At 41.4% G+C, this 272,356-nt stretch overlaps 8 protein-coding genes and 1 long non-coding RNA gene across 16 annotated transcripts in view; 3 read left to right on the forward strand and 6 right to left on the reverse strand.

Annotated features, from left to right (window-relative positions):
- Positions 1-8,447, reverse strand: part of ano2b (anoctamin 2b) — an 81,500-nt gene extending 73,053 nt beyond the window's left edge. Inside the window, 3 exon segments of the mRNA XM_028571036.1 lie at positions 2,000-2,383; positions 6,128-6,169; positions 8,326-8,447. Coding sequence (XP_028426837.1) covers positions 2,000-2,383; positions 6,128-6,169; positions 8,326-8,424 — 525 coding nt within the window. The 5' untranslated portion in view covers positions 8,425-8,447.
- Positions 8,448-32,800: 24,353 nt separating this feature from the next.
- On the reverse strand, positions 32,801-59,816 carry pik3cg (phosphatidylinositol-4,5-bisphosphate 3-kinase, catalytic subunit gamma). Its single transcript, XM_028571035.1, has 24 exons — positions 59,664-59,816; positions 58,068-58,287; positions 56,852-57,023; positions 55,995-56,257; positions 54,782-54,868; positions 54,085-54,185; positions 53,739-53,908; positions 53,429-53,616; positions 52,735-52,842; positions 52,541-52,628; positions 51,136-51,574; positions 49,275-49,373; positions 49,050-49,185; positions 46,632-46,697; positions 45,787-45,930; positions 45,554-45,635; positions 44,745-44,848; positions 44,108-44,254; positions 43,287-43,377; positions 43,057-43,187; positions 40,882-40,993; positions 40,269-40,426; positions 39,906-39,987; positions 32,801-35,685 (listed from the first exon to the last, which is right to left on the reverse strand). Exons 2-24 carry the CDS (start codon positions 58,278-58,280, stop codon positions 35,486-35,488), a joined length of 3,381 nt encoding a protein of 1,126 aa, XP_028426836.1. The 5' UTR covers positions 58,281-58,287; positions 59,664-59,816; the 3' UTR covers positions 32,801-35,485.
- Positions 59,817-61,009: 1,193 nt separating this feature from the next.
- LOC114550160 (HMG box-containing protein 1-like) lies at positions 61,010-70,310 on the forward strand. Of its 2 annotated transcripts, none has more exons than XM_028570746.1 (13): positions 61,010-61,112; positions 62,226-62,329; positions 64,014-64,115; positions 65,195-65,390; positions 66,773-66,899; positions 67,932-68,043; positions 68,175-68,284; positions 68,505-68,661; positions 68,761-68,905; positions 69,004-69,122; positions 69,320-69,503; positions 69,648-69,789; positions 70,056-70,310. In XM_028570746.1, the coding sequence occupies exons 1-13, from the start codon at positions 61,066-61,068 to the stop codon at positions 70,071-70,073; spliced, it is 1,563 nt and encodes a 520-aa protein (XP_028426547.1). In that variant the 5' UTR covers positions 61,010-61,065; the 3' UTR covers positions 70,074-70,310. The 2 variants fall into 2 exon arrangements, with proteins under 2 accessions (XP_028426547.1, XP_028426548.1); XM_028570747.1 differs by lacking the exon at positions 61,010-61,112 and adding an exon at positions 62,025-62,079.
- A 5,017-nt stretch (positions 70,311-75,327) lies between these two features.
- On the reverse strand, positions 75,328-150,825 carry ptprz1b (protein tyrosine phosphatase receptor type Z1b). Of its 4 annotated transcripts, XR_003691618.1 has the most exons (33): positions 150,749-150,825; positions 124,691-124,759; positions 107,933-108,112; positions 105,515-105,666; positions 105,296-105,391; positions 104,328-104,394; positions 103,474-103,631; positions 102,099-102,249; positions 100,029-100,213; positions 97,346-97,472; positions 97,136-97,197; positions 96,048-96,506; positions 94,904-95,093; positions 93,785-94,012; positions 89,676-89,820; positions 89,122-89,213; positions 88,935-89,020; positions 87,355-87,375; positions 86,498-86,594; positions 86,317-86,399; positions 86,013-86,147; positions 84,976-85,107; positions 84,634-84,791; positions 84,326-84,461; positions 84,083-84,229; positions 77,950-78,043; positions 77,738-77,811; positions 77,520-77,648; positions 77,262-77,411; positions 77,020-77,162; positions 76,760-76,895; positions 76,005-76,534; positions 75,328-75,877 (listed from the first exon to the last, which is right to left on the reverse strand). XR_003691618.1 is itself a non-coding variant. In XM_028570282.1 (32 exons), exons 1-32 carry the CDS (start codon positions 150,810-150,812, stop codon positions 76,391-76,393), a joined length of 4,281 nt encoding a protein of 1,426 aa, XP_028426083.1. In that variant the 5' UTR covers positions 150,813-150,825; the 3' UTR covers positions 75,328-76,390. The 4 variants fall into 4 exon arrangements, 3 of the variants coding, with proteins under 3 accessions (XP_028426083.1, XP_028426082.1, XP_028426084.1); XM_028570282.1 differs by having other exon boundaries at positions 75,328-76,534; positions 97,145-97,197; XM_028570281.1 differs by having other exon boundaries at positions 75,328-76,534.
- A 6,608-nt stretch (positions 150,826-157,433) lies between these two features.
- LOC114549934 (uncharacterized) lies at positions 157,434-160,225 on the reverse strand. Its single transcript, XR_003691619.1, has 3 exons — positions 160,004-160,225; positions 158,471-158,590; positions 157,434-157,522 (listed from the first exon to the last, which is right to left on the reverse strand). It is a non-coding gene; the product is annotated as an uncharacterized LOC114549934 (long non-coding RNA).
- Positions 160,165-162,437, forward strand: coa6 (cytochrome c oxidase assembly factor 6). 2 transcript variants are annotated; one of them, XM_028570284.1, is made up of 3 exons: positions 160,165-160,326; positions 160,932-161,087; positions 161,339-162,437. In XM_028570284.1, exons 1-3 carry the CDS (start codon positions 160,168-160,170, stop codon positions 161,435-161,437), a joined length of 414 nt encoding a protein of 137 aa, XP_028426085.1. In that variant the 5' UTR covers positions 160,165-160,167; the 3' UTR covers positions 161,438-162,437. The 2 variants fall into 2 exon arrangements, with proteins under 2 accessions (XP_028426085.1, XP_028426086.1); XM_028570285.1 differs by having other exon boundaries at positions 160,205-160,473.
- A 2,221-nt stretch (positions 162,438-164,658) lies between these two features.
- Positions 164,659-198,901, reverse strand: slc13a4 (solute carrier family 13 member 4). Of its 2 annotated transcripts, none has more exons than XM_028570601.1 (16): positions 198,492-198,901; positions 190,733-190,861; positions 185,368-185,504; positions 184,203-184,378; positions 183,441-183,504; positions 183,090-183,126; positions 182,895-182,981; positions 182,396-182,580; positions 176,519-176,638; positions 176,132-176,233; positions 175,602-175,703; positions 173,828-173,946; positions 169,021-169,139; positions 168,284-168,445; positions 166,046-166,183; positions 164,659-165,831 (listed from the first exon to the last, which is right to left on the reverse strand). In XM_028570601.1, the coding sequence occupies exons 1-16, from the start codon at positions 198,612-198,614 to the stop codon at positions 165,694-165,696; spliced, it is 1,938 nt and encodes a 645-aa protein (XP_028426402.1). In that variant the 5' UTR covers positions 198,615-198,901; the 3' UTR covers positions 164,659-165,693. The 2 variants fall into 2 exon arrangements, with proteins under 2 accessions (XP_028426402.1, XP_028426401.1); XM_028570600.1 differs by having other exon boundaries at positions 183,090-183,129.
- On the forward strand, positions 198,532-232,564 carry zgc:162331 (sushi domain-containing protein 3). The gene is made up of 6 exons (XM_028571331.1): positions 198,532-198,774; positions 213,232-213,809; positions 227,867-228,058; positions 228,165-228,318; positions 229,435-229,620; positions 232,237-232,564. Exons 2-6 carry the CDS (start codon positions 213,545-213,547, stop codon positions 232,562-232,564), a joined length of 1,125 nt encoding a protein of 374 aa, XP_028427132.1. The 5' UTR covers positions 198,532-198,774; positions 213,232-213,544.
- A 17,406-nt stretch (positions 232,565-249,970) lies between these two features.
- Positions 249,971-272,354, reverse strand: LOC114550034 (aryl hydrocarbon receptor nuclear translocator-like protein 2). Of its 2 annotated transcripts, none has more exons than XM_028570472.1 (17): positions 272,259-272,354; positions 266,121-266,232; positions 265,033-265,071; positions 264,904-264,945; positions 264,542-264,699; positions 263,519-263,601; positions 263,251-263,343; positions 261,302-261,416; positions 259,711-259,857; positions 258,789-259,023; positions 257,836-257,942; positions 257,490-257,640; positions 257,196-257,248; positions 256,998-257,100; positions 255,156-255,246; positions 252,582-252,714; positions 249,971-251,064 (listed from the first exon to the last, which is right to left on the reverse strand). In XM_028570472.1, exons 1-17 carry the CDS (start codon positions 272,299-272,301, stop codon positions 250,913-250,915), a joined length of 1,857 nt encoding a protein of 618 aa, XP_028426273.1. In that variant the 5' UTR covers positions 272,302-272,354; the 3' UTR covers positions 249,971-250,912. The 2 variants fall into 2 exon arrangements, with proteins under 2 accessions (XP_028426273.1, XP_028426272.1); XM_028570471.1 differs by having other exon boundaries at positions 257,196-257,251.
- Between the last annotated feature and the right edge of the window lie 2 nt (positions 272,355-272,356).

Raw genomic sequence — 272,356 nt, forward strand, 5'->3', positions numbered from 1 at the left:
GTTAGGGTTAGTTAGTTAGAGTTTGGATCAAATGCTCTGAGCTTCTCAACTTTGGTCTGATTTAGTCCTGTAAAATGGCTTGCTCAATATTTATATTTTGGGCATGCAGAACAATCACCACTCTTTAAAGTTTCCTTACGATCAATACAGATCCACACTATTGGCTGTAAACATTGGTGGTTAAAGGTTTCCTTTGTCCTTCTGTCCGAAATGTTCCTGGACAGCAGAACAAGGTAGAATGACTCATCAGACTTGATTTTTCTCTCCATTGCTCAGGTTTGCAGGTTTGCTGCAGCCTGCACCAACTTGTGCATTTTTGTGTGTTGCCCTGAATACAAGACGTTTCTGACTGACTGCTTGTATGCTTTAACTGAGCAGGCTTACCTGTGTATCAAATTATATTTACAGTGCAGTTGGTTGTATTTTGTTGATTTGGACTGTAAGTACTGAAGATACTAGGGGTGGCAAAAAAAGTTGATTCTTAGATGAATCACGATTCTCTCTTGAAAGATTATGGCTCGATGTAGAAATGTCAAAAATCTTAAAATTTAAAAAGTTAAACTAAAAGATAGCGGAGGTAAATGTATCTGTTTGTTTTAACCATGGCTTATTACACATACACTATGTCTTAAAAGTAGCAAGTAGACACAGTGAGAAAAAATAATGTAATAAAAGCTTTTGATGCATCATGATGCATCGATAATCATGTTATCAATGCATCTTAGCCCTCTTAATGAGAATCCATGTTTGTGCCTGTACACTTTGTGTGCTCTAAAGCTAACACACTTTTATGTAGTTTTTCTATTATTTTGTCCAACAGCAGCAAGGTGACGAAGGAAGGCTGAACACGGTGCATGAAACATAAAAATGGAAATAAAAGATACATTTCAAAGATTAATAGAAACCTCCTTGTGACACTATGCTCTTGCTGGTGTAATAGCCACCTTATAACCTTAACAACGCATCGAGTCTCACCCACCTATTTCCTCTACCATCTGAGCCAGGTGCCGTATGTAGGCGCTCACCTTAAATAGCTCAAGACGGTTACATCAGATCCTGTGTCAGGGTTGATTTTAAAAATCCTGTAAAGTCGGTAAAAATTGTAGCATCTAGTCTGTGTATCAAACCACAGGCTGCCGGTTAATGACTGAAGTTATCCTGATTACTTCTGCAGGTATTGTGACAAAAAGGATTAACCATAATTGTTCAACTTTAATAAAGAAAAATGCTTTTTCCAGATACCAAACAGTTCAATTGACTTCATACCCGCACTGTTCATCCAGACTGTACATCCGGTAGGCCAGACTACGCTGCCCCTAAGTCGGCAAAAAACAATAATTCAAAAGGTGGAGTCTGCGTTGGCATTTAGCGTCCCTCTCGCTCCCACAGCCTTTCTCTTTGTACATCCATGAGCACAAACGTTACAGTGCTGCGTGGCTCGGTCCAAACCTTAGTTTGTTTCCCATTTATAGAGCCAGGGCTGTGTAAGAACACAGGATATTTTTCAGCACGCACACACAGAATGGACAGCTAGCGGACCGTGACGAGATATTCGTTGCATTTGACAAAAAATGTATTGGTATTACAATCGCAGACTCGGGGAGATCTCTAGATCACCGAGTAGCGTGTGCACCCAATGTAGGCTGAGTCCTTGGCAGTGGACCGGGTTCAAATTTGACCCGCAGCCCTTCACTCTGTGTCATCCCCTTTCCTGTGGGTCTACACTATCCAATAAAAAAGATTTTAAGATTGTTTCTATTTCTTTTTTTTAATAAAAACCTTCATCCTTGAGAACAATGGGCTTCTATATTTATACATTAAATGTCCCTAGCTTCCATACAACTGGTTTTAGACCAAAGTTGCTGGTCAGCAGTTTTCCAAAAGTATATTAATCCGCCAAAAGAATAGTTCTCACCAAAATCATAACTCTCAACTGCATAAGCACATAGTTATATTACATTAGAAAGTAAAAGATATGCGTCAATACAGTCACACTCACCTCTCTGTCTCTCTCTATCTCCAGGCCGGCCTCCAGCAGGTTAGCCTCAAATTCCTGTCTGATTAGATGCATTTCATGGTCAGCAGGCTCTGTTAGCTCATTCCCTCCCGCACGACCAAGCTCCATGAACACCTCGCCAACACAGCCAGCCCCCACTCTCGGTATGCTGCCTCTTCCTGCCATTGGATCTGAGCCCACCGAAGGGGCAAAGTTGCCATTGGAAACAATGGATAACCTGTCGTGTGAAACTGTGGCGCTGGCACGAGATCTTATGGAGGCGGGCCGCCGATGATGGAAGACCAGAACGTAGTCAACTTTTCGTTTGCCATCGAAGAAGTAAAGGCCTTCTGCACTGCCCTGAGGGCTTGAAAGTGACTCCACGACCTGCAGGGAGCCAAGAGAAATCAAAAGGGAATGTAAATATAAAGTAGAAATACGTACGCTGTACAAACAGTAGCAGTAGCACTAACCATTGAAACTGCTCTCAGATTGAGGAAACCATCATCTCGGTCCTACTCTCACTTCTTTACAATAATCATTGCAAGGCATCCCAATCCATTTAACAAATACACACTGTTTAAAGACAGCATACACAGAACCTTTATGCAGCAGCGGGGGTTATGTAATAACCGTTTGAATGAACTTAAGCATCTACTGCACTGTCAGCACACGCAAACAGAAGTGGCTTTTGGCAGGTTCTCAAAAACACTGAAGTGAGAACCTTCAGCAGCAGAGTGGGCAGCCAGCTCACCTTTGGCAGTTTTATTCTTTATTTAGAATAGGGAAAGTAGAGAGGGAGACTAAACATGGAGGACACAAGAGGTAACACTCTATAGGCTCTGGGCATGAGAGATCTTTTTAACTTATCAGCAGGACAGGTTTTAAGATATGGTGTTGTGCATCTATGTTAAGTTAAATTCTACTCTATTCACTTAGTGTCTGCATGTGTGTGTGTCACAGCTATATGACTATATTGCATTGTTGTTGAAGCACTAAATAATGCAACGTCACTTACATTAATTAAATGGCTATTATTTATCCATCTAATTTATGTAAGTGACATTGCAATATTTGGCACATGGCACATGTATTTTCGAGCTCAAGTTTCCCACAAATAAGACCGGATTAGCTTAATTTTTCACTTATTTTGTTACGGTTCATCACTATGAGCAATGCCTTTCACATTTTCATTTGATCCATTGGTAGTGTAAAATATCACTTATAGACACTTTAATGATATTTAATAACCTAGCTAGCAAACAAGCTGCTGTAACCTCACACTATGGCATGGTAGCTATGTATGAATCAGTGGCAACTTCAAGCCTTGCATACTAGGTATCAGGGATCACCATGACAGTGTCAGTTGAATGATCTTGTAGGCCTAAATAGTTTGTGTGCACAATTTTTTAAATGCCTTACCATTTCCCAGTAGCCAAAAAGCTGTTTGGGATCTTACTGAGTAGGCCAACTTCAATTTTCAACTCTGATTTCACAGTGCTTGACTGCTTCGTATTCAGTACATGTCTGAAACATCAGAAAATGTAGTTTACGGGATTAACTTACTGGGCCTGGCTGTCAGTCAACAGGAAGTTTATCTTGGATCTTGATATCATTGAAATATGGCCACGTGCTTTGTTGGTTCCAATGCCAGATTAGCTCAAATATTTTAAAAACCCAGCAGGCATCCATGGCCCTCCCACACAGGTCTTTTCATTTATTTAGACTAATTGGACTTCTTCTAAGGCATGCATAGGGATGCCCCCTTTTAGTCGTTTAGTCGACTAATCGGTCGTTTTGGTCTTAGTTGACTAAGATTTCATTAGTCAATTAGTCATTTGTTATGCTTTGTCATGCTTATTTACAAAGAAACTTATGAGCGCATATGTGGTAAACTAAAGCTGGGCAATATATTGATGTTTTTATATATATATATATATATATATATATATATATATATATATATATCATGATATGAGACCATATATCGTCTAAGATTTCAGATATCGTAATATCGTAAATGGCTTAAGTTTGATCTTTTGCTGGTTTTAAAGGCTGCATTACAGTAAAGTGATGTCCTTTTCTGAACTTAGCAGGCTGTTCTAGCTGTTCTATTAACTGCCTTTACCCACTTAGTCATTATATCCACATTACTGATGATTTATTTATCTAAAATCTAATTGTGAAGATACAATATCGTCACAACATCGACATCAAGTTATTTGGTCAAAAATATGGTGATATCTGATTTTCTCCACATCGCCCAGCCCTATGGTAAACACAAGATTTAAAGTGGTGCTTTTTTCATGATTCTTTTTACAGATCTGTCGATTAAATCCACTCATTGATTAGTCGACAAAATCATATTAGTGTGGGTATTTCTTTAGTCGTTGCCAGCCCTCGACTGCACAGACTGTGCTTGATTGATATCTTCCTTGCACACATTTTTTGTTGAAAACTATTAAATTAAAGTATTTTGGTAATCATTTAATCGGTTTAAGTAACTTTTTATGAAAAAAGTAAAAATTCTCTGATTCTAACTTTTTAAATGTGAATATTGTTTCTAGTTTCTTAACTCTGTGACAGTAAACTGAATATCTTTTAGTTGTGGATAAAACATTTGAGGACGTCCTCTTGGGCTTTGGGAAACACTCATTAACATTGTGTTTAACATGTTTTGACATTTTATAGACAAAACAACTAACTGATTAATCTAGAAAATTAGCCGACAGATTAATCGACAATGAAAATAGTCATTAGTTACAGCCCTTCCTTTACACATTTTCTTTTTTTCATGGGCTGTGTCCAAAGTCACGCCATATTTACTACATTTACGTTGCCATTTTATTTGAATGTCTGTATTATCAGTGTGGAAGCACCCCAAACAATTTCCACAATTGAACAAAAAGTCTTCTTTCTACCAAAAAAATCCAGTGGTGTAGTCTACGTGATACGCAGGTATACGCAGTATACCTACTAAGAAAGCTCCAGGATTTCCATATCCCCACTTAAATGGACAATGACACGCAACAACATACTTTACCATTATATTTCTGACATATTTTGAATTGTCATCTGTGTTGTTTTTTTTCTTTGGATAGGCTAAATAAAAAGGTATTTCAGCTGTGAATTGGTGCATAAAAGTGTATCAAAATGCAGGAAATTAAGTCTTTGACGCTCAAAATTCCCCTGGGGGAGGATACCCAGACCCCCAAAGTCCCATTCTGGCCCATAAATACATATACAGTACAGTACACCCACTACAATACATTAGACTACACCACTGAAAAAATCCCACATGTATGCTTAATACCACTCGTTATAGAATACCCAATTGAGTGTTTATTACGGTAAATAATAAATGAGTGAACCAGGGAGTGATTTCAGACACAGCTATGGAGTTTGGTGACATTATTCCCAACATAGCTCCGCCCAAATGAGGTCGTGTCAAAAGATGTCAAGAAATAAAAACCATTGTCAAATTTGGAATATCTTGAAAACATAGCAGCAGTATACTGTCAAGTAAAAGATAATATTATCCATTGGAAGTTTTTAAAAGTTCTCAATCGCAGAAGATACGTAACGTGATGTAAGCTATGCTATAGTAGGCCTACACACAATGGCTGCTACCTTCAAACTCCTGGAACTTTACCGAAGGGTTTCTGGGTCTTTAATAAGAAGAACGTAGCTACAGTACAGGAACGATTAGGCTACCATTTGGTTTCGCCTAGCTAGCTCCAAGAAGGTTCCCAGATGGTTAAAGGTTAACAAAACCGTTCCCTGAAGGTTCCCAGAAGGAAAAAAAACGAAATATTTTTAAAGAACCTAACCTGTTTGCTGCTACCATAAAACATTTTTTAACGTGTTGTCGTGTTTTATTATACCTGTCAAATAGTCTCCAACACAATAGTATTTAGCTACAGAAATAGATTCGGAACTCTGGTTTTTAGTGTTGCTAAGCTTTAACGTAAACAGCTCTTCGGAGTTTGCAACCAAATGTAAATTCGAGTATTATAACTATTACAGTGGGGCCATTAGCCAAACACAGATTGGTCACAGGTGTAGCTAATTAAACTCAAGGCTAAGACAAGAAAACAAAGAGTGTCGGCGGATGGATACTGGTGTACTTACTGGGATTTTGTCTTCACTCGGGGTTATCTGCATGCTGTTGCGCTTTAAAGACACACAGAGAAGTAGAATAAGAAAAAGAAGAGAGAGAGTGAAAGTTGGCGGTTTTTGCAGAAAAAAAGAGCCCTATTCATCATCACCACCTTCATCCCCATCATCCCAAAATGACACCGGAGGTCACTCCAGTTAGTCCACAGTCCAAGAGCGGCAACGGCACATCTACACCAGGGTGTATTGTTTTGCCAAAGAAGGACGGGTCCGCTACAAGAGGCTGCGCATTTAGACTCAGCAGCCTGATCGCGTGCTGGTGATACCCATCTATCCCACTGTGTGTGATCTGGAGGCTGCCTGCGCACCGCCGGCGCTTTATGGCACGGAGAATGCCACACTGTAAAAAATGTCTGTCTTCAATCAGTTATTTGGTCTTGACGCTGAGTCTCTAAAATGCCGTTTGAAGTACAGAAAATCAACACATTTTGCCTAACTGATGGGAATTTAAATAATTGGTAGCACTTAACAATAACCATTACTAGTAAATGGTAAATTGATGATTGATTAAACTTTACTTAACAGTTATTTTACAATGAAATTATAATTATTATTTTTTTTTTACTAATGATTAGTAATGCCATAATGTATGTGATTGTAACAGTCTATTATTGCACACATAACATTTGATATATTATAGTAAGTTTTCATTTGTTAATGATTCATGATTTGTAAAGCTTACTTGTGTAAACCGTCAATAAACATTATTTTGGATGCCTATTATAAAGTTGCAACTGATTATTTGAATACCTTGTAAATGTTTAGTAAATACCTTGTAAAGCATTACTTAGATAGCTATTATCAGCGCACACTAATCAAATAATCATCTCTTTTGTAGATCATCAAAAAGTTGCCATCAAGCAAAAAAAGATTGTGTTATGTTAGTCTACTTGATGCTTTACAAACCACTTATTATCCATGGAATAATTATAATAAGGATTAGTTGCAACGTAATACTACTAGCCATCCAAATAATGTTTATAGATGGTTTACAGAACAATCATTAACCATTGAGAAAGTATTAATTATCTACCTACATTTATAAACTATACACTAATACACTAAACAAGTAATAAGATAACATTACTTATAACATTACTGATAATTAGTGAACATTACAAATCATCATTTTATTATTTGTTGACAGTAAAATAACTAATAGCTAACGTTTCAATAACTTTCATCTTACCATTTACTAATGACTGTGTTGCCAAATACTTTCTAGTGTGGTTTCACCTGTTTTTAGAAGTTTTGCCTGTTTCTGAAATAAGCTACATCTCAAATTTTATCTTACAGTAGCAATAAAATGTGGTACTATTTTACCCTTCCCAATAGCCTGTTATCCTATTTTAAAATTAAAAAATATGTCTTATGCTCTTATTTATATATATATATAAATAAAGATAGATTATGGTGGATATTTTTTGCAGTGTGGAGAGAGGAAGCAGCCTTGGTTTAGACAGCCCACTGATGTCACCTTGAGAGAGACCTGTGTTTTTCTAATAGCTACCCCGTAATCACGGAAGCAATATAAAATGTATTTGTAGCATTGCTTTTGTCCCAGGATTATATTTCTGTTATCCTCCAAGAAGCATTTTACAAGATATCATTTTACACTCAATGATACACACACACGCACGCACACAAAGATACCTTCTGAGGCACTGCTAACCCCAGGCTTTACCATTAACCTATTTCTAATATCAGCCTAAATCCTCAACTGAAGTCTTTTCCCTAAACTTACATTAACCTTGAACTCACGTGTATACGCTTTTGACTCAAACTCAGGTTGTAGTCGGTTCTTCTCCCGGTTATTCCTCAGTTTCAACTTTTATTTTGAAATACTACAAGAATAAACGTCTTGCAAACTATATAAGAAAAGCTTCCTCCATCATCACCATGACATATTTAAAGTCATGAAGTCATTTTAATAAGATTTCTTTTCTATTTTGTGCTGCTAAATCATAAAATGATGCAATGCTATGCAACACGGTACCCATGCAGGAAATATTACATGATTAAGTTATTTTTGCGAGATACTACTAGTGTGTATGAGCAGGCTTTAACCTCAAATTGGTTCCCAAAAAGTATATTATGTTGTTGTTGTTTTTTTTGACCTACACACATCTTTTCTGTGGCCCTTTTTTTTTTACCTGTAACAAAGTTTTTGATTCCTCAGCCCAGGGTTGTTGTTTATAAGGTGCAGGCTCCAGGATGCTGTGGGACATGGGGTCCAGTCCCATGCTGGACATGTCCTTGGTCAGATGATACAGGACGTCGCTGTGGATGGACGACGACTCGCTTATAGCTGTGGCAACTCGCCTGAAGCTCACACCATTGGTCCATGATCCTGGAAGACATTTATTTTGGAAAGACAAATGATTATAGAGTGTAGTCTAGACCTACTCTATCTGTAAAGTGTCCTGAGATAACTCCTGTTGTGATTTGACACTATCAATACAATTGAATTGCATTGAATTGAATGATTGCTGAGCTATAACTGCACAATTTTTAAAGTTTACAAGAAACTCGTTAGCCAGAAATTGTGCATTGTGACGTCAGTCACTAAAACTCCACATGGATGAGGTGAAGAGGGACATCTATAGACAGCGGGTCCAGTTTACTCTGGGTAAATATTTCCCACCAAGGACCAAACACAGAAGTAAAACAGGAGAAAGTCTAGAACATCTTGGATGATTCAGCTGTATTGATTCAGGTGTATTTTCACATCTCGTCCTGTGCAGCTTTCTTTTGTTTATCCAGGCAAAGTCAAAGCAGCCGTGCGGAAACTTCCAAAGCTTGCTTCACATTTATGCACCTCAGAGCTGTCATAAAATGAACATAAAAAGAGAAGGTTCCTCCACCGTGACGCGATTCAGACAACAGCATGACTATAAATGTAATGTTCACACATTTGGTTGAAAAGATTTGCCAGCTGTCAGTTTGCAAACAGTTAGTCAAAAGAGAAGAAGATTGGTATTACGCTCAGATCTGCCCACGAGATTACACCCAACAGACAGTTAAAGGTCCCATGGCATGAAAATTTCACTTTATGAAGTTTTTTAACATTAATATGCGTTCCCCCAGCCTGCCTATGGTCCCCCAGTGGCTAGAAATGGTGATAGGTGTAAACCGAGCCCTGGGTATCCTGCTCTGCCTTTGAGAAAATGAAAGCTCAGATGGGCCGATCTGGAATCTTCTCCTTATGAGGTCATAAGGAGCAAGGTTACCTCCCCTTTCTCTGCTTTGCCCGCCCAGAGAATTTGGCCCACCCATGAGAGAGAGAGACATCATGGCTTTCAAACGAGCAAAGTGGCAGTTGGTCAAGGCCACACCCCCACTCAGATACAGTATTAGGGGACCACTAAGGTCTATATAAAAGAGACTTCAGATACAGTATTAGGGGACCACTAAGGTCTATATAAAAGAGACTTCAGATACAGTATTAGGGGACCACTAAGGTCTATATAAAAGAGACTTCAGATACAGTATTAGGGGACCACTAAGGCCTATATAAAAGAGACTTCAGATACAGTATTAGGGGACCACTAAGGCCTATATAAAAGAGACTTCAGATACAGTATTAGGGGACCACTAAGGTCTATATAAAAGAGACTTCAGATACAGTATTAGGGGACCACTAAGGTCTATATAAAAGAGACTTCAGATACAGTATTAGGGGACCACTAAGGTCTATATAAAAGAGACTTCAGATACAGTATTAGGGGACCACTAAGGTCTATATAAAAGAGACTTCAGATACAGTATTAGGGGACCACTAAGGTCTATATAAAAGAGACTTCAGATACAGTATTAGGGGACCACTAAGGTCTATATAAAAGAGACTTCAGATACAGTATTAGGGGACCACTAAGGTCTATATAAAAGAGACTTCAGATACAGTATTAGGGGACCACTAAGGTCTATATAAAAGCATCCAAAGAGCACCATGTCATGGGACCTTTAATATTGGAAACGGGCAAGCAGCTAGCTCCGTCCAAAGGTAATACAATCTGCCTACCAGCACCTCATTAATGAACACTTTCTATCTCATTTGTTTAATTAAAAAATTAAATAAAAAGGGAATGGTGTGTTAAATGTGCAAGCTCCGTGACGTCACCCATAGGTTTGCGAGGAGACAAAATTAAGCTCAAAGTGGGCGGCTCCCGATAGCTCCGGCCGTCCGCCATCTTGGCGGTGCCTGACGTCTCCTAATCTAAAAGCGGGTAAAGAGGTGGAGCGTGGACGGAGCAGAGGCGGGCTGAATGAAGCCTACAGTCTGCTCACCTCCTGTGACGACAGCCCAGCTGTCACCCAAAGCGACACCCCCTTAATTATGCATAATTTTGAGCTGAATATAATTAAAACGGGTAAGTTATAAATAAATTCAACCCCGTACAGTTGTCATGGAGGGGGAAATTAGCTATAGAGACCAGAGCATTTTTTTTTGCACCAGGCTGTAAATATGTTTCATTCTGCTGTGAACAGGGCCGTAGAAATGAGTGAGGTCCTTCTACAACTGTATAATTAAATATATACAAATGGACCTGTTGGTCAAAATACTTTCATTAAAGCTGCACAATTTGTCACATTCAGTGGTGTAAAGTAACAAAGTACATTCACTCAAGTAGCTAAAGTACAGTTTTGAGGTACTTGTGTATTTCCTTTATACTTCTACTTTGCTATATGTTAGAATGAAATATTGGGCTTTTTACTGCACTACATTTATTTGATTTTATTTTTTTAAACAAATTGTCTAAAATGGGCTCCACATTGATGAGCTACAACAATAAAATGCTCTTACATTAATACACTTAGACTGGGTAAACCCAGCCCTGCAGCTCAGGCTGGAAATCTGTACGTTTATCTGTCCTGCTTTCGTTACAATTTTGCGGGGACCAATCACAAACTGGCTTATCCACCTGGCGCGCTATTGGCGGATTTAACACGATGGCGATAGAGAAACGACCAAGCAGCTTTTTGTTTACATTCAACATGGCGGCCACCGAAGCGCAGCAACTCGTTTTGTTGATGACAGCCTACTTCTTTACTTTGAATTCAGGGATTTTTTCATACAGATGTCTGTCTGGCTTTCAGTTTCAAGCAGTTTTATGTCATTCAGATGCAGAGAGACTGCAGGTTTTTCAGGAAATGATTACCGAGGTCCGGACCTTGGTGACCTCATAGCTGGCTACGGCCATGGCTGCGCTTTTGGGAAACAGCCTCAAGTGGCCATTCGAGGATCTGCAGTTTTTGGCACTTCTGCGTTGGATTTTATTTTTTTTAGACCCGGAGGTTGCCTCTTGGGTTGTCTCGCATCGCCAGGCCTCCCATCCCGGAATGCTTTGTGAACTAGCCAGACCCCCCTCCGCAGCGCTGTGGAAGAAGGTCTGGCGATGCAACCTCAAAACCTCAAAAACTACAGCATTCCGGAATGGGAGATAAAAGTGCTCTGGTTTATTGGCATTTCTTTAAACCAATCACAATTGTCTTGGGAGGCGTTAAGCACCGGATGGAGCCACGGTGCCTCTGCAAAATAGCCTCGGGAAGGAACTTGTTTTGGTGGAACATGTATGTAGGGAGGCAAGCTCTGGAATTGAATTGTACTGTAAAAAAAAAAATCTATATAATCTGATTGTCTGCTAGGAGGATGTTTCCTGAATCAACCAGCGTTTAAAATGCCAACACAAAGCAAGCAGAAAGGTAAGGGACATCTTGCAGAGCCTCCGGCAGCACCAAAGACTACCGCTTGGGTTATACAGAGCGTTATGTGTCGGGCTATTTTTTTTGGCAGAGTAACAGGCAGATATGATAGTGGTGCTGATCCTCTCATCTAACTCCTGGCAAGAAAGCGAAAAAACGTATTTCCCAAAATGCCAAACTATTGCTTGGAACAACACGACTGCAGTGTCTACTGTAGAAGTTCTTGTTTCCCAGTTTGGTCTTTTCCATAATAATATAATAGTGGAAAGACTGTACACATGTAAGCTGCCCTGTAAAAACACCTGAATTTCCTGAAAGTCCTGAATTCGTAGCTCCGACACAGCTCCAGTGGAGCAACGAGGGGTTCCTTGCTCAGAGAGCAAAGAGCCTTGACGTCTGTCATTAACAAAGTAGAGAATGTTACCCATCAGCTTTCCTCACAAAACGTTTTCCACGTAAGGTTGGAGATTTGATTAGTTTCTTTAAGACGTCTTGGTCTCCAGACTTGTGGATTTTGAGGATCAACATTTTCAGTTACTGTGCCTTTTGTTATTTGTAGCCCTACGTATGCAAAGTGGCCTAGTGAAGCTTTGTTTCACACTGTGCTAATTGACGTGCGTGTCAGTCAATCACAAACCCCGTTTCAAAGCACTTTACAAAGGATGAGCCTACGTAAAGCCGACTTCTCAACAGTCAGTCTCGAAACACAAAGAACACAATATAATACAAGGAAAGAAAAATGCACAAGACGGGAAATGTTGCAAATGGGGTAAAGGTCCTAATTGTATCTTCTACACGGTGCAGGGAAGGATAAAAGAATAAACACACCAGCTGATTACTTGTTGCTCAGCCACTGTTTATATTGAGGACCGTGATTTTTTTTCAAACGGTCTTCCCCTTGGGAAGTTAAAGTGCACGGGTGACGAAACGGACATTTCTCCATCGTTATCAATACGTCTGCTGTGTTGTCAGGAACCACAACAGATTGCCATTTTTTTTTCTTCATAAGGTTACTATGTGTGTGTGTGTGTGTGTGTGTGTGTGTGTGTGTGTGTGTGTGTGTGTGTGTATGGTTATTTTAGGGATACAGACCGCTGTAGCCATAGTAACGCACCAGGCCACGTGCTGTGCTCTCATTTCAGCACCACGGACAGCTCTCTCCATTTCAATTTCTCTTTCTCTCTCTCATCCACACACGGGCTGTACAACACTTAAACGTACTGTACGAGCATGAGCCAGGTCAAGAGGGGGAAATATTTTCATAATGTCTCTATTGAAGTATTTTCGGCCTATAAGGAAACGTTTCTGTTCTTCACAGCTCACTTGACAGCGGCACAGTCGCCTGGAGGTTAGAGAGGGGGCCCTGTAACTGGAAGGTCGCCAGTTTGAATCTGGTAGGAGGGGAAATGAATAAGAAAATCCCTCATGAATAACTATAAAGCAGGTCATCACAGAATAAACATGTTGAAAGTTTCCGCATTTCAAAATAAAGTATAAAATGGAATAAACAAATACATTCTGTCCAATTGGAAACGGCCATTCATTCAGATTCCTCAAGTAGGTTTTATATCTTAATTTGGACTTGTTACTCATTGCATCTTTGGGCAATGTATTTCATAAAACATTTTGCAATGCTTGATTTAGCATTTTTAGCATATTTTTGCTCAAAGCTTGCATTTATGGTCTGTTATTATATCCAATAACACATTTCCTTTCAAAAGGTGCTCCTGGAGACTTAACTTTTTTTATTTAAATTTCAATGTCAGTAACACTAAACATCAAACATTATACTGTAGAACATTCCTTGACAGAGGGCTTTTCATTCTTTGTCCTTTTTTTCCCTCACAAGCTTCTGATCACATGATAGAGTTCAGATATAGCATAACTCCATCTTTGTAGAAAAATGTTTTCATTTGTAGTTATGCTGTCAAGTACTCCATTACATAGACTTGTTTCAGTCTCTGAGTCCATTGGATTTTTGTCAGTGAAGGTGCTTTTGTTCAAATTAACAGTTTTGATTTTCCTGGCAATCAGTAGGAGTATACAACGTACAGGGCTTAAAGTACTCCGGCGTGTGACTAAAAGTAAATAAATTAAGTTTTAAGTTTTTGATGCGCTGGGTTTAACCAATTATCGTACTTCCACCCACCAACAAAACGAGTTCTAGCCAATCAGATGCAAAGTAGGTTGGGTCTTTGCTGAAAAGCGGTGTCATCTCCGTGTTAAAGCAGCCTAAAAAAAATGGAAGCAACTAATATAAACATGGACAAAATCATTAAAGGAGCCCTATGCAGTTTTGGCAATTTCTTCGCAGGTTTCTCTATAGAACTTCCCCTACAGCTTCAGAATAAATATTTGGCAACACTGTTGTAAAAACTAGTTGGCGACTCTCCACCCTCTCATCTTCTCCCTCTGGTCATGTGACAGACAGTGATCATAATAAAAACCTTTACAGACAATAGCAAAGATCCTGAGTTCACAATAACAAGAAATACAAAGATTAAACAGAGTTTATCCCAGAGATACTTACAAGTGCAACAGTGAGAGTGCCAGGTCAGCATTGGATCTGCAGGCTTCTGTTTGTCTCCGTTCTCGCCATTCTCAAAACGCACTATGCTTTCCTAGCTTTCTGCTTCCTTTTTGCTGGCTCAGCCATGACGATGGTGTGAAAAACTCCACCGCTACCTTGTTCTTATAGCTAGCCCGTTCGCGTATGTGTGCAGTACATTGTGAGACCTGATATCACACGATATTTCCTGACGCTGAGGCCGGCGTCTCACCGGCCGACAGTTGCAAGGGTGGTTTTTCAGCTCCCAGGCGCTAGCGGGGAGCGAGACGACCACCACTCAACCCAAAAAAAGTCATATAACCATTCCAATGACTCCGAAGCTGTAAATTAAGCTAAAATAAATATGGCATAGTTCCCCTTTCACGTAATGTTCGCTTTTTTGATGATAACCTGGCCACAGTAACAACATAATATCACAATATATAAGTTTTGTTTCCATAATGACTCACTGTAAGATTTTGATATTAATATTGCAATATGTAATCTACATTGACTCTTAACTTAAAAGATGGTTGGAAGAAGTAAAAATGTATCCAAAACTTTTTTTAAATTACGACTTAATTATTGAGTAATGTAAGGAGGACTTTAACGGTCTTGTCAGTCAAATTCACTTTAATGAGTGCATATTGAAACATTACTGTGACAACATACTGTGACATTCCTTGACACCCCCCTCCCCAAAAAAAGGTTTCAGGTTCAGGATTTTTTTTCACACTAAGCCTTTTCCTGTTTCATTCTAAGGAGGTACTCCCAGTAAAAAACAACATAGGAGCCATTGGAATGACAATGTTCAGTATCTTTTTTTAAATCTCCCATCTTATATCTTGTCAGTATCCCTGCAATACTGGCAAGTGCCAGAAGACATGTGAATGATCTCCCGTCAGTGGAGAAACATCTTTATGAAATACTGAAATTTCAAATGGAGTCTTAAAATTTCTCAGTCAAAGTCCTTCCATAGATTACTGCTGATACCTTTATGACAATTCATACACATGTTTGGAGACTTTGTATCCCCTTGTGTGTGCCCAGCGTCCTCACTTTCCTCAAAGAGACGCTTGATATGATATCAAAGCCTTTTGGAATTCCACACAGCCCCTATTTCTCAACAGATAAACACTCTTTCTATAACAGTAATTTCTTATGGCAGAGACAAAGGGCATCCTTCAGAGAACAGCTAATGGGCAGCAGCACGGCACAAAGACTTAAAGCTGATGCTTTTATCACATGTTGTCTCAGCTCTGGCTCACTGATTGTATGGAAGCCTCTGCCAGGACGCAGCTGAATACATTTTTAACCCTGTCTTAATTGGGTTTTCATGTTATTACCATCTTGAATAAACTAAAATACTTGTGCATTATGCAAGCTGTAAAGACTTTTTTGCATTTTGAAGTGACGCACAAGATCTGCAACGCCTGTTCACGAAGCATTAACGGAGCATTGTGTTGTGCTTAAATTCACAAAATTTTTGTCCTAATTATTAAAGTCCCCCTCCTTTTTGTTGCTTGGATATTTGATATTTACTGTGCAGATTGATGTGAGTGCAGAGTTTGACACTAGACAGCTTTCTTCACATTCATCTTCTGAAGTTACTCTATTAGAGCTATGGAGCTGTTTTTTCCCCGATTTGTTTGTTTCATGCATGAGGATGCACACAAACTCATATGTGTGATGCAATACACACAGTTTCATCATATTTCACTGATTGTGTACAGGGGACCGTAATGCACGAAAAACACAGCAATGCGGCTACAATGACAGGGGAAGAAAAAGACAGCTAGCAAGTCAATGTTTAAAAATCGGCTTTGCAAATGTTTTACAAGGAAGGAAATGCGTTTCTGATACACACAATGCATTTTGGTGAGAAACACTGAATCTAAACATAACTTTTGTTTGTTTACAAGAAAACTCCATAGGGCACATTCAAACTGAATTTAACAAGTGTACAAGCAGCATTTCGTGACATGACAGCTAGTTGGAAGCCAATCGTGGTCCAAAATTAGACTGTCCTTCCCTGAAAAACGACCACATAAGTCATTTGTTCAAGCAGCAATTACGACTTATATTTCCGTTTATAGTGACTCCGACCTCTAGTGGCCATAGTACATATGACGGGAGCAAAGCAGGACGTAAAGTTACGAAATATAAGTGTGACAAATGTCCGCATAAAGAGGTAGGTTGGGGGTGGATGGGTCAAACAAATACAGAACTTTCACCCAGGAGACCAGGATTTGAGTCCTGTTTGAAAAAAAAATATATTAACTAGGGCTGTCAAAATTAACGCGTTAATTTTTGCGTTAATCTTTTAACATTTAACTCGTTAAAAAAAATTAACAAAATTAAAGCAGCTGTGTTTGTTTACTTCATGTGGCGGCTGAGAAACGTAATACGTCTCCATAACAGCAGGCGGCGCTACTCCGTATTGTTGCCCAAGTAATGAAAACCGGCAGCTGATTGGACGAACGCGTCACATGGGTTTGTTTTCTCTGGATATTGAGAGCCAGACTGTCATGGCGTCCGTTCAGAATACGATCTCATATTGTACCAAGATAGTTCACTGAAACATGTTTCTGAAAACATTTTAAGCTAGAAATAGGCCGTGCAGTTGCTGAATCTATCTTCATTTCAGCTCAACTGAAACAAATTTTGAGACTAGTCACCTCATTCTGCTCGCCATTTCCGGGAGAGTCCCGACTGCCCTGCCGCCGACTGAACATAGGCTCGTTGGAGGTGAATGGCGCCTCGCCTGTAAAGTAGACGAGAGCAGGCGACAGCAGCCGGGGATGGTGACAAAAATCTGCTCTCAAGTCAAACAGCCTTCAGCAGGACTAAGCCAAATTGTTGCTGCTGTTGTTCTGAAAGATATTAAACATTCTGAACTTAGCAGAACCTTTCCTTGTTTGGTTTTTTCTTCATATTTGCAAAGTTAAATGATTTAGCATTTAAAAATCCATTATTATAAGCTTCAGTCTCAATTTAAAAAAGCGATTAATCACGATTAATTACAGCAAATTGTGCAATTAATTAGTTAATTTTTTTTAATCGATTGACAGCCCTAATATTAACTTTATAGAACAAACGAAGATGTGTCACGTTCTCCGGAAGTAAAGTAGCGTGTTATTTTAACCCTGCCACAATCTTTCCAAAACTTTACTAATAAGTGTTGGTGCCTAAATATAACCAAGTAGTTTTTGTGCCTCAACCTGTGCCGTGTTAGTATTTCCTGTCACTGCTAGGGCCACTGATTTATGAAATGCTCCTGTGAGTCGTATTAAAGGGTAGGAATAAACAACCTAAATCGTCATATGGTTTGGAGGACTTTTTGTCCAAAGTGCAACTTGTGTGTGTGGAAACCTGAACTGAAGTGCACATAACCTGAAAATGTCTAGTAGGTAAACTTTTTGTTACGACCCTATGAACCAGAGAGTAATCATTGATGTTAAAATAACTGAAGGAAGGATGGGAGACGCTTGTAACAAAATTACCAGTAGCCTACAATTTATTAATAGTACAAACAGAAAACGTGCAGTAAAGCTCGACATTAGTTGAAAACTGAAACAAAAAAGCGAGCCAGAGGCCGATCTACAAAGAGACAAGACCACAGCATTAGTAAATGGCAGAACAAAGACAAAATTTCAAACAAAACCCAAGTACAAGATAAACACCCTCCTTTTTAGGACAAAGGAGTAAAACCTTCCAACGCACGCTGTGGTCAGCACAGCCTGCCGCCAGCCAGCACAACAAAAGATATGGAGAATAGAGAGGGAAGTAGCAGGGTATTCTCCATCATTTATCCCGGGAGCTGAGAAAACACAGGTGTGCTCTGAGTGAACAAAGGTGTGCTCACTCAGCAAACACAGGTGTGCAGCAATTACCAGCAATCAACCTGGACCTCAAACTTAGAGCCTCGTTGGCGCAGTAGGGAGCGCGTCAGCCTCATGATCTTTGAGCCTCACATGGGGCAAATGTTTATTGGGGTGGCTTGTGGCTCGGAGGTAGAGTGCTCGTCCCGTGACCACAAGGTTGACTTTTCAATCCCATGTTCCAACCTGGCACATCTCAAAGTGTCCCTGAGCAAGACACTTAACCCTAAATTGCTCCCCAGATGATGTATGTATAGCTGTTCACTGCTACTACTACTAGGATTTAACTACATTGTACTGTGTGTATGTGACTATTAAGAATAAAGTGTGGGGTTTTTGGACAAGAGGGGAGGCACACACAACAGACAAAATACAAATCCCTATGTAGCAACCCCCCCCACATAAATATAGCTGGTTACCCAACTGACAATACAACTACCACTGCACTGTTTACAACACGCAATGGTACATCAAAACAAAACAATGTGTTCCCTACCCACGAGATATGACGTCAATCACCATCATCATGCGAAGCTTTGGCACAGACCACCTTCAACATGGTAATGTGAGACGATTGGGTCTTTCTTCTCCGCTCAGGAGTGTGAAAGACAATCTGTATCCGACACATTACTTCACACACATATACTAAAAGTATTTAAAGTGCAGAGAGTGCTTAGAGGATTGCAGAATTGCAGTAATTACTTTATTTTTTTGTTTATTTAGTGGGCTGATGGCTCTGTGTCTGAGTCTGGTGGTCTGAGTTTTGGCAGCTCTGTAGCGTCTGCCAGATGGCCCAAAGAGTGGGTGACCAGGGTGAGAGGGATCTTCAATGATGTTTTTTTGCTCTGTTGATGTAGCGTGAAGTGGCAAGTTCTTCCAGGGGGGGCAGGGAGCAGCCGGTGATCTTTCCTGCAGTCTTGATGAGCCCTCTTATCTGCAGCAGTGCAGCCCACATACCACAATGAGATGCAGTATGTAAGATCGCTCTGAATGGTTGCCCGGTAGAACGCCACCAGCAGCTTCCTCCCCACATTGTTCCTTCTGAGCACTCTGAGAAAGTAAAGTCTCTGTTGTGCTCTTTTTAGTGTCATCACTATGTTTGACGACCAGGAAGGGTCATCAGAGACATGGACACCCAGAAATGTAAAAGTCTGCACCCTATCCACATATACTCTATGTTGATGCAAAGTGGGCACAGGTCTGTGTTGCGCTTCTTCCGGAAGTCTAACATCATCTCCTTTGTTTTAGTGGTGTTCAGTGTGAGGTTATTCACTGAACACCACTATGACAGTCTCTTGACCGCGTCCCTATACGCAGACTCATCTCCGCCCGAGATAAGCCCGACGATGGTTGTGTCGTCCACGGATTTGACGATGGTATTGGACGAGTGGGCTGGTGTGCACTCAAACGGGGGAGTGGAGTCCCCCAAGACACTTAAATCAGCTGTAGCAGGGCTGCCGCCGGACTCGCCCTTCTCCAGTTCCAACTGGCGTATCTTAACAGCAGTGTCGGCCTCTATTCTTTTAAGCTTTAACTCAGAGCTCACGTTCCTCCTTCTCCCTCTAATTGAAGATGGGCCAACGGCACCTTCAACTCCAGCTCCAGGGGAAAGAGACTCTTTCCCCCGGAGAATGGATTAAACTTTGGCAAAGTAAAGGCTTGCTTCACTATACCAGGAGTTATAGCAGAACCAGACACCCACAACAAGCTGACCCGCTGTACCACCACTCCCAAAACCCAGAAGAGAAGCTCCATCTGAGCTTGGCAAAATTTGAGCAAACACTTGCTGACTAAACCGTCTACAACTGCAGCTTTCACTTGGTCGCGACAGAAATGCCATCATGTGCAGCGAGAGCAAACATATTAGACTTTTTACACTTGTTTAGCTGATCCCATGTGGGAGCAGCCAAAAACACATCAGAATCGTCATCAGCCATCTTCAATACAAAGCTGCAACAAATCCAAAATCACAGCCCGCAACACCACTGCGTTCAACGGACCCACATTAGCCAGATGAGGCTAACAAACACTAATAGCCAACCGGCCAACTTAACAGCTAGCCAGGCTAACCCGACCACTGTATTATACCCGTACAATTATGGTAACTCACAACATTACCAGGCAGCTACAAGCAATGGCACCAATGCAGAATGTCACACACACGTCCGGCTTTATAAACAAACTTCCCCAGACCCTACCTAATCCCAACTTTACCTGTATATCTTCTGAGGCATGCTAGGCTCGGGAGATGCGCTCCCCTCCCCAGAATTATCTCGAAAACAAGAAAGGCAAAATAATAAGTGTGTTTGAAGGAATGGCGGAAACAGCCCAGCTGATCACACACCCTAACCCTTCTGAAGATGCCATTTTACTGATTGGCAACTTAAACCAATCCCACACTAATACCCACCACCGCAGCCACCGTAAATGCCTAAACACATGCTTGGTTTAACAAAAACAAAAAAACAGACAATCCAATAATCTCCCAACTCCTTAAGATCCCGGACGAGCCCCCAAATATGTTACGACCCTATACACCAGAGAGTGACCATTGATGTTAAAATAACTGAAGGAAGGATGGGAGACGCTTGTAACTAAATTATCAGTAGCCTACAATTTATTAATAGTACAAACAGAAAATGTGCAGTAAAGCTCCACATTAGTTGAAAAAATTAGCTAAACAAAAAAGCGAGCTCGCCACGGTCAGACAGAGGCCAATCTACAAAGAGACAAGACCACAGCATTAGTAAATGACAAAGGAAAGACAACATTTTAAACAAAACCCAAGTACAAGATAAACACCCTCCTTTTTAGGACAAAGGAGTAAAACTTTCCAACGCACGCTGTGGTCAGCACAGCCTGCCGCCAGCCAGCACAACAAAAGATATGGAGAATAGAGAGGAAAGATGCGGGGTCTCCTCCCTCATTTATCCCGGGAGCTGAGAAAACACAGATGTGCTCTGAGTGAACAAAGGTGTGCTCACTCAGCAAACACAGGTGTGCAGCAATTACCAGCCATTAACCTGGAGAAGAGAGGGCAGGCACTCGCAACACACACACAACAGACAGAATACAAATCCCTACGTAACAATTCTGAAATGTAAAAAATATCTGCATATAGGTTTTCTTTAATAACGGAGAAGAAGTACATCACATCCTATCAATTGTTTAACAAGGTCGTTGTTTCTGTTTTTGGAAGAAGAATCATATCAGACACAAAGAACAGTATTTCTTTTTAAATGTTTATTATGTCTGGAGGGGGTCTCTAACTTTCCATACAACAGCACTGATTGAACTTTCCACATGTCCTATTCTAGGTAAAGGGACGTCATTATTCGCTATCAATCGGCCATCTCCCATCAAACATATAACCTCCAGGAGTCTGGATAGTAAATCCTGACTTCCCAGAGCTGCCAACTCATTCCCCTGCTGCAGTCGATATCGGCTGCTTGCATCGTGTCAAAATGTTTCCCCTGGAGCAGCCCAATGAAATGTTCATGCACTACTGCGCACAAGTTTCTCCTTTCTGAAGACAGATTTTCAGTGCCGGGCAGTTTATAGGATGCTCCATTGAGCCTTTGCCTTTCAAAGTTTATGAGGATGTTAGCTTAGCACTGGTGCTGTTTCAATAAACCAAACGGGTCATTTGAAATCAGCCGTAACAGCTAACCCAGATTACTGCCCTGCTTAAGGTTTACTGCGAGGGAGGACGTGTCTAGTATATAGTAGATATTAGTAGATAAAATCATCCTTAAAAACTGATTCATTCTGTTTAAATGTGGCAAAATAGGTCCTCCAGGAGACAAGCTGAGAACAACACAGGGACTAAATTAGCACAGAGGGGTCTGAATGAATGATCAAATGAAACTACAGCAGGTTCATATGCAACTGTATACCCTGCCTGCCGTAAAGAGCTGCCTGTGGATGGCTACCCCACACGGCCTGCTGACACAAACACACACACACACACACACACACACACACACACACACACACACACACACACACACAGGGGGAAATGGGAAGGGACAATAGGTGGTTACTCTACGGTGGTCCTGTCTAGTGTGTCCTTTTTGTTGGGTGAGGATACAGGAGGGACAGGCAGGACAGGCCACACAATAGGAGAGTCCTGCTGGGTTTCCTATAGGTTACTGTGGCACTCACCTGCACAGGTAGAGGAGGGGGATCTGCGGAGGGCCATTTTGCCTCAACTCTGAGTGACTCCAGCTGAGAGGCAGGCCTAGTTTCCTTTGAGTCAGTGAGTCAGTCAGCCATGCTGGTTTGCTGTCCGCAGCAGGTGAGAACAACAACAGCAACACTCTGACTCAGTGGTGCAATCCTCAGCTCAGCAGAGGCTAAGCTCTGCCGGGATAATATGCTGCTCCAAATGGCTGACTGGCTATAGCAGAAACTCCACAACTCAGCTTATTGTGTACACTCCCTTAATACACTGCGCACCGGGGCTTGTGGGTAACAGACCGGCTGGCTGATTGGGTGTTCGGCAAAGCCACACAGAGACAGGCAGAGATTATTGGGCGCTCTAATGTGCATTAAGTACTCTGCCTTCTGTTTAGCTTTAGCTGCTAACGTGGGGTCTTAAGGGTTTTGTCTAAGAGGCATCCCAATGCAAATTAGAGTTCAGTGACAGGTTCAAGTGCAGCCTCATCAAGATGATAACAAAGTCAGGCTGTTTGCAGCTGAACGTTATGGCAGAGAATCAGAATTAATTTCCAAAAAAGATTAAGAAGATTAAAACCCATCCTTTATCTCAAAGAGGTTGGACTATCATAAAGGGCTTTTCTCAGGTGTTTCTTAGAAAGCTCTCATAGCGCTGCTGCTAGACTCCTTGCAGACTTATAACGTAATTTAGTCCTCAAATGTTTTTTTCAGAGCCTTCATCTGCATCGCACTCACTGCAACAACAGCAAATGGAAATAAAAATGGTGAGGGGAGCTCCAATGCAAAAATAATAACCGCTGAGGCCAGTTTTGGCCAGTAACAATGATCAGTTCAGTTTGAAGATTCTGAGTCCAATATTTCTTTGTACATTTACTGCGCAGTACAGTGTCAGTGTCCCAGAATAGACCCAATCACAATGTTTAACTACATACAATTTAACACCGCTGAGCAAACACGGAAGAGAAACTGAATACTCTCATCTCATTCATCTAAAGTGCATGTTTGAAGCTTTTATATTTTAACACTTTCATTAACATTAGGTTACAGACTAAAGAAAATGGCACCACCCAAACTAGCAGTCAGTCCGACTGATGGTGAGATGTTGCTGTTTCTAACACTAGATTTGTTTTATTAAAGATGCTAGCAAAGCAGCACAGTACAGAACATAAGCACGGCAGAAACGGCAGATAGTTCGGATCTACGTGTTCAACAACATATCTTATGTCACGTGCAATGTCACGGGGATTCGGTTTATTAAAGGTAACCTGTGGAGATTTTGACCACCAGTGGCACTATGGAGCAAAGTTTTGTCATGTCCTTGTTATGTCTAAATCATGTGCTCTACTAGCACATACATGAGGATACATATGTGTGCACAAAAGCACACATGTGACACAATACACATTTCTGCTTTGTCATATTATTTGGCTGATCGACAAAGGCACCAAGAAACGTAGCGACGCACTGCGGGGAAAAAAGAGGACTGCTTGCTAGCACAGAGTTGCAAAATGTGGAGTGGTTGCAGGTTACTGTAAAAGTGTTTTTCCCAATTCTGTGTTCCCGTTTAAAATTGTCTTAAAACAATATCCTTAATTTTACTTAACATAGAAACCCACGACTCTCACAGTTAATGATATCTGGACTGGGAAGATCATATTGGTTTTAGGTTTTAACCGGCAGTTTTAAAGTGGACATATTACGCTTTTCCGTGTTTTCTGACATATCTACAATGTTATGTCGGATATTCATGTTAAAACTTCAAATAATGATGTCAACGTATTTTAGAGAAATCCCTGTGAGCTAAAACGTTCAAATTTCCAACTATTCTGAACGCTCCGGTTTCAACAGTTTTTTCAACTCTCGGCTAAGTGTTAAGCAACTCTAAGCCGGCCTTCTATGATTGGTCAACGTTAAAACATGTGAACATGTTCTAGTACAAACACAAAATACAAGTATTATCCTGAAAATGCTAAATAATAGTTGCCCTTTAATTATTTCACCGTTGTTTCTGAGAGATCACGTTCTGTCTCTAATTTTTTGCATGGCAGACGGCTCTTAATACTGCTATTCCTGTGGGTCTTTGCTGCCGTTGCTATGGAAGAAGCCAGTCAGAGGAACAAATTAGAGTTGTAGCAAACTCAAGCATAGCTTAGTCATTGCAGTTGTAAACAAAAGATGGCACCATAGCTGCTGAATTAGCCCCTAACGCTAACCCTAACCCAAAATTGACTAGTTTATTTTGCAGATTGTAAAATCTGTTTTCTAAGCGGAAGAATTTCAAGCAAAGCAAACAATTTGTTGCCGAAATGCACCTTGGGAGATGTAGTTAACTTCTCCCCCAAAATCTTTACGTACACAGGCTTGTATCTTTGACTTTTTTTTAATCAAAGAACCAGATCTTAGACTCACATTTACAACTATTTCAAATCAAAGCTGAAGACATTTTATTCTTTCCATTTTTTATGCTTTTTTGATGTCTGTTTTTCTTTGTTGTTGTCTCAATGTCTAATGGAAATGACTTTGAATTAGACATTAACAAGTAGGACATAGTGTATACATGGGTAAGTATCAGATTCAGCATTAAGCATAAAGCCAGATTATTTTCTTGAGGTTAAAGTGACATTTGCATATCAATAACATTCTGCTTCACTCCATCATGATCTGACTTGTACTCTGAAATACAGTGGGGGAAATAAGTATTTGACCCCTTGCTGATTTTGCAGGTTTGCCCACTTACAAAGAATGCAAAAATCTACAATTTTAATCATATGTACATTCTAACAGTGAAAGACAGAATCCCAAAGAAAATTCCAGAAAATCACATCATATGAATTTATTAAAATTGATAACCATCTGATGAGGAAAAACAAGTATTTGACCCCCTGGACAAACAGCATGTTAATATTTTGTAGAAAAGCCATTATTGGCCAGCACAGATGTCAAACGCTTTTTATAGTTGGTGACAAGGTTTGTGCACATTTCGGCAGGGATGTTGGCCCACTCCTCCCTGCAGACAGCCTCCAAATCATTCAGGTTCCGAGGTTGTCGCCTGGCAACTCGAATTTTAAGCTCCCTCCAAAGATTTTCAATCGGATTCAGGTCTGGAGACTGGCTAGGCCACTCCAGAACCTTGATGTGCTTCTTCTTCAGCCAATCTTTTGTTGCTTTGGCGGTGTGCTTAGGGTCGTTGTCGTGCTGAAACACCCATCCTCGACCCATCTTCAGCTCTCTCACTGAGGGAAGGAGATGTCGGTCCAGAATTCCACGATACATGGCCCCGTCCATCCTCCCCTCAATACGATGGAGTTGTCCCGTCCCCTTGGCTGAAAAGCACCCCCAAAGCATGATGTTGCCACCACCATGCTTGAGGGTGGGGATGGTGTTCTTTGGGTTGTACTCGGTGTTCTTTGCCCTCCAAACACGACGAGTTGAGTTGAGGCCAAAAAGTTCTATTTTGGTCTCATCTGACCACATCACCTTCTTCCAGGCCTCTTCTGAGTCGTCCAGGTGGTGAATGGCGAACTTCATGCGGGCCTGTACATGTTTCTTCTTGAGCAGGGGGACCTTGCGTGCGCTGCAGGATTTCAATCCATGACGGCGTAGTGTGTTACCAACCGTTTCTTTTGTAACTGTGGTCCCAGCTGCCTTCAGTTGATTCATCAGTTCCCCCCTTGTGGTTTTGGGATGATTCCTCACCGTTCGCATGATCAGGGACACCCCACGAGGCAAGATCTTGTGTGGAGGCCCAGACCGAGGGAGGTTGGCGGTGGTGTGGTGCTTCTTCCATTTCCTGATAACTGCACCGACAGTTGATCTTTTCTCTCCAAGTTGCTTTCCGATTCTCTTGTAGCCCATCCCAGCCTTGTGCAGATCAACAATCTTGTCCCTGATGTCCGAGAAAGCTCTTTGGTCTTGCCCATGGTGGTGATGTTGGATGCTGGTTGTTTGGGTGTTGACAGGTGTCTTTTATACAGGTAACGAGGTGAGGCAGGTGTATTTGATGTAGATAATTGGTTCGGATTGGGGCTGTGTCTTAAAGAAAGACTAACTGGCTTGTAGGAGCCAGAATACTTGCTGTTTGTCCAGGGGGTCAAATACTTGTTTTTCCTCATCAGATGGTTATCAATTTTAATAAATTCATATGATGTGATTTTCTGGAATTTTCTTTGGGATTCTGTCTTTCCCTGTTAGACTGTACATATGATTACAATTGTAGATTTTTGCATTCTTTGTAAGTGGGCAAACCTGCAAAATCAGCAAGGGGTCAAATACTTATTTCCCCCACTGTATCAGTTTCTTTTCCACCACTTCAAGGAAAGTAATGAATGAAATAAATGATCAAATTTGCTGCAGGGTTGTGTGTTGCACATTCTACTTCCTCCTAGTCTAGTTACTTGGCCAACCTCCTCAGCTACTAATTGTTGTACCTCATGGTAACTGATGCTAAATACAGATAGAGTGTGAGAGACAGTGTCAGGTTGCACGCACACATACACGCACACACACAGTAATACACACTCCTATGCATCTTCTTATCCTGTCAGTAAGGGTATCTGATGTGAGCATGCGGACGGGCAGCGCCCACACATACGTGCGTGCAGCCACACACACGCCTTTACTTTCAGTGTCCAGTTACAGCAGGTACAGATATGTTCAGGGTGTTAAATATTAAAGGCTGTAATATTAACGGCTAGGTGATGTAATCGAGAAAACCGTTAAAAGGTCATGTTCGGACTACAGGTGGCTTGTGTGGTCTTGTGGTTGACCATCATGTTGTGTAGCTTTCTCAGATAGCACTGCTCAACTGTTGTAATGCATCAGCAAAGTTCAATGTTAACTCAAAGAGGACATACGAGTATAATCCAAGAAGGAAAGTGTGGGAATTGTAGATCTGGGAGGACACAGGTGCACACCAAGCGGTACATCTAATAAGCGGTAATTTCAGAATTTTTCAACCTGGACCCTATTTTCCCTTGCACAGGTGTCTAATGGCGTCCATTACATGGTACCTGCTTGACTCGCCTCGCCTCGACTCACCATTTTTGTTGTTCCATTATGAAAAAAAGTACCTGGTACCTGTGAACAGATTCTTTTTTTAGTATCACCTCAGTTGAGATTAGAGATGGCCCGATTCCACTTTTTTGCTTCCCGATACCGATTCCGATACCTGAACTTGCGTATCGGCCGATACAGAGTACCGATCCGATACCAGAGTGTCATATATTTCATTATGTTTTAACAGCTGTATACTACTATCCCTGTATGGATGTGATATGATTTCTATCTCTGTTGTCGGTCTGGCTCAGGTTCAACTCTTTGTGAAACATGAACAAACACAAACAATGAATGCCCCAGAACTTTCTTTTATTCTCCAGTTTGACAGTCAGTTATAACGGAAAAAGAACATAAATAAACTACTTTAATGTAGATTTTCTTTAGGGCTTTATTACGTGGTATCGGATCGGTTCATAAACTCCAGTACTTCCCGATACCGATACCAGCGTTTTAGGCAGTATCGGAGCATCTCGACTAGAACATCTCTAGTCGAGATTCCACGCGATCTGAGGCAATACCAAAAGGTGATGTGAAAACCTGCAGACTACTGATTGGTCGGAGAGAATCGTCACTAATCACTGTGTCATCATTGCTAGTGGCTGTGGCAATAGCCACATGCCGAGAATCAAAAACAACACACCTTCTGTGTGTCGCGTTTGGTCACGGCAGTTTCCTGCTGCGTCGCTATGACGACCAGCCATGCTTGCCTCACGCATGAGGCGGTAGTAAACCGTCAGCCGTGAACCTGGCTGCAATGTAACCCTATGGGACAAATGTGCACTGTTAATTTACGTCCACTAAAAGTGCTGTTTTTGCCACTGGCAGGCTCAGGTTGTTATTCTAAGTGTCTGACTACATCATGGAATGGATCCCTACAGAGGTAGACCTTTTTGTTAAAGACTGAAATTCTTCTTGTTTAACCAGAAACAGCTCAGAGATCATTATCGTTAAACCCAGCAGACTCTGTTTAAATGAACAATACTTGTAGTGTGTGTAGAGCCAGCATATTTTTCACACGTATATGGGTGAAAAAGGGGTTTATTTCAACGAAATCAGAGTGGTGACTGTTGGAACAGTGGAAAGATGTTTCTGTCGACGATGTTAAAATGACAGTTGTATACATATTTAAATGGAGCCTGGTGATTTGGCGATAGCTATTTTGAGGCTGTTTTAATGTTCTGTAGAGATCCTTTCCACAATGTTGTCAGACACAGAATGATAATCTGAGCCTGTCAGTGGCAAAACAAGCCACTCTTTGTGGACGTAAATTGAAAGTACGCAATAGCCCATTAATGTTCCATTGCAGCTTGTTTTGTCTTGCTTAATACTGGACACATTTCAAAAATTGTTTAGACACAAAAACATGGGAAAATAGGATCCAGGTTGAAAAATACAGAAGTTACACTTTAAGGCAAAGTCTCGTCACTGTGAGTTGAAAATGTTTTCACTTCAGTGAAAATTGTGACTCCACTTTTTGAACAAACTGCAACAAAATAAAGTAAAAGTTACACTACAAGCTAGCTAGCAGCATACAGTAACACCTGGACAGTTGGTTCATTCGCTAACAAAAGAGTTAGCGACAAACACTCCAGAGGATACGTTTGCGTGAATGAAGCAAGGTGTGAAATTAGCATCACATTCTATCTGAAAGCACATTAGCGCAGCTGGGGGGGGGACACACAGTTTGGATCTCAGCTGAGCAGTGCTTTTAACTCCATGAAATAGCATCATGGAGGACAAAAACGAGTAGTAACACTACTACGCCCATAAGTCTTTTACGATACATTTAGCAGTTAGCATTTCATTGCTAACATGAAAGTAAACAGTTTACACTAACAAGTATGATGTAAATGCATGAATGGAGACATCTTTAAAAGCTACACGGGTCACACAGACACACTGAATTCAAAGGCAAAGCATTAAATCTGTATTTATATTCTTTAAGCTACTCAAAGGCAGCCGCCATAAATAGACTAAAGAGCATCACACCCACACATCATAATCACATGTAGGCCTAAAGAATATCTGAATTTACATTTACATTGAAGAGTATACACGATATGTGCACACGTGCATGCAACAATCTCCCACGTACACAAGGATTTCAGTACTTGTGAGGACCGTTATTGACTACGGGCCTTCCCTAGCTGTTAACCTATAGCTCTTACACATCACCTGAACCCATATCTTAGTATGTACTAGTTCACTCCAATTAACCTCAACCCAAGTCTTGACCCCATAATAACCCCTCGGAGAAGTGAGGACAGGCTAGATGACCTCATCCTGAAGATCTAAAATTCTAAGTGTTCCTCACGAACACACAGAGTTACGCACAGGGTACACACACACACACACACACACACACACACACACACACACCGGCAGAGTGATTTCCCCCGTCGTCTGATCTGGTTCATGTCTTCCTGGAGAGGAACCAGAGATAATAAGAGAAAGAGAGTGAATCGATTCTCGACGCTCCAGTTTCTTCCAGTTTCCTCCCACACCAACCTCACCCACCTGTCAGAGCTGAGGGCGTTACTCCATAAAAGGAAGCTACAGTGCACGTGGGGAAAATGAAAGTCACTATTTCAAGAAGCCACACTATTTCAAAAGCTGAAGTGCGTCCCAACATTTTATTTTTTTTTTGTATCAAGGATCCTTAAGTGATTTTCATCCTCAGTAGTGATCCATTCGGCTATTACGAGTTGACTTGCAAAATGTAATGTGCCAAATAATAGTTTTTCTCGATCACATTAAAATGCAATAATTGCGCAGCACTACTTAAAGCAGCACTATGTAACTTTTAGCTGCAGCTGTAGTTCCAATGAGATAACCTGCCGAAGTGGGAAAAGTGACATAGTGTTACTTTAAAACCATTACAACAACACAAATGTGAACATCAGTACAAAATCTAAAGTGTTCAAAGTGCTGACATAGCATTTAGGTTGCCCTCTGCTCATACTATTCACACACTGAAGTCTGACAGTGCATTTTAAAGGTACCCTGTGGAGTTTTCTTGGTTTGTTTACATTCACCCAAACACATAGTGTGTACACTTCAAACCGAAAAACACGCTGAACGCATTTCCTTCCCTCATAAAACATTTGTAAAGCTTTTTTTTTCTCAACATCTGAAACTGTGCATTTTTCATGTGTTTGCTAGCTTGTAGTCCTCTTAACAGCACTGTGTATCACGCGGTCCGCTGCATGTTACAAGCAAAATGGGGACTGACTCATACAGACATCGGTCCGTAGCACTACAAGTGGTCAAAGAGTCCACAGGGTACCTTTATGCTCCCATCTGATTCTGCAAATGGGTCACCTCCAGTTTAATGTAGGCTACAAGTCTTTTCAGGTGACAAGTTTTCATCCTGACAAAATAAAAAAAATAAAAACTTTGTCTATGGATGTAGAGCATGAAAATGGTCTTATTTGATGAAGATGCAACTCGCACCGAATATTTAATAATAGCATCAGTGATTTCAGCGTAAAACAGAAAAACTGACCTTTCCGAAATAAAGTCAAGTCACTCTCTCACATTTCTCTCCTGCACAATAACTTTGACTGTACTGTACATTACCGACTTGTCACTTAGACGTGAGCTATTATGACTTTAATGAAAGACTTGACCTGGCCTACTGGAGGGTCTCTTGTTTTGATATGCTTTTAAACTTCAACTTTTTTTTGTTGTTGTTGAAGTCTCTTTTATATAGACTTTAGTGGTCCCCTAATACTGTATCTGAAGTCTCTTTTATATAGACCTTAGTGGTCCCCTAATACTGTATCTGAAGTCTCTTTTATATAGACTTTAGTGGTCCCCTAATACTGTATCTGAAGTCTCTTTTATATAGACCTTAGTGGTCCCCTAATACTGTATCTGAAGTCTCTTTTATATAGACCTTAGTGGTCCCCTAATACTGTATCTGAAGTCTCTTTTATATAGGCCTTAGTGGTCCCCTAATACTGTATCTGAAGTCTCTTTCCCGAAATTCAGCCATGGTGCAGAATTACAGCCACTAGAGCAAGTCCCACAATGAGCTTTCCTTGGTATGTGCCATTTCTGTGTCTGTAGCTTTAAATGATATTGAGGAGGAGAGAGGGAGGGGGGGGCAAAGTGGAGGGTGGGGGTGAGGCCTTGACCAACTGCCACTTTGCTTGTTTGAAAGCCATGATGTCTCTTTCTCTCATGGGTGGGCCAAATTCTCTGGGTGGGCAAAGCAGAGAAAGGGGAGGTAACCTTGCTCCTTATGACCTCATAAGGAGAAGATTCCAGATTGGCCCATCTGAGCTTTCATTTTCTCAAAGGCAGAGCAGGATACCCAGCTCATATTAATTTTAAAAAACCTCATAAAGTCAAATTTTCATGCCATGGGACCTTTAAATGACACGATTAGAACAGCTGTGATTTGATGTGTAATTTGTTTTATTGTTGATGCTTTTTTCTTTCCCTTTCCCCCCGTATAGCACAATCCATCGGTAATACTAATTTTATCGATGGACTTAATGGCTGGTTTAATAATGAAGCTGCCTTTCTTAATTTTTAAAGATAATCTGATTCTCTGAAGATATATGATATTTTAATGTTCAGTTGGCACTTAAAGCAGAGTAACAGAGTGAAGAAAGAGGCCTAATAGCTGTGGGGAATGAGGAGGCTTATTTATCTGTCTAATCACACGCACACACACACACACACACACACACACACACACACACACACACACACACACACACACACACACACACACACACACACACACACACACACACACACACACACACACACACACACACACACACACACACACAGCAGTTTACAGCCACAGATTGACATGTAAGAGACTTATTCTTTGTGTAGTACATTCACACCCACTTGTACTATTCTGTTCAAATAGTGCTGTAAAACAGGGAGATGGGAAGAGGAAGAGGAGCAGGATGAAAAGATGAATGGGAATCTGACAAGAATGAAGAGGGGAATTGTAGGAGAAAAGTTGAGGAAGAAAGAGGAGAGGATGAAATAATCAAAAGGTGTCAGTGTTGAAACCTGTAACTCTGGGAAAAAGGCTTGTGCTGTTGCCCCATCTTGTGGTTAAAGTTAATGATCACAGTTGATATTTTAAAAGAGATTGGAAATCGGATCTGGCTCAGGATCAGAACAATCTTTCTTAAGACACGCTTGTGAAGATGGAAGATATGAGCGAGGGGAATGTAAATTATTTGAACTACGGCGGGCAGACAAGCAGTAAGTTGGACGTGTGAAACAGAAAACAAAAAGTAGATAACTTTAATTGTCTGATAACATTTGACGTAAGCATTTTATTTCCAGAATCAATGATTGAAAGCATTTACAGTCGCAAAATGCGCTTTACAAAATGTTATTTCTGAAAAAAGAGGAAGGTTTAGATTTTTCCAACATGTTTTTTTATGCAAGCTTAAAAAATATATACTGATTTATTTTTTTTAAATGCTGATGTTAATTGAAGCTTTCATCTCCAACTGTATAGTTAATAGTAACTTATGCTTAATGTAAAAATCTGATCCACTTCCTCTACACTATGTCCACAATCTGTTAGGGGGGGGGGAAACTTGAGAGATGTGTGTATTTTCAGTCAAAGTTGGCTTGTATGGGTGTTTACTTTGCTAGAAAATGTGACCTGGTTTCCACAGATTTTAAAATCAAATATCATTTATCATCAAAATCATTATATATTAGACAAAAAAAAAAAATCACTTTTATGTTCCACCCTCCTATAAGAAGTGACTACAGCACTGACCAGCATGTGCTAACTGCCTCCAACAGGCCATTACAAATGAGCATGATTCAATTTGACTCTTAATACACAGTTTTGGAATTTAAATTTCACGCTTTTAAGACATCTAAGAAGTATTCCTGAACAATCGGTGCAAATGAAAAGATTGATAATAATATAAATAATAAAACTCTTCATTACATTATTTCCTGTCTCTGACCAGGAGAGTCCAACGTATTCAATAATTCTTTGTATATTAGTCAACAAAACCAAGTGTTTTCCGAACAATAAACATAAACATAATAAACTAATTCACAGACTGATCCTTTAATCTTTAATCCTAACTGCTCCTCTTGGAGTGGAGGGCCAGTGGAGCACTACTTTAGCGAGAATCCAAGGAACACTGTGACCCGCACTATGTTTAAGATTAAAACAATGTGAAGGAAATGGGTTTCCTCAGCAGGAAAGGACAACTAGAAACAATAAGTAGTTTGCCTTTGTGAAAGGATGAAAATAGAGGATGTAGAGATCCAATTCCGTGCTTAAAGGAGAAATCCGTCCAATTTTTAACTGAATCTTGATCGCTAGATGTCACCGAGTACTGTCGATAGGGGGAAAAAAAACTACCAAAATCGGTGCTAGCAAACTGAAGTTGCTGAAGCTAATGGTCAGAGCTTCCAGTTAGCTAAAATGCCAGATGTGGGGGCATGTTCTAAAAAGTGCCTTTGTGCCACTTCAGACACAAAATGCAATTAAAATGTCTGTGCAACATGAACAGGGCCCTTACGTGACAACAAGGTGCGTTTTCAACTCAGACACTGTGAAGAAACCGTTTAAGTTCAAAGTTTGTCCTGTCACCTACCTCTTTTTCCATCGGTCGCTTCACCGAAAGGTAGACGATGAAAGTTTAGATACTTTTCTCATTCTGTTGCCACAATTCGGAAAAGCACAAACACGAACCATTTTGTTTTCCACTGTAGATCTACACACCTCCGATCTTCACTCTTCACACACTACGCTCCGATCTGCACACTACTGTTTACCATTTCCTGCAACAACTGAATTCCTGCGGGACTAGAGCTAGCCACAGGCATCATTTGGACCGTTGCCATGTAGTTACATAGTCACTGATATGGTCATAACCACTACAGTGCTCAATTACCTTTTTTTGAAGGGGAAATAATAAACTTCAAGTTTTCGTCGCGATGGCATGACCACCGTGACCGACTCTTCTGGGCTTTTGGTGAAGCGACAGATGGAGAAATAGGTAGGTGACAGTACAAACTTTGAATATAAAGGGTTTCTTCACAATGTTGGAGTTGAAATGCATCTTGTTGTCACGTAAGAGCCCTGTTTTATTTGCATTTTGTGTCTTTTAAGAGGCACAAAGGCACTCTTTAGAACTGGCATTTTAGCTAACTATTTTTTTTATTTTTTTCCCCCATCGACAGTACTCGGTGACATCTAGCGATCAAGATTCAGGTAAAAATCAGACAAATATCTCCTTTAAGTTGTTTTTTGGTGTGTTTGTTTTTTTCAAAAGGTTTCTTATTTAACCAAAATCATTATCAATAACTGTTTGAGGTGGTTGGGCAGATAGAAACCGTTTCATCTGATAAGCAGTTGAAAATGTGTGGAAACGAGAGGTAAAACTAAGCAGGCAAAGACTTATGCAACGCCAGTCGATAGTACAGTTGATTTGAGACAAAAGAAGAAAAGAAAAAAAAAAACTGATAAATGTTATTGAGTTAGGTGTGGATGTTTGACTTGGTCTAAGCAGTGCTTAGGGATGTATATCCTGTTCCCTGTCTCCTCAACATAGACTATAATTCATTACATTTCATTTAGCACTTATGCATCTCGGTGCCAAGTCTGCATACATGCAGTGTCTCGGGTTAAACTCACTCTTGCAGACTCAAGTTCCAGTCTTTTTCCATAGTTGAAATGATCGCTTTTGATGGGATTTTCAAATCCCATTTCTAAATTATTCATCTGCTGTCATTATTCTTCATAAAAATGACTATTATATTTGAGATGACCCGTGGTCTAAAATTCAAAATCTGTGTTTGCAGGTATACTGAGACTTTAAAAAATGACTTTTCAGTCTTCTGTTGGAACCTTCTTGTAAGACTTGTAAGAAAAAAAAAAAATAAATGAAATGCGTTAAGGAAATCTTAATCTGTCCTAATTTATACAGAGTCCTAAGTGGACCGTTTCTCCACACCCTGCTTGATCCCCAGCACCAGGTGAACAAACCAGTTGATCTGAACCATCCAGCCCTTTTCCCTGCAGATCTCTATCTGGTCCAGGAGGTGGCGCTGCGCCTCGTCCTCGCTGCGGCCGACTGTCAGTGCCTCGCGGATGTACTCGATGTCCTCCTTGCTGGTCAGCTGGGGCATGCCTGTCAATGGCCCAAAAAAATAAGTGTCTCACTTTTCAGACGCGAGAATCAGCATCTGTCAGTATCTATCTAGGGTTTTGTCATTTATCTAATCAGAAATACATCCGATTGGAGTTGTAGCTGCCTTCTTTTAAATTTGTGACTAAATGACTTACCCCTATTTTCCACCAGGCGTGTCTGCGCTGCGTTCCGGGCGCGTTGTGACCCCCGCCATTCACGTCGATGTCTGATAATCCACTAGCCGCGCCATGGCGTGTCCCAGAAGCGTGCGTGAAGAAGCTCTCCGCTCCACTAAAGATAGACGCCGGGTCTATGTTCACGCGAGCCGCGGGCAAAAATGCGTTGGCCCACCTATCTACAGCCAGGGTAGACTATGATAAGCCCTATTTCAACAAACGGTGGCGTATTCCTTTAACTGTAGGAGTGCTTGGAGTGGAAGGTAGATACTAGGGGTGACCCCGAATAGTCGAAGATTCGATGCATCGATATACGGAGCCTGATTCGACCACCAATCTCACAGTCGAATCTTCGCGGGTGTTATTATGAAACGAGGATCATACCATTTCAGCAATATGTGGGTGCCGGTGCTCAATGTCTAATTTCACACAGAACTACTGGTTTTGTACGGTTATATTAAGTTATATACAGCCTTTAATTATGATAATGCTGTAAAAAAAAAAAGTGAAAAGAAAGAAGCGTTCAATAAATATTTTTTACGTGTGTGTGTGTAAATCCAACCACCTCTGTGACAGATTTAAATTTCACTTTCCCTGATCCGTGACAGACAGGAGGATCTTGGCGGCAGGGATTAACGTTACTTAACAATGTCTGGAAAAAGAAAATCTAAAGTGTGGATGCACTTTCAATGGTAAAAGATGATCCAAAAAAAGTAAAACGCAAGTTGTGCCAACAGCTCATGTCCTACCACTCGTCAACAACAAACATGGCTTTCCACTTAAAACGGGTAAGTTTATTAGGCTACCAATAAAGACGGTTCACTCTTTCATATATAATGGCGCTTTTAATTTAGCAATATCATATGTTGGGACTTAAAATAATATGTTCGTCTTTTTTTCAGGATCCATCCACAGTATGAGACGGACGACGGCAGTTCATCGAGTAGTAGTAGTAGTAGTAGTAGTAGTAGTACAGGAGCTGCGCCAAAACTAACTCAAAGAAAGCTAGATTTGAGACCGCCATTGCCCGAGAAAAGGAAAAGAGAAATCAGGGACAAAATTGCAGAGTTTATTGCGCTCGACATGAGGCCAGTGAATGTTGTGGACGGTGAAGGTTTTTAAGAATTAATGCACACACTTGAGCCAGGATACACAGTTCCCAAAAGAGAGACGGTTATGCATGCGGTGGATGCGAAATACGCGCCCATACGCGCGGAGGTTTCCAAGTTAATAAACGATTGCGAAGCAGTCAGCCTTACCACAGATATTTGGACCTCGCTGCAAATGGAGGCATATCTTACCGTTACAGCCCACTTTATTACTGACGCCTGGCAACTGGAAAATTTTGTGTTGGCAACAAAAAAAATCATACAGCAGAACATATTTCACAAACACTGAAAGAAGTCCTTTCTGATTGGGACATTCCAGGTACTAAGATTGTTTCTGTTGTCCATGACAATGCAACGAATATGGTTGCATGCACCAATCAGCTGGCCCAAGACCCATCGTGGGGAACTGTACAGGGAGTCCGTTGTGCGGGGCATACACTGCAATTGTGCATTAACAGCGCATTAAAGAAAGATCCCGTGTGTCGCACTGTTGCTGCTGCAAGGCGCCTTGTTTCACACTTCAAAAAAAGCGCAAAGGCCACCACAGCACTTGCAGAAAAACAAAGAGAACTGGATGTTGCAGAGCATAGACTTGTGCAAGATGTTGCCACTCGATGGAATTCTGTCTATCTTATGCTCGATCGCCTGTTAGAACAAAGGGGTGCAGTTTCAGCTGTGCTGACGGATTCAAGTGTCAGCAAACGGTCCGACCGTGATCTAGAGCTCACAACATCCCAGTGGAGAATGGCAGAGGACATAGTCAATGTTCTCAAGCCAACGATCAAACTGACAGAGCTTTTGTCACAAGATATGAACACATCTCTGTCTGCCACTGTCCCGATGCTTATGAACATTAAGAAACGACACTTGGTGGTACATGAAGACGACAGCGCTGTTACTAAGACCCTCAAGATTACCCTGACCGAGGAGATTGACAGACGATGGGAGCTTAAAGGCCCTCTTTTGGCGAGCAGTATTTATATCAAGGCTGCAATTCTTGACCCACGTTTTAAGAAGCTTTCTTTTTTCACTGATGATGAGCAAAGGAATGAGGCGTATACTGTGGTGGAAAATCTGGCTGAGAGTTTAGCTGCCAGGCCTGTACAGGAGGTAGGGGATGACAGTGAATTGGTGGAGGAGCGTGATACTGCAGGCCCTTCAAGACAAGAAAAAGAGAAAGACCAAGTGATGTCGATGCTGTTGTCCAGTGATGAAGAGGAGCAACAGCCAGGGGACAGTGAGATGAGGGATTATTTAAAGGACACTACAAAAAGCAGTACAGGACCACTGGAATGGTGGAAAAAGAACGAGGAGAGATACCCAAAGCTGTCCAGGGCCGCAAAGAGATTCCACAGCATCCCATCTACTTCCACACCATCAGAAAGAATTTTCTCCAAGGCTGGATTTACTATCAGTAAAACCAGGAGCGCACTGCTGCCGGCCAACGTTAACAAGTTGGTTTTCATCGCACACAATCTGAAAAGACTAAAACGCACACAAGCAGAGTGAAAGACTGGATTTCTTTCGATCGGGTAGGGTACAAGTGTTGTCAAACATTTCAGCCGTTTCTAATTTTAATTTGTTGTGAACATGTTTAGCTAAAAACTGCCAGTTTAGCGTTTATTGTTTCGGCACTTAAAAGAGAAAGTTCACAATTCTGGCTAAACTTTCGTTGTTTTAATAATTTATTTATTTTAATTTTATTTATTGATCACTCAGGGTTACTAATTTAACTGTGGCTTGTGTATATGTTCCCCTGCACTTTGGCATTTTGCACACATTTATTACGCTGCCTGTGACTTGATTCTGACTTTATTAAGTTTTTATTTATTTTTTTTTTATTTAGAAATGTATATTCTGTTCTAATTTAATTCTGTAAATTAATGCTTTTTGTTGTTTTTTGTTGTGTCGATGTTGTGCTGCACTGAAAGCATGCTGGCACAGGCAATTTTGCCGATTTAATTTCGCAAAATGTGAAATACAAATCCTGTCTGCAGTCAGTGTGTTCTTTTCCTCTCTAGGCAGGTATTTCTTTTTAGGTTTTTTTATCAAAATGTTATTTTGTATATTTCTGTGATGTTCTGTATTTCGATCGCGGCTTTATGAGAAAACTTTTACGAATGTTTATCCACCACATTTCCTTTTATTTAAACCAAAATAAGAAAGCCATTGTCAATTCGTCTGTCAGTTGGCAGGCAGTTTTGGTCGCTTTATTAAAAGTTGTTGCTGTGTGCAGTGTGTGAAAGAAAATTAAAAAAAATGTTTACCCTCCTGGTGACTAGTGTCGTGCTCCTCCCAACCCATTCACACGCACACATAGATGATTCGACTATCAGTTGACTATAGAAAGATTCGACAATTCTGATTCGAATGTGTAAATCCTTAGTCGGGGACACCCCTAGTAGATACCAGCTTAATAAACAAGCGATTGGACGCCCAGGTAGCTCAGTTGGTAGAGCGGGCGCCCATATATAGAGGTTTACTCCTCGACGCAGCGGGCCCCGGTTCGACCTGCAGCCCTTTGCTGCATGTCATTCCCCCCCTCTCTCCCCTTTTATTTCTTCAGCTGTCCTGTCAATAAAGGCCTAAAAAGTACAAAGTAGAGACAATAAAATCTGCAGGTCTGGCAGCAAGACGCTCCGCTTCTGAGATGCTCCCGTTGTGGTAAGACGCGTGGCGGAGGACGGAACAAAACAAGAACGCAGCACAGACGCGCCCGGTGGAAAATCGGGGTTAGTCAGCAAATATTAGATGGAAATCTAAACTTAATCTACAAACTAAATTTGAAACTGAGCCAAAAACACTTGGGAGTACGCTGGGTCTAACTACTGTATGTGGCGGGTGGACATGATTTTAACAAAAATTCCATTAAAACAAAATAATGGTAACACAAAAAACACAAAGACTTTTGGTTTTATAAGGAAGGAAGTCGTACCGGTCATCAGCATCATGGAGAAGAGGATGATGAGCAGGTTGGTGTGGTGCCGAAGGGCGAGGTAAGCCTTCACACACACATCCTGAGACAGAGATAAAGGATGTATAATTCATACATATTGTACATTCAGACAAACAAATGCAGGAGATTGGACACATCGGAGGTCACCTCTTGGCAACGGTGGCTGTGCTCAGCTGATTGTATTTCTTAAACTCTAACAAGCCGATTTCTGAAAATATATCCCATATAGATCGCCCTTTTTGGCCTATTTATTGTTTAAAGAATCACGGACGGATGTTTGTGCATGTGGATTGACAGAACGGCACCTGTACATTCAGTGTATTCACATGAATATTACTGCACCTGGAATTTCTGGAAGTGGGGGCTACTTTTCTTTCCCGATGTTCCCATGACGTACAGGAAGTCTGGTGTGAGCACAAAGGGAACCCACTCCTTACTGATTCCCATGAAACTCTTGTAATTCCCCAGGATGTGGCCAAAGTCAATGTGGAAGAGATTCCCTGCAGAAACACAAAGGGGATTCGTTTTTGATTAGTTTTTCCTCAACTCTATGTCTCATTTCTACATATACATACAGCACATAGCAGGCCACATGGGCACAGCTCTAACATAGAAAACAGAACGTTGCAGTGTAATTGAAGTCATTTTAAATTATGGCTGAAACATACTGGCCAGGAATTTTGTTTAATATAATTTTGTTGAAATTGAGTTTAAAAGAGCCGGTCCGGTCTGTCTAATGGCGTTTATTAATTCTTTTTTTTATTAAATTGTAGATGTAAGTTAACAAAATTATGAGATTTATTAAGACTTAATATATTTTACAGATACTTAGAGGTAAGCTGTTATCAATAATTTAATAAGAACTTAAAAATAGTGACTTTTTTTTGCAAACGATATTTTCCCTGTATGACATCATATACATGTATATTTTAGTACACACAAAATAAGTCATTACCAGATTCGGTGATCATGATGTTGTCATTGTGGCGATCCCCAATACCCAGAACGTAGGTAGCCACACAGTAGCCACCGCAGGAATACAGGAACCTCTCCACAGCCTGTTGGAACTACAAAGAGAGACAGAAAAACTGTTTGTCGCACAATAAAACAACCCTTTGCTTATTAGCCATGCCATCATAAACTCCTTTGGCAATAACTGGGCTGCAACCTAGAGCTTTGATTGGTGGGCTTCAGAGAAAGTTTTTGCTTCGAAACGTCACATTCAATCAGAGTGTCCTAGAGCAAGGCACTGAATGGATTCCTCGTTGTTTCAGGAGAGCAACTGAGTGGCTAAGAATAGAATAGAATATGGTCTGGTGCTTCAGAACAGGACAAGTCTCAGGTGTGTAAATGTGAAATTGCCCTCTTCCATTAAATCTTTCACTGTACCTGTAATGTAAAAGAAATACTGTGCTATGATGTACTAGACAAAAAAAAAACATATTGCCACAGTGTGGAGTAACCTTTTCTTTTGAATTAAAGGTCCCATATTGTAAAAAGTTAGCCTGGGTAAACCCTGACGAACTTCCGGCAAATTTGAGATTTGCTCTGCAAGTCAGTCTGACGAAGAGCCCATTCAAACCCATTTCCAATGTCCTCAAAATTGAGGCACCAATCACAACCGCTGAGGCGGGCTTTACGCGACGAGGATAGCGCAGCGACGGCGAGCAGCTTTTTGTTTACATTCAACATGACGGCTACCGAAGCCGTGCTTCACGTGCTCGGAGACCCGCAGGTCAGTGTGACATATGCCGATTTCATGGAGGTCAATACTACAATTAACTGACAACATAAGTTATACCAGTTACAGTTCTATTCTCAAGGACGCACGCACACACGGACTCTGTCTCTTTTTCCTTTCTCTCAACTTCTCCGCCGCGTGTGTGTGCGTACCCGCTTGCGGTGTGAAGCGTGTGTCCACGCTATTCTTGCACAGGGAACCTCGTGAATTAACCTGCAACATGTCAGCTTTTTGGAAATTCTTCAGCGTGTGTGCAGAAGATAACAAGTTTGCAATATGCAACACCTGCAAGGAAAAAGTAGGGCGTGGAGGGACGACACCAAAAACCAGAATCAAATTTTTTTTAGTTGGATGTTGGATGTGAAAAGCGTCACCTGGACCGTTGGTCTGATTGGTTGAAGGACTATCCAATTGCGTCCAGAGGCATTTGAGTGGCATCCGTTGGTGACGCCCCTTTGGAAATGAACTGTCAATGAAGCTTTCCCAGACCCACTCTCAGTTCCAACTGAGAAGGGTCAGGTGTCAGCCAGGCTAGTAAAAAGCGAGATTTCCATGTCTTTTTGGATTATAAAGCAGGTGGAGGTGCTATATAAATACTGTGAAAGTATAAAAATGTTCAATCCACAGAAAAATGCACACAACCCATATTCAGAAACTGTGCCTTTAAACGAACCGTTAGGGCTTCCGACGGTTGTGACGTCACAACTATACTATTTATAGGTAGAAAGTGCCGCTACCGTGCTGTTAAAGTCATTCCCCGTCTGCAATGATGGTGCAGAGACAGCGAGAGCGCAGATGCAGAAGACCCGGAAACACTGGCCAATCAGAGCAGACTGGGCTTTTTCAGGTGGGGGCTTAAAGAGATAGGCACTAAAACGGAGCGTTTCAGACAGGTATATTTGGACAGACAGTATGAGAACAATAATGTATTTTGAACATTAAAGCATGTAAACTTGTTCTTGTAGAAACCCAAAATACAAGTATGAACCTGAAAATGAGCATGATATGGGACCTTTAAAGCTAAAAGATGAAGTGTTGCAAATTAGATTCTCAGAACATGTTAAGAGAAGAAGATATAGACACCGTGGGGGGAAGGTGTCACAGCAAAAAGTAGTGTGTGAGTGTTGTGGCGACAGGAAACCCTCTGAGGGTTGCTTCCTTCCTGTCTGTCGCACTGCCACTTCCTCTAACGTCTGATGCACAGAGCAGCAGCAGCTGCTGAGACAAAGTGTTTTGTAACAGGATGGATGGACGCATTGGAGAATGGGTCTCTTTTTTTTTTTTTTTTTTGTCCAAACAATCTTGATATAGTCCATATAATCACCCACATAACTATTTGCATGTCGTCTTGTGTTGCTGTATGTCATGAGAGCCGGTCGGGATGTGTACCTTGTCCTCGCTGACACACTTGTCCCGCAGCCACTGACAGAGGATTTCATCTTTAAAAGCCCCGGTGCTTCCCACAACACTCTGCTGGATGTTAGCGATGGTGGTGGCGTCCTTCACAGTCTCGATCATACCTACGACGACACAAATGACAAAAACAGAGGCGGGGCGTGAACCTCACAGAATGTGAACTGTAATATTCATACTTGTTTGTTCTCCATTGAATAGCTGACCTATCTTGTTTCCAGTGGAGATGCAGCCGTATGGTAACAGACAGAGATCCAGTGATTCCGTCTCCCAGATCGACTCCATGATCAGCAGAATCTGAAGGGACACCAGGAGTCTCTGTAAGGGTCTTTCTGCAATGATATGCTAACTTCTACGTTGCACGCGTAACTTAATGCGGACCGTTCGCAAGAGCGGATGTGCCGCCGGCACAGCACTGTGAAACGGCAATCCATTGTTAGCTATTATCAAAGGACGCAGGTGACGTGGCTGGGCTGGCTCAGCGGGTAGAGCAGGCGCACGTATACTAGGTTTATAATAATAATAGGTTTATGCCTCGACGCGGAGTTCCAGGGTTCGAGTCTGACCTGTGACTATTTCCTGCATGTCTTCCCCCTTTCTCACCTAGCTGTCCTGTCAAAATAAAGGCGGAAAAGCCCAAAAAATCATCTTTAGAAAAAAAAAGGATGCAGGTTACAGGAAACAATAAATAAAATTAGAAACTCTCAAAACCAAATACGCTCATTGCCAGTCATTATGTCCTTTTCTGGACATTGGTTGTTTAATTTAAAAGAAATGAAGACACTTTATGATCCACTTCTGTGTAAAAGGGCCACACACACCTCGTGTAAAAATATATAAATAGAAGACTGTCCTATTTTTATGGTTGTAGAGCAGATCTCCTCGGTGCATATGCAACACTTGCGCACTGCTCTCATGCCCGGTGTAGCCTATTTCATTGATTATAGTGAAAGGCGTAGTGCTGGAAAAATCCGCTCCGCATACGTCACTGCGTGCAATGTAGCTGGCCCGTTAGAGACACACTCACCTGCAAGATGAGCATATCCTGTCTGAGGTCATCGCCGTCTTTGAAGATGATGCCGATGGGGTCTTTGGACAGAGTGGTGGGGTCGGCCCTTTTAAACTGCAGCCACAGTGGCTTCTTCTTAGACGCCATCACTTTACACTGCTCGATCTGAATGCGCATGAACACGTCTTTATCTTGCAATTCAGTCATACAGGTATTCACATGCTCACATCCACTTTTCTTTTGTGTTGATTTCACCATCTAAAACTGGTTTTATATATTGGTTAATATTGGCTTACCACTTGCAGACACCTGGGTATGAGTTAGGGCTGCCCCCCTCTTAGTTGATTAGTTGACTAATCGGTCGTTTTGGTCGATTCATCTTTTTTTCCTTTTCCTATTTCATGCTGAATGAGTTATTTCCAAGAAACGTATGAGCACATCTCTGGTAAACACAATATTTAAAGAGGTGCTTTTGCATGATTCTTTGTGGAGAAACTCAGTTTTACAGATCTGTCGATTAAATCAACTCCTCGATTAGTCGACAAAATCATATGAGTGTTAGTCGACTAAATATTTCTTTAGTCGAGGGCAGCCCTAGTATGAGTGTGTATGGTTTTCTCCTGTGCCTGTGAGTGTGTGTGTGTGTGTCCCTCACCAGCAGGGCTCCAGCTCTTAGTCCAGGATCGTAAGGGACTCGGAAACTCTCCGGCAGACCGGACGACTGCAGAGTCTCCAGCTTCTGACGCAACTGAAACACCACTGACAAGAACACCACACACACAAGGCTTTCATTTTAATTCTCTCTAGTCTTTATAGAGGTATTTGCAGCTAAGGGAATTGAATATTGGTATTATTAATTAAGGCGCTGACACACCAACCCGATTATCGGCCATCTGGCGAGGTCGGTGACTTGAGTCTGTTTGGCATGTTCCGTACCGTTTTCAGTCGGCGTTCATTTTGGCCGATTTGACTTGTTGAATTGGCCAGTGGGCAGTAGGACTCAATGACCAATCTGATTGGTGGAGTGCCAGCCCTTGACTAGCGAATCAGTGCACGAGAAAACTGACAACGCCAGTATCTTCTTATTGCTAGCCATCGTATTTTCTTCCGTTCAGCGAGTAATGACAACAACGATCCTTCTTGACTACTATCAACACTCTCTGATGAAAACAATGACTGACGACAGCATGCTCTGTGTTTACTAGGTCTAGAGAGATGTTCCGTCATTTCCGGTTTTCATTTTTTGGACGACAATACAGATTAACGCCGCCTGCTGTTATGGAGAAGTATTATGTGTGGTGCACACCGCAGAACGTACACTCAAGTCAAGTCTTTTTGGACTGACTCGGGGAGACGGGAGACGAATGATCAGTCCGACTGCCTTTTCTGCCGACGGTCGGCCGTCGGGTTGGTGTGTCAGAGCCTTTAGTGACAGTGCGTTGCTACAGAGCTGCAGGATGGCACCTTGTGCTGTGATATCGCACTTGTCAGCAGACATAGCCTTGACCTCACGGGTGACTTTCTGCAGAGCCTCCGTCATCTCCACCTGCAGAGCATCAGTTCCATCATGTCAGTGACTGAAAGAGCTGATTATCAGACAGACTGCAAATCTGAAATGTGTGTTGTTGTTTTTTTTTTTAATCTACAGTATACACTATTTTGTCTAAGAACAAGGCATGAGCTACAGTATGTCTCACCTGTTTCCTGAAGTCCTGCAGCATGTCCTCACCACAGCCTCTGAGGTAGGCCTCCAGCAGGACAGCATACCTCTGCTGGTAATGCATGGACTGAGCGATCTCACTGCGCAGGAACCAGAAGAGAAAATGGCCTATACGCTTACTCTGTGGAGAGAAAACAAAAACCTGTAAATCATAATGAAGTATCTTTCCTGCAGCTAGCATCAGGCGGGAACCAGAGACAATAATCCTGTGTGATTATTATGATATCAGGCCATGTAAATGTCTGTCTATATGAAAGGGGAGAGAGAGGAGGAATGACACGCAGCAGAGTAAACCTCTATATATAGGCGCACACTCTACCAGGTGAGCTACCCAGGCACCCAACAACATATATTTTATTGTGTTTTAACAGCTGTACTATCCCTGTATGAATGTGATAGGATTGCTATCATTGTTGTGTGGCCTGGCTCAGGTTAAACTTTTTGTGAAACATGAACAAACACAAACAATGAATGCCAGAGAACTTTATTTATCTAGTTGTTTGAAAGTGAGTCATAACGGAAAGTAGCTTTCCTTCTGGGCTAAATTACGGGGTATCGGATCTGTGCATAAATATCAGTACTTTCCGGCTTTTCTGATACTGGTATCGGTATCGCAACATCTCTAAATTAAATATTTGACAAACTCTTTTCATCATTGGGAGAAAGACAAAAACAGATAGAGAGAGATGAATGGGCAGACAGAACCCACAGGAAACCACAGAAACCAGAAACCACAGGACACACGCACACAATCACGATACACTGCAAACACTGTTAAGACAGTGTGAGAAAGAGACAGAGACAGATGTTGGTCCTGCTTACCCTCAGAGCTGTCTTCAGCAGGAACCTGACCAGGGCACTGTCATGGTAGGGCTCAAACTTGACCGCCTGCAGGACACACACACACACACACACACACACACACACACACACACACACACACACACACACACACACACACACACACACACACACACACACACACACACACACACACACACACACACACACACACACACACACACACACAAAAGAAACTATTGCTGCCATCATGAAACCCATTCAAAATCCCACTGAATACACCCCATGGAGTAAATCTGAAAATAAGCTGGTTTTGATATTTTTTTTAAAGTTGACATTTTGTAAATTCTGATTTAAACGGCACCATGTGGAGTTTTGGACCAGGTAGTGGTGCTGCAGAGCCATGTGCCTACATCACAGACAAAGAAGACCTTAAGATGATGCTGCATTGTAAAATGTAATCTGATGAATCACTTGATATATGAATATGTTGGAGAGCTTCTGGGTGTTCCACTGTGGTTGGTAATTTATTTTCATTAATAATAAAACAGATTCAAATTTGACTCAACTCTTTAACGTTGACACGGAAGTGGCCGAGTAATATTTTTTAGTGAGGCACTGTGTTAAAACAGCTCTTGGTGTGCTGTCATGCTGATTTGAGCGCGTTCTGAATGACTAGCTGACCAATCAGATTGCCTGGTCAAATCTACTTGTATAAACAGGCTTTGTTAAGGTTTTATGAGGTAGGAAGTGCATGAAAAATGGTTCAAGGCCTCAATGTACACACACACATAAAAATTGCCCATAAAAACTTGACAGGGTACCTTTAACAGACTGAGTTCAGAGGTTACAGTGTGGCGAGGCAGAAAGTGGACGGTGACAGTTAAAGGAAGTGCGGTGCAAACACAGAGCTCACTGTGCTCACACAGGACTGCTATTCAAATGTTTTCAAACTGAAGGAAGCAGAGTGTGATTAAACAGCTCAGACAGATAATAGACAGCGGAGTAAAGAAGACAACAGCGGTGCAGTTAAACTAGTTCCTTGATGTTTTGATCATGTAATCTGAGAACTAAAAACATTTTAATGCAATTTTGGCAGCTACAGGAACACGGTGTCTTCAGTGAAACACATCTATATTGTAGACTAGGGATGAAACTGCTAATTTATATTTTGTGATCAATTAATTCATCACCTACTTTTCAGATTAAATTACTTCAATATTATGTTAAAACGAATATCTAATTAAATCGAACCTCAACGAGTGATTGAGTCTATAATGTCCTCAAAGTTTTTATCGGTTTGGTTTTGCAGTGCTTAGTTGACAAATACAAACACAAGAATACACATTATCTGAAAATAGAACTAATAGATGACACATATGCTACCTGTTCTGAGTCAGTGTGACACCTTTGCAAAGCAAGTTATCATTCTTTTTTGGAAAGAATCTGAATCTGTATTTCAAACACAGCAGCAGAATATTTTTCTGTGTACAAATATATTCTGGAAAGCCACTGCCCACATATCACTAAAGCCCATATGATACAGAAACAACAGTATACTGTACTTACTAGAGGTGGTCATTTCCCTATCAGATCAAAAGGGCCTTTTGTTGGCCGCAGCTCATAATTCATGTGGCTCATGCAAAGTTGCCCACAGAGTCAACTATGGAAACACATCAGAGGACAAACATGCAGCGTGTGTCCGCTGAGCTGCCTCTTTCCAAGAGCTTGGCAAATAGTGAAACTGTGAATCAGGCTGAAGAGGGGAGTAAATTTAGATTCTTTTTTGGTCATTTTGGCCTTTAATTGATAGGACAGTTGTAGACAGGAAAGGGGGAGAGAGAGAGAGAGAGAGAGAGAGAGAGAGAGAGAGAGAGAGAGAGAGAGAGAGAGAGAGAGAGAGAGAGAGAGGTCGGATTCGAACCCTGGGCCGCTGCGGTAAGGACTGAGCCTTGGTACATTGGGCGCACAATAGGGCTGCACAATTAATCGCAATTGTTATCGAAATCGCATTATGGACTATGGCAATACCCAAATCGCAGGGGGGTGAGGGGTGCAATATTTGTTAAACAATTCTGAATTCAGTATAGAGGTGCTGCAGAGGTGTCCCGGCCTACAAATCCTACAGACTAAAGAAAACATCTTTGTTTGATACAGATCCTCGCAAAAATCACAATATAATCATTTTGATTTTTAAAATTTTAATATTCTTCAATGAAAATGATGAAAAAAAGATAATTCCCTCCAATATGGTGAATCATATCGCAATCGCAAGATCAGTCAAAATAACCGCAATTAGATATTTTCCTCATATCGTGCAGCCCTAGCGCACGGTCTACCAGGGGAGTTGTCAGGGTGTCCCGGAACAGGAGAGTTACTGGAAGAAGCATTTTGTCAGCATAAAAAAAAAAGAAATCAAAAATCGCAAAGAACACACACCTGCACGAGCTGCAGAAGGTATCGGAGCACATCGTCATCTTCCAGAGTCTCCAGCTTCCTGACGGCCATTGAGCGAACCTGAGCATCCGAGTAGTGGCAGTCCAGCAGCTGCATGGCCAGACCCACGTCCAGACCACTGGACAGGGACAACATGAGGACACGTGATGGGACACTGACGCTACAAAAGGACAGACACATGTAGTGGCACTGCAAGCGCCCTTTTACCTGCTGTCCCACGCGCTGCTGCGCTCCAACAGACGGTGTGTTGCCAAAACATCTTCCTGTTTCCCCCACCTGACTGAACCCAGGAGCTTTGGGTAGGCCCTGAAGACAGGAAGTCATGAAGAGACAATTAGAGCAAAAAACAAAATCATTATGTACAGGCTTCCCACACTTTTTCATGGACAAAATTTCTAAACTTTTCCATGACTTTTTAAAAAGGACCAATAATACAATTTCCATGAACATTCACAACGTATAACACAAACATAACTGTATAGTATAATTTACTCCAAATAAATTATTATATGAAAACCTTATTTCAATCTCTAAATGTTCATTGTTCGATGTTAAAACCATTTCTGGATACATGTCTGAAAAACAACGTATACATATACATACTATGTATTATTAATTGGCTCTCTAATGACATGGGTCATTAGACATGGCTCAAATAGCAAGAGTCATTAGAGAGCCATGAAATATTAAATGTACACTCAAACATATCAGATTCAAATGTACACACACACACACACACACACACACACACACACACACACACACACACACAGAAAGTAATACGTGGAAGGTTATCCACGGAAGATTACTGTAACAATTCATCTCATCAAACAACAAAATTCCATGACTTTTCCATAACTTTCAAGGATTTTACTAATTCCATGACTCTTGGAACCATGTTTATAACATTTATATAACCCACTTTCTGGACTATGCACCCACCATTTGCACATACTATATATTTTTGCACAACACAATTCAGCCATTTTGCATATATTTGTTTATGTATTTATTGTTTATTTCTGTTGGAGCTATTCATTGTTTTGCTATATTTAATAGTTAAATATTTACTAATGTATTTTGTTAGAATTATACAGCTACAGAAGTTTGATTATATCATTGGTATCTTTATTTTGGTGAAGTATCTGCTAGTGCTTTTGATTTGAAAGTACCAGGCAGCCTGAGCCACCAGCTGAAGTCTACATGTATGAGTGAGCAGGGAGGGATGCAGCAAGCAGACACCGGGAAGGACTGATGCTTTTTTAACCTAGAGCCTAGAGACACCATTGTTCCTTTGATAAAATGTTTGTTTGCCAAAAACTGGGAAAATAAACCTCACAAAATGCCATCTTTGCCTGGACAATAAACGTTTCTATCGCTGCGTAAGGTTCACGTCTTCTGTGCCTCAGTGGCTGGTTTGGTTTTGAGTTTGTTTTGTTTGTTTTTGTTCAATCTAAAATCACCACTAAAATGTTATATTGATGTTTCATATGTTTGTTTATGTATGCACAAAAACCACCGAGGCAAATTCCTTGTAAGTGTTACTTACTTGGCAATAAAATCTTTTCTGATTTCTGATTTAGTAGTCCATTTTCTTTGCAAACAAATTATTCTTGTGCTGCTAGACCTTCCTCTACAGTGCTGCGGAGGAGAGTCTGGCTAGTCCACACAGCATTCCGGAATGGGAGAAAAACATGCTCTGGTTTATTGGCATTTCTTTAAACCAATCGCAATCGTCTTGGGCTGCGCGGGACAGAGCCATGGTGCCGCAGCAAAATGGAACATGGAACATGTATACGTTTAAAAGTTGTTTTAGTCGTGCAACAGAAAACTCAGATAGGACAGATAGTCTAGCTAGCTGTCTGGATTTACCCTGCAGACATCTGAGGAGCAGTTAACCATAGTCCTCAGAAATCCACCGAGTTTAGAACGCCAGCACAAAGAAAGAGGAAGGTAACGGACATCTGGCCAAAATTAGGGACATTCGGCGGAATTTCCGGCGATATCGGAGCAATCCCAGAAGTGGAACGTCGTCGATATAGACTAGAAATGAATAAAAAAAAACTACCTGGGGTCGCGCATACACTCATGCCTGAAGTGCCACAGCAGCTCTTTGTCTTCAGGGCTGAGCGGATGCAGGGGGTCTGTGGCCACGATCGCCGCAAACTGTTTCTTCAGGTGGTTGGGCATCTCTCTCTGACCGCGCTCCCCTCCCTCGGCATCCTCGCCGCCACCGGCGGCGGCAGCGGCGTCCCGGCCCACATCCCGACTCTTGGGCAGCACCACGGGGTAGCAGTACTTGTCCAGCAGGATGGCGACGGCCATGGCCGAGGCCTTGTCGGGGTTGGTGGCTGAGGTGAGCTTGTCTGCGTTGATGCTGCTGCTGCTCTCCTCGCTCTTCTCGGGCATTTTCCACATGTGGAGGATGAACTCGCCCTGGCGCAGCAGGGAGCGGTGGTCGATCAGCAGCAGGTTGACGTAGTACAGAAGACGGCTCTTGATCTTTCCTGACAAATGGGGAAAAAAACAGACGGATACAGAGCCTCGCCTGAATGACTAAAAGCATGATACAATTTAATTCAATTCAATTTTATTTATAGTATCAAATCATAACAAGAGTTAGCGCAACACACTGTACAGATAGAGTAGGTCTAGACCACACTCTATAATTTACAAAGACCCAACAATTCCAATAATACCCCCAAGAGCAAGCATTTTTCCTTTTAGGAAGAAACCTCGGACAGAGCCAGACTACAGCGGGCAACTACACTGTAGCAACAACTATACTGTAGCAACTAGAGCTGCAAAGATCAATCGATTAATCAATTAGTTGTCAACTATTAAATTAATCGCCAACTATTTTGATAAGCGATTAATCGGTTTAAGTAATCTTTTCAGGAAAAAATAAATGGCAGAAGTAGAGTACAAAAGCTAACAAAGCTAATCTTTCTTTTGTTTTTATCACTGATTGATCCGATGAGGAAAACTGCTACTAACAGGTTCTGGATGCTGGAAGGTTTTAGAAAACATTCTTGAAAAGCACACAGAAGATCCCAAACAAAAAACACTAGTGCTGCTCTGAATCTGGATTTCCAATTAATGGTGGACACTAGCTGCAAAGATTAATCAATTAAACAAATTAGTTGTCAATCAATTAATCAATGAATCGCCAACTATTTGATTAATCGTTTGGAGTTTCTTTCAAAATTCTCTGATTCCAGCTTGTTAAATGTGAATATTGTTCTAGTTTATTCTCTCCTCTGTGACAGTAAACTGAATATCTTTGAGATGTGGACAAAATAAGTGAGGACGCCATGTTTTGGAAAACACTGATCGACACTTTTCACCATTTTCTGACATTTTACAGAGCAAACAACTAATTATTTAATTGAAAAAACGATCGACAGATTAATCAACAATGAAAATAATTGTTAGTTGCAGCCCTACAGACAACCAAATGTTGTAGACCTCACCATCATGGCTGCCTGTTCCCGCTGTATTATCCTGGTAGGCGGAGGATCCCTTGGAGTTTGGCGTCTGGGACTGCTTCCCGCAGACCACCTGGGTGGAAAAAAAAAAAAAAAAAAAAACAGTAGAGCACTAACAGTTAGTAACAGAGTACAAAGATATTTAATTCATCTCCACTGCATCTGAATGAAATGTTCACCTGGAGGTTGAGTCGTGCTCCTTTAGGCAGGTCCTTGATCTTAATGTTAAACTCCAACCAGCAGTTCCACAGCACTTCTTCATTGAAGGTTTTAGAGGACGTCCTCTCCTGAGAGAGCAAAGACAGGGTTAAACTCTGCTAGCCCTGCTGTCCAAAACTCACTGTCTGTGTTTTGGAAAACGAGTTCTTCATGAATTTGTTGGTTACAAAGCCAACATTCAACGGTTCAACTGAGATAGGTGTGGTTCTCAGTTCTGATTGGCTGAATCTTGTTTAAAGTTATCGCAGGTTCAAGTCCCTGTACGGACCAAAGTACGGAGTGTGGACTGGTAGCCAGTTCACCTCCTGGGCACTGCCAAGGTGCTCTTGAACGCCCCTCCCCCAACCCAACCGCTCAGGGCGACTGTCCAGCACTTGCAGCCCACTCACTCTGACATCTCTCCATTTGTGCATGTAAAAGGACCTGAGCATGTGTGTGTGTGTATTTCAGGCGTGTGTGTGTAGGGTGTAATAACAACATAGTGTCAAATGTAATTTCCCTGTTTACAGTTTTAAATAAGTGGAGAAATGGAACAAGGGCAGACGCAAAAATACATATGTCATGACTTTGCTGTCCTAAAATCAAGATACAGTAGATCACAGCCGCCATCATCAGATGTTTGTTGTTGTTGTGAGCTTGGAAGTTTTTGATTACCTGGGCTAAAAGCTGCTGGCCGTGGAAGATGCTGGCTTCTACGAAGACAATAAACTCTGGGATTTTGGGGAGAGATGGGATGTCAATACCCAGCACCTTCACTCGGAACTTCCTGTTACAGTCCCACATGGAGATGGTGAACACTCGTTCATGGTCCTTCTCATCGATGGTCAACTGCTCGTGGGTACCTATGGGGACAAAAAGTTGGGAGGATAATTATTAGTATCAAACGTGGACTGGGTTTACATTGTACCATATCTCAAGAAATTGGAATTGATACATCATGAAGTAACAAACGCAGTAGGCTTACCTGCGACTCCGGTGCAGTCGTCCACTTGTGCCCAGTCCTCCTTCTGAACCAGATCCAGGTCTGTATCAGGTGGCGCCTCTAGAACCAGGTGGATTTCCTCCCCGTTCTTCAGACACTGACGGATCCAGTTGAAGTCCTGCAGCGGTTTATCCCCGTACAGGTACTCCTCCCTGTGTTAACAGACACCGAGAAGCTTACTTTCAAGTTGTTAAAACCTGACATATTATTGATTGTCTGCTTAAAACTACCCTCTATAACCCAATCCAGTGAATTACGCTTCAAAGCTAACTTTATTACAATGACTCTATGTCTAAGTAGCTATGGTGCGTTTTAGCCTCCAACATACCTTCCACACACACGTAGCACAAAGTCGGCCTCGCACATGTTGTCAGGAATGCCCAGCAAACTTCTTTTATTTGCGGTCTTGGCGAGAAAGCTCACCAATACCTAAACAAGATGGAAAACCGTCAGAAAATGGTACAGTGTCCTGTTCAACATTGGGGAAAAAAATAACATAAACCTGTGGATCCCACTGATTATCTACACTATCTACACCTGTACAGTATGTATTTACAAGGGCTGCATGATATGAGGAAAATATGCAATAACGTTATTGAATATCGCGATAACTATATCAATCGCGATAAATAAACAGATACTGAAGTGTTCTCAGTTCTGCTGCTTTCCGTATTCGGTTAAAATACGACAAATTGCTTGTTGAATTCAAAACAAATGAAAGGAAATCATTCCCAACATGCTTTTATTGAACAAATTGAACACTGAAATGAATATAAAAAGCACCACTAAAAAAAGAATGGCAATTCCATTTTAAAGTGCAATTTTTTGAACTTTTTGGAGTGTCTTTCGCGATATTTCATATCGCGCTAAAAAAATTTTTTATATATTATGCAGCCCTAGTATTTACTAGGGTTGAGATTTGTATAAGTATCATATGTGAATAAAGTGAAAAACTAACTAATACAAATGATGTTAAAAAACGGTAGAGTAAGAGAAGAGAAATGACTGGTGTCTACATTGGGTACCTGTGCTGGCGTGTTGTCGATGGAGACCTTGATGGTCTGGCTGGCCGTGCCGATGTGGATCACCACCAGGATGTTACCGTTACTGATCTGAAGGAGCAACACATGAACAGACAAAAGAGTGAATGAAAATACAATAAAAGAAACAAGAAACGGTACATTCGAGGAAGGAACTGGAAGGAAGAAGGGAATAAACGTTCCCACCAGATTATTTACAACTTCCTCATGAGTCCTGCATACTTCAGTGCAATGTTACAGAAACTTAACTCGCTAAATCTGCAACAGCAGCTTTTAGATTAAAAAAAAATTCATAAATAACAGGAAAACTGAGATGAGAAATTAGGTGGGGGATCCGTGTGGGATGTGAGTTTTTTTTTTTATCCTGCAGACAATTTCAGGGAATCATCTGACTGCAGGTGAAAAAAAATGTTCAGGTTGAGTTTTTGTTTATTGTCTGTGAGCTTGTAAAGCTGCAGGTCTCGGGACAGCAAGATCATTTCAAGAAAATCAGTTAATTTCACCGGAAACACTTTGACTTAAATAGAAGTTTACATGGGCAAACTTTGCTTTGCTTACAGACAATATTGCAAATTCATTCTATATAGATGTATATATATATTGTTTTGGAAACACTGAACTCAACCGACACATACACACAATGCATATTTATTTATTTATTACTCTGTGTTACCTGTGTCATTTCTTTTTTTTTTAGATACATTTTTTGGGGCTTTACCCTTTATTGTGGATAGACAGGAAAGGGGGAGAGATAACACGCAGCGAAGGGCAGCAGGTTGGATTCGAAACCTGCGCCGCTGCAGCACTCAGCCAACGTGGGGCGAACGCTCTTACTGGGTGAGTTAGAGGCCTCCCCGCAATATGCCATTTCTATTCATCCGCACCTTACTCATCTGTATATCTGTGTTTATATACTGTCTGTTTATGTAAGGGTGTTTATTGTATAAATATTTTTGTTTTATTGCTATTATTATTATTATACCTAATTCTATTTTTTCTATTTCTTATACTTTATGTATATTTTTTCTCCTATGTCTCCTTAATGTGTATTTGTTGTTATTCTGATGTGTGTAATTTATTATATTATTATATATATAAAGTCTGTCCTACACACACACACACACACACACACACACACACACACACACACACACACACACACACACACACACACACACACACACACACACACACACACCTTGCTGAGCAGGTGCTCAGGCAGCGGCTTGCGGGTGACCCAGGGGTCCATGGAGTAGAGTTTTGCGTCGCGGTCAGCCAGCTGGATGCGTCGCGGCGTCAGCAGCTTCCTGCGGGTGAACTCCAGCTCGTCGTCGTGCACGTTGCTGACATCGGTCACGTCGTAGCCGATCAGGTAGTTGAGGTAGCGCTGGTACTGCTGGGACTCGTCCGAGGGCTGCGGACGGGGAACCAGCTGGATCCGCCCCACGTCTTTCTTCAGGGCTTTTTAAAAAACACAACACGCGTGTTTTTACATCATTCATGCTTCATCATCAACAATTAACTTCCTGGAAACATTCCAAAATTGTACGCCCGCGCTACTCTAAACCCTCCTGTTGTCCTCGGGCCACGGGATGTATGCATATATTGTATGTGTATATGTATACATGTATGATTAGAAGGGTATAGGGGTGCAGATGTATGTGTATGTATGTATGTTTATTTTTTTGAATTTTTTTGAATTTTTTTCTTCACTATGAGGGTTGCTTTTGTTATTATTATTATTATTATTATTATTATTATTATTATTATTATTATTATCATCAGCACTGGTTGGACTACATAGATATGTACATACATATAAAAAAAAAGGGGGAATGATAATGGTACTGCTTTGAACGGTAATGGATTGTTATTTAAGTGATGGGATTGCAATAAAAGTATAAAATATAATTTTAAAAAACGATTCCACTGCAATCGTAATTTTTGAAACGATTCCAAGTAGGAATCGGTTCTCGATGCCCAATCCTAATTCATCATCCCAACAGAACGCCTCCGTTTCTGACTACATTGTTGCGTCGCCGGTTGCCGCCGAACCTCTCCAGTAACAGATGCAGTCCAGCGTCTGGAACACCTGGTGTTTGTCGTAGATCTCGCACACGTTGCCTTTCTTCTGGTAGAGCAGGATGCAGTGGTCGGGGGAGAAGCGCTGGTAGAAGTCAGGACAGAGGTTTAAAGTCACCGCCTTCAGCCACACCTGAGCTTTCACCTGCGAGACAAGAAACAACAGGCTTCAACGATTAGGGCTGCCCGATGGCCCGGGGCAAGTGAATACAACAACCCACTTGTCCGTTGGGTTTTAATCATTTTTTTCCGATCTTCATCATACCATATTGGGCTGCACAATATATTGGTTTTTTTTTAAATCGTCATCACGATATCAACACATCGCAAAAGGCTGCAACATATCGCGATGACATGATGTCATGACACATGACATCATGTCACTCTTATGTAGATACCTTCAAGTAAAGTGTTACCACATATTTTCCTCATATCCTGCCGCCCTAATATCATAAATTACATTATCGTTCTCTTGCCCCCCTCGGAGAATGGCTGTTGAATGATTTGATTTGAATGTGCCGTTGGCCAATCAAGAATTGAGTTGGCGCTAGTGACGCGTGACTGGCGGCTGTCTTCATTATTTGATAACCACTAACAAAAAAAAAACTATTTGTGTGGGGGCTAGTATAAATTTACTTTGTGCAAGTAGAATTTGTTTTCGGGCAAGTGAAAAAAAAAAAACTAAATATTGAAGCCTGAAATATAATGCATGTTTAAAGCCACTGACAGCACCATTTTAACTTCCATCATGATTAGGGCTGGGTACTGAATTTGATACTTTTTAGGCACCGACCGAATTGCCTCTAAAGTATCGAGTAATGTCATTCAACACCAAATTTCAATACTTAAGAAGTAAATCTCATCAGAGCCAGTGAGCCAATCAGCACGCAGCATGCTTGTACCAAGATCTAAGAATGTTTGTGATTGGCTGTCTAGCGTTAGGCAAGAAAAACTCTACTTTTACAGAGAGACGGGGCTCACGTAGTAGGAGCTGTGAATACATAAAAAGATTTGTGCCGTAATGTTGTCATTTATTTTTGTTTTATAACATTGGTATCAAAAAAAGTAGCGTTTAGGAACCGGTGTCGAGGTCACAGTATTGGTATCGTTATGGAAATGTTTTGAACGATACCCAGCCCTAATCATGAATAAACCCCGGTGTTGACAGTGAATCAGTAACTAAGGAGACCTGTTCCACCGTCCAGTTTCCAGCCACTTCCAGCTGCAGCATCTCGGGGCTGTTTCCGCCCCGCTCCGAGGTGGGCAGGACAAACTCAACGCTGATCTGATCCATGGAGGTGCAGGACGACGACATGATGGCCTTCTTTCTCCTCCTCCTCCGCGTGTCTTCTCGCAGGGCTTTGGGTTCTTGGTCGCTCACCGGGATCTGCTGCCCGTCCATCGCCTAGCTGGTGGGGGGGACGGATAGAAATCTCTTACGATCCAGTATACATCTCCCCTTCCTTTAGAGGCAGGTTGATCAAAGAACAAGTGACAGTAGTGCCAATAATCCCCCACCAGATAAATGGCTATATATTGATAGAGAGATAGATATTTGTAATACCAGCCACCTATCCATCAGGGAAAACTGATCTATGAACTCATTTCATTTCAGCTGCTTTTTGAAAGTCTTGTTTCTGTAATTGGATGTAAAGATTAAAAAAGCTCTGCTCTGGGCGCCCGGAGAGCTCAGTTGGTGGAGCGGGAGCCCATGTATAGAGGTTTACTCCTCGACGCAGCGGGCCCGGGTTCGACTCCGACCTGCGGCCCTTTGCTGCATGTCATTCCCCCTCTCTCTCCCCTTTCATGTCTTCAGCTGTCATATCAAAATAAAGGCTGAAAATGCCCCAAAAAATATCTTTAATAAAATAAAAAAACATTGCTCAGTAAGGACTATTTTCTTCGTTGATTAATCAGCACATATTTTAATGGTTTTGTATATGAATTGTCAGAAAACAATAAAAAAAAGCACTGCTCACATTATGAGAGGCTAGAATCCAGAGAGAGATGGACATTTTTTTGTTGCAACAATGAATCAATTCTAAAATAGTTGCCCATTTCGTTTGATGTAAATCGCCTTGTTGACTAACCGACTAATCGTCTTCAACCCAGTCCCAGTGAGACACAGATAGAGATGGCCTGTGGTATGTGTCTGGCAGTGAATTTAATGTTTGACTATTGGCAAGCATGAATGAATAACTACTAATAATAACTAGCTACAGCCAAAGAGGGGATTATTGACTGAGACTGTCCCAAAGCACTGCTTTCTTATTTTATTTTATTTGTTTGAATTATTTTTCTAAAACAACTAGGGCAAAAACAAAACTCATTTTAAAGGAAAATGTGCCATTTCCTTTACACAATTTAGGAAAACTATATTTTAAAAAAAGGAGTGCGCCATGATGACAGCCTTATTAAAGTATTTTTTTGAAACAAACTATGATCTTAGTTGACTAAGAACCATAAAGTTCACTGAAATAAGTCACAGGATTAAGCGGAGTTTCCCTTCTGCTTATTTTACACCAGTAGAGGAAGTTTTAAAAGCAGGAAACAAAACTCAACACGGATATATATGCGTGGATGTAGCCTAAACTAGAACTGCACTAGTTAAGTCACACTGTTTGCTGTTATAACGACTGTGTCATAAGCGTTATTAGGTCAGTATCTGGAGCTTAAAGCAACCATAGCGGAACTGTTAGTCTGGGGCGAATGTAACGGTAATTTACAGCTGCCATAATAATGGTAAAAAGAGAGGCGTCAATACAAAAACGTTTTTATGACTCACCAACGAACGCAGACGCAGGCGGCAACGAGAACCGGAGCTTTTTGCAAAAGTTTCGGCATTTATGCTACATGAAGAGACCTAAAACCAGAGTCAAAATAGTTCGTAGGCAAAGTCTGGATTTAAGGAAACGCTGCGCTTCAACTCAGGAACATTGTCAAGCTCGCCGGCTAACGAGAAAAGTACTTCCGGCTTTTCTCTTCAAAATAAATCACGTACAGCTAAAAGAAAATATATATTTTTTAATGAACGGTAGACATGCACACAGCCATATTTTAATTTTCTGGTTTAAAGTTGGTGGTCAAAATGTATATAACTGGAATGGAACTGTTTAACGATATGGAATAGTTCATATGTTCTCATTAGTAAGCCTCATCTTAGTAAACTATTGAATATTCCTATTTAAGAATGTGTAATTGTAGTTTTTGGCCACTGAAAAACAATTAACATGATCGCTATGTTATAAATATTTTTGTTAAATATTTTCGATTGCTTCAGTTTGATGATTATTTATTACAATTTATTTTATTTCATATTGATTTAATTTTTGTGAATAATTGACCAGAAGTGTTGTAATCATGTCTAACTTGACGTGTGCCGCCTTGATGCAGTTCCTTACAGTGACCACTGGAGGGCAGTGAACACTCACAATTCTACTACTGCCAATGGTCAGCTCCACCAGCATCAAGGATCTCCTGACCACAATACTGTTCATACTCATCTTTTTTAACCAATACTGATGTTACTCTTTATTATTATTTTATAATCATCTTCAATGATCAAGTATCAATATCAGGGCCAAAAAAGTGTACTTTTTTATTTATTATTATCAAGTCATTGTAAAGTTACAGTACTTCTACATGGGTACAATAAGGGTTACAAACATGTGTCTGAAACACAGGAGAAGGCCATTGTCTTTGACTAGGTTACTTGACTTAAACTACCTGTTGTACTAGTTGCACCGCATGTGTGGCAATTGTGCTGAAGGCTATCTCTATGTTTTTAAACCTTATTTTTATTGTTCATTTTATCATGACACACCAGCACTACACTACATGCTTTTAGTCTGAATGTGAATATTGTATTATGAACATTTCAGTTCTTTAAATTGCTATTACATAATCGGTTTTGTGAGATACTAGTTTTCTTTTTTAACCTATCTTGTTGATACGAAATACTGTAATTACTCTAAAAAGAAGCCAGGTTCATTATACAGGAGATGAGATGTTTTTTAATTGTCACCGGTGGTACTTTCGGTTAAGCCATCTTTCATCATTTTAACCCACCCAATGTTTTATTGTTGTGGCGATCATAATAAAGAGAACGAGCTGCACTGAACTGACCAATGAGGACGTGATGAGCTGTAGAATAACATCAGGTTTGGCCAATAGGCTCGCTGGAGAAAATGTGTTTATACCAGCCCCCTTTACCCGTACTAGGCGACTGTTTTTGGTGAGTTGAGATAAGTTAATTTAAATATTTATGGGGTTTAAAGCGTTACATTTAAGACGTAATTACACCAAATGAATGATTTACTCCTGAACTGGGCGCACGTGTAATAATGTTAAACTGACAACGTTTAATTTTGGGCTTAAATGCAGTTTCGCTGCTCTCTCCGCGAAGCTTCATTGTTGACGAGTTGTTTTGTTGGAACTACATTTGCGCAATAGAATGGCTCGTCCATTTTAATGTACTTAACCATGTTTTCACACCCCGAATCTCTTTAATGTCGTTTATGGGTCCGGTAAAACACAGCCGCTAAAGCTTTTTTCTCGTTTTCGTCGACGTAACTTCAGTATTTAGCTTAACGGCGCTTTTGTTTCGTGACAACAAAATAACGTTGCTTCGTCTCAAGTTTATCGACGTGTAAAACGTTGACACGAGCAGCATCGAATAACACTCGGTAATGTCATACTGGTCAGTGTGTTCTGCCAAGTTAATGTCGTGCTTTTTTTTTCTTTTTCTTAGTTTTCTTACTTCGTTTGAACTACTTCAAATGTATTATCGCTGCCCTCCTCTGAATGAATGGACTTTTATCTGCGCATGCGTGCAGGATCTAAAGTTTATAAACAAGAAATTAGTCACATGACAAGAATATTGTGAAATATAAGACTGAACACGCTCTTATGTTTACATGTTTAAAACGGAATATTTCTACATATTGTTTACAGTCATATCCATTATCCATTAAAGTGAACTGGCAAATAGGCTGGAGCTTTGAGAATGTGTCTAAACTTAGTGTAGGCTATTATTATGTAACTAGCCCAGTGTTACCCTATATAACCCCCACCATTTATAGCCTATACATTGGGAGGATTAACTTTCCGTGTGTGTGTGTGTGTGTGTGTGTGTGTGTGTGTGTGTGTGTGTTTTTGACCTATGGGAGTCTGAAGTATGGCTAATGTTGATACAGATGCCGGTAAGGTTTAGAGTTACCTGTGTGTTATTATTTCTACCTACAATATTACCTATATGCTTCAATTTGATCATTTACTATCATGCTAATGAAGTGAGACGTGTTGGCTATAGAGTATGTACAGTTACTGAACTGTCTGCATGTTTCAGTGCCTGTGTGGACATGGTTTGGGAGGTGGTGACCCCAGCTGTGCCGTCCAGTGAACCCATACATCACAACGTGCGGCGTTCTGAGCCTGAGGGTGAACACACAGGTACGACAGAGCAGTGCACTGCAGCGTTAACTTGCATCGGTACTCAGTGTTTCCTTTAGGATTTTATTAAGCAGTGGGGGCAGGTCTGTCCGAACACAACCCCGGCCAAATGTTTTACGTATGAAACGGAACTGACACTTCGCTGCAACACAAACAAATATATGTATTCAACTCTATTAACACACAATGAGGCATATTTTCAGTTGTGATTGAACTGTATTTTTTGGAGGAACTATAGGGCACTTAACATCTACAACAGGTCTACACTTAGAACGGAGCCACCGCGGTGACGTTTTTGGTGGAGCTGTTCGTTTAATGGTCGACTCGGAAGAAAGCGAACGTTTTGACAATCAACTACATCAACACAGCAGTATGTGGAGTTAAACTGGATGGGTCCAATAACCTGTGAATAGTTGTACTTGTTGTTAAATTGCAATGCGAGCGGCATTATGCATTATGTCGGCAGGATCATTTAAAAGCCCTATTTCTGATGCCGTGGTGGCAGATATTTTGCCATGTCGGGCCACCGCTATAAAATCAACATAGAGGAAACACTGGGTACTGTATAATTACTGACACAAAACTCTTCAAAGGGTACTCCAGTGATTTAGTATTTGACTCCATACAGTTGTAGGACTTACAAGAGACAGATTAAAATGAATGGTCAAAATCAAAGCAGCAGAACCAAAGATATCCAGACTTTGAATCCCTAGTATGAGGCTAGATTTTTATTAAAAACACTCATCTATAGCATCTTTTGTTAGACCCTACCTGCCTGGTCGACATTTGCGTCCTTCAAACTCCACGTAAACCTCTTGTTTGTAACAGGCATTCCATTAAAACATGTAGTTTCCCAGCCCAGGGCGTAATACCTTTGTGACATCATAAGGTGTTTTTCTTTTTTCACTTTGGAAAGCTTGTCCAGAGCTACAGAAGACATACAGCTGAGTAAACAGAACTTTCCTTATCACTACCAACCAACTGCCAGGCTAATCTCTGAAATTGCAAAAGCTGTTGTTTGCAAGCCTTATTATTTTATACTAATATATAATAATAGGCAATGTGTTGATAATGATATGAAATTATTAAGGCAAATGTATTAATCTAGCACATTTCATACCCAAAGGCAACCCAATGTGCTTTACAGAGTACACAGAATAAATCAAAAAACAAAACGAAAGACACAAGCAAATGCACACTGAATTAAAAAACATAGAAAACGGGAACTGCAAGCAGTTATGACGGGGTCCAAGCCTCCCCGGCGCAAGTCGCCCCCGACGACCAGCTGAGTCCGCGAAAGTCTAACCCAAAGGGTGACGGCGGCAAGGCAAACGTCAGGGAAAATTGCACAGTGTGAGCTGAGAAAATGAATTAAAGGTAATTGTAGGAAGGTGGGTCTTTAGCTTAGATTTGAAAGTAATCAATCATTCAATCCACCTTCGATTTGATTTGCATTGAATTGCATTGAGTTTAGAAAGTTGTTTGTTTATTCAATTCACCAACGTGTTTTACTATTACTGTCCGTACTAAAATACTTTGCAATTCTACTCAGTAACTCACTATGTGAACCTAATGTATTATAGCTAATAAAGGCAACTGTAATTAAACAAATACATCCTGTAAAACTAGTCGAGTGTGCTCCCTCCGCTGTGATCTGGTGTCTTGTGTCTGGTCTTACCTTCAGGAGTGATGATGGATGCTGATGGAGACCAATCACTGCTCTGCTGTGAGGAACGCCTCCCCTCCTCACCTGGCTTCCCCACCAGTGACAGTTACATGGAATACGGTAGGCCTAAATAAGGCACGGGCATGCACCGGGCTTAATACAGCAAATGGATGAATAGCTTGAAGTTTGTTTGCTTTTCAATTCAAAGACTTCATTTCTGAACCATTGATCAGTTTCATGTGCAATATCGGTTATTATTCACCGCTGCTACTTATATTCACACTGCTTATTTATGTTCATACTGTATTTATGTTGACACTGCACTACAATAGAGTGTATGGTTGGGGAGGTGGCAATGTAAAAGTATGAGCATGCATGAGTGTGGTTTAAGATTCTGTGGAGTAGAGGAATCCTGTTACTAGTAGGAGTTGTACTCTGATTGGAGTATGAAATGACACAGTATGCTGGTATATGTATTACCTCTTGATGGAAACAATTAAAACAATTATAAAAACCCAAAAAATAAAAACAAACAATCTTTTTAACCTAATCTTACTTTACTTCTCCTTAATGTTTTTATTTCTTACTGTAGCAGTGTTATTTTATCAGGGTTGTCGCAGTATCTTAAAAAGTCTAAAATTTCAAAATCAATATTTCAGGCCTTCAAAAGTCTTAAATTCGCCGTTCTATTGTGTTCTAGGTCTTAAATCATTTTAAGCAGGTCTTAATTTTCCAACGTCCATGGAACGCTGCCTCTAATGCTCTTTTTGTATTATTATTGTTGTGGCTTTTTCTTTCGCTAGTCCAAATATAATTTCGCTGTATTACAACTACAAATGAGACCAACATGCAACTTATATTGCAGCCAATCAGCTTTCATGTGATTGGCACGAGTCTCTTTCGGGTTGTACCACAGACATAAAACAGATTTTATTCTTCAGCTATGGGAAAGTGCAAGTTTAGCGATACTTGGCTTGATGAAAACTTTAGGGCTTAGTAGGTCTTAAATTTCATTCATGATGGTCTTAAAAATTAGACTTGGTGAAACGTGGTGGGAACCTTATTGATTCGCTCTTTTCTTACTCTATTTCTTTTTTTTAAATCTTGAATGTGACTCTGAGCAACTGCAACTAAACAATTTCCCTGAGGGGAATCAATGAAGTATTCGGATTCTGAAAGTGTTTGTTTTCTCCTCCTAGACGACCTCCCAGACCTGCAGGAGGTTCAGGAGGAGGCGGAGCCAACAGCACCACCTGTCTACCAGGTGGACGTGGTTGTGTCCCACCAGGAGCGACGTGCGCACACCCAGCCTCCTGACACACACTGGCTGACTCAGCTGGCTCACATCGCCACCGGACCTCAGAGCCCACTGCTACAGGAGTCTCCTCACAGCAGGTACCTGCGCTACCTTCTGAAACACTCAGGAAGTATCAATACAAATAATATATGGTTGTAATGTGTCACAGATTTAAACAAAAAAAATAACTCAAGGTCCCCAGGCATGAAAATTTCACTTTATGAGGTTTTTTAACATTAATATGAGTTCCCCCAGCCTGCCTATGGTCCCCCAGTGGCTAGAAATGGTGATAGGTGTAAACCGAGCCCTGGGTATCCTGCTCTGCCTTTGAGAAAATGAAAGCTCAGATGGGCCGATCTGGAATCTTCTCCTTATGAGGTCATAAGGAGCAAGGTTACCTCCCCTTTCTCTGCTTTGCCCACCCAGAGAATTTGGCCCACCCATGAGAGAGAGAGAGAGAGAGACATCATGGCTTTCAAACGAGCAAAGTGGCAGTTGGTCAAGGCCACACCCCCACCTTGCCCCCCCCCCCCTCCTCCTCAATAGCATTTAAAGCTACAGACACAGAAATGGCACATACTAAGGAAAGCTCATTGTGGGACTGGCTCTAGTGGCTGTAATTCTGCACCAAGGCTGAATTTCGGGAAAGAGACTTCAGATACAGTATTAGGGGACCACTAAGGTCTATATAAAAGAGACTTCAGATACAGTATTAGGGGACCACTAAGGTCTATATAAAAGAGACTTCAGATACAGTATTAGGGGACCACTAAGGTCTATATAAAAGAGACTTCAGATACAGTATTAGGGGAACACTGAGGCCTATATGAAAGCATCCAAAAAGCACTATGTCATGGGACCTTTATAACCCGTCTGTAAATTGTTGTTTTTCCACAAATTCATTTAACTGTTTAAATATATGTTCTGTAAATCTTTTTTAAAATCTTTTTACACAATTCTATTTCACAATTTAGTTTCAACTCCCTGCCTGATATATATATAGTATATATATATATATATATATATATATATATATATATATATATACTGTATATATATATATATCTATCTATATATAGGAATATCATTCTGGTGACCACCTTTATTGGAATTAATATTTTTGGTTTAAAATGTCAAATCTAAGAACTAACACTCTAAAATAAATGGCTGAAAACATGTAATTTGGATGTTATTGTAGAATGTGAACTATTCCTCAGATTGTAAAAAAAAAAAAAAAGTCAGAGACAAAACTGAGGAAATTACCTTGGTTAGCTACAACCTAGCTTTGAAGCTTTTAGCCTCAATATTACAGGAACACCACTTCTTCTAGATCTGCCGTATTACACCAGCCCTACTAACTGCCCCGGTGTCATTCTGTCCTAGATAACCTACTATAGCTCTTTGGATTCTCTGTGTTGTTGGCTATCGGTGCTACGCACTCACAGCCTCCATTCCACTCACAGGCCTGTGTCATTTTCAGCTCCTCTTCGGTCTGCCTCTCCAGCGCCAGCAGCAATCTACATTCCTACTCTCGGCCTCCTCCCCCTCACCCCAGCAGCACCCCGTCGGCCCCCAGAGGTCATGGCAGGGAGCGTCGGCGCACCAGGGTAGAGCTCATGTTTACCTGCTTCCTCCCTTTGCTTTATCATCCCTCTCTCGCTGTCATTAATGTGAACACAATATCTGAAGAACACAAAAAGTATCTTTTATTACGTTTTAACCATAGACTGTAAAAAAAGAATGGACGAAACCTCCGGGTCTGAAAAGTGAAGCCAGCGCAGAATCTGCCTTAAACCTGCTTTGTAACTTCCAGGAGGGGGCGACTCCACTGGTTGCAAAAAGGAGTCTGATTGTATAGAAGTCTATGGGAAAACAAGCCTACCTTTCACTTGATTATAACTCAGTAATAACGAGTTTATGTCCTTAATCACTAGTTTCAAGTTCTTCTTCCATACAGCATGTCAATCATAACAGAGGCTTAGCAATCACTAACCATGGCGCTGTGTACATTAAAATAGACCTGAACTTGTTTTTTGGGTGTTGTCTTTGTATCTTAAACTTTGACCCTCTCTGTGTGTTCACTTCACTGAAGTAGATTTTGGTCGCCTAAAAGTGTCTAGTGAAGTGTTCGGTAGCACCAACCAAGCTATCTAGCTAGTGCTAGCATTAGCTGGTAACTTAAGGGAAAGTCTGCCAATTTTTTCTGTGTACGGCCGTTCAAGCAGATGAATGGCCCCAGTACCTGCAACTTTCCCTCCTTGGCATTTAGCTTAGCACAGTGCCATTGAAACCATAGACGACAATGGTTTAGCCGCGACAACTTCCCCAGCTTCAACCTTTCGTCCAAAAATCGTCACGTCCGGTAATAAAAAAACAAAACAAGATGGCGTCGGCCAAATTGCAAAACTCGAGGCTTCAAAACTGCAGTCGACAAAACCAATGATTGTTGCTACGTCCACTATTTTTTACAGTCTATGGTTTTAACTCACTAAAAGTGACTCCCCTCCAACCATGTGCCATAGAAAGCTGTGTGTCAATAATGAGCTGCTGCTGCGTTTGCACAAACCCACATTTCGTGGCTCATGGGTAGCTGCTAAATCCTGAGTCGTGCCTGACGCTGATGCGTCATGTTTCCACAGAAGAGCAGTGAATGTGGTTCTGCAGTGTCGACCAGATCCTCTCTGTCCGATGACGAAGACATGGGCTGGAGCTTCTCCTGTCCACCCACGGCCTGGCACTGCTTTCTCAAAGGTAGAATCCCTTTTGCTGCCACCTCACACTGGGTCATTGCTTTGTTTTTCCCTTCTGTTGGGAAGACATGCATGTGAGATTTTATCTGAGGCTATTGTTTATACCTCAGAGCAGCTATTCTCTGTCATCAGGCACTCATCTGCGCTTCCACCGCGGCTCTAACGTGGAGTGGCAGGACGTCGAGGACCTGGACTCGGCTCCGGAAGACTCCGGTGATGAGGAGCAGCCCAGATCTCTGAAGGTGCATGATGCGAGAAGCTTGGGGCTGCGCTTAGAGCGCCAGGCCTCGGAGCTCACAGTGTACTTTTTTGATTTGGTGTCCATCTTAATGCAGTGTGTCTGATCTCTGTGGTGTTGTATGTTTAACAATCGCAGCTGCAATCTGTATCACTTAAGTGGAGGAAAACAGGAATAAAGTAATGGCACGTAAGGAGTAAAACGAACTGCTTGCTCTCATGCAGAGTTACGGCTCTGAGGGTCTGCAGCTGGTGGAGCATTCAGAGATCGTGTTGTCCGGTCAGGCTGTCCTACAGCTGACCTTTGACCCCGGGGCAGTCGAACATGCGCCCGTGACCGCCCAGTGCCAACTTGATCACCCCTTCTACGTCAAAAACAAAGGTAGGAGTGATGATGATGATGATGATGATGAGAAAACACGGCAACCGTTGAAAACAACATTATACCGATTTAATTGCACTCCGTCTTACTTTCTGTCAGGGTGGACGTCATTTCACCCGAGCTTGACCGTGGTGCGTTATGGGATACCGTGCTATGAAATGGAGGTGGGAGATGTGTGCCTTCCTCCAGGACACCGAGACGCCAAACACACTGACGACTCACTGGTCTTTGACACATTCAAGAGGTAAAATAGGCACCTGTTCTGAACCTGAAACAGCAAAAGGCCGATCAGCAGATAAGTTAATGTGTGTGTGTGTGTGTATATACACATATCTTCCTCAGTTATGATTTCACTCCTCTGGACTCCTCGGCGGTGTACGTGTTGAGCAGTATGGCCAGACGGCGGCGCGCCTCGCAGTCCAGTGGAGGAGCCGTTTCTCCAGATAGAGACACATTACACGGTACTATACTTCAAATCTTCAGATACTCCGCTGTGTGAATAAGCAGATACATTGGCTACAGGCATCAATCAGTTTGCAAAAAACAAAAACACACTACCAAAATGAGCAAGGTTGAGGATGCATTTTATATATATATATATAAAATTAAATTAAAAAAAAGCTAACCTGTCGATTGTGGATCTGCATAAAACCTGCAGACACCCCGAGTCCCGGTCACTCCCACTCTCCTCGTCAAAAGCCAACCAAAAGCCAGCAGGCCAGCACCGCAGGAAGTAATAATGCCACGCCCAATAGGTGCAAGCGGCCAATGAACGCCTTCATGCTGTTTGCCAAGAAGTTCAGGGTGGAGTACACCCAGATGTACCCAGGCAAGGACAACAGGTAGGTGTGCTCTGTGTCTACACGTGTGTTGTGAAGCCGTGATGCGTTTAAATGTTTATTTTAAGGTAACATATGTGGTGTGTGTGTGTGTGTGTGTGTGTGTGTGTGTGTGTGTGTGTGTGTGTGTGTGTGTGTGTGTGTCAGAGCGATCAGCGTCCTCCTTGGGGAGCAGTGGAAGAAAATGCGAAGTGAGGAGCGGCGGACTTTCACCGTAGAGGCCAAAGCCCTTGCAGACGAACAGAAAAGACTCAACCCAGACTGCTGGAAACGCAAACGAACCAACTCTGTAAGGACACGCACACACACACACACACAATCATGACTTTGCGTAGGTGTATGACATAGGTCAATGGCGGCCGAATGGCGATGATAAACGCGCTATAAAAAGACATTATGCGTCTTGATAACACGGCAAAATGGCATACGAATTGGCGTGTTATACATACGCCACTTTATGAGATCAGTCTACACACACACACACACACACACACACACACACAGCTTAATCCAATGCTTTATACTGCTGTCTAATTTCTCCTCTGTGTCCAACAGGGTTGTCAGGGAAATTAAGAATGCAGACAAGAAGAGAGAACGACCGACACAGCCTGTAGGAGTACACAACACACACACACACACGCACACACATACACACCCACATGCACACACAGAAATGACAAAGAACAGAGATGACCTAATACACTGTTTTAATATTATCTCTTGTTAACAGCAGACCTTTCTTGATCCCCCACAGTGAGGATTTGATTCAGTTTTTAAAGATTCTCACAAAGAGTAAAAAGAGCAACAGTGTCTGTTTGTTTATAGAAGCTGTCACTTCCCTCTGTAATGCTTTTAACAAGTGCTAAATTTAACATTTTAAAGTGTTATAAATCATTATCTGTTTATAGTCATTATGACAAGTTATAAATCATTATATTTTAATGCTACAGAGCACTGTAGCGAGAGGACATTTTTTTCCCAAACAAAATTACAAAGCAGGTCAACCAGGTTTTATTTATGACTGGAGTTCATCTCTCCATAAGTGATTTTACAGAAATGTGACAATTCAAAAAGAGATTCTGGTCATTTTCAGTTTCTCATCATGAGCTTGAAACAGGTGGAAGTTGTGGTGCTGTAGCATTTTAGGTAAACTAGAGACTCTAGCTATTTTACCAAAATTATATATTATATATAAAGAAATATATAAAGTATTTTCTTGCCTGTACTACTTGCATTTGCACTCTGTGTATTGCACAAGACTACGTATTTTAACTTTGCTTCTGTGTAATTTATCATAGTTATCCATCAATTCCTTAAGAGAGAATCAGAATCATAACTTCTCCAATTTATAACTATGTTTTTAACCATATATTTAAGTTAAGAGGTTATAAACAGGGGCAGAATCCCTTCACTTCTTTGGAAGGCTTTTATTTGGAAAAAAGGAAAACAGTGTGAAGTTTTCCTAACAGTTGCTCGAGAAAGTGACAGCCATTGTAATATAGTAACTATGTAGAATATAGGAACAATAGCATTTTTTCACTATGTCATTTTTTGTTTTATGGCTTTTATTTGGGAATTAAAGGTCCCATGACATGGTGCTCTTTGGATGCTTTTATATAGGCCTTAGTGGTCCCCTAATACTGTATCTGAAGTCTCTTTTATATAGACCTTAGTGGTCCCCTAATACTGTATCTGAAGTCTCTTTTATATAGACCTTAGTGGTCCCCTAATACTGTATCTGAAGTCTCTTTTATATAGACCTTAGTGGTAACCTTGCTCCTTATGACCTCATAAGGAGAAGATTCCAGATCGGCCCATCTGAGCTTTCATTTTCTCAAAGGCAGAGCAGAATACCCAGGGCTCGGTTTACACCTATCACCATTTCTAGCCACTGGGGGACCATAGGCAGGCTGGGGGAACGCATATTAATGTTAAAAAACCTCAAAGTGAAATGTTCGTGCCATGGGACCTTTAATATGTATTGTCGCAAAGGACATCAAATAACATCAAATGTTACAAACAATTGCCATTATAGCAGCAGGATGACACAAAGATTTGATTTGGAAGCTACATCTCCACACCTGAAGTGTCCTTGATGCTAACATCTTCATGTGCCATAATACTTATGTTTTTTTGTTTTTATTTTTTTATCAAAGTACAGTATGTTTGTGTATAATCAGTGACATTAATACAGGGGAGGCGTGATTGAGCTTCACTCAAGACGTTTCCAAAGAAAGATGGCTTCCACTGGCTTTCATGAAATGGAAATAAGTTTTTCTCAGTGTTTGTTTGTTTCCCTGACAAAATCAAATCCAGCAAAAGCATAAACACCCATAGTTGTTAGGCTGTTGCTTGAGGTTTATTTACCAAAATGAGTTTTAATAGCTTTACTTTTTGTCAAAAATAGGAAAATATTATAAAAGCATTTTTAGGTATGTGTGAACACTGAAAAATGTTTTGTGACAGGTAGGAAGGGGAAGAGACCGATGAGATTAAAGGGCATAGGGAAGTTGATATGGTCACAGATGTTGCAAACAGTGAACTCATTGCCATAGTAATTTGATATAATCAGAAATCAGAAAAAACATAAGATGTTGCGTTTTAAATGAGGATATTGGTGGACTTGCACACTGGAATAATGTTGCCATTCAGTTCTCGATGATGAAGGTCTAGGGAAATGTTTGCTAATCGATCCTCATGCAGTTTGAGTTTAAAACAAAGACTGTCAACATGTCCGAGCCCCTCAAAATGTACTTATGGGTACAATGAGACATGAGGCTGAAAATTGATATTGAATTAAAATGTTAACGCTTAAAATGAAGCCTACATGGCATCATGGCTGTTTTTTTTTTTAATTTGCCATCTATTGTGTTTAAAAAATGTCCAGAACCCCCCCTTTATACTTGAACCAGCAAGATAGTAAAAATCCTACCCCAAATATAAACCCAGCCTCGCTTATGTGATATTATGTCAAGTACCGACAACCTCTGCAAACATGGAACATCATTTGGAAAGGGACGGGGATGTGGGAGCCCGGTAAGAGCGTGCGCCCCATGTAGGTTGACTCCTTTGCAGCGGCCCTGGTTCAAATACGACCTGCTGCCCTTTGCTGCGTGTCATCCCCCCATCTCTCTCCCCCTTTCCCGTCTATCCACTGTATATAATAAAAGGGAAAAAGACCCCAAAAATAATAAGAAAAAGAAAAAGAAACATCACGTGAAAAGGGAAGTTCTATCCATGCAGAGTGTAAAGTGAAGGCAGGATGGGGATCTTATTAGGGTTGAAATGCTTGACAGTTCTACAGAAAGTAAAAAAATAAATGAAATAAAAAATACACCCAGGGTGGGCACTCGTATTCTCACTGCATAACGAGGTTTATACTTAATGCACTATATACACTTTATCTTATGTGACTGCTACAGTATAATGTGTCTTGACAAATAATATGATTACATAGAAATATATATTTTTGGTTTGGACTTAATCTTTGTTAACCTTCCGTGGTCTTTACCATCATGTCATGTACAGGTTGATCAGGGGAGACAATGCAATACAATGTATTATAATATAAATAAAAGCATGATACATCTGTAATCCAATTTGTTCTGTGTATTGTATGTGTTGAGACGGTTTACGAGAATGAAGGTACAAAAATAAGTTTGGGTCTAAACAAGAACATTTTTTATTTTTTTTCCCCTCCTGGAAAAAGAAACAAGTTTAAAATCATAAACAAGGTTGGAAACAAATCTTAAATGGTGTCGCTTCAACCTGTTGCTATTTACATACTGCACCAGTTCGTGGCTGGAGATAAAAAGGTATAGACATTAAGCTGCTACTTTAATCATAAAAGGTAAAAAGAGATAACATTCCATTAAAACTATGAACATGATCAATATATCCAGGCTAAAATGATCAAATAGAATCCACACAGTTATGCTGTATATGTGTAAATGACTAGAAAATCACTTCTTTTATATAGTAAAATAGAAAATATATAGAGATACATTATAAACATACATAATTTGGCCTTATGATGTATTCAGGGATATTTACACAAAGAGTTCAGACATTATGGTTAGATCTGGTTTGAATCGCGGTTTGGCTCAGTAACAGCAGCCTCTGTGATTTGTGCCATTTTGCATCCCCAGATGAAGTAGACAAATGGTACAGAGTGGACGCAAAACAGGCACAGATAGAAGCGGCAGCATTGTTTGAAAGTGATTCAGAGGTTGATTGTTCACAAGGGAAACAGCTGGACTCCCTCATAATGAAAACAGTCGTAGCTAGTGGCACAGCAATGCAGACGAAGTCTCAGCTTCTCACTTTCATTTCTCAGTCGGTGCAGTCAAGGGTTTAACAGAATATCAGTACGTGCAGCTGTTTCTTTCCACTGATTTGTCTCAACGTTTGTCTCTAAACACTAAATGTTTGCAAAAATATGGCAACTGCCTCAGCTAAATGATGTGCTGAATTTCATATCGCCGATTCTAATGACTGCTAGTTCATGACTTAACAGGTTCGCGGGGGCCGTCGCCTTTGATACTCAAAAAGATGGATTTTGTGTGGATTGCATCTTACAAAACATCCAATGACATGTTTCCCCACTCCGAAATAGAAGAAAAAAAAAAAGAACAAAAATCACAGCTCATTATTTTGGCATATTAGTCACACAGTTTTTGTATCAAAACAGGTTTAAAGTACAATAACATGAATTAGAAAAGGCACAGGGAACCAGAGACCATGGAGCCAGTGGCAACAAGACATGGACAGAGCAATTCAACAGCAGTCAATTAAGTGTCACTAGTGAGGCCTTAAGAGATTTTGGTTATTCAAAATATTCCTCTAAATAAGGATACGTGGTAGTTTGAGCCCCAAAATGTGCTGGTTAACATTGAAGTCATCTTGTTGTTCTACTATCATTTGCATCTAATATATTTCTATTTGTTTTGCCTGTTTGCCAATTTCAATTTTTATTCATATTCATGTCTGTCTTTTAGAAGACTGAGTGATGAAAAAGGCAAAGAGACCACTAATCGAAGAAATAAATGTTAATGAAAGATTAAAAATAGACATAAGTTAAGAATTTAAGGTAGGTCTGTTGTTGGAATTAAACAGCTGACTCCTTTCATCATTAAGAAAAATAATTTCCTATGAAATGAGAAATTCATTTTAGGTAGAAATTCTTTGTGATGTTTTTTTTTTCTTCACATTTGTTCATTTCAAATTCACCTCCAACGCTTTTTGGCCTCTCCTCTCTGCAGCTTCAGGCTCCATGCTGACCAGCAACAGATACACAGTTGGAAAGTTGGTTGGTTCTTGTTGGAAAGACAGTGAAGCGTTTTTGGTACAACTTTCTAATAAGGAACCGGTTACAAAGAAATTGCAACTAATTGCTTTATTAATGGCTGATAAATCATTTGCAATTTTTTTAAATATATAGATTAGTTATCGGGTTTAGCAAAAATCCCATTGGCTTGTGTTTGTCCTTTCTACTCGGTAAAAATGCAGTTATACAGTACCAGTCAAAAGATTAAACATGCTTATGGGAAAACGTGTCCAAACTTTTGACTGGTACTGTACATCTTGGTAATTCATTAAAGTGATATTATGTAGGAGGTATCGCTTACCCCTTAATTCTACCAGGAGCCAGACGCTCCGCTTCTGAGATGCTCCCAGCGTGGTATGTGTGGCGAACGATGGAACAAAACCACGGCCCAACCGAAACGCGGCGCATCTGGTTTGTAAACAGCGGTCACAGTTGGCCCCTCCTCCCTGGCTAAATGAGCCAGAGAGAGAGAGAGAGAGAGAGAGAGCAGCGGTGGTCGAGCTAGAGAGTGAATGAAGAGAGGGAGCGCTGCACAAAGCAGTGAATCAGAGGAATAAAACGGTTTTTTTTTCTCTGATTGTTTCACAGCGTTTACGCTCCAAAGCACAAATAAACACAGCCATACCTCTGCGGGAAGGTGCCACATTGCTAGATTCAGTGGGAAGGCAGAGCTTCATCTGAGATTAAGCGGCAGTATTGGAAATCGGAACTGGCTGCCCACCCTGCACGCTGTTATTGGCTGTGGGGTTACACACCCACATGGGGCTCATAGGCTTTTTGCTGACGCCCATAAACGTCCCACACTCAGCAAAATGAGAAGAAAAGAGAGAATTATTATTTTTAGTAGAGAACTACTTTTGTATTAATCTATACACAGTTTTTTTTGTAAAATACTTCGTTATATACCCTTAATAAATGCTCATCGAGTTCTCACTACATTCTTAAGCCATTAAGAACGTAGTTATAATTTGACTAAATAGATTTTGGTCCTTATTGTCCAAATCCCTTTTCCAGAAAGAACTGTCTGAGCAGTCAAAGGGAGTTTAACAACCTGGCAACACAAACATTGTTTATTTAAAGACCTATCATGGATCTATGAAAAATGAGTACTTTATTTATCAACCATTTATATCTCAAATGAAATCCTTTATAAGCAGTGCCTTATTAGAAAGTGGTACCTTTGCCCTTTTAAAAGGATGAGTCACGTCATGGCCGGTTGGTCACTGTGTCCGACATGAGGGTTAAACATCAGAAATAAGCTCTGCGCCTGGTGGATTCTGGTAGCTCAGTCTGCTGTGCACGCTAACGCTGACAGTAAGACACAGTGAGTAAAGGTTAGCACTTTTAATGACCTGTCTAAACCTGCCACACGCCCAGCGGACACAGCTATGAACCACAGACACAGAAATGGTGGTGTTCATCCTCTCATCGCATGTCAGACTAAAACCCCAGTCACCACAGCACTCAGTCTGTGTGTGTGTGTGTGTGTGTGTGTGTGTGTGTGTCTGTGTGATGCATATTTTCTGTGTATGTGACATGTTTGCGTGTTGTTTTTTGCCTGTGTCTACATGAGTGACTCCAGGCTCTCAGCGATGTTGGTCTGTCCCAGTGGTACCGATCCGTTGGTTTCTGGACTCTGCAGGGCTCTCTGGTCTTCCTGGCTGCTCACCACACTCAGCACAGCTCGGTACAGATACTGGTACTGCTCCTGGGGGGGGGGGGGGGGGACAACACAGCTTCAAGACTGAACCATATGTTATGATAATAATAATAAAAAAAATCCCCCTTATGAGCTCCTTCTTTCTACATTCTTAGGAATGTCATTGGGAAATGGCTGAGGTGAAGTTGCTCTCACCTCATTGTCACGTTAAAGTTCTAGTGTTGACGGAGATAAATGGGAGCATTACTGTGAGAGGATTTTGTGTGTACTTACTAAATCATTAAAAACCCCAGGCCTCATGAGGTTGGTCATCCGTGCCACCTGGTAAACGTCTACCGCTCCCTCCTCCTCTAGCTGACTGGACAGGGCCGTGAGGGCACAGAACAGCCCTGATGTAGCACCTCCCAGCCTACACACACACACACACACACACACACACACACACACACACACACACAGATTTGCAAAGAATGAACAGATTTACCCTCGCAAAGAATGAACAAACTGAGTGATCCCGTCTATCGTGTACTTACGGGTCGTGTACGATTGTGGGTCTGTCTGAATGTCTGCTGTGCTCTCGGACTGTGCTGACCAGATCAAAACAGTTCCTAATGGGACTGTCTGGGTTGGGCCAGCAGGCGGCGCTGTACTGACGCACCTCCAACACATAATTGTTCTACACAGAGGCCGAGAAAAACAGAAAGGATGGAGTGAGATGTGTGAGAAAGATATATATATGTACAGTAAAACACAGTATACTGTGTGTGTGCGTTACCTCTGGAGAGTCCACTGTAAAGTCCTGCACCAAAAGTCTCTCGTCATTGGACAGACACACATGCTCCTCCCCCGAGTATGACACAGTGAAACCCTCAAAGCTCATTGGCTGGTCGTTACTGGGCCAGACACAAGACTCCCCCTGTTCACTCTGACATAAACAGGAAAAGACGTAAGAGTGTGTGTGTTTGTATACAGTTATTTTTACTGTACTGTGTGTGTGTGTGTGTGTGTGTGTGTGAGTGTGAGAGAGAGATACCTGACAGTGTGTGTCTGGCAGACGGACAACAGTGTGTGTGCCGTGTTCCCAGACCATTCTCCAGAAATCTGCCACCGTGCTGCTCAGAGGAGTCTGGCTCACTATGAACTCCTTACTGTGGTGATGTCCCTGTGAACACACCGGCAGCATCAAAACCATCCAGCCATTGTTTTATCGGTGTCTTAAGATCTGCAAAAGTGCCCTCTAGTTTGTCTTACCATGACGTAGGAGGCGTTTATGTACCCGGTGGAGTTTGACTCGGCAGCGGTCAGACACACTCTTGATCTTTCCACTATAGAAAAACACAGAGACAAGAGTCATATGGTGGCGCATCGCAATCTACCACTTAGGGCTGTGATCATGTGTCTGTGGATGAAATGGTAAACCTTTCACAGCTCTGCCTGTGGGTTAATGAACCAGCCGTGCTTACCAGGCATCAGAGCTCTGGCTCGGTTCCTCTCAGCATTGCCGTCTCTCAGGGCGGTGCTGTAGTCGGCGTGCTTGGCCTGACGCTGACTGATCAACTGAAACGCAACAAAAAGAGTCATGTAACAAAAGTTACATTTGCGTGATAATAATATGACCATAGTGTTGGTTAAATGCCTAAAAAGTAATAACATTTAAAAAAAAAAAAAGGACAAATTAGAATATAAGGGCATTTTCACACCTATAGTTTGTTTGCTCTGGTCCGAGTCAGTTGGTGAGTTTGTAAACTTGGAGCGATTTCTGATTGGTTCGGTTTGGTTTCGCACGGAGAAAAAATCCAAGTTACCGAAATGCAATGTCATTACAAACCACGCAAGAACGTTCACTCCTCTTATTGGTCCTCTTAAGAAAGTAAATACAGGAAGAAGGCCCTGTGTCCCGGACTGTAAAGAATTCAAATGTCCACACAAGTCTTATACTTGAAAGAATCCCTTGTATTAAGCAAACGTGCAGGTAACATACAGGCAGGCTAAAACTTAACTCTCCACAACTCCGTGCGTCTTACGTTACAGGCGCCACGTGTTTACGTGCGTAGGGACGTAGCAGAATGTCCTTAAAGGTATCCAGCCACATTTACATGGGCACATTATATGACATCTCCCTTTTTAAGTTTTGTTTCTTTCTCTGAGAATAAACAAGAATCAAAAGATATCCTGACTGTTCCTATAACTGAACATTTGAAAGGTACTGCATTTGATTAAACAGTAAGGCACTAGTATCAGTTGACTTAACTCATCAAACATAACTCATGCATTATAGTAACGAGCATTATAACATCAGCTCTCTTCATAGTGTCAATAAACTTGTCAGTCCACAGAATGAATCAAAAAATGAACAAAACAGCCACACCATCACAGCGAACATGTGATTTTCCGTCACAGGTTCAACCTTTCAACAGGTTTACTCAGTCTACCAGACCGGGTATGGACCAGTCCAGTCTGTGTGTCAGGCAAAGACTGTGGGGTCAGGCTGCTGCGTGGCAGCTCCTTGCTGTACTCCGTCTGGAGTAAGAGGATGTGTAGCTCCAGCCGCCAGAGGAACCTGTTGCAAGTGACGCCTGTTGCGTCTCAAAGTTGCTCCCTGGGGTGTTTCAATGACAAAGGAGCGTGGTGTGACGCTGCCTCCAGAGACAACGGCAGGTGTTCTCCAGGCTTTCTGATGGTCCAGCTTCATGAGGACAGGATCACCTGGCTGTAAAGAAGGCAAAGGCATAGCTCCATGGCACTGATTAAAGTAGAACGCTTGTTTCCCTTTTTCCAACGCATCCGTGGTCCTGACAGTTTCCAGATCAGGCCATTGGGGCTGTAGATTTGCCTCCAGTGTTGGAAGGGTTGTCTTTATCTTCCGGCCCATGAGTAGCTCTGCCGGGCTCACGCCTGTGGTGGTGCAAGGCGTTGACCGAAAGCACATGAGGGCGAGCAGAGGGTCTTTCTGCTTCAAGATTCTTTGAGCGGTCTGAACACTCTCTGCATGTCCGTGAGGGTTGTGTGGACTTGAGGTGATGTGTGTAAAGTCAAACTCTCGTGCAAAGTCTTTAAATTCCTGGCATGAAAATTGAGGCCCATTGTCAGACACAACCTCGTCTGGACAGCCAAATCTGGCAAACGCTGCCTTCAACTTCAAGATTACCTGCGAGGCAGTAGTCGTCGGCAGGTGAAGTATTTCCAGAAACCGGGAAAAATAGTCTGACACGACAAGGTAAGTGTGTTTGTCATGATCACACAGGTCCATAGCAAGTCTCTTCCAAGGCCGGTCAGGTAAGGGGGTAGAGATGAGAGGTTCCTTCCGCTGGCTGGGTTTCATCTCACGGCACAGCTGACAGGACTGGACTTTCTGATGGATTTCTGATGAGATGCTGGGCCACCATACAGACGCGTGGGCTCGCTCTCTACACTTTGTCAAACCCTGGTGTCCATCGTGTATTCTGTTGAGGATGTCTGTTCTCAGCACATCTGGAATCACCATACGGCTGCCTCTGATGATGATCCCATTGCATTCAGATAATTCAGCTCTCATGGGAAAATACTCCCTGATTGCTGCTGGAACATGGCCTATGTACTCTGGCCACCCTGACTTTATGTACTGCAACACCAATTGTAGGTTACAGTCTGTTGCTGTAGCTGTCTTTATGGCCTCAAGCCTACGTGGGGTTGCAGGCATGGCGTCAACAACGGCTGCTATGTAGCACGCTACGTCAGAGTGAGTGTCAGTCTCCTTTTCCAGGCACTGTAGTGGACTCCGTGAGAGTGTGTCGGCCACTGTTAAGGTCTTCCCTGGTGCATATTCGGCCATCGGTTTAAATCTCATAAGTCTCATGAGTAGCCTTTGGCACCGTATTGGCACGTTGTCCAGGTCTTTCTGATTCATGAGTGGAACCAGAGGTTTGTGGTCGGTGACCAATTTGAAGCTCTCAAGGCCACACAGGTACTTTTCAAATCTCTCACAGGCCCAGACACTCACCAAACACTCCTCAATCTGTGCATATCTGGTCTCGGCATCAGACAGACGACGTGAGCAGTATGCCACAGGTTTCCAGTCCCCTTCGTGCAGCTGCAGTAGTACTCCGCCTATGCCATAACTGCTGGCGTCGGCTGAGACAGCAGTGGGGCGGCTCACATCGTAGAACTTCAGGACTGGAGAAGTGGACAGGATGTCTTTAATCTGCTGGAACGCTTCCTGCTGAGAGTGGTCCCATGTCCATACTGACTTAGACTTTAACAGGTCATAAAGTGGCTGACCCACTGTAGACAAGTTGGGAATGTATTTTCCTAAGTAATTAAACATGCCATGAATCCGCTTTAGGTCTTGCACGTTCTGTGGTGGTGGGAGCTCGCGGATTGCCTCGACTTTGTCAGGGTCAGGTCTCACACCTGATTTGTCAATGACTTGGCCCAAGAAGTGAAGCTGGTCCTGCTTGAACTTACATTTTTCTTTGTTTAACTTCAGGCCGGCTGACTCGATCCTTTCCAGCACCTTGCTGAGACGCTGGTCGTGCTGCTCTGGAGTATCTCCATACACAAGGACATCATCCATGAAGATAGCCACGCCTTCCAGTGAGGCCGGTGAGGGTCTCAGTCAACGGAACGCGATGAGCAGTGTGCACTGTGTATGGCTTGGCGTCATCTCTTAACAGGATTTTAACAGGCTCGGTTTTGAGTGTTCCATGCTCACCGAATGCTTTGTCGACTTCTTCGACACGTTTCACAAGCCCCATCATTGCTGTGACTCTGCTTAGCAGATTGTTTGCGTTTCGGCCACTGATGACATTTACTGGAAAAGAGTATGGCTTTCCTTTATATTCTATGCTGGCTTGAAACTTTCCTAAACAGTCCAACTGACCACCTGGGCTGCACAGTGCGACATTAGATGACTCCAATTTCTTGTTTGGAACCAATTTCTTGAACGTCTCTTCTCCCATAATGTTTACATCTGCACCCGTGTCAATTTTAAATTTGACCGGAGTTGTTCCAATTGTAAACTGTATTGTCCATTGTTCATCACTTCTGTTTTCATTGGTGACTGCACCCAGGAAGTATGGTGTCTGTGAAACAGTCTCTGTCACTTCTCTGACTGATTTACTGTAACATTTCTTTTCCCAGTGACCTTACATTTGTTGCATGTAGAGTTCATGGCTGGGCACCTTTCCGGATCTCTGTGTTTCAGTTTTCCACATTTTCCACATTTCGAGTCTCCTTGATCATTTTCTCTTTTTTTAGGTTTCCACCTGGGATTTCCTCTGCCTAATCCTCTCCCGCGGATTTCCTGCACCGCTGCGTGCGACTCACCCTGCAGGTGAACTTGGAGTGCAACCTCCTCGGACTGGCGAACAGTTGTAATGGTTTGGGCAAGTGTAAGATCAGCCATTAGCTGCAATTTACGTGACAGTTCTTCGTCCAAAATGCCCACCACAATGCGGTCACAGATGTGTTCGTCCTTGTTTACACCAAAGTTGTGACAACTCGTACAGGGCTCTGATAAACATTTCAGCTTTCTCACCGGGCCGCTGCAATCTCTGATGAAAGCAGGCGCGCTCGTGAATCACGTTGCGTTTAAGGTAGAAGTATGCGTTGTATTTTCCCAACACAACGTCAATCTTCTTCTCATCCCCGTCCGTCTCGAAGGTGAAAGACTTGAAAATGTTTTCAGCCTCAGGCCCCATGGCATAAATCAGCAAACTGACCTGCACTTCGCCGTCCTCTTTACTCAGTTTAGTGGCCAACCGAAATCGCAGGAAACGTTGTTTCCAGTCAGCCCATTCATTTGGACGATCAAAAGCGAAACTTTCCGGAGGATGAAACTTGGCCATCTTTTCGAAGAAGCAATGTGTCCGTCAAACGCTTCTGACACCATGTAAAGAATTCAAATGTCCACACTATGGGTGTCCCCGACTAAGGATTTACACATTCGAATCAGAATTGACGAATCTTTCTATAGTCGACTGTGTGTGTGTTTGTAAATGGGTTGGGAGGGGCACGACACTAGTCAGCAGGAGGGTAACATGTAAACCGCAGGCGCGTATGGACGCGTATTTCGCATCCGCCGCATGCATAACCGTCTCTCTTTTGGGAACTGTGTATCCTGGCTCAAGTGTGCGCATTAATTCTTTATAACCTTCACCGTCCCAACATTCACTGGCCTCATTGTGAAACGAAATAAACTCTGCAATTTTGTCCCTGATTTCTCTTTTCCTTTTCTCGGGCAATGGCGGTCTCAAATCTAACTTTCTTTGAGTTAGTTTTGGCGCAGCTCCGGTACTACTACTACTACTACTACTACTACTACTACTACTACTACTACTACTACTACTACTAGATTGAACTGCTGTCGTCAGTCTGATACTGTGGGTGGATCTAGAAAAAGACTAACATATTTTAAGTCCCAACATATGATATTGCTATTTGTAAATTAAAAGCGCCATTATATATGAAAAAGTGAAACGTCTTTATTGGTAATAAACTTACCCGTTTTAAGTGGAAAGCCATGTTTGTTGTTGACGAGTGGTAGGACATGAGCTGTTGGCACAACTTGCATTTTACTTTTTTTGGATCATCTTTTACCATTTGAAAGTGCATCCACACTTTAGATTTTCTTTTTCCAGACATTGTTAAGTAACGTTAATCTCCTCGTCTGATGCTCCTCGTATGACGCGGATCAGGGAAAGTGAAACTTAAATCTTTCACAGGGGTGGTTGGATTTACACACACGTAAAAAATATTTATTGAACTTTTCTTTCTTTCTTTTCACGTTTTTTTTTTTACAGCATTATCATAATTAAAGGCTGTATATAACTTAATATAACCATACAAAACCAGTAGTTCTGTGTGAAATTAGACATTGAGCACCCCCATATTGCCAAAATGGTATGATCCTCGTTTCATAATAACACCCGCGAAGATCCGACTGTGAGATTGGTGGTCGAATCAGGCTCCGCATATCGATGCATCGAATCTTCGACTATTCGGGGTCACCCCTAGTCCACACAAGTCTTATACTTGAAAGAATCCCTTGTATTAAGCAAACGTGCAGGTAACATACAGGCAGGCTAAAACTTAACTCTCCACAACTCCGTGCGTCTTACGTTACTTACACAGCAGAATGTCCTTAAAAGGTATCCAGCCACATTTACATGGGCACATTATATGACACGGACTAGTGCGTGTTTTCATTGTTTTGCGACAACGTTACCACGTCTGCTCTGCTCACCGAGATGTCGCTCTGCTCTGACGGTGTCTGTCTCCAATTTCAGCGGCGGCTGGTTTGACCGCGGAGATGCGACAGATGCAGTCTATTTCTGTGAGAGAAACACCGAGAGCTGCTACAGTTTGCATGATCTGCCGCATCGCAGATTGCTAAGCACAGCTGGCCACAGGCGACATTAGCTCGGACTTGCTACACATACAGTAGTTGGTGCGGTACGAGGTGCGACTGCTGGGTTCCCACCTGCTCAAAGGAATCGCACAAAGTGGGAAAACAAACTCTAGTGCGATTCAACCGAACTAAATGAGACGTGTGTGTGCGTGTGTCTGTGTGTGTGTGTGTGTGGGGGGGGGTGTAAATCCTTAGGGGACATGCTATACCTTGAACTGTTTGTCCATGCGCGTCCTGCCTAACGCCCCAGGGGTTAGAAGGTCAGACACATAAGTGTGGAGGAGGTCAGAGGTCACCGAGGTGCCACGGCTCAAGATGGCCTCCACCAGAGTGTCATGGATGAACACGTACTGTTCCTACAGGACAAACAAAGAGACAGTTTGTTCTCAGTGAGGATTGACTGGACGGACATTCACAACAGCACTGAGTGCACCGCGCGTGTGCTCGCTTACCTGTGTCTGAACCAGGAAGTTCCTCTGCGTTCGGACATGTTTCAGGAAACCAAGAACGTTCACCGTACCCTGATCCTGGATCTGCTGCAGCATGCTGTCTATCACTATGTAGGTTCCGGTCCTTCCTACACCGGCACTGTGATAACATCACGTGTCAAATACATAGGTTCAGTATATGGCACATAAGTAATAGTAGCTCTCTTCAATATTAAAGAGGAATCTTTCTCACACACTTTCTCACACACACACACACACACACACACACACACACACTCACTCACACTCACACTCACACTCACACTCTTTACCTGCAGTGTACCAGTACGGGTCCCATCTCCTGTGTCCGCGCCCGGGAGGATGCTCTGATGAAGGACAGGACAGGCAGAGTGTATTCTGGGACGCCCATGTCTGGCCACTGGGTGTAGTGGTAATGGAGGACGGTGTGTTCAACTCTCCTCTGAGAAACCTAGAGCACCAGGAAGAGGGTTATTACAAAACGCGCGTTTTTAAAATGTGACGAGACCGGGTTGGAACTGTCACTTCAGTCAGCGCTGTATGTTGGTGAATGTGTGCGTTGGACACAGAGAAAAAGAGATAGAGTGTGTGTGTGTGTGTGTGTGTGTGTGTGTGTGTGTGTGTGTGTGACATACCTTATTTGTGGTATCTCTGACAGTGAACGTCCGCAGCGTGTAGTAAGCGAGGGTCTTGCTGCTTTTCAGGGTCACCTGGTACGGGCCGTATTCTTCCTGGTTCTCCTCCGGCCAGTACTGGTCACATTTTGTCTGTACACAGAGGACAAAGATAAAACAAGAGCAGATGACCAATGAGGCGCGGCGATCCCCTCACCTCCATGGAGCGCTTTAGCATCTTTCAGCTCATGGTCTTGGTTTTCCAGCCAGAAACGATATGGTTTTGATTGATTCTCACCGGCAACGTTTTCAGCAGGCGGCCCGATTTCAGCTAAAAAGCTCGGATAAACCCACCGTACACTTAGCAGTCCAGCACCAAATGGCCCAAAGACAAAGCTAGCAACCAGCTGGTGAACATCGTGGAGCATTTGGCAGCTAAAGAGATAGATATTTCCCTCAGGAGTCGACGGAGACCAAACACGGCTAAAAGAGAGTCAATATTGGACTTAACAGTTGCCAGGTAGACACAGACAAGATTCCAAATGAATGATAGTGTTTCTGTGTCTGCTGGATGTGTAACAAAGCTGCTGTTTGCCAACATGTTCAACTGTACAGCTTGTTCTGCTGCCTCGAAGTGACCAAAGAATCTGTTGATACTTCTTTAAAAACTATAGAGCAGCTAAATGATCAGCTCAAACCGTTTCCAAACCTGCCTAATACACTGTACATGTTTAACAGTACTTAAATATGAATGCACATGTATAATGCAGGATAGATCCTCGACAAAATTTGTGCAGGCAAATCTTTACAGTTAGTTTTAATGTAGGTTTCATCTCATTTGTTTTTCTAAAACAGACACTTCCTGTGTGCTTATTGCCACTGACAGATTAGAGAGCATTGACTCAAGAGAACACTTTAATAAACAGTTGAGTATCTTCAAATTGCCAGATGTGCGTGTGTGTGTGTGTATAGATCAGACGTAATGTATCTGATCTCTGTGGAGGAGCCGAAGTTTTTGTCTGACTGGTGGCTGAAGCAGTGGCAGAGTGACCTCCTACCCGTCCTTTTTCCTTGAGGTTGGTGATCATGACAATGACTCCAACGTTCTGCTGCCAGATCATCCTCCAGAAGTCCTCCCGGCCCGCTCGGAGGGGCCCCTGAGCTGCGATGTACGCCCTTGTTCGCTCATAACCCTGCAGAGGGAAACCGCTGCGTAGTCAAAAGGAAACACTGGATGCCAAATGTACAGCACGTTTCTAACAACGTTGGAAAAGACCAACCTGACTTTTGATTCGACTCGGGACTACTTTGTCGTGGCAGTCTGCCTAATTAGCACGCAAGACTGACACAAACAATACTTACGTCTACAAAGTTAGCGTTGATGTAGTCTCCACATTTCCCGTCTCTGTCCAAGCTGTTGGACAGTTTGACTCTACTGTGGTCATCTGTGGAGAGGAAAAGGTTCATCAGTTAATCATCACTGCTGCCTTTTACAATGAGACATAAATACGTTGAACAGTAATCATATTCAACAGGGGCGTACAGGCCAGTATGTTTATGTATCTGTTCTTGCTTTTGTTGTCGGGGTGATTGGAGCTGTCTGCAGTGATGCCGATCTCCACGGTGCATGCCTGCACTTCCTGAAAAACAATAGAAAAACCCAAATAAGACTTAAGTTAGTCGCCCAGAGGAAGCTCAACATGCTAGACAAGCACAATGAGCATTGGAGTCAAAGGAGTGAACATGCAATGTGGCTGTTTTTTGTCTTTTTTTATATTCTATTGGTCCATAGCTGTCTATAGTATTGCAATATAATAGTTGAGTGTCTACAGTGAAAACAAAACAACACAGAAATAGGCCCTTGTGAATGAAGTTGTAACTAGAATTAAGAAGATCTGTGTATGGAGGACAACATAAGAATTGTGTGAGACAAATAACTACATTACAATTACATTAATCCCTGGTTTAAATATGCTCAGGCTTTATAAACAGGAGAAAAAGCCATGATTCATGATCTATGTAAGAGACAGATACTACTGTACGTGACCTGTATTAAAGCCTCGTATTCAATAAAGATGTGGGACAACAAGCAGCTGCAGGGATGGTGGGACTTTCATTTCTATTTCATTATTATACATTGTCATGAATGCAGATTAACAAAATACGTAAAATGCCATCTCAATTTGAAAATATGTCTGTAAATTGGCTTCCAATTCAGACTGGAATCCTGAAGAAGCAGAGAACAGCAGCAGAGAGAAAGCTCTGCCTCAGACAATCCTTAATAACTCAAACTCCCATTTGGACACAGTTATAACCAAATGCCTATCGACTAGATGTAATGAAAGGAAAAGAAAACCACACCTCTGCAACTGGGGAGGGGTGATACTGTAGGTGCCTTACCTCATAGGATTCTTTGACAATCTAATGGAGGGTGATGAGGATGCAGAAAGCAGCACGATGGTGGTGGAGGGGGTGAAAGGAGTGTGGGTGAGGGGGGAGACAAAATGACAGACAGACAGACAGACAGACAGGGAGTCAGTGCAGGTACAGGAATATGGGGTTCAGATACACACAGAGAGGAGGTGTGCTAAGTGGGAATTGCGCTGATATTCCAAACTGAGCTTTAAGCTTTCAACCATGTTAGCCATGGCCTATGATTCTACACTGTAAACATAGGACTGTAAGGCATCATTTTGATTGTGCTCAATAGCTAAAAAGCTTGTGTGTATTTACAAGTCAATATAGCCTCTGGTTTTAGACGGATTTAAAATGTAGGTTTGTTACTGCAGCTGTAGAAAAGGCAGCGACACTGGAACAAAATGGTGGGAAAGCACACTCACAATTACATGGGAGAAGTAAACTTCAATGAATCTCTGTGTGTGTGTGTTACTCCGGGGGTTCATGCTAGGAAACGGGTGACAAATGTCATGCACATGTATCTATTCAAACTCATCCACAAACTGTTCTAAAATACATTCCTTATTTGTGTTATATATCTTTTTGTGCATGTTATAGGTTTACAAAGTGAAAAAGCCCAAAGTCCTCCCCAAAGGGACTTACCATCTCCAACAGAAAACACTGTTCACAAACTGCTCCAAACAGCTCTATTGTAGTCCAGCCTTTACTTCAGAGACCAACGTGGTCACTTTGTAACACACGTTATAATGATCCTAGCTGCTAGCGTGGCACTCCCTCATACTCTGCTTCTGACTGGCTAGTAGTCCTTACCTAGGTAGTGTGCATGTGCGACTCCAAACAAAGATGGAACAGAAGTGAGATGTCTCACTCTGTAGCTAAAACGGAGAGCTCAACACACAGGGTGAAAAGAGGAGCTGCAAGTACAACAAAAAATATGGTGTTTTTTGAAAATTAAACCATGGAAACATATTCTGGTACAACCTCTAAATACAAATATGAACCTGAAAATTTGTATAATATGAGCACCTTTTAATATAAGTCAATACAATACATGAGACATTTCTAAAACACGGTGTCAAATTCAGTAGAAGCTGAGATTAAGATTTTACAGCCTGAAAGCTTTGCTACAGGAAGATTTTTATTTAAAACCTGCATATCAAATTTGAAGCTGTGTGTTCAGTTCAGACGTGTTTGCATATTTGAATTTGGAGTCGGGGATTAGAACCAAGTAGCACTGCCATGGTAAGTTCCAAACCCTTCCAGCATACTGCTGCACAACATGTTAGACGTGCTGAATGATATCCCTATAGAACATGATGTTAATAGAGATATGGAGGAGCATTAAGGAGATGTGATAAATGATGCACTGTCTACCTATGCACATGAACTAGAACTAAGAAAGCCCTTTATGTTATGCTGGTTAAACCTTTGTCTCCCAACGGTGTATCCATCTACTAGGTTTTTTTCAAAATATCTTGAGGCTGTTTATGTTTCGCTCATGAAGAAAGTTCGCAAGACATTTTGGTAAACTCAAATCCTATAAGAAAGAACATTCCACACACCTCAAACTCCTTGGAGAAAGTGTTGGTGGTGTGCAGCTCCATGACATGCTTCACAAACTGTTTCACCGACAGCGGCTCGTGACCGTCTGCAACAAAAGAACCAGAGTGTGCTTAGCGTTGCAGCTCAGCGGTGTTTGATGATCACAATGATAACGTTGTAATAAAAGCCTTTAAGTGTGTGTGTTACCTGTGGCCAGCAGCAGGGGTGTAGATGGAGCTGATAGGACTTTAGGTGACACACTGTCATCTGGGTAGAAATTAGCCACCTGGAAACAGTTTCTGTGACACAAACAGATCCGAATCGAAGTCAAGTACACAGGAGAAATGTAAAGCTATCGACAGCCCCTGTACATGGGGCGAAGGAGTCCGAGATAGAGATGTGGAGCTCAGTCGCTGTGAACCTTTAAAACCTTTTGGAGTGAACATTTTGGTAAGCGTTGTGGCCTGGATGCCGGGGTGGGGGATTCTTAAGCGGGATGCTTTTTGTTCGGTTTCTGTTTTTTGTTTTTTTTCTCTTTTGGTGAGTATTTTGTGTGTGCATTGCTGTCACTCATATGGAGAATAGCTTTATTTCTTTGTTATATGGTATGGAAACAAATGTCAATAAAAGAAAAATTTGATCAAAAAAAAAAAAAAAAAAAAAGGGTACACAGGTGAAATTGATATAGGCAGATTTTGACTTTTGTCCTTTGTGTGTGTGTGTGTGTGTGTGTGTGTGTGTGTGTGTGTGCGTGCGCGTACCTCCAGTAGACCAGTATGCCCACAAGCACAAGCAGACAGAGGATGGTGAGAGTGGAGACGACAGCCAGAGGAACGACTGTCCTCTTTTCCCTCTCCAGACCTGCGACCAGCCCGACCCGAGACTCGTGGCTGCTGTTGCTTCCCTCTGAGGGAGAGGAGGGGCAGAGGAAGAAGGGCCCGTGTGGGGGAAGAGACCGAAACGGAGAGAGTGGGAGTGTCACCGAGCACAGATGACAGAGGGAGAGAAGACACAGAGATCATGTCAGTATGATCATTTCTACAATTTTAGTTTCAAGTTAGTTTATATATCAAGGATTCCATGACAAGTGCGCACCTGACACTATGATGTATTTATAATGGAGTTATATATAAAATATATTTATATTTATATTATATCATAGCACTAAAACTGTTGTTAAAAGGTGCTTTGCTGAAGGGAGGAAAAAGGTACGAGTTGAAAACAATAGCAGTGCATAACAACATATTTCAAACTAGTTTTCATCACAGCAGTGATTCAAACTGCTCTTCAAACTTTACAAAGAGAAATGATGTGTCACACCTTAAACATTACGAGTTAGTTTTTTTGCCACTTGGGGGCAGCACAAAAAGGTGTAAACACAACACTGACATATAATCACCTTATAAAGTTGATATACAGTATAGTTGTATAACATTTGCATTCGTTGGTTAGTTGTGTTTTTGGCTCCCTGGCAAGAGTCCAATATTAATTTTGCTTTCAGCTCTGATTGAGTCTTTGCCAACTTCTGGGGGAAATCTGGCTTTTCAGCAGCTCAGATTTGTTCTGTAGGGAGAAGTGGGGTGCAGATAGCATACGATGGCTTTATCAGAGCTTTTTTGGCTGAAAACGGCTGCCTGCTGTGGCTGTAAGACGAGGTTGAACGGAATGGACCACCAAATCACTGAGAACTTCCCATAGAGCTGAGGAGAACGGCGGTAGGAGTTGGGTGGTAATTCTGTGTGTGCTCATCACTAAGACCAACGCCTTTCACATTACATCTAGCCATTTCATTCTCCGTTTCTATCAAAATATTGGAAATTGCTGCTTTAAGTGTAAATGTTTCCACTAGCAATAACAGAGTTGTGTGGAATAAATGTCTATTAAGCGATTATGGCGCAATCAAACTCAAACGTTGTAGTTAGGCACTTATGTGAAAGGACAGAAGTATGTGAGAAGGAAAAAAAACTAAACTGCGCTGGCTTATTCTGTTGCTGAGGAAAATCTGGGCATTGAGTAACATTTACCTTCTGTTTCCTCCTCCGTGGCCTCGTTGCCCTCTGTCAGTCTGGGCAGGGGGACGAGACGCCCCAACATGGGTCTTCTTGCAGCACCAAACAACAACCCGTCCACGCTTGAGAACTGCTGCAAACTCTCTCCAATGACAGCTGCATCACTGTCCTCTTTACCACCTCCTTCGATGTGTTCCTCATTGCCCAGACCTCCATTTCTTTTACCTTCACCGTCCACCTCTTTGTTGTCCTCCGGAGTAGAGTTAGCCCCAACAACGTCACTGTCAGGACGTATGCTTCGACCCTCCTTATCACTTCCATGCCCATCGCTGCTTTCTTCGCTGCTGCCAAACAGTGGGAACTCCGCTGTGGGATTATCTTGACTGACAGACAGCTGGAGACCATCTCTTCCTCCAGATGCAACTTCTTCATTGCCGTCTTCCCTTCCATCCCCCTTTTCACCACTTTCCTTGTCACCTGCAGCCTTGGTACCTTCTTTATCGTCGCGGATTCTCTTTTCTTTTCCCTCTCCATCTCCACCACCTTCTCCAGAACCACTGACGTCCTCAGGCCAGCGAGAAACTTGAGAATTGGACTCAATTTCATTCCCACTGCCGGTCTCAGTGTATATTGCCTTTCCTACTACAGTCTCAACTCCCGCTTTCTCTTCCAACATGTCCCTGTCGGCTGTACTATTGAGCTGTCTGGCACTCTCATCTGTTTCATCATCCACTTTCCCAGCGTTGTGTACTCCTTCACCTTCTATCTTTTCTTCTTCCCTACCACTCCGCTCACTTTCATTCTCCTCCATTTCCTTCTCTGCCTCTGTTTCACACTCTTTCTTGCTACTTATTGTGCTTCCTGTCCTATCTGTATCACCTGTATCTGTTTCACTATCCATCTTAATTCCTGTTGATCTACTCTTCTCCCCAGTATCATCCACCTTGTAGTGGATAGTTAAATTGGGAACAGTAGAAAGGTCAGTCTTGACTGTAGTGACTCCATCAAATTCCTGATTGAGCCCGTTGCTGTAAAGGCCAGAGCCTGATCCACTTCCCTCTGATAGCCAGCCTGTGTTGGCTTCCTCTGAATTATTAGGAGGGGAAAAAGTCAAATCTTCAGAATCAAAGAAAGATGGGACTGGGGAGGAGTTGAGGTCTTCTTTATGTCCATTCGTCCGGGCTTCCTCTTCATTGTTGCGACGTGGCAAGATGTTCACACCACCTTTAATCCTATGGTCGGTTTGATTCTGAGAAGTATTTGGGGTATTTCCTTCCACTGTGTTCGTTTTGGATAAGTTGATTGTACTCAGGCCATAATCAGGCAGCAGAGAAAATGAGTGCTCAGTGGTGAAGCGATCCTGAGAACCCAAAGCGCTAGAGATCTGAGGGTGCTCTAAATCTATTTGTAGACGGAAAATAGAGTGCTCTTCAGAGGAGTAGTTGCCGTTATGAGGAAAGATAACGCCACTGCTGTTATCTTCGGGGAGGGCGGGAGAAGGGCGTACACCGCCGATGTATTCAATAAAAGGGTCGAGTGATCGAGGCGCGAATGAAACTCCTTCAGCAGATCCCCCTTCTGGGTCGGAGCCTGCAGGATTTGCAGGGTTGACGATCATTCCAGTAGAAGTGTTTGGGGAGTCTGTTAAGCCAGAGGAGTGGTCAGTGGTCGACTCCTCAACCTTGAACGTGGGTGTATTTGCTGCAAGAAAAGCCAAAGTAAAATTCTGCAGGGGGGGACCTTTTCCAGGACACCGGCATTGAAAGGCGTCCTTTTAAAAATGTGTTTGTCATGCCAGGAAAGATTGAAGAAAAGGTATTCAGACATAAGTATTTGGCTCAGCAAAGGCCAGCATCATCATGCCCACGCGGTACACAAAAAGCAAGACGAGAGACAACAATCGGAAAGGTATTTATTGAGTTCCTGAATGAAGAGAAGCCATAAATCAAGTTGTTGAAGACAAAACGGATGAGGCACCCTGATGATGACATTTTGTAATGAATGAACCCTGCATTTTGTGAAAAGGACAGAAGAAGAAAGAAGAAAACAGCCACCAGAGTGCGCCATTGAGCCACAGGAAAGAAAGCAGACCCAGAAGGAGGATTTCCCAAAAGTAGATGCTAATCACCGAGCCTGACTGGACTCTTATATGACCTCACGTGGAGTCGTAATATGCTGCAAGCATATTTCATTTCTGAACCAGTTCAGAGTCGACGCCAGCTAAATCTTTTCGACCACCATCACCACCACCACTCTCTACATCATGCCACCACACAACATGCCACTACGATCATAGAGCACGGCAGTGATTAGCCTAGCAGCAGTGGGCTATCAGAGGGGCAATCAGCCGCTGCAATTAAGTCCAGCTCTCTACTCAACAAAGAAAATATACATATTATATCATATTCTTTATATTATATATATATTTATATTTCTGCAGTTTTGTAAAATCCCTCATATTATAAATTCATAGCCTCTTCTAATAGGAAGTAAAGTATATTTTTTTTATAGTTTTTAATTACGGATGTCCCGATCAGAGCCTATATGGGCATTTTTTAACTGATCGGGGTTTGGCAATCACCCTGATCACCTTACTCCAATCATTTACGTGTATGTAATGCATTGATGTATTAAGCCAGAGACATCTTTTGGTTACTTGGTTAATTTTTTAAAAAAAAAAAAAAAAAAAAAAAAAGGTGTGCAGCTTTATTATCTAGGCAAATACAAGTATCGGATCGGGACTCGGTATTGGCAGATATTCAATATTTAAAAAATTTGATTGGGGGGCAAAAAAAGATGCTCGGGACATCCCCATATAATATATATTTCTAGAAGGGGTGTTCTTAGGTGTTTGATCTTACCGTTGAACATGGGCTGGGTCGTATGCATCAGTGCCCTGAGGAGAGGGGAGGTGGTGAATGATTTGTAGACCGACTCGGCCAGCGTGTTACTGGGGGTGGCCGCCCTCGCCGTGATCCAGAGGGGGGGTGGGCTGGAGGAATCGGAGGTGATGGTTTCTGGTAGAGGTTTGCTCGCAGGGGCGTCGCTGTCTCCAGAGGACGGCAAAGAGACTTTGTCCACTTTACTGCCTGTGGGATAGAAAGAACATAATGATGAGGTGACGTGAAACGTGTTAAAGCCACAACACGACACTACGCGGGCAATGTTCGTGACGACACGACACACGTGACAGGATGCGGTAAGATTTTTCATGATGACCTAACGGGCCCTAGTCTATATCCACGACGTTCCACTTCCGGAATTGTTCCGGTGCTGCCGGAAATTCCGCCACATGCCCCTCTTTCTGGCCGGATGTCCGTTACCTCCCGCTTTCTTTGTGTTGGCGTTCTAAACTCCAGTGGATTTCCCGGAATGCCTTATGGACTTGCCAGACCCTGCTCCGTAGCGCTATGGAGGAAGGTCTGGCAATGTGAAACTAAACGTGATCCAACAATATGCAACTACACATGAATGAATTTATAAATGAATGAATTAAGTTTTTATGATTGTATCATGCATACATATATGCCTAGCCCGCAAGATTTATATAAGCAAAACCAGAACACTGTGTTTTTAAACAATACTTATGAATACTTACAAACAATAATAAATAAAAAAGAATAATAATTTGGCTAACGTAATTTTATCATTTTAGGATCTTCACGTATACAAGAAAATTAAAAAGTTGCTGACCAAACTTTTACTGAATAAAACTGAAGAAATCAGAGTAGTAAAATAGACTAACTTCTTTTCTGGGCTTGTGAGACAAAGTTAACAAACTTACAACAATCTGAACATGTCAGTGTCCGGTGTTTATCCGAGCAGAATCACTGGCTGGCGTCCAGTAGAAGTCAAATCTTCTGCAGGTTCCTATTCTAATATTTATGAGCTTAAATACCTTCCTGGCACTGCTCAAAGTATCAACCAGAGAGGTTTTTGGTGAACAAGAGAAAAAAAAAGCTCTTCCAAGAAATTCTGACCTGGTAACACAGCAGCAGAAGAAGACGCTGTTGCAGCAGAGGTGCTGCTTTCTAGTGGAGAGTTGTTGACTGTGTCTTCATAGAAGATATCTGTGACTTGGACGTCCTCCATAGGAGGGGTGTAGACGTCCGTTTGGGGAGAAGGGAGGCCACTTTCTCCAGCTCGGTCTTGTATACTGTGATCCCCTGACTGCAAGTTGAAGAGGCAGTACACAGTTCTTTCAGTAGATGAGAAAAATATAATAACATGAGACAAAATCTTTGGTTAAACCAGAGACTGTTTTGAACTGAGAAGCCCCAACTCAGTAATTTATCCTTTCGCCCCATAGTCACCAAAGGAAATATTGGACCCATTTTTCCCAAGCCACATATCTCCAAAACATTGTGACACAAAAATGGCATTTTTCCAGACGCGCGCATCAGGAACAAAAACTAACTTTGTTCCAGACCCGTTTCTGTTTCAGGACCAAACTCTCACGAGATCTGGCAACACAGATAAGCTAACGTCGACTAACGTTCCTAAATGGACAAAAAAAACTAATCTCTGTGATGCTAAATATGTCTTTTAGCTGTGTAAATATCTAGTAAAAAACACTGCAGGCAACTTTGCATTTCCATTTTGTGTGCCAGTTGTTTGTTACAACATTATGTAGTACTTCAGGGCTGCACCATGTGAGGAAAATATGCGATAACGTTGTTGAATATCACGACTATTATAATATTCCTTGCGAAAAAATAAACCGGTATTAAAGTGTACACAGTTCTGCATCTCTGCTGCTTTCAGTATTCTGCTAAAATACAACAAACTGTTTGTTGAATTTAAAACAAATGAAAGGAAATCATTTCCAACATTATTTTATCGAACAAATTGAACATTGAATTGAGTGTAAAAGCACCACTAAAAAAAGAATGAGGGTTACATTTTAAAGTGCAGTTTTCTACTGGTATTTTCTTGCAACTAACTAAAAATCGGAGTGTCTTTCGCGATATGTCGCAGTCTTTCGCGATGCGTTTATTGCGGCAGTTGATATCGCGATGGCGATATATTGTGCAGCCCTAGACCTATATTACATTTAATCAGGTTTAGGGAGGAAGGAAATAAAAACTTTGAGAAAACAAAGGCAATGTGTGTGTAGTGAACTACCTGATGTGGCAACACTGACAACGAGGCCTCTTCTGTGATTTGTCGGCGAACCGCCGGCAGTGTGTTTGTCCGAGCGACTGGAAACAGGAAGCCCGGCTGCTCGGTTACCTCAGTGACCCATATTGCGCCGTTGCGGTCAAAACCGGCGTTAGTAAGCGGCCCGCGTGTTGGATCACTGTCCTCGTAGATCCAGTTCTGATCCATATCATCGGGACTAGACCCGTTCTGATCCGGCTTCTTTTTCCCATTCTGGCTGGATCGAGGTTTCTGTAGAACGGCGGACTTGTAGGGAGTCTTTGGGGTGCTGACCTGGAACGGGAGGTTCTGGTGGTGGGAAGGCTGGTTCTGGTAAACTCTGGTCTGCTCCACTGGGATCTCCTCCACGGGGCTGTGGTCCTCTGGAGACAAATCCACCTGATTCTGGTTCTCTGGCTTCTCCGATTTGGCTTTAGATGAGACCTACCGTGAGAGGGGGAGAATTACTGTGTGGAGCCGTGTCGCAAGTTGTGTGGTCATATACTGGGTGTGGTAATGAGGGACAGGCCTTTGTTGAAGGAGTAACAAATAAATTGCCAGAATTTTTGGGTTACCATTGCTTCTTGCTTAAATGAGTGAATATAAACATCCTACCAAAGACACATTGGTGGTGCAGCTGTCTTGTTTACTTGTTCAACGTTTAAATGAACTGATAATAAGGCATCACGTAATCTCCATTAATGCACTGTGCAAGAGCACAGGCTGTACTGGTTCTCTCAGTGAGACAAACACGGTAGAATAACATCAAGTAATCTCCATTAAAGCGCAGTGGAAGAGCACAGGCTGTACTGGTTCTCTCAGTGAGACAAACGCAGTAGAATAACAGTATTTTCTTGTTTTGTTTTTAATCTCTCCTAAACACACTGGAGAGTCCTGTTTAACCTTTTGTACTGCTCTCCAAACACTCGATGACAAGCCTCTACTGACATAATTACAAACATTTGCATAATAATTAGGTTGGCTAATATGACCGAACAGGGCACTGCAAAGTAGTTCAGCAACATGCATGCCGACGTGCAGAGATGGTGTCAGGTGAAACCAGAGATACAGACCGCCCCTACCTCCCTGCGGACTTCCAAATCCTTTGTGATGGCGTCGGGATCCGAATCACTTTCTAGAGAGAGAGAGAGGGGAAAGAAATAAAGACTTACTTATAATTGTACTAAATGTTAACAGTGTTGTGGGTGTGTGTGTGTGTGTGTGTGTGTGTGTGTGTGTGTGTGTGTGTGTGTGTGTGTGTGTGTGTGTGTGTGTGTGTGTACCAGGGTCATCTAACGGCATGTCCACTATAATCTGGTCACTCCATCGTCCTCTGAGTCCATTGGTGCAAATTGCAACCACCTGAACCACATAGCTGCTGTTGGCCAGCAGGCTAGGGATGATGGCACCCTGTGAAGTCACAAAGGGGAGTTTTCAACTGCATGTTTACACTCTTACTTATATTAAAGAGGATATTGTTGCAATAAAGATCCTGGAATTGATGTTCAAGTTTGGGCTGTTTTTTTTTTTCTTTCTATTTCTCTGCTTGCTTTCTAGCAGGTGGTGTTAAGGCGTTACAACTGCCTCCTGTGCAGTCGGTTTATCATAGGTGGTAGTTTCTTGGTTATTGAGCAATTTGCTATCCTACCTGTGCGTTTATTCTCCTCCAAAATGCAAATATGTCTTTTATTTTAAATAAATCATAATTTCAATTTTTTTCAAATTAGCTGAGCCTCTCAGGAATACCCCCTGGAGTACAAGTACCCCTGGTTGGGAATCACAGATTGAAATAGGGCCACAATTTATGATCATTTGCATTGTCGATTAATCTGTAGATTATTTTCTTGATTCATCGATTAGTTGTTTACTTGATCAGTGTGTCTCAAAGCCCTACATGTCGTCCTCAAATGTCTTGTTTTGTCCAGAACTCAAAGATATTCAGTTTACGGTCACAGAGATGTGAAGAAACTAAAAATATTCACATTTAGGAAGCTGGAATAAGACATTTCTTTACTTTATTTCATAAAAATGACACAAACCAATTAATCGATCATCAAAATAGTTGATGGTTAAAGGTAAAGTAAGCAATGTTAATTCCAATACACTTTTTTGTCAAATTCAGCGAATATCTCCTGACGGTCAGCCAGTTCTCTATTTTTTATGTGCGCTGAAAATTATTCCGGTGTAAATACACAGCCCTGGCTATGTAAATGCAAAACAATGAGAAACATCCGCAAGAGCCACAAAACACTGTTTCCAGCCAATCAGCAACAGGTGGCGTCGCTTGCTCGTGCAAGCAAGTGATGAGGGCGGGGAATGTGCTGTCCGGGCCAAGAGTTATCAACAAGAAGAGTTTGCAGTGAAACAGCAAAAAGACTGAAGAATACAAATTAAAAAAGAAGTCGTATGATCGGGAAAGGAGAAGGGGCCTTGTTAACATCGGTGAGTCGTTTCAACGCTGCAGAAACCTCTGTGATTTCAAAGGAATGGAAACTGATGAGGCCTTGTGAGTAATGTGAGCTTTGCTGTGTCAACGTTTGCTGTTTTCAACAGGTCAGTTTAACCTCGTCCCCAAATCCTCCAGCATCGAGCCTCCACAGGGAGCCGCTCAGCCCAGTGCATCATGGGAATTCTTTTGGCTCTTAGTGGCACTTGTTTCCTTTTAGACTCCAAATATGTTACATTTTTGACTGAGTTACTTCAACACAGGCTATTCAACGTTTTGGGAAAGAAAATACCCATATACATGCTAGCCATGCTGTATTTGCCATTTACAGTAAACTATCTTAATGAGAATCATATTTCAAGTTGCACATATACTAATAACGACTTGAGTGCATCTCTGTTGATTGTAATCAAGTCGTAATCTTGTTGTAATTGCATTACCAGTGTTTGCAAATCTTAGAATAGTAACATAAGCCGCTCATGGGTTTTTATTAGAAGTCTCCATGCACATATAAAGCAGACCAAAGGGTGGAGTTTACATTTTCAGTCCTTCGTTTGTGTTGTATCAGGCTGGTGTGAATATTGACGACTCAAGGTAAGTGTCCATTTACGCTTTGTTTTCACGAATGGGATCGGCCTGCATTCCAGCATTGCACCCTAGTGGGCTTGCCACCAGTTTCTCTTCAATGACCACTGACAAGCAAAGAAAACAGGCTACACCCTCCTACAACCGTGATGGCTGCAGCTGATTGGACGAACGCATCATGTGGGGCTGCCTGTTCCCAGATTTCAAAACAGACCGTAATGGCGGCTCGTTCGGAATACAATCTCTTATTGTATGGAAATAGTTCACCGAAACATTTTTCTGAAAACACTTTAAGCGAGAAATAGGCCATGCAGTTGCTGAATCTGTCTTTATTTCAGATTGACAAAGGTCAGTTTATTAGATTTTCGTCAGCTTTTGAGAGGCATTGAGCCGGGCCGGTCGCTCCTCATTTGCATAAAGTAGACTGGATTCAATTTTATGCAAATGAGGAGCCGGCGCCTTAACGCCCTGCTTCTCCAAAGTCCCTGCCACTGCTCCCATAGAAATGAATGGGAAGCGTACATGTACATACATACACGCAGGCTGCATACAAGGCTTGTGCACTCAGACTCACACAGAGCTTCATCTAAATAAACACACACAGATGATGGTGCTGGTCACATTAAAGGGATGCCAAGATTGATCGTCACTATCAGTCAATCGATCACTTTGATCAATCCAGATAACAGCAGCAGTCACAATTTAACAGATAGAGAGTGGACGGCTGGTTGATAGAATTCTAATAATGATGCTCTAATATTTGCTGCAGGGGACTGTAATATTTATATATTTATAAGTGGAATGTACCCGTGTGGACTGTAGATAATGGTGCAAAACATTAGTTGAAATGGCATGCAGTCAAAGGGGAGTGTACATATGGTTGATGTCTGTAAGGTGATGTTCTGTGGAGAGATGCTTGAGGAGATTATTCGTACCACGTCCTGGTCCCCATCTGTCCTGTACTCCTGCTTGCTCTGGTCTCGGCCCTGTAGCCTCTGGTATGTGACGGTGTACCAGTCGATGGTTGTGTCGTAAACCACGCGGGGACGCTCCCACATCACCATGATGGTTGTGTCGTTCTGGGCGTCGGCCTGAACATTCTCTGGCTCCGAGCTGCAGGCTGGAGACAGTAACGAAGAGAAAAAGAGAGGGCAAGATTGGCAGAAAGTTTGAATAAAAAAGCCTGAAACAAAGAGATTAAAAAGGTACCGCTATAACTGAACAGCACAGAAACGGTGTGACGTCTCACATTAAGTTTAGTGTTGCTGAAGGTATGATGTTAATTGACCGTATTGAAAATAGAGAAAAAATCCATTTAAAAAAAGCCCAGCTCAGGAGATGAGTGTGGCAATAAGTGGGAGGTGTATGAATGTGTGAATGTGTGTGTGTGTGTGTGTGTGTGTGTGTACGTGCAGGGCTGCATTAATTTCTTATGGGCAAAAAGAAGACCCTTCTCTGAATTTCTAAATACTTTATTTCAATTTCAAAAAGAGCTGCAAAATAAATTGCCAGCGCTGAGATGAGCAGGGGCGCACAACTACAAAGTCGAGTTCCCTGGCAACCCAAAAGACCCACTTTACTTGAGGGGTCGACTTTATGAAGATGGAGAGCGTCGTGAATTATATCTTTTGATGATCGTGACTAGGCTGACCTAGGAGGACAGTGTTAAAGCTACAGGGAAAGTGGAAGATGGGCGAAAAAATAAGATTAATAATGTAATATTTATATCGATCCCTGAGGGAGGGGAATTCAATTTCCTTCCCCATGCTGCCCAACATGTGGTATAAATTCAATAGGTGAAAAGATTTAGAGCTATGGAGAAGTGGAGATTCTGGGTTAAACTCTTTAAAGCCTAATAAGAATTTATTATGGTACAAAATCGTAACATGCTGTATCTGCTGGGAGTTAACAGCGCTGTTGATCATTACCAGTCAGTCGAATGCTTCAGATCTCTGCCAGTCCAAACTCACTTTGTGGGTTTTAGAACTAAAACTCACTGAGAGCAGGCAAGTGATGGTACATGCCTTTTCAAGTATGGCATCAAATTAAGCTCAGGGGAACACACACACACACACACACACACACACACACACACACACACACACACACACACACACACACACACACACACACACACACACACACACACACACACACACACACACACACACACACACACACACACACACACGTATATAACAACTCATTACATGACTGCAGCTTTGGGTTGCAATTTCTTGTTTAAAGATTCTGGTTTTCTAGTATTTCTAGTATTATTTTTAGCACTGCACAAAGGTTAAGTCAACAACACAAATCACAACCTCCCAGAGTCCAAGGTGGCGTCTTCAAATATCTTGGTTTTGTTCAACCAACAATCCAAAACCTAAAAGATATTCACTTTAGAATGATCTCTCATTGGAACCAGAGAAGGTTTGGCATTTATTCACTATTTTTGCATTAAAAAAAAAACAAAACTGAAAACGACTAATCGAGTTCCAAAATAGTTTGAATATAGATAGATGAATAGATTATTTTTCTGGTGATCAATTAATCGACTAATAATTTCATGTCTTTTATTTTTCCTGCTTACGGTTTTGGGTTTACATTCATGCTTTAGATACAACATTGAAATGAGTTTTTTTATTTACATTCCATTGAGCTGAATTTGATCCCATAAAAAAGCTTCACAAACTTGTAGTAATTAACAAGGTGCTATATTATTGCTTAAGAGACTTTCTCTGCTGTAAACATACATCAAAATACTTAAAAATGTATTTTATTTCGCAAGCCGATTACAGATTTGGTATACAACTAATTGAACTAATTGAATCTGCAATATAACTAGTAACTATCGTTGTCAAATAAATGTAGTGTGGTAACATAAAAGGGAAGTCATTGAATGGGAAATGAACTGAAGTGACTTATGAGTTTGGGGTAGAAAAAGACGATGGTGAAACTTATAACAAGCAGCAAACTTTTTGTTTGGGTTTGGTTTGATGACGTACTGGGTGTGAGCACTTCCTCCACTCCGGTGTACGACGCAAACACCTGACCCATGAACTGCTGCTGCTGCTCCCTGAAGTTGCTCTGCAGGTAATCCGTCAGTATCACATATCCAGCCTGCTGCACGGTCATCACCTCACAAAACACCTCCAACTGGGTACAGAGAGAGAGACAGAGAGAAAGTAGAAACAGATACTAAGAAAAGAAAGATGTGTCTGTTGCATCTTTCTCTGTGTGTGTGTGTGTGTGTGTGTGTGTGTTTAAGAGGCTTGTGTTGGTGCCAGGCAGAGAGACAGCGCTGCTCTATTTTTGGATAGCTACGATGTGCATGTGTCATGCCTTGCCAAACCGTTTCAATCATGCAAACACAGACAAATGTAAGCACACGCACACGAGCGTACACACACACACACACACACACACACACACACACACACACACACACACACACAACACACACACACACACACATACACACATACACACACACACACACAAACACACACACACACACACACACACACACACACACACACACACACACACACACACACACACACACACACACACACACACACACACACACACACACACACACACACACACACACACACACGCACATAGACTAAACACACAACCACTTTCATGGCCTCATTCACTCTCCATTATTCTGCCACATAATTGATGTGTATTACACAGATGATTTCATTCAAAGTGGCCGTTCTCCGGAGGTGCTTAAACATCTTCACCGTAGAATCAAGCTGCAGTGACGTCACAGTGACCTGCTTGCGTTGTCGCTGCACGACAGGCCTTTTTGACCAGACACAAAACCATACCACGACACAAAAACCCTTTTCTGGGAGTTCACATTTTGGCTAAACTTGTCAAATTGCATCACCTCTATGTGAGGTTTTGTTTTTATTTTGTGCACAGATGTCGAAAACAGCTGACCAGAAACCAGCCACAGACTACAACCAGACACAACAACCAAAGGCAGCAATGATTTTAACTTCACCGAAGAGGTTTTTCTTTTCAAACTGAATACACACAATTTTTATTTATTTTTTTATACCATAACAAAAACTACTTTTCTTTTTTTTCCCCATTATCTCTAATTGAAAGCTTTCATTAGACACAATGCTCCACCAATTTAGTAGTAAGCGCCGCTGTCATTGATATCAAAAGAGGCTTTTTCTTCATGGCGGTCGGCTGTGCTGGAGTACGATGCTAATGCTTAAAGGCACATTTAGGTTCAAAGAGTGAATGAGAACCACTGTTACTCAAGTTGACTCTTTTCTTTATTCCAGGACTTTGTGTTCTGAAAGAAAGGAGCATTGGCGAATTGCAGCGGACACGTGCGTAATAGAACCTACTGACCTGTGTTTCGGATATGGCCACGGTGTGTTTAAAGACGATCCACTCCACCGTTTCAGAGCAGGGGGGTGTAGTTAGTGAGCCATTGTAGATGTAATATTTATCTGTGTTATTCGGCAGCAAGGACCGCATGGTGAAAGCCTCCATCGACCCGCTCTTACCTGGTAAACAAAGCAAAGAAAGTCCCATGAGTAACAAAATGTCACGGCAGATAACACGCTTTACTCGCAAGCTGTAAAACCATCTGGGACCGGGCATTTAAAAAATGTCAGACTGTCCGTTTAGTCTATGCCATATGCATAATGATATTCCTTTTATCATTTCGGAGAGTAAAACATAACAATAATGTTTGCAGCATTTTTGCATAATTATTCTCTCACTTGCTTTGACCCACACTTGCCTGTTAATATGGTTTTAAATCCACTATTTATTTCTGCTTCAAGGAAATGTAGCTACTGGTTCTGTTGATCATAGTTTAATTTTGAACACTATTAAATTGGACTACACTGTCTCAGACTCTAATTTAATGTCAATTTGAAGAATATATTCACATTTTTTATTTGCCTGCTTTACTAGATTTGATCCCAATCACAGCTGGTAACAAACATCACATTTTGCAAATCTTTTCTTTTTTTAGGCGGCAATATTATTCTGTGGCTGCTTACTCTGTTTCTATACTGTTTATGAAACCCAAATATTCTCCTAAACACAATCAGGATTTAGTCAGAAAAAGCAAATCCAAACACTTACTTTTATTATGCCACTTCCTGCACCCAGCTACTCTCTTTTTAGAGGATATGTGTTCATTTTTACCCAGTGGTGACCCAGACGCAGCACTCTATGTGTTAGTGACCTACCAAACCTGCTGACAGTGTTGACGGCCTCTATTACAGGACGGAAGTTCTCGTTGTCTTCCAAGCTGATCTGTGGAAAAGAACATCGGCTTCTGTTGTGGAATTCATAGGGAGGCAAATACAGACTTTTATTCCAATCACGTGAGGAGGAACAGACTGATCTCTAACCCTGGGGCACAAACAGTGGTGGAATGTAACTAAGTACATTTCCTCAAGTACTGCACTCAAGTACAAATGTTGAGGTAGTTGTACTTTACTTGAGTGTTTTCTTTTTATGCTACTTTCTACTTCTACTCCGCCACATCTCAGAGAGAAATATTGTACTTTTTACTCCACCACATTCATCTGACAGCTTTAGTTACTAGTTACTTTACACAAAAACACATGTAGTTTTTAAAGATACAATGTTAACTGAAATGATTAGCCGATTAAACACAGAATTGTTTGGATCGTTTCCAGTTTCTAAAATGTGAGGACTTTTCAGCATACTCAGAGTACTTTTACTTTTATACTTTAAGTACATTTTCTTGATGATACGTACATACTTTTATTAAAAGGTCCCATGACATGGTGCTCTTATATAAACCTTAGTGGTCGTCTAATACTGTATCTGAAGTCTCAGAATTACAGCCACTAGAGCCAGTCCCACAATGAGCTTTCCTTAGGATGTGCCATTTCTGTCTGTAGCTATTGAGGAGGAGAAAGTGGGGGGGCAAGGTGGAGGGTGGGGGTGTGGCCTTGACCAACTGCTACTTTGCTCATTTGAAAGCCATGATGTCTCTCTCTCATGGGTGGGTCAAATTCTCTGGGCGGGCAAAGCAGAGAAAGGGGAAGTAACCTTGCTCCTTATGACCTCATAAGGAGAAGATTCCAGATCGGCCTCAGTGTCAGTGAGGTATTACTACTTTTACTTAAGTAAAGGACCTGAATACTTCTTCCAGCACTGGACACAAATCAAGAGGTTGACGTACCTCAAAGAGCACTGCCAAGGCAGCGATCCTCCCTCCTTCTGTAATAGCGTCCTCCAGACTTTGGAAGTCATCTGGATCGTAAGAGTAGATCTGCATCTGTACCAGAGCAAGAAACCGGCAGGTTAGACAGGTTAGCTGAACTCAGGCTTCTTTGGTACACACATGTATGATCAATGAATGTGTTGATGACAGACAAACACATGGTGTATGTTTCTGTACCTCCAGAGGATATTTCATCCCATTCAGGCTGTGTTCAGACCCATCTGACGTGGCATTGCAGTGCCCCCAGTGGAAGGTGACTGTAGCAACACGGAACCTAGAGCTCAGCCCTCCTCCGCATACAAAGAACTCCCCTTCCACATGGAGGGAGACTAAAACACGCACATAACAAGAAACGGGAAATGCAAATGTTGAGTTTCACCGAGGACTGTCAGAGGCAAACTTCTCCTACAACAGGCTTTATCGAGGGTACGTTTGGGGGCTTTGCTTGATTGAAAAGACTTTCAAGCTGTGGCAGTTGCCGCTTGGCCATCAGGCTCCAAAGCTTTGTCCAAATTTAGGATCTTCTGCCTCTAAGCAACTGGCAAGATGGTGGCAAGCAGTAACTCAAAATATTTCTTCAGCGATGGCACAGATGGAATGTTCTCAACAGTAAAAAGGACATAACAGTAGCCATGTTTACATGGACCCTAAAATTCCACTTATAATCACAATAGCCCAACAGAATAAAAATGTCTCATGTGATCCGGCCCAGTTGGAAGGAATTTTCAACCGCGTTGAGAGGTGTGGTGCAAACCTTTGATAATCCGAAAAAATATTATCGCCTAATAACCATGTAAATGCTTTATCCGATTGTTCCTCTCTTGTTGGAATACATATATTCTTTCTGCATGTTTGCCCCATGTGGCAGTAACATTAGGTGACTTTGCTTTCGAGAGGGAGAAAAACATGGCGGTAGCAAAACAAAACTGGTCTGTCTGATACAAAATAAATGGGATATCCTGGTCTGTTGGCATCATTTTTTTTTATCTCAATGATAATTAACATAAACAATACTTATAACAATAACAATACTTATACTAATAACCCTGCAGTAACTCATTTTTTGGCCACTTGACATCAACCAATCTGTAAACACAACGTTTACATATCATAACCATATAAAGGCAATAATAAGGCCTCATCATACTTAATACTAAACAGCTCCTTATTTTTAAACATCGAGCAGCTACAGAGCAACATTAGCACTTGTTTAAAGTTGTTTCTGGCGACCTGACGTATGTTAATCCAATATTCACTCTCCTTTTAGCTCTGTTATGGTCTCCACCAACCCCTGAGGGAAATATGTATATCTTTAGCTGCTAAACAGTCTGCTATGTTCACCAGCTAGTTGCTAACTTTGTCTGTCTGCCATTTGGTGCTGGGCAGGTAGCGTACAGTGAGTTTTTAGAGATTCTTTGATGAAAACTGCCTGCTGTGTCTATAAACAATGCAAATCAGAGCTGTGGGACTCAACCAAAACATTAAAAAGTTGCAGGCCACAAAACCAAAACAATGCTTAAAGATGCTAAAACGCTCCATAGAGGTAAGGGGACCAGAAGATCCGGGTGATTATTCTACGGTGTCAATTGTGTGATAATCCTTCTTATACTGTATACAAACAGACAATACAATAATTCCTCAAGTCCACTTTACCTCTTTTTATTTGCCTCTTGAAGCCACATAGGTCTTACTTTACAACAGGATGTAACATTCAGTTTGGCGAGACTGTGCAGGCCATATGTTACTCCCATAATATCATAACAGCTATGAAATGTCTTTTTTAATATGCAATTTCCTCTCTGATTTCACAGAGAACAATATTGATTTTAGGACCATTAATGTATAGACACACAAACAAATAAACAAACACACACACACACACACACACACACACACACACACACACACAGCTCAGACACCTTTACATTTGTTTATCAGGCCAGACATCAGTCCACAAGCTGCTTTTCCTCTCACTGTTTCTTCACATCACCTCATTTCTCTCCCCTGCTCTCTCATTTTTTCCTCTGGCTCTTTTGATGCTTCTGTTGCTCATTTCCATCTCTGTGTCTTGACATCAATGGTCCTTCTTTCTCCACATGATATGTCGGTACTGCTGTCCCTCTGGTTTAATCCTCACCATTTACTTCTCTCATTACCCTCTGAGTAGTGACTCATTTTTTTGTCTTCTTCTGGAAAGTAAAGCTTCTTTCCACATCTAGGGATTAAGATGTTGTGTTATACAGAACCAGAATAATGTCAAAATCACTTCCATAGATTGAATCTACTACACTGTGTCTTCCTCCTATGGCTGCTGCTTTGACTTGGGCTTGTCTGGGATTTAAAGGAAAAAGATAAATCCTACATGTCACTCATTTTTCAAAACAAGTGAAGCAGCTTGGGGTTTGATTTCCTGCAGGGTGACATGGCAAACATGGCTTCCACAGCTTGAACTAGAAAACTAGAAAAAGTTCAATTTGGGGTAAAGTTTTTGGTCATGGCCAAATTATGCTTGGAATTCCTGTGGATTAAGACTTTATTTATCAAATAAGAAAACAGGACAGGCACATAAAGAGGAGTGGAGGGACATCAACTTACCAGTCTTCCCGTTGTTGTGGATGGTGCTGGACTCTGCGGTCAGTTTGTCCCAGCCTTCTAGCTGTAGATTCTGGTACTGCAGCCGGACCTGGGTGAACGTCTCGTCAATGTCCACAGGAGACTGCCGGGCGCTGTTACAGGGCGGGTACTTCTTTCCCCAGCTGTGCTGGTTCAGGGCACCTGTATTTAAGAGGGAGAGGGAGAGAGAGAGAGAGAGAGAGAGAGAGAGAGAGAGGAATAAACGAAGGGACAAACATGTTCAAGGACTGCTGATCTGAAAATGTCAAACTCCCTGAAATCTCATTGTAAAATATGTTTCCTTTTCATCAGCTGTCAACAGAAAATCGGGAAGCTCAGCTGTGTTGAGCTGGAGAAAAAGTCCCCTCTTTAGCCTACCAATTACCCAAGAGTCTTAAAGGACAATTCCGGCGCAAAATGAACCTAGGGGTTAATAACATGTGTACCGAGTCGACCGTTCTCTGGGATCTGTTTTCATGCTAATCAAATGTGTCTCTAGCTTTAAACTAGCTACCGCAAACTGGTGGTTAGCGGCTAACGCTAGCTTTCGGGGCAGAGGGTAAATCGCTATTTCTATACCACTAACAAGCCTAAAAATAGCACCGCACTTCCACGGTAGCACAATGAGGGTCCCTACATGTAAACCGAAGCAGTGAGAACTTTGTAAGTGTACAGACAGTTTATTACAAAGATAGATTATAAAGACAGTAGCGTTAATGTTTACATGCAGGCGCCATCTTGGAAAACAGTCATGTTACTGGTTACTGTGCAACCAGTCACATAGCTCAAACACGGCGTTCGTGGTTCAACTGCTTAACGTGTTATTAAACCTTAGGTTCATTTTGCGCCGGAATTTACCTTTAAAATGACTTAAATGCTGTCATGACTTATGGATGTCAAAATGGTTCACCTAGCGCCTTTAATATACCTCCACAATAAATTAATAAGTGTGTGTGTAAAATTGCTGTTTGCAATCAGTGGGGAAACTATTAAATGAGTCCAGCTCTAACGAGAGCAGATGGTAAAACATGACTGGGTGGCCTCAGGTCACGTTTTATCCTAGCACTCTGTCTGTGTGTGTGTGTGTGTTTGTGTATGTGTGTGTGTTGGCTCATACATGAGTGCAAGTTTCATATTGTGTGTTGTTTATGAATTGCTCTTTTGGGGGGTGGGGGGTGCACAGCATGAATTCTGTTTAAACTTATTGATGTGGTATGTGTGCATGTATTTGTGTGTTTTAACAGGGCTTTGCTTTTCACATGAATAATGTAAAAGAATATGAACAGCAGCATCAGGACAAGCAAAAATTGCAGACAATCATGCACCTCAAAAAAAAAAAAAAAAAAAGTGGTGAGCTTCTCTTTCAGTGCGAAGAACACATCAATTTAGCACAAATCATATGCTAAATATCACTAGCTCTGCCATGAAAATTGCTGTGCATTACTTATTTATGTGTGCATGTCTGAATCTACAATTGGTGAATTTATTCATGACTGCATGTCACACTATCTGCATTCACATCTAATCACATGTAGGATTGTATTCATTCATTTTTTATTTTCTGAGTACCTTTACATTTATTGATTTATTGCATGTGTGTAAAATATTGATTCACATGTTCAAGTTACGCTTGTACTGAATAGCAGTATATATATAGATATATATATATATATATATATATATATATATATATATATATATATATATATATATATGTGTGTGTGGGCAAGCATGAACAGCTCCTTGTCTTTGCATGAGCGAATGTGTTTTTCCACTACTGTGCATGCATTGCTCCGCTCTTCCTCTTCAGCCATTCCCTCCAGGTACAGAGAGTAAACCTGCCTCATCTGCATTTATTATGCTGACTAATAATTCTCAGTTAAAACCACAGTAGAGAACATTGGAAAACTGACAAAGACTGCAATGTACAGAAGAAATTATACCAGAAATAAAAATTAGGATATACTACTCCGCAATATAATTAAGAATTTGATTTGATTTCAGGGGGTATAACTATGTCTATTGCTCAATATGTGAAGAAAAAGTCAATGCATAGCATTATACAAATCACACTTTTTACAAATCAAAGGATAGCTTTTTCACAACACAGTGCAGCTGAGTTTTACTTTCATGCACAAGCATCTTTCTGTCTCACTTAATGCCACATTTTATAAAGATGGGTGGGGGGGAAATCACTGTATCTGTGCAGACTAAGGACTTGATAATGGAAATGCATCATTGAAAATTACTTATCCAGTGCTTGTTACTTGTGTGTGTGTGTGTGTGTGTGTGTGTGTGTGTGTGTGTGTGTGTGTGTGTGTGTGTGTGTCTCACAGTATACAGTAAAGACAATGGGTCTAATGAGGTCAGAGCAGATGGTTTAACTGTAACTGGTCACACATGACTTAACAGGTATTAGCTTTACATTCCTTGCTTTTGTGTGTGTGTGTGTGTGTGTGTGTGTGCGTGCGTGCGTGTGTGTGAGTGAGAGAGAGAGAGAGAGAGAGACATACAGAGAGAGAGAGAGAGAGAGAGAGAGAGTGCTTGTTTAGCCCAAGTTCAACTAAATCGATTACATCTCAGTTGTATCGCTGCCTGGTCTGGCAGCTACAGTACAGCTGAACCTGTCCAGATAGACTGAGGATTACTCTATGGTGAAAATGTCGGGTAAATTCACGGAGTTCCGCCTAGCTTCTATTCAGTCTGCTGTTTTACTGTCTGAAATGTGAAAATGAAAATGACACAACTTCAACATGATAGCTTGTTAAAGTGTATTCACACAACAACCAAACTGTTCTGATTCATGGATTACAGTCCACATGTGCACATAAAAGACTCCAGTAGGATTATTTTTCTTAGCCACTAAGGGTGCTTTCAAACCTGGGCTGTTTGGTCCTTTTAACCGAACCCTGGAGCGATTCGTCGGATAGTCCAAATTCAACTAAATATTGCATTGCGATTTCGATTGGAAAGCGATCAATCATTCAGCCCTACCTCCTGTCAATAAGTCCCCCAAAGGGAGCACACCTATTGGCTGTCTGTCATGTTTGTCATCAGCGTCCAATACATGCTTTTTAGGTTATTTATACCGATACTGAATATGATATTGTAAAACAGCGAGATAAGAAACACTGTGGCAACAGTTTGACATCTTGGGAAATACACTTATTTCCTTTCTTGTTTTTATTTTTTTTACATTTCACTCAAACGTAACAAAAAACTTTTTAGAGAACTAAAAAACTTGTGGTTAGATGGGGAGTTACGTGTTACGTTTAACTCTTTCTTGGTCATGACCTGCTCGCCAAGAAATAGCTACATCCCATAACTCCCCATGAAGCCACAACTTTGGGTTTTTACCCTTCGGTTTGTGTATGAATTAAACAAACAAGAAACATATTAGTGTAGCTAATTAGAAAGCTTTGAAGGAGTTGGTACAGATGACATATAATACCACTTCAACACAATAAAGCTGTTCGACAGCTCGACATTGTATTAAAAACACACTGATTGAATTATGGTCAGGTTTGATTTGTTTGTTTTTTGGTCAGTTTTGTGCTTTTAGCAAACCTGTTTCTTGTAGAATAGTTATAATTTGAATCACTGTATGTTTTATTGAACCTCTCGTCAGTTTCACATTTCTATTTTGACCTTTATTTATCCTAATAAGTGCTATTATTAATATATATTTTTTTTTTATGAGTGCTAGTACTGTACATGTACATGTGTGCGTGCTGGTGAAATGACAGAGGGTTTGTTGATGTGTCAATGACCACATCTGGCCCCTGCAGCCGCAACCGTCAACATCATAACACACACACACACACACACACACACACACACACACACACACACACACACACACACACACACACACACACACACACACACACACACACACACACACACACACAGAGTTACTCTTCTGACATAATGCTACCATGGCAACAAGTAGCCGACAGGTCCAAGAAAGGAATTTAAAAAAATCCCCTGAAGCTAAACTTGTCCTGTCTTCATTTAAATCCATAAACACACACACATGCGTGCGCACCCTCTCGCATTCAGTCAAGGAGTAACATTCAGATGATTAAATATGGAAATTACATTTCATATCTCTGAGTTCCACTTGCTTTAACAGTATTCCCAGAATAAAGTATACTGATGCAGCCACTGTGCCTATTGTTGTAGAAGCCAAGTGGGAGACTTTTAAAAGCAGAGAGTCTGCAATTTTGATGAAAAATTATAAACAGTATTACATTTTGCTCGTTGCTCTTGTCCTTTTTCCCTCTCCCCTCTGAATATGATAAATTTTAACTAACAGAGAAGATAATATCACAAGCTGTAAAATATAAATTCAAGTTACTTCTGTATTCTGTTCAGCCGCCTGGGATTGAATGTATGCTCATTTGTAAAGTGCTCGAGATGAAAATAAACACATTTTGCTGATGATTTGTTTAAGAAATGTACATTGAAGCTGCGGTTATCTATGAACTAAAGCTGTGACACCGCAAAAGACACAGCATTTTTTATGAAACTCGGTGCTCTGCAGCAGCTCAAAGACCAGTCGGCTGTTAAAGCGGTCAAGACAGAAACCATTTACACCTGATGTTCTTTCTACCACAACACCCCAATAATTTCAGCTCACCCCCCCCACCCCCTCAGTCCTCGAGGGAGGGGAGGTGAGACGAGACGAGAGAGTGCATCGAGGACAAAGAGAAGAAAGCAGATACAGCAGCAGGGGACACAAATGTACGGTGAGAGTGCAAAGAGGAGCAGAGAGGAGGTGATAAAGACATGACTGAAGAGCAGATACAAAAAGGAGGGAAAAGAAAAATGAATTGATGAAAAAAAAATAGGTGTTTGGACACAAGAGGAGGAGGACAGAGAGAGGACACAAGCAGGAGAGTTAAAGTGAAACGGTCTCTCTCTCTCTTCCTGCCTACTGCCTACGCTAACACCAATTAGGCTCCCTTGGATGGCGCGCGCACACACACACACACACACACACACACACACACACACACACACACACACACACACACACACACACACACACACACACACACACGCACGCACGCACAGAGACACACAGACACACACAGCTGATTTCACCCTCTGTGAAAAGGTTCTGCACTGCTGAGCGAGTTAACTGTTCAGAAAACACGCAACATTATTAAATTGAATAATGTAGGGTTTTACTTTTTGGGGGAGACGGTCTGCTCCCTGTTTGCATCACTACACTGCTGGCAAAAATAGCTGAATATGTATCAAATATTAAAAGCAAAAAATGGCTGCTGGCGAAGGTTTACCCACTGTGGCTCTCTTGGCTCTGGCTGGGAGGAGGAACCACAAGCAGCTGAATGGTTTAAGCTCCTTTCATGCAAAGAGGGCCCTCTATTTCCTAAAAGGTCCTACGTGTACCCTTTTTTGAATTAAGATTCAATGCGTTGTCCATTAATCTATTAATTCTTTGTCAATAACCTGATCAATCATTTAGTATAAAGAATGACCAAAATTCCCAAATCTGCAATCCAAAACCCAAAGATGTTCAATTCATAATGACATAAAAAAAAAGTGGCATAGTACCAAATCAGCCAACAGGCTAAGTCCTGCTTAATAAATCCCCAATCAATTAATCGATCAACATATCATTAAAGCACTAATTAGATGAAGCACTGTAAACACAAATAAGGAAGCCTCCAGCAGCATCTAGAATAGACCTTTGTTTCACAGCAGGAAAAGGCACAGATGTAATTAATAATCCTAATTAAAGCTCCATGCCATTTAGTTGTCCCTGTCCCAGGGCTCTGGCATTGTGCTGGCTGGCTCTGTGGTATGGATACTGGTGCACCCAAATGGAACGCAGCCACTGCAAATGTTATCAGTAACACCTCTGTCTTTCCTGCTATGACGAGTCAAAATGTATGATGTTAAAAAAGGTCTTTTGAGAGTGCAAATAATTTTGGACGATATATATAGTGTATATAACATACACATACAGTATCCCTTTGGAATTAAAATAGCCCCACATCATCACATACCCTTCACCATACCTAGAGATTGGCATGGGGTACTTTCCATAAAATCATCTCTCAATGCAAATCAAACTAGCCATTAGGCTAACCGACATAAAACCATACCAATCTCTAGGTATGGTGAAGGGTATGTGATGATGTGGGGCTATTTTAATTCCAAAGACCAAGGGAACTTTATCAGGATGAATAGTATCCTGGATCCATGAAATAACTGGCCTTTAAAAATAAACATCTGCCTGCCTCTATGGGAATTTAACATAGGGGTGAACTGACTTCTGTTGCCAGCGGTTTATTTATTTATTTTATTTTATTAGTTTATTTGTCAGGGACAATGTACAAAATACATTAATCTTACGAAAATATGTTTTGTACCAGAGTTAGCTAATGCTAGTTTCCATCTGCAGTCCCCTGGCAGGTGCACATTATATTAAAACAGATTACAAATAACTGTCAATAGTAATAAGAAATACATGCAAGATTACATTAATCAGATGTTTAAATAAAAAACTAATCAAAAACATTTACCTCAATATTACATTTGTAAACTTTTAGGTGTGCTGATGCTCACATAGCTGGTTATCAAGGATGTATTTCTTTAAGTTTCGAGAGAAATTATTCAAATCTACAGACAATTTTAGACTGCCTGGGAGTTGATTCCATTGTTTAATGGTTTTAAATGAAAAGGCTGTCTGTGCAAAGGCAGAGGATCTTTTCAGGATAGCACAATTTCTGTGAGCAGTGGAGCGCGATGTTCTGTTCGTATGTTCAGAATAAAGTTCTACAAATTTTAGACATTAATGGCTGTGTGTTGAGTTATTTTGAGGGCACTGCACATTTACACTGTTATACAAGCTGTAAACTTAATACTTTACATTGTAGAAAAGTGTCATTTCTTCAGTGTTGTCCCATTAAAAGATATAATGAAATATTTACTAAAATGTCAGGGGTGTACTCACTTTTGTGAGATACTGTATATATAGATGCAACAGATCTCCCTATTCTTTGAAACCTCAATATACAATAGTAGATTTACTATGAGAGAGGATTTGTTCTGTGGTAGCCGGTGCCATGCGTTTCAATCAGTAACTTAGTTTTGCAGATTACAACGGAGCAGAAGCCTGAGCAGGGAATTAAGAATTGTTCCTTTGTGTGAGAAGATACTTGTCATTTTTATTCTGCAGAATCAATGTCTATAGACATATGAATGCATTCATGGGCGCGCGCACACACACACACACACACACACACACACACACACACACACACACACACACACACACACACACACACACACACACACACACACACACACACACTCTCTGTCTGACATAAAGGAGTGAGCCTGAGGCCGACATGATCTAAGATACTAAATTAATCTATTATGAATGGCAGAGAAAGGGCTACACACACACACACACACACACACACACACACACACACACATCTACAATGTTAATGATGATGGAGTGCCACACACATCAGCAGCCAGCGTATCTGACAATCAGACCTGTCAAATTATTCAAAAAAAAAAAAAAAACTCGGGGTATGAATCCGAGTCCCCGTAGGCTCCTCATGTGATCTCTGACGGCTCTGTCTAGACGTGTGAATATGAAAAGGAGGTCTCTGGAGTGAGAGACGAGCGCATGGAGTCACTTAAATATTAAACAAAGGCAGGCTGGCTCTCTGAAACAATTTGCTGTTTCTCTGAACGTACAGAGCGAAGGTTAACTACTAGAAAATAACGAGCCAACCTGTGACTGTCATGGAAGAGGGACTGGACAGTTCACACAGTTACCTCTCATGGCCGTGTTGGGTCGCTAAAGTGCAGACATTGCAGCCACTGAACTCATTAACCCAGCTACATACTGGTGCAAGCGAAAAACAAGGAAAGCAAATGGGGGACAGAGATTGCGTTTTTTTTTGGGAATAAAAGGAACACACAAAACGCACCTCTGCATCATTACCTCATGTCTCCCACAAGGCTCATGGAGCAGCCACACAGACAGAGCAACAACTGGAGCAGAAGAGAAGCCAGCCTCTAGTATTTGGTGACTAAGAGAGCAGTTGGAGAACACAGTGGGTGGTGGATACAAAAATGCATGTACAACCATGATGTACACAGAAAAAGAGACAACAGACACATGAGATGAGAGAAGAGAAGACCAACAGCTAGCTGGTTGGGAGACAGAAAACTGGGATCAAAGCTTCAGTGTTCCCTTTTTGTCATCGTGGAAAAGCCTCTAAACAGCTCAGGGGACACTGCGAGCCTCTAATTAAAATTGTGATAATAAAAACAAGCCCCGCGAGCAATCGCAGCCATTCAAGTCGATGCTTGATAATCCACCAGCCGGGCCACGGCGCGTCCCAGAAGCGTGCGTGAAGAAGTTCTCCGCTCCACCAAAGATAGACGCCAGGTCTATTTTCATGCGAGCCGTGGGCTGTGCAGACAGCCCGGCGGGAAGTGAAACAGCGAGAGTATCCAGTCAATTTACCCAAGACACCCCCACCCCACCCCCCAACAGAGGTGTCAAGTAACGAAGTACAAATACTTCGTTACCTTACTTAAGTAGAAATTTCGGGTATCTATACTTTACTGGAGTAATTATTTTACAGCATACTTTTTACTTCTACTCCTTACATTTTCACGCAATTATCTGTACTTTTTACTCCTTACATTTTAAAAATAGCCTCGTTACTCATATTTCAGTTCGGCTTGTTTTCATTCCGGCTCGTCATCGTTAAAAAAAAACACACACAAAAAACCCTATCCAGATCGCTCCATCCGGATAGAGTGAATGTGATTGTGGTTGGATGAGAAGTATAAACATAGTCATTCCGACACCCTATTGGTTTGTACGCGATCCATTGCACCTGCACAGACCCGGTGCTAATACGCCACCGGTGCTTTAATGACCATTATCTACCTGACCGAATAGCAACGCGGATTTCGGTGCCTTATTTAGGTGCCACTTAGATGCCTGGCTTCTCTCTGATGCTCCGAAAACAGACGTTAGAGGGAACTGAAACATCGCCACACGGGACGCTAGTTAACACTACAGTTGGCAGCAGGTAACGTTAGCCTACGGTTAGCTAGCAGCTGGAGTAAACACGGTTAAAATGCTGACAGCTAAACGGTGTAAAGTGTGTCTGTATTTCACTAGAGAGGATTCTAACACCAGACTGTAGCTGCCGTTGTCTGAAAAACACAGAAGAGATGTGTCACCTTTTTCAGCCCTTCTGAGTTTGCAGGTATGATTTTAATATAACATTATTATAGTCATATGATTTTGTCCTAACGTTTTGGGGTTAAGCTGTTGTCCTTAATGGCATTGTTTCCCCCTTACAATGTAAGGGGTCTTCAACGTTTTTTAAGCCAAGGACCCCTTAACTTAAAGTGAGATGTAGCAGGGACCCCCTACTACATATTGTATAAAATTAAGTTGCATATTAAACTGGGCCTACAATAACAGTTAGGGCAACCTAAAGCGTTCTTACATACCCTTTTTTCATAAGCTATTAAAATATTGTTGGCATGATTTTATAAATCATATTTTAATGTTACATACTGTATGTGACATACTGTATGTGGCACAGTAAATCTAGGATTAACTGTATCTGTGGGCTGATATCTTAGTGACTACCTTACCTATAGGCCAGTAAGCTTATCATCAGTGGGAATTTACGTTTGCTAATAATATGTTGGAATTATGTTAAGGCATTTTAATTTTAAAAGACTCAAAAATTTACAATAATTTGGAGGGCCCCTGCAATGACTTTGAGGACCACTTGTTGAAGATCTCTGCCTTACATTACTTTTACTTTTATACTTTAAGTAGTTTTGAAACCAGTACTTTTACACTTTTACTTAAGTAAAAAGCTTGAGTTGATACTTCAACTTCTACAAAAGTCTTTTCAAACCCTAGTATCTATACTTCTACTTGAGTAATGAATGTGAATACTTTTGACACCTCTGCCCCCCAAATATCGTATATGTCTCCTCTACAACACCATGAACAATGAGAGAATCATCCAGGAGGTGGAAAAACATAATACGACATCACAGATCTTTTTTATAAAGACAATGCCAGAAAAGAGAAGACATGGAGTTTAACTGTAGGAGTGCTTGGAGTGGATACCAGCTTAATAAACATGTGATTGTCCTGTAAAGTACTTGTAGAGACAATAATAATAATAATAATCTGTGAGTCAGCAGGCAAGACGCTCCGCTACGGAGACGCTCCCAGTGTGGTATGGCGCGTGGTGGAGGACGGAAAAAAGGGAACGCATTACACAGACGAGCCCAATGGAGGGCTTTCAACAGATTACCATAAGTAATCAAACAAACTGCATCGTACCCCACTACAGGGTGAGGATAGCTATCTAGCTTTCATATGACAATTGTGTTAATTGAAATGTTATGCTGTTTGCTAGGTAGATAGCATACAGTAGGTTTATTAGAGACTATTTGCTATAAATAAAAAAAAAAACAGCTGCCTGCTGTTGCTGGAACCAAAGTTCATGAGAGCCGTGAGAGTGAACCAAAACAATGAGAGCCACCCCTTTTTACATGAAATTATTTGAGCAATTGCTACTATAAAAATATTGATGTCTGCAGCTTTGGGGTCTACATTTTGTTTCACAGCTCTAAAATGATTTGATGTTATCACTGTCAGGCTCATTCTAATCACATGCAATTACTTTTCATACTGTATGCATACAGTGTTGGTGCCAGTCCTTTCATCACATACTGTAGGTGACAAATTGACTTTAGCAGGATCTTCATAACGAAAATAGCACTGCGTCAAAAAAAAATAAAAACCTGCATGGGGCTGTGTGGAAGGGGGCCTTTAGCTTTACCACTGAGAAGATAAAACATGCTCCGGGGGGGCCCTATTGCTCACCCAGTAGATTGTTTGCCCCAGCAGCGCGGGTTCGAATCCAACCTGTTGCCCTTTGTTGCGTGTCATCCCCCATCTCTCTCCCCCTTTCCTGTCTATCCACTGGTAAACAGAAGAATCAGGTATGTTCACGTTACAATGTAATCTACCAGGAATCTGTGCAGGGTTCCCCTCCCTCCTCCAAATTGATATGAAATTGCATATATATTTTGATTGAAAAATGTCCCATTTTCCTGAGGGAGGACCCCTAAACCCGAAAATACAGTGCGTGTCCTCCACAAACCGAGCAAAAACACTGCTGCGTATACGATTGGAAAACGCAGTGTGCTGCCGGAAGATATTGCGTTGCAGCAAAAGCTTAGCCAGATTTGAATCATTGCTGGACAATGCTGCATTATTTTGTTGGAGCCTTCTGCATTGGCACTCACACAGCATCAGCACAGTGGTCTCTTTGAAATGAATAAGGCAGCTGTATGGAGTTTCTTTCACATGCAGTGCTGATGTTGGTCTGGACACACAACCTTGTCCTTATTTTTAATGTTTACATACCAGCGTATGTGTGAATGCAAGACGATTTTGATCTGTTCACACCGGCATACTGATCCGAAATTAGCATTGCCATCATTATAAATGATTTGACATGAAGAATTCTTCTGGGGTTCGGTACGATGGAGCCGTCACCCAGCCGCTCACGCTGTCGGTATTAGTCAAAATGATTCTGCTTTACCAATGAAGGGTATGAGGAAGTTTTCTTGGAAACTACTGTGAGAGTGTGATCTTATTCTTAATGTGAACATCGCCCACTTCTCTTTCCAAACAGATCATTTAGATCAGAGAGATGGTTAAATGATAGGATGTTATGAACGTATTTTGAAATCTGTGTTGGGAGTATGTGTGTGTGTATGTATGTGTATTCCCCAGACAAAGCACCAGGGGAATATTGAAGCCTGCATCGCCCCTGGGTAAGACTTAGTTGGAGAGAGAAGAGAGAAGAGACCGACACAGAGAGGAGAGGGAGGCAGAGTCGGCGATACAGAAAAAAAGACAACGGATAAAAAAGTACTCAACTTAAACAGTAATGAATACGACATTTTCAGTCTTTAACATTGTGTTTGCTTTTTGCTGCCTTTGCCTTTTGCCCCAATGATACAAAACTATTTATCTTCAATGCAGAATCTAATATGACAGTTCAGCTTCCGCTCAGTTCTGTCTCTATAGACATATAATGCTGTTTCAATACAATTCATAGAGCAAGTAGTAGCAGTATAGTGTCACTGTAATATTTCTATAAGAACGTGTAGTTTTGTCGTGCTATTTGAACAGTACCTTTTGAAAAAATGTATTGCGTCCCGTTGCATTTGCCTGGAAGAGGAAACTCTGGGTTATCAGAGCACACAATTGCACACAAACGCACACATAACAGATGGGGCCCTGGGTGGGGGAAGGGGGGAGACAAAGCAGAGAGAATGACGAGGACAACATGGAGGAGGAGGAGCAGGGATGCTTTCATGCACAAACATACACAGTGTACATGTTAATACTTCTAAATCCCTTTTAAAAGCTTCCAAGATAGAGATTTAGACTGAGTTAAAGACCAAAAGAAAGAAACCAAGCTGGCACTGGTCGGACGTATAACACTGACTAACTGAAAATATAAATAAGGGGAGTAAAATAAATCTCTTTTCTGCCTCATCTAGATAGATTATGAGCAACATTCTGACACAATGTTTAATATGATTTAAAAGCTAACTCAATCCAACATACTCAAAACAACTTCAGATTTAAGTATTTTTAAAGCTGCTGTAATATTGTTTATATATTAACAATGGATGAAATGGCTAAATAATGTGAAAGGGGGGTCGCTTGTAGTGACAAACCTGTAGAAGATTTTCAGTCTGCAGTTCCCCTCAGCTATACGCAGCGTTTTAGTGTCTTTCAGCTCATTCTTTTGGTTTTACAGCCCAACAAATTAGATATTTCCCCTCAGGATTCGGTGGAAACTAAAACAGAGCTTAAAAAAAAAGAGTGAATATTGAACTCACATTTGTCATGTGGCCAGATTGTTGCTCTGTGCTAGCATATTCACCAAAGCAACTTTATAAGGGCATGCCAATGCTGTGTTGACAACTTGTTGCGCTGCCCACAAGTGGCCAGAGAGTCACCACACAGTCATACACTCAACAGATGGCACAGAGCCAACTGCAACACTTCTACGGATTGGGTCCTCCCTCTAAGTCAAAGTGTAAGAGGTATTAGATGGCCAACTGTTTTTCCATTGTGGAAATAAACCGTATGCACGTGAGAGTAACTGATGTGAGTGGAGGCTGGAAGTGCTACAGCTGAGACATGAAAGGCAGAAGAAATGTTTTGTCTTATTTCGTCATCTGTTCACATTCAATCTGCTTTATATTTAACATAAATGAATGCACAGCAAGGCATAGATAATTTTTTATGACATCTTAATTCTTTTTTTAAGATATTTTTGGGGGGCATTTCAGCCTTTAATGGAAATTACAGATAGATATGAAAGGGGAGATTAAGGGAGATGAAATGCAGGAAATCGTCCCAGGTTGGACTCGAACCCTGGACCTTCTGCGTCGAGGTATACACCTCCATATATGTGCGCCTGATCTACCCACTGAGCTAACCTGGCCACATGACATCTTAATTCTGATGGTGAGTTAGTTACACTACGCCTTAATATCGAAAAAAAAAAAAAAAAAAAAAATCGCCAATCATCCGTCAATATACAAGCCAGCCGATCACCAATCGGCACACGCCTACTGAATTCTCACAAAAATGTTTAGAGTATAACTCAGCTGATAATCTCGGATTTGAAATAATTAGCCCAGCGTGACTGACAGCACAAAACTGACAAGCTAGTTGAGGAGCCTGAACTGGTAAGCCCTCATTAAGCTAAAAATGTATGTCATCAAGTTTTAGTTACTCCGAAATGTGAACTAAAAACCTAACTAATAACAATGGTTTGTTTGACACAAAGACGTACTGGGATTTTGATGTAGCGTCATTTTAAACTTTCCTTCCCTCCTCCTTTCAGCTGAGTTCTTCTTTTTTTTCAACCCTACTCTAAAGTTACTCACTCTCACGCTCCTGCCCCCGCCCCTCCCACCCACCCTCTTTCTTTTATTTCCCTTTATTTCCCTTTGTCCCCCCTCCCCTACTTCTGACCCAACTAGAAAGCTGTGCACAGTGCCTCACAATGAAGTGCGTTTCTTTCGCATGTTAATGCTTTTACTCACGACTCAGTACACAGCACAAGGCAAGAAGCAGAGCTGGTCCGAAAAACAAGACCGTGTACGCACCAAATGAACTGCCACTGAGACGCCTTCAGTTGTGATGAGGAACTTCAAAACCCAACAGAGAGGAAAATGACAAGTATGGAGTAGGCAGGAAAGAAAGAAAGAAAGAGACAGAGAGCAACATGTAGTGAGGAAGAAGAAAAGGGAAAGGGTGTCTCCATTTAATTTCTATTGCAGACTTTTCATCATTCATGACCATTTCAGTGTATAGCAGATAAAAAGAAAAACCTATTACACTTTGTCAAACAGGGTATATGTGCCTGGGAATTGATTGTAAAGATTTGATGGAGGGAAAGAAAACAATCTGGAAGATGAAAATACATGTGCATCTATTGATATTCACGCTACTCGGATAAATATGAGCAGACACACGTCGGATAAACAAAACCTCACGGCTGGACTTGCAGCGTGTGTGTGAATCGGGATCGATTCATTGCATTAATAGGAGTCCATTAAAACGTGGCTCATGACCAGGTTTCCAATTTGCAGTCATGGCAGAGGAAGTTTAAGCTGGTTGGTCAATGCATGGCTTGTACAAGAGGCTGACTTGGTCACTCTGAGAAATGGTGGGTCTATCATGACGGGGCTATGTGGACCCCAGATATTTTGCCTACATTATCACAAATAGGGATACACCGAATCCAGATTTTTGGGGTTCGGCCGAATACCGAATCCACTGGTTAAGATTCTGCCGAATCCGAAAACAAATCCTCCCCTCCTCAGTCCATTAACACAGTAAACACATTAATGAAGTAAACAACGTCCACAGCAGTGTATTTTTCATTTTATGAAAAGTCCTTCCTTTGCTGTACCCGAAGTTGCTGCGTTTTGGCTGCTGTCTGTAGATTCCTTCATGCACAACTCGGATTTTTCATACCAAATGTTGTAACAGCGGCGATGTTGTGTATTGTTTAGGGTCCTCGCCACCCCGAGACAAATCGGCATTGCAAATTGAACATGTAGCTGGACTTGAATGGCCTCCTTTTGACTGAAAGTACTGCCAAACAACACTTTTTTTTCCCATTTTCCCTTTCTAACAGCCTACTGCATTGAACGGTCCACCTATGTAAAAACCTTCCCGTAATCAACGGCGGCGTCATTACGTCGACCAGCGTAACGCTCGGTGGAAAACAATTCTAAGGTTCGGCAGAAACCGAACCCCGTCAAAAAGCCCAATATTCGGCCGAATCCGAAGCCGAATCCTGGATTCGGTGCATCCCTGGTTTCAAACATGTGTCTTCTGGAGGGCTCCTGAGAAGCTTTGTGCTGGGGAGAGACGTGTATGATGGGCTTATGGTGTTGTCATTTATGAAGATGTTTGTTTTATGGTTTATGGTCTATTTTGTTACTATTTTGTTGAATGGTCTGGAATATTGTAGTTATTACTGTGTCATCTTTTCTTGATTTTTTTTCTGGGTAGGTGGCGATGACGGAAACATGATTTGTTCATGTTACATGTTCATGTTCCTTGTATGTATGGATTCGGTTATATAAAAATTTTAAATTGTTATTTTAATCACAAAAACAAAACAAAGGCATGTGTCAATTATCAGCAGCAGTCCATTCGGGGTGCAGGTTAAGAAGTTTAATAGCTCTGCATTTAGCCCACTGATGACCTGTTGAGCATGATCGCTCCTCCTGCTTCCCCCTGACCATTAAGAAGCTAATCTCTCCCTCGGGGACCCATTATGGTCTGTCTGTGTCCACTCTTTGTTTCTGTTGAGCACAGCTTAGCCCATCGGGGGTTTGCTATCTAACCATATGGTCCGAGGCTGATTCAGGACGTCTCGCGGGAGATGTAAACAGATTCATGTGATATGCAGACTGACATTTACCCGTCTGAAGGAACTGTCCCTTCTACTCTCGGTTTCAGGAAGTGGCTGTGTGATTTCGAAAAGGTAAGCGGAGAGCAACACGATGTTCGAGGCTTTCCAACAGAAACTTCCTGTCACCGATTGATGGGGGAACGATAGAGCTTGAGTCGTCTAAGAACTTAGAGCTCAAACAGTTCCTGTGTGTTTGTAAGTGTACCGACCTTATTGCTCTTATTTTGTTCATTAATAATAAAGGAGCGATAAAACATTGGCAGAATATGCTTATGTTTAATTGCTCCTTTATTATTAATGTACAACCTTTTCGGAAAAAGAACATTTTGTAACATTGCAATTTAAAAAAAAATCCTGCATTGTTGTATTCGTAAAACGAATCTCACGTCTTAGATCTGATTGGCTGATTTACACTGTTGGCCACCAGATCCCTGTAAGATGCACTATGTGACCGACAACAGATGATTTAAATAGTAAGCTACCTGCTGGAACCTTTGTACAAAATCTCTGCTCATGCACGCCCAAAAATTCCACTTCCTGTCAAAAGAATCTGACATTTCTGTGTCTATGTGGCAAACTGCTAATGTCCCCACACACACGACCATCAAATATCTTTTACAATTTCAAAAGAAAATTAGAAAAATAACAAACGGCTCATACAGACCAGAGTAGGACCAGTCGACATCTTCGGGGAGTTTCCTCAGGCCTCGGACCAGCGGCTCTGCTGCCACAACTACAGCCGAGAGAATGAGATGAAGGTGATTAGTGTCATTTTGCATTACCAAAAATCAACACAAATGCACAGGCTGACGAGTGAAGCAATGTCCCGCCGCTGTGTGCCATATGCTGAGTGACAGGCTTTTCCTGTCATGGGCATTTTTTCAGCTGCTGCTGCTCTTAAAAGTGACTTGATTCCCTCAACAGCCACAAAGAAAGAGGTTTCTGAGTCGCAGCAGAAACAAAACACCAACCTTTGGGTCTCACTAATAGAAACACACACACACACACACACACGCACACACACACACACACACACACAGGGTACCAATATCATTGGTTATCACCATACAGTAGACGACTTTACAGGGTGCAGAGGGGAACTGCTGCAGCATTAACATCATTTTTCTCAGCACACACACACACACACACACACACACACACACACACACACACACACACGCACCTACCTACCTACCTATCTATTTATTACATTGTGGTAATTTTCACTCAGGGACAGTAGAGGATACAATGATGTATGAAGTCACAGTTCAGTTTGTGTGTGTGTGTGTGTGTGTGTGTGTGTGTGTGTGTGTGTGTGTGTGTGTGTGTGTTAGAGCTGGGCAATATGGAGAAAATTAAATATACCGATATTTTTGACCAAATACCTCAATGTCGATATTGTATTGTATTCAGAAAATGTATGTAGAAAATGACATCACTTTACTGTAATGCAGCCTTTTTTTATTTAAAGATTCTTTTTGGGGGGGCTTTTTTCCCTTTATTTGAAAGTGGATAGATATGAAAGGGGGAGAGAGATGGGGGATGGCACCCAGCAAAAGGCAGCAGGTCAGATTCAAACCGTGCGCCGCTGCAGGACTCTGCCTGCACGGGGCAAACACTCTTACTGGGTGAGCTAGAGGGCGCCCCGTAATGCAGCCTTTAAAATCAGGAAAAGACAACACTTGTGTCATATCAGGATATTACGATATCCAAAATTCAAGACAATATATAGCCTCATCTATCGATATTGATACAATATCGATATATTGCCCAGCCCTAGTGTGTGTGTTACTAGCCCGATTCTCGTACTAGCTGTACATTCGCTAAAAGCTTCTCTAGCCGTCTTCTCTTGCTCCATAACATTAAATAACATTAAATACAGTAGATGCCCCAACTCTCTCTTCCTCATGCTATTTCTACTTAAGTCTCTCTTTCAGTTTTCACTTTCTTTATACTCAGGTTTCTCTTTTACTCTTCATCCTCCTGCTAACAGGAATGAGTCAATTGTCTTTGTGATGGTCAATACAGTAATACAGTAACTGATAACAGAGCATCCGTTGTATCTCTATAATAAAGCATAGTGTATTTATGTCAGCAACATTATCAAGTGTAACTTGCTGATGGCAAAGTTGAAAAATTAACAAAATTAACACACTTACCCTGCCAAGATTGAATTCCCATTAAGATGACACATACTTATAAACATGTTTAATGTTTAACATGGAAATATACTTACAGTAAGCGTTTTTGCAGACAGAAATGAACCCTATATGCATTGGTATTAACAGTGATACCGTAAAGCACTTAAAACACAACCAGATGGCATATTTCATGTGATCAGCGGGGTCACACGTGGCACCGACAGGCACAACATATAATTTCACAAAGCCTGTTGCTGAGCTACCCTCTATATAGAGAAGAGGAGGAAGGAACAGGGGCCACATAATACAGATATACAATATTTAGAACTCATCATGAAGGGGACCGGTACTCAAACAACATGAAACATTCTTTCTTCTCTGATCTTTCACTGCGCACAGAAAAACCAAACACCTATCGTCCAAGAAGATGAAAGCCCTGTGTAGAGTCTGATTTAGGTCATGGACAATTACCACCATATCCACTGCATTAGCTGAACACAGTATAATCCTATTGTTTACCGTATACAGCAGCCGGATTAAAACATTGGAGAAATCACTGCACGTGCAATAGCATACACTCGCTCAAACATTTACAGAAGGTCAGCATTAGGACCTAAATTCATATGGATTTCAGTTCAGTGTAGTTAATTAGCAGTTTCGTGTAGATGGAATACTCGCAAATTACATAATTACTAGGATATTAAAGCATGGTATTTCTACTTTTCATTATGATGCAGAAACCTGTCAGTTCACAGATCTGAAGTCAGTGTAATACAGAGTGGCATTATGTGTGTGTGGAAGGTCTTACCGGACTATCTGTGGTGATTAGTAGGTCTTAAGCTTGGGCTCATTCAACCCACTCCTTCTCCATCACATTATAGTTTTATCAAACTAGGTGTTGTTGAACTCGTGAAGACATGCAAAGCTCGGAAAACAAAAGCCTTCTGTATCATCTGTAAAATGTTCTGCATTCATGAATATTCAACAAACCCTGATACAGATGCAGTGAGCGGTTCAATGTTGTACTTCACAATTGTTAAACTCACTTTTGCTTCTTTCTTTAAAGAGACTGATGCTAAAAGTGAAAAAAATATGTTCTTTCTTTTCTGAGGTTACATGGAGCTTAGTGCTGAATGGTTGAACAAAGAGCTAAAAAACAGACTGGATCTTTGAAAAAGCCCAAAATGATGTATGGTACTCATGGCTTGGTGGCTAATAGTTATGGAAGTTCATACCTGGGGAATTACTTAATAGTCCTTCCTTAAAGGCACAATGAATAGGATTTCCTAAAAATCAACGTATAGACTCAAAAAGAAGAGAAAAAGACTCCATCTCAATCATGACTTATGACCCACTAGAAAAGTGTGGTGGTGTCTGGATCTGCAGAGCCCCTGCCCTCTACCTGTATTTTCTTATTTTTCTGTGTTTGGGACGTTTCTGGGCGTCAACCTTTATAAAAAAGTAGCAACCAGGTACCAGAGCACGCATCCAAGTGGAACACACGAATATGGAGGACACAGCGCCGAACAACAACAAATATAGCAAAACGCCAAGCGGAAAAATCTTGTTCCAAAACGAGAGTGAACCTGGGGTTGGCTTGCACCCGCTGGCAAGCACCGTAACCCTCGCTGAGCCGTGGAGGAGGGACCAACTTTGAATGTTAAAAACCGCAACCGACAAATCCTACTCATTCTGCCTTCAAAAGAAAAAGAAAATGTGGCCGGTTAGCCCAGTTGGCAGAGCGGGCGCACACGTGCAGAGGTTTATTCCTTGACGCAGAAGGTCCAGGGTTCGAACCCGACCTGTAATGGTTTTCCTGCATGTCCCCCCCCCCCCCCCTCCCCTTTCATATCTCAGCTTTCCTTTCTAATAAAGGCAGAAATGCCCAAAAAAAGAAAGGAAAATACATTTTGGAAATAAGAAATTGATTTGAATGTGCAAGTAATGGAAATGATGAATTGAGTTTATGGCACATGATCAGAGTCTTTTATTGTGCCAAACTGTACTGACAGGAATGACAAATACTAGACCGATATACTGTATTATAAAGCAACAATCATGGCCGGACCAGACTGACCTGACCACGTTCAGCTTGCTATTCTCTTTTATGTCTGTGTAATTAGCGGATGGTGAAAGGAGACTTGAGAAAGAAGAAAGGAGGGAAGAAGAGCAAAAAAGAAAGAAGAAACTTCACAAATATAACATTTATTAGGAGCCAAAAAGACCTGGATGAAAGACAAATAATATAGACAGAAAATAACCGGAAGCATCACAACACAAAAGTTCATTTGTTTTCCCAGGGTGATGGTGAGAGTGTGTGACTGTGAGATTACACTTTTATTCACACTGCCATCTATAATATATATATATATATATATATATATATATATATATATATATATATATATATATATATATATATATATACACACATATATATATATATAAAATTTAGTGTATTTGATTTTTACATTCATGTTAGCACAAAGGAGGAAAGCCTGATGAGAGAAATGAATGAAAGCGAGCAAAAGGGGAAAGAGTGAAAAATGGAGTCGACTGTGCGCTTGTAGCATCAATAATGGCTTCATTAACATCACACTGCGGCGGATTCTAATCTAATTTGCCATTGGCAAACACATACAAACCAAAGGATCACCTGTTGTTTCAATGTGATTTTTGAGAGCTTATTAGGGAACAGAATTTCCATTTGAAAAGGACATTTATTTGGGAGATTTCTTTGGCATAAAATAGGGAAACTATACACTAAGGAATTGATTTTGAATTCACTTTCTGTATGAGAACAGCATAATCAGAAAATGCATTTAAAAGAGCTTAAAAAATACAATACACATTTTGATGTACCAAATAGATGTATGTATGTAACATTTTCTCCCCATGTGGTCACTGTGGCCACATACAGTTTCCTACTCTTCATCTTACCTATCTTCTAAACTGCATCTGGCCTGAGTCCAGAAAAACTAAAATGAAACTACAAAAACGGATGGACCAACTCTGACATCAGCCGCCCTTTATCCAGGGCAGTCAGCTGATGCATTCTGATGTGACTGTTAAGTAAAAGTCTCTTTGAAAAACGAAGCGAAGCTGCACTCACAGGAACGAGCTGGCTGAGTCTATTTTCCAACAGTGATGGATTACACCTCTTCGCCAACCACTGTGTCTGAGCAGGTTGATTCAATTAAGTGGCGCAAAGGCGTTGGAGGGGGAATGTGAGAATATGAAAGTTGCCAAACTTCTCTCACATTTTACTGTATACTCATGTATTTAACATTTGGTGCTCTGAACCTGCAAGAAAGTACAGTAAAAGGACAAAGCTCTAATTCTAGATTACCTTTAACTTCTCATAACAGTGGTCAACAGTCAAAGGGGTGACCGAGACCTGGTACTAATTATGCAAGTGCAAGAATCTTATGTAACAGAGGAAACATTAATCAAAAGTACAGCTGCCAGGGTGCCCCCTTGGGCTAGGGATTTGAGTCCAGCCGGGGACCTTTTGTTGCATCTTTCTCTCCTGCATTTCTTGTCATCTCCATACTACCACTCCCTACTGTAATAAAAGCATTAAAAAAGCCCCAAAAAATACTTTCTGCTAGCAGTAATGAACAGGTTACCACAGGACGAGAATACACTGAAATCGCTGTCCAAAGAATCAATATAACATATAATAAAACGTGTGATGTCCACAAATGTCCATATATTGTGTACGTACACAATACATATTTGTTTTAAATGGATACGTTATTGTACCACAATTCTACAGTCAGGGGAACCTGCACACCTTTTAAATGAGTGAAAAGTAGTAAGAGCCACATACAATAGCTGTCAGTCATTGGAGGAGGAAGCAGTGGAATGAGATGAGGCAAAGAGCCAGGAGCAAAGAGACACCGGAGCTCAGCTTTAAGAGCACAGCGGATAGCGATGGGATGATTGCTGCAGTCTGGCCATGCATGAAGCTCACAGCTGAATCACTGTATTATTCCACCTATCGCACTCTATCTGCTTTATCCCATTTCCCAGGAGGCTTCGGAGACCTGACATTAAAGGTTTAGGTGACTGCGGTGGCAACAAGACATTTATATGGATGTTTTTATTCACAGAGCAAAAGGTCAACAGACTTGCAGTTTTCCCAACAGCGCTCTGCTTCATCATTGCACATTCATACGCCTATTGTATCTTCAACGCCGGAATCAAAGGCAGGCCCGAGAACAACAGCAGATGTAGTAAAGGACTGGTTTCTACTTATAAATATGTAACAAAATGAGCTGCAGTCCAATCCGTACTATGCCCTGTGTATTGACACGAGTGAGGATCACTCCACAGCTGTCAGTGTGAGACTGAATAATGAGGCGAAATGAAAAGCTAAATGAGGATGTGTGTCAGCCAGACACCTGATACTCTGACTACAAGCTTCACTCGTACTAAAGTGGCAGTCACTGAGGATAATTTACTTCAAGAGCTCCGCTCATAAACGTGTGATATGGCAAAACATGTTGAGGCAAAGCACCTGCAAAGATCTGATCTTATTAGCATGTTCATTAAATGATGTAGTGGGTAGGTCAAGCCCTTCACTCGACAAAATGCCTACATACAAACACATAACTTTCAATGATAACCCAGTGTTTTTTAACACTATTTGTTGTCGGCATTTTCTCAGCAATAGGAATTTTATGTATTTACTCCTGTATTACGGTTTGTGGTGTTATCTTAATGACGTCAGGCTCGCGGTTTACTGTTGACTCTCCTAACGGTGTATCAGAGCTGTAATTAGTTAATGTCACTGCTAATGCAAACCCAACATTTCCTACTGCTGATGGTTCACTAAAAGCCATTCAACTGGCAAAAGGTGGCTTTTATTGCGACGCCGTGAGAGAAAACGCAATGTATTTGTCATAAAAATTAGTGCTGACCCAATCCGTCTGCTGGAATGTCTGCTGCGGTGTTAAACCGCATTTACTATTATCAAGGCAACCACGGGAGTCTCCAGATCAAATACAACTGATATCTTAAGGATTACAACTTTAAGCCAGGCACTTACAAAAAAAAACAAAAAAAACATGGACAAAGATCATAAAGGCAAGGGTTATGAAACTGCAAGCGTCTACTCTCACCCTCCAGACAGGCTAGTGTTTCTCCTCAGATCCTCTTACATCTATCCATCAAGTTCCGCTCATTCCAGGAGTGATTTTGTGATGAAGTGTTGAAATTTACGGTTTTGTCGAATCCACTTGGCCTTGACCCCTTCTTCAGTTACCAATATCTTATGTTTCATAGAAGGCCTAAACCGACAACCCAGAAAGAGGGTGCATGAACTTTCATTCAAGTGTAGATGTACAGTATGGGCAAAGAAAATATAGCTATCTGGCGTAGTGTAGTTTGTGAACCTTGGAGCGTGTATTTTTCATCCTTGGTATTAAAACCTGCATTAAAAGTCTAATGACTAGTTTAAAAAAAAAAAAATTCTTTAACTACATGCAACAGCAGTTTTTTTGGGGACGCTGCAGGGAATATTCGGTTTTATTAGTGTTGGGATAAGTCAAATGGTCCCGGCTGAACACTAATGAATAGCCCCGTGTTGGATTACAGGACTCCCGGGGCTGATTTAGCCGAAATCCTTTAGATGGGGAATGCGTTCATCGGCTGCATTTCACACCAACACAAACTGATTTTTAACAGTAGATGTGATTACCATTGTTCTATTAAATGAAGCCCTGTGTTCCTCTGAGGACAGCCTGTGCGTTCAATCCACAAGAGTGAACGTGTCTGTATGGTTCAGTGAATTCATCTATCTGTGAAGGGTTTTGGTTTGATTGGCTGATAAACGAGTCTGTGCGAGTTCTCCAGAAAAATGCTGCATTTTATCATTTTTCTCAAATCGGCTTTGAACAAACTATGTTTAAAGGTGATTCAGGACCAAAGCATAGGGTAGCGGCATTTTCCTATAGTGCAGCGAAAACTATGGTGGTGGAGGTCGGAGTGGGCATACAGTACAAAGCATTCGATTTTAATCTAAAAATAAAACAAGCGTCACAACATTCTTACAACATACGCCACCGTTACATTTCACCTTCACTAGTTTTCCATGTCTGAGACCTGAATCAACAATAAATGTGTAATAAATCCTCCACCCAGCCTAAGAATCTACACTTAGCAGCTGTGTGAGGTAGTACTTGAGCACAGCGATGCTTTAAGCTAAATGCTAATGTCAGCAGATGTTTGTTTATAAAACTGGTGCTGAATTAAAAGTAGCGCTTGAGGAAAAGTCAGGGAATAACCAAAGTCATTGGGATTCATCCTTTGCGGATCATTCATACCTGCACCAAATAGGGATGCTAATTTCGTTTTCTGATCAATAGCCGACGCTCGTTAACCGATCGTTAACTGTTCACACAAGCAAACAACTGAGAACCCAGTTCACCCTTTTGGGAGACATACAGACATACGTTCTGTCTGCAGACAGCCAGTCCTTATCGATATAGTGGCATTTGTCACGTAGCGATCAGCTGTGAGCGCCATTTAGCAGAGAGCCACGAATTTAGCAGCAAGAAAGAGCTTAAAACGTAGCAAGTTGGCAAGTTAACTAGCAGTTAAGAAATCAATTGTAGAGCCTGTTTTCTTTTACAAAGCAACAAGCTGTTTTTAGCATTAATCAGTCAAAATTCTTATTGTCGGTTAACAGTTAAACTGGGAGTGGTGGCCTAGAGGTTTAAGAAGCGAGCTTCCAAGTATGAATGTGGAACTGTGTGAATGTGATAAGTTGTCGTTGCAAATGAGAATTTGTTCTCAATCGACTTGTTGTTAGGACATTTCACTAAAATACTTCAACAACATGATGGTGGTGGAGGGGTTCACCAAAGTCATGGGGGTTTATCCTCTGGTGACCAGGAAACGTACTATTTCCTCCTCTTTGAGCAGCGCCCAGCACACTGGAAGCTTTCTGTCAACACATAATGAGTAGCATTCCTGCTGTGGACTACAAATTAAACTAAATGCTGTTAGATATCTTTTGCCAACTGAAAGGACTCTGAGACGACTGCTGCCATAACTGATCACTGCTGAACACACGACATCCGTGTCACATAAAACGGGTGACCTGCTGACCTTACAAATGCACACACTCATCTACACACATACATACACATACCTCCAGGGGCCAGACTATAACTTATATAGCATTCAGCTGTGTTGAGTGTCAGCTGGTTGAATTAGTACGCTTGACTTCTCTCTCATTTACTGTCTCACGGTCTCTGTCGCCTTATCTTACTTGGTCAGCCTCGGTCTGATTTGCTGCAGGTCATATTAGAAACTATGCACAGGACTGTTAACAATACAGATGCACAAAGACAAAGCAGGGAAGAGAGAGGATCTATAACTTGCTGTCTGGGTAGTGGACACTTTAACTTAAATGTCGATAGGACAGCGGACACCATCATTAGTTACCAATCTAAGTCCATTTATTGGCAGGGACATTTAATTACCCATGTGGATGAGAAATAAGCCTTATCTCCATTTTCATCCAACAAGAATAAGAATATATATTGAAATATAAAAATGTTGCCTAGTGCAGACAGATAAATTTGTCCATATGCATGAGCGCAGGCATTTTGGGACCCTTTATGGTTCCTTTGTGCCCTGGACGTCTCCCATTGATATCCCCTGTCTGGCTGAATGAACAAAGCCTCACAGGGAAGTCCAGCAGCACAGGTTATGACTTAATGAGATTAGGCTCCGTATGAAATGGAGGATATTGTTTTTGAGTGCTAAACAAACCGTGCATTGTTCCACAGGGACACGGCCGCATTAGAGCCGCAATATAAAACCTTATCAGACAAGACTATCACTGGGATCTCTGTGTGTGTGTGTGTGTGTGTGTGTGTGTGTGTGTGTGTGTGTGTGTGAGTGAAGTGTCTGGCACTCCAGTTGTTCTAGTGGGGTTAGGGAGTCAGTTTTGTAAGTGTGTGTATGGTGACCGTGAGAATTTGGGGCCCTGTGTTGGAGGTGGTAATACAGTTGAACAGCTGGGGGGTTTACCCACGTGCACACGCACACGCACACACACACACACACACACACACACACACACACACACACACACACACAGTGTCAGGTAACACCCCACTTTGTCCAGCCAGATGGGGTATCACCCATTCCTTTGCAGCCCTTTGGCTCCAAAAGTCTAATGAAACCAAACTGTCCTGTTATTTAAAACTCTACTCAGCTTTAACCAAAAACACGCTCACTGCTGACAACAGAAAAATTATAGCTGGTAATAGACTGGAGTTCTGTTACTTAAACCTTTTTCAGAGGCAGAGCTTGGGACAGCTGCAGATATACCGATTTCTCTACTAGATTGGTGTATTTGTACCACATTTATTATTGTACACATTATTAAGATCCACTTTTGATCCTTTGTTTATTATAAGCCATTACACTACAGTATGCCAACAGTAAAAAAAAAAAAAAAAAAAAAAAAAAACAACCTTACTGCTCATAGAGCTGCAGTTAAAGAAATGAATAACCGCCAGCAATTTAGATGAATAATGCCCACACTGATGGCGTGAGTCAGCGAGTGATGAAAGCACAGCTGCTTAGGCTATCTTTTTGCCTCTTTCAGCTTCAGTTTGGAAGTGGAGCTAGCCTTAAGTGCTGCATTTGAAATTCTGCATTTTGTCCATGCTGAGATTCAAAAGGAGGCTGTGCAGATCCTGTGCGAAGCTTCCCACCACAAAAGGTCCTGTCTGACGCACCTCACTCCATGGATACAAACAATATACTACAAAATACAAAATACAATAGGAAAGCCATGATGCATGTTTTCTTTATCCAGAGCTTTCCAAGAAAGTACAATTTGAACGACTGTACAATGACTCTACTAATGTTAATGTAAAAACTGATTTAGAATAAATTGGTACTCGGTATTATCAGAAGGATTTGGATACAACGCATCGCTGTGTAAGTGTAATTGAAAATGACTTCTTGTTTACACAGTCCTGATCATGTTTTGCGTGATGACAGATGGGTCAGAAATAGGGTTGGTTACCAAAACCCGGTTCCACTATGGAATCGGACCAGATTAGAACGCAAATTTCGGTTCCTTATTTCCTTTCCACTTAATGTGTCGACTGAAATAGTTTCCCTCTGTCGCTCTGAAACGGATGTAAAAATATCACACTTTCTCTGTAGTCTACAGTTAGCTAGCTACCATAAATGGTAGGCTACTTTTAAAAAGGCATATGTTCCCCTCTGGGCTCACCGAAACGGACGTAAAAGCATATTAACCATTCACTGCAAGTGGTTGCCAGTAAACATATTACATCTTTGATATAATTTTTCAGTTTTTCAAGAATCGGTTTAGGAATTGGAATCGTTTTAAAAGTACCGGTTCGGCATCGGAATTGTAAAAATCCATACGATAGCCAATCCTAGTCGGAAAGCTAGCTCACTAGCTAACATTTTAGAAGGTTCAGACTTCATCATTTCCACTGTTTTTGTTCAATTAGTGACAAGAGAGCTCTTTCGTGTCTTTTTCTTTGGGCTTCACTTTAATGCTGTCATGCCAGTAAAACTGTGGTTCTTCCTCAGATTCACCTGTATTGTATTTATTTTGAGCTGTCCAACTCCAAACTGATAAAGCCAAGCTTGGGTTAACGCCAGGTGTTGAGGGGGATGAATGAGCAGGTTTCCTCCACATTCTACCCTGGAGCTGAGATATTTTTGTTGAGCTGTGACGGGCGTGGAGACCCTGCGGGGGACTGACCTCAAATCTTTGCTTCGGGCTAAAAATTCTAACCAGGCAAGCAGGACATATCTTATCAAGAAGCTAGGAATAAGTGACGCTCAGAGACACATGAGACTTAGAGAAATACTGCACAGTGAATGTGTTTGTGCGAGTGTGAATGTGGTTAGTAATCCTGTAGCATTTCAGTGGAGCAGGGCTTTAAACTAATACAGCAGCTTCTGCGGGGAGTTGGAGGGTGGGGGGGGGGGAATAGAGCATTGATCACTCTTTAACAAGGGGAGCAGAGCCTGGAGTCTGCTGCTGTTATAAGCAATAGAAGAACCCAAAAAAATGAAACAAAGAAAAGAGAAAAACATCATCAACAACAAGGGTTTGAAGAATTTATATTGCTGTCAGATTTTGTGTCCTAGCTTTGTTAAATCTTTGAAGTTTTGAGTTAAACAAGCGAGAATGAAAATATTGTTTATATATTGCAGATTATAAAGACTAATTCATATGCTGACAGTTTAGAAGTAGAACATCAAGTAGAACATCAAGTAAAAACAAATCACTGAACTAGCTTATCAACATGTGTTAAAGCTGTGGATGATGCCCTTTCATTGAAGAATCTAGGAAACATGTTTTCCATCAGCATTCAGCCTGAATCAGCGGAGTTTCCATGACAACAGTTTACAGCGTCATGACAACGGAAGAGCCCCGCGATGGCGCGTGGAACACCCTGACTTCCTGTCGGCTTCCTGCTCCGACTCTCTCTATTGCCATGGATACAAAAACAATCACCTCTCTTCTCTATCTTTCAGTACGGGGTCGCGCCCCCAATTCCTCACTTGTTTGGCACGCACACGCGTGCGCGCGCACACACACACACACACACACACACACACACACACACACACACACACACACACACACACACACACACACAATAACACAAAGAAACATGTATTCAGAGATACATGCATGCATTTAAAGACTTAACCCTAACACACAGTAAAGTATGCATGTACATTTGTACACTTACACATAGGCATTAGAGTGCCAATTTAGAAGGGAGACTACTCATAGCACCCACCCAAAGATTTCTATTGAAATGTGTGTGTGACTGAGGGGGGTCGGCTGGTGTGGGTGGGGGTTAATCAACTTTCAACCCACCGATTGGTCACAGCGGCACCCCCCCCCCCCCCCCCAATGAACTTTTTCACTGGGAAAAGAAAGTTTGTTTTGTGCTGAGAGATCCAGTTAACTTCCACTCCGCTCGTCTCTGAATTCCACGCTCGACAGAGCAATAGACAAGCCTGCATTAACTTTCATCAAATCAATTGGTTTTGGTTCCCGCTTAACTTCATTCATTCCTAACAGACCTGCAGCTCATCTGATGAAAGCCCTGCAACAATATTGCAACTCTTCCTGGAGAAGAAGAAAGGGCTATATGTTGAGAAATGTATTTTGTTGTTGTGATTTCTGTCTTTGTTTCTCTCTTTGAACTCAGCAATTCTGAAAGACGTCATGAATTAAAGCTTAAGAATTGAAACACAACTGCCTACATCCAGATATCCAGATGGCCCTGTACTTAACTGAACCGCTGAAGTTATGGAATTTGCAACACGTCAGTCAAACTGCTCGATAGTGAACTGCTCGATATTTTCCACCTCCTGCCTCTGCTCCGATTACCTCACTTTACCTCGCTTTAACGTCACCATAACTAGGTTTGGTGGTGGAATTGGATTTTGGTGCAGCACGGTAAGTAAGTCCAGTTCACGCCATGAGCAACACCGTGCAACAGCACAACAATAGTACAAGTAAAACACGGAGGGGCAGAGTGTATCCTACGGTGAGCCTCAGTGCTGCCATGATCTCCCTCATCCTGGGGTGTCGGTCTATAGCGGATACACAAAGGGCTGGGAAGCAGAGCGTTTGCAAGGGTTGGGTCAACCACAGTCGCACCATGACAGAAAGAACAATCCTATACAACAGAGAAACCCCAAGGCTGGGACACACTGTGGAAGGGACATCTTCAGTCATGAGTGCAGCTCTTCTCCATAGCAGGGAAACAGGAGTATGAATGAAATTAGAGCTGGGCTCTATATTATTTCGATATCGTGATATGAGACTAGATATCGTCTTAGATTTTGGATATCGTAATATGGCTTAAGTGGTGTCTTTTCCTGGTTTTAAAGGCTGCAAAATCTCATTGTGTAAATATTTTGTGAAAGCACCAATAATCAACACTACAATATTGTTGCGGTATCGATAGAGGTATTTGGTCAAAAATATTGTGATATTTGATTTTCTCCATATCGCCAAGCCCTAAATGAAATAGTTCCATAAGCAGACCATAGCTGCGTTCCGATCCACAGTGTACATAAGCAGTTCCCCCTACCCCCTGCTCCCTGTTCAGGGGATGTCGATTAAGGGAACTTCTTTCCACAAAATTCCTCCATTCGGAACACCCTGCGACGTCACTAACGCAGATATCACTTCCTCTATGCGTTACCCTGGTAATGTAAACACTGCTGCTTCTGTGGAAATTTTACTCTACTGAACTAAATGCCATTACAAAATTTCTATTGAAATGTATGTTACATGTGAATGAATGTGTTTTGATTAATTAACAAGATGTACAATGTCGTTTTAGCGAGAAGCAATGACTGATGGGTAATCTTGCTTGTGAGCTTCAGGTGAAGTGATGAACGGTTGTTCAGTTCTTCCCTACGCAGTTCCCTTTGAACTGAGCATTTTTTGCCCCCTACGGTTTGGAATCTGACTTAACATGGCGGACTACCCTGTGCAGTCCACTTCCCAGGGAACTACTAGGCGATCGGAACACACCCCATGTAACCAGATTTAACCACTTCTTATTGAGATTAAGGTCATCTGATTAGCATGTCTACAATTTAGGGCTGCACGATTATGGCCAAAATGATAATCACGATTATTGAGATATTGAGATCTCGATTAATTATCACGATTATTTTGTTGAACCTAAACAAATGTTATTGTCACATAGGCTAATTATAACTGCTTTCACATCCGTATTGTGCTACATTCCGCCTTTGTCGAAGGATACTATGAGTATGCCATTTCAGCATTTCAGCGACAGCTTTCCACACATGCGCGTTTGCCGTGAAAAGATACGGGCAACGCAATTTTCGGTTCACGTTAACGGCGCACGTTAAAATCCGCCCGGTATCTACCGGACGAAATAGCGACGCAGATTTAGGTGCCTCATTACGGTGCCACTTAAATGTCTGCACTGCTCTCTGATGCTCTGAAACAGACGGAGGCAACAGAAGCATCGCTGTATGTCACGCTAGTAAATACTAATATCACGTTGCACAGCAGTAGATTGGCTTTGCAAAAAATAAAAAAAATTAAATTAAAACTTTGATACGGAGTGTTCTATGAATGGAATGACGCATGTTAAATATCGCTCGATCACGCAAATTTGATCGTGGGAAGCCAAAATCGTGATTAAAATTTGATCGTGCAGCCCTACTACAAATTCACACAAATATCTACAGATTTCCTTAAAAGCTTAAGTATGTGTGTGTCTGCATCTGTATTCATGTTTGTACATGTTTAAATCTCATATGCCCATCAGCGGGCCAGCCGAGTAGTAGCAAGGTTCTTTTCCTCTCCGGTATCCTCAGTCCTTCGTGCCAGCCTTTAAAAAAAAAACAACGGTGGCTTTTGTATGTGGGCACCGACAGAAACAGACGGCGATTGTCAGCTTCTGTAACTTCAGACAGACCCCCTCAACTGGAGAGACCACAGAGAGAGCATTGGCATTTCGTGGTTTCAGTGACTTAGTTTCACTCCTTCTCTCCTTTTCACCTTTTGTCTCTTGTGATCCTGCCATCCTCCCTTTTCTAACTCGTGCTGGTTATCCCTTGCTACTTTCTCAACTCTCAAATGTTGAATCTAAAGACCGATCATTATTTAACATATTAATACACTTTAATACATTAATAGTCTTAATATACCACTACGTTTCCAGCAAAAATCACGATGTTTCTGTAACAGACAACCCGACATTCACTTGGCCCAGTGATTGGCCAGCAACCTCTGCCACCTTACGTATGTCCAACGCTATGAATGCCTTCCAGAAGATACGGTCCGATAATGTGCGCCAATACAAATCTAAACAATATTGCAGTTCCGTTCTCTTTATGAACACTTTTGCTTTGAGAGGGAGTTAGATTTTTAAGTGGCATGTGGCACGTGCCATTGGCGTGTACTTCCGGTACTTCTGTATGCCAATTGCGATTGCATATGAATTGACACCGTAGCAAGTAGTATGAAAGGGAGAAAATCCCTTTAAGTACATTGGTCAGGGTGGAGGATGGGTAAAACATAGGACTTACACCCAGGAGAGAGGGGATCGAGTCCTGTGTTTGACTTTGTGTCCTGCGAATGATATTTATTTTTCATGTTTGTTGTTTTCCTAACCCTGTTATTCTTTTCCTAAACCCAACCAGTTGTTGTTTTCCTAACCCTAACCACGTTCTTCTTTTCCTAATCCCAACCGTTTCTTGTTTTCCTGAACGCAACCCGCGTGTCACGTAGCCTCGCGATAACAAGCCACATGGCTTTAGAAAGCGACACGTATATTTTAATGAAATGTTACGTTGTAAGTTATATTTTAACGTTATGTTTTATTTTACGTCTTACGGTGAAAAACATGCCACTTCCAGCTGCCACTTAAAAATCAAACTCCTACGGTTTGCTTTCCTAATTGGTCAGACTCATAATATAGTTATCTTCTAGTATACTCCCGCCCTAAACATACAGTATGTAATTTGTAATTTCTGCCGCTAGGGGTCGCTCAATCACAAAAATAACAAAAAGTTGTACTTTGATGACGTTGTAAAGTAGCATGGGATCATGGGAGTTGTTGTCTTCATCGTTATGATGAAAATCTGACATGATTTACTCAGAAATCATGTTCACAGATTAAAAGGTGTATTCACGTTCTGTTCAGTCACGTTAATTTACAGTATGTCATTTCACTCTAATGAAATAGCCGCAAGTAACTACTGCAGTTTACAGTATGTTATGTGGTAAATTCAATCGTGGTGTTATCTGTGGTCAAAACAATCTCAAATAACTGGTATCATCTGGTGTTTCCCCGGTAGTCAGAACAACTAGAGGGGGTTAAAGGGGAAATGGGGCCAGTGACAGGCGACCAAGCGAAACGCAACATTCAATTAAATGAAAGTACATATTTCTCTGGGTTTGAACGTGTTACAAACATTTGGGAAGGAAGTACACAGCTCAACAAAAAAATATAACATAGGTCTAGTCATTTTTACGCCTTATACCTTTAACTGCATGTCCATGTCTTATACTGCGATGACGCCATAATTGTTGATTTATCGATTTCAACAGTGGCAAAGTGGATTAGGCTGCAGACCCTTACTTACATTTGAAAAGTTTCAATGAAAGTTTGGATGCTGTTATTTTGACACATGATTCTGGGTCACTGTTAAAAAGCTGACTGATGTTGCTGCTCTCCACAAAGGAGCAAGCTCTAAACTTGTCAGATTAAGTATCTTATACAGAAATGCTAGATTCGGGTTAAGCATTCCTTTAAGGGTCAAATCAGGGTAAAGTGAGGAAGTAAAAGAAAGAAGAAAAGTTTCCTTAAAGGTCCCATGACAAGGTGCTCTTTGGATGCTTTAATATAGGCCTTAGTGGTTCCCTAATACTGTATCTGAAGTCTCTTTCCCGAAATTCAGCCTTGGTGCAGAATTACAGCCACTAGAGCCAGTCCCACAATGAGCTCATTACTTACCCATTGTGGGGGCAAGGTGGAGGGTGGGGGCCTTGACCAACTGCCACTTTGCTCATTTGAAAGCAATGATGTCTCTCTCTCATGGGTGGGCCAAATTCTCTGGGTGGGCAAAGCAGAGAAAGGGGAGGTAACCTTGCTCCTTATGACCTCATAAGGAGAAGATTCCAGATCGGCCCATCTGAGCTTTCATTTTCCCAAAGGCAGAGCAGGACACAAAGGGGCTCGGTTTACACCTATCACCATTTCTAGCCACTGGGGGACCATAGGCAGGCTGGGGGAACCATATTAATGTTAAAAAACCTCATAAAGTGAAATGTTCATGCCATGGGACATTTAATGTCCTATACTCAAAGAAACTAGAAACATGTGTATAACTCATTATGTATGACAAACTGATTAACCGCACAGTCAAGGTGACAAACTCCCTAATTTAATATTTCACCAGTAGGAGGTTTACATTTCTGTTGAGTTTTGGCTTATGTAATGCGAGAGAGCTTTCCGCCCTGGTATCCCACTTTCCCCTTTGAGACGTTCTACCGGTCACTGCCGATGAGACCAACTACAGTAACTACTGACAAAACTTTTGAGTGACGGCAGTGTTTCACTGCGCCGAGCTCCCCGTCCAGGCTGCTCAGCATCAAAGAGATTGGGCTGTCCTCATGGCACAGACCAGCTTTAAAATAACTGTGACTGCACGCTGCCACAGTAAGAGCAGACTGCAGCTAAGTGGATTAAAGAACAAGAGCACTTATGAATAAAATGCTCTAGATGGAGAGGCTGAAAGAGAGGGGAGAGACAGAGGGAAGGAAGACAAAATATCACAGTAGAAAGCAGGCAATCAATTATTCAATGTAACATCTGTGGTTTTTAGCAATTGCCAACACTGTGGTGACTATAACACGACTTCTATTGGTTCACTCAGAATACACTCATGTACTCAAAGTAGGACATGCACAACATTTTGCTCCATTGTAAGGATTTAACGAGCCTCAGATACGTTTGGAAATTACATAGATTTGTATTATGTCGCAATGAAACTTTTCGCTACAATATCATCATCTCCAAAATGTGTATGCCAAAAGAAAAAAAAAGAATTGATTCTGATTATATATATATATATATATATATATATATATATATATATATATATATATATATATATATATATATATATATATATACATACACACACACACATATACATACATACATACATACATACATACATACATATATATATATATATATATATATATATATATATATATATATATATATATATATATATACATACATACATACATACATACATATATATATATATATATACATATATATACACACACACACACACACATATATATATATATATATATATATATATATATATATATTTTTTTTTTTTCAGCTAAAAACCAGACAGTTAAGAAGGCTTTGGAAAATCTTTCTAACAAGATTTATTTCCCTCAGTGGAGATTTTTATTTGGCTGGTTTAGAGGGCTTGACTCAATCAGGCTGTGTGTGTGTGTGTGTGTGTGTGTGTGTGTGTGTGTGTGTGTGTGTGTGTGTGTGTGTGTGTGTGTGTGTGTGTGTGTGTGTGTGTGTGTGCGCGCGCGCATGCTTGTAAGTTAGCGCACATAATCTCATTTTAAGCATTGGGGTTTAAGCAAGAAGGAGGGAGACACGCAATTCTAACTCGCATGCTATGTCACACACACACAAAAAATAAAATAGGAGTTGAGAATAGAAATAATGAAGTAAACAGTGGTTCATATAAAATGAGTCAACACTTTGGCAAGGTTTGTATGAGTGTGTGCTTCAGGGTCAGCATGAAGCCACAGTGATATACCGTGTTGGTACCAATGTAACAGACCTGTCTCCTAACAGAGGCATATCGGAGGGTTTCAGGATATTTAACACTTCAGACTTGGTCAATTCTGCCCCAATGTTTCCTAAAATGCAGCAAGTGATAATCAGCAAGACCCTAATTACTGTGGTATTTAACTCACTTATGAAGTTAACTGAAACAATAACGTTTTAGTTTGGGATGTGCCAAACCAATCCATCAGATGGAGGGGGTGGCCCCTTCCCTGCTTCTCACCCCCTCTGCTTCCTGCGCCCTTGCTCAGACCTACGCGTGGAACTACACGCTTGTAAAGTTCCGTGACTGCATCTTGCGCAGTTGCAACTCTGTCGTGGTGACAAAATTGGGCCGCAGACATATAAACTAGAGGTAGACCGATTAATCGGTTTTGCAGATTAATCGGCACTGTTAGTTGATTGGTGGAACTATCGTTATTGGCAAAAATCCATACCGATTTTCCTGGTGGAGTCCGTTGCTGGAGCGGCTGAGAAGTGCGTGCTGTAATTCATTACACAGTACGCGAGAGTTGAGAAGGGTCTGCTGGCATCATGCATTACAATAGTGGCCTCTAGAGGGTCTTTCTAGCCTTTACAGGTGATCTTCTATCCAGCCTGGAACTTGTGCCTTTTTTCGGGGTTGTTGAGCATTAAATCCAAATTGTTACATCCAAGATTTATCCACTTGATGTCCATAATTCATCACGTTTTCGGTCATTTCTGCCGCTAACTCCGTGGTACCCATAGACAGTAGGTGCTACCCATAGACAGTATATAATGGACCAATAGACCCCGTTGCTCTGGACGGAGACCAGTGAAGGCTATTAGAAGCACTTTTCCGGTGATGGCCAGCTTTACTGCGCAGCCTCCAACTGAGAGAACGTGACGTGAGCAACGTGTCTGAAAGTTGTAAGTCTTCTGGTAGCTGTGCCGAGAGAAATCTCAATCATTCCCAATCTTACAGATACGGAGACTGTAGGTGTATGTAAGGAGATAACATGGGCACAGGCTAATTATTGATCACTAACATGCTAGTTAACATTAGTAATTAAACCTAAACATCTCATGTAAGTCGAAACTGCCTGCGAGCTTCTCCTGTACTATGGAGCCATAACGTGAGGTACAAGGTAATGGAGCCTTTTATACATTGTCGTGTTTCTTTGGAACTAAACAACGGACAAATAGAGTCTTTAAACGCTTCAGATGTAAAGTTATTCGCAGTCAAGTGACGTAAAAAAAAAATGGCGGTCAGCGGAATGTTAACAGGAGGTGATGGCCAGTTAGCAACAAAATGGCGCCATGATGGCTCGAGTTCTGAAGCGAAGCTTACCCCCTTGGTGCTAACGACAAGGGAATCTCCCATGATGCCTTTGTTTATGTTTTCAACCAATGGGAAGGCAGGTCCGTCACACATTACGCCTTATATGGGCATCCAAGCATGAACAACGAGTATAGTGGGAAAGATAGATCCCTCCAGGTCAGAGATCGTCTGTTACCGTTCTAAACCTACAATTTAACTGTTTTTATTTGTTATTTATTACTTTTTGTTTCAGTTTGAATGAATGTCTTTTATTGACTTCAATATTTATATTTATTTCATTTAGCATGTTTTCATGGTTCAATACAGTTTTTTTATTTTTATAATAAAGTTCAGCACTGTTTTACTTGGAGTGTCATGTTTGTTTTTATCCAGTATCAATTCTAAATACTATCGGTCGATTGATCGGTTATCGGCAAATACGGCCCAACCTAGCTATTGGTATTGGTAAAATCCACTATCGGTTGACCTCTAATATAAACACCTGGCAAAATACTCAAAACCACCTCTGTGGTCGTTCACGCTACAGTAGGTGTCTCCAGGACCACATTTAGCCACATTTTTAAAAATGAGCGCAATAGTATTGGACTGGAACTCAATGGAAGGTATTTGTCTTGTTATCGGTAAAGAAAAAGTCTGACCGATGCATCCCCAGTTTCAGCTATTAGAGATTTTAAGTGATTCAAAAGTTACCATGACTGCAATGTAGAGGCTTGTTTTATTCACTGTTAAAATCTACTGGACCTATCACCTTGGATGCTAATTATTAAATAGTTAGCTAGTATAGACTAACTATAGTTTAAAAGGTAAGCATCATTTCCTGTCACTCTTCAAGATACAGTTTCATCCTTACTGTAATTCACCATGTATCTGACTCTCTGTCATCACTGCTCTCTACATATGGTTTATGGATTTATGCATTCCATGCTGTGTGTGCCAGTACTTTGTAGGAAATTGCTTATTACACCATCAGGCCTCCTATTATGCCACCGGATGCAACCCCTCTGGTTCAAATGCTCTGATTGCACAGGGTGGCCAGATGGTATCTCACAAGGAGAACATATGATCACTGAACTCACATTAACCATCAGGCATTAACTGTGACATAGCGCACGGCCACATACAGAGCACTTTTTTTAAATATTTTATTTGACGGTGGGATCTTTATCACTGGAGGAATTTCTTATGAGTTGTAGCTACTGACACTTTAAAAGCTTCTACCTCACAGTGAGTCAGCGATGAGAGTATTGAAATTACTTGGTTTATGTGTACATGCATATACAGTACACACACACACACACACTCGTACAGGTTGTTTTTGTCTTAAATCTTCCCCTCTCTCGCTCTCTCTCTCTCTCTCTCTCTCTCTCTCTCTCTCTCTCTCTCTCTCTCTCTCTCTCTCTCTCTCTCTCTCTCTCTCTCTCTCTCTCTCACACACACACACAGTAAAGTACACAGACAATGAATTGTACCAAACTCCAGTATGGATCCTGTTAAGCTGAACGATCAATAGCATGCAGGCTGCTGTTGTGTCATTACATCTAACCAATCACCATTCACCAACAATCTATAAATCCAACAATGCATTTGCCACAACTTCCAATTAAAAAAATTGTGGCTACAATACATCATTAAAAATAGAACATAAATTGGAATTCTGCCTCTAGCGAGACAATGCACAATTTACTTGTTGTTTAAGACGTTGAGAGCCACGCGAGCTCTGGTGGTACCACATTATTGCGCCAAAATGTAAACGTGTCACAACTAACCACCGGAAACAACCACAAAATGCAAGTGTTATGTGAAGAAGGGGTCAGTGAGAGGCAGTTCTTCATGTCTGGAAAGCTGAGCAAAATGAGGTCTGGAGCTATGGGAGAGGAAGGGTACGAGCACAGATACACCCACGCTGAGCTGAATCAGATTAGTTTTAAATCTCTAACGGCAGGATCACGGGATACTAAAACCCAAAGTTACAGGGGTTTCCAACATTTGTATCTACATATATATTCAATGTCAAACTATTGGATGCAGGAAAATAAGCCTGAATCCCTTTCCTGCTGAACTGAACATATGGAACCACAGGCAGAAGGTGTGATAACCGCTGAGAAGTCAGATGTAGGATGTACTGCAATAGGGGCAACCATGCTGGTGAAAAGCATATGGTGCAGCGGAGGACTCGAGATAGAAGATTGTGTTCACTGGCAGAACTGCTTGGGCAAACAAGGCCAAAATGAGAGCACCCACAACATCACAGCGACTTCACGTTTGTATGGAAGAGTGTGAGTGAGAGGGCGAGCAAGAAAACGGGTTTGTGAGCGATTTTGAGTGGCATCCAGACATATTGTGGGGACAGATGGCTGGAGGATGCTCTATTTCCTTCTCTAAAGGAAAGTATTTTTCCTCTCTCTATGTATCTAAACAGCACATTTAACCCAAACATTTAAATCGATAATGAACCAACTTGCGTCAGATGGTTGCGTACAGTAGATAGGCAAAGTGAATTAAAGAGCACCACTGCTGCAACTTCAGAGTAGGGCTGGGCAATATATCGATGAATAGCGATACTGAGAGACTAGATATCGTCTTACATTTTTAGATTTTTTCGAAGTGTTGTCTTTTTCTAGTTTTATAGGCTGCATTCCAGACTGTTCTAGCTTTTCTATTATTTGCCTTTAACCACTTAGTCATTTTATCTACTTTATTACTTGGGATTATTTCTAAAAAGAAAAAAAAATCTCATTGGGGAAATATTTTGTGAAAGCATCACTTGTCAACCCTACAATAACACCGCAATATCGGCATCGAGGTATTTGGTCAAAACATATCGTTTTTTAAAAGATAATTTTTGGGGGGCTTTTTTTCCCCTTTATTTCAGAGTGGGAGAGAGATGGGGGGATGACACGCATCAAAGGGCCGCAGGTCGTATTCGAACCAAGGCCGCTGCAAGGGCCTCAGCCTACACGGGGCGCACGCTCTTACTGGGTGAGCTAGAGGCCTCCCCAGCATAGCCAAACTCTGACTCTGCAAAAAGCATTTCTCAAAAGAGCATCAAGATGTCTGGAGAGAAGAAAAACGGAGACCTTTACTAATCTACCAGGAAACGAACTCAGCCAGTTGGGGATCACTGGATTTCTTAGGATGTCCGGTTCATAAAGGAACAGCTGTTTCCACTGGTGACTGCAGGTGGAGGAAGGAGTTAAAGGCCACTGGCATTTATGGGCAATGGGATCTTAATTCTCTGAAATGAGAGCAGTAGCAATGGCACTGCCGTGATCAGAAACAACCAATCAAAAGTGACGGGAGGTTTAAGGAATGACTCACTCACCCCCATCTATCTCCATTTGTCTTTTTCTGCACCGAGTTAGATCAAATAAAGATGACTCATGGGCTCATCTGATTTAATCTGATCACACAAAATCTCATCAAACAGGAGCACGCAGTTTTGTAGTCGTGACAAGAAAACATTTGGAAACCTCTGATCTCGGCTTCCAGAATTGAACGCCATGACATTCATCTCCTGCCCTTTCCTGGAACAAACAAACCATGAAATAAAAACAATGACATAACCTTGTTAAAATTCAATTTGAAATGTTTTAGAATGCTATTTGACTTGATCAAAAGGTCAAAGCTCTACTGAAAGCCCGAGACACACAGAGCAAGTTTCGGTGAACTATTTTAGTACAATATGAGATCCTATTCTCAACAAGCGGAACATGACAGTCTGGCTTTGAATTTCTGGAGAAACCAGACCCACGCAACGTGTTCGTCCAATCAGCTGCCGGTTTTCATTTTTGGGCAACAATACAGATTAGCGCCGCCTGCTGTTATGGAGACGCATTACGTCTCGTCTCTTCGGTGTGTTCCGGAGCACTTTTTGACCAACTCGGAGAGACTGATCAGGGTCGGCTGTCTGGTCGGTGTGTCTGGACCTGAAGATGAATGAATGCAAACTACCAAATCTGCAACAAGTCCTCCCAACCATACGATGATATAGGTCGTTTATTCCTACCCAATAATACGACCCAAAGGAGCGTTTTATAAATTAGCGCCCCTAGCGGTGGCAGGAATTGCGACCCACAGGAGCGTTTTCCGTCCTCATATCTAAACCAGAGAACGTAACCGTCCCGGTTTTAAACACATTGTTAAAGTTGTCAAACGATCACAGTTTGGTTAGGTTTAGGCACAAATGATGAGCTCATAAGGAGCAAGATTCCAGATCGGCCCATCTGAGCTTTCATTTTCTCAAAGGCAGGCTGGGGGAACGCATATTTAAAAACCTCATAAAGTGACATTTTCTTCTTCTTTTTTTCCTCTTAGGACAAACTATGTAATGGCGTCACTGTTTCGGAACTACCTCAAACACATCTTTGGTATGTGTATGCTGCAAAGTCTTCTTACTCATTGGTCGACAAATTCACAGGTATACCTGTAATCCGCTAATGTTGGCCAATATATCAGCCCTGCCGAGTTATTGGTCAAGCTCTACTCTGCTATTCCACTGTATGTCCCACTTTAAACGACAGCACTTTGATTTGTCGTATAAATTTCATGGCATATGTTTGTATCTTTTAACCAAGAGCATTAAGTTAAGATTCAAATGGGTATAGAAAAATATGCTTCAAGCGGCACTAAAAAAAAAAAAAAAAAAAAAAAAAAAAGGTCCAATTTTTTACCTCAAACTTGATGATTCAAATGCCACTGCTCTGATTTTTAACTACATTTGAAGCAATTATGTACTGTATGTTCTCTGCTACCAGTCTGGTTTTGATACAACTTGAAAGTGATGATTCATCTCGTTACTGACTGGAGAACATGATTATTTGGCTTTTCACTTTTTTGGAGATAAGAACACTCACAGAATGTATAGCATTTTTTCTTCTATTTTTTAAAATCTTACTTCCGCACTTGTTAGTGAAACCAGCACCAAGTCCTACTCTCAGATATCTTTACCAAAGAGGATCTGTGCTTTGACAGCTGCGCTGACTCATATCTTGATTGACTATGTTTTTTAACAAACTATGAGTTTATGTATTTACTCTCTAAACATGCAGCCAACTTGGCTTGTAAAAAAATCAATCAGGTGATTCCTGTAAAGTTTTCAACATGTGGTAGGCCTATACAGATGCCATATTGGACTTCCCATACACAAGGAGAGATATAGTAATAATCAGCATCCCACTGAAGAAAAAAAATAATAATTTACGATCCATGCAGTCTTAAAAAAAAGTGACAGTAACCTTTGGAATGTGTCTTAAAAATATCATAGAGGAGTTATAAAAATGTGTTTTATCAACCCAAGCCAGGTTTCTAAAAGAAACGAGCAGCTGTGAAGGCAACATTTGGACTTCCATATGCAATAAGCTCAACAGAAGTTGTGGCAGCAGTTTCTTCAAATCCAGTATTCACGAAAGACAACAGAAAACGCAGAGCGTCGTCACACTAGACAGCGTCACATTTCATTTATACTTCAACTTGCTTTGTGTTTGGGGAAAACGGCTCAACGCGTTCAAAAGCAGGACAGGAAGAATCCCTGCATGCAGCCTATATGTACTGCAGAGGAATCACTTGAAACTCAACTGGAGTGGACAGGATTATTTAGCGGTAACCTGTAATTGTAGGAACACATTTCCACGTCGGAAAACGTACGCCTCGAAAAAATGACATCTACGTGTAGAATGAATCTCTCTTTGCCGCGGATTGCACATTTTGAAACGGACTGAAGTGTGCAGGGAATATCCGAGGGAATAAAACAGGCGCACCGCTCAAATCTCTGACAGTTCAACACGTCCACAGCATCACTTGTCAGCCACCACAGTCCATTCAATCCCGATTTGTCTCCTTTTCCAGTTTCTTACCTATTTGGCTGAAAAGCAGCAGCTGGGAGATGAAAATATCGCTCCTGTGAACTGCCGTCTCCATGGTCTCCGCGAGAGAATTAAACGTTATAAAAAAAATAAAAAAAGAAGCAGAATGTGGGTTTATAAGGGACAGACGGCGGGTCGCGTGCGTAAAAGATGCGCTACCAGGTCATCTTCCCTGCTCTGCTGCCTCTGTGAGGGGGCGGCAGGGCCAACTTCAAATGCTCCGATCGTTTTTGGCTCGGCTCGGCGTGGTTCGGCTCGGGTTTGGTTTGAGGGGTGCAGGCTCGCTGGCTGGCTGGCTGGCTGGCTGGCTGGTTGATAACGGACGCGCACTCACGTATATCGCAATAAGACACACGGGCTGTGTGTGCGCGCCGCCCACTGCCCTTAATGGAAATCACTGTATCACTCGTGTAATAGTCTTGTGGTATGACTACAGGGACATGGTGTGTGTGCTGCAGCTGCGATTTCGAGGCTTTTATCATCTGGCAGCAGCGTGAGGATCCTATGATATCCCTGGAGAGGTCTATCTCTGCAGTACCTGTGCTGCAAAACAAGGAGTTTGTAGCCAACTTGTCATACTTTAGGGCAGGGATCTTCAACAGGGGGTCCGGGACCCCTAGGGGGTCCTCAGAGTCAATGCATTGGGACCTCCAAATAATTGTTAATTTTTGAAAGATTTTTCGAAAATTAAAAAGGTCTTAACATGAATCCAACATATTATTAGCAAATATAAATCGCCACTGATTAATGGCCTATAGGTAAGGTAGTCACTAAGATAGCAACTGACAGATAAAGTTAATCCTAAGCATTTACGGTGTATTTTTAACATTAAAACATGATTTATAAAATAATGGCAACAATTATTAGGCTATTTTACTGTAATGGTTTAGTATTCTACGCAAAAAAAAGGTAGGCCTATGTATAAAGGCTTTAGGCCACCCTACACATTATTGTAGGCCCAGTTTAATATGCAACTTCATTTTAGACATCTGTAGTAGGGGGTCCCTGCTCAATCTCTCTTTCAGTTAAGGGGTCCTTGGCTTAAAAAACGTTGAAGACCCCTGCTTTAGGGTATTGGGAGAATATAAAGCAATGTTGTAGGAAAAAAAATATGATATATGATGACAATGTGTGTCCATGCTTGGTCGTTTCACAACGTTATTACAGTGTCACTGTAATGACAGCATAATATCTCCATACAGTATAATGTTTTAGCAGATTGGTGTGTCATTGCATATATATTCCTGTAGGACAGAAATTGTATTTTGGGTGGGTCAGTACAAAAGTGAGTGGGCCATCTTTTTTCCAGAAGAAAAAGGGACTTTTAAAACTTAGAAGTAGAAAATAAAGAACAAACAAAGATAAACAATTTTACTTTGAAACATTCTGCATTACAAAGGCAATAACAGCAAAACACTGTCTATACAACCATGCTCAACCAAGAGAGCTCAGTCTATACAAAAGGTGGCGCCCAGGTCCATTACTGGCTACGCAACTGTACCGAATACCGTATGGAGTCCTTACAGGTAAGACAACTGTGACATCATAGTCAGGTTAGGGCTGGGCGATAGGGAGAAAAATCAGATATTATGATATTCTTGACCAAATACCTCGATATCGATATTGCGGCGATATTCTAGGGTTGACAATTGGTGCTTTAACAAAATATCTTCACACTTAGATTTTAGATAAATAATCATCAGTAATGTGGACATAATGTCTAAGTGGGTAAAGGCAAATAATAGAACATCTAGAACAGTCTGGTAAGTTCAGAAAAGTACATCACTTTACTCTAATGCAGCCTTTAAAACCAGGAAAAGACACCACCACTTAAATCTAAGACGATCTCTAGTCTCATATCACGATATCGATATAGTATCGATATATTGCCCAGCCCTAAGTCAGGTCACTTAAAATGTCTGTTAAATACCACACAGAGTCTCTCTCTCTTGGACTATCATGGTGACTCTCACTCCTCACATAGCAAAACTCACAAAGTTTTTAAGATTTTGTATAAAGCAGTGAAACAAAACAAGAATGTGCATCCAACCAAGCCAGGACTGTCCCACAGCCGAATCAGCGTGCGTGTGTGTATGTGTGTGTGTGTATTTGGTGGGGAGATTTGGCACTTGCTGGACTACGCGATTCCCATGAAGTACACAATGGCATAGTGCTGAGTGTGTGAGTGTCTTGTGAAAAGGAATGAGTGTAGTTCCGCAAGCAACAGGCTTCAGTGGTGCAATAACACACACAGTTGTGTGAGCCTGTACATGTTTGTGAGCGCGAGACAGGCTTCAGTCACACAATAACATGCTGCTCTCGTTACTCTGTGTGCATTCATTAGCATAAATTAACAGAGATAATCCTCTTTAATTCAGGCGGGAGCCTTGTCTCACTTGTTGGACCAACATTTTTTCGGATGCTTGTAACAATATCCTTTCTGCCTCTGTGCTTCCGGGATATAAGCCTGTGTGCGTGTGCACGTGTATGTGTGTGTGCATGTGTCCGTGTGTCTGTGAGAAAGGGAGAGTTGCTTGTGGAATAACATGTTGATTGTAGCATCAGTCTGCGTAATTACAGACAAAAATAGAGAGAATAGAGCAAAAAAAAAAAAAAAGAATGCTATTGGGGGGAAAAGCTCTCTTATTGAGGCTTATATAACAAACACACACAGAGACACAACACACTTTCACACACAGCCGGTTTTGAGCTTAAGCCGAATGACACAACATGAGAGTAAAAAGAAGGAAAACTGAAGCGACAAAACACGCGTGTTTCACACACACCGAGTTCCCGTCGGCCCTGACAGGTGTAAAGACACAAGCTGTGTGCTGCATGATCACAGCGTGCTGCCGCCTCCTGCAAAAATATCCTTTTTCAGATCCTGAAAAGCTGATTCGGGTTTCCACTGCGCACAGGCAGCTATGGATTATGGATTATGCGTTTGCTCTCTCTTTCCTCCCTCTGTCCGTGCGTTCGTACGGTGAGCGGAGCGAGGTCAAAAACTAAACCGGGGTTAATTCAGGTCGTCCACTGTAAAGTATTTGGCTCAGCTCTTTGTACCACGCCCCTGAGTAGATTTTCATGATGCTCTGAGAGATAAGATGCACATCTTAGCTTCAGTCCACCATTTCTGACGTGACACTTGTTGCTCTAAGGGCGGCAACTTGTCTAATAGTCTCGATAATATATATACCCAACCAGGCGTTTCGGGTTTAAGTTTGACAAAAATAAAAAGGATCACAATGAGTCCAAAACTGCAGTTGACGGCTTAAAGACGGTGCTACAATTCTATCTTCACTGAACCAGTATCCGTACCTGTCCTATGTTGTAGTACTCCTCTGGTCATGGGACCATGAACGCTACATTTCATGGCAATCGACCAACTTGACCAGCTTCAGACCCTGCTGCTAACAGGGCAAAAAAACAGAAAGGCTACACAACAATATAAACACAATTTTTATATATATATATATATATACATATAAATACACTTCACTAAAACTGTTTGCTGTCAAATCATTTCTTTCTCTAAAAGTTCCATTAAAGTCATCAGTAGACATTACAATAGTAGTTAAAGTAAAGAAGTGACAAAAATGTTCCATTAAAACGTTCCCCTCTTCGTTGCTGTATCCAACTAATGTTTCGATTATGTGCATGTGTGTGCCAGATCCCTGTTGCCATGACAGTGGATGCCGTATCCGAGTTGACAGTGATATTGACTTCCAGCAGTGGCGACTGGAGGTCAGTATCCTGCACACCACTGGGCTGACAAATACTGGTCGATGTGGTCACACTGTGTGTGTGTGTGTGTGTGTGTGTGTGTGTGTGTGTGTGTGTGTGTGTGTGTGTGTGTGTGTGTGTGTGTGTGTGTGTGTGTGTGTGTGTTGCTTGCTATGGAGCAACATAGCTCTGTGCGTGTGGCTTGTTAGTCCTGCACACGTATGGCGTTTAGGATATTAGTGTAGTTAATTAATGCCTATGTGCATTTGGGCGTGTGTAAATGCTGAGAACACTGGTCAGTGCAAACTCAATATACTGTATGCGAAAGTGGTGGGGGCTTCTGTCAGTTGATATGCATATTAGCATAAAAACGCTGTAGCCAAGGCTCCACTGTAAGCACTTCCTTGATTTTGTCTGTGTTTCTATTAATTAACATGCGGGTTGACCTATGAAAGAAAATGTTCCATTAGGGAGAATCTGCTCGATTTAGTGATCAATAAACCTTTATTGTTGTAGAGCCATTAAATCCCTAGCCAAGGAAAAAAAAAAAGGAATCAGAGGAAGACTCAAGACACGGAGAGTAATGTCATAGTTGTCATTTTTCATCGGCATCAGGCAGCCTCAGTAAACAGTAAGAGCCATCTGCCTGCATGTGTGAGTGTGTGTGTGTGTGTGTGTGTGTGTGTGTGTGTGTGTGTGTGCACATGTATGTTTGTGTGTGTGTTTTTAAAAGAGCAAGAGAGTGGGTCTTTAAGTGTTGTTTTGGCCTTTTTACAGACGATGTGTGTCTGACTGTGTCTGACATTTACCTTCCTGGCATACTAAAGGTTCCACCGCAGATCTTAAAGTAACATGACTCATCTGACACACTACTCACTGCTATTAAGAGGTTTTGCATTATCCATATGGACCATAATTTCTCTGATTACTGGACTCACATAAATTAAAGCCTCATGCCAGGGCAATTTTTCATTGTCACTTTTTCTTTTTCTTTTTAATTCTCTCTAGGGAAAATATTGCATCTTGCACTTATTAGCATACATTTAAACGTGGAAATGCAACAACTGTGTCTAGCACATAGAGGTAAATGGAAAAAATAGCAGAAATCTAGACGTTGAGATCATGTTCTGAATACTAATTCCCATTATCGTCTCATTAACCTTATTCCAATAAATCTGGTGAAAGTGTTCACATAACAGTTTCTATGAGTCGCTGCAAAATAAAGTAATATAAGAGACCCATAATGAGGGTAGAAAGAAAGAGCTTATGTGGATCAACCAGTGTATTCACAAAGAAGCTTCATGGAACATACCAGTGGTTTTGTCTGTTTTAGCTCATTTACTACAAATCTCATAACCCACTGGTTAACTTCAGTTCAATTGTAATACCACACGATAATGGGTGTAATGACCACCCACCCACCCACACACTCACACACACACACACCATGGTTCGACATTAACCATGGCCCAATGGCTATGTTACTCTGTGGCCACAGAATGAGACTGCAGTGAGAGAATACAAAGTTTTTGAATTCCAATAAATAATTATATATTTTCATTCTATTGAATTGCTTTTCATTTATGGAAGTGTCACAGTTAAGGAAGGCTGTGTTAAGTTGCGTCAAATTGCCTTTACTGTACTGTTTTCATATTAAATTTACATTTGCCCAAGGGGCCAGTGCTTAAAGATATTAGCATCTTTCCCTGCTGCGACACTATTGAATAGAAAGTTTGGTTTAGTTTGTGCATTTACACTACATACCAGCGGAGAGGGGTATGATGGTCAGAAAGCAGCCTTAACAACTGGAAACCAAAACCTGCAGCAGCCATTAGGGACAATAAGGACTCCAGTTAAAGGGAGGCAATTCAGCTGAGCCAAACTGTAAAGGTGTCCCATTCTTAATATACAGTAAGAAAGAGATAAAGGCAATTAACCTGACTGACTGGCTAAAATTCAACTAGTTTGGCCTAGAAGCCATGCGTACATGGAAGAGTCTATCATTTGTGCAAACATGTCTTTTATGTAATAACATAATATACCTTCACATCCTCTACAGATCCAGGCTATGCCTGACAACCCCTTGCAACTACTGTATACCTGGCTGTATACCCAACTGACTTGTGTCAAGTTCTGGCATCGTTCGTTTGACATCCTGGCTGAACTGACACAGACTGACAGATGACAGCAGGCTCATGAGCACTGCAGATCCTCTTTTGTCCATTAAGTAAGTGACATCAGCCTGCCAAGTTGCTTTTGTGTTGTGTGAATTGAGATGAACAAATTATTCTATGAAGAGGCCAACTGATCCATTAATGTTGTTTTTAATAATTCTGAGAAATGGCAGGTATGGAGGAAAGATCTGGCTCCAGGCTGTGATGGCTAGTTCTCTATAATCAGACAGGTACTCACACTGGAGCCGCTCATTTAAAAAATGAAAAGAATTTTTGTCACAGACGTGTTTTCCCGTTGGTAACAGTCACGATTACTGTGAATGGATAATACACGATACTGATGCAATCTAATTGCCCTCTTCACATTTCTAGTCCTCTCCACAAATGCTGCTCTTCCATCTCAGATAGCTGATGTAGACGATATTGCAGAGGGAAGAAGAGCTTTTAATAGTCTCAAAATGGCACTGTGGATCAGCTACCTCGCTAGTTTGCTTGAAATCCCCCATAAAAAAAAAAAAAAAATAATAAAAAAAAAAAAAAAAAAGAGAGTTTAAAACAGAATGGGAAAATTACTTCAACAGCTGTAATAGTCAAATGAGTGCCTCTCTTACACAGCATCTAAAACCAGCAACCTGTGAGAGCTATTTGGCGAGGAGAGCTTGTAAAACCCAACAGATTGATCCATTTTATAAGGTATATGTATCCTTTTTAAACATTTTATCACCATCATAATATCCTGTTAGTTTTTCTGAACACGTCATTAGCTAATCCTTCTGTGCCAATACCTCTGAAAATCTTGGTTTGGAGAGAAGAGCCATTCCTCAGCTGGAGTTACTGGCTCTGCATAGAACAGCCATTTCCAAGGTCACTGTGACACATCAATTAAATGATTTGCATGAGATCCTTGAGCAGATCAAGCCTCTGAAGTTCTGTTTCTGTGGGGCTAACAGTGCTACATGTAATATTATAGCAGAGCAAAACAAGACCGTAAACATAAGGCACATTGGTGGATGTGTGCATTCGAAACAGTTTCTGTAAAGGATGATTGTGTGCCTTAGCACTTGTATAGTGCAGTCCATATGTATAAACCAGGATTTCAGTTCATGTTAAAGCTAGATGAAGGCCAGGATGAAGGGTGATGTATATGTTGACCCCCCCCCCTTAAATAGTGTGTTAAATGGCATGCTATAATTCTGCTCACAAGCATCAAACTGTCCCATACATTAATATGATGACATAATCCTCAATGTCTGTTTAATCTATTTAGTCTCATAATAGTGTTAGACACAGTGTTAGATAGAGACTAACACTGTGTCTAACACTATTATGATGTGCATCCTGGTAGATTAGAGTACAACATAGCTGGGCTGTGGGTCCGTCTTTTAGGTTGTATTTTCTATCTAATGCTCAAAATGTGTCTTCAATGCCCATTGACAGAAGATATGGTCGACCAACTGTTAAAATTCAACCACTGCTGCTACTGACAATTTCAACCATTCCAACTTTCTTTTACCACCGGGTCTTTGACACAGTAGAAGTTTTCGGCGACTTCTACTTTCGACATGCTCCGGCTCCTTTTGAAGGAATTGTGTGTGCTCGTGGATCACATTTTTCAAAACATGTTTGGTCTTAAATCTCCAGACTAAAACAAAAACACTCCTTGACAGTTGAGGAAACAAAGTTGAAGTGAGGTCAGTAAATGGTGTGTGATATGAATAAGGAATGAAGTTCTGTCTTTGTAGCAGACACACTTGAGTCACACACACACACACACACACACACACACACACACACACACACACACACACACACTTACTTTCCAAAGAAGAGGGTGCATCAGAGTACTTTTTTTTTTATTCCCTTCAGTCCGCACAAAGTGAGATGGATTGCTGCTGGGAGCCATGGCAACCAATGGGGCTACTCTCCGTCACTATGGCTGAGAGAGGGAGAAAAGGAGAGAGGGAGTTAATCAACAACACTCATTTTCATTCTGCCTTCACTCACTACTAGGCACACACACACACACACACACACACACACACACACACACACACACAGAAACGTTATTGTACATCCACATAGCTCAGTAACAAACACTTGTTGTGCTTTGGAGGAAAAGAGGCTTCCAGGGAAGAAACAAACAGGTCTCCTGCTTGATTTGAATGGAACATGAATGCACACACAAACACACAAATCTAACTTTTAGCATAACGCTACTGCAAATACTCGGGGGATGAAAAGCGGAAATGTTTAATTTAATTCCCTCGCCTAACTTCATTGTTCTCTCGTTGACTTTGGCATCTCCATGTCAGTGGTTTTCTATTACATTTTGTATGGTTGTTTGTTATGTACTTTTTTATCTATGCCATGTTGTCTATTGAGGCTGCCTTGGTTGTAAAGCACTTTGTGTCAACTTATGTTATTTTAAATGTGCTATATAAATAAAGTTGACTTGACTACTGACTTATTTTACTCACTTTTAATTACTTCAAACTAGGACTTTACTGAATGGCCCGTTTCCGCTCTACTTCAAGCTGTGCAACTAATAATTAAAAAAACTAATAACGTTTATTCTAGATGTGAGTACAGTGATTGTTTGCCACATAGGTCTAGGGCAGGGGTGGCAAACCTGTGGCTCTTGAGCGGTATGCGGCTCTTTGCCTGCTCCCTTGAGGCTCTTACTGTGTGGCTAGGGGCTGTGTTATTGGTGGATTTTTTTTTTTTTTTTACTTTTTGAAACATTTCAGATAAGTTAAAAAAACAACAACATTTGAATGCATCTGCCAATACATTTGCCAATTATTTTAAAATAAAAAAATAATGCAGCACAATTTTTTATGGACAGATTCTGCAACCTGAGGGGGGGAAAAACGGCCACAGATCACCTTCCTCATTAACCCTTTCACTGCTGAATCCGATTGTTTGAAAGCCCCTCTAGTGACAAATGAGTGAAAGAGTCGCTTCAAGTGGCCACAACCGAGTACAACCAGACCTAACAAGGATTGTAGATAACAAAGACTGTCAGGTTTCCCACTGAGTCAATCTAAGTAAAAAAAAAAAAACTATGAAAACTGCTATGTATTATGACTGTCATTAGATCTGGAAGTCACTGTTCCTGTTGTAATGTGGACCTGCATGTGTTGCTGAACGGGTTGGCCAACCCTGGTCCAGTGTTTAAACTGTGACCCTTGATGAAACATGTTTGGACATTGGAAGTTATCTTACTACTGGCGACTGTTACAGTGGTAATGTTGAAAATGTCACGTTAGCACACGAGACACATCAGAAACTAAAACCATTAAGCTAAATAAGGATGCTACATTAGCTAATAAATCACTCGCTCTCTCACCTGTTGCCTCCTTTCAGTAGGCTTTATCACGGCAGCCTGAGGAAAACAAACAGTTGACGCCACACACCTTACATTAAAACGCCACGTTGTGTTTAAAGACCTCGTCTGGGAAAAAATGCTGGCTAATTTACCTTTACTTATTAAGCAATTTATATTCTCAAACAATGTTTAAAAAAAAAAAAAAATTCCAAACATGTCACTTGAGTTGGAATTCCTTACCGAACTGCGCCATCCCCTGGTACGTTTCATCAATCACGCCTGGACGTCATCACGGCGCGACAGGGAAGTGCAGCTACTACGCGCCGCGCGCCCTTCACCTTACAGTCAGTACAGTACCTGGACACCCTTACAAAAGTCTTGCGTTTGTAGTTTAGTAACAGCATTGCTCTGATTTCTGGTTTTTAATGAAGTGACAGAAACTAACACCAGCAGTGGTTGGGACATTTTTGGAGGTTATAGCGTTTAATTCGGTGAGTGGCAGTTGAGTTTATACAAGCGAACTCTGCTAGCTAACGTTACTGTCAGCTCACATTTGTGTTTGCCGAGTGACAGTTGAAAGGGATTTATAAGCTTATTTATGTGTAGTCCTATATCAAACTGGTGTCATGTAGGCCTGTGTTAGATTTAGATATTGAGGCTAATGGAAGGATGTAAATTCACAGCATACGTGCTGTCTACCTAAAGATATCATATGTGAGGATAAACAGTAAACTCATATAGGATAAAGTAGCAGAAGTATACAGTAATGAAGGGACTATGGTGTGATATGTCAAAGCATAGGTTGATGCGTTTTTAGTGTAGACTACTTCATTGTTCATAATGTCTTTTTTCTTCTTCTTCTCTTTAGCTGTTCAGCCTTCACGTAGCAAGAGCTACATTAATTCCTGTTAACTTACCCAGCCTTTACTTTTTCTTTCATCTTTCCCAGGATCAGGCAGCGATGGCGGCTCCAAACTCTGCAGAAAGGAAGGCCTGCTGGGATGCCAGGGACCAGCTATGGAAATGTCTGGATGACAATGGTGACAAAGCTGCCTCCTGCCAGAAGTTCCAGAGCGAGTTTGAGGCAAATTGCCCCGCTCAGTGGGTAAACCATCCCTTCTTTTTTTATCTTTTTGATATCTGAGTTCTGTATATAATTTACACCGTGATGTGTATAAGATGAACAGTATTTCCAAATCACAATATCATTCTTCCTGAAAGGTATACTTTTTTAAGTTAGAATAACCCTACATTTTTTACCATTCAAGCGAGCACACTTCACTCAGGTGAAAGCTGTGTGTAGCCTGAATGAAATACTGCAGGATCGTTGCTCATCTTTCCCATTTTCCCTGGCAGGTGAAATATTTCACCAAGAGGAGAGACTTCCTGAAATACAAAGAGAAGATGCAGACAGAAGGATTCATGCCTGCTGAAGGCCCCCAGCAACCTTCCTAACCACTGGACGGCACACTGACTTTCAGCCTTATTCAGACCACGGCCAGAGGGGCAGGACTTTATTATGGACCTGAACATCACCTTTTATCATTATTTATTTGTACAGAGATAAAAGCTACACACATTAGCAGCTCCAAGCGGCAACATGAGCGACCTGTTTGGGCTTATTTGAGCTTCCCTCCTCAGAAATCTGTGACGTCAGCTCATTTTAACCAACCCTGCTGAAAGAGAGAGAGAGAGAGAGAGAGAGAGAGAGAGAGAGGAAAAAGATCCACGGATAGTGATTCCAGTTTTCTCCGTTGGATTTCACCTAGTCTGACTTAACCGGATGTAGACCGTTGGGATAAAGCCTGCCATTGGCTGCCTATCTCAGCTGTTTTTCTCCTCCTCTTCCACTATCTGTTTTGTAAGGGCACCGTCGCTGCATTCGGGGCTTAGCAATGCCAAAGATGATTGTAATTGGTTTAAAGAAATCCAAACCATCCAGAGCGTTTTGTCCCCTATCGCAGAATGTTAACTCGTGCAGCGAGATGTTTCTCCAGCGCTGTGGTGACAGGTCTGGGCAATGCGAGACTAGATTTTGACCTGGAAATGACATGTAAATGTCCCTGTGGAGCTTTACTAATGTCACTTGGAATAGTTGTGATCAGTGCAACGCTTACACAGACGCAGTACATGCACACACTGGGTCTTATGTCTCATTCTAACACTGTTCATGAGGGATTTTCAGTGAAAGCATCACCTCCTTTCCATCCGTTAGCAGCCGCGACATTCTGTGTGCAGAACACGGGGTAAAGTTCTACATCTGCGTGAAGTTTGGGTTGAAGTCACAAGTCTTGATCAATTCAATTATGCCAGTGTGATTTACAAATAAATGCCGATCTTTAGCGATTGCTGCTACTTAGCGTTTTAATTCTGGGACAGTGCCTCATTAGGTTAAATCTTAAGTGTGTCTGACTTGTGGTGTTTTATGTAAATAAAAAAGAATACATACATACAATAGTGGTTTTATTGTTGTGCATGTACAATGTATCAATCTAACTCATGAGACATTAAGGTACAACACATAATTTAGGAATATAACAGCTCATTTTGAAACAGGCTTTATATTACAAATCTATATGTATTTACAAAAGGAGTGTGGACCCTGCGTCAAAGCCCATCACGCTGTAGGAAACCTTCAGTACAACCAAATACATTACAAAATAAAAGCGTAGGCTTTTGATTCTGCCCACACTAGGAACTAAACTTGTAATGAATTGATATAAAAAAGAATAAAAGCCACAAATTGCATTTAAAATTAGAGTAAAAATATAAAGCAATTTGTTTTTGCACAGTACGGTTAAAAACACTACAGTTAATGTGCAAACAGTTCCACCACCAGGCGGCAGATATTGTGATTGGACAGTTGATTGAACAAACTATTGTAACCATACAACCCTGTGCTACCTCGCTCCTCCCTCTTCTTTAAAGAGCCTGGGATGCTGCATTCAACAAGAACTTTGCAGCGTCCCGAATAAATTTCTTTTTTTGCGTTAACGTGCCAGGTGAAATGTCACACCTCCTGGGCGACGACAAAGACAGACCCAACATGGTCATCCTGTCGCTTACCGTGCTAATGTAACAAATTTCATTAAATATACACATTTTTGTGATAATTACAGGCGCTATTGATTCTTGATGAAGGGGTTTTCTACCTGCTTACTAAAAGAGACTTTCATTTTCAAGATTATATTGGCATAACTCGGGACCTTAGCTAGTCAAAATCTCAGATTTGATCACTTCATAATCTTATAATGAAGTTTTCACCAAAAAAACAAAGCAAGAAATTAAGGGGAGCGCAGTTAAATCCAAATCAAAAGCAATGGCAAGAGTGTGTCTGACATCTCAGGTCTCTATCTGCGAGATATGGAGGTTAGCATCAAATACACGGTGATATGATTAGTCACCCAACCCGGCACTCTTCTATACCTTAAATACAGTACAGCTTACATTCTTAATATTGTAAGGGTATCAAGTAAAAGCATATATGTCTGAGAAATAGCACAGTAAAAGGCAATTAGACTACTGCTTTCAAAAATGAGGATGACCGAGATTACAGCAAGGCATTAACACTGTCAGGGTTGGAGGTTTGATTCCCTACAAGAGACAGTCCATCTAAAAGTGTAGTATAACAGGCAATGTTATGGTAGAGGCACTAGTGGTACTGCACGGTGCTTATTCCTTGTTCACAGTATGACGGGGCACAAAATCAGCTTCAGAAACTTTGGTAAAGACATCAGCGTGATTTATGCTTCTGCGTTAAATCCACGGCATGGCTACGTACGTAGGTAAGTGGAGATACGGACCCTACGCCGTAGCCTGACGCGCACCTCTTGAAAAATGTAACTACACGTCGCAGCGACGCACGTTGCTCGGCCGCGGCTTGGTAGCGTTGCAGTCCCTCCCTCGCTCCGAAGCTAGTCGCCGTCACTCTCTCACTCGCTTTACCACACACTCCACACACACACATGCCCGCCCTGCTTTTCTCTTAAAGTGCTCATATTATGCTTTTCAGCTTTTTCCCTTTCATTTATTGTGTTATATATCTTTTTGTGCACGTTATAGGTTTACAAAGTGATACAAGCCCAAAGTCCACCCCAAAGGGACTTACCATCGCCAACAGAAAACACTGTTCACAAACTGCTCCAAACAGCTCTGTTGTAGTCCAGCCTTTACTTCAGAGACAAACGTGGTCACTTTGTAACACACGTTATAATGCTCGCCTAGCTGCTAGCGTGGCACTCCCTCATACTCTGCAACTGACTAGCTAGCAGTACTTACTGCGCGTGTGCAACTCCGAACAAAGATGGAACAGAAGTGAGATGTCTCACTCTGTAGCTAAAACAGAGAGCTCAACACACAGGGTGAAAAGAGGAGCTGCAGCAATGTGCAGTACAACAAATATATGGTGTTTTCTGAAAATTAAACCACATAAACCTATTCTGTCGTGCGGCAGACTGTTGCAGCCGCTCCTGATGTGTGTGTGTGTATTTTGTGTGTTTTAAGTTAGTTTTTTGGTCTTTAAGTTACTCTGTATGCGTGCTGTGTGTCTGATATTTTTGCTGCTGCAACATCATTATTTCCCATTTTTTTGGGATCAATAAAAAAAATCTAATGTAATCTAATTAATCTAATCTAAATACAATTATGAACCTGAAAATGAGCATAATAGGAGCACTTTAAAGAGAGCGACGCACACACCAATGCACAAGTATAAATTTCAGGTCGCTTACGTAGGCTACGGCGAAAGCTCTGCGTGGAGCCTCCGCAGAACCATAAATCACACTTAAGAGGCCTAGATTTCTAAAGTAACGCAGGCAACCGCTAAGAACAATTACGGACAGTGTTGAAGCTTTCAATTTTTTGCTAAATATACAGTACACAAGCTTTTACCTCTTTAAAAACCAGATCATATCAGGAGATATAAGCATACATGATACTGGGTACATCTTAAAGGCTTGACAGCAAGTAGCTCTATGTATACAGTTCATTATCAGCCATAGAAGCCTCTTTTCACGCATTTATCATGCTAATAATACAGCAGCCCGCTGTCTCAAAATGTCAAACTCTCTCAGCAAACTTGTCATGTTGCATTGTATGTGGTCTGGTTAAAGAGCAATACATTTAACTGCAGCAGAAGTTCAGCAAGCACGCAGTAAAAAGAGGCTTACTTACAATGGTCTCAATCTAGATAGCAACTAATCCACACAACAAGGCATCATGATGTGGCTCTGAAATAAACTTATCATTGTTTCTATTATAAATCCCAACACAAAAAAACTAAAAAGCATTCTCCTGATCACCACAAATATGTTTGTAGCTTACAGTGATATCTTGAGTGATTCGGTGAAAATAGAATCTCCATCAAACTTTGTTAACAGAGATTTTTTTTAAAAAGTGTTTTGCCGGAGGTGAGAGCTCCACGCAGTGGCCACTTTAACAAAGGCATTCTGCATTCCTCGCAACGCCCTCTTGTGGCCAAGAAAATATAACTCTAAATATAACATCTAAGCAACAGGTCACGGTTTTTCGCTCTCTTTTTCTCCTCCTCCTTCTCTCCATCCTTCTTCAGGTCCAGTTTGAGTCGTCTAAGAAAGGACTGAACTCTGAGCAAGACCGTCCTCTCGACGTTATTTTCTTGTTGTCTTTCTTTACAGAAACAACGCCCCATCTCTTTCCGTCTTTCAGTGATTCACCCTCCACGCCAGCGGCGGTTATAAGCTCCCGGTGATGTTCCTGTCCACGGCCCAGGCCGGGAACTCGGTCAGGTTGAAGAGGGGAACCCCCCACGTGGTGATGGCCAACATCACCACCGCCACGCCGATCAGGTTCACTCCGAAGCCCGCTTTCACCTGGAGGAGAGGGAGAGGAAAAAATAAGATAAAAGCATTCATCTATTTGAAAAAATATATATATATCAGAATAGGGTTCAGCAAGAGTTAAGAATGAAGAATGTTCATCCTTCTGATTACATAAAACAACTTTGACACATTGTACTTTTGAGCCTTTTGTTGCAGGTGCAGAAAGAACATGTGACTGTGCGTGCGTGTGTGTGTGTGCGTGTACCATGTCGCTGATCTTCACGTGGCCGTAACTGAAGACAATGGCGTTGGGGGGGTTCCCTACTGGAAGCATGACCCCGAATGACACGCACATGGTGGACGGGATCAAAGTGTGGAGGGGGTTGATTTGCAGAGTCTCTGACTGGAAGGGGGGAAGTGAGGGAAGAAGGGAGTAAAGAGACAGAGAGAGACAGAGAGAGAATAAAGGAAGAAGAGACAGAAAGAAAGGGAAAGGAAGACAAAGATAGATGGAGAGATGGAGGGGTCAAAGGGTTAACGCGTGTTAAAAACCTGCCTTCTTAGGCCTATTAACATTCTCAGAACAAGGTGCAACCACACCTCCGGCTGACAAGTGTGATGAATTTGAGTCCTTCTACAACTTATTCAAAATGGCACCACAAGTGGGTGAGTTAGCTCAGTTGGTAGAGCGGGTGCACGTGTGTAGACGTTTATCCCTCAACGCGGAAGATCAAGGGTTCAAGTCTGACCTGTGACAATTTCCTGCATGTCTTCCTCCCTCTCTGTCCCCTTTTATATCTCAGCTTTCCTTTTTTTTTTGTCTTTTTATGATTACTTTTCCTTTTTCTCTGTCTTCACTCTTTATTTTCTCTTCTCATTTAATTGTTCCTTTCTTCTGTCCTGTTTTCATAGACTATGTTTTTTTTTTTTTTTTTTTTAGCTTTTTATTAACTGTATGTTACTTATTGTTGAATTATTCTGGGGAACCCAACATGCCAAGCCCCATGAGGGTTTTCTGGGTTTCCTTTTTTACTTAATGTCTCGTAAGTGTATCATCGGTGGGCTAAAATAAAAAATAAATAAAAATAAAAAACAACTTATTATTTTTATTTTCTCTGTACAGCACATTGAATCTACTTCTGTGTATGAAACATGCTTTATGCTCCCTGCTGACACATGCCATTTGCTTTCCCTGTGAACAATCTGAGAGAAGAAACCAATAATCCATGTGGATTATTGGTTGAATCAAAGTCAAAGTGCTGATTTTAAAATGGACCCTTATGAAGAAATGTGTGTGCGTGGACAGAGTCGCTTCTGCGATTCAGCAAAAACAGCCCTTTGAAAAGAAGATTTGTGTTAGTGTAAAGTAATAGTTTGACATTTTGTGAAATACCACAAAGAGTTGATACCACTCTCATTTCTGTCCGTTCAATGTGAAGCTGCAGCCAGCACTTGCTTATCTTATTTTAGCATAAAGACTGGAAACAGTGGGAAACAACTAGCCTGGCTATGTCTGAAGATAAAAAAAAAATCCAACTACCAGCATCTAATTAACAAGTTAAATCATGTTTGTTAACTCCGTACATATTCTTGCATTGCCAGACCGGACTGGCTAGTCCACACAGAATTCCGGGATGGGAGTAAAACGTGCTCTGATTTATTGGCATTTCTTTAAACCAATCACAATCGTCTTGGGTGGTGCTAGGCGCCGTACAGAGCCCCGGTGCTGCTGTAAAACAGCCTCGGGAAGGAACTTGTGTTAGTGGAATACGTGTACGTTCAAAAGTTGTTTTAGCATACTTTTATTTATTTTTTCCTCTTATTTCACTACAGCTTTTATTGCTCTCATCCACTGTGTCTTTTCTAATCTATGTGCTCTATGCCCAGTTGTTTTACCTTGTTTAACCTGGTCTGCTTTGTGCTTTGTTTTCATGCTAACCTTTTTGCTTCTGTGCTGTGTCTTGTCTTGTGCCAAGTTCTGATCTGCTTGTGATGCCTTTTTTGTTTATTTGCATTTTATTACAGATGTAAAATAGCCTTTTGGCTAATTCTGTCATTTTCGACCCATGTATTAATATGTATTAATAAAATGTAATGCATTATATTAATTTGCACCGTCACATTTTTAAATAAACTGAATTGAATCAAGTTACACATTTTGGACTGTATATGTTTTTTCTGAGCAAGAGCATGAGGAGCACAGCCAACCTTGCCGTTTGCGTTGTTGTATGCATTGTTCACATAAAGTACCTGCTTTATCAATGCTTTATCTAAACACACAAACCGAGATTTTTGTCAGTGCTTCTTTCTCTGTGGTGTCTCATAACTTACAGGGAGGTTAAAAGGCTCTATAAGGGCACTGCCATGAGCTCCTGGCCCCTGCAGACCCTTCCAAACCCTAAGCTCAAACCCAATACATCCCCCATGTTGTTTGCACACATTTGCCAGGTATAAGTGAATCAGATACTGAGAGTAAGGGTGTGTGAGGGAGTGTGTGTCGTACCAGCGCTGACAAAATGGGCAGGAAGACGGTGAGAGTCGCCGGGTTGGAGGCGAACTCTGTGACCGCCGACACCAGCAGGCAGGCCAGCAGGGTGACGGCCCACGGAGGAAGACCACTCATAGGCTCCAGCTGTCTGCCGATCCACACCGACAGGCCTGACACCTACACACACACACACACACACACACACACACACACACACACACACACACACACACAAAACATGTGAGCAGCCTCAAAGGGTACAGCCAGTTTCCCTTACCCTAGTCTCGCCTTGCCAGACCTTCCTCCACAGCGCTGCGAAGGAGGGTCTGGCTAGTCCACACAGCATTCCGGGATGGGAGAAAAACGTGCTCTGGTTAATTGGCATTTCTTTAAACCAATCACAATCGTCTTGGGCGGCACTAAGCGCCAGACGGAGCAAAGGTACCTCTGCAAAATAGCCTCGGGAAGGAACTTGTTTTGGTGGAACATGTGAACGTTCAAAGGTTATTTTAGTCGTCAGAAAACTCTGATTGGACAAATAGATCTGAGGAGCAGTTAACCATAGTCCTCATAAATCCTTAATGTTGACCTGAATCTCCTGAATGCTTGCTTGGACCTCAAGCCTGTCATTCAAATCAAGATTGTGCAGACAGACAAAATCACATCATCTGGACTTCTCATCTGGAAACTCTCCTGAACTTCATGAGATAACCTGAGGCTAATCTTGAAGATAAAAAAAAAATGCATAATACCTTGCAACCAGCAGCCAGTGCATAGCCTCCTCCCACCAGGATGACGATCTCCCATGGCATCAGTCTCTGGAAGTCCTTCCAGGTGATCATGGGGGCCAGCGGGTCATGTGATTCATTATCTGGTCGTCCGGATTAAGACCACAGAAATTATGTCAACACCACTGGAATGATAATGTGGTTATCTATCGCTAAAATACAAGTATTAAGTATTAAATTACAGAGCTGGGTATTGCCAATGATTTCTCAGATGGATTCGATTTCACAAGGTCCTGATTTGATTACCTTTCGATTCAATATGAATTAGGTTGGGGAAATTACAGTTGCAATACCAATATTACTTTGCTTTCTCAGCGAACTAATGCTGTAAATTGTACAAACAAGATGCAAGCCTTAAATATTTTTAATAATGCAGCAGGTTATTGTTTACATTAAGAATTGACCGCCCCAAAAGTTAGTTTAGAGTATTTTTTACTTATACATCCATGGTGAAAAAGGCATGTATTAAATAGTAAATTACTGGATTTTATGAATCGATATCCGACCACTCAATCGGTTTTAATTGGAGAATCAAGTATTTTAACCCAGCCCTATTAAATAATGTATGTTATCTAATATTATAGTGTTTCTTTACTAAAATATTCGTAATTTTAAAGGTCCAATATGTAATATTTGTACTGTAATAAATCCAAAAATGACACCAATGCCTCATCAGATATTAAGGAAACATGTTAAACTGAAATACTATCTTTTCTGACAACAACGCTAATTTCAGTATTTTTTCTTTTTGAAATTTTTTTCTTTTTGAAATTTACATTCCATGACGAACGGTCGAACCTCGGGTTGAGGAGGAACAATGCGGATTCCGTCCTGGTCGTGGAACAACGGACCAGAACTTTACTCTCGCAAGGATCCTGGAGGGAGCCTGGGAGAATGCCCAACCGGTCTACATGTGTTTTGTGGATCTGGAAAAGGCCTATGACCGGGTCCCCCAGGAGATACTGTGTTAGGTGCTGCGGGAGTATGGGGTGAGGGGGTCTCTTCTCAGGGCCATCCAATCTCTGTACGACCAAAGTGAGAGCTGTGTCCGGGTTCTCGGCAGTAAGTCGGACTCGTTTCAGGTGAGGGTTGGCCTCCGCCAGGGCTGCGCTTTGTCACCAATCCTGTTTGTAACATTTATGGACAGGATATCAAGGCGTAGTCGGGGTGGGGAGGGGTTGCAGTTCGGTGGGCTGGGGATCTCATCGCTGCTCTTTGCAGATGATGTGGTCCTGATGGCATCATCGGCCTGTGACCGGTTTGCAGCCGAGTGTGAAGCAGTTGGGATGAGGATCAGCACCTCTAAATCTGAGGCCATGGTTCTCAGCAGGAAACCGATGGAGTGCCTACTCCAGGTAAGGAATGAGTCCTTACCCCAAGTGAAGGAGTTCAAGTACCTTGGGGTTTTGTTCGCGAGTGAGGGGACAATGGAGCGGGAGATTGGTCGGAGAATCGGCGCAGCGGGTGCGGTATTACATTCAATCTATCGCACCGTTGTGACGAAAAGAGAGCTGAGCCAGAAGGCAAAACTCTCGATCTACCGGTCAGTTTTCATTCCTACCTATGGTCATGAAGGCTGGGTCATGACCGAAAGAACGAGATCCAGGGTACAAGCGGCCAAAATGTGTTTCCTCAGGAGGGTGGCTGGCGTCTCCCTTAGAGATAGGGTGAGAAGCTCAGTCATCCGTAAGGAGCTCGGAGTAGAGCCGCTGCTCCTTTGCGTCGAAAGGAGCCAGTTGAGGTAGTTCGGGCATCTGGTAAGGATGCCCCCTGGGCGCCTCCCTAGGGAGGTGTTCCAGGCACGTCCAGCTGGGAGGAGGCCTCGGGGAAGACCCAGGACTAGGTGGAGGAATTATATCTCCAACATGGCCTGGGAACGCCTCGGGATCCCCCAGTCGGAGCTGGTTAATGTTGCTCGGGAAAGTGAAGTTTGGGGTCACCTTCTGGAGCTGCTCCCCCCGCGACCCGATACCGGATAAGCGGACGAAGATGGATGGATGGATGGATGGATGGACATTCCGTGACGGAATTTATGTTTATGTTTTGGTCTGTGTGTTGTTATCAACGGCCCAGTTTGACAGCCAGGCCGGGTTTCCAGATATACCTGTAAAAACGTAAACCCAGCGCGCTACAGCTGTAACGGTAGTACAGCCGTGAAAGCAGCAAACAAATGAACAGGATCAACGGAGATAGATTCTACATGACATAAAAAAAAGAAAACAGCATGTTTCTAACAGTTGCGTGACCAGAGACGTAACAACCCCCTGGTAAATATTGGAGATGTATTTGAAAGATGGAGACAGCTTAGAGCCCAAAAGGACGCAGAGTTGGCTTATTTTCTCCTGAACAGGTAAGCATTAGCTTCAGGCTAATTTATCACAGCTACTAGGGACGGGCATTTTTTGTCATTTCAACATTTGTGTACTCATATTGAATTATATAGCTAGAGTAACCGAGTTGGTTACTCGCAAAAACAATTGAGACACAGCCAGTAAAGTGATCCAGACTGGTCCTGGCTAACGGCGCCATGCTAACCCTCCTAACTGTTAACGTTACCGGGAGGACCAGGCATGCAGCCCATGGCGGTTTACAGCGTGCAGCCTCTTCAGCGGCTGGAGCCGACAACGGTGAGTTATTTTAAACCACGAGAGGGGGGCTGTAAATCGGAAAGAGAGGACTGTGAGTTTGCAGTGTGTTTAGCGATTGTTGCCGTAATTCTAAGCCAACAAAGTGTGTTCCGTCGGCAAGGTAGTGGTATTTTTAGCGTTTCGTATTGTAATTCTAAGCCGAGGAAGTGTGCCAGACTGGCGTGTGGAGAGGACAGTGAGGTTGTTGTGTTTTTAGCGGTTCATACTGTAATTTTAAGCCGAAAAAGTGTGTCTGTCAGTTGGTTACAGAGCTCCGCGTGAGCACAGGCTTTTATGACTGTCAATATAGCCAGCATCTAACGTTAGCTACTCCGCTGTGCTGTGGAGTAATGTCTGGCTATGTGAGACTAGCATCTAACGTTAGCTACTCCGCTGTGCTGTGGAGTAATGTCTGGCTATGTGAGACTAGCATCTAACGTTAGCTACTCCGCTGTGCTGTGGAGTAATGTCTGGCTATGTGAGACTAGCATCTAACGTTAGCTACTCTGCTGTGCTGTGGAGTAACGTCTGGCTATGTGAGACTAGCATCTACCGTTAGCTACTCGGCTGTGCTGTGGAGTAATGTCTGGCTATGTGAGACTAGCATCTAACGTTAGCTACTCCGCTGTGCTGTGGAGTAATGTCTGGCTATGTGAGACTAGCATCTAACGTTAGCTACTCTGCTGTGCTGTGGAGTAATGTCTGGCTATGTGAGACTAGCATCTAACGTTAGCTACTCTGCTGTGCTGTGGAGTAATGTCTGGCTATGTGAGACTAGCATCTAACGTTAGCTACTCCGCTGTGCTGTGGAGTAATGTCTGGCTATGTGAGAAAAGCGTCTAGCAACATTGTTGTGAATGCTGCGGTCTCAGCCTGGCAACCCCCGTGAACTTCGAGTCTGGGCAGGAGGGTGCGGGGGAGAAGACTCTCCAGTATTTTGAATTGGTAGTGCAGTAACTATTTTAACCGCTAGCTGCCAGTATTACATACAATATTACATATTGCACCTTTAAAAACTGTTTTGTAATTATTGTGTTTTGGTAATAACTGAAATTTAGAAATTACTTTCTGCTGAACGATAACGTATTTCATTGTACTGTAGTGTATATGTAGGATAGAGACATTTTGCAGATAATTTCCGATTTCCCAGGACGTTTCCAGAAAACAACTACGTCATTTGGTACTAATCATAGGCAAAATAGGAATTATGCAAATAAGAAGAGCTCCATAAACCCAAGTTAATATTATTCTATTTTTCATTTATTATTGGGAACTTTCTTCTACAAATATGTTACATCATATTTTGCAAAAACCTAATTTGAACAGAATTTTGTCCAGTCAAAATGTAGTCCAAAATGTGTTTACCTCTCTGTGTTTTTCACATGGTAAAGACAAATGGCTTGCAGCTGTTTGCATGCCTGAACTACAACATCTTATAGGTTATGGTGTTCAGAGGTCAGTGGGCCGACAAGCGTCAGCACTAAAACATCAGCATTGACCAGCACAGCGAAATACAATAAATGTCAGACTTTTCCAGTGTTTTTGAAACGGTTGCACAACTGTGGAAAGCACCGGTGGCTGAAGTTGAAGTGAAGGGTTTCTCTGAGCTGCTGCAGCATACGGGCAATATATCAACCTGCACAGGCTGGTAACACACTGACACCGTGTATGGCTGTCTAACACTGTCACACATTTAGTGATTACAAGAATATTACAATGGTTGTGGCTGACAGATGATTTGAGGTGGACAGCGATTTCTACATGTCCCTTTTTCTCTGTGGCGGGATTACTCATTCTAGGGCGGCAACTAGCGATTATTTTCATTTTCCATTTTATCTGTCCATTATTTTCTCGGTTCATGGATGAAGTTGTTTGGTCTATAAAATGTCAGAGAATGATGAAAAATGTCTATCTGCGTTTCCTTAAGCCTAAAATGACGTCCTCAAATGTCTTGTTTTGTCCAAAACTCAAAGCTACTCAGTTTACTGTCACAGTGGAGAGAATTCAGCATTCTGAATGACTCAAACCGATAAAGGTTAGGTACGTGACTTTTGATATTAATGAACGTCCGTTACATTCAAGCTATTGCTAAATGAGTTGCTACAAAGCTAATGAAGAGTCCATCATGTTTTTTTAATCCTGACCTGTGTTCCTGCAGCTGGAGGAGGAGCAAGCGGAGGAGGAGAAGGGTCGCCTGGCAGGGATGAGGAAGAGCAGGAAGCCCAGAAGGACCGACACTGTTGCGTCGGTCCTGTAGCCTTTCCTGAGAGGGAAAACACACACAGACATATATATTTATCAGATGCTTCTAAACTCTTTGTATTTATCTAGTTGTCCTAAAGTTCACTGTAAAGTCCAGTGATACTATGTGCATGCTTAAAAGTGTCTCAGTGCATCTCTGGTTGCGTCCGAAATTCCATAGTAACATGCTATTTAGTAGGCTAAAACAGTATGCAAGATTTTTTAGTGTGTCTGAAATCTTAGTATGAAACCATTAGAACATGAATCGCATACTATTTCCGGTGAAATATTACAGTATGCAAACACGGCAGAAGTATCCCACAATGCAACGCAGTAGTAAGGACAATGTTTGATACAGACAAACGGACAGCAACCAAGGCAGCTCTGTAACGTCAACAACGCTTTGATTTACATTTCTACTAGAGCCGGGACTTTAACGCGTTAATTAAGATTAATTAATTACAGACTTTAATGCGTTAATTAATTACACAAAAAATAACACGTTAAACATTTTTCACGCATTTTAATCACACTTATTTTTGCAACGCGGGACGTTTCTCACTGGATGAGTTTTGGCGGACCGATTATACTGGAGCACCAACTAGCGTTCATGACTTCAGACCTTTTATATATGTCAATGCTTCAGACAACAACAAACCACAGTGAACATGAACGAAGAAGCTGACGAGACCGCTTTGGTTGGCCCCGTGGATGGGAAATTTTGTTATAAAAAACGAACGGATGGAAGCGTCGATTAGAGCATGGTTGTGTGCATGCTATGCAACAAGGAATTCGCATATCACCGCAGCACATGGAGCCTCAAGTATCACCTCAACGCAAAACATTTAGCAGCTAGCCCGACTCAGAGTACAAGGACCCACACCCAACCTACACTCCACCAGATGACTGGTTTAAGGACCAGGGTAACTAAGTCTGAATGTACTTGAAAGTATTGTGTTTTACTTAAAAAAACATAGTTTACAGAAGGTCTACCTACCTATAGGCTACCTGAATTTCTGAAATGTACTATATTTCTAAATATGCTATTGCTACACTTAATGGCAAAAATTGCACTGGTCTGCTGGACTTGGTTGAACAAAAATAAACAATATTGTGTTGCTTAAGCTTATGTATTCAGTCATTATTCATTGGTATACTAAAAATCCATGTGAAAAAAATTACTTCTCACTGTTCTCAGGTCAAATATTTATGCAATTAAAATGCGATTAATTTTGATTAATTAATTACAAAGCCTGTAATTAATTAGATTAATTTTTTTTAATCGAGTCCCGGCCCTAATTTCTACATATAAAAATCTGTGACTTTGTCACCTACGACTGTGTTGTGTTCCTTTTTCATTAATTTAAGCACTATCTGGCGATGCCGCTAGAGCGGAGCAGGAGTTACCATGGTTACGCATCTCTAACGGCAAGGAGGTTCTCAGGAAGTGACGTGGAAAATCACAGCTTAGTGCGTCCGAAAAGATACACACTACTGTTTACGTATTTACACCAAAGTATGTATGTATGTATACGATAGTATACGTATGGAGTATGTAGTGCACAGTATGCGATTTTGGATGTAACCTCTTTCTGTGTGACAGTGTGTATCTCAACTATAACATCTGGTAGTGATGACAAAACTATTTGTGGTGTGTCCACTCGCAAGAGCACTTACTTCTCAAAAAGAGATGTCCAGCCGGGCACGAAACCAGGCTCTCTGGTGAACCACAGCACAGTCATCAGGATGAAGAAAACACCGGTCACCACCTCTGGGTAGCTGGGAAACACACACACACACACACACACACACACACACACACACACACACACACACACACACACACCACAAAAGCATAGGATCAACAAGCAACAATTACATGAGTGATAACTTGATTGTACAACAATGTCATGGTCTAGGTGTGTGAGTAAGATACACACAAATACACCCAGGCTACTGCCAAGAGTCTCACGTTGTTTATTTGGGAATTTAAAACTTGATATCTGTGAATGGCATGTGGAGCTGGACATTTTTGCAGTGTTTAAAATGCGTACAAGAAATTACCGCCTTGACCCTGATGTTTTTCTGTTTTTCAGTCACAGGAATTGCCCAAATTCCTATAAATATAGCATCAAAAATGCTAGTGACATCCAGTCAGGAAAGATAGGACTAGGAAAACACACACACACAGAAACACTTGTACACACCTGATAGGTCCCAGTTTGGTGTACTCCTCTTGGATCCTCCTCTCTGAAAGCATCTCTCTCCTGGTTTTGCGTTTCTTACTCCACGAGCATGTCTCCCTGAAGCTGAACACACACACACACAACAACAGCATCAACCACACGGCAACTTGACACACTCACTCTGTTTTTTTCCAACCTGCAGCCACAGAACACCTAAAGGCGCCGTGGCTCATCGGCAGACAGACAGAAGGATTATCATGAGTCTATAATGATAAGATATGCTACAGTACTCCTGCCCAGCAGGTACAGTAGAATATGCACACCAACATAATCACACAGCGCAGTACGATACAATCTGTAAAATACACACCCACCCACCCACACACACACACACACACACACACTCACTTGCAGCCGAGGAAGAGGAAGTGCAGCCACAGCCAGGTGAGGACCAGCATGATGATGGCGATGGGGAAACTGAAGATGAACCACGTGCCAAAGTTGATCACCTTTGCATCTGGATAACGACTGAAGAGACAAGGACAGAGATACAGAGTTACTTGACTGTGTGTGTGTGTAGGTTATTTTATACAATGTTGGCTGGAAATGAGCTTTGCGGTCTGGAAGGAAGAGGGCTGATGGGATATGTGGTCTTAATTTAGAGATACAGTAGCACTGACATTAGCACAGGGGCCACCAATCCCCTCCAACAAGGTCCACCACTAAATAACTGGCCCATTGATTTGATATGGTAGTGTGCGATATACTGCAGTTTAAATACTACTTACCTTTTATTGTTTGTTTTTTTTGTGTTGAATTGTATATTGTATTTTTTTTTCCTTTATGTACATATTTTTGTGGCACTAGGAAAATGTTTATTTAAAATGTGTCTGAATAATCCTATAATGGATGAAATATAAGTGAAAGTGGCCAGACACAAAAATATACAATACATTCATTCATTCATGCATTCATTCATACAACATGTTTTAAAGGGGTTTCTGGGTTAAAAATAACCATTTGTCCCCTATCAACCGCCTACCTTGACCTCTGGTATCTGGTCAGTTTGCTTTGACTGACAGCTCTCTGCTTATTGACTCTCCACACTGATACGGGTTGAGTCAGCAGTCGAAAAAGATTCTTTGGATTCCAGCTTCTTAAATGTGAATATTGTTCTACTTTCTTCACTCCTCTGTGACAGTAAACTGAATATCTTTGAGTTGTGGACACAACAAGACATTCGAAGAATGTCATTTTATAGACCTAAACAACTAAAGAGAAAATAATCGAAAGATGAATCGACAACGAAAATAATTGTTAGTTGCAGCCCTACAGTTCAGTGTTGTGTAGTGCCGTCTCAACTCTGTGTATTTCCATGAGGCATTTATCACCTGCTGGAGCTGTCAAGTTAGGGTTATGCAAAAATAGTAATGGCGCCATAACGGATGCTCACCTAAATCTTGTTGTTTTGCAAGTCCAGACCATCTCTTTTTGGAGAAAGGCTATCTGCGGGGGTATGTGTTTGTCTGTAAGTTGTGTGTGTGTGTGTGTGTGTGTGTGTGTGTGGCCCTATGGCTTGTTTTCTGCTGACCTTCAAAGGAGATGCTCCCTGAACACAACATTCCCACAACATGTGGCCGCTTCGACTCCCTCAACTTCCAGAGACAGAGACATTTACACTTGAAGACGGGACAGGTTTAGTCAGTGCGGCCCCTGACCTGTGACCTAGGACTGACCTGATGTTGCCCAAGTTTTCCCCACAGACCGTTAGTTTCCCCTCGTCTCATCTTACCAACAACATGCAGTTATTGGAAAAAACACCACAGATGGAATTTGGATGTACTTTAGCGATGTTTGCTGTCGAAATTATTTTGACTGTAGCACCTCCTCCTTTTTCTTACGCTAAACAGCTATTTTGTACATTTTTTTTTTTTTCCTGTAGTTATTGTTTATTTCATATTAATGTCTGCACCAATCACAAAGGCAAATTCCACGCAAGTGTAAAAATATACCGGTAAAACCTTTGTCTGGTTCTGATTCTATCAGTGTCAAAACATGAGAAAAGATGCTCTGTACTTACTTTAAACTGAATACACGAGGAGAGAGGTTGGCCATAAACATTGCTCATATAAATGAAAATACATTAAATGACTGTGTGTCAGCGGTTCAGTACTACCACTGCCTAAGTGTTTGTGTGTTCCCTCGACAGATCCACCGGATGGAAAGTAGGAGCCACAAAGATCACTGACATGTGGACACACAGCATCAAAGTCCCTGTCAGTGTGAGGCACAGTCAGAAATGTTTGCGCAGATGAAAGTCACGCTTGTTATTTTTGGTTGCATAAAGAAAAAGAGAACCATGGTAGGGGGTCAGAACCAACTGACGGTGCAGAGAGTACCAGTGGTCATTCATCTTCAGTGCACTTTTACATCATGTGATAATACTGTACATCACAATACTGCACTAAGTGCAACTTGCACAAACATAGGGTTTTACTTACATCTTTATAAATACTATTTAGGTAGGTTGTACGTTTTTATTGGACACTTGAATCTACGTTTGTATTTGTTTTTTATCTTATTTTTTGAATAGCCTTTCTTGTATTCTATCCTATTTATTATTTCTTGTATATTGTGTATGTGTGCTGTGTGTCTGATATTTTACTGCTGTAGCACTGAAATTTCCCAATTTGGGATCAATAAAGTCTATCTAATCTAAATCTAATCTAATCTTGAAGCTCTAACAGAGCCACGCTGTGCAGGTGATAATGTGTGTTTGCTCAGACATGCCTCGCTGAGCTCTCTGCTGTATGGATAATAAGCAGGGTAAAGGTGACATTTAGAGAGGATGATCGTGTGTGAACTCCCTTCAATAAACCTCAGTGACCCATCGCCCTCAATTACTTAGTTTCACATGATTTATATGGAAGAAAGCACACACAAAAACCTGGGGACACTGAAAATGTTCAATTACAATAAAGCAATAACTCATAACCAGTGGTGTAGCACTAGTTTTACAATACAAAATTAGGTAAATGATGGCCTAGAACAGTGGTTCCCAACCTTTTTTCCTTGGCGCCCCCCCTACTCATGTCTAAGAAAAGCTGAGCCCCCCCCCACCCAAAACCGAAGTTGAGGTAACTATCGAGATAGAGCCTCTCTTTCTTTTTTGATACAGAGGAGTTATCAGCACTGTTTCTCCGGCATGTTTCATTCATAAAATAGTGATGCCGTGGCGGCAGGAAAATTGAGGATACAAGAAAATATATAGTTTTCATACAGACTTTTGTATACATTATATATTCTAGTGTATTATAATTTGTTTAACATGTGCAAAACATTTTTTTTTACCTCAACCTCAAACCAGATAAAGACTTGCGCCCCCCCTGTGATCTTTGCCGCCCCCCCTGGGGGTGCCCGGACCCCAGGATGGGAACCACTGGCCTAGAAGACTGATGTAAGCAAGAAGCTTGGATTTTCATCATTGCATAAACTGTAAATATGCATCAACAAAGATTAACGTCACCTTTTGTCCCCATCACTTGTCAAAAATGGTCTCAAAGATTTGAACACAGAAAACACAGATATGTGGAATGTTTTGAATGTGCGCAGGAATCTTTCTGGAACACATGTGAGCTATTTAAGACCAGGGGTTTATAAAGGAATTAAAATGCATACATGTGTCACTGAAGAGGTTACTTCCCCAAACAAAAGAGGGAGAAAAAGACAGGAGGGAAAAGAAAATCATGCCTACATGTGTCTTTTGACTCAGCAGAGATAACCTGAAATGAGAAATGATTTTGTTGAACTTTGTTTGAAAGCAACAAAAAAAAAAAAAAAAAGATTAACGTCAAGCCCAAAAATGTGGAAAATGCATAAAAGGCATAGCAAAAAAGGAAATTTACTGAGCATGCAACATGTGATTGCTTGACCTTGTACTAGTATGGACTTGTTGCAGAGGACTTGAACTCAAGATCTCTGGCTCAGTTCATTGGGTTTACACGCAATTTGACCCGTCTCAGACATTATTATCAATAGACTGATAGTAACGGCTTTATCAAAAGGAGGTGCTCCCCCGGCTTATCAGATGTTAGCCATGACAGAATTTATTCGCCCTGCCAACTATGGGGGCTATTTTGACGAGGCTGACACTTCCTCCAACGAGGAGGAAGGAGTATAGTCACGCTGGGTCTAAATTACCCCCCGTTCATCACCCAGTGCCCCCTCTCCCTGAGCCCCCGTTTCCCATCTCCAACTGTTTTTCTATACTCTTATCTGCTGTCAGAGATTCCCTTCTTTGTTTCACAGATATTGCGCGGGCTGAAAATCAGCCCATAGTCAATATAGCCTTAAGCAAGACATAGGTTTGAAGTATGATTTTACAATTTTTAATTAATTGCAATAATTACAAAAGATGCTTGGTTGAGGTCTGCATGATACAAGATGTTTAGGGATTTCCACAAAAATAATTGTAACCATTGGTATAGTCATAGAAAGAGCAATGGATTATGCAGCTTACATTAGGAGCTAAAATCTACATATAAGACCCACGCACCACACCACTCTGACATGATATCTACTATCACAGTTAACTTTTGATTGCTTATTATTGATTACTAAATTGCCAGGAAGTCGTATGTAGGTCTCGAAAGAGGGATCCCATTAATTTGTTTTACCAATATTAGGATTATGTTCCACAGCGTGTTGCTGTGGAAAAAGAGGGTGTAGAAATATATTGGGTTTCGAATAAAAATGTCCTGTAGCCTGGGATGGCCTCGCTGTCTCCTCCTGTCTGGCATGTGTAAGATAAGTTCAAATTTAGTGGGGGCAAAAGTGCTCCTGATTTGTTTAATAAACATTTGGAACAGAAATGCACCTAATGAAATATCTTAAAGGAACAGACAATCTTTAGGCCGTGAGAGAAGAAGAGAATGAGAGCGATCCCAAGGCTAGCGCGCAACTTCTCTATCTTCTCGGAGACAGAAAGTCTGAGTGATATCCAACCGATTGGCGGCCCGGACGCAATGGTGGGAGGAGGAACCTGAAGATGAATGAAAGAATAGGGAAAAGGAAGGTCCGGTGTCAGACCCGGAAAGACTTTGTTGGTGGTTAGGGAGAGAAAGTCTCGAAGGAGCGGCTGAACCATATGCATATGAAATATCTGTTTGCAATATCATTTTACTAAAAGATTGTTATAGGTTAACTGAACGAATCGTGAGTATTCATTTCTTGGTCTGCCTTTCAACGAACACAATATTTAAAGGGGAAACTTTGAGAAGTGACCGGTGGTTCTTAAAAGGCTCAAAAGGCCTTTTGAGCCAGAGTAGAATCGGTCGCATTTTTTCTTACATTGGACTAAATTGAATAAAACTCAAAAGGTAATATTTAGGGGGGACTTTAATATTCACTGCTTGGATTGATTGCTGTTCTTGGTAACATCACTTTAGGATTACAAGTACTTCTGCACACACACACACACACACACACACACACACACACACACACACACACACACACACACTCACACACAAAACCTGACCTTTGTCCAACAAGCTGCGACATGAAAGAGGCCATTCTGCCGGGCTTAGTGCTGCGGCTGGAGGAAATTGGCTCTGCCAGGACTGTAGGGGCTGATTAGTTTGATCTCCGACCCTGTGAGCCCCCCAGACACTGAGTTAACATGAACTGTCCAAGTCTGACCAGCACAGCAGCCAAGAAACCAACCGAGCTGTAAATATGCTTGAGTTGAGATCAGTGTCATCTGGGGCAAGTCAAGTCAAGTCAAGTCACAGGTTATGTCAAGTCAAGTTGAGTCCTTAGTTAAAGGCAAGTCAAGTCCCAAACCAAGTCACTGTTGTTTTTTTTACACCCAAGATAAAGCACTCTCACCTGTAGTATCCGGTCTTATTAGTAGCCCATCTAATAAAATGATTGGCTAGTTTGTATACAGTACATACATACTTGATAGTTAGACAGAAATGTGACAACATTAAACAATATTATTTTATATTGAACATCTAACATTCAAACTTATGAATACATGCCAGTCATCCGAGTCATCATGCCTCAAGTCAAGTCATTTATTTTTTGGCGCAAGTCATCAAAAAGGTGACTCGAGGCAACTTGAGTCCAAGTCACCAAGTCTCAAGGCTACATCTTTGGTTGAGATGTTGTCTACAGGAGCTAACACCAGACAAAACACCTGTCTGTCTGATACCAGGTTTTAAAGTTGCTTTAATATTTAATCAGCCCAGAAGGTCGGTAACTGAGCTCACGGGTACCTACGTGTTAAACTGCTCGGCAAAGATGAGGTTGGTTGAGGTGCCGGTGATGGTGATGAGGCCACCGATTGTCGCAGCGTAGGTGATGCTGAGGGACAGGCATTTACAGATCATGTGATCCCTCTTGGTGGGATACTGGGAGTCTCTCCTGGCCCTCACCCGCTTCACGTTTGGGATTTCCACCGCAACCTGAGAGAGGAGGAGAATATTGCAAATGTATGGAAAATGTTACTGACATGAATTGGCTGTAACTGGTCAGGGATTGGGGAGTGTTACTGTCACACAACCACCTGTAGGTCAGGGGTGTCAAACATCCAGCCCCAGGTCCATAACCGGCCCCCCAAAGGGTCCAATCCGGCGCACCGGAGGACTTGGGAAATCAGTTTAAAACTGAGACATATTGTTGAAATTGCACTAATTTTTCTTATGATATCTCAGGCTGTTCATCATCTGTCATAAATAGATTGTGTTTGTGTGTGTGTGTGTTTGTGTGTGTTCCTCACCTGTGGCAGGTATCCATTGGTGTCCCTGGTGAACTCCTGGTTAGAGGTTACCTTCAGAGCCAAACCATTCACCTCCCCAGTCTGCACCTGAGGACAAGAACAAGAGACTCAGAGAGAAATACTCCGCTTACATTATAGAATTGCTAATAATGTGACTTCTGTTTACTTGGCGAAAAAAGCCTTTGTGGCTCTCACCTCACTCAGTGTGGAGAGCTCCTGTTTACTGCAATCGCTGCTGGAGGGAGGAAGGACAAGAGACAATTAAGACTTCCCAATGACTAATGATGTTAAATAAGACTGGGGTTACTATTAATGCTGCCGATAACCAATCATATCTGAGCAAGTGAAATTTAAAATGTACTTAGTACTAAGTGGTTAAAACAAGAGAAATAACACAAAAGTAGCGATGGACTGTGGTACATACTGGGAATCACTGGTAACTGCAATTGGGAAGGAAAAATCACTATTTACCTCACAACCAGTGAACAGAAAACGGACACACACACACACGCACACGCACACGCACACGCACACGCACACGCGTACCTGTTGTTGCGATAGAGCAACTCCAGCTGGTTTTTGTCCAGGTTCTCTTCTTTGTCTGAAACAGCTGCAGACAACAACATTCATCACCAGTGTATAACGGGAGATGGAACTTTTTTTGTAGCTGGATATATCATTTTTTACTTCAAGGTACGAATGTGGATAATGTTAGTGATGGTCAGATGGGTAGCTACAGTTGCATTTCTAGTGATGAATCGGTGAAAACAACGTTTCATTTATGTGATCCATGCTTGGTTCCAACGCCGCTCCAGCTCTTCAGTCACTCTCTAGCTCGCTCAACCACATTACCGTGCCCGCGGGCAATCACTGAGACTCCATCAACTCAACCACTTGACATTTTGTAACATAGAAATAAAATGGATTATGGATCATTTTGTTTCTATAGTTTGTAGCTGACTTTACAAGCTGACTTCTCTATTACGTTCTAAAACCAGCCTCTGGAGACTTGACCAGCTGAGTCGCAGGCGCCACCATCAGCTGGTTTGACGTCCTAAAACGGTTTCGTCTCGTCTCGAATCTTCGGTGTCAACTGTGTTCAACTGCTCTGCTACAGTTGGATCCACAATCTTCAATTTTCTTAACACATCGCATATTTTAGACTTCCCCCAGTTATCCATCTACACGTTATAGTGTGGTTGTTGGTGCAAGCATTTCTATCAACATCTGTTTTTTTGTTGTGTTTCTTTGCAACAAAGCTTTTATAGTTCAGTGACCTCCCCCCTGTGGTGACGGAGCCAGACGTACCGCTGTCGTCCTCAGGGGCCTCAGCGGTCTCCGAGTCTACGTGGCCGTCGGCCAGGCCGGTGCAGATCAGCTGCTGCAGGACCGCCTCGGCTATGGGCATCACCATGGCTGTGGTGGACGTGTTGCTGAGCCACATGGACAGAAACACGGTGCAGCACATGAAGCCCAGCACCAACCTGGAGGAAAGATAGGGACATCCAATGATGTGTTTGAGTGTGTGTGTGTGTGTGTGTGTGTGTGTCTATGTCTGAGTGTTTGTTTTTACATTTCTATCTGTAGGACAACCTGCAAGGGCTGGGCAATATATCCATATTATATGGATATATCGATATATAAGGCTAGATATCGTCTCATATTTTGGATACAGTAATATCGCAATATCAGGCTTAAGAGGCTGCATTACGGTAAAGTGATGTCATTTTCTGAACCGACCCGACTGTTGTAGCTGTTCTATTATTTGCCTTTACCCACTGAGTCATTATATCCACGTTACTGATGATTATTTATCTAAACTCTCATTATGTAAATATTTTGTGAAAGCCCCAATAGTCAACCCTACAATGTCGCCGCAATATCGACGTATTTGGTCAAAATTATCTTGATATTTGATTTTCTCCATATCACCCAGCTCTACAACCAGCTAGACCTTTGGAGTAAAGACCTTTTGGTTAGTCCTAGTCTATATCCACGATGTTCCACTTCCGGGATTGCTCCGTTGCCGCCGGAAATTCCGCCGGATGTTCCTTTATGTTGGCGTTCTAAACTCTGGTGGACTATGGTTAACTGCTCCTCAGATCTCTGCAGGTTAAATCCAGACAGCTAGCTAGACTATATGTCCAATCGGAGTTTTCTGTTGCACCACTAAAACTACTTTTGAATGTACACGTTCCACCAAAACTAAGTTCCTTCCCAAGGCTACTTTGCAGTGGCACTGAGGCTCTGTCTGGTGCTTAGTGCCGCCCAAGACAATTGTGATTGGTTTAAAGAAATGCCAATAAACCAGAGCACGTTTTTCTCCCATCCTGGAATGCTGTGTGGACTAGCCAGACCCTCCTCCGCGGCGCTGTGGAGGAAAGTCTGGCAATGCGAGACTAGGTTAGTCCTAACTCAAAAGGATTTTGAGTGTATAATAGCTTCTGTGTGAAAGTGTGTGTGTGCTACTCACATGCCAGGCTTGGCCCCTGCGATCATCACCATGCGCAGAGCGATGCGTTTGTGCAGGTTCCACTTCTCTATAGAGGCTGCCAGGCAGATGACTCCCATCAGCAGCAGAGTGGTGTCTTTGCAGTACTCTGCTGCCACCTTATCACACACAAAGAGGCACATTTCAAAATAAAAGCTTTAGGGCTGTCACGTCTTAGTCGATTAGTCGACTAATCGGTCATTTTGGTCTTAGTCGACTAAGATTTCTTCAGTCGATTAGTCATTTTTTATGCTTATTCATGCTTAATTACTTATTTCTAAGAAACTTCTGAGCACATTTATGGTAAACACAAGATTTAAAGTGGTGCTTTTGCAGGATTAATTGTGGAGAAACTCAGTTTTACAGATGGTTAATTAACTACATTTATATTGTGCTTTTCTAGTCTTAACCACCTCTCAAAGCGCACAGCTCTGTCAATTAAATCAACTGATCAATTAGTCGACAAAATTGTATAAGTGTTAGTCAACTAAGAATTTCTTTAGTCGAGGACAGCCCTAAAAAGCTTATCGAATTTTAAAACACGTGTGCACACAGCGTACAGTTCCAAACTTTCAGAAGTGTACTTCGACCACTCAAATCTACACTGAGGTACAGGTGATGGAAACCAAAATGCAAACAGACAAACAGGAACAGAAGTCAAAAGAAAGTACATTTCAAAAATCATATAACTAATTACTGCCTAACCGATTCAATTCAAAGTAAATTAATCGTTTCACATTAAGCACATTATGAGGTCTGCTAACCTCTGCTAGCTCCATACCTTTGAGAAACAAATTAAACGGTCCCCAAGCCTTCTCAATAAAGTCTTGCTTCTCTCTTTCTACATATGTTTTTTTTTCCAGAGCACACGCTGGTCTTTTTCCAAAATAATGCAATTAATTTTTATAGCGTGCAAAAGACATTATTTGTTTACTTTTGGTGTACTTGTGATCTTCAGGGTAAAGTCCTTGATTAAAAAAGAGCTGGGTTCATCAAAAGATCTTTTGAGATAATCTTTGCTATTTATTTTTTATTTTTTTATTCTCCCAAAAAGAAATATTTAACCCTCCCGTTGTCCTCGGGTCAAATTTGACCCATTTTCAAAATGTTTTTATCAGAAAATTAGGGTTTCTTTCAACCACAAAAAAAATAAAATAACATGGATGGTTCCGTAAAATAAATGATCGATTAACTACTTTCATTGAATTTGGGTGTTTTATACAATTTTATAGCATTTTGGAGAAAAAAAATGATACAAGAACAAAAAAAACACCAGAAAAGTGACAAAGCATCGGAAAAAGTGACAAAAACGTCGGGAAAAGTGAGAAAAAGTGTTGACCAATTTTAGTTTTAAATTTTGACCCAGAAAAACAAAAAGTTGCAGGTCTACGGGAAGACAACACAAGGGTTAACAACTTTTACAATATGGTCGATGGGCACGAGAAGAAGAGAAAATCTAGGGAAATAAACAGCATGAGACCTGGGGAGACAGGAAGGAGCGTTTGGGGCCTTTTGCTTTTCCCTCCTTTACCCACTTCCCCAATTCCCCCTCCTTGGTTTGGATCAACACTTACAGTTTGCCATTTGTTCTTTTTAATCTGCTCTACTTCCCACCCGCAGGGTTCACGGCCTCACAGTGTTGTATAAGCCCGCGTCTCCTCACCTCTCACCTAAAACCTGCTGCACTTTCTCCCGTTTTTTTACGCATGGCTCCTTCGCACTCCCTCGCTCGTCATTTCCATGCATTCGAAAGAGAGGAAAGAAACTACATAGGATGCCGGGTAATGCTTTTAACTCTCCTCCTCCCTTCTTCATAAAAACTAAAATGGTAAAATCAACTGACTGAGCAACTTTCTAGACTTCCCTGATGAATAGTCTTAGACTTTCCTAATATTTCTATGTTTGAAATTCAAAAAGCAGGATTCTTTCTAGGACAAATTGTTGCTTGCTACAGACTGGATAAAAGAATTAGTCAAGGAAAACTAATACTGTATCTGAAGTCTTTTTCCCGAAATTTAGCCTTGGTGCAGAATTACAGCCACTTGAGCCAGTCCCACAATGAGCTTTTCCTGAGGATGTGCCATTTCTGTGTCTGTAACTATTGAGGAGGAGAGAGAGGGGGGGCAAGGTGGAGGGGGGGGGGGTGTGGCCTTGACCAACTGCCACTTTGCTCATTTGAAAGCCATGATTCCCTCTCTCATGGGTGGGCCAAATTCTCAAAGCAGAGAAAGGGGAGGTAACCTTGCTTGTTATGACATCATAAGGAGAAGATTCCAGATCGGCCCATCTGAGCTTTCATTTTCTCAAAGGCAGAGCAGGATACCCAGGGCTCGGTTTACACCTATCACCATTTCTAGCCACTGGGGGACCATAGACAGGCTGGGGGAACGCATATTGATGTTAAAAAACCTCATAAAGTGAAATGTTCATGCCATGGGACCTTTAACTACGTCGGCGTTCATTTATATGAGCGTTATCCGCCGTGTTACTCTGTCCTGTTTTCTCCCTTCCATTCCAAACCACCAAGTTGACAACCTGCAGGTGGAGGCGGTGGAGACAGGCTCGGACGTAAACGCCACGGGCTGCTGTGGACTTGTCAGCCTGTTAATTCAGATTTACAGCCAACAAAGCAGTAGTCCTAGTAACAGTATTAATTTCCGATGAATGTTAACATTACCATTAATATTTCTTTGGTTTGAAGAGAAACTTAGGAGGTTCTTTAGAAGGCGACACGTGGAAAACTTTAACCTGATTAAATATGGGCCTAAGTTTGTCCTGATGCTGTTCCACTTAACCCTTACAGAGAGTGAACATTTAGGATGAGTGGCAGCAGATTAAGAGAACATTTCTACAGTTAAATTACCAGTATTAAATCAGCCAATATGATCAGGTATTAATCATTCAGCTCCAGAACTTTAGTTCCACGTGTAGTAATGTGCATTCAGCCAGTACTCACTTGTGGGTTCATTATGGAAAGTGGGGGGTTTTAAGGGAGGACTGGGAGTACGGTAATAAACTAATAATGTTGCATAATGCTCGCTGCTGGCTTATTTACAGCACACCAACACAAGAGGCTTACAGCAGTGTTAACAGGCAGCTTTGTCACTGTGTGTCAATGTGTTTTGGTCACATAAAGCATACAGTTCACTTTTTACGTAATGGCTGATAAGAAAGGATAAGAACAGCGGTCATCAATCAGTCCGACCAATCAAATCTTACCAGGATGCGGACTCGGCGCTGGGTATGATGGTTGGTAAAGTGTTTGAATGCCATGTGCTCAGACACACTGAGACACATCAGCGGGATAATGGATAATCATGATGAGTATCCCCCCCACCCCCCTTAGAGTCATGGCTGATAAAACCTTTACAGCTGAGTGGCGTTTCTGCATTACACTGACACATAATACAATAAGTACCATTGTGCATCGTAAAACCCTCATGGAAACTTATATGCATGCTCACATAAATAAGCATTGGTTGTTAACAAAGCAGACTTGCTCCCACCAGTGAATTGATGTGCTAAATTACTGTGTTTATGGGGGAGGGGGGGTGGGGGTGGGGGACTCTAGTTTTAGCTCTAGATGGGGTGGGATAGGTGGACAATAATGTCTGTAGATTTTTATGACTTTATGTATCTGTATTGTATACTGTAAATACTTTGTCTGTATTTTATTGCGCCATCTACCTGCCCAGGGACTACGGGCGGAAACCAGCAATTTGCTACAACCTGGCAAAAGACATCTATTAATGTTTTTTTGTGCATTGTCCCAGTTCAAATACATAAATTACAATTACAATTACAGGTGGGTCTGAGTTCTTATAATAATAACAATATACTTGGTTCACAGCACAGAAAGGCCTTTCATTCATTTTCTTCCTGATCTGGACTTACTGTACATTCGCATATACAGCAATCTTATCAGCTGACTCTTACTAGCAGCACAGTAACAGGCTGTCACAACCGGATATCACAAAATCGCTGATTCCCTGTTAAGCCCTACATGGTTTAGCCCTAATACTCTCACTTTTCCCTCTTTAGAGTGACACATGTTGACACGCTGGAAGGCCCTGTTCAGACCTGGCATTAACATGCAAATTCTTTAACCTCAGTTAGTATTTCTCATGTCATAGAAAGCACTGACAAATCACAGCTAATCTTGTGTTATGATTTTTATTATCATACTGTGATGTGGAATCTGGAATAGGCATGGGCCGGTATGAGATTCTGACGGTATGATAACCATCACCAAAAATATCACGGTTTCACGGTATTACGGTATTGTAATTACAGCTTTAAAATATATTCTTTTCATTTAAACGTCTGGGTAAAAACATTTTTTTTCCCCATTAAACAAACTGTATTTTATTTTGAAACACTCTGGCAGCACACTGGCAGACAGAGACAGATTACTAAACTGCAGTTTCTAAATTTGACCACTCATAAAAATGACGGAAAATGTTTATGGTTATAAAAACTTGTGTACCTTGTGTACCTTGAAACCGGTAACCGGCCCATGCCTAATCTGGAACCGGCCCGCCCGCCTGCTGTCATGAAGCCCTGTGCGCCACCTATGCCTAACAAAAGCAGCGGTTGTCGGGGGCACAGAGATCCCCGGGAACCACCGGTAGACAACCATATACTTTTAGGTTTATAAAATGTACCCGAATTCACGAAAAAGTGGGATACTACTACAGACATTCCTGTAATCTTACATTCCTAACAATGTGGTAACTACATGTTTATTTGCATATATAGCAGGGGAGTGAGATCCGATCAAAAGTGGTCACTTAAGATGTATGTGGAGACGCATTGAAACGCCTGGTGTGAACTGACGTACTTAGTGTCCACTTGAGATTGGATCACCAAAGACACGTGGTAATGCCAGGTCTGAACAGGGCCTAACAGCATCTTTGTTTCCTCCTTAATACATTTATTCTTCTCAAACCCAAAGATTTACATCCCTCATAGAGAAACTGAGATGTTGTGACAAAAAGTATATGGGGAATGGGTATCCTCAATTTAAGTACCCCATGTATGATATCCATCAATGCAATGGGTCTGTCTGCATACATTTTCACTTACAGTATGCTAGCACTGCCAACGGGTATAGACCAGAATTTGACCCTTATCTCAGGCAAAAAAGATAAGATAAAAAATAAACATAATGTATAGTCTACGAACACTTTTTTAGTTAAAGTTAGCACTTTAACTACATAGCTTCCTACCACTTACCTCTTTTGTCCTCACCAACTCAAAGGGAGTTTGAGAGATAATTTCATCATCTGAGAAATGTTTGCACTAAAACTCCCAACAGAAAGACATTTAACAACACATAGAGACTCACCTCGCTGGACTTGAGTACCCCAAAGAGCGGATAGAGGAAGGCGGGTACCAGAGCAGCAGCACCCAGGGGAACAGCCTCAGACACCCAGTAGATTGCCGTCACTATCAGCACGTATGCACAGCATGCCTCCTGGAAGGGGGAATACACAAAGGGAAGGACATTCAGTCATTAGTCATTCATTACCGACCAGATGCTGTAAGACACAGGTTCATCCTCGGTTTTTTTATACTTACCATCAAAAGCAGACATATTTAGTTTGGCAACTTATTAATAGAAGCCTACAGCTAGGATATGGTTAGCTTAGCTTATGTTAAAGTCTGGAGGCAGCGGGGTGACCTCTAGCTCACCCAGTAGAGAATGTGCCCCATGTAGGCTGAGTCCTTGGCAGTGGCCTGGGTTCGATTCTGACCTGTGGCCCTTTTCTGAATGTCATCCCCCCTCTCTCTCCCCTTTCTTATCTTCAACTGTCCTATAAATAAAGGCCATACAAAGCCCAAAAAATATAATTGAAATGGTAAGCCTGGCTCTTTCCAAAGGTAAAAGAAAATCTGCCAACCAGCTTCTCTACAGCTCACTAAGTGACACGTTACATCTTATTTGTTAATTCGTACAAAACAAGTTGTGGTTTTACGTGTGGTTCTACGGAGGTTAACTTTGGACAGAGACAGGCTAGCTGTACCCCTGCTTCCAGTCTGTATGCTAAGCGAACAATCTCATGGCTGTAGCTTTACATTTATCGGACAGATATGAGAGTGGTAGCAAAATCCAACTGGGCTGCACACAAACACTCCCCCTCGCTCTCACACGCACACCCACAAACTGATGTTGCATTAATCTGGTAATAGTTATATAATATCGACATACCAGCCTCTCATACGGTTCTGTCGCAACACCAGCGGGCTTAGTGACAGGCTCTCCAACCTTAAAAACTAAAGAGAATTCTTGTGAGATTTGTTAAGACCTTGTGAAAATGACACCCTCAGACAATTGTAAACCCCAAATTCAAGAATGTGTCTTTACAGTTGACACGCAAGTTGCAGAAAAATATTAGTCAAAAAATAGAGCCAAAGCACTGTCACTGCACATTGTTTTATGTCATTATTTCGATAGAGTTTTGTTTACCTGCCCCACTCCCCACTTCTGCCACATGCTGTGTGAGCTTGTAGTAGGCTACTTTTACATAAGAGGACCATTCAGTATAACATATTTTCAGCAACCGGTCAGTTAATCTCAAATGAATAAACCCAGAGGGGGGAGAATTAGCCACAGGGCTACAGGAGGAAGCATGTCCAGACCTGTTCAGACCTGACAGTCATTCAAACCATGGACTTCAATGCCAAGTGTGTTACATAGGACTAGGGACAGTCCCGAATTACAAGCAGTTGTCCCGAATCCTGTCCTCTTTGTCCAGAAATTGATAGTAAACCTGAGTTTCGGTTAGTTATAGCCTAGTCTCGCCTTGCCAGACCTTCCTCCACAGCGCTGCGGAGGAGGGCCTGACAAGCCCACACAGCATTCCGGGATGGGAGAAAAACGTGCTCTGGTTTATTGGCATTTCTTTAAACCAATCACAATTGTCGCTAATCTCCGGGCAGAGCCACGGTGCCTCTGCAAAATAGCCTCGGGTAGGAACTTGTTTTGGTGGAACATGTACCCTGCAGAGATCCGAGGAGCAGTTAACCATAGTCCTCAGAAATCCACCGGAGTTTAAAATTCCAACACAAAGAAAGTGGAAGGTAAACGACATCTGGCCGAAAAGAGTGAAATTCGGCAGAATTTCCGGCGTAAACGGAGCAATCCCGGGAGTGGAACATCGTGGACATAGACTAGTTATAGCCTAATAAAATATGAAATACTGATTGTTGATAAACATTATTTTAATATTGCCTTAGAAATGTATTATATGGCAACGAGATAAGATTTTGGTATCAAAAGCTCTCCGGTTTGTAGTGCGAGTCATATTGACCAATCACATTTGAGCAGGCTTTGGTTGTATGCAGGTAGACAGTCCGTGTGGAGAGCAAAAGAAGCGTAATGCATTGGCTGAAATGCAATCTCAGAACCCATTGGAAATCGTCTGACAATGTTTTTGTCTGGTGGTTTGGCTTTCATGGCACAAATTGGCACTCCAACGAGACATGTGCTACTGTTTGGATGATGTACTGTAGATTTAACTTGGCAAGAGGAAATAGCCATTTCCAGGCATTAGGCACAGCTATTGGATTAGGCTGAGAAAAGAACAATGTGTTTGAGTTCATAATCCAAGTAAATCTCGCCAAAGAAAACAATTTAAATCCCCCCAGAGCAAATACAAACTTCACAAAGAGGAAACGTGTGGTAAAAAAAGACATTTAAAACAAAAGACAAACTGTGTATTTCTGTTGTTTTAAGGCCCTGACACACCAACCCGATTATTGTCCGGACAGTCTGGCGAGGTCGGTGACTCGAGTCTGTTCAGTGTGTTCCGTGCCGTCGTCCATCTGAGGAGCTGTCGGCCTTCATTTGGGCCGATTTGGCTTCGGAAGGTGGGCAGTCGGACTCAATGGCCAATCTGATTGGTGGAGTGCTAACCCGGAAATGACGAGCGGTATGAGCGTGACTAAGGCCTCTCAAAATCTCAAACAAATCTTTTAAACTGACCTTTGTCGATCTGAAATGAAGACAGATTCAGCAACTGCATGGCCTATTTCTCGCTTAAAATGTTTTCAGAAACGGTGAACTATCTTCGGAAAATATGAGATCGTATTCCAAACGAGCTGCCATTATACTCCTTTGTTCAATCCGGCAGCAGCCAGACCCACGTGATGCGTTTGTCCAATCAGCTGCCGATTTACATTTTTTAGGCGACAATACAGATTACCGCCACGTGCTGTTACGGAGACGTATTACGTCTCGCGCACGCGCAGAACGTACGCTCAAGTCGGCGTCGCTTCGGTGTGTTCCGAGGCACTTTTTTTGACCAACGCGGGGAGGCAGTCAGATCGACTGCCTTTTCTGCCGAAGGTCGGCCGTCGGGTTGGTGTGTCAGAGCCTTTAATCAGCATGTCGCTCTCTAGCACGTCTATACATTGAGGAAACATGAGGAAAACTGATAACAGGATTAAACCAAAGCTAAGCGTTTGACTATTGATCTGTCATTCACACTGAGAAGAGTGGAACGAGGAAAAGAGAGGTGACATAAGGTAACTAAGAACAAATGGACAGATAAAAAGAGACAGACATTGATGAATAAATAAACTCAGAGAGTGAGGGAGATACACACCAGAGGTATCTGATTCAGCAGTCACCGATCATTGACTATTGGTTTATCTAAAGATAGTTACCGTGGCTTCAATCAAACCCTCAGACATCTGTGCTTTTCTTTGTTCAAGGTAAAGGCAAAGTGCTGGGTAAGCAGAGAGGCAGGGATGATAAGCCGCTGATGTAACCTCTGTGATAACCAGACAAAAGTCAATACATGCTGCTATTCTAATAGAAGACGATCAGACCTAAAATTGTTGTATTTGGAAAAAGGTTTCAGCTTCTTCTAAAGGTTTACTTGCAGAGCAGTGCTATTCACAATGTATTGTAATACATTGTACCTTATTTTAAGAAAAAAAGAGTCCAGTCATCCTACCTGGATATTCCTTTCAGATTAACTGACATTTTTAGGGAAATGGTAAATGACAGAGCGGCAACAACTGCTGTGACAAGCATGAAAATTCAATATTTTGTTTCTTAATTCTTTTTTTTTTAATCTAGGCGAAAGTTCACACGATTTTCTGAGGGTGTAAAAGAATGTGATGCTTGAGGGCCGGAGGTGAAAGAAACCATGTTTGTGTGTTTCACAGCAAACAGCGCTAGAGGAAGAAGTTTGAATCCTAATTTGGCTTTCTGGAAGAATCACATCGTATGACTTTCTATCTTATACTGTACGTCTATCTCAAATTCAATCAACTCTGACAGTTTTACAGCTGATAGGCCAATTTCTGTCTCAACATGTAACAGAAACCTTTGTTTCATCAACTCCCTGCTATCTGTGGACATGTTAGGAAATGGAGATGATTGGTATTCCATCATCTCCATTTCCACTAGATAGTGCAGTTGAGTTTTTTTATTTTTTTTTTATTTTAGATAAAACAGATGTTGACAAAGTTTTCTTTTGGGGACATAATTTGAAGTTGGTATAAAGGTAATACATTGCAATATAACGCAGAATATCGCAATATGTTTAAAATCGCAATAATATTGTATCTTGACGAAGTATCGTGATAATATCATATGGTGGGGCCTTTGGTGATTCCCATCCCTGCTAACTACAAGCACTATAACACATTCATGTATCAGCCATAAACAAACACATGTCAACAAACAACTATTTTACCATCAGCTGTTGAGTTACATTCAATGCTCTCTGCTCATAAATAACAACATGGGAATCATTTTGGATATGGTATTTCCAACAGTACTTTAAAAGCAGCATAATGTGATTTGTCAAGTCATGTATGAAATAAAGTAGGTCAATTTAATGTCAATCCGTCCAACAGTCGTTGAGATATTTCAGTCTGGACCAAAGTGGTGGGCCAACCAAGGGACAGACGGTCATTGCCAATCCACGAGCCACACCACTAACTTAGCCAAACATTTGATGGACTGTAATGTAGCAACCTACGGAAGATTTCTTTGTATCCACGTATATGTTCTGTTGGACTCACTTCTTTTCTACGGCTTTTAATTTATATGGGGATGCAAAATGGCACAAGCATAGAGCTCAACAGTGTGTTCCGGAAGTAAAAATCCCATTAATTTTCTCCATAAGGATTTATATTTTTAGCCACAATGTCTAAACCATCCAAAGTAGACTGACCACGAACTATGAGATTGTGAAACGAAAGTTTCTGCTCCTGTAGAAGCTAGAAGACTGTATGAAATCAACCTTGTTTTAAGAAAAAGGTGTTTTATTCGCGATGCACTACCCATGGAAATGTTTACCACACCCGTGAACAGCAATAGCGAGCTGCTTCCATTGACGTTTATGAATGTTTATGCACACGGTCTTGCACTTTTGCCTTTTTTTACGTTTTCAAAATGTTTTTTGGCGCCGAATCAAATGTTGTACTGTCATAATTCATCTTGTAGCTAGTTGGCTTGGTTCCAGGCTTAAAAATTCTTTATATAAGCATTTAATGTAACGTCAATGGAGATATTAAATGGGGACAATCACTTCCGGAACCAAAATGTGCAGCAAAAAGTGGGCGTTCACTGTTGAGGCTTTGGATTTCTGTCTTTTCTTTCTCTCTCTCTCTCTCTCTCTGACCTGGCCTGACTGCATCCAACAGATGTTTTGTCCTACTGCAGCTGGACACAGTACTACTCCAAACACACACATACACACACACTCTCGCTCCATACCCCTGTCACATTCTTGACACAGTCTGGGGTCCCTGGAGTCATAAGGAAGCCACATGGGGCCGAAATTATATAACTTAATTGCTTGGATTGTTTCTTTCTTCTTCTTTGTAGTGAAGTTTTTGTTCTTTTGTTCTTTCTTGGCCTCATCCTGCGCCAAACATCCACTAGTCCTGACATAACAGCAAGGCTCCTGGGCGACAGAGCTGATTGGCTGACGGACAACGTGCGGGCACATAACAGTTCCTGTGAATATTAATGATGTTACAAGAAACAAATACCTTAGACACAGAGGAGCTCATATATAACACAAACACACACCTGGCACCACTTGTACCGCTATTGTTTGAGATGGTGGTTGTTTAGCAACTACCTTATTTAGCAAGTGTTGGCAAAAACACGACTGAAAGTTTATTGCGTTAATGAGCATGTGACTGCATGATTATTTATTAGAATGTCAGCTACAAACACCTGTCACGTGTTACTGTTTATTCAAATGGTTTCAAACTGCAATCATGTATGTTATGTCCAACTTTCTGGAATCACCATATGGTAAGATAATGTTTAATTAATAGTGACAAATTTTAGACCTAGATCCAGTTTGAGCCTCATGAATTATCATTAAAGTGAGTCACAGCACCAAGTCAGGGATTTGCCTAATGCCACTCAAACAATTATGTGTCCTATGGCCCCAGTGGCCTTGATGCCCCACACACACTGCCCCAGCTGTTTTGGTCATCATTCTCCCCTGCCTCATTCCTGTCAATACGGTCGTTAGAAACAGGTGTCTTTTGTTGAGATTCGGAATTCTAATTTTTTCATGAAAGAAAATAAAAGATTCTCCAATTCCAGCTTCTTAAATGTGAATATTTTTGTTTCTTCACTCCTCTATGACAGTAAACTGATCATCTTTGAGTTGTGGACTAAACAACTAGACATTTGAGGACGTCATCGTGGGCTTTGCGAAACACTTTTCACCATTTTCTGACAATTTATAGAGCCAACAATCGATCAATCGAAACAATTTCGAAGGATTAATCGCAAATGAAAACAATATTTAGTTGCAGCCATAATATTGCGTGAGAGCATGTTGACGTAATCCCACAGGACTGTGCCTCACTGAACATAGAACCTGTCTAAATTCCAAAATCTTACATAAAATCCTTATCCTCAAATCCTCATCTGAAAGTTTGACACAACAGACAAACTTACCAAACTGCGTTGAAAAGCTGTCAGTTTACTTTATAAGTATTATGCAACAAGAAGAAATACGAAAACGAATGAGACATGTTTTTCTGTACAACTCTAATCTCATCTGATGTATCACCTAATTTAGTTTACAAGGCATCCACTCTGTGCTTTGGCTAACAGAGCAACACATTTCAACCCAAAAAGGAGAATTCTTGCACAGATTTCTGCAGATTGAGATAATCCTATTGTTCCCAGTGCAATTTCATTTGTCTGAGACATTTTCTAAAGTCAAACATGAGCCACAGAATAAGATTTCTCCTCCTTTTCAATGGCTTTCACAGAAGACAATGAGCCTAAATGACTATTAAGTTGTTGACTCCTTCTCTCTTTCTCTCTCCCTCTTTGCTTTTTTAGCAGCACACTGATCTCCATCTCATCAACATGTCGTGACATCTCCCCTCCACACACACAGCTCAGCTGATGATCGGGACAAGCATTCATCAAAACCGTAGACAGTGTGCCTTTTGATTGATTCACTCACACACACACACACACACACACACACACACACACACACACACACACACACACACACACACACACACACCAAAGTCCCATCAAGACAGTAAAGCCCTTAGCAGCAACCAAGAGCAACATCAACAGATCCACTGGATGTTTCCTATAGGTATTTATGTGGTTTAGGCTATTTGTTGATATGTTTAATAATGACTAACTAAATAATTTTTTTTTGAAAGTGTTGAAATAAAAAATGTTGTTATCAGCAGCATGGTAGACCTACTTTCATATATGCTGTGCTTTTTGCTATCGTTCTGGTACATTAAATCACCTTTAATATTCTGTCTTAAACACTTTGTGGTAGTCAGGAAGCAATTTCTAGTGATTCTGTCTTACAAAAGAAATTTATAATGATATCTCATAGATCTTTGAAATGTTTCTTTTAAGTGTACCCATGCTCAATATGGACAATTTACTGACTTTTTCCACCTTTATGAGGCTTCATTTCAAATATAATTGCCATACATTTATCTTAGGCTACAGTTTAATTTGTTGTTAAAAATCAGGACTTTCTGGTCGACGTTAACCTTATTTCCTGTTTATAATAATACAAAAAAAATTCTATTCTATTCTATTCTTATTTTATTTTTTTGCTTGTACTCACGCTGGTGGGGTGGATGAGCGGCAGGGGAAGCAGGCAGAGCGGGATGAACACCACGACGATCAGCTTCCGCGCCCTCCACAGCTTCCTGAACACATCCATCCTGGCTGCGGCCTCTAGCCTCATGGAGGACCCGGGGCTCTGGGTCGGACCGGTCGCAACTCAGCAGGACCGGGTGTGAGAGTCACAAACCGGTCTCAAAGCACCGCCGACCGTAAAGAGCCGAAGGAGGAAGAGGGAAGCAGTCTCCTGAAGTTGTGTGGACCTGTGTGTGTGTCTCTGTAAGGTGAGTGAACTTTACTTCCACCGTGCTTGACTCTAGTTCCATGAACTACTACCCCCAGAGTCCCTGTTCCTTCTCTTGTTCTCCTCCTCCTCCTCCTCCTTCTCTGTGTTTGATGCTGTTTGAGGCATCAGGTGAGGCTGCCCGGCACATTTATGAGTCTGGGTAGGTATGCTAATTAACCCCCCCCACACACACACACACACACACATATCGAATCGACCAATCAGGAGTGAGTAAAGTTTGCATAAGGGCGTGGGTGTGTGCGTGAGCGTGTATCCTTGTTGCAGCAAAACTCTGTTGGTATCTACACCAGGGGCGATTCCAGGATTTTTTAAAGTGGGGTGCCACAATTATCTGACATTTTATCAGAATTCAGCATGGAAAATCTGCTTAGAAATATAGGAAATATTGGATAGGATAGAACATAATGTAATTCTGCTAAATGGGCAATCATATTTCCGTGTTATTTTCATTTTTGTTTATCGAATCGTGATTTTTTTTCTGTCTGTTAGAGCTGCCCCATCTTCCGTTTTATTTAATTTCTTTTATTTTTTATTTATTTGTCATGTATATTTGTGTTTTGTTTGTGTTTCCTTTGTTTCCTTCTGTCAAAGCACTTTGTATACAAATAGTTATTATTAATATTATTATTATTGTTATTATAACTACAGTATAACAGAATACTTCCAAGACATGAAGATGAAAGGATGCCACAGCAGATAAAAATGACCATGTTGATTATACAACATGCTAGGAAGTGTTTTAGTGTGTATTTGTGACCAACAATATAATTAATACATTTTTTGAACTAATAAAAATTATTTGAATTACATTTTAAATCATATAATCCTAAACTGGAATCCTTAACACATTGCCAAGTTTATACACAGTGAAACAAATGGAGCCCAGGGCCAGAATGTTAAGAGACCCTGGCTACGGTCACACACTGCCCTCTGGAGGATTACCTGAGTCAGTGTGAGCTGCATTTCCCAGAGAGAAGGCAGCCCTAATAGCAATCTTTGAATGTAACAATTTAAATGTCACAGTTTGATCTATATCACTTTTTGAACTGTATAATTTAATATCTTTGCTAAAAATGTTGTCTTTACATAGTTATCAACAGAGCAAAGAAAAGCCTCTAAAGCAGGGGTCAGCAATAATGTTCGACAGGAGTGATTCCAGGATTTTTTAAGTTGGGTGGCGCACAGGGTACCAATAATCAGTCAGAGGGGGGGCCAGAGGGAGGGGGGCATCAGAATACAGCATAGAAAATCTGCTTAAAAATATAGGAAATATTGTATAGGATAGAACAACATAATATAATTCTGCTAAATAAAACCCATTCATTATTAGTTTCACTTGTTTTCATTTCAAATTTTCGAATTTTGGATATTCATCATGGAAACATTAATTGGTCATGTGACAAGGGCCAGGAAGATTGGCAGAATAGACAGCCAAGTGACAGTTCTCTGATCCACTTGTAATCAAAATTGTCATATTAACTAGAAGGGGAGGGACTTGGCCACTATATGTCCTGGTGTACACCTGTACAGTACATCATTGCAACAAGGCGAGAAGTTAAGCAAAAACAAGATTTGCAGCTGCTGTTAAATTGCTCTTTATGCACCAATTGATTTTGCAAAATGCACTACACACTTAGTAGTGTGTAAAAAAAAAGTATTCAGATCATTTACTTAAGTAAAAGTACTAATACCACACTTTAAAAATACTCTTTTACAAGTAAAAGTCCTGCATTTAGTAAAAGTATTTGTGGTTTGATTCTTTTTATAAATGTTGCCGTTTTCCTTGAGATCACTGACTGTAGCTCACTTTTTTCACACGTTTAGCTTTTCACTTACCTCCATATTACCAGTACTGGAAAAAGTTGGAACTGGTTCATAAACACAGCCCTGTGAATCCACAGTTAATTTTCTGTTTGGCTTAAAATGTCCATGAAGTGACATTATCCAGCCAAGAGCAGACCTTGGTCAGAAGTTAAAAAACACCTTGTACACATGGATTGTTACATGAAAGCGGTGTATTCAAAACCATGCACAAACCGGGCCGTTACATGACAACAATTCACACATGCTGTATGCAACAGCTTTTCCTCCATTGTTGTCTTGAGGATTAATTATTAGCTTCTTATCCAGCAAAACAAAAAACCTGGCTGCCTGGTAAAAAGCAAGGGAGACATTTCAATGGATTATCCTCTCAATCAATCAATCTCTGTAGTGTAAAAATGGAACAAGTGGGATTTGTTACCATTATAATGACAAGTGAATAAAGGAAATATACTGAAATAATTGAAATATTGTTTAAAGTAACACAACAAACACATGTAATTTGAGCACCACTTCATTGGACCTTTGAGCTTACAAAACCCAAACGCTGTTTGCTAATCCTCACTAAACCTCTTTTAGTCTTACACTGTGTAAAACTTTGTCAATGGCTTCACACTTCACACAGTTCTGTCTGTGTGTGTGTGTGTGTGTGTGTGTGTGTGTGTGTGTGTGTGTACTAGTTTACATCACATTGTGAGGTCCCAGCAACTAACAGCTCACTTCATTGTGGGGACGTGGGGCTTTTAGGGTACTTAAATGGCTTGTTAATATAGTTTTACTCTTGCTCAACGGATGAACATTGCTGAGACAGCCTGTGTGCATCTGTGTTCCTCCCCTCTTGCTATCTCTGCTATCGGGGCTTAGCGCCACCCAGGACCTTTGTGACTGGGTAAAGAAATACAAACAAGCCAGAGCATTTTTTTCCTTGTGCCAAATTACATAAGCAGTTTATTCCAAAAGACGATATTCCAACTAAGCTGCTTACATGGCTGATGAAAATGAATATCCTACTAATATTCCTGTTTACATGCAACTTTGCAAAATAGATTTTTTTTTTTTAAACGGACTTGTTCGAACGTGCATACACATCCTTCCTCTTTCATTTCTTCAACCACCTTCTTGAAAAGGTCGGCGTTACGACGTTTTTGCGCGTATCCAAAAACCTGATATCCAAGTCTTTCATAATGTTTACAAGTAGGTGTATGTCTCCTTCTGACTAGAGATGTGGGCTTTAATTTTGGCCATGCATCTCTACTGCAGCTTTGCAAACTGTTGGCTAGTTGGTTCGTTTACAACAACCACAGCAACGCACAGTGCTGACCATAAGCTTTAAAAAGGCAAGGGGCAGTAAACTAGCCGTAAACTGGGCGTAAACTGTCCCAAACTGTGGTAAAAACACTGATTGAGACGCATATTTCGATTGAGACGCATATTTCGATTGCGCTGTATACATGTCCAAAGAATGGCTCTAATCTTAGTTAGAGTCTTAATCGAAAAATTCTACTAGTGGTATATTAGTGTGCAGGAAAACATACTCATTGTTTACTGCAGTTCTACTCATTGATTAGAGAACTTTTTTAAAGGAACACAAAATAATTTGAAGAAAAACCAACGATGGTGCTGCACACTTCCCCAGTGTATGGGCTTATATACTGCTCTTATTTTATGTAAATATTGAAAAATCTGTAGTTCATGAGAGCAACCAGTCTTCTCACTGTCTGGGTAGAAAAGAGATTTTAAAAAGATTATTAATTAAAGATAAATTATATAATTTATTTTAATTCAATAAAAAAAAAATGTAGGATATAGTTAGTAGTTTAGGCTTTTTAACACTCAGTGTTGATAATAAAAGAGTTTCCCTTTGGATTACATCTCAGTGAAAGACCTGAAATGTAAAAAGAAAAAGCAGTGCCAGACTACAGTGAACTCTGACCTCAGATTAGGAATCAAATCCAAAATGCATAAAACTCACACACACACACACACACACACACACACACACACACACACACACACACACACACACAAATCTAAATCCATATGAGTCTGCTGTTCGCCTGCTCCACCACATCCATTAAGATGGGTTTCATCAGTTCTTATTCATATATTCCTAATATTTTTCATCTGTTTGATTTCAATTCAAATTTAATTATTTTTGTTTTGTAATTTAAGTTTTCAATGCTTTGTAAATCCTCTTTTTGCCTAAAATAGTTCATTTGCACTGTAAAAGTTGAAATACAAAAGTTTAGGATTTATACATTCACTTGTCATCATGCTGCTGCCCTCTCACTGAACTTTCTTGGCACAATACCCACTTAATCACTGACTCTTACGGCAGCTAGGTCCCGCAGCGTAGACCAAATAGAAGATCAGACAAGCTCCAGGGGTCCCAAAGTCTCCTAGCCTCACACACTGCACGTTTATCTGTCCGACTGCTTTTTTCTAATCTACCATTGTTGCTATGTCAAAGCTGCAGGGAGTCGCCCAAAGCTTGGATCTTTACCTAAATCCCCAGGGTACAAATTTACACATAGTTCAGTGTTTCCGTCTTGTGATTGGAGCGGTAATCTGCACATGTGGAAACCAGAGAACTGTCAAAGTAACTACTGATTGGGCGCTTGGGTAGCTCACCTGATAGAGCGCATGCCCACATATAGTGGTTTACTCCTCGACGCAGCGTCTGCGGGTTCGACTCCGACCTGCGGCCCTCTGCTGCACATCTTTCTCCCTCTCTCTCCCCTTTCATGATGAAATGCCCTAAAGCATAACTATGTGTACAGTTAGTTGAAGTTGTTTTCTCTGGCTTCATATTTGTCTTTCCTTTTCTGTTTTTCTGTGATGGCACAGTTTCCTGCAGAGATCAATAACTTCAAGTTCTCATCTTTCACACGTAGCAGTGTTTTGAGGCTACACTCCAATTCTCAACACCTCTAAGTCAACCAAACACAATTATCTGTAAGGTTTGTGACACAATCCTTCAGTAAAAGCTTAAGGACGCTCCAGCAGTGAATTCTTGTATAGGATCATACCCCAGCTGTCTCAGGGATTTGAACCAGCTACCATCCAGTTCTGATCCCTGCCCTTCAAATCCCCTCCCTCTTGTTTGACCCTTGCTTCGCTTCTCTTCTTGTCGCAGCAGGAATCAAAAGACCCAAGACGCCACTGGTGCACACCGAAAAACACTTCAAAATATATGAAATCATTCATGAAAAAAAAAAATGTCATCTTAGTTTTGTAACGTTGTACCTGAAACTATTTTAAAAGTTAAAGATAACTTGAAGTTCTTGAACTATGTACAATAATGTCATGCTAAAATGACTAAATGGCTAATTTCGATTAGTCTCGCATTGCCAGACCTTCCTCAACAGCGCTGCGGAGGAGGATCTGGTTAGTCCACAAAGCATTCCGGGATGGGAGAAAGAGGTAATCTATTTTATTGGCATTTCTTTAAACCAATCACAATCGTCTTGGGCGGCGCTAATCGCCGGACGGAGCAACAATTCCTCTGAAAAACAGCCATGGGAAGGAACTTGTTTAGGTGGAACGTGTGTACGTTGTTTTAGTCGTGCAACAGAAAACTCAGATTGGACAGATAGTCTAGCTAGCTGTCTGGATTTACCCTGCAGAGATCTGAGGAGCAATAGTCCTCATAAATCCACCTCAGTTTAGAATGCCAACACAGAGAGACTGGGAGGTAACGGACATCCGGCCAAAAAGAATGACATCCGGCGGAATTTCCGGCGGCAACGGAGCAATCTTGCAAATTTTCCAGGCCTTGAATCCAAAACAATGAGCTGAAAGATGCTAAAATGCTCTGTAGAGCGGATAGGAACTTCAGAGTTGTGTGATGGGTCTGGGTGGGATTGTGACTATGGCTCTTACAGTGGGGGAAATAAGTATTTGACCCCTTGCTGATTTTGCAGGTTTGATCATATGTACATTCTAACAGTGAAAGACAGAATCCCAAAGAAAATTCCAGAAAATCACATCATATGAATTTATTAAAATTGATAACCATCTGATGAGGAAAAACAAGTATTTGACCCCCTGGACAAACAGCATGTTAATATTTTGTAGAAAAGCCATTATTGGCCAGCACAGATGTCAAACATTTTTTATAGTTGGTGACAAGGTTTGTGCACATTTCGGCAGGGATGTTGGCCCACTCCTCCCTGCAGACAGCCTCCAAATCATTCAGGTTCCGAGGATGTCGCCTGGCAACTCGAATTTTAAGCTCCCTCCAAAGATTTTCAATCGGATTCAGGTCTGGAGACTGGCTAGGCCACTCCAGAACCTTCATGTGCTTCTTCTTCAGCCACTCTTTTGTTGCTTTGGCGGTGTGCTTAGGGTCGTTGTCGTGCTGAAACACCCATCCTCGACCCATCTTCAGCTCTCTCACTGAGGGAAGGAGATGTCGGTCCAGAATTCCACGATACATGGCCCCGTCCATCCTCCCCTCAATACGATGGAGTTGTCCCGTCCCCTTGGCTGAAAAGCACCCCCAAAGCATGATGTTGCCACCACCATGCTTGACGGTGGGGATGGTGTTCTTTGGGTTGTACTCGGTGTTTTTTGCCCTCCAAACACGACGAGTTGAGTTGAGGCCAAAAAGTTCTATTTTGGTCTCATCTGACCACATCACCTTCTTCCAGGCCTCTTCTGAGTCGTCCAGGTGGTAAATGGCGAACTTCATGCGGGCCTGTACATGTTTCTTCTTGAGCAGGGGGACCTTGCGTGCGCTGCAGGATTTCAATCCATGACGGCGTAGTGTGTTACCAACCGTTTCTTTTGTAACTGTGGTCCCAGCTGCCTTCAGTTGATTCATCAGTTCCCCCTTGTGGTTTTGGGATGATTCCTCACCGTTCGCATGATCAGGGACACCCCACGAGGCAAGATCTTGTGTGGAGGCCCAGACCGAGGGAGGTTGGCGGTGGTGTGGTGCTTCTTCCATTTCCTGATAACTGCACCGACAGTTGATCTTTTCTCTCCAAGTTGCTTTCCGATTCTCTTGTAGCCCATCCCAGCCTTGTGCAGATCAATAATCTTGTCCCTGATGTCCGTAGAAAGCTCTTTGGTCTTGCCCATGGTGGTGATGTTGGATGCTGGTTGTTTGTGTGTTGACAGGTGTCTTTTATACAGGTAACGAGGTGAGGCAGGTGTATTTGATGTAGATAATTGGTTCGGATTGGGGCTGTGTCTTAAAGAAAGACTAACTGGCTTGTAGGAGCCAGAATACTTGCTGTTTGTCCAGGGGGTCAAATACTTGTTTTTCCTCATCAGATGGTTATCAATTTTAATAAATTCCTATGATGTGATTTTCTGGAATTTTCTTTGGGATTCTGTCTTTCACTGTTAGAATGTACATATGATTACAATTGTAGATTTTTGCATTCTTTGTAAGTGGGCAAACCTGCAAAATCAGCAAGGGGTCAAATACTTATTTCCTCCACTGTACACTTGGTTTCATGTGTGTGATACGAACACGCCGTTCACACTCTTGTCTATAATGCGTCTCCAGCTGACCAATTGCATGCAGATTTTGTTACTGCCTACATCACTCCCAAAGGGTCAAAGCACAATTATTACGTCCACACTCTCACCAGTCACGTTAGCGGTTGTGTCGGTACAGCTGAAGATATCGTTGTCACGTAACACCTCGTCCAACTTGGCATAAAAAGGGCAAATTATATAGCGTTGATGCGCTGTCACCAAAACAGCTACCACGCCCACATAATTGATAAGGTATTTTTCGGGACGCATTAGCGTGTACACTACAAAAGATGTGTGGTTAATCGAGTGAGAATCACAATGCGTCTTGGTGGTTGTTTACATTTGTATTTAGCTGTGATCATATCGCACAAGACACATTTTAAACCAAGTGGAAAAAGGGTTTATGAGAGACCTCTTTTGCATCACATATGGTCATTTATCCTATTAATGTAAAATATTGATTAGTGCAGCTTTAAGTTTAAAAGGCATGGAAATAAAGGAACACATTTGCAAATCAGAGTTTAGCAGACAGGAAACTACAGGTAAGAGCTTGCACAGACCTACAAACTTCTCCAGGCACAGCATTAAATGTGTGAAGAGCACTGTGTTAACTACAAATAAAAAATGTATGTATAACTTTTGACAAATAAAATAAGAATGTTTAAGTACAGACGTGACAGGTTGTTTGGACTATAAGTATAAGGTGAAGTTTTTTAGTAAAATAGAATCAAGGTGGCAATGGCATAATCAGAAGTAGAGCTTTCCAGGCGCTTCAGAGAATCCTGTTTCAAACTGCGGCCCAATCAGAGCAGCTTTCGGCTCTGTGCAGCCTCATTACCCTCTGATTGATGACTCGATCTTTGAGCTGCTGCCACAGATTACTTGAACCCTGGTGAGAAGGGCTTGTCTTGTTCTTCGTTACCCTCTCATTAGAGGAAAGCCCCTCTGTCCTGTGTGACCCTGCATTTCCCTACTTAGCACTGATTATTGGCTTTATGTGCTGTGCTCCGCACACACTATTCACAAACAAATTCACTCACACACACACACACACACACACACACACAGACATATAAATATACAAACATGTCCATGGTAAAAATGTACCGTATAAATGCATGTATGATTAATACACAATATATACGTGTAGGCATGTGTGTATAAACATATCATGGAGAGAGACTAAGACTGGACTAAGTCAAGCCTGTGTTAAAGTACGCGTGTGTGTGTGTGTGTGTGTGTGTGTGTGTGTGTAGAGTGTACTTGTATGTGTGTGGCTGTGCTGTGTTTTTGGATTATATAACAGTATTTTATGTGCTCTAAGATGTCGCATTAGGGATTAGGTTGATAGTGGCAAAGCTGCAGATTGCCACTGCCTCTGTGATTGTGTGTTTGACAGACTGATTTCAAGAGTTAAATACTCCTTAAAATAACTACACTGTACATGTCGCTTTAATATTCATCAAAACAAAGTGAGCATGTGTTTCCTTCCTCTGGCTGATAAGCTCTGAAAAGAGTGCGGTCTGTCTTTTTATGCAGTTTTATGTTCTGCCAGACATTAGAACTTAAAATAATTAGATTTTTTTCTGGACTGTGATATAATATGAAATTAGCTGTTAATTGTTCCCTATGCTATTAGACCAGCCTTGTTCCTCTATATTTTATATATAATGTTTTTCCTTTGCTTTATCTCCAAACTGTAAAAAAGCTGCTCTTGATATTTTAGCCAATACCAGCTGTGCAGAAACAGCAGGAAGTCTGCCTTACATTTCAGAAAGTACATATTTTAAGCTGCATTAATCAGTATTTTCATAGTGACAATATGACAATTGACTAAACAAAGCTGAAAGTGAATGTCCAACATCCAGGATATAGAAACTGCTTGCTAACACGTGAGCAAATAAACTTTATAACTTTTTATTGTTGTGTTTACAGATTATTCTGCTGCCACTAAGTGGCCAAAAAATGACTGTTTGCAGTGCTTACTACTGTATTTAGCAAAACCAACAGTCTTTTTATTTGTCTTGTTGCAGTGTTATTACAAACAATGTCTCAGTAAGTTGTTACACTGTCAGATCCAACATATTCCACTTGGTCACACATATGGTAGGCTGACTGTTTTCTTGGAGAGACTTCTTTGTTTTTTATAGATAAATAATATAAAAGCTTCAGTTTCACATTTTAGTTTGACAAAGAATGGAAAGTGACAAATATCCTGTGACCATATCTGTCTTATTATATCTTCCTTAATCCTCATAATCCACTCAAACTGTACTATTCGCTGTGCACATTAACACACACAGTCCTGCGAATACACACTGTTTTAAGTGTGAAACACGTGATGGACATCTGTCAGCACCAGTCGCTTTCTGTTTCTCCTTCCCATGTTTGACTTCCACTCTTTCAACCAGCAGAGCTTCACTACCCTTCCTGTTAAAGCAGCTCAGCAGATTTACACTATGATCCAACACAACGCAAAATGCAGAGTAGAGGCTGCTAGTCTGCTCTGTGACGAGCTCATTTGTTTGCTAGTTTTACATCTAGCATGTTTCATAATTAATGTGGTCATGATTAATTTATGTGAGAAAATGCTGCAAGTAGCAAATTAAGGAAACTATATATATATATATATATATATATATATATATATATATATATATATATACACACAGTACAGGCCAAAAGTTTGGACACACCTTCTCATTCAATGCGTTTCCTTTTTATTTTCATGACTATTTACATTGTAGATTCTCACTGAATGCATCAAAACTATGAATGAACACATATGGAATTATGTACTTAAAAAATATTCAGGAAATAACTGAAAACATGTCTTATATTTTAGATTCTTCAAAGTAGCCACCCTTTGCTTTTTTATTAATAAGGGAAATAATTCCACTAATTAACCCTGACAAGGCACACCTGTGAAGTGAAAACCATTTCAGGTGACTACCTCATGAAGCTCATTGAGAGAACACCAAGGGTTTGCAGAGTTATCAAAAAAAGCAAAGGGTGGCTACTTTGAAGAATCTAAAATATAAGACATGTTTTCAGTTTTTTCACACTTTTTTGTTAAGTACATAATTCCATGTGTTCATTCATAGTTTTGATGCCTATATATATATATATATATATATATATATATATATATATATATATATTATTTATTATAAATGACTGTTTATGCAGGCATTATAGTAAATGGTAATCGCCCTCTGACCAAACTGTGCTTAGGTTGGTTGTTGGTCAGCAAAGCAAGCTGAAGACTAGAGATGGCCCGATTCCACTTTTTTGCTTCCCGATACCGATTCCGATACCTGAACTTGCGTATCGGCCGATACCGAGTACCGATCCGATACCAGAGTGTCATATATTTCATTATGTTTTAACAGCTGTATACTACTATCCCTGTATGGATGTGATATGATTTCTATCTTTGTTGTCGGTCTGGCTCAGGTTAAACTCTTTGTGAAACATGAACAAACACAAACAATGAATTCCCCAGAACTTTCTTTTATTCTCCAGTTTGACAGTAAGTTATAACGGAAAAAGAACATAAATAAACTTCTTTAATGTAGATTTTCTTTAGGGCTTTATTACGTGGTATCGGATCGGTGCATAAACTCCAGTACTTCCCGATACCGATACCAGCGTTTTAGTCAGTATCGGAGCCGATACCGATACTGGTATCGGTATCGGAACATCTCTACTGAAGACACAACATTGCCTACATGCACGTGTGGCAGACACTGATCAACTTTAGCATTTAGCTGCAGTCTAAAAGTCTAAACAAAAATCTCAGCTCTGGGTGCCCAGATAGCTCAGTTGGTAGAGCGGGAGCCCATATATAGAGGTTTACTACTCGACGCAGCGGCCCCGGGTTTGACTCCGACCTGCGGCCCTTTGCTGCATGTCATTCCCCCTCTCTCTCCCCTTTCATGTCTTCAGCTGTATAAAATAATCTAAAAAACTAAAATCTCAGCACTTTACCTACTAGATGTTCAGATTGTGTTATGGTTAGGAGAGCAGGCAGCAGGGGAAGGACCTGTTGTGAGAATTTTTTTCCCATTATGGCCACGCCAAGACCCGCCTTTCAATAGCTACTATTGGCTAGGCGTCCATTCTTACGCAAGGTAACGTAACCTATCCCCTGACCAATCGGCTATCTTAACCTTAACCACTCTAAGTCAAATGCCTAACCTCAACCAATCGACCACTATGGCCACGCGAAGTGGGTCTTAGCGTGGCCATAGCGAAGTGGGTCTTAGCGTGGCCATAGCGAAGTGGGTCTTAGCGTGGCCATAGTGGGATTCGTAATTTTGCATGCCTGTTCTGCCAATTTTCCCAGCCCATCACATGACCAATTCATGTTTCCATGATGAATATCCAAAATTCTGATAATGGAACCGGCTCTGGAATTGTTTTGAAACAAGTGGCAGACTGAGCCTATAGAAATTGTGTATTGTATTCAGATATACTGTACATTTTGTTTTATGAAAACTTGATGCCCCACTTCTCGAAGGTCGAGGGGTGTGGCGATGACATCATTGATACGCAAGTATGTGGCTTCACCGTCCAAACAAAGCCGCGAGGGCCGCGTTTTTGATTTTTTTCACCCTGGGACCAGGTTTTAAAAAAGTGTGATGCAAAACGTGTGCGTTTGCACCAAAAAGCGTCTCCGTGTTGTTTCTCTGCAAAGAGTGTTAACTCATCAAAGTGTGTTCACACTTCCTGTGCACTTAGAGCATTTCCCAGCATCAATGAAACCCTGACACCTTCTTCACCTTCTTTCAGATTCACACTGATAGGATGGGTGTATTTAAAAAAAAAAGAAAAAAAAAACTTGCCTAGTGCAGCTTTAATTTGATGGCTTAAAATAAAATCTTGGACCAGTCCTTTGAAGCCTTTCCTGTGTCCACTTTGGCAAAGCTGTGGCTGTAAATAATGTAGTTGGCGGATGCAGAGTCCATCGCGTCCCCGTTTACTGGCCGAACATTTGATAGATGGCAGTTTTCTCACACTAAAAGCGCTGGATCTCATTTCATCTGTCTTTTTTTCCCCCCAATCTCTCGCTTGTCTTTCCTTCTCTCTGTGATTGTTTTCCTCTCGCTCTCATGTCATCGCTCACTCTGCCTGCTCCTCTCTTACTCTTCAATCGCTCTCCACCATCTTTTTTTTCTTTTCTCTCTCCATCTCGTACCCCTATTTTTGGTCCCAGATGCATCAATTATTCATGTCTTAGCATGGACTTTCTGACTAGAGGGCTATCAACAAGAGCCATCTGTGTCTTCATATTACACCTGAGCATTCACCTGCGATACATACTGTACGCACATGAGGATGAACACACACACACACACACACACACACACACACACACACACACCCCCCAACGGTGTGCACACTCAGAGACACAGGTGAAGGTAGGCAGGTACTGTAGTCACGCTTATTCGCCGCATGGTTGCAAGGGAAAAACAAGAAAGAGATTCAAACACATGTCATGTTGAATTTTAACGCCAGAAAAGCTTGTTGTGGTTATCAATTTTATCCATCCATCTTCATCTGCTTATCCGGGGTAATCTGCTCAAGCAGGGGACCCCAAACTTCACTTTCCCAAGCCACATTAGCCAGCTCTGACCGGGGGATTCCGAGTCATTCCCAGGCCAGTGTGGAGATAGAATCTCTCCACCTAGTCCTGGATCTTCCCCGATCAATTTTACTGATAAAGGGCATGGTTGGCAACTATTTCCAATATGTCCAATTGTGCCTGTACCTCATAAAGCTATAAACGTCAAAGGTAGCATCCAACATCTTTGTAAGTAAGTTCCCCTTCATTTAGGAAACACAGCCCTCCTTAGGTAAAATGTATACTTCTGTGTCACAGTTAACGGAAGTCTTGCAGTAGATACCTCCGACATAAGACCCCATCCTCCTCCGTACACAAACTTCAAACTTTCTCGCTCTTTTTACTACCTTGAGTATGTTCACCTGCACAATAATATTCCACTATTATTCTGAATATGACAATATTCAGAATTTGATACATGTAAACAGCATACTCCGTTTGGATATATATATATATATATATATATATATTCGAATAAGGCCTTTGTCCGAATTTATCATTTTCCCATTAAGACGTGGGATATGCCGGTATTATTCGGCTTTTAGGAGCATTCTTTGGACATGTATACAGTGCAATCGGAATAAGTGTCTCAAACGAGGTTCCTACCGCAGTTTGGGACAGTTTGCGGACAGTTTACGGCCCCTTTCCGGTTTACTGCTTTCGGTCATCTCTGTGCGTTGCTATGGTTGTGTTACACAAACCAACTAGCCAACAGTTTGCAGGGCTGCGGTAGAGATGTATGCCCAAAAGAAAAGAAGAAACACACTTTTTTCGGAATTAGGGCAAAAAAACTGATCATTATGTGCATGTAAAAGTATGGCATGGTGTGAAAAGACACAAAAACTAAAATATACTATAGAAATTGGTGCGTTATTCATACACCGTTTGGTGATAGCAGGCTGTACACATTTATAAATTCTGATTTAGTTTTCAGTCTGCTTTTCGATCAATTGTACTCTGTGTTCTAATTGTATACCGTTTAGGCAGCTCCAAGCTTCCGAGCCTCTCTTACCCAGGTGGCTAAGCTGAGGGTCACAAGCTAACCCCCTAGCTTGTGATCTATCGGGGCCATCCAATAGCAATTATTGATCAGTCTGAATTTTCCGGTAAAAGTCTAAGTGGCACCGTCTATGCAATCAATATACTGAAACTACAGAGTGAGACGGAAACATGGTGAGAGGGGCAGAGAGGGAAAGAGCAGCAACCAGGAATATCAGGACTTAAGGCTGCATGAGTTACAGCTCAGCACAGCTCAGCGAATGAGTTAGTGTTATGCAAGAGCTCAGTCAGCCCAGCAGGAGATCAGAGGGAGGGAGAGAGCGGCGGACCGAGAGAGAGAGTGGCGAGAGCACGAGCTCAGGGACAGAGGAGAGGAGAGGGCTGGAGGGGAAACAACAGCATGTGAGAGCAGATTACAGCTGGATCTACCACACATATACACAGATTAACATACACACTCCTTTACTTTCTCTCCTTCTCTGTCATCCCTTCTCGCAGCACGGCAGCATCATGAGTGGGAGCGCAGAGGGGGTTTTCCTCTCTCCGCCAAGGGAGTGAGGAGGGAAGCAGAAAAGAAGAGGAGGACAGAATAGAAGAAGTAAGAGAAGAGGAGGGAAGGACAAGGGGAGAGGAAAAGCAGCAGAGGAAGACAGGGAAAAGAAAAAGGAGGAAAGGGAAGCACCAAACTTTCCCCTAAAGGGTCTTTTCACCTCATACTGAGACTCTGGTCGAGTCAAAGTACCCGGCTATGAGGCTGTGAATCCTCCTTCCTTCCTCTTACAGAGCTCTTCTTCTTTATTACGTGACCCCCATGTATCCCAAAGTTGGACCCACCGCTCAAAGCACAGGCACCCACCTCTGGATGCTGCTGTGCCCCCTGCTCTGTGCTGTGGTCCAGGCAAGGGGCTCCACTCTGAGCCCCGAGGACTTGCAGAGCATCGTTAGCGAGTCGCTGCCGGAGGACAGGACCGGCACCATAATCCAGCTGCAGCCAGACCTGCAGACTGAAGCCCAGATGCCAACGGAAGCACAGACAGAGACTCTGCCAACTCAGAGCAGCACCAGCAACTACACAGGTTAGTCTGTTTGACAACCACCCATCTATTTCTTCCTTTATTCCTGCTACTTTTGCATCAGAGTGAGGTTTCATGATGATTTTGCACATTTAAGGAGTTTAGACCAAACTTGTCCTTTTACAGCACCACATTTCAAATTGGAAAAAAAAGTTCAACATGAAACCTTTTACTGCTTTTCACTTAAATGAAAGGAGTCGTGTAAGTCATTTTTAAGCAAAAGATCACTGGTTTCAGCTTCTTAAAAAGGTGAATATAAGCAGGTTTTCTTATTCTGCAATCACAATTTGCCCAGAGCCCAGTTGACATATTGGAATAGCTTTTTTTGTCCAAACAACGACCGTCCCACACCCAAAGATATTCAGTTTAACATCCTGTAATAAGAAAACCAGAGATCTTTTGCTTAAAAATGACTTACACGATTCATTTGATTTGATTGAAAGCCATGCGTCTTTCACTGTACTTCAATACATTACACAGACCAAGCCATTAGTTGAAAAAAAATTGGAAACTCATTCAAATCATGAAATGAATCATTAATTGCTACAAACGTTGTTGTCATGGTCACACGCTACATTTTGAATACCAAAAATACTGACTCCATAGTATATAGATTTAGATGTGTAGATGTAAATGTTGCTGACCCTCTTAACGTCACAGAATCATATTTTGGTGCGTTGCTACATAGTACCAAGTCTTGGTATCAGGCTTCCCATTGGCATTAAAACTCTCAGCAAAAATGGGGATTTACGGAACTCGAATCAGCAGTTATAACAAGTCCTTGAAAGTTCTTCAAACTGCGTCGAAGTTGGTTTCCTCCTTGATATGGGTTTCTCCTCGTCTTAACCTGAACCCGACCTTAACCCTAACCCTGATACTTAATCTCAAACTAAACTCAGCCCTAAATCAAACCCTAAAGGGGCACACTGGTACCTCACCTGGTTGAGCGTGCGCCCCATATACTAAGGCTTAGTCCTTACAGCAGCGGGCCGGGTTCAAGTCCGACCCGTGGCCCTTTGCTGCATGTCATTCCCCCCCCTCTCTTCAGCTATCCTATATATAAAAAAAAATAAAAAATAAATAAATCAAATCCTAAAATTGACCACAGAAAGCACGCTATACGGGAACACAAAAATAAGCTTCTTTGGTCTAGAAGCCTATTTTTTGTTGTAGACAAAAACATGTCTTTGAAAGTTACTGAACTGTCTTGAATGTCAGTGTTTGCGTGGACTTTAGCTTGAGCACCGGACCAAGAGGAGACTTACTCGCGTACTTACTCGTGGAGCATGAGCTGCCTTTCTCTTCTCCTCCGCTCCCTCTGTCCATTTCCCTACTCTCTCTTTCCTTTTCTCCACTCTGTCTATGTGTTGTCCTCTCTCTCTCTCCCCCGTTTATTTTCTCCAACCTCTGTCTCATCTGTTTCTCTTTTTCTACTCTAATTGCCTTTTCTCCATCTGTCACTTTGTTTCTCTTGTACTCCTTGTTTTTCTCTTAGAGTAGTTGTTTTCTTCTCTCAAGAAGTTCCTGTCACTTCTTTTTATTTTCTTCCATTGCCTTACTCTCTCTCTCTCTCTCTCTCTCTCTCTCTCTCTCTCTCTCTCTTTCCACCATTTCTTTGGTGGAGGCCGCCCCCTTCACACTCACATAGCCCATATCCTCACGTGTATGCATAAATAGCCTACAGCTGATGACAAAATGCAAACCTCACACGCGCGCGCGCACACACACACGCACACACACACAAAATGGACACGCTCAGCCCAAATGGCACCAATCTTCTTAAAGGTTTAGAGAATAAACACAGTTGCTCGTTTCATAACAGCAGCTCTGTGTTTGACAGAGCAGGAATAAGCAGTTTATACTTTAATAACACACACACACACACCCACACACACACACACACACACACACACACAGGTGATCAGCTGGATTGCCACATCGCACCGCATGCCTGAATTACGCCAGTCCAGGGCTTTAAAGTGAGAGTTTCCAAAAAATCTAAATCCCAGAGGTGTGATTAATTTTAAAGTTCCTAAAACCAAAGTGTGTGTGTGTGAGAGAGAGAGAGAGAGAGAGAGAGAGAGAGAGAGAGAGAGAGAGAGAGAGAGAGAGAGAATAAACTGCTTATTCAGAACAGCACTGACATAAAAAAGCAGTGTTTATCATTTTGTCTCCTTTTTTTCCCACCATGTTTTAAGCCTATCCTTAAAGTCTGGATTACAGCAGCAATACTGTCTTGGACAGTTGAGCCATTTTAGTTTCAGCCTTTTGAGAATAAACCAGCCTCAGTTGTCATTTATACAACAAAAATAAATCCAGTTAAATATAGAAGGCTTTTGTACATCCACAGCTTTTGGACACAGACAATTTATAAAACCAAAATGAAGACAGATCTGGAAGAGTTTGTGTTACAGTAGTGAATTATGGTCTCGTTGATTTTAAAATTGTCGCTAAAGCAGGGGGTGTTTTAGGGCGTGGCTATGATGTGATTGCCAGTGAAAGTGTGTAACGTAACGTGACGTAACGTAGAGTGTAAGGGCTCCTCCCTCACTCGTCTAAAATGGTCACATCTGCAACCAGGATGGCTGCGCCCGTAACGGCAAACTCAACGACTCATAGCAGATCTCCACAAACCAATGGGTGACGTCACACATGCTCTGTCCACTGATATTAACAGTCTTTGGTGCAAACATGTGGTGCCCAGGTGTTACAGCTCACTCAATGTGAAGATATATATTAATCATTGTAATTTCTATTTTTCTAAATTAGTTGAGCTACTCCACAATCTTCCCATGTATACCCATGGTAATAGCAGAAGTACCCCTGAGGTTGGGTATCACCAGTGTTGCCAACTTGGCAAGAAAATAATAAAAAAATCTATAAAAAAAATATTTTTTTAAATGGTGACTAGTGACAAATTTAGTGACTTTAGACCATCAGTGGAAAAATGAGATATAATATATTGTAATTAATTTCCATGCATGCTGCTCAGAGTAATCACAGTCCATGGCTCTTCTGCCAAGAGCACGAGTTTTTCTCCCTCTCCCAGGTTTGCCAGGTCTGTATGACAAAACCAGCCCAATGGGCAATCAAAACCAGCCCAACGGCCAATAAAACCTCCCCAACACTCAAAATATTCCCCTGCCAAAACATATCACACTGACACACCAACTCACTGATGCACAAACTAAGCTGTTTTGATGTAAACTGTGTCCTCATTCGTGCCTAGACCTCCTTACTGGATCAATGGTTTCAAAAATCGATAAAACATGGTGAAGCAGAGCCTTGGAGCGCTGGATCAAACCAGAGCTTTCAGACTCCATCTATACAAGCCACGACTCATTATTCAGCTCATCCAGGAACCCTCACTGCCGGCCGTTCCTGGAAGTAAATGGAACAGAGTTCTGCTATTGATTAACTCCTTTTCAGGAGCTGTGCCTTTTACATCAGACTGCATTTACACAACCTGTTAGGTTTAAATCCGTGGGTTTCTCTTCCTCTTTTTTTCCTCACTCCATGGAAGTGTTTTAATAGTTTCTAAATCTCGAGTTTAGTATTTTGTCCATGCAAATGTGTTATTGTCTTTTATCTTTGTTCCTCATCCCACCAACGGTATATAATTACCCATTTTGATCTCAGATAGAGCAAGATATACAGTAGGCTACAGTACACACAGAGTACAGACAGTACTCATTCAGTTAGTGTGTGTATGCAGAATTTATTGCAGTATTAGTTTAAAAAAAATCCATCCCATAAACTATACATGTTTACAAGATTAGAGTCTACAGCCATGTTAGCGACCCAGTTTGCCTGTACTTAAGGAACAGCTTTAAGCTGAATGCTAACGCCAGCATGCTAACATGTTCACAATGACATGCTAACCTGCTAGTGTGTAGTAGATATGATGTTTGCCATCTTAATTAACTTTGCTAGCATGTTAACATGTACTAATTGGCACAAAACACAAAGTACAGCTGAGGCTGATGGAAATGTCATTAGTTTTGCAAGAATTGGTGATAAACAAAAGTATCAGACAATAGTTTGACCTCATGGTGGCGCTAGACACAAAGTCAGAGGATCACCAATGTTATTACGATTCATCCTGAAGGAAACATAAATGTCTGTACAATATTTCACAGCCATTCATCCACTAGTTGTCAAGATATTTCCGCCTGGACCAAAGTGGTGGATCGACTGACAGGATGACATTGCCATCCATAGAGCCGCGTCGCATGGTGTGGCTAAAAGCTTCTTCTTTTTTTAAATGCGCATATCCTGTATATATACTGTATATAGAAACAAAAAAACAACATGATGCATTAAGCCCACAAGTGAATTGTCCAAAAAACATTTTAGGAAATGTAGGAATGTATGAATGAAATCAGTGAGCATTATTGTAGGTAAAAATGCGTAGTTGTGTTCTACTTTTTGCAATATTTTGTTCACTTTAAAGGTCCCATCGCATGAAAATTTTACTTTATGAGTTTTTTTAACATTAATATGCGTTCCCCCAGCATGCCTATGGTAAAGTGGCAGTTGGTCAAGACCACACCCCCACCCTCCACCTTGCCCCTCCCCCTCTCCTCCTCAATAGCTACAGACACAGAAATGGCACATCCTAAGGAAAGCTCATTGTGGGACTGGCTCTAGTGGCTGTAATTCTGCACCAAGGCTCAATTTCGGGAAAGAGACTTCAGATACAGTATTAGGGAATCACTAAGGCCTATATAAAAGAGACTTCAGATACAGTATTAGGGGACCACTAAGGCCTATATAAAAGAGACTTCAGATACAGTATTAGGGGACCACTAAGGCCTATATAAAAGAGACTTCAGATACAGTATTAGGGGACCACTAAGGTCTATATAAAAGAGACTTCAGATACAGTATTAGGGGACCATTAAGGTCTATATAAAAGAGACTTCAGATACAGTATTAGGGGACCACTAAGGCCTATATAAAAGAGACTTCAGATACAGTATTAGGGGACCACTAAGGTCTATATAAAAGACACTTCAGGTACAGTATTAGGGGACCACTAAGGTCTATATAAAAGAGACTTCAGATACAGTATTAGGGGACCACGAAGGTCTATATAAAAGACACTTCAGATACAGTATTAGGGGACCACTAAGGCCTATATAAAAGAGACTTCAGATACAGTATTAAGGGACCACTAAGGCCTATATAAAAGCATCAAAAGAGCATCATGTCATGGGACCTTTAAGTCAAAGTCAGGAACTACATTCAGACTACCTTTTTGAAGACTGAACCGGCGATTAGAGTGAGAAGATGCAGTGCAGGTGGTGTAAATTGGTGTTGACCTCCCATCAGCGGTTATTTCAGCCTAATAAAAAAAGCCGTAAGCCTTCACATTAACATGGTAACACGGCCCATTGACCTGGATAGAGTGTGTGAGAGGTAATGTTAGTGTTAATCCCTAAATGAGGCCTATATCAGTTACTTAGCACGCAGTCTTCCTCTTAATCTGGCCAAGCAGGAGTTTACAGTGAATCCTAACTGTGTCCAGTGTTTCCAAGGATTTTCTCCAGCAGCGGTGCTGAAGTGCGTTTCATTTTCCGCCGCCAGAACATATTTAGCATGTTCGTTGACACGAAAAGGGCTTCATAAACATATTTGAACCAGTGGTTGCATTAGGGCCTTTCAGACCAAAGGCGGCAATGGCACAGCTGCGCTCTGAAACCCATTGCATGCTCAACAGCGTTACGCTGCATCGAGCAAGGCCAGTCAGCAACCACAACCAAGTTTTTGTGGTTCCAAGTGGCTAAATATCTTGAAAGAATACAGCTTCCTAGACAAAACCAAATACCAATGTTAAGTTCTAGATACAGCATCTACCTCACGATGAGAATAAGTTGCTTATCCTTCCCTCTGAGTCTCTTTGGATATGATCGTCAGCCAAAAGCCTAAAATGTGATATGTTACAATGCCTTTAGTCTGATTAACTGAGAGGCTAAGCCAATTACCTTTTGTCTATTCCAGGCTATTGGACAAGAAATCCTGTTAATGAGACGCCAACACCTAAGAATACAGATGCACACACTCACTGGTTGCAGGTAGAGCCCAGTTTATTTTGAAGCTAATTACTACAGGTTTTTTTCCAGGACTGCATTGGAAGCCATGCTAGAAATCTGCATTCGCTCATGTATCTCACATTAGCTCTGATAACTTAAACATATGCATCGTCTGGATTTCTGCAAACATGCATGAATCCACAAGAGGATTTTTTTTTTTTTTTTTTTGGACACGTAGCCTACTGTGTATGCAAGGGCACACACACATACAGTGCCAGGGGTATTACTGTCAGCGACACACACCATCGTCACTCCTAAGCCCTACAGGCTTGGCGTTCTTCAGACAAAAGGTTCCTTCTATCTCTTGCCTGTTAATACAATATGGCTGCTGGCAGTGACTCAATTTCATTATTAGCTTCCCTGACTACCGCTTGCTGAACAAAGTCACCAAGGGAGAGTCTGAAATCAGCCTTCTTTCTGCCCTGATGGTTGAAGTTGGATGGGAAAAACTAATGGGCGGGCTCAATGAAAGTGAAGAGGCAACGAAGACAAACACACCTCGTCTAAACTGTGTCTAACAATCTGCCTACCAGCACGGGCTGCCAGGTAACCAGTAGAAACTCCAGGAAGTTACTGGTCCCAGCCAAGAAATAGTGCGGAATTACCCCCCATAAGATAGAGTTTCGGTTCTCTGCCTGAACCCGATTGGGCCCGCCCCGACCCGCCGAGTTTAGGCCGGTCTTTAATTTCTCAAAATTCCCCCGGCCTAAGGTTGGGTGCGTGCAAATTTTCCAGTGTTTTTTTTATTGTCTGTTTTTTAATGCAAACCTTATAGTCTGTATAATGTCATGAGTAATGTATGGTCTGTGTACCGCTATGTGTGACCACCATCTTCGGATATATATTCAACTTACACGCATCGAAAAAAAGCAGTAGACATTTCTGTTTTTAATAAAACTGCTGCTGTGGTTCATGTCAGGCTTGGACAAAAAACTACACAGGTTCTTGTAAGGTCAGGATGGATTTTTTTCAGGCCTGATATAGTAAAACGCCAAAGTTTTGTTTTTACACTTCAATGATTTAGATTTGTATGGATTTAAAACACAATAAGTGAGCTTTAGAGTTGCTGCTAAGCAGATTTTGCTTCCCCGTTTCCAGTGTTGACCTAAAACTAAGCTAACCAACAGCTGGTTCCAGCTACATATTTAGCGTAAAGATATGAGAGTGGTATTATTTTTCTCATCTTACTCTCGGAAAGAACGCAAATAACTGTATTTTCCGAAATATCTGTTGCTTTAAAATAAACACAAGGATGTCCTCAACTTTGAAATTTTAACTCAGGTGAAAGGTGAATGGTAGAAATAGTAAAAAAAAAAAAGTAGAGAAAAGAAAAACTCACACCAGCGCTCATTTCAATAAACTAATCGGAAATTACTTTTTACAATATAAATCTCCAAAATCTCCATCAGATGCTCTTGCACTGTCATTTCCAATTTTCTTTTGTGATAGAAGTATTGTCGTTTATCCTAGGTTTATCCTTTTCCAACAACCTGCCACGTGTACTTTTGATTTCATATCCTACAGTCCCAGAATGCCAGAATGAGTTTGAGGTGACTTATTCCATTTGAAACAAAGTGACAGCCACTGTGGATGAACATGCAATAGGAGAAAGTGGAATTTAAGATCTCTTGTCTCTTGGTCGTGTAACTTTATTGAAGGCTACATCTTAAATGTGACGGTTTTTCTGTGCCAATAATTAAATTTGTTGGCACCCGTTGAACTAGACTCAGCCAAGTCTGTTCCCTATGTATAGCTGAAGGTTTTGAGACCAGTGTAACTCCCTTCTGGCATGTCAGTAATGTATGTAGTTCAACATCAGTTCACGGCGCCTGCTCTGTTAAAGCGGAGAGATTATCCTCAATCAGATCCAGCCGAAGCTGCCGGTTAAAGGAGAACTTCCATTAGCTCAAATCCCTCCGATTTTGCCTATACAAATGTCCTTGAACACTTTGTTTGACTTTACTAGCATTTGGGGACTCACTGGACACAAGCACTAATGCATGGCTGAGGCAAACATGCACGTCTTTAAGTGTTTGCACAGGAACACACACAGTACGCAGGCAGAGCGAGAGCCAAGGGGATTAGGTAATCAGTTGTGATACGGTGCATCAGTGAAGTGCCACAGAAATAGATACAACATACACTGATGGCGAGGACAGAGAGAGGCATGATGTTTGTTTGAGGTCAGATCACATACAGCTGGAGCAAAGGGACCAAAAAAACCACTCAAGAAGAAGAATCAGACAGGAACTCGAGGGTGAACGAGATGAAGCTAGTCAGCCATCAGCCAAGAATGCCATCTTTCATTAACTTCAACTCAGACTTTTATCGTCTGATAAAGTCTGACTCAGGTTAAATGTATTTTTAAGCATTGTTTATCTAACGGACCAAGCATGGAGGAAACAGAGTCTTTCCTTCAGTCTTTTTAGCTAATGTCTAACTTGGAACTGCAGGGTTTCTTCTCTACTTCCACTCTCCATTTGGGTTGTCCATTGAGTGTCTTCTTTAAAAGACAAGTGTTTACCAGGTAGGGGGAGTCTAACAAAAAGGTGCAATTAAATGCAATATGGGAAGTGTAGTGATACATACAGTGGAACTTGACCATAGACTGTAAAAATAGTGGATGCCTGCCATTGGTTTGTGGACTGCCACTTTGAAGCCTTGAGATTGGCAATTTGGACATTGCCAACATGGGTATTTGAAATTTGACACTGAACGACACTCATTTTTGGCCATTTCTGCCTTTAATGGATAGGATAGCTAAGATATGAAAGGGGAGAGAGATGCAGGAAACCATCACATGTCTGACTTGAACGCTGGACCTTCTGCTTCGAGTAATAAACCTCTACATTTGTGCACCCGCTCTACCAACTGAGCTAACCCGGCCACAGAACGTGACATTTTTGGGCGACCATAATGTTCCAATCAACTGTGAAGTGAAAACACACAGTGAGAGGGTCAAAGTTTAAGACAAAAACACGGACAACACCCAAAAACAAGTTCAGGTCTATTTTAATGTACACAACGTCATGGTTGGTGATTGCTAAGCCTCGGTTATGATTGACAAGTCAATCTGTAGCCACGCCCCTAAAGCATCCCCTGCTTTATTGTCAATTGTATTGTCAAAAAAAGAAATTGGACCATAATTTACAAAATGAACGTCACGCTGCACTGAAGAAGACTTGAAACTAGCAATTGAGACTATAAACTCATTGTGAAAATGTTTGAGGTAATAAATCAAGTTAGAATTAGGGACATTTTCTCATTAGAAATAGACTTCTTTTTGCAACCAGTGGAGATTACCCCTGCTGGAAGTTAGATAGAATGCAGGTTAAAGGCACTTCCGCATTGGCTTCACTTTTCAGACCCTGAAGCTTGGTCCATTATTTTTTACAGTCTATGAACTTGACCCATAAGGCTAGAAGCCATGATATCTCAGCCTCTGCTAATTGAAATTGTTTGATTACGGCAAGGCGTGAACAATGTAATGATCAGTTTATAGGATAAGGTTTTAAATTTGGGGTTCATGAAGTTGAAAAGTATATAGAGTGAATAAAGGTCTTTGCGAGTATGCCAATACTAATGTGTGTTAGAGCCTGGTAGCATGACACTATACAGAACATGATGTCTTCATGTGTGCATGCCATGGGTGCATCTAGCGAGTGTGTGTTTGTTCTGTTCACTCATTCTGTGCATGGGAATGTGTATGTGTGTTTGAATCTTTAATGCAGAGAGCCTAATCTTTATTTAATCACAAACTATTCCAAGTGCTTCCCTGACAGAGACAAGTGGGAAGGGTTTTAGAGAAGAATACAGCAGAGAGGATGTTTGGTTGGTGGTGTCGGGTTGCCAGGTTTGGGGCTCCAGAAGTGTATTAGGGCTCCGCTGGCTGCTGGACGCTTTGATTGGCATCCCACAGTTTCCATGATGACAGAGAAGCTTTCTGAATGGGACCGAATCAACAGGAAAGAGCAAACAGAGCGCAGAGTCAAAACACACACACACACACACACACACACACACACCCCTAATGTAGGGTGGGGTGGGTGTTACTTCAGTGTCTCAGGATTGGAAGGGATGGAAAAAAAAAACACCTCAGCTAGAATCTTAAAACACACACTGTCACATAATATGTTCAATATTTTATATGCCTTTATAGAGGTAGAGGCTTTTCCTTTGGCAAGCATGCATGCACGAGTTTAGAAAGTGCATTCCTGTAAGTTTCCAGAACACAAAGGCCTACTGTGCTTGTACAGTACATATATCAGCTAATGTGCTAATGGTGTTTTAACAGGAGTTCGTTAGCTATCTAACAAGCTAATATACTGTAATATAAACATTAAATTATTTATATAGATGTTAAGAGAATTATCACCCAACTCTGCAATTGCCCCTCAGCCATACTGAGTGTTTTTGCATCTTCTAGCTGTTGTTGTGGTACCGCAGCACGCAACTTTACTGTTCTGGTTCACGATCACAACTCCTCAATTTGTAGCTGTAACACGCAGCTGTTTTCAGTGAAAAGGTTCCAATACACCCACAGTACACTACTTGCTCAGCACCAAACAGCAAACAGACAAAGTTATTGGCTAGCTGGTGAACATATGGAGCGTGTAGCAGCTAAAGAGACAGATATTGTTATCAGGAGTTTGGTGGAGACCAAAACAGAGGTAAAATGAGAGTGAATATTGAACTTTGGGCAGTCAGAAATACAATGAATGCTGATGTTTCTGCTTGCTAGCGAGTTCGCCATAACAACTTAATAAAAATAAACTTGACAATATGTTCTCCAAAAACATCAACTAATAGCCTACTGCTTTACATTTAAAGTTCAACTAAGCTTTTTACATATCTGCTCTGTAAATCACTTGTCCTGTTTTCTTCTTTGAGAAAATAATTAGGAACCAGAAGCTTAGCTATAAAGCCCAACAAAGTCTCAATAATAACGAGATTGAAAGTTAATTTACCTTACCATCTAATAATCAATATCCCCATGTATACAAATAGATAACTGGGTTGTTCTGCACCATGTATGAGTCCTTATGAAAGCTCCTGCTACTAAAAATGAGGTCCAATAAATCAACCAGATGAATCTCAGATGATAATTAAAACCACCTCATTTTAATCAAATATCATATTGCTTTCAATGCAAATTGTACTCCTTAGTATTCTTTCCCCGAGAGATTTGCATCTCTCAAACACAAATAACAGGATTATATGATTTTCAAACAGCAACAGTTTTGATGAAAACAAAGAGAGGGGTCTGGCATCGGCCAATGACATATATTCATAGTTCTATATTCAAGCCTAATTAGTCCAATTTTAATTGTTCCCCTTTCTCTTGCACCGTGCATGCAGTTTTATCAGTTTGTATACATCTAAGTGTGAGCAGATGTGGTACAAGTAAGTGACATGTAGGTGATGTCATGATTGTAATACATGCTTACACCAGAACTTGTGAAATAACATATTGATATGTTTTGAGAGAGACATTTTGAATGGAATCGTATGCAGATATCAGCTACTGGTACAACTAAATCTTTCTTTAGCTTTTAGTTACGTGGTGGTCTCACACACACACACACACACACACACACACACACACACACACACACACACACACACACACACACACAGAGAGTTATATCAGTAAAAGGTATCTTAGGGGAAACAGAATAGCTTTTAGTTTCCCTTTTAAAGTCAGCTTGTCCTTGTTTACCTGTAATGTACCCATTACGCACGTGTCTGGTGTGTGTGTGTGTGTGTGTGTGTGAGTGTAGATGCTGTCATTATTACACAGGATCCTCTTCCTTTCTGTCTCTACTGCTGCAGAAATCCTCCCATCTGTCGTTCCTAATCAGCAGAGAGCAGCTTGCATGTTCACAGGGTCTTATTGTTGGATGAACACACACACGCGCACACACACACACACACGCACACACACACACACACACACACACACACACACACACACACACACACACACACACACACACACACACACACACACACACACACACACACACACACACTCCCTTCTGGCAATTACTCATTTAAACATCACAAGAGTTTTCGTTCTTGAACAAAGTTTCTAATGTAAGTTGTAGTGTTTTGCAGGAAGTGTGTTGAAGCATTTGTGCTTTTGGTGCCTTTGTTTACGACATGGTTACCAAAGGTTAAGGTTTTGATGCTTTTGTCAAACCATTCACTTTGAGTGTGTAAGCAATCGGCAAAAACTGTAACACAGCTTAAAAACAATTCATTTTTACAACTGGAATCTGTTGTAGCATAGTGTATCTTAATAGTTTAATTTGTTTGGGTGAACGCTTGTTTCTGTTAGTTATTCAGGTGAAGATGCATTTTTATCAAATCACTCGTTTAATTAGAAAAGGAGCCCCATACTTCCTCCTGTAATGAAGCCTGTTGGGGTTTGTGTGGTTTCTATCAGGCAGCTATCGGTCGTCATTATAGCCAGTACAAACATGACATTTCTCTGCAGTTCATTCATTTTAGATAACAAATCTAATCATCTGGTATTTATTACCCTTATGATTTTCTGGACAAGTATTTTTTTTAATGTAACTTAATGTCTAACACACTGGCCATAACAAAGTATGAGTCAGTGAAATGAGCTTTAAAAGCCAGAAAGCCCAGCAGCTGGCCAAGTAATTGCTGAGTCACCAGCATTGATCAATACCCCTGTCAACCCACTGCATGCATCAAATGGTCATTTTGTGGTATTGTGCAGAAATAAACCATGCTTATTCTCCATTTGAGTAAGATCTTTGAGAAAAATGTGGCCCGTTTTGTGACGTAGGTTTACACGAGATTTCCTGACAGCCTCAAAAATCCCTGCAGCACAATCTAATAATATCTGCTGTATCACGAGACCTCTCAGAGGTATTTGCGTATTGTAGCATAAGGAAGATAAAAATAGTACTTTCTCTCTCTCTCGCTCTCTCACCTTCTCTTTGTGTCTATCAATCTATCCTGTGGAACTGCTAATGTCAGGCTCCCCGCCAGAGATAACAGACCCATTTTGGACCGAGCTGTGTCTGTTTGACGAGAGAGTGGAGACAAAAGAGAAACAAAGAGGAGGGATAGAAGTGCAATGAGGCAGACAGAGACAAAGGGAAAGTTGCAGTTAGATAGAGGTATTGGGACAGAGTTCATTGGGTTTAGATTTTTTAAAAACACGTCCAAATACTTTATAATATATATAACATAAGGGTCTCAGACCATAATCCAGCAATGGTCAACAATCATACAAAGTCCAGGATGTGACTAAAATGAAATTAAGCAAGTTTTTTTGACTAGGGAAAGTGATTTTTGCTATTTCTGGAGTGATAAAAATGGACTGCATTTATATAGCACTTTCAAACAAAGCACTTTACACACTACAGGCACCGATCAATCAGTCAATTTTACTTCAAAGTGACAGTGATAGTGGTAGCTCACCTGGTAGAGCGGGCGCCCATATGCAGGCTCAGTCCTTAATGCAGCGGCTCAGGGTTTGAGTCCAACCTACGGCCATTTGCTGCGTGTCTTCCCCTTCTCTCTCTCCCCCTTTCCTGTCTACAGATGTCCTGTCTATTAAAGGCTAAAATGCCCCAAAAAATATCTCAGAAAAATTGAATAAAAAGGTAGCACATCTCAAGTTCCAAAGTTAAGGAGGACAACACACTGTCATTTCACTTTTACAGGATTTTGTCCAGATGTGCTACCTTTTCTTAACTTTTTGGAACATGCCTAATGGATTTTGATAATAGCACTCCAACAAGAATCTCCGTTGTTGAAGCGCAACCTACGTTTTAAACTCAATTTTATTTGTCACATGAAATGTAATGTCACTTTTCACCCCCATTCATACACACAAACACCCCCTGCATTTATTTAGCGCTTTCCTAGTCTTAATGACCACTCAAAGCGCTTTACGCACTTCTGTTTTGTCCCCTCTCTCCTCAGGTCTTTCCTGTATCCCTGTCCTGCCGCCACGTCGGGGCTCCTTCTACGTAGAGAGTGGCACAGGCGTGTCCATCGGCAGCGTGTTGGCCTTCTGGTGCAGGGAGGGATACCAGCTGGTCGGCAGCGACAAACTCTACTGCAACGTCAGGAACGGCAAAGCGCAGTGGAGCAACTACCTGCCTGTCTGCGAAGGTAAGCAGGTTGATTTGGCCAATAACTGAACACCAACAGCCATTTCATGGGGATTTGCTGATAAGATAAATCTTTTAAAATGTAATCTGCCCCCCCAACTCCACAGCGATCCCCAGGCCTGAGGACCGCGGTCTGAGAGTAGCTGTGTTGGCTTCAGTGGTGAGTGGTGTTGTCATCCTCACCATGTCCCTGTCCTTCCTAATCTGCTGCCTGCAGGAACGATCCAGTCGGGACCGAGCCAAGAAAGAGGGACGGAGCAGGTAGGACTAGAGAGAGGGGGGCAAAAGCTTGTCTATATTATCGAGGTTTCATTTCCGGGATTGTTCAGGTGCCGCCAGAAATTCCGCCGGATGTCCCTCATTTCGGCCGGATGTCCGTTACATCCCGCTTTCTTTGTGTTGTAATTCCAAACTCCGGTCGATTGATGAGGACTATGGTTGACTGCTCCTCAGATCTCAGCAGGGTAAATATGTTGCAAGACTTAAACAACCTTTGAACGTACACACGTTACACCAAAATAATTTCCTTCCCGAGGCTATTTTGCAGCGGCACCGCTGCTCTGTCCGGCGCTTAGTATGTAAAAAAAAAAAGAAGAAATGCCAATAAACCAGAGCATGTTTTTCTCCCATCCCGGAAGCCAGACCTTCCTCCATAGCACTTTGGAGGAAGGTCTGGCAATGTGAGATTATGCCAAATCTAACCCGCATTACAGACTGGATCAACGGAAGTACATTTCCAGGATAAAGCCTGACATCCATGTCCCTCACCGTCTCCGTCTGTGTGTTGCCCTTCTCAAAGAAAGCGAGACGCTGAAAATGGCAAGTTTTGAAGAAAATTTGGATGGTGCAATAAGGCAGGCCTGCTTGGATCTTTCAGGGAATGATTGTAAAGATAGGCAAAGAATGTGTTTACGGCATTTACTAACAGGGAGGTTTTGGGGGCGATTGGTTGGGATTGTTGTGGACAAAGTACACACGGCCATACCCTGGTAAGAGCAAATTACGTTTAACCATGTATCCAGCTAAGTTAAAAAGCTCAAGTTACTGTATTGTGTGAACAGTTAACTTCATTTAATATCGTATGTGGCATTTTCTTTTGCGGAGTGCAAATGTTTCAGCAAAAGTTCCTTCCGGAGACTATTTTGCAGAGCCACCATCACTGCGTCAGGAGCTTAGCGCCGCCCAAGATGATTGTGATTGGTTAAAAAAAATGCAAACAACCCAGAGCGTTTTTTTTCTCCTATCCCAGTATGCCTGGCGCTGTATCTCGACCTTACTCCACAGCGCTGTGGAGATAGAGCTGGCAATGTGAGAATAGCCGCAGTATCCCCCTGGTATATGAGGACTACTAACCTGATAAAGTTGTCTCCTCCTCAGGCGCAGAGACAAGCGCTCGGCCCGTCGCAGCGAGTGTTGGCTGGAGAGAGAAGAGGGTGAATGGGAAAATTTTCCTCCTCCCAAAGTCTTTCATCTCTCCCAGAGGATGAACCCTCATCTGGCTCCAGACAGCCCCCTGTACCTGACTGGAGGGCTGAGTGGATATGAGAACAGAGGTTACCAGAGGTAAGCTTGCAGCACACTCACATCACACAGAAGCAAATACAGCACATCACCAAGGTGTGTGCTTTGATTTTAAGAAATAAAGTAAAAATAGAAGTCATTTAGAAAGCACAAAGCTGTGCAGCCTACTGTTATCCTCAACGCATTTAACATTTCTTCCTAAAAATCGGATGGGGACCAATATAAAATGCTCAAATCCGTTCAGATCCCATTATGAATTTACCTTCAGAAGTATTCGAGCTAAGATCAAGACAAAAGGAAAGAAGTTTTTTTTTTGACAGTCATCAGGGCAAATGTTTGACACAAGCTGATCCAGCATCTTATAAGGAGGGCAAATAGAGCACACCTGTGCTAAAGTCATGCAAGTGCACATGGGAAATGCAGTGCAACACATTTCTAATTAACCGGGGGCACGTTCAGCCCCGACAAAACATAGCAAAGCGTTTATTTGAACTGAAACGGTGGTGTGTTGAAAACCCTGGTGTCCCCCACTGCCTTTTTATTACCGCGAGTTTACATACACGCCACTGCTGATTGGATAACATCTTTGACACAACCACAGAGAAAACTAAATTCAAAGCTTGTTGCACACCGTTTCACACCGTTCCAAGGAAACATGTCATTCAACCCAGAAACAGTAGCAAAGCGATGCACGCCGTTTTGAGATTGAACTTGCCCCAGATCCAAGTACAAAAACATCAACATAAAATCAGGATAACGATAAGATCAAAACAATAGAGAAATTCCTCTGTGCCATGGACCACCATTGTTCAATCAATCAATCAATCAATCAATCAATGAAATGAAGGGGGCGCCGTCAATCCAGGAGTGGGCTTGTGAGATGGCTAGGGTGGTGGCGATTGAAAAAAATGTATGTCATATAAACGGTTTGCCAGAATGGATGTCTACACTAGAAAATGGGGAGAGTACCTGAACTTTGGTGTTGTCATTTATACAGATGTGTATTTGATTTATGGTTAAATGTCTATTTTGTTACTATTTAGTTGCTGTCATCTTTTCTTGATTTTTGTCTGAGTGGGTGATGGTGATGACGGAAGCGGTGCGATTTGTTCATGTTGCGAGTTGTATGTTTTGTTTAAAGGTCCCATGGCATGAAAATTTGACTTTATGAGGTTTTTCCCCCAGCCTGCCTATGGTCCCCTAGTGGCTAAATGGTGATAGGTGTAAACCGAGCCCTGGGTATCCTGCTCTGCCTTTGAGAAAATGAAAGCTCAGATGGGCCGATCTGGAATCTTCTCCTTATGAGGTCATACCTCCCCTTTCTCTGCTTTGCCCACCCAGAGAATTTGGCCCACCCATGAGAGAGAGAGAGACATCATGGCTTTCAAACGAGCAAAGTGGCAGTTGGTCAAGGCCACACCTCCACCCTCCACCTTGCCCCCCCCCCTCTCCTCCTCAATAGCTACAGACACAGAAATGGCACATCCTAAGGAAAGCTCATTGTGGGACTGGCTCCAGTGGCTGTAATTCTGCACGAAGGCTGAATTTCGGGAAAGAGACTTCAGATGCAGTATTAGGGGACCACTAAGGCCTATATAAAAGAGACTTTAGATACAGTATTAGGGGACCACTAAGGTCTATATAAAAGAGACTTCAGATACAGTATTAGGGGACCACTAAGATCTATATAAAAGAGACTTCAGATACAGTATTAGAGGACCACTAAGGTCTATATAAAAGAGACTTCAGATACAGTATTAGGGGACCACTAAGGTCTATATAAAAGAGACTTCAGATACAGTATTAGGGGACCACTAAGGTCTATATAAAAGAGACTTCAGATACAGTATTAGGGGACCACTAAGGTCTATATAAAAGAGACTTCAGATACAGTATTAGGGGACCACTAAGGTCTATATAAAAGAGACTTCAGATACAGTATTAGGGGACCACTAAGATCTATATAAAAGAGACTTCAGATACAGTATTAGAGGACCACTAAGGTCTATATAAAAGAGACTTCAGATACAGTATTAGGGGACCACTAAGGTCTATATAAAAGAGACTTCAGATACAGTATTAGGGGACCACTAAGGTCTATATAAAAGAGACTTCAGATACAGTATTAGGGGACCACTAAGGTCTATATAAAAGAGACTTCAGATACAGTATTAGGGGACCACTAAGGTCTATATAAAAGAGACTTCAGATACAGTATTAGGGGACCACTAAGGTCTATATAAAAGAGACTTCAGATACAGTATTAGGGGACCACTAAGGTCTATATAAAAGAGACTTCAGATACAGTATTAGGGGACCACTAAGGTCTATATAAAAGAGACTTCAGATACAGTATTAGGGGACCGCTAAGGTCTATATAAAAGAGACTTCAGATACAGTATTAGGGGACCACTAAGGTCTATATAAAAGCATCCAAAGAGCACCATGTCATGATACCTTTAAGAAAAAAAAGAAAAAAATGTTAATCACAAAAAATATATATCTTAAAATCCATTCTAAAATGCACCGGGAGCCAATGGAGGGCGTAGAGAACGGGGGTAATACTGTATGTGCATGTGTGCATTGTTGTCCAAAAAGGATTCAAAACACACTGTTGCAAGTTCCTAACGTTGCTGATGCTTGCTGTCTTTCACACAGGAGTCAGGAGAGTTTGCTGAAGGCCTCCCTGCCCGGACTCTACCGCTCCGAGTCTCAGCTTTACCCGCACGTGGTCCTGCAGAGGGTCCCGACTCCGACGGCCCCCTCCGCCCCTCTCGCTCCATCCGCCCCCCTCTACCTCCACCTCCCCTCTTCCTCTGCCTCCTCCCCCGCCCACACAACTGCCCACGCTCAGCCTCACATCATGGCGCAGTATCCCACCCCGACGTACCCGCCCCACCCCAACACGGCTGTGCCCGTCTACCGTCCAACGCCGGCGCCTATCTACCCCAACCCCAACCCGACACCACAGCGGCCATGGCAGTAGCTACAGCACGTCGTCCACAGTTTGGGGGCGCTGTGCCGTCCCCGCTGAAGAAGTTAAAGGGGACAGCTTCACAGGCTCGTTTTTGGAGACACATGGAGTCTTTTTTCTCATCCCTGTTTTCTCCCACCGAAGCCTGCAGATGCAAAGTTCCAAAGCAAGAAAAGGTGTCCAACTGGAGATGTAGCAAATGTAGAAGCTCCCTCTTTTACTGCATGCATGCTTGAACGTCTGCATTTTGGACTAAACAGGAACTGAACACATTTTTCTTGTCCTTAATTCTTGCTGAACTGCTGAACTGCTGCTACACTCTACAAGAGGTGTGGAATAACTTTAGCTTTCCTTAAACCGTCAGAAATTACAAGAAAGCTTCAAGTAGCCGGTCGACAAGGTAACACAGGAAGTTCTACTTTAAGGTGTGCTAGTTCGGTTCAACCGTTGACGTTTTTTTTTGAAGGATCTGAAGCATCATCAAGGACTCGGTCATGGCTGCCACTGTTTAGGCAGCTCAAATCTCTCAGCAGTTTGTTTTTAATCGCTTATTGTTAAGAAAATGATCCCTATCAGCCTTCCTGAGGTCCACATAATACAACATAATCTAATCTAGACCGATACAGTATATATAGAGGGTTTTTTTGTTTGTTTTTTTGCTGTAAAGCTAAAGACTTAACATGAATTTCTGAAATCTGAAGTGTGATGTAACCAAAGGTTTCAGGTCACTTTCCAGCTCTCATTAATATGTCCTGATATTTCCCCACACTGCATGGAGAACACGGACTGACACTGGGGCTTTATGGGTAGCAAACACACTGTGATTAAAACGCTGCTGTTGCTGGAGCCAACTTTGTGCTGTTTGTATGGATTCAAGATACAGTGATCGTTTGAGATTGATCTTTTCTTTCTCACCAGAAGCGTTGACTGGAGTTTATTTTTCCCTGTCTGTACTGCCCATAGACTCTATACTGCCGCAACTCCATCCGTCACAGTTATTTATGACGAAGGCTTGTTTTATGGACGGCAGTTTGACTCGCAAAGCATTTCAGCGAAATCATTCAGGGCCCCTGTTGGATTTTAGGAACATGTAGAAAAGGAGCGGAGCCAGACTTTGTAAACAGGCAGGACTCAGCACAAACTTCGGGGGTTGGAGTCCGGGGGCATTGCAGGCTTATTTGACGGCAGCTATGTGCACTATCTTTCAAGCCATTTGATAATAGAATGACTAAAAATGTGTACAAAACCTGATAGTTGCCCAGGAAAAGAATCCTAGAGCCAATTTCCTATTTTGTATGTAAATGTCTCTTATGTTGAGGATAACTACTGCCACCTAAAGAGAGGCAACAAAGTCTGATGTTTCTATTTTTAAGTTACATAACATAGATAGGGAAGGAATTTGGCATAAATAGCATTACTAATCTTGAAACATATTGTTAGTAGGGTTCACAGAATAAATTGGCGATGTTTCCCCAGTACTATTGACCTTCCATTGTGTCCTGAATAAAGTCGTTATTATTGGCTCCATTGATTTGCCGGTCCAGTCAGAGCGACTGAGGGAGAAATGACGCAAAGTCAAAGCTATTTTAAAACCTTAAAAGATTCCAGGCTTTTGAGAAAACATGTGGGGCTCCCAGAGCCCCGGATGGCACAACCTCGCTCCGCCCCTGATGTAAAATATACATACCTAATATACATGACTGGATATCTGAGATGGGTCGAATAATAATTGCAAATAATTATCACAAGTTGAATTAATTGAAAGCTGGTTTGAGCCTTACATACTGTAGGTTCAGATCAGGGATGGGCAACATTGATTTATAGAGAAGGCCACAAAAATGTTATCCTCACTACCTGAGGGCCAGACTGTGATTGTGCACTTCCACCAGTAGGATACTGTAACCCTTATCATTCTGTTAGCCCAGTATAGCTACTAAATTAATGAAAACAACAACAAACAATTTGATATTTGGAAATTGATTCGCGCACCGCACTGAGTAAGGACGCGGGCCACATGCGGCCCGGGGGTCGTCAGTTGCCCATCCCTGATTCAAAATCATGCAAAAGTGATTTTTAATTTCAGGAAGAGCTCTTGATGTGTTGTAACTAATGTTCTCTGTGTAAGTAATAGCAAACAGAAGGAAGGCGGACACATTGTGAGACAGCTGTTTTGTCCTGGATGCACTGGACACTGCACAGAAATGCACTGATATGTCATGTTTGAGCAGCGAGATGGAGAAACTTCTGAACCATGAATAATTCCTGGTTATTATTCCCTTGGTCTACTGTATGTACATGCATTTCTATCATACACTGTGTCCAATAGCCCCTTCACTGTTGCTTTAGTTACACTATAGCTGTGGGGCTGTCTTCATTTATAATAGAAGGACTCGAGTAGACACACTAACAAATCTGCACTTTACATTTTTTGAAAGGGGGGGGGGAGCGGGTTTTTCTTTTACTGTAAACTATTTGTTGTATAGTAGTAAGACTGCCATAAAAGCTGAATAAAGAGACTTTTGTTTAGTTGAAAAGGTCAAGAGTTCAGCATGTGCTTTGTGCTATCCAGGAAGAGAGAAATAGATGAAGAAAGGAAAGAAAGAAAGAGAAAAAAGATGGAGAAAAGTGGCAGTGGTGGAAGAAATATTCAAATCCTTTACTTAAGTAAAAGTACTAATACCACACTGTAGAAAAAACAAAAACTCTGTTACAAGTAAAAGTCCAGCATTGAAAATGATACTTAAGCAAAGGTATGTAAGTATCATCAAGGAAATGTACTTAAAGTATTCAAAGTGAAAGTACTTAATGCAGAAAAATCCTCAGTATGGAAACTGGAAACGATTCTAACTGTTCTGTGTTTAAAGGTCTAATCTAATCATTTCAGCTGGACTTGTAGGCTGTTATATTGTTGGGTAGTTTAATTTATAATAAGACATCAGATTTGATAAACTACACGTGTTTTGTGTGCGACAAATCTGAATTTGTAAAGTAACTAGTAACTAAAGTCATCAGATTAATGTAGTGGAGTAAAAAGTCAGGGTTTTTCCTGCATAGAGGAATTTCTGGCGCCCCAAAGAGGTTTTAGACAGCACCAAAGGAAAATTACCAGTGCCAAAAATGTTAAGAATTAAGAATAAAAATAGCGATTCAAATCCTCTCCGAATGTGTTTCATAGAAATTTACCAAACAAACGTTGAACACATAAATTTGAATATGAGTGCTGATCTCAGTTTTACCGTCCAGAGTCAGGCTGTACCACACTCTCCCAGTCTGTTTGAATATGAATATAAACTTGTGTAACCAGTTTTGTTAATTGTAGTTTTATTTATTCAAGCTAATATACATTTTCGTTTATCAAATTGTCAGAAATAGGAAAGCAAGGAATAAAATGTATAGATTTTTGACAAATAAGGTAACAGACTGATTGCCTTAAGTGTATGCAGACCGATCATGCTTACTGTTGTGCATAGTCACCGCCCCCCCGCCCCCAACCCCCGAACCCTGAAACCCTGAAAGTACAATATTTAGAAGTAGAAAGTGGCATTAAAAGAAAAAACTCAAGTACAAGAACCTCAACATTTGTACTTACTTCCATTCCACCACTGCAGTCAGGAAATTGAGAAGAAGATGGACCTAATTCATCACATCGTCCTGACAGGTGGAAATGAGGACACAACCTCATTTGCCTGCGGAGCGAGCGGCACCGACACATGAGGAAGAGGGAGTGTTCGTCTGTCCACTCTGGACTTAAATGACAGAAAAGGGAATTTCAGATGGCATTGGCAGCCATGTCTCATATTTACACCTAAATAAAAGATGTGTGATGCTGCTCTGTGGGTTGGAAAGTTGATGTAGCAGCAAACACATCAGTCTATAAATGATGCTGGCTTTAGTTTACCAGACAGATATGCTCATTGCATGCCACTGATCCCCAAGTGAGAAACAAACACATAAACAGGCCAGTTCTAAAATCAAGTTATTTCAAAAGGAGGAGGAACTGTCTAAAGCAGGGGTCTTCAACGTTTTTTAGGCCAGGGACCCTTTAGCTGAAAGAGAGACCCCCTACTGCATATATTGTATACAACTGAGTTGCATAATAAAAACCGAATTAATGAAAATAAATGGTTATTATTTATACATAATATTTTAATGTTAAACATACAGTACATGTGGAAGGCACAGTGAATCCTTAAGGTTAACTGTTTGGCTACCTAGCCTATAATAAACTTATCTTCAATGCGTAAATACCTTTTTCACATATACGCCAATTTATCTTTGATATTAATATGTTGGATTCATATTTCAGACATTTAAATTTTTTAACAAAAACTTTCAAAAAACTATTTTTTAACATAATTTGGCGGCCCCCCTGCACCAACTCTGTGGACCCCCTAGGGGTCACGGACCACCTGTTGAAGATCTTTGGTCTAAAGCATGCTACACTCAGATTGGGCTCCAACTGTCTGGTATTACAGTTGAAATATGCAATCCGGCCACAGACACAATGTCAGCGAGCACTTTGTACTATGAATTCTTCAGGACAAGTAATAAGTTCAAGAATGGGAACATTTCCATTTCATGCTTAAAGCAAATGATATGGCCTCATTTGATCCTGTAGTGTGTTACTCTGCACTTTTGATTATTACACATAATTAAGCAAAATGATCATCTTAAATTAGAAGATATACTTTGTCTGATGGCAATTTTAGACCCTTTTTAGGGGGGCTCAAAATTCTAATAATAAAATTTTTTTTTTTTGTAAATCAATTTTGGTACTTCAAGTGAGAGTTTGCAAACTTGTCTGTTAGTGACATAGGACAAACAATTTTAGGTTCAAAGGGCTTAAAACTGTTTAATATCTTGTGTCGCTGAGTCTCTCTCACTCTATCGGATCTGTCAGAGGGAGAGCAGAAGTGCAGTTGTGAAGCTTAACGTTGGTAGTCACCATAGAAGAAGTTGGTCATTTCATGGATTAGAACCCAAATTGAAATGTAAGCAACTAAAATTGCTGAATGTTAGAACATTGTGTCAAACTGGTTGTTATTAATGTGACTTATAAAGTGTCAGGTTTAGTTCCATCATAGTGTCAAAAAACGTTAGCCGACGTTGTTGTTCAGTAGCTAGCTCAGAGATTATCGGCTAATGAAATTACTAACACTTTTGCAAGGCACTGTATCCGTGTCACATTCTCATTAGGGGCTGAGACCCCCTAAAGGTCTGATCCTAGAAGTGCCCCTGCTGTCTCTCACATTACATAAATTATGAACAGGTAAGTAAGTGGTCTTGAAGAGGAATCTTTTCTTGACTGTCTCTCATTTGGACTTGGCCTTGACTCGGTCTCGACTAGTCCTGGTCTTGGACTCGACAAAGGTGGACTTGACTACAGCCCTGCTTACAGCTGCTTTTAAGGACTCCCACTTTTAAACGTTGACAATGACAACTGTCCCCATATAGAAAGAAGAGGTGACCACTAGCATGGGCTGCATGCAAAGGAAAACTGGCAGTGAAATCAGGTAGTAAACAGACTGCAAGCAATGGAAATCACCTGTACCACAAATACATAAATGCCTCTTTGCATTCAAGGATGTAAAAATCAACACTAAACACCTGGTCATTTGTTTTGTCTGCCCTATTGATTTATGTTTGCATGTTTCGGGGATTTCAGTCGCAAGTGAGCAAGAACTGCAAGAGAGACGGGAGAAGGAAGGAGACACACGGAGAGGTAAGTTGGAGTTTTGTGTTTAGCTTCTCAGACCTTAATAATACAAATAGAATTAAAGATAATTAAAGTGAGGAAAGGGTAAATTGTAAATTGAGCAGCTGAAAAATCATACCGCCTAAAAGGGAATTTTTCCCTTAAAATTTGAACAGAAAGGAGCATTTAAGATAAGATGCATAAACAGTATCTAAAATTAGTTAAAGTTGCAATGGAGTTCCGCCTATGTAGAATTTAAACCTTTAAATACCTTTATATTTAAAAGCCCTTCCTTTTTTTGTATATATGTAAATAGGACCAACTTAAAGGGTCAGTTCACCCAAATAAAACATTTCTTTCTAACCTACTTGTAGTTGTAGCTATGCAGATGGTTGTGGTTGTATTTCTCCAGGTTTGGAGATATCACCCTCTGATATCTACAGCCTCCACACCCTAAAACATAGGAGGTAAAGTGGATTTCATTTGCGCTCATAGTTTTGAAAAATGACATTCAAGGAACTGAACAGCAATATATCTTTCCAGAAACAGTCTTCACTTGAATTAGTGTGCTGATTTCACCTCTGTGGTGCAAATGAGGCCCTGAGAGCAAAGAACTAAACAGGCATCTGGTGAAAGTCTGAAAATACCCTCAAAACGTAGCAGGGATGCTCCTCTACTTCCAAAAATAATCCTCTAATTGTGTTTGATAGCCTAATGCAAATCAGAAACAATAGTCTGAGTAAGTTTTAAGGACGCATCATTTTCCACCTTCTTAATTCTACCTTCTCATTTGTAACTATTTATATACAGTTACAGGGGTCATAAGTAACAAATCTATTAAAAAAACATCTTCTCTGACATCGAATCGAAGACAGGATGAAGTTTCATGCTGATAATCCCTCTCTCTTTGACTTGGCAGAAATCATTTAGGTGTGACACTATCAGAGATTGCCAGCATGTCTCAACCTGGGATATTCAGCAACAACTATGTTTTTAGTATCTTCGATCAGTGTCGCGCTGTCGCGCAGTGGCATACAATCTTTCTGGTCACTGACGCTTTCATCCTGATCACAGGAGTGGCGGCTAATGTTGCCCTGCTTTGGCTATTTATGAAAGAAAGGAAAGCACTGTCAGCCTCACAGGTACAGTAGATATTCATTTATTTATGTTAAGCAACAGGTTGTTTCAGCTGGCTTAGGGTTAGGGGCATCTGCTTGCCATTGGAGAAATTCTATAAGACAAGAGCTATGTTTCCATCCACAAGTTTTTATCCGAATTAAGTTATATCGAATGAAAAATGCCTCATGGAAATTTTGATAGAATTTCATGAATATCGACTCAAAGAAAATACGTTTTAAGTTTTAGGTCATTTTATGGTTGCAACCCGCCACAAAACGAAGAAGAAGGTGTCAACAAAGACAGACGTAAGTGGACGAATGAGGAGACGAGAGACTTTTTGAATTTAATTTATGAGCAAAAATATAACAGCGATTTTAGATAGCAAAAATCTAAGAAATGCCATAAATTATCAGGAACCCGCGAAGGAAATGACCAACAAAGGTTACGACAAGCCGTGGGACGTCCTCCGGAGTAAATGGAAGGCGCTCAAACAGCGATACATGTCTCAAAAAAAGAGAGTTGTCTCGGAGCGGAGGGAAAATAAAAGGTTCCACCTTTTTGATGAGCTGGATCAGAGCTTCCTTGGCTTCTAATATTAACAACAACAACTACTTTTGTCTAGCAAAACTTTGTTCGCAAATGTTTGCTTGAATGTTGTGCGATTCAGTGCAAAAATGAATGGAAACACCTTAAAATGTCTCTAATCATTTCGATATACCAATTTAATCGCAAAACAGCACGTGACGTCACTACGCACAGGTTTTTAAAGGCTTTAAAGCCGTTGGATGGAAACACGCTTTCACCAGCTTTATTCGCATGAGTTTTTTTTACCGAACTTCAGATAATTCGATTGACAAGTGGATGGAAACTTAGCGACTGTTTTCTTGTTAAACTTTAACCTACACGTGTTGAACCTTTGTCTCTCAGGTTCTAGGTGTGAATCTTGTTGCGATGGATCTTCTCTACATGTCTTTAAAGCCTGTCAGCTTGATTTTCGACGCTAAGAGTCCAGACAACAGAAATAATTCAGGTGAACACTCCCGGAGACTGGTTACGAGCTTACCATTGCAGTGGCAGACGAAAATGTTTTGGATTGAAATTAATTACTTTAGTGAACTGCCACCATTTTTCTTTAAGGCTGACTCTATCTGCTCCCTTATCTGTGTTTTTCAAGTGGAAACACCCACGTGGGTTACCACAGTAAGCTCAAAAATGGAGTGAAAATGTTTTTTGCTAATCTGATAGATGGAAACATGCTAACACCAACATATAGGCCTATTTGGGAACCAATATGACATCAGAAAAATTGAAGTTCCTTCGATGTCAATCCTGTCCAAATGGTTTTAGAAAGCCTTTAAATTTGTCCGCAAAAGCCAAGTTCTAATCCTGAAATCGTCTATTATTCACGATATTTTTCAGCCACTGCCTGGCAACAACCCATCCCACCACCCCCAATAGAGAGGGTGAAAGACGTCTTCAGTATGTTCAACGTGATTGGCTGCCCCCTGCTGCTAGCCTGTATGTGCATTGAGCGCTACCTGGCGGTGGTTAGACCTGTGCAGTACCTGAGAGTGAGGAAGTGGGAGTACAGAATGGCTGTTTCTGCTGTAGTGTGGGCCATCACCTTCTCCTTCTGTCTGGTTACTGGTAAGTGCTGGCTAAGAGTTCAGCACAGAAACTCTGTATTGACCTCTGCATCATGTTTGAGGATTGATGAATTTCAGAAAGCATCTTCCCTCCCAAGTTGAATTTAAAGAACCCCCATTATACTCCTTTTCAGCATCATATTTATACTCTCGGGGTCTACTAGAAGAGGTTTACTGTTAATGCTTTGATGTTCAACAAATGTATTATGTTTCTCACACTGCCCATTGTATTGCAGCGCCTCTGCCTGAAACACTCTGTCTGATATCTTGGCCCCGCCTTTCCGAAAAGCCCAGTCTGCTCTGACTGGTCAGCTGGCCCACTCTGTTGTGATTGGTCAACCAAATTCAAACTAGCCACTGGGTGGTCTGTGTGTGCTCAGGCAGCACCTATGGGCAGCACATATAAAAAACTGGGCTGGCATTCTCAATCAGTGACATCACTAGTTGAGGAATTTCAAACAGGAATGGGGGCGAGGCATTTCAGGCAGTTGAGAAAAAGTGCTCTCTGTCGGGGGGAGATCGCCATTTGTCAAATGTGTTTTTTTGTACTGTATACTATTACATACACAAAAACTAAATAATAATTAAAAAAAAAGCATAATAGGGGCTTTTTAAGCTGACATTTTCATTTCTTTGTGTTCTACAGGTTTAGTGAATAATGTAGCTATCATTCTGGTGCCTGTTTCCACCATCGTCTCCTGCCTCTTCCTCCTAATGCTTGCCTGCCTTGGGAGTGTGGTGTGGTCACTGCAGCAGCAAAGTCCTGCCCACACCACATGTGGTAAACAAGCCAAGTCTGCGTCACCATTAAAGAGGCGGGCAGTGGCTAATGTGTTGGTTGTGGTGGTGCCTGCAATGATGGCTTACCTCCCGGTCCTGCTGATGCTTCCCATGGTCTTACACATGCTCTCTTGCATTGATTCTTTTGATCTGGGAATTTGTAATGTTCTTGAATTATCTTCGTTATTCCCCAGGTTTGGTGTATACATAGGTCCTCTGTTCTATCTCTCTAAGGCACGTCAAATGTGCTGCCTAAGTGAAACAGGAAAGACACTTAATGAATAGAGACCATGGTGCTAATATCAGTATTGTGATATTAGCACCAATATCAGTGAACAGTGAATGTGTGACGTGGTGTATCTTTTTGGTAGTCTCGCATTGCCAGACCTATCTACACAGCACTGCGGAGTAGTGTCTGACCCCTCCACACATACATCTCCACACATACATTTTGGGATAGGAGAAAAAAAATGCTCTAGGTTGTTTGCATTTCTTTAAACCAATTACAATCTTCTTGGGCAAAGACGCCACATACAATATTAAATGAAGTTAACTGTTTATACAATACAGTAACATGAGCTATTTAAATTAGCTGGATACATGGTTAAACCTCATTTGCTCTTACCAGTGTGTCACCGTGTGTGCGACTCCATGCCAGTCTGTGCCAAAACGTCCCAGTTACAGAATAAATGCCGTAAACATAATCTTTATAAAACTTTAAAATCATTCCCCGAAAGAGCCAAGCAGGCCTGTCTTGTTGCACGATCTAAATTTTCTTCAAAACTTGCCATTATTTACCGTTTAGCTTGGTAGCTCGAAGTTTGTTGTTGTTTCCCGAAGCAAGAGTTACACAACGGCACCAATTATCCTGGAAATGAACTGTCGTTGATCCAGACTATCTTTTTGCAAGCGGTTATATTATAAACATGCATTAAATAAGGAAATCTAAATTTACAATCAGTGTCCAATCTCATCAGTCATCAGGCCAATGTTTAAAATAATGAGATAAATGTAGGTAAAAGTAATAGGGGCATTTCTACAGGGCCCAGAATGTGCCATGCCCCTGAAAAGTAATCCATGTGAGAAAAAACCTTAGATTTCCATCATTCGGAACATTCGCAACACTCGAGTTCATGTGTAGAGCCCCTGGTGATACTTGGAGCAAAGTTTCATGTTGTGTCGAGCCTTCTTAGGGTTTTAAAAATAGCAATTTTAATACGATCATAGTAGTGCCCCTAGCACTCAAAATACACAAAATATGGTAAATCTTAAAAGTGGCGCTTCCGTCCTAATTATGCTTTTTACGCTTTAACTTTTACTTCTTATATAACTTTTTGTAGTCCCTCCAGTTAGATTTTAACACTGCCCACTCCTCTGTGTCTTATCTGACAAACACGATTTATGTTGATGAAATAATGTAATGATATAAAAGCTATTACCGAATAAGAACTCTATCCACCCATAAATTGATGGATGCAGGATATATTTTCCATAGCTGTGTCATGCAATATAAGTCCTTTAGCAAGATGTTTTGAAAGCAAAGAGGTTATTTTAGGTATTAGAAGTATGGAGCATTTTAAATCTGAAGAAATTAGTAGAATATCCTCAGCATAATGTCAAATGTTAGACTCAAAAACCGGTATTTTGACCAATATAGATTATTCCTAATGGCTATGGCTTTTATATTGTTAGTACAAATATTAGCCCCTTGAGAAGATGTATTCTTTATTGTTTGCAATTAATCCAAAATGCCTTGTCTCAGTTTTTTAAGCCAAGGACCCTTGAACTGAGAGGGAGACGGATCAGGGACCCCCTACTACTGTACATATATTGTATAAAATGAAGTTGCATATTAAACTGAGCCTACAATAACGTGGGTGGCCTAAAGACTTTACATATACCTTTTTACTGCAAAGAATACAAAGCCATTCAAATAAAAAAAAAGCGATTGACATGATTTTATAAATCTTGTTAAATGTGGCACAGTAACATTAGATCTTTAGGAATAACTATCTGTGGATGACTAAGCCTATCATCAATGTGTTTTTTCACAAATAGACTGATTTATATTTGCTTATAATAATAATAATAATAATAATAATAATAATAATAATAATAATAATAATAATAATAATAGGTTGGATTCATGTTAAGACCTTTTAGTTATAAGTAATAACAATAATTTGGTGGCCCCCCTGCAGGTCCCGGATCCCATGTTTTCTGTGAGTTTGTATAATAAGAACTAAAGAATGACTCTTTGTATTTATTCCAGGATTTAACACACGTGATACCAATATGGATGGACGTGTTTGTTAAAAATAAGGACTTGTTAGAGTATCTAACATTTTATGATCATGACAGTAATTCCTTTAATTTATTTATTTATTTATTCGGGACAGTGCACATTAATGAACAAACATTTCTGTACAGACTGTACATGAGCCAGGTTATAGCATAAATGCTAATTTTCACCTGTAGTCCCGAATTATTATTACCTGCATGTTTGACAACAATTCTCTCAAATAAATATTTAAAAACGTTATTTGTGCTCATTTGTCTTTCTTTATATCAGCATTGTTTCAGCGAGGAAATACTTAAAATAGAACAGTACAGTTTCTTACAATTTTTAAATATGAGATTTAAAAATTTTAACTTTTTAGTTTCGTTGATTCTTTTGGACAAAAGTGCACCTGCTGTCGTAAAGGCGTTTTCTTTGCGGTGCTGTATTACCCACTGTGTAGATTACTGAGTAAGTGTTCCCGGGAGGTCACTTAATGAATGTTTTGCTCAGACAGAAAATCATTAATTTACATTAAAATAACATGTTACAGATACATCGTAGCGTTTACTTATTCTTTGTTTAATTTCCTTCTTTTCTGTGATGGTCCTGCCCCAGTATCAGCCATAACTACAGCAGATAACTTCTAAAAAAACATTGGAATACAACTAGGCCTACATAAAGAAATCTCCTGCTTCCTTTTACCTGGCTGGATACAATAACACCGTCTTTTCTGGTGTTATGTCAAAATCTGTGACCCTTCAGAGTGTGTTCTCTGTAGCGCCGTCTACCTGCCGAAAATCATTTTGGGACTTTGCGGGGAATATTGGAGCTGGGCAAAGGCAATAATAAAAACTATATAAAACTACCGATCGTTTCACTGTTCGTCTTTTTTGCTGTTACTGGTCATTTATGATCATCAGATGAAAAATTACACAGTTTCAGAAACATTTCAAAGTTACATATAGTTACTTTATGTATTTAGTCGATTAGCAAATAAGGAGTTATGCATGAGATTCCTGCCTCTGGCTAATTTAACAGCTACTCACAAGGATATGACAAAATTGAAATTAGACAAAATAGAAATTAGACCATTTATGAAAATTAGTTTTACTTTCAAAGACCTCCGTTCCTTGTTACAGCAGATACACCAATGACAATTTGCACATACAAATATCAGTGATTTTGTCTTTCGATAGCAGGACATGTTCAATACGCTTTAGTGTCCATTTCAAATGGCACTGATGGCAACAGCAAATATTGTCCAACAGTTTTGCTCATAAAGCAAGAGCACACAACGGCTGATTTACAATTGCACCTGTTCAGAAACAGCATGTGTTCAAGGCAACACAAGCACACATTGTGCTTTCAAGATTAGAGGAACCAGTGATATAACCAGACTTTACAGGTGCAGTACGAAGGCCAGTCACTGACTTTAAAGGTACTTCAGTACATTTCAGGGGTTATTCTGGGATAAAATGTCTTTTACTTTTTTTAATGAACTCACTTTACCCTCAGCCTGCCAACCCCAGATGATTAACATTAACCAGTTAACTTGGTCAAAATCAATAATGTGGTCATTCACGATTGTGGCCACACATGCTCAGACGTCAACCTGTCTTATGGCTGCATTGCATTCTGGACTTTTTTTATTTTGCTAATTAGGGTGTTAAAATTGGTCTCTCAATTTGCCTCTCCACTGATGATTTTTAAGCTAGGCGGTTTGATTTTGGAATGACACCAAATGTAAAAAGCCACCAAAAATCAAAATTGATTCAGAATAGCTGTTGAGAAGCTTCAAGGTTGTTGTTTTTTTTCCTTTTTAAGAGGCTGCCATGGTAATGGGACATTCAGTAATAGATAAACTGCAAAAGTATTGTCTCCCTACCAAGACGCACACTATGGCTAATTTCTGTACAGTGTTAAGCGTGATTTAAGCTCCTGCATTAAATCAATGCCGCGGCTACGTAAGTAGGTACGTGGCGATACCGATGTAACTACACGTCGCAGCAACGCACGTCACTTGGCCGTGGCTTGGTAGCGTCGCATTTCCCCGACTCATTTCCTTGTTCTCTTGTTCTTCCTGCTACAGGTTTCCGACCATGGTCAGAAAGCACAGGGGAGACACTTTGTTTCTCCTAGTGTACTCTCCAAATACACACACATGACGGACCTGCTATTCTCTTAAAGAGATTGACACACACCAGCAAACTTCAGGGCACTTACGTAGGCTACAGCGAAGGGTCTGCGTTGAGCCTCAGCGGAACCATAAATCACCCTTTAGGCTGTTCAAATACTATTTTGGGGCAACAGGAAGGATAAGACATGACACAACAGTAATAAACTCTGGCCTAAATACATGTTGGCTTGTCCCTTGTTAACACTCCACGGTGGGCCTTCCATAATGTCCCAAGAGTTCAGTATACAGTGGAGTACCTTCACAGAACTCTCTGGAGTCCAATAAAATACTGTTTGTGTAGGCACAGCGGACACAGTATAGGCATACTGAGGCTCGGTTCGTTAGTACACATTCAATATGAAAACAGACACTTTAGAAAGACCCGCTCCGCTCAAAAATGTGTTGTCTCGATGGATACTGATAGCATGATTTGTGACATCTAGAGATGCACCGATTACAGCTTTCTAGGCCGATTCCGATTTCCGACTTTCTTTGAGTTAGGCCAGCCGATACAGATTTTAGCCGATTCCGATTTCATTTTTTCTAACCACTTTACAGCACACACAAATATTTATTTTCTATCTTTTCTTTAATAGAACATTTTACATAGAACATTTTTTGAATAGATAATCAATCGCTATAAAATAGAACTATATAAATTACTTGTGGTGTGGGAAATTCACACACATCTAAAAGTACAATGTTAGAACCTTTTCCTTCTTTTCACATCCAATATCCAACTTAATATAATAAATACAGCCTTGCAGTATAAAGATATTTCTCAAAACACACACGCAGGCCTGTTTGAACGTCAACAGTAACGTTACCTGAAAACATAAACGTCACCACTCATTTTACACACAGTTTAGCAACAAACTAAAGGCTGGGGGAAGATTACTACATTTTTAAATGTAGGTTTTGAGCGGTATGCATCCCCACTAACCCGGAAAGCGTTTTAAACATTAACGTTAATACAGCGTGGCAGAGGAATACAGCGTCTCTGGCACAGTCTTGGACAGTCACCGCAGCGTTCACTAACGTTAGCTTCTTGTCTCATCTGGGGTCTGATAAACAGTAAATTCATCAAAGTCAGTGTGCCCAACGCTATTTTCCAATATACTGTAGCTGTCAAATTTCACGGGACCCGCGGTTTTCATGTTCCACTTATTCAGCCTCAGAGAGAGAGAGAGAGAGAGAGAGAGAGAGAGAGAGAGAGAGAGAGCAGCTGCAGATCAGTAGAGCAGACTGTATAATGACGACTTTATAACATTGCATAAACAGCTGATTGAGCGGCGGTGCGCTGATTGAGCGGCGGTGCGCTTGCGCGATGTTAATCATGCGGCGCCCGAGTGCATTTGACCGGCATAAAATCGGCATATGTCAGACTGACCTGCCGGTCGCCGGTCATGGCCGAGCACGTGAAAATCGGCCAATTCCGGTCACCGGCCGGTCAATTGGTGCATCTCTAGTGACATCACAACAGGTAGTCAACTATGCGTATTGCACAAGTGCAAAGTGGGAACAAAAACCCTTCGATATACAGTATACACAAAAAAAAACTTTTTCAGTGAAGGTTGCATCGAGTGGTTAAACTTTTGAAACTAGAGATGTATTGTTCAGTTTCACTCATTCTATTTTCCGAAGAACCCCCATGGACAGAATTTGGTTGTATTTATGTTGGTTTTGATTTTTGATTTATTTTTTTTAAGTTGAATGTAGAGCCTGTTTTCTTAAATAGACAGTCCCAAAGGAAAGCTTTCACCATGAAACACAATTCCATGGTAGTATTTTAATTGCATTAGCTCTAATTGCTAATAGCTGTTATTAGCTAGCTGGTAAAATTGGACATTGTTTGTCTCTTGTAATTTAGTTGTAAAAACATTTGCCCACATCATTTTCTAATGGTTCAAAGTCAAACAATTCTTTCATAATCCATTCTGATTGTGCATATATTAGACTCAGTTGGGCTTATGCGCCAGATCATATGATAATTCTACACCACTCAGTGGTGTATGACAGTTGTAGTAGTACCCAGGGTGCGATTTGTGGATCATGCACAACAAAACAAAACATGCAAGAATGAAATCCCCATTTCAATACCATGGATATAGAGCCACTCAGCCAGGCATGCCAGAACACTTATTAATGCACTTCAATATCCAATGGAATCTAATCTCAGAATGAAATAGCACAACGGGGTGTAAACATAAAACACAACGCTTTCAAGCCAGGGAGCGGAGTTCACTTTGCGGCGAAAACTAAATAATTTCGCCCAGGAAACGCTCGTTCATTCCACGGGATTGTTTTAACCACGATCTTTTTCCTAACCTTAACTAGTCGTCTTTGTGCCTAAACTTAACTGTCAGCGCTGCATGACGCTCACTTTTTCTGGCTTAACTCCACCACCACGGCCCCTGAAAGGGTCGTCATCTGACGGTGCCTGTAGCCGGCTCACAGTCACCACCTGGCGGCTAAACAACTGCCGCTGGTGGCCAGCCTCCTGGAGCTCTGTAGCGGCTAAATACAACCAGCAACTGCTGCTCGGATTTTATCCTTCTATCGCTCTATAGACTGTTCACGTATATAGGCCTACCTAAAATTGAAGTATTTTGAACTATAATATACAGTACAGGCCAAAAGTTTGGCCACACCTTCTCATTCAATGTGTTTCTTTATTTTCATGGCTATTTACATTGTAGATTCTCACTGAAGGCATCAAAACTATGAATGAACACATATGGAATTATGCACTTAACAAAAAAGTGTGAAATAACTGAAAACATGTCTTATATTTTAGATTCCTCAAAGTAGCCACCCTTTGCTTTTTTTGATAACTCTGCAAACCCTTGGTGTTCTCTCAATGAGCTTCATGAGGTAGTCACCTGAAATGGTTTTCACTTCACAGGTGTGCTTTGTCAGGGTTAATTAGTGGAATTTCCCCCCTTATTAATAAAAAAGCAAAGGGTGGCTATTTTGAAGAATCTAAAATATAAGACATGTTTTCAGTTATTTCACACTTTTTTGTTAAGTACATAATTCCATATGTGTTCATTTATAGTTTTGATGCCTTCAGTGAGTATCTACAATGTAAACAGTCATTAAAATAGAAGGAAACGCATTTGAATGAGAAGGTGTGTCCAAACTTTTGGCCTGTACTGTATGGTCTATTGGTGAAGGAGCATTGATCACTTTGAGGGGGGGGGATACATTTTGTCCCCACCAGGGATAAAAATAATTCAGCAGAGGCAGGGATATGTAGAACAGAAAGGGGAAATATAATATAAAAATATAATAAAATAATAATATAAAATATTGAATTACTTTTTTTTACTACTGTATTATTACTGTATGACTTTAGAAAGATGACCAACTGGTTTTTAAATGCTTTAAATGCAGAAGATCTTTTAAATCCACATTTGAGTTAATATTTTGCCAGCCGAATTAAGTTGTCCAGGAAATTCAACCTTTTATCCCTTGTTTAATTAGAACACATTTGACTCCTTTCTTCACAGGGATTGTATAAAAGGTGATAACACCGTATGTCCATGAATATTTGATATGAGGTTTAAGTTTTACAGTTCATTATAATTCCTCCTAGGCATTAAGGAGTTGAATGTTTGGTCCATGGCGTTTTGCCAGTAACTCTGGTTGACTTCTTGCTTTTCCACAGAATATTTAGTTTGTACCCCCCCCCCCCACCCCTCCTGGCGTTTCAGAGAATACTGCAACGAACAAAGCGCTGAGCATAGACGCTTTGTGCGTGCTCGTAGCTCGCGTGCCATCTGAGGATAAACCAGGCTTGAGGCATCTCTATGTATATTTGCAAAAATGAAATGAAATGCTCAATAAAAAGGGAGGAAAGCGTTGACGTTATTTTTAGCCTTCTTCAGTACTTAATTGGAAACAATATCGGACAACACTTCTCAACGGTATTTTTTACATGACTTAAAATGGGTCTGGAGGGGATCATCTAAAAACTGAGTAAAAAAAAAAAAAAAATTGAACAATCACATGTTATGAAAAACACGTACGTCATCACCGGGTACCAAAGGTTTTTCGCAAATGTTTAAAGGTTTTAGGAGTCTCTCTAGCAACAATGCACATGTCAGGAGTCCCCCCGGGGCCTCAGTCACTCATTGGGGGACAGAGCAGAGCAAATAGCTCAATCGTTCTGCAGTGGAAAGTCTGGGTTTAAGAGGAAGTGTCATAGAGGAAGACACTGAATCTCCACAGGCTTCCGGGGGACACTTGAACCTCACATTTGGGCGTCTGGGTAGCTCACCTGGTAGAGCCCGCGCCAATATGCAGAGAGGCTCAGTCCTGGACGCAACGGTCGTGGTTTCGGTTCCGAACTGAGGCCCTTTGCTGCATGTCATTCCCCCTCTCTCTTCCCTTTCATGTCTAAGCTGTCCTGTCACAAAAAAATGATCTTAAATAAAAACAAACTTGAACCTCACATTCCTTCAGGCGAGAGCCAGGGTTGACCAACAAGGTAATCACAGTAACAATCATTTCTATTAACGTTTTTCTATTTGTCTGGCCTGTCTTATCAAGTATGTTCAGTGGGATCAAATGTGCAAGGCCAGCTCATCCGGCCACAGAGCAAACCAGTGAATGAGTTCTCTGCGTGAGAGCATGTGAGAGGTTAATGTCTGCGCGTCCTCTAGAAAGGCCAGTTTAAGTCTTCAAAGTCCCCCGACTGACCCATGTTCACATCCGTATCCAGCAAGCTCATGATGACCGCCATGGCTGCCTCGTCGCTGCTGAAGCTGCTCAGGCCCGGCACCAAGTCCAAGTCCAGCTGGGACGGCTCGCCTGGGTGACACACAGCAAAGAATGTTTTTTATTTAATTGTATACTTTTTATTGATCCCCAGTGTGGAAATTACAATTCTTTCACTCTGTTGTGTTAGAACACACTGCACACAGGCCTGAAATACACACACACACACATGCTCAGCTTCCTATAAATGCACAAATGGAGAGATGTCAGAGTGAGTGGGCTGGACAGGTGCCTGAGCAGTTGGGGAGGAGGGTGGGGGGTGGATTTGGTGCCTTGCTCAAGGAGGTGAACTGACACCTCTCCAGCTACGTGCTGTCAGAAAAGTCGAGAGCTATAAACGATCTGATGGAAAACAGTAATTGTGAAATATGAAGTCTACTTGTGCTACGTTGGGGGGTTAAAGAACACAACGTTCCAGACGTCACAGGCAGGATGTCACACAAATGGGCCGTTACTTTGACCCCCGACACACAATCGCTGGCTCGCTTCCTTTGGTCTGAAGTAAAACGACCCCATAGGTTGTTTGTACATGCTATTAGGACCCATATTTACGTTTATATTTGCGGCGACCTCTAATGCCCGTAGTACTTATGACAGAAGCAAAGTAGGGAGTAGGTAGTCCGCGTAGGGAGTAGTGGTGGAAGAAGTATTCTTTACTTTAGTAAAAGTACTAATACTAACAATGAACGTACATTTATAGAGCTAGACGTAGATGTATAGCTTTATTTTGGAAAAAAACATGTAGACCAAGAGGCACTTAATGGTTACGGCAGATGCTGTCTGCTCTGCCACTAGAGAGGATTACATATGTGCTAAAAGGCAAACAGGGACTTTTTGAGAATATCTGGAATAATTGTATTGATTATACCAAAGATTTGGATTTAACAGATGACAATGACTGAGATGTATGAACACTGCAGTTTAATTCTGGACAATAATTTGTATCACCTGATTTGTATAACTTATGTATCCTATTCTTATTTTTTATTTTTTAAAGATAAGTGTTAAATATTTGTAGATTGTTGCTTTGTATAGAGATAGCTTTCTGATAACCGCAACGCGGTCGTGTTTTCCCGGAGGGGAAGAAGAAGCAGAAGCAACCGTGAAAACTGAAAGAGGAAAAATGGAGCGGACTTTCGTTTCTAAACATTGGAAATGTAACACATATACAACCTTTTACTATTCTCCTGAGTGCCTGCATTGTTTCAGGGACGTATTAGAAGTATTTTTGTTTCGGTTTGTTGATGAGGATGCTGGGCAGCGCGTCCCGACTCCCTCACACAAATAACCGGCGCATCTACAGACACAACGACGTTTTCAGTGTAGTGTCCGAAATCTTGTTTGGTCGTTCCCTATATAGTTCACTATGTAATGAACACTACACAGGGAATAGTGAGTGAGTGAATGAGGGAACGGATTCCGACACAGCTGTGAGTTCCTTGTCACTATAACATGTCAAAAGCTTTTTTTGAAGCCTTTGGGCAGCCTTTTGTGAGTGTGGTCCATTTCCTCTTCTTTTTGCAGAGAAATAGAGAAAAAACTGATAATACCTTGGATTGGGTTAATGTTTATCCTGCTGACAGCAGCCAAGCTTTCAGAAGTTGCACTGCTCGCGCCTGCTGCTGTCCTCGAGTCACACTGGGACTGGGATGAACTGCCTGATGCCTCTTCTTTGCTGGACGCCTGCAACAAGTCAGGGTCAACGTTAAAACACCACACAGGACCTCATGTTTCATATTTCCTCCACTGAAGTGGAGTAATTAAACTCAGGAAGACAAGTTGCTGAAGTGTCTTAATATAAACATTTCCCTGTGCAAAGTTGTGCACAATATTTGTCTTCAGAGGGTGATAAAGAATACTATAAGTACCTGCCTGTCAATGACAAAGAAGTATCACAGGTCACATTTTAATACGTCTTACATTGGAATAAGACTTACACACTATAAGGACATGTGAGCATGCTGTCGTGGAAATACAAGTCAATATAAGTCAAGTTGTGACTTTAGTTAAATGTGATGGAATCATTCTATTACAAGTAACAGTACTTTATATTTTTGTTACATGATGAATTGTCTGGTCACGACGTGCGCGAGCTGCTTCCAAATGGTGTGCCTACATCAACACAACTTACCATGTCACCATTCAGTAGCTTGAAAATTTGCTGTGTGCTATTTACAGTGGGGGAAATAAGTATTTGACCCCTTGCTGATTTTGCAGGTTTGCCCACTTACAAAGAATGCAAAAATCTACAATTTTAATCATATGTACATTCTAACAGTGAAAGACAGAATCCCAAAGAAAATTCCAGAAAATCACATCATATGAATTTATTAAAATTGATAACCATCTGATGAGGAAAAACAAGTATTTGACCCCCTGGACAAACAGCAAGTATTCTGGCTCCTACAAGCCAGTTAGTCTTTCTTTAAGACACAGCCCCAATCCGAACCAATTATCTACATCAAATACACCTGCCTCACCTCGTTACCTGTATAAAAAGACACCTGTCAACACACAAACAACCAGCATCCAACATCACCAACATGGGCAAGACCAAAGAGCTTTCTACGGACATCAGGGACAAGATTGTTGATCTGCACAAGGCTGGGATGGGCTACAAGAGAATCGGAAAGCAACTTGAGAGAAAAGATCAACTGTCGGTGCAGTTATCAGGAAATGGAAGAAGCACCACACCACCGCCAACCTCCCTCGGTCTGGGCCTCCACACAAGATCTTGCCTCGTGGGGTGTCCCTGATCATGTGAACGGTGAGGAATCATCCCAAAACCACAAGGGGGAACTGATGAATCAACTGAAGGCAGCTGGGACCACAGTTACAAAAAGAAACGGTTGGTAACACACTACACCGTCATGGATTGAAATCCTGCAGCGCACGCAAGGTCCCCCTGCTCAAGAAGAAACATGTACAGGCCCGCATGAAGTTCGCCATTCACCACCTGGACGACTCAGAAGAGGCCTGGAAGAAGGTGATGTGGTCAGATGAGACCAAAATAGAACTTTTTGGCCTCAACTCAACTTGTCGTGTTTGGAGGGCAAAGAACACCGAGTACAACCCAAAGAACACCATCCCCACTGTCAAGCCTGGGGGTGGCAACATCATGCTTTGGGGGTGCTTTTCAGCCAAGGGGACGGGACAACTCCATTGTATTGAGGGGAGGATGGACAGGGCCATGTATCGTGGAATTCTGGACCGACATCTCCTTCCCTCAGTGAGAGAGCTGAAGATGGGTCGAGGATGGGTGTTTCAGCACGACAACGACCCTAAGCACACCGCCAAAGCAACAAAAGAGTGGCTGAAGAAGAAGCACATCAAGGTTCTGGAGTGGCCTAGCCAGTCTCCAGACCTGAATCCGATTGAAAATCTTTGGAGGGAGCTTAAAATTGAGTTGCCAGGCGACAACCTCGAACCTGAATGATTTTGAGGCTGTCTGCAGGGAGGAGTGGGCCAACATCCCTGCCGAAATGTGCACAAACCTTGTCACCAACTATAAAAACCGTTTGACATCTGTGCTGGCCAATAATGGCTTTTCTACGAAATATTAACATGCTGTTTGTCCAGGGGGTCAAATACTTGTTTTTCCTCATCAGATGGTTATCAATTTTAATAAATTCATATGATGTGATTTTCTGGAATTTTCTTTGGGATTCTGTCTTTCACTGTTAGAATGTACATATGATTAAAATTGTAGATTTTTGCATTCTTTGTAAGTGGGCAAACCTGCAAAATCAGCAAGGGGTCAAATACTTATTTCCCCCACTGTATGTGCAAATCAAAGACACGCTTTCATTTGCATATATGCATATGACATTTGGCGAGATACATTTCCACATAAACTCCCTAGACGTTAGACATTGGAATTAAACCTTCATTTGTGGCATAATTGCAACTCAAAATCGAAAATAAAAACACAAAAAAGCAAAAACACAAGTGTAACCAGGTAAAAATCTCAAACAAATTGTAACTGAATATTACAGTTAAGTTTATACCTTGATCAAAAGGTCAACAAGCACACTGATTATGGCCTGACTACATAAATGCTAAGAGAAAGAATTGAATTTGCCTCCAAGTTAATAATGATAAGTAATGATGAAGAGGTCACCCACACTGGTGCTGGTTAGTGGGGAAACCACTGGACCCTTCTCCTGGGCCGGGCCAAACGGACTGCAATTCCCGCTGGATGGAGACGAGTTCATCCTGGAACACAGCAGGAGATAAAATGACTTGAAATTTAAATTATCATAAATATTCTTCTAGGCTTGTTATAAAGGTTTATAAGATTACCCATCAGTCATTGAACCTGGCTGGAATGACTATTAACATCTGGTAAATTAATTAAATCACATTGATTCACAAGTTACAGACATTTCAGTAGAATACGTTTTGTACTGGTATCAGTTTTTGTTTCAACATTTTAGTTCAGTAGCAGAAACGTATCCAAGGTGTTACCAGGGTAACACAGAGGAAGTGATATCTGTGTTGGTGACATCGCAGGGTGTTACAAATGGAGGAATTTTGTCAAGGGAGTTTTACTTAACCGACATTCCCTGACCAGGGAGGAGGGAGTGCTGTTAATGTACACATAATAGGGTTACACTTAGCTTAATGGGATACTTCACCGATTAGCATTAAGCTTTGTATCAGTAGAAACCTGGTAGTATTTTCAAATGACCGTGCTTCCCTCCCTGTCCCCCTGAGACTAGATTTCTCTGTATTGTGGGTCTGGAAAAAAAGACTGAATTGTCATTTAGCGTCATCTGAGGCATTTTTGCCCAGAGGCTATGGGCTACAGCCAGCTAGTTCTGCATGTTTTCAACCCGCCACAGGGGGTGGGACTGTCACTACCCGAAGCGAGTCGAGTATCAGCCATCTTGAAGCTAGGCTAACAAGGCACTCTCTTTTCAGCAACAAACTTGCAATTATGTGCATTCAAACTACAGCACATGTGTATCACCGGGATACATTGGTACAGATCGGAGAATATGCAGGACACTTTATTACAGACGGAATAAAGCGGTGTGCAGGAGTTCGAGCTAGGTGGAAAAGCTAACGCTAGTCAGCCACCTGTCCCATCCATCCTGCTTGCAAGTGTCCGCTCATTAGACAACAAACTGGACTACATCCGACTTCAATGAAACTCCCATGCGAGTTCAGAGACTGTTGTGTTTTTGTTTTTGTGCAAACATGGCTGAACAACAGTGTACCATACTCCGCTATCTAGCTATCAGGCCTGCTAGCCTTCAGAGCAGATAGAGCTGTAGCTCTGTCGCCGGGTTAAGACTCGTGGAGGTGGGCTGTGTTAACACGGACTGGTGCAGAAATGGGCTGCTTGTATCAAACTACTGCTCCCCGCTGGTGGAGTTTGTGACTGTTAAAGGCCGACCATTCTATGCGAATTCACGGCTGTGTTTATACTATGTGTTTACATCCAACCAAGCGCTAATGCTACCAATGCATTAGCTGAATTTTACAGAGCATATAATGTGTTTGCACTAAATGTAGCCTGTTTTGTATTTTGTTTTTATATAATGTTGTTTTTACATATTTTAAATGTGTAACACCACTTGAGCCACGGTAAAACGTTTCACGTATATGGTTGAAATGACAATAAAACACATTTGACTTGACTCCCTCTCTGTAACCAATTTCACTGTCTATGTCTGTAACCGGAAGGTGTGGCTTGGGAGTGGCCTCGTAGGGAAGCAAAGCGAGTGCATTCTGGGAGTTGTCTTTCATCCACATGAGCCAAAAATACATTTTCTGGCTTTTCTCAGTCTAGAAGGCACAAACTTCTAAAAACCTTTTAAATTTCTACTATATAAATGACCCAATATAATACATATTCATCTTTCCAGCAGTGAAATATCCCTTTAATACACACACACACACACACACACACACACACACACACACAAACACACACACACACACACACACACAAAATGCACCTGTAGGAGTCCATGAGCTCGTTTGCGATCTGAGTCCCTATGCTGCCTGCGTAGATCATTGTGCCCAAACCACTGGAAATGATGGGTATTTGCTTTGTGTCTTCTGTGAAAGCAGATTACAGTAAAATCAACATTAAAAAAAAAAAATCCCACACAAGAGATGAATGCCTATATGAATACACAGCGTGTTTTTCTTACCCTGAAGTGCTTTTGAGTTGCCTGCCTCCTCATCTTTTGTGTGACCAGGCCCCCTGCTGGTGCAAAGGAGTATTTATGCTGCTATATTCATGGTTAATCTGTATTTTTAAAGCTGTGTTATGGTACAATAACAAATCAACTCAGAAACAGAAACATTTGGGATCAGTTTTTGGTGCTGTAAAAAATGAGAGTAGAGCATGAATGAATGGGTTTGTAACCCCTCCTAATAGCGACATTGTATCTGACACAGGTAACACTTAATATCCACATCTTCATAAATGAATCGATACTTACGAGATAACCTGGTTTGAAGACACGATAAACTCGACTTCTTTGGTCCATGGATTTGTGAAACTAAACCACTGACTTTGGAGTGAGACATAGGAGCCGTATTTTGTCTTGAACTTGTAGCACCGTGTCTCGATCTTCTCTTTGCTTCGCAGAACTGCCAAGAGATTGGACACCCGTGTTATCACAGAGTTCAGTTGAAAAGTCCAATTTCTTGAACTTCTCCTCAACACAAGTGTTGCATTTTGGAAACATAGATATCTTGATTTGGGGTTCAAATGTCTCAGTTAAGTTCTTGATTTAATCAGATATAGGGTTAACGTTTCCATCCGTGGCTGCTTTGCTCCATCACCTTGCCTGTGTTTGTCTGCGAGGTGCAGCAGGTCGTCCTGGTGGAAGTATTCATAGCACGACGTGCCGAGAACTTCCTGCGGCAAGTAACCGATAACTGTCGTGGCTCTGGGAAAAGAGAGAGGATGCAAAAGGAGTTTAGTTACTCTGGTGTCTTTCGCTGTCTCTCAGGATTGTGCCGCTTCAAAAACAAGTGACAAGTGGAAATGGAAGTGAATGCTGTATGAATGAGAATCTCCATATGGAACATTCAGCAGTTACACATATGGGAAATTGGATTAAATGATTCACTATAGACTACAGAGTTCCCCCCCCAATGTATTGCAAGACTGTCTTACAGCTTTTTTTAATTCTCAATTTTGCAATTCTATCCATGATTCTGTTATCACAGAAACATTTGGGCCCTATATGAATACTGCCATCAGTCTGTGACTGGCCCCAGCCGGACCCTCGTCAAAAAAAAAGACACTTGCCACCTGGCAAAAAACAAATTCTGGGGGAAACCTTGCAGTATGAAAGTATTCCCCAACAAAAATGAGACGAGATTTACAGGTGATGCAATCAGGATGCATAGGTCCCTCTGAGAACCAATGTCTAAACTGACAGTTGAAGAGAAAAAAACTGCGATAAGAGGCCTCCTTCCACCCACTTTACCATTTATTTTCAGCTAAACTATGTGCTAGGGCTGCTCCATTATGGGAAAAATCTTAATCACGATTATTTAATCCAATTACGCATTGACTTTTGGAAAGATGTTGCATTTAGTGAACTTAAAAAAACAGTGAAACAGTTAAACAAATCAACAGTGAAAACACCTTGAACTGTGAAATTTCCTTGAACACTTTTTTTTCCCCATTCAGAACGCAGGACAAAATAAGAGTTTACTTGTAAAACGTAATGTGCAAAATAATGTTTCAGTGTCTTGCAGATAGGAGTTGAAATCAGGAAACTCACTGCTGTTCTACAAAAGTGAACTTGCCGTCGATGGCCCAGCGGGTCACAAACTCAGAGGGCCTGATGGTGAGCTCTTTGGGAGGCTGGTGGGACACGGGAGTGAGCAGGCGGCACACCGTCACCAGGCAGCTTAGGTCGGAGCTTTCCATCTCGCCGTCGCCCTCTGAGTCCAGCTGGCTGCTCGGACAACTGCGCATGTATCCAGTGCAGTGGAGGGTACAGTATCTGGAAGAGTCTGCGGGCACAAAAAGTAGTTTGCAATTATTTTTTTTTTAAATAGTCTCTTTAATAAATTGGGAAACCTCTGTATGTGTGTGTGTTTGTGTGCGTATGTATTTGAAATATTTTGTGAATTGTTCACCCAATCTACTTCACACTTGGTTTTCTGGGTACCCAATGAACTTGGGGTTTGGAGCAGTTTGGAAAGCATTTGATAATGGTTATTAATAAAGCTTTTTGCTGATTGGCTCTCATAACGCCCTGGAGGGATGCAGCACTGCCATGAGTCCATGAGGCAAATGTCTGATTACTCCACATTTTATTTGGGATATTTTGAGATTAAATTCTGAATCGCCAACGTTCTCTGTCAGGTAAATGTAGTAGTAGCTTACGTGTAGTAGTAGCCTACAATGTTTTCCTCTGAAGTAGAAGTACACTGTAAGTCAGTAGTAGGCTGGTTGCGTATTAAGAGCGTTGGGTTCCTTCTGTAAGTAATTTTGGGGTACACTTTGGTTCTGGAGAATGCTACAAGAAGCAATACCACAAGCCAAGCAGTCAGCCCATTCCAAACTGACACATTATGAACCAGGGGCGATTCTAGGATCAGACCCTTAAGAATGTGACACGGATACAGTGCCCCCCCTGCTAAATCAGTAATTTCCTTATCCTAACCCTCATAGTCTGGACTCCGGTCTGTACTCACCTTTCTTTTTGGAAGTACAGGGCAGAAAGTGTTTGTCCTGCTTCCCCACCACCCGACTGTGCTTCAACCGGCAGAAGAAGGATCTCCGGGCTCCGGTGGACAAGAGGGGCGCCCTGGCGGGGGCGTCCACCTGCACCTGAACCCCGGCTGCACACAGAAAGACAGCATTGGTGGCGTTTACATATAGTGTTAATTGTCAGCTTGCTTGATTTTCATTTCAGATATAGCCACAATTAGGCCTGTAACAATTATTTAATAATTGCCTAATTGCAATCCTATTGAAGTAATTGCCGTTTCTTTGTTTAACCCTGATTAATTGCTAACATTAGCTAAGGTCTTAAGGGGTATGACTGTCGATGGTAATTATCAATTTTATGTTCATTTAAGAAAAAAAAGCCTTTTATGAGTTTACTTCATAAGCTGTGTACTTGTATTATTACATCATCTGCATCACATAACAGTCAAAAACCCAAAAGATGTACCCCGGGATTTATTCAAAACTTTATTTTTTTGAAAAATAATAGTTTTTTTATATTGACTGAAAGAGACAATTATATCATTGATCACAATTATTTCTGAAACAATCAATTGTGCAGCAAAATTTTGAATTGTTACAGCTCTAGCTACAATGTGGATCAGTTGTCTTCTACTTCCACGTTAGGTTACAATTTAAAGGTGCTGCAGGTAGGATTGTGAAGATCCAGGACTTAGCCTTAATTTTCAGTCCCTTCCCCCTTTCCCCCAAAGCCCAAAACTGTCTCCTAAGCCCCTCCCCCCACAAGGGAGAATTAATGCGTATGCATGGGCAGTGATTGACACGCAGTTAGACACCCCCGGCCCTGATTGGTGCATCTGAACAGAGAGCGGTGGATTTTTGCAAATCGCACTACAGGCTGTAGGCACCTTTAAGTTGTTTCTCAGATGTGACATCTCTCCAATGTTTGGTAGGAAAAGGGTTGTTGAGGCAGTGTTCATGTCGGTCCTGGACTACGGTGATGCGATTTATAGACACGCATCATCTTCAACTCAGTCTATCACTCTGCCTTGAGATTCATAACCTGTCATGTCTATGGTACGCATCATTGTGTTTTATATGAAAGTGTTGGGTGGTCTTCTCTCCAAGAGAGACATGATACTCACTGGTATCTCTTTATCTATAAGGCTCTTACTGGAAAACTACCACACTACTAAGTATTAGTAGTATTAGTACTGTCTGTAAACTCGTGGTAATAAAAAGGCAGAGCGCATGCGCACACGACAGTGTGTTCAACACACAGTTTCAGTTTTTTTTTAAACATGTTGCTACATACATTGTGTCGTGGCTGAACGTGGCCCTAGTTTTAAACCTGCAAACTTCTACTTGTAATTGCTTTACATATTTGTATTTGCTTTTGCATCCTTATTATCCTGATTTATTTATCAAATAATTTTTCCAACTCAGGTTTTAGTGTCTTTCTATTTTTCTTGTTGTTTGGTTTTTGTCTTTGTAATTTTACTCAATGTCATTGTAAATGAGGGTCAACCGTCAATGATTTCTCAAGTATAAATATTGAATGAATGAATGAATGAATAAATGATTGAACAGACTTACTTGCAGCGTCAATGAGGCATTGGCGAGGATACTCCGAAGACGACAGCTGTTCCTTCACCTTGTTGATGTCTTTGGGATGGATGAAATCGAACAAGCTCTTCCCAGTCAGCTCCAACTATGAACCCATATGACATGCATCCATTTATTCAACTTTACTATCTTTGTTTTATTCAACTCGCTTTGTTCATAAACTGCAACCTGATGCTTGATTGTTGTGTTGTTTGTTCAGTTGTGTATCCTTTCCGGTTCTTCTACGGCCCTGATCATGCAGCACATTGTATCAAAACTTGTATAGGAAGATATCAGATCACTGTTTGCAGCTCTACATACAGTCAATGTATCTGGTTTCTAAAATAATTGCTGCAGCATGTATCTAGTCATGGCTTACTGGTTATCCCCAAAATAACACATGCTGCCCTGCAGACATGGTGTCAGATTACTTTAGAAGCTTTTGTTTACATCCCTCCTAATCTCCATTCCTTTCTGCTTGCCTACAGTCCGTGTCAAAGCTGGAAAATGTGGTCAAGAATGTAGAGCAGGTGTGGTTGTCACTCTGGATGCCAAGCCCTATAAACAGACTTTCATTTTTATATATATATATATATATATATATATATATATATATATATATATAAAAATAAAGCTCAGAGATCACTGGCCCTGCAAAAGAAAACAAAAACAAATCCAGCATGCTGAGAGTAGATGAAGTTGAGACCTTTATATGGGTGCCCAAACTGACAAAATGCAGTGCAATTTTCCCACCAATCGGTTAGTAAAAAGGTATAATGCTTCTTTACTTTAAAATCAACAATTTGATTGAAGGCTCTGAACATCTACATAGGTGTATTCAGTTCATCGGTCTGTTTTAGTCTCGCCTTGCCAGACCTTGCTCCACAGCACTGCGGAGGAGAGTCTGGCTAGTCCACACAGTATTTCAGGATGTGAGGAAACATGCTCTGGTTTATTGGCATTTCTTTAAACCAATCCCAATGGTCTAAATGCTGCACGGAGCCCCAGTCCCGCTGCAAAATAGCCTCGGGAAGGAACTTGTTTTGGTGGAACGCGTGTACGTTCAAAAGTTGTTTTAGTCGTGCAACAGAAAACTCCGATTGGACAGATAGTCTAGCTAGCTGTCTGGACTTACCCTGAAGAGATCTGAGGAGCAGTTAACCATAATCCTCATGAATGTATTTAAAATGCCAACACAAAAGGTTCATAATTGTATTTAGAGGTTGTACCAGAATAGGTTTATGTGGTTTAATTTTCAGAAAACACCATATTTTTGTGTGTTGAGCTCTCTGTTTTAGCTACAGAGTGAGGCATCTCACTTCTGTTCCATCTTTGTTGGGAGTCACACATGCGCAGTAAGTACTGCTTGCTAGTCAGTTGCAGAGTATGAGGGAGTGCCACGCTAGCAGCTAGGATCATTATAACGTGTGTTACGAAGTGACCACGTTTGTCTCTGAAGTAAAGGCTGGACTACAATAGAGCTGTTTGGAGCAGTTTGTGAACAGTCTTTTCTGTTGGAGATGGTAAGTCCCTTTGGGGTGGACTTTGGACTTTTTCACTTTGTAAACCTATAACATGCACAAAAAAGATATATAAGACAATAAAGGAAAGGAAAAAAGCCAAAAAGCATAATATGAGCACTTTAATATATAAAAATAGAAATGGTTTAAGTATAAAGCTATAATTGATTTTTTTCACTTACTGTTCAGTTAGACTGTTGACTAATCTGGTAAAATGTTTTGTACATTTGTCACTTTTGTGGCTCCGTACTTTTATGCTATTTTGCCTCATTTTGACATAAAAAAAAAAGCAAAAAGAAAAGGTACGTTAAATGTTGAGCATCTAAGCCAGCTGAACCAGCAGAATTACCTGCAACGTTTAATATTTAAAGCTGTTGGCTACAGCAAAATGATTGTGTGGTGTAGAAGTGCCACACCCACCCGGCTAAGGTTGAGGATCTTGGAGACGGACTCGGAGATGAACAGGATTTTGGCCCGGTCACAACTTACAACTAACAGGAAACCGTCCACAGCCTGGTAGAAAGAGACAAAAAGACATATGTCAATACATAGCTAGATAGCTAAATAGCTAGATAGATAGCTAGATAGATAGATAGATAGATAGATAGATAGATAGATAGATAGATAGATAGATAGATAGATGTAATAATGAAATAGGAACTGGTTGGGGTCTTACATGAGTACCTACCCTGAGCAGAAGGTGCTTGAGGTCATCATGAGACAGGATTGAAGGCTTGGAGGTGGTGTCTGTAAAGGCGCTTCCTGTCCCAACTGGAAACACAGGAGACACCATTTTTTAAATGCAACAGAATAGACGTCGCTGGCATTCTAAGTTACCCGTGGGTTCAGAGCAGCGGTGGAAGAAGTATTCAGATCCTTTTCTTAAAGGTGCAGTAGGTAAGACTTATAAAACAAACTTTCTGTCATATTTGCTGAAACTGCCCCTAAGTTCCAGTAGAACTACATTAACCAATAATAAAAAATAAAAAAAATCTGTGTGTGTGTGTGTGTGGGGGGGGGTGTCTAACTGCGTGTCAATCACTGCTAATGCACACACATTCATTCTCCCTTGTGGGGGGAGGGGCTTAGGAGACCGTTGGGGCTTTAGCAGAAAGGGGGGGAGGGACTGAGAAGTTGTAGATGTTCAAAGTCCTGGATCTTCACAATCCTACCTACAGCACCTTTAAGTAAAAGTACTAATACCACATTGTAAAAAATACTCTGTTAGAAGTAAAAGCCCGGCATTGAAAATGTTACTTAAGTAAAAGTATGTACGTATCATCAGGGAAATGTACTTAAAGTATTAAAACTAAAAGTACTCAAAAAAAAAAAATCCTCACATTTTAGAAAATGGAAACGATCAAAATAGTTCTGTCAATCAACTAAGTCTTTAAACAGCTAGTCATTTCAGCTGGACTTGTAGGTCTATATATTGTTGGGTAGTATGATTTATGAAAAAAACATTGTATTTTATAAACTACATTTTATGTGCAAAAATCTTCATTTGCAAGGTAACTACTGTAGTATCTAAAGCCATCAGATGACTGTAGTGGAGTAAAAAGTAAAATATTTCTCTCTGAAATGTAGCGGAGTAGAAGTAGAAAGTGGCATGAAAAGAAAAGACTCAAGTAAAGTACAAGTACCTCAAATTAGTACTTAGGTAGAGCACTTGAGTAAATGTTAGTTACATTCCACCCGGTTTCAGAGTTACCTTTGAGGGCTTTCAGGTGTTGCACAGCCTTCCGCAGCACAGTGAGTTTGTCGAGTTTCCGCGCCATGGGCTGACAGGCGGGGATCATGGCCGCCAGCTCGTCAATGAGGGTGTTCATTTTATCCCTCCGCCGCTTCTCAATCTGTCGGTGAGGCTCCCTGCAGACGCAGTCGGAATGAAATCAGAAAGACATCTCTATCCATAGCATTTGATTTTAGGTAGAGATCATTATTTGGAGTTCATAATGCAGTCAAGTCATTATGGCTTTAAAATAGCTGGTGACATGAGACCAATCAAAGCCAAAAAAGGCTTTACAAGACAGATGACCCCACTGTAATTTGACATGAAATAAATAGGTTCACCTGAAGCATTTAATTTTGACTTGCTGATCCTCTCCTTCAGATCTGCAAATAAAAGCGATCAACAAATTCAATTCTTTGCCAGTGTTCTCCTATAAAACGTGTGTGAACAAAGCCAACAAGTCCGTGTACCTGCTGAGGTCATCGTCCATTTGAAAGTCGACACTTTGCCTGTAAGATCGGATGGACATACTGTGGGTCGTTTGCTATGAAATGAGAATAGGGCTGGGCAATATGGAGAAAACCAGATGTTCTTGACCAAATACATGGATGTCGATATTGTAGGGGTTGACACATACAATGAGATTTTAGATAAATAATCACTAATAATGTGGTGAACAGTTTCACGTGAAATTATAGAGAACATATTTTTTTCCCAGCTGGATACTGACTATGTTGCCATGCATGCACTAAAAATAGTGTGATGTTAAAACTAATCTGCAATTCTTCAAATTACATTTCTGAGAAAATGGAGTTAGTATGTGCTTGTTATTATCAATTTAGACAACGTAATAGTAAATCACGGTTAGAGCCCGACCAATATATTGCCGATGTTATCGGCCGATATTAGGCATTTTCCAATCTATTGGTATCGGCGTTTATAATGGCCGATAAATTAATATTTAATATGTAATAATAAAATAAAAACAGACATAATCCCCTTCATGTTCTGAGTGTTGCATAGTGTGTCCACCAGAGGACACTGTGCAACGTCCCTGTTGGCAACACGTGTTTAACCCTTTAAGTTTCATATCTTAAGTTCGTATTTTTATACATTTTATTTATCAGAACTTTAATATATTTTGATGTTGTGACAATAAAACAAACAAGTTTATTTTTAAACTGCGTAATCATATTATTTTAGTGAGGACTCACTAATAACTATAAATAACTAATGTTAGGGAAATCTGTTTTGTTACGCGTTTCTGGATTTAAAAAAAAAAATATATATATATATATATATATATATATATATATATATCGGCCGATATGTCGGAATATCGGATTTTTAAATCACCAAATATTAGTATCGATATTGGCCTTAAAAATCCTTTATCGGTCGGGCTCTAATCACGATATCTCAATATGTGATTTCATCACGGTAGGATTCCATTGAAAGACGATAAATGATTATATAGAATTATTTCCCAGCCCTATGATAATACATGCATTCTGCAGTACAGTGTGTTTTCATATAATTGACATAACACTCCTCTTACTGTCCATGGGTGCCTGACCCCTCCTCCACGTCTCCTTTTCGTTTCCTCGGCAGCTCGGCAGCTGGCAGCGAGGAGCCTGCTTGCTGTGGGCATTCCCCGTCTGCAGCGAGATCTGTAACACGGAAACAAGACGGCAAATGAGAACGCAAAACCCTTTAAAGCTCTGTTGGGCTGGCTTATCAAACGCCCTATTAATAATTCACCATAAATGGATGACTAAGACTCTGCCACTAGGGTTTGTTGGGTTTATCCAGCATAGCAGCGAATAAAAATAATCAATCAAGAAGATTGAAGCTGATTAGACTCCATTATGAGGTTTAGGTGCAACACCCGGGGGTGTTTTGGGCAGCACCCAATACATGAATGTACCTAAAAGACTTTTCTCAGATCTAATGATTGTAGTTGGTTGTAGTTTGTCTTTAAGCATTTTGGAGTGTTATTTATTTATTGTCTGCTTTAGCGTTTCCACATTTTGGACACAGATATGGTTATAATAATGCTACAAAATAAAGTTAAAAAAAGAGACGCAAAACTACCACAAAGGGATACAAACTGACTACAAAGAGACGCCAAAGAGATACAAAATTTATGGGGGAATTCCTTCTTTTTTTTTTATTACTGAAAAACATCACATTTTCTTGAGGAAGGACGCCTAAACCCCCTAATTTTGATTGGTAGACATCCAATATTTTAATTACCAGTTACAAACGCAGTTGTGGGAGCGCCTCGGTAGCCGAGTGGTTACAGCGCATGCCACATTACCGCCGCGGCCTGGGTCCTTTGTTGCATGTAATAACCCTCATGTCATCCATCGAATAAAGGTGAAAATGCCGGGGGAAAAAAAAAATCAGAAGTGAATGAAAAGACATAAAATGAATATTGATACAAATCAACAAGGGGGCACCTGGATTGGATAACAGAACGCCAACATGGGAAACTGTTTGACAATGCACCTATGGGCTATGCAAGGTATATTGGGAATTACTGGCAGTTCAGCTGTATTTACATTTGCCTTTATCCACAAGTTAAGTATTTGCAAAGAAAGGCCAGAGTAATATTAACTATGACTGATAATAATTGTGAAATTTAACTATGACTGAAATGCTTTATTTTAATCTTATAAGCAACCGAATACCTGTCTAAGTCGAAGTTGGTATTTCTTTTTGTTTTGTCCAACAGACCTGAGTGTTTTTGTTTTTTTACAATTGACAATTACCTTAGCATTGACCATACTACTATTATCTATTATGGTCTTTCTTTGCTTCCATAAAAGTCCTACACAGCAGACATGTAGATCTGTATCTAGATCTATCTTGTGAGTTTGTGTATTCTTGATGTTACCGTTTTTTCTTATTTTGAAACTGAAGTTATTGCGGTAGCACAGTTTTGCTACAACCTGAAAAATAATCCACCAATATTTTTAAACCATTTATGTCCTCAAAAGGCAGACAGGCAGACTTTTTTGTGAGCAAACAATGATTCATACATGTGTTGCAGTAGTGGGTGGCAATTTTTTTATTAAAAGGCTTGTTCGCCTAAAAGCATTAAAAGCTGACCCATGCCTGCCAAAAACATTTCTGAGTACAGGACTGACAGAATTCCATTTTGACGCAGCGACACACCCACCCACACACATGGCTCAGTCTGGCTCCGTTGTCATCTGTTTCTCTCAGAGTACTGGCTGGAGGTTGCCAGGTGGCGCCAAACATCCAGCTATGCTCACAGTGTGTCAGTTTAAAAGGCACACAAGAGGGGTTTGGGCCATCACCTTACCTAATGCTTATATAACGCTGTAACAATAACCTACTTCCCTCTCAGGACTATATACTTTAAATTGCGGACATTTATTTGGGGCGGAAACGTTTTAACAAAATGAAGAAAGCTTTTCAAGCGTGACTGTTGTTCCACAACTCAATCAGCAGTGGAGTAAAGTTTAGTGGGTCATCACTGACGCTAAAGTGGAATGTGGGAGCCGACACTTGCCAGCGCTCCCTTCCAGCAATCACACCTCTTCCCCACTGATGCTGCACAACACGCCGCCTCTAACATCACAGTTTTTTTCCTCCTGTTCCCTTATTAGTCAGGAACATTTCCCCCTGGGTACTTGGGTGAGCTCTGCCAGCTGACTGGCCAAAAAAAGTGCCATCTAGGAAGCGACAGGAGTGAGAGGCCGAGCCTGCAGGGCCGGAGGTGACATACCATATTACTGAAACACAGAAACATAGACCGCCAACCCCACAGGGGAGATGCACAGGAGTGGAGCAAACTCAGTATGCCCAACAGTACAAGACTACGCACTAAATGACCTATAGGCATTTTTTTTTACGGCTGTACATTTTCCAACAAGTGTACATTTCATCCCACTTTAATAACTTTAAGGTATTTGGTAGTGGAAAGTAGATGACCTGATTTGAATTCAACATTATATATAGCCAGGGAAAAGTCAAAGCAGTGAATTCAATACCCTAACAACCATCACGGTGGAAAGCAAACACAATCTGTCAATCTCTTTTTGGCTTTTGACACATTTTTTTGGGGGGATGTTAAGACAATAGAAAAAACAGAATATATTTATGCAGACAGCTAATTGCAGTGCTTTGCCCAAGCAAAGTATTCCACAAAAGCCGAGCAAGTGCTGCTATGTTTCCTCCAACACGGAGCCGAGTCATAACAGAAAAAAAAAAAACACACATGAATTACAATGGCAGTTTGTGCTAAACAGCCAGAGCAAAGATGTGGATACAAGCTGCGTTTGAGGGTTGACCTCTTGTGTGTAAATGTAGGACTACTTTTCAATAAAAAAAAAAAAGAAAAACTACAACAAAAGATTTGTAAGGATTTTTTTAAAGGATGGATACTCTGTATTTACACAGCTTTTTTAACAAAAGCGTCCAGCTCAAGCAGACGAGAGCACTTTCTTTTGTTGATATTCAACACCGGATGTTGTTTCAAGGCCACATTTTCAAGATCCAGCAAGAGCGCCTTTGCAGTTGTATTAATCTACCAGTGCTCCATGTTCAGACTACTAATGTGTACCTCTGGATGTAAGCAGTGACCTGCTTGCTCTGTAGTCACTGCACCTTCATAGAATAGAATAGAATACTTTATTCATTCCCACAGGGAAATACAGATGTCCAGCTGTTCAAAGAAGCAACCACATTTCCCCACTAAAACCATATGGATAAATAAATAGCCTTAAAATAATCGTAAAAAAAAAAAAAAACAGAATAAAAACCGAGCACAAATATATTGAAATGCGTTCTTCGGGAGGTGTTAAAGAGTCTTATAGCAGTGAGGACAAAGGATCTGCTTTTTGGCATTTCCCTTTCCTTTATTGTGTTATATATCTTTTTTTATGTGCATTTTATAGGTTTATAAAGTGAAAAAGCCCAAAGTCCACCCTAAAGGGACTTACCATCTCCAACAGAAAACACTGTTCACAAACTGCTCCAAACAGCTCTAACGTTGTACGTTATTATGCTCGCCTAGGTGCTAGCGTGGCACGTGCCCTCCTACTCTGCTTCTGACTGGCTAGTAGTCCTTACCTAGGTAGTGCGCATGTGTGACTCCCAACAAAGATGGAACAGAAGTGAGATGCCCCACTCTGTAGCTAAAACAGAGAGCTCAACACACAGGGTGAAAAGAGGAGCTGCAGCAATGTTGAAGTACAACAAAAATATGCTGTTTTATGAAAATGAAACCATGTAAACCTATTCTGATATAACCTCTAAATACAATTATGAACCTGAAAATGAGCATAATATGGGCACTTTAATGTGCTCCTCTCAACCACAGTTTTCAAAGTGCAGCCTCCTGCCAAGCACAGAGCTAGCCTTTTTCACCAGCTTGTCCAGCCGCTCGGTGTTTGTGTCCGTAAGGGTGCCCCCCCACCCCCCACCCCAAACACACTACTGCATACAAGAGTGCATTGGTGGCCACCACAGTGTGATAACACACGTGCAGCATTTCACTGCACACATCAAATGACCTCAGCCTCTGCGGGGCGGAGCCACCATTTTCACTGTCAAAATGTTATGGACGGCCCCCAGACCCTCCGGCTATAATGTGTACCCCCAATGTTGAAACAAAACCTACGCCCTGGTCTCCGCTTATCTATCCACCTGCACTTCATCCCCTCGTCAGATTTGTTTACCTTTACTGCAGAGGTCGTCTGTTAATAATTAATTTGCAGGATTTTACGTGGAAAACATTCCACAAACATGATGGCAATGTTAAAGTTTCAAAAGCCAACAGCATTTTGGATTAGATAGACCTGCTACAATATTGTTATAGCCTATTACACATGTGTACAACAAGAATTTTAGATTAGATAAGAAAGGCTACACCTTTATTGTTCCCCAGTGGAGAAATCCGGTTGTTGCAGCAGTACAATAGAAACAGAAACAGAAAAAAGTATAGAAAGTAACAAAAATAAATAAAAAGGTAGCCTACATAAACTAACATAGAATAAAAAAGAAACTACACAGTATTTGGAGACAAATGGCATGACAAAACACTCTCACTTTTACTTTTGATACTAAGGGACATTCTTGTACTTTTAATATAGATTACATTTTTTTTCTATATTATAAGTTCTTTTTTGACCCAATTGTGAAATACATGTTCAGGGTTCTAAGCTTGTACAGACTGCTGTCCTACTGAAGAAAATCAAAGTAATATAGAACAAACTTCGTGGAGTTTACATTAAATAGCCTTGTGGGAGGGGCTGTAAATGTTGTGGGGACTAATGATGAAGTTATGGTAACACTACAGCACTTGTATAGCCTACTATATTTCCTACGTCTATCCGGTGGATATGAATGGCTATAATTCATTTAACATTCAAATATAGTTTTAAAGAGTGTGACTGGAACTGAGGAATTGTTTTTTATAATATTATTACACCTCATAATGATTCACTAAGTTCCTGTATTAAACAGTCGCGGGCGCCCATTTACACCTCAACGCAGCAGGCCCGGGTTCGACTCCGACCTGCGGCCCTTTCCTACATGTCATTCCCCCTTCTCTATCTCCTTTCATTTCTTCAGCTGTTCTGTCAATAAAGGCCTAAAAATGCCCACAAAATAATCTTTAAAAAAAATGCTAATGGCTAGCCTATATATTAATATCCTCTGGTGCTTTTGTTCTCGAAGCTCCTTGGCTGTATAGGGTTTAGTTTAGATGGGTTTTTTCAACTAATGTGATGTGGCGTTGGCTTCAAAGTGGCTTTTCAAAGTTTTGATAGCTGACACGTTACTGTATTGCTCCTTGGTCGGTTTTTCGTAGCGTCAGGGAGCGAATGGCTCCCTCCGCTGCACAGTGAAGGCAGCGCTGCTCTACTGATCTACTGACCCAGTTTAGAAAGAAGCTGCACGAGAGGGAACACACGCGCAAACCTTGTGGAACCACGTGACAAGCTAAGCTCCCCGGGGACAGTTTGGTTTGATGAGTGAAGGGGAGGTTAGGGAAAGGGAAATATGGTGGTAGTGATATAAGCTTTGCTTAATAAAATATATTAAATCGTCGCCATGGTTACATCCACGTGGTTCCATGAGGTTTATTGCCCTCTCGAAATGGAACAAAGCCAAAAGCCCCCCTCTCCGCTTTTCCTCTCGGCTTCCACCGGTGACTGCCGCAGTCGTCACCGGTTGCCATTCGGTATTCTGGCTAGGCTAGTAGGCACTAGGCAGGCTGCCTGGCTGCTCCATCACCGGTGTAGCAGCTAGTAACCATAGAATGTATATTTGAGATAAGTAACGCGCTCGGCTAGGTGGTGTCCTTACAGTCCGAGTCGCTATTGGCAAAAGTAGCTAACTCGCTTCTTCTATCACCTCCTCTTAATGTCACCATTAAGTCGAATTAACAAAAACCTAACCATAAACATTACTCATCACACAACCTATCGCCGGCTACCGTAAAACAACCGTATTAGTCACATGACTGTAGGACTAAAGAAGTTCTGAAGTACTTTCTGGAAGTATTAGCCTACCTCTGTTTTTGTTTGCGGCCAAATGATGGGAAAGAAGCAACACAAACATTGGTCCCGTCGGACACACACTGACGATACAACTAGCGAGCTGAATTACACACAATTAATACAGTTGTCGTCCCCAAGCAACCCGTCCCTGAGCCCCCTACCTGCTGGCCTGTCCGCCGTCCCGTCAGAGCCATCGGCCGACATGCCTATAGACTGGAGCCGGTGACGGCTACGGAGCGCTGCATGTGGAGCCAGCCAC

This window comes from Perca flavescens, chromosome 23, assembly GCF_004354835.1.
Source record: "Perca flavescens isolate YP-PL-M2 chromosome 23, PFLA_1.0, whole genome shotgun sequence".
Classification (NCBI taxonomy): Eukaryota; Metazoa; Chordata; class Actinopteri; order Perciformes; family Percidae; genus Perca; species Perca flavescens.

What these genes read in the sequence shown, in the direction of transcription:
- ptprz1b (XM_028570281.1), bottom strand. Translation starts at nt 150,812, where the DNA reads ATGGAGACGGCAGTTCACAGGAGCGATATTTTCATCTCCCAGCTGCTG. An exon ending in CCTTGGCAGTGCTCTTTGAG is followed by an intron (nt 104,395 to 105,295) that starts GTACGTCAACCT and finishes TCTTTTCCACAG; the next exon opens with ATCAGCTTGGAAGACAACGA. An exon ending in GGAGGAAGTGCTCACACCCA is followed by an intron (nt 100,214 to 102,098) that starts GTACGTCATCAA and finishes TACTGTCTCCAG; the next exon opens with CCTGCAGCTCGGAGCCAGAG.
- zgc:162331 (XM_028571331.1), top strand. Translation starts at nt 213,545, where the DNA reads ATGTATCCCAAAGTTGGACCCACCGCTCAAAGCACAGGCACCCACCTC. An exon ending in CAGCACCAGCAACTACACAG is followed by an intron (nt 213,810 to 227,866) that starts GTTAGTCTGTTT and finishes CTCTCTCCTCAG; the next exon opens with GTCTTTCCTGTATCCCTGTC. An exon ending in GAGAACAGAGGTTACCAGAG is followed by an intron (nt 229,621 to 232,236) that starts GTAAGCTTGCAG and finishes TCTTTCACACAG; the next exon opens with GAGTCAGGAGAGTTTGCTGA.
- LOC114550034 (XM_028570471.1), bottom strand. Translation starts at nt 272,301, where the DNA reads ATGTCGGCCGATGGCTCTGACGGGACGGCGGACAGGCCAGCAG. An exon ending in TCAAGCACCTTCTGCTCAGG is followed by an intron (nt 263,344 to 263,518) that starts GTAGGTACTCAT and finishes TCTTTCTACCAG; the next exon opens with GCTGTGGACGGTTTCCTGTT. An exon ending in CCCCACTAACCAGCACCAGT is followed by an intron (nt 252,715 to 255,155) that starts GTGGGTGACCTC and finishes GACTTGTTGCAG; the next exon opens with GCGTCCAGCAAAGAAGAGGC.
- coa6 (XM_028570284.1), top strand. Translation starts at nt 160,168, where the DNA reads ATGTTTAAAAAAAAAAAAAAATTCCAAACATGTCACTTGAGTTGGAAT. An exon ending in CGCGCGCCCTTCACCTTACA is followed by an intron (nt 160,327 to 160,931) that starts GTCAGTACAGTA and finishes CATCTTTCCCAG; the next exon opens with GATCAGGCAGCGATGGCGGC. An exon ending in CAAATTGCCCCGCTCAGTGG is followed by an intron (nt 161,088 to 161,338) that starts GTAAACCATCCC and finishes TTTCCCTGGCAG; the next exon opens with GTGAAATATTTCACCAAGAG.
- pik3cg (XM_028571035.1), bottom strand. Translation starts at nt 58,280, where the DNA reads ATGGACGGGCAGCAGATCCCGGTGAGCGACCAAGAACCCAAAGCCCTG. An exon ending in GGGAACAGGCAGCCATGATG is followed by an intron (nt 51,575 to 52,540) that starts GTGAGGTCTACA and finishes CCCATTTGTCAG; the next exon opens with GAAAGATCAAGAGCCGTCTT. An exon ending in CATCATGATCACCGAATCTG is followed by an intron (nt 40,427 to 40,881) that starts GTAATGACTTAT and finishes GTGTTTCTGCAG; the next exon opens with GGAATCTCTTCCACATTGAC.
- LOC114550160 (XM_028570746.1), top strand. Translation starts at nt 61,066, where the DNA reads ATGTGTTTATACCAGCCCCCTTTACCCGTACTAGGCGACTGTTTTTG. An exon ending in GGGAGCGTCGGCGCACCAGG is followed by an intron (nt 66,900 to 67,931) that starts GTAGAGCTCATG and finishes ATGTTTCCACAG; the next exon opens with AAGAGCAGTGAATGTGGTTC. An exon ending in CTTCTACGTCAAAAACAAAG is followed by an intron (nt 68,662 to 68,760) that starts GTAGGAGTGATG and finishes ACTTTCTGTCAG; the next exon opens with GGTGGACGTCATTTCACCCG.
- slc13a4 (XM_028570600.1), bottom strand. Translation starts at nt 198,614, where the DNA reads ATGAGGCTAGAGGCCGCAGCCAGGATGGATGTGTTCAGGAAGCTGTGG. An exon ending in CGCTCATCCACCCCACCAGC is followed by an intron (nt 190,862 to 198,491) that starts GTGAGTACAAGC and finishes TCCCCCTTCCAG; the next exon opens with GAGGCATGCTGTGCATACGT. An exon ending in CTCCAGCTGCAGGAACACAG is followed by an intron (nt 169,140 to 173,827) that starts GTCAGGATTAAA and finishes CCGGACGACCAG; the next exon opens with ATAATGAATCACATGACCCG.